The 277,915-nt window shown below is 60.1% G+C and overlaps 4 protein-coding genes across 7 annotated transcripts; 1 reads left to right on the top strand and 3 right to left on the bottom strand.

Moving 5' to 3' along the window:
* Nucleotides 1-10,583: 10,583 nt before the first annotated feature.
* Nucleotides 10,584-13,158, top strand: HES3 (hes family bHLH transcription factor 3). The gene is made up of 4 exons (XM_075906077.2): nt 10,584-10,680; nt 10,777-10,872; nt 11,775-11,856; nt 12,493-13,158. Exons 1-4 carry the CDS (start codon nt 10,627-10,629, stop codon nt 12,858-12,860), a joined length of 600 nt encoding a protein of 199 aa, XP_075762192.2. The 5' UTR covers nt 10,584-10,626; the 3' UTR covers nt 12,861-13,158.
* Nucleotides 13,159-25,863: 12,705 nt separating this feature from the next.
* Nucleotides 25,864-71,627, bottom strand: GPR153 (G protein-coupled receptor 153). 2 transcript variants are annotated; one of them, XR_012897277.2, is made up of 7 exons: nt 71,118-71,627; nt 50,289-50,788; nt 46,510-46,939; nt 32,253-32,442; nt 31,102-31,286; nt 28,835-30,115; nt 25,864-27,110 (listed from the first exon to the last, which is right to left on the bottom strand). XR_012897277.2 is itself a non-coding variant. In XM_075906344.2 (6 exons), the coding sequence occupies exons 2-6, from the start codon at nt 50,660-50,662 to the stop codon at nt 29,369-29,371; spliced, it is 1,926 nt and encodes a 641-aa protein (XP_075762459.2). In that variant the 5' UTR covers nt 50,663-50,788; nt 71,118-71,627; the 3' UTR covers nt 27,432-29,368. The 2 variants fall into 2 exon arrangements, 1 of the variants encoding a protein (XP_075762459.2); XM_075906344.2 differs by lacking the exon at nt 25,864-27,110 and having other exon boundaries at nt 27,432-30,115.
* Nucleotides 71,628-80,336: 8,709 nt separating this feature from the next.
* On the bottom strand, nt 80,337-220,422 carry ACOT7 (acyl-CoA thioesterase 7). 3 transcript variants are annotated; one of them, XM_075906808.2, is made up of 10 exons: nt 220,288-220,422; nt 188,085-188,202; nt 177,883-178,039; nt 168,137-168,228; nt 157,015-157,129; nt 152,361-152,375; nt 151,391-151,477; nt 130,899-131,015; nt 111,406-111,590; nt 80,337-81,315 (listed from the first exon to the last, which is right to left on the bottom strand). In XM_075906808.2, the coding sequence occupies exons 1-10, from the start codon at nt 220,323-220,325 to the stop codon at nt 81,211-81,213; spliced, it is 1,029 nt and encodes a 342-aa protein (XP_075762923.2). In that variant the 5' UTR covers nt 220,326-220,422; the 3' UTR covers nt 80,337-81,210. The 3 variants fall into 3 exon arrangements, with proteins under 3 accessions (XP_075762923.2, XP_075762921.2, XP_075762922.2); XM_075906806.2 differs by lacking the exon at nt 220,288-220,422 and adding an exon at nt 193,586-193,743; XM_075906807.2 differs by lacking the exons at nt 152,361-152,375; nt 220,288-220,422 and adding an exon at nt 193,586-193,742 and having other exon boundaries at nt 80,338-81,315.
* Nucleotides 220,423-246,193: 25,771 nt separating this feature from the next.
* On the bottom strand, nt 246,194-248,613 carry HES2 (hes family bHLH transcription factor 2). The gene is made up of 4 exons (XM_075906334.2): nt 248,060-248,613; nt 247,825-247,920; nt 247,301-247,394; nt 246,194-246,748 (listed from the first exon to the last, which is right to left on the bottom strand). Exons 1-4 carry the CDS (start codon nt 248,153-248,155, stop codon nt 246,468-246,470), a joined length of 567 nt encoding a protein of 188 aa, XP_075762449.2. The 5' UTR covers nt 248,156-248,613; the 3' UTR covers nt 246,194-246,467.
* Between the last annotated feature and the right edge of the window lie 29,302 nt (nt 248,614-277,915).

Genomic DNA, 277,915 nt, shown 5'->3' with positions numbered 1-277,915 from the left:
CGGCCGGAGGGGAGGTGCAAAGCCGCAACCCCCGGGCCGCGCTAGGGCAGCGCCTCCCTCCCGGCCCTTTTATACCGCGGGCCCGCACGCTCGGCGCGCCGCTAGCACTGCATTTGCATATTCAGTATGCAAATAGCGAATATGTAAATAACACGGTCCCAGGCGCCCCGCCCCCGGAGCCGCGCGCCCGGCTGCATTCAGCTCGCGCAGCCCGGGCCGGACCCTGCGCTGCGGGCTGGGCTGAGCGTCCGAGCCCTGGGGGGGCAGTGTCCGGGGGGGCGCGTGCCCCCCCCAGGCCAGTGGGTGCAACAAACTTTCTCATGAGCTAGTAGAAGCAAATCGTGGCTGCGCCCCCCCCCCACACCGTGTGGAGGGGGGGTTGGGGGGGGCTGAGGGTGCAGATTTGGGGCATCGGAGGTGGCTCCCGCTTTGGGGGGCAGGGCTGGGGCAGCAGGTGCTGACCTCAAGCAGCTCGCACTCAGCGGTGCAGTGGACAGGGGGCTAAGGCAGCTTCCTGCCTGTCCTGGCAACGAGAGCCAGCAGCAGGTTCCCAGCCAGTGGCAGTGCGGGACTAGTGCTGGGGGAGGGGCAGTGTGGGGCGCCCTCTGCACTCTCCCCCGCCGCCACCGGGGATCCAGGCCTGCTGCTGGCCACTTCTGGGGCGCAGTGCAATCTGTGGTGCCAGGACAGGCAGGAAGCTGCCTCAGCTCCCCCCCTCCCCCACCACCACTCACCTGATCCCCCTGCAGCAAGGACACTCAGTGCCTGACATTCCACCACCCAGTGCTGGATCCCGACCCATCCCTTGAAAATCACTGCTGCGTGCAACAGAAAATGCAGGGAAGAATTTATCTTCAGGTCCCCAAATTGTATGAAAACCAGTATCAAAGTGGCAGACTCTTAACTAATTGTTTATTAAGAAGAAATCTCTCTTTACAAATGGTATCCCACTATAACAGCCCAAATAATCATCTCATTTATACTCTTTCTTCATGTAACTTTGACTTGGGTAATGTCTCTCTGGAGTTAGACATTACTCAAGATTTACAGGTGAGATTAGCTGTGGGCCCACTGTTTTGCTGTAATGTCGTTGTGACAGAAGCTTTCTGCTGCAGAGGCAGTGCATTAATACTGCCAAACAGAAGAAGCTGCAAATAACACACTGGTCTTCCCCTCTTGCAGCAGGAATTTTGGATAGGTGTGTGAAGCTGTAAATGCTGCAGCAGCAGAGCTGGCCGGCCCAGACAGCAATAAATAAAAGCTTGGTGTATCCACTGGGGTTGTGTCACTTGTTTGTGATTGTCCCAATGGCTTGTAACTTGATTCTTGGTTTTGTAACCGTGTTGTGGCATAGACACTAGAGGGGGCATGTGCACTAGTCAAAAGAAGCCCACAATTGCAAGTTAGACAATGTATTTTAGTATGTATGTAGCGTGTGCAGCTGAATTCTTGCACTGATTTCAGTATCAGTTTCTACCTCTTTAGTGATTTGAGAGCCTCGTTTCTTTTTTCTGAAAGTTTTTCAGATCACTTTTACATAATTTAGACCATCCCACTTTTAAACTTTTTTCTCATATACTGAGCAACCTTCTCCTACCTCAAATCTCAGAATAATGTCTCTAACTTTTGTTAATGGGTCCCGCCTATGCTCAGCACCTTTGAAAAGCATACTCCAGGTCTCCAGCTGGGCTCCCAAAAATGCAGGCACTCCATGCTGGTGGACAGTTTTGAAAATGTTGCTCTCTTGTCCCATGTCAACAGTACCAACCTCCTCTCTCCTGATCATTAACCAGTGAGCTATGATTTTTCTCATTTAAACTCTAAACTTTTATAGGCAGGGCACTTATCATCTTGTAAAGTCATGCATGTGTGGTGCTGTATATAAAATAATAGTACTCTGCCATTTGAAACCAGCCATTCTTATTTGTAACTGAACCCCTTCAGTGGACCGCTTGGAGTTCAGTGCAGCTAGCTGTAGGTAGCTGATGAATGTGATAACCCAGAACAATATTATTTTGGGTACATTTCAGTTTTTGTACATTAAACTCACTAAAACTTCTGTAAGGGCTGCATGTTCTATCAATGAATTGGGCCAAAGTGTGTAAATTACATCTGAACAAAAGAGCGGGGTAAATATTTAAAGAGAGGAGCCAGCTGGAGCTATGCACAAAAGGCTCAGACAATGGGGATCTTTCTTGAATTCATTCTTCTCAACTCTTGCAAAACCCAGTTCAGTGTTGATTCACTTCCTTGATTCACTCACTTGACTCATTATGTGATCGAAACCTAACTAAACAGATGTTAAAGTCACTTCCAGCAGACTTCTCAGGAATAGGTTAACTTATTTCAGCATGTTTGAATTTGCTCCAATCAATTGTGATTGTCACTTACTGCTGATTGAAATATAGTTTGAGTGAGCCCTGAATTACAGTATCATGTGATGAAAGGAAAAAGACTGCTGTCAAGTCCTCGCCAAAGCTTTAATTTGTAAGACTGTGTCTAGACTGGCAAGTTTTTCTGGAAAATCAGCCGCTTTTCCGGAAAAACTTGCCAGCTGTCTACACTGGCCGCTTGAATTTCCGGAAAAGCACTGACGATCTCATGTAAGATTGTCAGTGCTTTTCCGGAAATACTATGCTGCTCCTGTTCGTGCAAAAGTCTTTTTCCGAAAGACTTTTGTGCAAAAAGGCCAGTGTAGACAGCACAGTACTGTTTTCGCAAAAAAGCCCCGATGGCGAAAATGGCGATCGGGGCTTTTTTGCGGAAAAGCGTGTCTGGATTGGCCACGGACACTTTTCCGCAAAAAGTGCTTTTGCGGAAAAGCATCCTGCCAATCTAGACGCGCTTTTCCAAAAATGCTTTTAACAGAAAACTTTTCCGTTAAAAGCATTTCCGGAAAATCATGCCAGTGTAGACGTAGCCTAATAGTGGCCAAGCCACTGGAGAAACTCTTGTCAATCCCAGCTTCTGCTGGTCTTGGGCATTCTCCAAAACAGGAAAAATCAGGGCCCACAGAACTATTTTAGCCTCCCTCCTCCCCCCCCAGCTGGGAAATCAAAGTCTTCTGAAGTTGGGAATCTTATAACCCAAGACTGTTCCCGAGAGTAGCAACACTATCATGGGGGGAGGGCAGGCCCTTTTACTCTTTCTATGTTTCAGAATAAAAATAACTAACAGGAGCTGGTGGTTTTGACTCCCCAGCTAAAGCAGACAATGACTCAGGCAATAGGCAATGTGGTCCCTTAACACAGAGCTTTTACCTGCCAGGGCAGTGCAGTTTGCAAAGATATAATTGTTCTTCAGAAACATTCATATTATCAAAAACAATGAGCAGTCCTGTGGCACCTTAGGGTATGTCTACCCTAGCTCGTTAATTCAAGCTAGGTAGGCAAATGAGGCGACTGGAGTTGCAAATGAAGCCCGGGATTTAAATATCCCGGGCTTTATTTGCATGTTCCCATCCGGTCGCCATTTTGAAATTTCACTAGCCCGAACTCACTGCTGCGTGGCTACACGCGGTAGTGAAACGTTAAGTCCTTAGTTCGAGTTAACGTTTGACTGCCGCTTGTAGCCACGGGCAGTTAGTTCGGACTAAGGGGATTTAAAAATGGCGCCCGGACAGGAAGATGCAAATAAAGCCCGGGATATTTAAATCCCGAACTTCATTTGCAATTTCGAATGCCTACAGTAGCCTCCCTAGTTTGAACTAGGGGGCTAGTGTAGACATACCCTAAGGCTGTGTCTACATTGGCATCCCTTTCCAGAAAAGGGATGCTAATGAGACACTTCGGAATTGCAAATCCGTGGGGGATTTAAATATCCCCTGTGGCATTTGCATTTACATGGCTGCCGCTTTTTTCCGGGTTGGGGTTTTTGCCGGAGAAAAGCGCCAGTGTAGACGCGATTTTCCGGAAAATAAGCCCTTCTCCGGAAGATCCCTTATTCCTACTTTCAAGTACACTAAGAAAAATAAAGAAGATCATGAGCTTTTGTGGGCAAAACCCACTTCATCAGATGAGTGGGAGTGGAAAAAGCAGAATCCAAGCTATATATGTGTTGCAGCAAAAGCAATTACCTGGCAATTGTAGGACCCGTGTTAATGAAGCTAATTAAGTGCGCTGGATGTGTCCCATCCATAATAATTAATATCATTGTTAAAGATCAAAGTGCATCTCTGCAGTTAAACATTCCTTGGCAGACCTAAGGCTTTAAGCAACGTGTGAGTCAGAATATAATATAAATTAAAAGAAAGAAGATAGTATGCAGCAGAGAAATGTGCAGCACACTTAAAGTAACCTACAATTAGGAACTCATTGGCCAAAACTGTGATGAGCAAAACCAAATGTCTATGTAAGAGTCTGTATAAGGCTGGATTCCTATTTCACAGCAGCTGCATATGAATATCATGCCACTGTCTTCCGGGGATTTGTACTGGTGTAAGCGAGAGGAGAGTCGGACCCAACGTTTCCAAGCTCCCTTTATATGCAACAGACGGTTGAAGTCCAGTGTGTGATGTATAACTGCATTTTCTAACTGCTTGCTGAGAAGCAAATTGATGGGAAACTTCCCTATACAGATCCCTGAGCAGCTTGGGAGACCATGAGCTTTTGAGTATTCTTTGGCTCTGTGTGGGGTAACATTTTGGGGGGGGGAGGGTAGAGCCCATTAATATGGTGCTGCCTCCAAATCTGGAGCGTGACCAGCAGTGAATAGCAGCTCTCAGCCCAGCTCCAGGAATCGCCTTCGCACAGCCAGAGCAGAACATTGCACATTAGCAACATTTTTCGGTCAATTTTCCACTGTTTAATACTCCTCACCACACAAGTTGTTCAAACCCAGCCAGATGTAGCGTACAGAATAGGCAAATCCAGAGAGCAGTGTGGGGATATGTTGAACCATCAGGAGCCTTTTCATGCAGTCATTCATTAAACACAGCCTGCTGTGCAAGAAATAGCCATGTAATTAAAATAATAGGTGGGAAAAACAGGCACACGATTAAAGTTGGGCCTTAGGGGGAAGGAAGATCGGTAAGTAACCATGAGAGGAGAAGAAAGGTTTGCAAGCCCTTTACTTCCTGACCTCGTCTGAATCTGGATCAGACGCTTCCCCCTTTCTGTGGCTTGAGGGATGCATCCAGATGAGGAGATTTTCTCTTGACTCCTTCATTCAGTTTTGCTGCATGCTCGCCCCCTCCTCTAAGCATTTGCAGAAATAAGCAATGCGGAGAACAGAACCACCCGGGGTGCTGTGACTCCAGGGAAGGCTGAATTCCAGACAGCTTGCTGGAGATGTCCTGGTGTATTTGAGCGAGTAATAGTTACAGATTGTAGCTGGACTATGCACAAGGAGCCTCTCTCTGTCCCCTGCTTTGTGTGGCCAAGAACACGGGTTAGGCACGGGGATTGCTTATCCATCCTCTGCCCCACAACACCCAGAAGGGGAAGGAGAAGTGTGACGCCATGGCCCTGCTGGGGTGAGATCTGTGCAGATTGGGGGAAGGGGTGTGATGGGCAGCCAGAATAAGGCAGACGCTCCCTCTCTGCAAGCTGGGGAGTTCTCAGGGTCAGATTTCTCCCCCAGACTCCTGAACAGCAGCTCCATCCTGCCCCTAACGGTGGACTCTGCCTCTAGCTCTGTCTCATGCAAAATAAAAACTACAGTAACAAAGCACCAAGACTGAGATGTTAAACTCCAAAAAGCCAAGACACAGAATCCTAGAGCTGGAAAGGACCTCAGGAGTCATCGAGTCCAGCCTCCTGCCCGAGGCAGGACCAACCCAACTCAATCATCCCAGCCAGGGCTTTGTCCAGCCGAGACTTAAACACCTCTAGGGATGGAGATTCCGCCCCCTCCCTAGGTAACCCATCCCAGTGCTTCACCACCCTCCCAGGGAAATAGTTTTTCCTAACATCCAACCTAGACCTTCCCCACTGTAACTTGAGCCCATTGCTCCTTGTTCTGCCATCCCTCACTACTGTGAACAGCCTTTCTCCGTCCTCTTTGGAACCCCCCTTCAGGGAGTTGAAGGCATGCAGAGTTCTAGTGGAACCTAAACACTGCCCCTTGGGCTGGTGCATTTCAACCGGGCTTAAATCCATGGTCACACACAGCAGCATCTTCCGGGACACAATATGCACGCAGGCAGTTCCCTGTCACAGGAAGAGCTGACCATGTTCGGTCCTTAGAGCAGGGGTGGGGAACCTCAGTCCTGGGGGCCAGATGAGGCCGCTGGCTTGCCTGGATCTGAACCCCAAGCCTCAGGCCCCCCACCCAGCATTGGGGAGCCTGCCCTGCCACTCTAGTCCTCACACAGCCCCCGGCTTGCAGGCCCCTGAGGCTCAGGGCCTCTCCCCCCAGCATTGGGGAGCCTATGCTGATGCTTCAGCACCCCTGCCACCCCACCATGGGGCTGGAACACACAGAATCTACTAGGCTGGGCTCCTCTAGGCTCTGGTGTGCCAGGGGAACGTGGGGAGAGTCTGTCTGCTCACTGGGGGCCCACTTCTCACCTATGTGCAACCCCGACTGATTTTTCTGTGGGTCAGCGGCCCCGACCCAAAAAAGGTCCCCACCCCGGCTTAAAGTATGGAAAACAAATGGTGAGGTTCCCCCAATACCCTTAGCTCCCACGCTGCTGGTATGGGCCCGGCTCTCCCGCCGGAACACCCGCAGGCTGTCCAGAGTCGGGGGCAGTCTCTCAGGCCATCTGGCCCCTAAAAGCCTTGATGGCAAAGACTCCATGGCCTTGGGCCTGGAAGCCTCCATGTGTGACATGAGTCAGCTGGTCACCATGGACTTATGGGAGAAATCCTGCCCCCTTGTGCCCCATGTGCAACGCTCCCATTGGCGTCCGAGGGAGCCGGACTTCACCCCACCACAGTGGTGTCCTTGGGCTCCAATGCTGCTTCCTCCTGAGGCCGGAGCGGGACCCTTGTTGTTATCAGCCCTGTTTCCTGCCTCCTGGCCGAGACCCAGCACCCAGGGGTGCCCAGCGGCTCTGTGAGCGTCCGGGGGGATTAGCCGGTTTGGAAGCAGCTGGGCTTGGCAGTGCCTTGTTTAATTACCCTCTGCGCTTCCCAAGTGCCCTTTGCTCCCATTGTTCTAGCGGGATCAGCATAACAAGGGTCATTTGGCTGCTCAAAGGGCCCTTTGAAAGCCTCCCGAAGCCATCAGGGCTTTATGACAAGGAAGCAAATCATTAGGTGACAAATTACCCGGGCCAAGAATGGGGGTTCCCCTCCCAATACAGGCTCCGCAGCCACCATCCCCTGGCAAGGCACTGAGCTCGCGCGGGTTTTGGAGGAGCCCCCGCGCATCCAGCTGGGATCGGGAGGATCATGGCAGCGCTGGGCCCAGCAACGCACTTACCGCGTTCACCGGAGCAGGCCGGCTCCGGCCCCGGACCGAGTGCGCACACGCCTGGGGACATGGCCCCACCCCTGAGCGTGTGCTCAGTACAGGGGCGGCCCCTGCCCGATGCTGTGGGCCCAGGCGCCCAGCCTGGGCAGGTGGGAACCCGCTGGCCCCTTTGCTGGAGCTGCTGAGGGTCCCGCCTGGGCCCGGATGTACCGTTTGCCTCGGGAGCGACCCCCGCTGTGCTCGGTGCTGTACAAAGGCGAGGGGAGCAGACGGGGCAGATACTGGGCTGGGGGAAGGGGGCGCCGGAAGGATCAGGGTTTGCAGCGGGAGGATCCCCCCCCCCCCAAGCCCAGGGCTGCCCTGGCTCTCACGGGCAAGTCCAGGGGTTCCCTGCCCTGCGCTGCCTCCGCCCTCGCTGCCAGCCTGCTCGGCGGCCCCTCTGCGCAGCCAGGCGCACAGCGACCCGGGCCGGCTGGGCGAGCCCCCCAGGAGGGCGGGGCGGGACGGAGGGGCCCGGTCTGGCTCCCCTGCGCTCCCAGCCTGGCCCCAGCGCGGCCCCCGAGCTGGCAGGGGAGTGAAAGGCCGGGGGCGGACCCGCGATTCTCCACGCTGCCAGGGGCCGTCCTGCCTGGGAAACGCCGGCCGGGCCAGACACTCCAGCAAGCGCGCCCCGCCCCGCCCGGGAAGGGGCCCGCCCGGCGGGGGCTGCAGCCGGCGGTGCAGAGCGCCCGGGGGGGGGGGGAGCTCACCTGGCCCAGCAGGGACTCACGCTCCGTAGCGCAGCCAGGGCTCCGGGCGCTTTTCACTGCACCCCGGGGCGCCGGTTCGGCTCAACAGCTCTCAGACCCTCCCCCCCCCCCCCGAACTGGCCCCGCCCCGGCCTGGGCCTGGAGCTGCCTGGGCTGCGCAGGGGCTTCGGCGGGGCCCCAGCAGGAGTGGCGGGAAGGGGGTTCACCCCCCTGGTGTCCCGCAAGCAGGCGGGAGGGGGGAGCTGGCAGGTGCAGCCTGCACTGAGCCCGCAGGGCGCTCGGCCGGGGTGTCCTCCACGTGCTGGGGGGGTGATACGGGGGGGGGTGTCTGTGCGGTGCGCGCGGTTCCAGTTCGGTTCCCGCTGTTTTTGCGCCCCTGCTGGGGGATCCGCTGCCCTGGCGCCCCCCCCGGGGCCGAGACCCTCCCGCCTAATCCGGCCTCTGGCCCAGGAGCTTGTGCAGCGAGCGCAGCCCTGCGCACCAGCCCGGCGGGGGGAGGGGGACAGGCCAGGCCTGGGGGCAGAGCCCCGGTTCGCAGCCACACGCGCTGGGTTGGAATCCGGCCTCCCGGCTCCTGGGGCGCGGGCGAGGGGGTTAATACAGAGCTCGTCCCGCCAGCTCGCTCCAGCCCCGCGGGCACCGGCTCCTGGGCGCGGCGGCGCTCGGCCCGACCCCGAACAGCCGCTGGGAGAAACTCTCCCCCCACCTTCGCCGCGCACCAGCGAGCAGGGCCAGCCCGGGCCCCCGCGGCCCTTTGATCCATTGTCCCTTCGCCGCCCCCGGGCAGCTGTGACAGGCGGGACGGGCCCGCTCCGGGCCTCCTGACCCAAGTTACGCGACGGGGCGGCTGGCTCCGCGCTGCACCCGCGCCCGTCTGCAAGCCCTGGGCGTCAGGGATGGGGCCCCGCCCGCGGGCTGCCCCGTGGCAGTAAAACCCGCCTGGTTCCGAGCGACACGTTCCCTCGGTATTTGCGCTGCTGCCCTACGCCCTGCGCCCCGGGCAGCCCAGCCCCGCCCCCGCCCTGCGCCCCGCGCCCCGGCAGCGTGCGCTGCGGGCTCTGGTTGTACCGGGCTGGGCCCGATCCTGCGCCTCTTCCGTTGAAGGCAAGGGCCCGGCCCCCCACGGGCTCCATTTTAGTACCCCTCGCCCCCCCGGGAGAAGGGCTCAGCGGGGAATGCTGGGGGGAAGTTTGGCTTTGCCGCCGTGTTACCAGCCCCCGGGTACGTGCTTCGGGCAGCGGGCTCCCTGGGGAGGTTTGGGGGGTCCCCTCCCCAGCGAGCGGGAGAACCCCACGATTCAGGCGCCCTCCCTGCGGGCGAACCGGGGCTCCAGCCCCGTCCCCCCGGGGCTGCGCGTTGCGTTCTGCCCGGGCTGGGGAAAAGCGCCGCGGCTCTGGCTCTCACGACCGGGCTGGGCTTCCCAAACATCTGGGGTTTTGTGTCCGGACCAGACCTAATTGTCTGTTCTAAACCCCTTTGAGCCGAGTGCGCGGCAGGAATTCGGACTTTGCAAGGCCATTTGGAAGCGAGGCGAATCCGGGAACGCCCCCGCCCCCCTCCCCGCGCTGGTTTCCCACGTGCAGCTGGGGAAGGGGCGCCCGGGTAGTTCTGACTCCGGACAAAAGCCCGCGGCAGAGAGCCCGAGCGGCCCCGCGGCAGGGGGGTGCGTGTGCACGGGACAGGGGACACCCGCGGCGCGCGCTGCGCACCCTTCCCGCGGCCCGCGGCGCACGCTTTAATGCAACACGTGTCCGCGCGTGTCCCCGCGCAGAGCGGAGAAATCGAGCCCCGGGCGCTGTGAAGGGCTGGAAGGAGCAGAAAATTGCTGCATTGTCCGGCCATTAGGGCCGCTAATCTACCCTGGCCGCCCCGCGCCAAGCGTGAAACGCGGCCAGAAAGGAGGGGTTGCTGGCCCTGGCTGGCATGTCTTCATCTCCGCGCGGCCCCCTGGCCTGGGGAGGGGACGGACCCTTTGTTAATTCGCATCGGCGGCCCGCTGGGCCCGGTGAGGCAGCGACTGAGAGCAGAGACCCAGCTGGCGCTTGCGGTGCGCGGCGCTGCACAGCCCGGCCCGGCCCCAGCACGCCCCTGCCGCGCGCGTGTCCCTAGCTCCGAGCCGCGCGCCCAGAGCCTGCTGAGCCCCGCGGGGGGGGGGGGGGGGTGGAGCTAATTAGTGATGCCGCCCCCCCCCCCCGCGCACACACACACGCGGAGCCCCCCCCGCCGGGGGTGTCAGGCTGGCTCGTGGCTCCGGGCTACCCGCAGCGAGACACGCAAACGACACTGAGCATCCCGGTAAAGTCCTTCTCAACCCGCCCCCCCTCCCAGCGCCTGGCCAGTCACGCAGCCCGTGGCCACGGGAGCCCCCTGCGCCAGCCGGGCCGCCCCGCCCTGGCCCCTTCGGGGAGGCGCTCCGCGCCTGAATGCCCGCATTGACATGTAAAGCGAGGGCCCCGTATAAATCCGGCTCCCGCCCGCGGCTGCGGATGCCCAGGGCCGCTCGCTCCCAGAGGGGAACATGCTCCCAGCGCCGGCGGGCCAGGAGACACCGCAGCTGGGCAGCTTCCGCAAGGTGGGCCCGCGGCCCCGCCGGGAGAGAGGCGTGTAGTTGGGGGGGGGGGGGGCGGAGGACAAACCCCGGTAACATTTTCTCTCCCCCCCCCCGCAGATTTCCAAACCCCTAATGGAGAAGAAGAGGCGAGCTCGGATTAACGTGTCTCTGGAGCAGCTGAAGGCGCTGCTAGAAAAGCACTATTCCCACCACGTGAGTCCCCCGCACCGCTACCCCGCAACTCCCGCACCGCTACCCCCGCAAAACCCCCCGCACCGCTACCCCCGCAACCCCCCCCCCGGACCCTCCGCAACGCTACCCCCGCAACCCCCCGCACCGCTACCCCCGCCCTCCGCAACGCTACCCCCGCACCGCTACCCCCGCAACCCCCCGCACCGCTACCCCCGCAACCCCCCCCCGCACCGCTACCCCCGCAACCCTCCGCAACGCTACCCCCGCAACCCCCCCCCGCACCGCTACCCCCGCAACCCCCCGCAACGCTACCCCCGCAAAACCCCCCGCACCGCTACCCCCGCAACCCTCCGCAACGCTACCCCCGCAACCCCCCGCACCGCTACCCCCCGCACCGCTACCCCCGCAACCCCCTGCACCGCTACCCCCGCAACGCTACCCCCGCAACCCCCTGCACCGCTACCCCCGCAACCCCCGCAACCCTCCGCACCGCTATCCCCGCAACCCTCCGCACCGATACCCCCGCAACCCCCCCGCACCGCTACCCCCGCAACCCTCCGCAACGCTACCCCCGCAACCCCCCGCACCGCTACCCCCGCAACGCTACCCCCGCAACCCTCCGCAACGCTACCCCCGCAACCCCCGCAACCCTCCGCAACGATACCCCCGCAACCCCCCCGCACCGATACCCCCGCATCTCCCTCTGCACACAAATCGCTACCCCCGCACCACTATCCAGACAACCGCTCCACCGCCCCCCTTGCCCCCCCCCCGCACTCTGCTTAGCCCTCAGCAGCCCTGGCCATCGCTGGGTCTACGCGCCTTTCCCGTGTCCCGGGCGGCTCCGCAATGACAGGGTGGCCCGAGGCGCGGTCCGGGCCCGCTCGCTCCGGTATTTACCGCAGGGCCGGGTCTCTCCCCAGATCCGAAAGCGCAAGCTGGAGAAGGCGGATATCTTGGAGCTGAGTGTCAAGTACATGAGAAGTCTCCAGACATCGGTGCAAGGTACCGGCCCCCCCCCCCCCCCCCGAAACCGGCGGTTGTGTCCGGGGAGAAGGGGGTGCGGATCCGGAACGAATCTCTGAGCTCCGGTGTCTCTCCGGGGAGGTCCCTTGACGAGTAGTGGTGCGCGGAGAGGGCCCTGGGGCTGCCTTTGGCTGGGGCCGGGCTACGGAGCGGACCGTGGTTCCGGATTTCGAGCCCTCGCCCCGTTGTATCGAGCCCCGTGTGGACACGATGCGGGTCCTGTGCCCCGCCACTCGCAGCGGGCAGGAACCCGGCTCTCAGACTGGGGAGGCGCGGGGCCCGTTCTCCTGGCTGGGCTGCAGGGCAGAAATCGCGCTGCCCGCCCGCCCCCTGCCCTCAGGCCGGGGCCGCAGCCTGGCACTGGGCGCGCAGGGGGCGAGGCCCGCGGGGGAACGCAGCGCCCCAGGCTCCCCGAGCAGAACTGGGCTCGCGCTGCGCAGCGGGGTCAGGACCCCCGGGGCGCCCCGCTGGTTGCGCAGAGCCGCGCGCAGAGTCCTGGGCTCCCAGCGGGCGGGCGCTGCTCGCCGGGGCTCGGCCCTGGATCCGCGGATGGGGGGCGCCGGGCCCCTCGCTGCTGCGCGCCCCTGGGCTGCTCACCTGCTCTCCCCTCCCCAGGCGCTGACTACCAGGCCGGCTTCCGGAGCTGCCTGAACGGCGTGAACCAATTCCTGCTGCGCTCCGAGGGGGGCAGCGACGCGTCCTCCTTCCACCTGCTGCAGGAGCTCGCCCGGGCTGCGCCGCTGGGGAGCGGCTCGGGCTGCAGGACCACGGACAGCAGCCCCGTCGCGGCCCACCCGGGGCCCCGGAGCTCCAGGCCCAGTCGCGGGGCGGAGCAGCCAGCGGGCGGCCCCAGGCCCTACACGCAGCGGCCCGGCGCCCGCCGCTCCCAGACTGAGCCGGGCGCTGCAGCCCAGCGGGGCGGCCCCGTGGAGCAAGGACCCTCGGTGCCCGGCGGGAGCCAGGCGCTGTGGCGGCCCTGGTAGCGCTAGGCTGGCCAGGAGAAGGTGGCTGGGTGGGGCGTGCCCGGCCCGTGGGCGTTACGCGCAGGGCGGACGCGCCTGGCTGAGGATTATCCCTGATCCACCCTGGCCTCGGCACCCTGGCCAGCCGGCGCCCGGGGCAGGCAGAGCGCGGTGCCAGCCGCACTCCGGGCAGGCAGAGTGCAGTGGTCCGAGCAAGCCGGGGAGAGGTGGCCCGGTCTGGCTGGCACCGGGCCTCGCGCTGCTGGAGCCCCCGGGGCGCTTGTACCTGTGTTTAGTCCCGGGTTTCAATAAACCGGCTCCCACATCCCGCTGTCGGTCTCGGTTCTGTTCCGGGCTAGGGCTGATGAGAGGGAACGAGTCCTGCAAAGTCCCCGGAGAAGCAGCCGCTTTGACTAGCGCAGCCCTGGGGGGAGCGGGGGCGGACCCAGGCCAGCTTCTCTCCGCCTGGGCGTAAACGGTGAGCAGGCGACGGTTGCAGAGGATACAAAATTAATCAAGCCGGTTACATTCGGAGTGGTCAGGCGCAGAGTTATCCTGGGCCACCGGACAGGAAAATGGCAGATGAAATTCAATGTTGATAACTTTGCAAAACATGATCCCAACTTACACTTCCAGCTGGTGTACGTTAACTGTTACCCCGGGATGAGAGTTTGGAGTCCTTGTGGCTTGTTTGCTGAAAACAGCTGCTCAAGGTGCAGTGCCAGTCAAAAAAAAAAAAGTAAGGCTGCTGTAAGAGTCCATTAACACAGGAGTATAGCAAACCATTGCAGAAAGCGATCTAGGGGTTATAGTGCGGCCACAAGCTAAATATGTGTCACACTGTTGACTGTTGCAAAAAAAGCCAACATGATTCTGGGATGCATTAACAGGTGGGTTGTGAGCAAGACACGAGAAGTCATTCTGCCGCTCTACTCTGCGCTGGTTAGGCCTCACTTGGAGTAGTGTGTTTAGTTCTGGGCACCATATTTCAAGAAAGTTGTAGATACATTGGAGAGGGTCCAGAGAAGAGCAACGAGAATGATGAAAGGTCTAGAGAACATGACCTATGAGGGAAGACTGAAAGAATTGGGCTTGTTTAGTTTAGAAAAGAGAAAACGGAGAAGGGACACGATAGCAGTTTTCAGGTATCTAAAAGAGTGTCACAAGGAGGAGGGAGAAAAATTGTTCTCCTTGGCCTCTGAGGACAGGACAAGAAGCAATGGGCTTAAACTGCAGCAAGGGAGGTTTAGGTTGGACATTAGGAAAAAGTTCCTGTCAGGGTGGTTAAACACTGGAATAAATTGCCGAGGGGGGTTGTGGAATCTCCATCTCAGGAGATATTTAAGAGCAGGTTGGACACACACCTGGCAGGGATGATCTAGATGGTGCTGGGTCCTGCCGTGAGGGCAGGGGACTGGACTCAATGACTCGCGAGGTCCCTTCCAGTTCTAGTGTTCTAGGATTCTGTTTCTAGCATGATGCCATTGTAAATCCACGGCACAGCCACTCCGTGAATATGACACACGGCTCTGGTCACCCATCTCAAAACTATGGATTAGAACTGGAAAAGGGACAGAGCAGCACAAGGGAATGATTAAGGGTCTCGATGCGAAAACGGAGGCTGTTCTTGGCAGAGAGATGGGTGTGGGGGGGGGGGGGAGGGGACAGGGACAGGTTTACAACAGAGGGCTCTAAACTCCTGCCTGGCCAGGAGAAAGTGGCTAGAGACGCGCCATTCAGCCCTTCGCATCACACAGGAGTCAGCGCTTACTAGGCCACTGGCTGCCCTGCCCCTCTCCCTGGCAGCCCAGGCAGTCGTGGTGCCTAGGGGAGTGTCTAGACTACACGGCACTGTCGACGGAGCCATGCAGATGAGGTTTCTAGACATAGGGAAATGAAGCGGCGATTTAAATACTCGCCGCTTCATTTACATCAAAATGGCCGTGCTGTGCCAATCAGCTGTTTGGCGGCACAGTACAGTAGGCTACGCGACCGCCCTGTTATGCCTCGTGGAATGAGATTTACCGGGGCGGTCGACAAGGTCAACCACAGAGCATCCAGACGACCGCACAGTGCCGCCAAACAGCTGATCAGCACAGCACGGCAGTCATTTTGATGTAAATGAAGTGGTGATTATTTAAATCACCGCTTCATTTCCCTATGTCTAGAAACCTCATCTGCATGGCTCCGTTGACAGAGCCATGCAGTCTAGACACACCCTAGGAGTGCTCTCTAGGCCTGTGTCTAGACTGGCCAGTTTTTCCGAAAAATCAGCCGCTTTTCCGGAAAAGCTTGCCAGCTGTCTACACTGGCTGCTTGAATTTCCGCAAAAGCACTGACTTCCTACTGTAAGAAATCAGAGCTTTTTGCAGAAATACTGTGCTGCTCCCGTTCGGGCAAAAGTCCCTTTTGCACAAAACTTTTGCGCAAAAGGGCCAGTGTAGACAGCTCAGATTTGTTTTGCGCAAAAAAGCCCCGATCCCGAAAATGGCGATCGGGGCTTTTCTGCGGAAAACCGCATCTAGATTGGCACGGACGCTTTTCCGCAAAAAGTGCTTTTGCAGAAAAGTGTCCTGCCAATCTAGATGCGCTTTTCTGAAAATGCTTTTAACAGAAAACTTTTCCATTACAAGCATTTCCGGAAAATCATGCCAGGCTAGACGTAGCCTAGGTAAGGGTGAGCCTGTGCCCATCACCGTGTTATCTGTGTGGCTCAAAGCCCACAACAGTAGCAGGGCAGGAGCTCTGGGCAGCAGCAGGCACCTCACCAAAGACAAGATGCAGAAGGGAATGTTGCATCTGGCAGGGGGGAGAAGGAGCAACCTGAACGTGCTTTGCTGAGGACTCGCCATGGGCCCAGCATGTAGGTCCTGAGGTTTAACAGACGCCATTAAGGGAGCCCCCCTCTCAAACCACCTTTGTGCAGGGCTGGTGATAAACTCCCTGAGCTGAGTAACCATGGCTGTGTCTGCAAGAAGGGAGCTGCTTTTGCAGGGTCCCCAAGCTAGCAGCAGGGTACCTCTCAGCCAGAAGAATCCACCTACTCAGCCAGCCCCCAGCTCCCACCCTCCAATCAACCACACCCCAACATTACAGGGGGGCTGCGTCCTCCCAGCTTGCAGAGAGGAAGATGGGCAGGAATTTCTAGCAGCTCCCTACACCATCTCCTGAGCATCTCATGTTGCTTGGAGCTTCCAGGGTGAGCAGCTGGCACAGGAAAAGGCTCCACTATGAGCGTGTCACCGGGGCTAGGCAAGGGGTGCAGAGAACTGATGGCAGAAGAAAAGGGGCATTGAGGCCATGCAGCCACCCCCACTACAGGAAGAGCTCAAGCGCCAGCCTCCCTTTGCATTGTGAGCTGCAGCAGTGCCCAGCGAGGGGTGCTCCGTGCGAATGGCTGGCATCGGTCAGAGCTTGCCATTGGAGCACCCGGGTTGCCTGCTGGAATGCAATTAAAAAAGCTTATCAGCCAGGTCAGCCCAGGATCACTTGGCCGCCATAACAGCTTTTCATTGCCCAGTGGAAGGGTTCTCGGTGCTTCCTCACTGACAAGTCGTGGGGGACCCTTTCCCTCAAGTGAATTTGTGTATGTAATGTAATTCCAAGCATACACAAATTCAATTCATATGCTAATGGACTCACTCTTGATTTAGGTTGGTGGGGACTCTACCAATGAGGGTGCTAACAGCTTTCAGAGTGGTATCCTTCCTGTCTTAGCAAGCTATCTATTGACTTTGATCTTTATCTGCTTAGGTTTAGCACCCATTCTCCAGATACTAAAAGAAAAAAACAGGAAGGGGGGTGGGAGACAGAGCATCATTCTCTTTCCCTCCCACCCCCTTTCCCTTCTCCTATTTATTTCGAGTTTTCAAATCCCCTACTCATAACTCTGGTCACCTGAAGAAGTGGGTTGTGCCCATGAAAGCTCATGATCCCATCTACATGTTTTGTTAGTCTATAAAGTGCTACCAGACTATTTGTTGTTTTTTTCTGATGACAGACTAACTCGGCTACTCCCTGAAGCTTCAGAGATGGAGATTCCACAACCTCCCTAGGCAATTTATTCCAGTGTTTAACCATCCTGACAGGTGGGAAGTTTTTCCTAATGTCCAACCTAAACCTCCCTTGCTGCAGTTTAAGCCCATTGCTTCTTGTCCTAGCCTCAGAAGCTAAGTAGAACAATTTTTCTCCCTCCTCTTTGAGACACCCTTTTAGATACCTGAAAACCACTATCATGTTCCCTCTCAGTCTTCTCCTTTCCTAACTAAACAAGTCCAATTCTTTCAGCCTTCCTTCGTAGGTCATGTTCTCTAGACATTTCATCATTCTTGTTGCTCTTCTCTGGACCCTCTCCAATTTCTCCACATCTTTCTTGAAATGGGGTGCCCAGAACTGGACACAATTCTCCAACTGAGGCCTAATCAGTGCAGAGTAGAGCAGAAGAATGACTTCTCGTGTCTTGCTCACAACGCACCTGTTCATGCATCCCAGAATCACGTTTGCTTTTTTTTGCAACAGCATCACACTGTTGACTCATATTTAGCTTGTGGTCCACTCTGACCCCTAGATCCCTTTGTGCCGTTCTCCTTCCTAGACAGTCGCTTCCCATTCTGTATGTGTGAAGCTGATTGTTCCTTCCTAGGTGGAGCACTTTGCATTTGTCTTTATTAAACTTCATCCTGTTTACCTCAGACCATTTCTCCAGTTTGTCCAGATCATTGTGAATTATGACCCTATCCTCCAGAGCACTTGCAACCTCTCTGAGCTTCGTATCATCTGCAAACTTAATAAGCGTACTTTCTATGCCAATATCTAAATGGTTGATGAAGATATTGAACAGAACCAGTCCCAAAACAGACCCCTGCGGAACCCCACTTGTTATGTCCTTCCATCAGGATTGTGAACCGTTAATAACTCCTCTCTGAGTACGGTTATCCAGCCAGTTATGCACCCACCTTATAGTTGCTCCATCTAAATTGTATTTGCCTAGTTTATTGATAAGAAGATCATGTAAGACTGTATCAAATGCCTTACTAAAGTCTAGGGATACCACGTCCACCACTTCTCCCTTATCCACAAGACTTGTTATCCTATCAAAAAAAGCTATCAGATTGGTTTGACATGATTTGTTCTTTATATATCCATGCTGGCTGTTCCCTATCACCTTGTTATCTTCCAGATGTTTGCAGATGGATTCCTTAATTACTTGCTCCATTATCTTTCCTGGCACAGAAATTAAACTGACTACTGTGTAGTTTCCTGGGTTGTTCTTATTTCCCTTTTTATAGATGGGCACTAGATTTGCTCTTTTCCAGTCTTCTGGAATCTCTCCTGTCTTCTGTGATTTTCCAAAGATGATAGCTAGAGGCTCAGATACCTCCTCTATCAGCTCCTGGAGTATTCATCATCTGGTGGGTCCCAGCCCAGAGTGGCAAGGCAGTGGATGAATAGGACTTCAGCACATAAAGGTTCCGGTGCCTCTGGTCTGTTGGGATTATTTTTCCAATGTGCATTACTTGAAATTTATCTACAGTAAATTTCATTTGCCATTTTGTTGCCCAGTTTGGTGAGATCTTTTTGAAGCTCTTCACAGTCTGTTTTGGGCTTAGCTATCTTGAGGCGTTGGGTAGCATCTGCAAATTTTGCCACCTCACTGTTTACCCCTTTCTCCAGATCATTTATAAATAGGTTGAATAGGATGGTCCCAGGACAGACCTGGGACCGGGGCAGAGGCGTTTGTCTCCGAAAAGCTGAACATGGTGAGGTGGGCGCCTGGCACGGGGATGCTCAGGTCTGCATGGTGCTGAGAAGCCTGGTGGGTGAGGTACCAGTGACAACGCTGAGTCTGGAAGGTTTGTCCTTCAGACCTTGCCGTGTTCGGGTGGGGCCAAGCCCAGTCGGAGCCGTGTTTGCTCTGGTAGAGTTCCAGGGATTTCCTGCCCTGCTGGTGCTGGGGGAGTCCAATACCTCTGGGTACCAAGCTGAAAGGTCACAGCTTCCACACTGAGGGGGACCAGCCACACTGAGGGGACACACTTGGGGACCGGCATCTTTACGAGCTCCTCTCTGAGGAATGTAGGCAGAGCTCCTCTGCTTGTGCCCCTTGTGGCATCTCCCTCGCTGGGAGAAAGCGGAGCAGTGGCCGGAGAGCGCTGGATCTGCCCTGAGACTGGGGCGTGCCCTGGCCTGGCTCTGAAGCCGGGCAAAAGCCGCCCTCCATCATTCACAGCCTCAACGTAATCCCCCAGGCTTTCTGCCGGGATTGAAGGGCCACTTGCGAGGAACACGAGACTCGGCATGGCCATCGCTAACTGGGAGGGCATCCTGGCAAGCTGCAAGCTCCTCCCGAGGGCGCCCACGCTCCCTGGCAGGCGTCTCCCGGTGCTTGTGGGGTCTGCTCCCCAAACACCAGGCTTATTTTGCCTCAACAATGGGTGTTGGTCGCAGGTCCGGGTGTGCACCGGCCTGCCTGGGATGCTCATTTTTTATGCCATCTCCTGTCTCGGGCCAGGCCAGGAGTCATTTCAGAAGCAATTTCTGTCTCCTTCCAGACAGACGTTTTTCTCGCTTGCAGCCAAAGTCACTGCCCCAGGCCACCGCTGGCCGAGAGGAAGCGGCGATTGTAGTCCCTCCAAGTCACGTTTTTCCCACCAAGAGGAACTGGAGCCTGGAGCAGGCTTGTGTTTGAACAAGTGGTCACCAAAGGTCACGTTGCTCGCTGGGCCAGCTGTCAGCGAACTCGGCTTCCGGCCAGTTGCCAGCCATGAGCAGGGAGCCGAGCTGGACTGGGCGCCAGCCGGGGCAGAGGAGTCATTTAAAAGCCCTTGTCCTGCTCAGATCTCAGCATGTGCAGGAGTTTATTCGGGGGCATTTAGAAAGGGTTAATGATTAACCTTCCGGGCTATAAACTGGGCTGCCCAGCCAGTCTGCCACTGAATCACGCCGAGCGCGTCCCAAAGAGAGGAAGGCAATTGAGCCGACCCATAAAGGAGAGAGACGTGCAATCCCTAGCGTGACAATAGCCCCTGCCATTGTCTGGGCCCCCCTTTGATCCTGCCAACGGGGCCGGGGGAGGGATTTATTGCCACAGCCACGCTGTACATGCTGGCGGAGAATCTCCTGGGAAGCACGAGGCTGGGTTGTTCGTGCCTCATTGGCACGGCCCGCGCGGCTCCAGCCCGGGGCGCCAGTGGTGGATTGCAGGCGGACGGACGTGCCTTGCCAGCCACGGGAGAGGGACGCTGCCCCCGGTTTTGCTCACTGACCAATAGCCGTCGCCTTTGCCAGGGCCACTCGGTCCAGGTCTGCTTTTAACTCACCAGCGCGTGGGAGCAACGCTGGGGAAAGCGCTCCTAGGCGAGGCACTAACGGCACCGGACAGGCCGGGGCTCCTGGGGTCCCCTTGCTGCTGCTTGGAATGGCCTGGCCTTCTTCACGGCTGTCCCTTCTTTCCTGCTCCTGCCGGCTCCGGAGGCCCCCCTTCCTGTGTGAGTGGCGGGGAGGCCTGGCGGGGCAGATCCTTCTCGGGGAGCTGCTTTGCCGAGCGCTGCCCCTTTCTGCCAAGGGGCCCTTGTGCCCGCACGAGGGAACGGGAGCTGCTTGTGTGCTGCACCAGCCGCCTTCCTGCCCACTCCAAGCGCCATCCCGCCCCGAGGCCACGGAGAGACACACAGGCCTGTTGGCACCCCAGGACCGCCCCCTCGTTGGGCTCCGTGGGGCCCAGCAAAGGCCAGGCGTGCGCTGCCAATTCTGCCCCCTAGATGGCAGCAGCGGCACAGGCACTAATAGGGATGCTGCCTTGCACGGCGAGTGTGTGCAGACCCCCATGCACTAGACACCCTGCTTGCTGGCACTTCCTGCAGAGTAATCGACAGCCCCAGTGCCTGGGATGAGCTGAACTCCAGGGCTGGGGCAGGCGGATGCTGCTGGCTTGGCATCTTTTCTGGGGGCGTTGGGTTCCGATGCCTCCGCCCAGGCCAAACCTGCCCACGTACAGCCAGCCCTGAGCCATGCCAGGCGCCATGCCTGCCACCATGCACCGCAGTGACATTTGGAGAGGGGCAGAGGTGACAAGAAGCGGGGGCGCCCCAGTGTGCAGCTCCAGCAAGAGCTGGCTGAGCTGCCGCAAAAGCCGGCAGGGGGCTATCGAAAGTGCTGGCAGAGATCCGGGTTGCAATAGGACAGCGCCTGTAAGAAATTTAAGTTCCTTCACCCCTGGAGAGCGTACACCATGGCCGAGTGTCTGGAGAGCCTTGCCAACAGACACAAAATGCGGCTGGTTCTGGGGTGTGTGGCATCACTAAGCTCTGTAGCAGAAATGGGCCCAGGGCAGAGTTTGGATGATTTGGGATGGGATTTTCCAAACACACTTAATCATTCAGGAGCACAAGCCCCAGGGAACCGAGGGGGATGTCTGCTATTCTCTTGCCCATGTTCAGGTTTGCAGAGGGCCCCTGGAGTTTGAACTGCTTACCCCTGGGCCCGGTGGCGAGAGGCAGGAGAGCTGTGGCCTGCACCTGAAGAAACAGAAGCGAAGTGGCAGGGCAATGCAAAGGCAAACCAGCAAGGTGAACAGCGTGTAAACAACAGCGAAGGAACTTTTATTCAGTCCTTTCCAGAGAGGACCCCGCAAGCTGTCAGAAAAGAGCAAATTACAAACGAATCAGAAACACTGTGAAGAAAAGCTTTTCACGTTCTATTTAAGACAAATCCACTTCGACCAATAGAAAGGAGTGTGGCAAAGCATCAATATCACTGGCAGAGTGGAGGTCTTACAAAGGCAGCATACACACAGGACAGGTTAAAGAAGTAGTTTGCGTTCCAACAAAAGGACCTTATTGGAATAAATTGGAATTTACAAAACATCCATCGTTATTGTGCAATTGAAAGACATTGGTTAGTTCTCTCAAAGAACGGAGCCACCTTTGTATTCTTTTTTTTCCTCCAAAATTCAGTAAAAATCAGGGTGGGCTCTCTGTGATATGGTGGCACAAACACATTCTTTTCAGAATATTGCGCTTTGACACTACAAATAGTTAAAAAGATACAGTACTACAAATTGTTAACAACTCTTAAAGCCTTGTTCTCCCCTGGGTAGAGGTGAAACACAAAGAGGTCACCAACAGAATTATTAATAAATAACCAGCATCAATATTTGTAATCCTTAAAGGCACAACATCACTTTCTGGTGGTGGAATTTTATCAATAGGAATAAAACATCCGCCCAGATGCTCTGTTTAACCCCTTGCTTCTAAGTTTGTGATTCATGTTTTATTGCAATTGAAAAATGGTTCATTTAAACCAGGGTTGGGGAACCCTTTTTGGGTGTGGGCCACTGAGCCCAGAAAAATCAGTTGGGGACTGCACACAAATGAGAAACAACCCCCCCCCCCCAGGGTGGGCTCCCCAATTCTGGGGGAGCCCCGAGCCTCAGGGGCCAGATCTAGGCAAGCTGGGGGCTGCATCCGGCCCCAGACCTTAGGTTCCCCACCCTTGATTTAAACATTGCACATTCCAAATTCTAAGCGTGCCTCACACCCCGCCCCTAGCACAGAGATGCTCTTCGCTCACTTACCAGGAGAAATCTCACTCCCCTGGTGGTCAGAGCTCAAGACTAGTTTTGCTGACGACAAACGATTACGGATCCAACCGGAGCACTGAGACAGGCTGTTTCTTTAATGCTTCAGTCATGAGTTTGAATCGATGGTAGGGTCTGGGTTGTTTGTTGGCTGGTTTTTTTTTTTTTTTTTTAAAGAGTCAGGGTTAGACCTGTCACACCTCAAAGCCAAAAGAATTCAGCTGGTGGCTCCAATTTCAGAGGAGTTGAACTTTGGTGTCCAAAAGCTTTTTATTTCCAGTCCAGTGCAGTTGGCAGCCGTCTGTGAGGGCCATTGAAAGCAGTCTCTGTCGGGGAAGTGCGGGGTTTTGAGTGTGGTCCGCACATGGAGGCCTCTGCCCATCAATGACAGAACATATTGGCTACTCTCTCTGTCGTCTTTCACTGTCACAGGCAGCAGATTTTCCTGGCAATCTGTTATGGACTATTTCTCACAGCAAAGGAGAGCTGGCCCACACCCAGACATTTAGCTCCATGCTCTCCCTGGAATTCCTTTCCCCACCCTTGCTGATTACCAAGGTAGCAGGGGCTACCTGGGGGCAGCTGAGTACTCCTACAGGGCAGTGAATCAGGACAGCTGACAAGGAGAAACCACTTTGCACTCACACATGCTGTCCATCAAGGGATCATCACTCTGTGAGAAAGGCAAACATTACTAACCTGCCTTTGAGGAAACTGAGGCACGGAGTAGTGGTGTGACCTTGGGCAAGTCACTTAGCCAGTGAGTGACAGAGCCCACAGGAGCCTGGTGTGTCAAGACCCAACAGGCCTCCCCGTACGGAAAAGGAACGCTATCGAAGGGATGTTTTCTGCCTCCCTGCCCAGGGCAATCAGTCATGATGGGAAAGGAAATGGCAGAGGACACAGGCCATATGCAGGCCCTGGTGGGTTCTCCTGAACATGCTCAGACACCCTTCCTCACTTGTGAGCTGGCAAAAAAGCTCACTGCATAGAAAATAAACAGCAGGGCCCAGAGTCCTGTCAAAAGTGCTAGCAGTTCATTTTCTGCCGCGTCGGATGTCGACTCGCTGTTCTCAGACTGCCCCTGTGGGCGACGGGGAACCTCGGCAGAACACCGCTGGTCTAACGCAAAGAAATGCAAGAGTACATGGACGCAACACATGCATGGTGCCGTATTTTACAGTATATATCGGGCTGCATTCACACAAGCCTAACATCACAGACCTGAGAGGAAAGAGCCGTGTGTACGCAGCACCCATGCAATACCGCATGCAGATGCAGTCTGGGGCAGCCTCCTTCCAGGTGACAACGACAAACTGAAGGGATCAAGAGAGGAAGTCCAGTGCAGGATGTGTCCAGAGGGCTGCTGACCTAACGGAGACCACTGGAAGAGCAAGAGGCCAGGAAGAGGGTGGCAGGGAACGGCCATAATGCAAGTACTTGACAGACAGAAGCTCTGCAGCAGAACCACCAAGTCAAGAGAAGGCAGGGATGGCAGGAGTTTACCACAGGGAAAGCTGAAGGTGGAAGTCAGGACAAGTGTCCTAGGGCTTGTCTACACTGGCATGTAAACTTTGTCTTGGTGACAAAAAACTTCCAGCCCTGCCAGACTTTTGTCTTTTCCTCTCCCTTTACTGTCTACAAACAGCCAGTGTGGTCTCTGCTGTTTGTTTTGTCCAGAGTACTAGTTTCCACCAGGATCCCACAATGCCTGCACTGATGCCTCTGCTCAGTATTCTGTGATCTCTGCTGCCCTGCAGGCCTGCGCCCTTCCCCTTTCTAAGCTCTGGGAAGTGTCTGACAGCTGCGTGAGATTCTCCGTTTGGGGAACAAACGAAGAGCAAATCATTGGAATGCTCCTGTTCTGCCCGGCTAGGAACCCAGCAGCAGACAGACTGCTGCTGCAGGGGGAAGGCTGGAGAGATGGTGGTACTGCTTTGACATTCCTCAGCCCGGAGAGCTCTCAGGGAATCCCAAGAAGCACAGGGATCAGCTCTGCCAACCCACAGCTCTGCCCTGTGGGAAGCTCACCCACAATGCTTTGCTCTATCTGACCACAGGGTGCTAGCAATGTGGCCATGAAATATCAAAAATGGGAGGCAGAAAAACTGGTTTGAACATTTTTCACTTTTGGTGACTTTTGTGTCTCGACAGCACTTTGGTTGCCAAACCTGCCCTGTGTAGACACAGCCCCCTTCATGTGGATTTGGACTCTGGAAGAGTCTCCCCAGGGAAAGAGGGTTAGCACTTCACTAGGAACGGCCCCTTGACAGGTGTGTGAACGCTGAACAATCTGCTCCACTTTGCAGACACCTGTGCTGCTGGGAAGACCTTTCCCAGAGCTGAGCTCGGTGTGGCTTGCAACTGTCTCGCTCACCAACAGAAACGGGTCCAGCAGGAGATATCGCCTCCCCCGCCTCGTCTGTCTGGGACCAACGCGGCTATGCGGTGCTGCCGAGAGCAGGTTCTAGAGTCCGACGGGAGCTTTGGCAACAGCGATTCTTCCCCTGCTACAGACGGTTATTAACCCCCGGCGGCACCGTTTCCTTCCAAGCCCTCCAGAAACAGCTGCACTTGGGCTCAGCCAGACCCAATGAGCAGTGGTCTCTACACGGCTTCTGCTCGGGAGCCCAGACATGCCCGACCGAGGCGCATCGCCAGCACCTGGCTCCCCGGCAGAAAGGCCCCATTGACAGACACCTCGCCTTGTGTCCCTGCCCCCATCCACTGGCGGGCTCCAGGGAACCCCACGTCCAAGCCGCTTTGCACGGCAGTGGGATGTGGCTGGCACGGACCTCGAGGTATTAGAAGGTGAAAAATGGCAGGGAAATCCCCATGGCTTTTACCTTTCCCAGCCCCCTAAACAGCCTCGGGACTGATTCCGACAGGCACTTCCCATGCGCCGCAGTCAGAGAGCGGAACCTACCTGCTCACGGCACTCACCGGGCTCCAGGGCTGCTACTCCCAGGCAGGGCAGGGGCGGAACCTCAGGTGGGTCTGAGGGACGTAATCGTTCTGCCACTGCACCCCATCCCTCCACCCCATCCCTCATCTGCCATTGCACCTCCATCCCTCAGCCCCCTAGTCTGCCACTGTGCCCCATATCTCAGCTCCCCCAGTCTGCCACTGTGCCCCATCCCTCCGCCCCCATCTGCCACTGCACCCCCATCCCTCAGCCCCCTAGTCTGCCACTGCACCCCGTCTCTGCTCCCATCTGCCACTGCACCCCACCCCTCCACCCCATCCCTCATCTGCCATTGCACCTCCATCCCTCAGCCCCCTAGTCTGCCACTGCACCCCATCCCTCCACCCCCTTCTGCCACTGTCAGCCCCATCCCTCAGCCCCCTAGTCTACCACTGCACCCCATCCCTCCACCCCATCTGCCACTGCACCCCATCTTTCCGCCCCGTTCACCACTGCACCCCATCCCTCAGCCCCGTCTGCCACTGCACCCCCATCCCTCCGCTCCCCAGTCCACCACTGCACCCCATACCTCTGCCCCATCTGCCACTGCACCCCATCCCTCAGCCCCCCAGTCTGCCAGTGTGCCCCATATCTCAGCTCCCCCAGTCTGCCACTGTGCCCCATATCTCAGCTCCCCCAGTCTGCCACTGTGCCCCATCCCTCCGCCCCATCTGCCACTGCACCCCATCCCTCTGCCCCCAGTCTGCCAGTGTGCCCCATATCTCAGCCCCCCGAGTCTGCCACTGTGCCCCATATCTCAGCCCCCTGAGTCTGCCTCTGTGCCCCGTCCCTCAGCCCCCCAGCCTGCCTCTGTGCCCCGTCCCTCAGCTCCCCACTCTGCCACTGTGTCCCGGCTCTCAGGTGATGCCCGTGCCAGGGAAGGGCACTCGTATGGCAGGGGCATGTGGCTCTGAGGGCAGGAGCAGACTAGACTCTGCCACGGCAACTCTCCGCACTTCCCAGCGCCTGGGGCTGGGGAAATCAGCAGCGATTATCAGCAGCCTGCCGGTCACCGAGGAGTTTTCCCCGATGATCCTAACTTGGATGCCAGTGCCGACGCACAGGGCGGGGGGCGGGTTCCGGGGGCGAGCGGGGGCAGTGCATTGCTTGTGGGCAGTGGCGCCGAGAGTCCAAGCAGGGGCCGTGGGCCAGGAGGCGGGTCCTCGCTGGCAGTGCATACGTGGCTGGGCAGGGAACGGAAACGGCTCTGCCAGAACCCCCCCCCCCCCACTGGCTGCTGGGGGGGAACCAAAGGCTCAGGGGAGGTGGGTTGGGGGCCAGTTTTGTTTTCGCACGTCCCACGTTGCTTGCAGTGGAAGGGTCTGGAAACGAGCGTCACGGCGCGAACCTGCCACTTCACCCGTAGCTTGTGCCTGGAGCCACGGCGAGGCCACCAAGTCGCTGGAGGTCCCAGCATCTGCCCATAAGCAGCAGGCCTCCCTTCCCCAGTCTCACGCCGCTCCAGAGCAACGAGGCTGAGAGCCGCACGAATGCAAGGAGCCACGTGACCAGTGGCCAGGTCCCACATGCAGGAACAAGCAGCCTCCGGCCTTGGCGGTGAGTCATGGAGCTGCATGGAGCGAGTCACAGATCTGTGTCTGGTAACTGGCCATTACAGGCCCCAGACAAATGGTTCTACCCCCTCTGTGCCTCTGGTCAGGGTGGGCTCCGTCCCTGGCCCGCTGAAGCCGGGGTGGTAGCTTAGCAGGTGCCAATCGTCTCCTTCCCCCTAGAGAAACAACATTTTATTCACAGTAATCAAATAGAATAATCACACTCTGAGCCCATCCCCTTGCCTTGGGCCTAACTATTCGCTATCAGGTGCCTGCCCCTGTGCAAGACACCGTGCAAACGCACCCACTGCACATCCAAAACGTAGCTCCTCAGCATTTCGGGTGGCTGGGGGGCAGCCCTGCGCTCCGGGATGGTCATCCTGTTTCCCAAGTGCTAAGGGAGCGAGGGGAAAGTATTTGCATTCCGTGCATGAAGGGAGCTCACCAGCCAGGTGCGAGAGGCATGCACGGAATGCAGGCACTTTCCCCTCGCTCCCTTAGCGCCTGCGGAACGGGAGGAAAAGCCAGCCGCGTCCCGGAGCACAGGGCTGCCCCCCAGCCGCCCGAAACGGCGCCCTTGCTAGTGACCCGTACAAGTGTCGAGGAGTTACTTTTTGGATCTGTGCATGTGCACACAGTGTCTTGCACAAACATGGTGCCCTTGGTCACTAGCAGCAGGGAAAGTCACTTGCGATGTCAGACAGGTGCTGTCCTGTTGCAACCCAGGTCCCTGCTGGCCCTTTCATAAGCCCCTGCCGACTTTTGCTGGAGCTGCACCCCCGGGTGCCCCCACTTCTTCACCTCTGGTCACTAGCAGGGTGTGACTTCTCCCCACTAGTGAGTGTCCTCGTGAAACCAAGGAGCACACGGAAAGTCTCCCTTCTCCTGCCCCCAGCTCCTTCATCTCTTCTCCAGGCAGAACACAGAGACCCTGACTCCTCCGAAGCGGCTGCTTTGTGCAGAACAGCAGGTTAACAGCGAGGCTGGGACGCAGCCATTGACATGGAAATGTCGCCTCTTCCCCCCTTCCCTCCTCCCTTTGTGGTGCACACACAGGGGCAAGAAAGGACGAGGAGAGACGTCGGTTTGTGGGCGATTACCGCAGCCTTTCGCTGGTGCCAAAAGCTTATCCGGGCCTGCGTTCTGCCCAGGGCATCAGCGCGCCTCGCCAAACACCCGCCCCCTTCTGCGACCCCCGGAAAGACCTGGCCTGCAAATGGGCCGGCGGCAGAGGCCGGGCCGGTCACACTGTCTGGCTGCGTCTTGCTGTTAAGCCCAGCAGCAGCGGAGAGAAACAGCCTGGTCCGGGTGAAATGTCAACCGGGTCTGTGTGACGGGCTCAGGACACAGCGGGTTCTGTGTGAGCTGCCTGGCTCCACACGCCAGCACGAACAGCAGCCACGTGTGGCCGGGACGTGTTCTGACCTGCCCTATGCCGGGCCCACGTGCCCATCGGACTCTGCCAGACGCGCCACACGGCAGTGAGAGCCGCGTGTGGCCGGGACGTGTTCTGACCTGCCCTATGCCGGGCCCACGTGTCCGTCGGACTCTGCCAGACGCGCCACACGGCAGTGAGAGCCGCGTGTGGCCGGGACGTGTTCTGACCTGCCCTATGCCGGGCCCACGTGTCCGTCGGACTCTGCCAGACGCGCCACACGGCAGTGAGAGCCGTGTGTGGCCGGGACGTGTTCTGACCTGCCCTATGCCGGGCCCACGTGTCCGTCGGACTCTGCCAGACGCGCCACACGGCAGTGAGAGCCGCATGTGCCAGCGCGCACGCACGGGCCAGGCCTTCCTGCTAGCTAGGCCTTGTCCCAGCGCGCGAGGGGGAGGGGGCTGGGAGAAGCGACACACACGCACACACCGTCCCCCCACCGCAAGGCGCTCTCGTGGCCACTACCTTGGGGAGAAGGCGGCTGCGCCCGGCAGAGAATGAGAAACCCCGTTCTTCCTCTCTCCAGGATGTGTGAGCTCGACGGTCAGCACCAGCCTGGCCGGAGGGTGCCACGTGCTAGCGAGCACGGGAGAAACGATGCCCGTGGTACAGCCACGAGGAAACGCCAGGAGACCGTGGTGCTCGGCACCCGCCAGCGCTTTAAGGACGGCGCCATCCTGCCGCCTGGGACAAAGCGGCTGCAACACCTGCTCTGATCCCCGCCTCGTGGGCTCCCCTGCCGTCCGCACGTGGCCAGGCTCTGGGAGGCCCATGCTGCGGGTTTGTCCACCTGAGTAGGAATTTCAAAGGTTTTTGCACCGCCCTCGGCTCAGACGTTCCTCCAGCCAGTCTCTCTGCCGCCCTCCGTCGGGCACGAGAAGGGCCTCAGGTTTCTTGGTGCCAGGCCCAGCTCCCGCTCCTCGCCCGAGGCCGCGCCGTGGACCAGCGCGAGGAAAGCCGCGGAAAACCCGCCTGCGCGGCAGGTGGTGTCGGGGAGGCCTAGGAGGCCGAGCCAAAGGAGTCGGAGTGGAAGGTGATGTACCCAGACGAGGCAGACGGGGAGCTCAGAAAGCTCGTGGTGCTCCCCACTTTCTGGAGGTTTTCCTGCCCCGCCCAGGTGGTGCTCAACCCCGTCCGAAATCCCCCGGCCTCGGAGCAGCTGCTGCTTGCGGGGCGGCTGCCCAGGGCCTGGCCCTCCCCGAGTTTGAAAGGGACTGGTCCCCGGTTTCCTTCAGGGAAGAGGCCTCTGGGGTCCTCGTGGGCGTGCGGGGGCCTGGGCACGGTGAGGGTGTCCCCCCTGCCCGGCGCCGGGAACCTGCGCAGCCCCTGGGGCTCCCGCTCAAAGCGGGTCAGCGGGAAGCTGGGGCACCCGCCCGCCGGGGGCAGGAAGACCTGGGGGAGGAGGGAGAAGGAGGCGGCGCGCGGGGGGCCCCGGCGGGGGCTGGGCAGGGGGCTCTCGTCGATGAAGTTCACCCCCTCCTCCTTGCTGAAGCACTTGTACAGGCCCTCGCGGGGGGGAGGCTGCGGGGAGAGGACGCTCTCGGCGGACTTCCGGCGCTTGCGGGACGGGAGCCGCTCCTCGTGGCAGGAGCTCAGGCTGCTCCGCCTGTGGGGGGGCCGCGGCAGCAGGAGGCGGGCCAGGCCCGCCGCCTCCTCGCCCAGCCCCCAGTGCTGGAGGTAGGCGGAGATCTGGCCCGTCGTCCAAATGTCCGTCTCGTCGTGAGAGTAACGCCTCAGAGGCGGGACCTGGAGACGAGGGGAGAGAGCAACGGCAGAGATCAGCCCCCGGCCTAAGGCTCCGTCGCCAGGGCCGCAGCACGGCAGCCACCACGCTGAGGGGCGCCAGCCGTCGTAGAGCAGGCCTGGGCGAGCTCCAGCCGGCGCCTCTGCTACTGCCTCGAGCTCTCCGTGGGGCGGACAGGGCGAAGCTGCTGCCAGCGCTGGGCTAAGGCTGAGAAGACCCCTGGGTGAGCCGGGGGGCTGGAGCGGAGCCCCTAGGGAAGTGCTCAGGGACTATGTGACCGGGGCATGTTGCTTCTCCCCTCGGAGCGTGTCCCCCTCTGCCCGGCGGCTGCTCCCAGGGCTGGGCGGTGTCTGTACAGCGCCTGGCACGAAGGCGGCCGGCCCCAGTGCACACGCGTAAGAACTGACTGCTGGGTGTGGAACCATGGCTCCAACTTCCAGTCCTCCCCCCGCCAGTGCTCACCATGCCTGGGGGCCAGCGGGTGGGTCAGACGGGCCGGCCGCGTGGAACTCTGTTCCCGCCGAGACTAGGACGCTGCGCAGCCAGAGCTGGGGGGCAGCAAGGCGGCTGGCGGTGGCGCTGGGGACGGGGCGTTGAGAAAAGGCAGCAAAGGCAGCTGGGCACGTGAAAAGGGGGCGCGCCCCAGCAGCCCTGCCGGATTTTCCGCCAGTCAGAATGCCGCCCGCTTTGATCACGTTCCTTCGCTCCCATGCACCCCTCCCCGCCACACCCTCTCCTGCGCCTGCTGTGCTGCCTCCACTCGCCCACTTCCCACTGACACCAGGGCGCGGCCAGACGGCCCCACAACGGCTGGGCCAGGGCCAGGGCAGACAAGGGCAAGCGGCCCTGGAGGGGCGGAATGTGCCTGGACCCCCAGGCAGCCGGCCGGGACATTCCAGGGGGGCAAAGCTGCCGGTAGAGACCCCCCAAGCTGGGCCACCACTAAGCAAAGCTCCCGGCTGCCCCCTGCCCGCTCCGGAGCCGTTACCTGCAGGTACTGCATTTTGTCCTCCTGCGCCGGGCGCCCGGGGTACACCTGGGGGATCCCGCGCTCTAGCGCCGAGAGGTTGCACCTGGCAACCTGCTCCAGGGCCAGGATCTCCCCTCCATAGCTGTAGTCGTAGGGCTGCTCGAACAGCAGGTCGGGGTGGATGGTACCGTCCAGGCTGCTCTCTGCAGGGGAGGATCCGAGCCAGTTGGGACCAGAAAGGAGCGCGCGCCGCTTAGACCCGCCGGGGGGGCTCGGTAGCCGATTCCCCAGCAGTGCCCAGGGCGCTACGCCCCCAGCCGGTCTGCATCCCAGGAGCCAGCGGGGCCGGCTCGCTCGGGAGAATGAAAATGCCTCCCCAGCCCCTGGCGGCGCCGCTCCTGTGGGCACGCGGGAGAACGCGGGGTCCCGCCGTCGCAGAGCAGCCCCGGGGGAAGGGAGCCGCGGGAGGGGCTGCGGACAGGGCTGCCGAGGGCAGCCACACTCCCCGAGAGCCCAGCGCACTGCGGAGGCCAGCAGCAAGGGAGCCGTGTCAGGCAGGTGAGAGCCCCCTCTGGCCTCAGGGAGGGCGTCGGGCCCCCAGCCGCACCCACCCGGGGACCACGTGGGGCAGTGACAGTGAAGAGCCCAGGGCTGCCTGGCGGCTCCAGGCAAGGGACCAGCTTGCCTACCATGCGGCTTGAAATGGTCTGAGTGGGTGGTCCCCGCAGCTACAGCCCCGCCCCCTCTGCTAAGGCCCCGCCCCACCACGGGGAGGGGAGGAGGCAGGGCAGCATGTGGAGCATGCCCCCCCATCAAGGGGAGGGGAAGAGATGGGAGGGGGCGCGCCCCAGCCCCCAGAGCACTGGGGAGGGAGGGGGCCACGCGGCTCCCGCCTCCCCCGCCCCAGAGGGAGGCCCAGGCGTCCTGGGGCAGAGTGTGGGGGGGAGCAGGCTGGTGGCGCCCCTGGGCCTGAGCTGCGCCTCCCTTGGGCTAAGCGCTTGCAGAGCAGCGTTTGCAGCCACCGCCCCGCAGTGCCCGTCGCCCAGCCCTGCCATGCCTGTGCAGCCCGCGGGACCAGTGCCCCGGGGAGGGCCACAGCCACTGGCCCCGGGGAGGGCACGCTGGCCCGGGGAGGCGGCGCATGTCCGCACGGAGCCGCTGGCGCTCACCTTCCTCGGCGGCGTCGTTGGCCATGATGGCCACGCACTTCTCCCAGACGGCGCGCAGGTCGGCGCGGTAGCGGTCGCAGGCCCAGAGGAAGAGGGGCAGGAGCAGGGACTGGATGACCGAGCACCAGAGGACACACAAAACCATCCAGCTGTGGGACGTGTCCGACTTCAGGCTGGCAAAGCTCACCACCTGGGAGAGGGGGAGCCGGGCGAGTTACTCGGCCTGGCCCTGCCGCGGGGTCCGCGTGCCAGCTGCTGGCGGCCGGCCCGGGCCCAGGCTAGCGGGCGCTCGGCGCAGGTCGGATCCCGGCCGGCCCGGCTGTGGAGAGCTGGCCAGGGCTTGCGACCTGCTCTGCCTCGCCACACGCCCGGCTCCTGGGCCCAGAGGAACAGCTCTGGGCAGGCTCCAAATGGCCCCACATCTAACCAGCCTCCGTGGGGTGGCGAGTCCTCAGCCTTCAAGCCAAGCACCTCCCCCTGGGAGCCGTGGGACCCGGGGCCCTGCCCGCACTGCTGTGCCCGGGGGGCGGGAGGTGGAGCGGCTGTACCAGGGCCTGCGTCGGGGGAGAGAACCCAGGGGTCGGAGGGAAAGGGCCGCTCCGGCACCACTTGCTCACCCCATGCTGGGGGGCGGGTATCTCCCGGGCCGCGTGCACCAGTGAGTCAGTGCTGGCACATGGGGAGGGCAGCCCCCCAGGGCTCCCACCTGCTGCGTGTCCAGAGCAAAGGGGCCCGGCCTGGCCGACAGGCAGCGCTGGCACCACGGCCCACGCCCCGGGGCCCCCCCACCCTGCAGAGCCAGTGCCGGCTGCAGCTGTTCGTGGCACCCTCCCTCCCCCAGCTCAGAGGCACCAGAGCCCTTGTCTTTGCAGCCGGGCGAACCAGCCGAGCGGCACACGCACCCGGCCAAGGCCAGAGCCACGTCATGGTCCAGCAGCGGTTCTCCAGCTCTCTGCCTCCGCCCCGCTGGGCACCAGACACCCCACCCCGGCCCGGCCCTCCCTGCGCCTTGCTCGGCGGGGCAAGGTCAGAGCTGCCGGGGGCAGGGAGGGGCTGGCCTGGCCGAGGGGCCCTGCTCACTGGCAGCCTGGGAAAGCCTCCAGGCACTGGCCACCGGCTCCCCAGGCCAAGCTGCTGCAGGGCCTGGCTCAGCCTCGCCAAGGCAGGCCCCTTAGTGCCGAGCCACCTCCCTGCCCTGAGCACACAGAGAAAGCCTCCCCCGGCAACCCCCCCGCCCCCGTGACAGCACCGCTGGTCTCCGGGTCAGGCCTAGGAGCTCCAGAGGAGGCAGGAGCAAGCCCAGGGAGCGGCGGGCCCGGAGGCAGGCTATGAAACCCAGGGCGGAGGGGGGTCCCAGTCCCCCGCCAGCGAGCAGGGGAGGCTCAGCCCGTGCACGGCCCGCTCAGCGTCCCGGCGTGGTGCACGCAGGTGAAGGGCGCATCCCGCCCCGGCGACCTCGGGCAAGCGGCAGCACCCGTCTCGCCGTGAGCCGCTCCGGCCCTGCTGAGAAGGCTCCAAACCAGCATCGGCGCTTTCTCCGGCAGCCTGCTCCCTGGCCTTTACAGTTCAGCTGAGTCACAGCCGGGCGTGGGAGGTTTCCCTGTGCCCGGCCTCCCACGGACCAGAGCTCTCTCCAGCCTTCCCAAGCTCCCCACGCTTGGGCTCACACCGCCCCAGCCCTGCGATGTGGGATTCCCCTCCCTGCATGGCCAGACCGCGGCAGCGGGTGTCCAGGGACAAAGAACCCCCCTTGAGTGGAGAGAGCGCATCCAAAGGACCCCTTCTCCACCTCTGAGCGCTGGATTTCATGGGTGCTCAGGAGCGGCCCCTCTAATGGTTTCCATCCATGTGCGGAATACATTTTGTTACATGCACCGAGGCACGTGCAGACATGCACCAAAAAAACAGGTTGCCGGCTGGGGCACCCTGTTAATCAGTTGGGTGGCATTTGTGTAGTCTCTCCTGGGTGCCTGCCCAAGTGCAGGGCTTACAGCAAGTGTGGGCAATAATTTTGGGGGGCCATGGCAAGATTTTGGAAAGAGGTCAAAGACAGCGCTTTTCTAGGAGGGGGTGCAGGGTTGGGTGCAGAAGGGAGCTTGGGGTATGGGGCTGGGGTGCAGGAGAGGGAGTTTGGGTGGAGGGGGTTGTGACCTGGGGCAGGGGTTGGGGTGCAGGGTCTGGAAGGGTGCTGTGACCCGGGGAGAGGAGGTACCGAGGGTTTGGGTGGTGACCTGGGGCAGACTATTGGGGTGCAGAGCTTGGGAGAGAGTAGGGGGGCAGGAGAGGAATCTGGCCCGGGGAGGAAGGGGTGCAGGGTGTAGGAGGGAGCTGGGGACAGGGGACTGCAGAGGGTTTAGGTGGTGACCTGGGGCAGGGAGTTGGGGTGTGGGAGGAAGTGGGGTGCCAGCTGCAGGCTGTGGCTGGGAGGCGCTTACCTAGGCGGCTCCTGGCCAGCAGGACTCTCAGGCTCCCTGCCCGCCGCAGCCCCCAGCCACTCAAAGCAGCTAGTTGCTCCCTGTGCCACATGCAGGGCGTGGGGGGGGGGGGAGCTTTGTGTGCTGCCCCCGCCCTGGCACAACCTCTCGGCTCCCATTGGCCACTGGCTGGATGGGAAGGCTTGGTGGGCCGGATGTGGCCCTCCCCCTAACTCCAGCTGGAGGCGATGGAGCTGAGCACGCGGGCAGGCCCCGAGCCGGCGGAGGCTGTGCGCTGTACGGCTCCGGCATGCCCCGGGGCAGCGGCTGTGTCTCCAGACAGGAATCTCTGCACCAACTTTGCCGTGGCAGTCTGCAGGCAGCAGCCGCCCCCTCCGCTCCAGCAGCACTCCAGCCATGGCCCATCCGCGACGTGCCACGCGGGCCCCCGGGGCGCCTGCTGCCCAGTGAGGGTTACACAAGCCTCGCACCAGGGACTCCCCACCAGCCACACCCGTGAAAACAGCCTTTGCAGGACTCCAGCCCCAGCCACTCGCTGGGCAACAGGGACGTCAAATCCCGCTTAATCGCCCGTTTCACCAGTTAACCACTAAGCAGGCTGCAGCTGCTGGCCCGCCACGCGTGGGGCTCCTGGTTGCTGCTGTCCGCCCCCCATCCTGGGGATCAGGAGCCAGCAGCCGCATGGGGGGCCAGCTCCTGCTCCCAGCCCCCTGTGCATGGGGCGGCTGGAGCAGCCCTCCTGGATACTGCTTAACCAGCACCCAGCAAGGGGGATGTTTACCGGGTAACAGGTTACCCATTCAGATCCCTGCTATGCAACAGGGAGGCTGACAGCAAAAATGCGCCCCGTTAACTCACCTGCCAATTGCAGCCAGAACTAATGGCAGCCCCCTGCCGCCACCCAGCAGGCAGCTCTCGCAGGAACCCTGGCCGGGGGAGGCCTGGCGGGAGCAGAGCCAGCTCAACCCACACGCCGGCTCAGGCGCAGGGGTCCTGCAGGGCGTGGGAGCTGTCGGCCCATGTAAAGGCCTCGGTGGAGCTATTCCCCAGGCACGAACGGGACACAAAATTGAGAGGTGCCAGCTCTGACCGCAGGTGTGCGGGTGGCTCCCTCCTCCCCACCCGTGGGCGCCCGCCTGCCTCCGTCAGAGCAGGAGCAGGACGGGCGGCACTCGCCTCACTTCAGCCACGCCCAGCCAGGCCAGGCGGACGCACGTGCAGGCCCCTGGCAGCTCCCTGCTCTGCAGAGTGTGGCGAGGCGGCTGCGGGCTCAGGGCCCCGGCTGCTCCTACGTCCAGCAGCCTGCTGGCTCCTTGGGACGGCAGAGTCCGGTTCCAAGCACACGCCCAACAGACGCACGGGCCAGTTCGTACCTGAGCCCCAAGCCCTGCTGAGCAACCACCCCCCTGCAGAGAGGCTTTGTCCAGAGTTACTTACTGCCCGGCCTCCCCCAAGGCATTTCTGGAGCTGTTAGGAGCCGAATAACCAGCAGGCCAGAGGTGGGAACACAGGCTGCAAAGAGCCCCCCCCCCCCGCAGGCCTCGTGAGACACCCCCACTCCCGCAGCGAGGCAGGAGCTGCGATGTAACTATAGGGTGTGACAGCGGGCGAGACCGAGTCGGGGGATGCTCCTGTTCGCTGGATTATAACTTGCCAGTGTGGCTGTTGCTCTAGCTCAGGGGTGGGCAAGAAGATGCAGGCGGTTCACCAGGGTTCGCCTCTCCTGGGCCCTGCCACTTTATTTACCTGCTTCTCCACAGGGGCCGGTGACCGCAGCTCCCATTGGCTGTGGATCACTATTCCTGGCCAATGGGAGCGGCGGGAAGCAGCGCGGAACAGGACACTACTTGCCGCAGCTCCCATTGGCTGTGGATTGCTATTCCTGGCCAATGAGAGCTGGGGGAAGCAGCGCGGAACAGGACACTACTTGCCATAGCTCCCATTGGCTGTGGATCGCTATTCCTGGCCAATGGGAGCAGCGGGAAGCAGCGCGGACCAGGACACCACTTGCCACAGCTCCCATTGGCTGTGGATTGCTATTCCTGGCCAATGAGAGCTGGGGGAAGCAGCATGGAACAGGACACTACTTCCCGCAGCTCCCATTGGCTGTGGATCGCTATTCCTGGCCAATGGGAGCTGCAGGAAGCAGCGCGGAACAGTACAGCACTTTCCGCAGCTCCCATTGGCTGTGGATCGCTATTCCTGGCCAATGGGAGCTGCAGGAAGCAGCGCGGAACAGTACAGCACTTTCCGCAGCTCTCGGAGCCGGGAACGGCGATCTGCAGCCAATGGGAGCTGCAAGCGCTGGTACCTGCAGAGGTGCAGGTAAATACAGCGGGGCCCGGTTATTGCTCACCACTGAGCCAGCCTGGGAAGGGGCTGGGCGAAGGCCAAAGAGCCAGGCCAGCGCATGCTCTCCCCAGATCAGCCACCGTCGCACGAAGCAGCCCGCTACTGACGTTGCAGAGTTCAGAAAAGAAAAAATACGCCCAGACTCTGCAGCCGATTCGTGTGCATCGAGCGCAGCGGTGGGGCCTCCCCCGCCCATCAAAGCGGCATTCGCAGAACAGCGCAAGTCACGGTCAAGGGGACTGACTCTGATCGTGATAGAGGGAGGGCTGGAGGGCACGGAGGTGCCGCAGCAGCGCCGCTTGCTCGCCCTCCCGCCAGGAGCCCCGTGCCTGGGCGGCAAGGCCGAGAGGAGATCCCCGCTGGAGGAGGGGAGGCCGGCAGTGGCCTTCTTAGCGCCACAGCTTAGTGGCACCCGCGCCACGGGGGTCCCTGCTGTCAATTTGCGCCAGGTGCGATGAGCCCTAGGGCAGACCCAACACAGTCCACGCTCACTCCCACGCGCCTCAGCAGGGGGGCAGGGCTCTCTAGGACAGGGACTGCCACTCCCCACACGCCTGTGCAGCCCCCAGCACAACCGCTCTCCGGAGCCTTCCTCGGGGCTGGAACCACGGCAGCCCAGAGCCCCCATTCCTCTCTGCCGTTTGGGCCACCCAAGAACTTCTTTTCACCTCCTTTTCTTCTGCCTCCAGCTTCTCTTCTCTGGGCCTGCCGACCCGCACAATCCGCCGCCGCTCCTGCAATGGCCCCGCAAATCCAATCGGCTTTCGCAAGCGCACGTACTACGCGTGCCGGGCAAACCTTATGGATTTAAGAGCAAACCTGACTGGAGGAAGTTAAATCTTATTGAATGAGGGTAATCGGTTTGGGCATATTGTACATGTCCAGCTGTGGATGGGTGTATTGTATTATACGTCAGCTGTGGCTGGGCTGACTGTATTACACATCCAGCTGTGGCTGGGCTGACTGTATTACACATCCAGCTGTGGATGGGCCACCGTGGCACTGACTGTCCCTTTTCTAGCTGGGAGGGAGATGCTAACACACTTCCTCCATTGTCAGCCCTTGGAAGAGAGGCGTGTACTCGTCCCACCTGTATGAGCCAGAGAAGAAAGGTTCTTGGCTAACGAGCCTGGTTTTAAGCTGGCTCGGAGCCTTTCCCCTGACTTAGCCTGTAGCCAAGGCCCCAATCTGTAGCGTGGGTGTGGGAGGATGGGTTAGTTCTGAGGCCACAAAGGGTGGGGAGCTGTGGGCGAGCCTGGACACCCCAGCCAGCCTGGTGCTCTTGAACTGGACACACAAACCGAGCTACACAAAACAACCGCTCTCAGTCAGGCATCGGCACATTCAATGTGAGAAGCCTTCACACGCCGTTCGGTGGATGAGAGCAGACACTACCGTGCTTATGACAGGGAAGCTGCCCTGCAAGAATCAGGGCAATTAAATCATCAGCTTGAGTATGCTAATTAACGAGCATGCCCGCTGGCTGACACACGTCCTGATAAATAGAGAGCCGCACTCTAGGAGGCTGAAATATTGGGGTGTGTTTCTCCCTAAAGTGATTATTTCAGCGGCTTGACCCTTCTGTGCTCTGTGTAGAATGAGCCAGCTGTAGGGCAAAGGGTTGGGAGCCCTGTGAATGCCCCATGAGCTAGTAGCAGTGGGAACGAACAGCATGTCTCCGCTTTCAAGTGACAGAACAGTTAGCTGTTCCCTTCAAAACCAGAACGTTCACCCAGGGGATCTGACACAGCAATGCACCCTGGACAACAAAAAAGTCTCGGCGGTGTCGCCATGTTAGTCTGTTACTGTAAAAGCAATATACCTCAGGGTACATCTACATTGCGGGCTTAAGTCAAGTTAAGCTACGCAACTTCAGCTCTGTTAATTGCGTAGCTGAAGTCAAAGTGCCTTAACTTGACTTTTGGCGCTGTCTATGCAGCAGGAAGTCAAAGGGAGAACACTCAGCCATTGCTTTCCCTTACTCCTCCCAAAAAGAGGATCACAGTAGTTGGAATAAGAAGCCTGTTATTTTTAAATTATTTTGAAATAACTGGCTTGCTGCGCAGACACACGCTGAAGCGTGCAGGGTAAACACAGCCTTAGAGACTATGGGTACGTCTACACTAGCCCCCTAGATCGATCTAGGGAAGCTAACGAGGGCGACCGGAATTGCAAATCAAACCTGGGATTTAAATATCCCGTGCTTGATTTGCATGTTCCCAGCCATTCGCCATTTTAGAAATTGACTAGCCTGAAGTAACTGCCCGTGTCTACATGCGGCAGTGAAACAGGATTCCGATTTCAAACCCCTAATTTGAATTAGCCGGTATTCCTCCTGCCAGTCTTCAATAAACGAGGGCCAGGTTACTGCACCCTTATCCGAAGGGGGGCACTCGGCTGTTGCTGGCCAGCAGAGATGCCCCACACTCGGCAGAACGTCCCTTCCACGGCTGGATTTTTCTGGGGACGACTGGCAGGTGGTCTGGACAGCTTTCAGATCTCCAGAGAGCCTTAACGCTGGCGGACCAGTCTCCCTTTCACCAGGCCTGGACGAGAGGCGAGGAGCGGTGATATCTCACGGCACGCTGATCCCCGGCTGAGCTACCTGACTGCGCTGACCTCCCGATGGGACGGGTTTTGCTGACAATATTTACCGCACGTTCCTTAATAGGAGGAATTTGGGGACCTGCCTTTGGCACATGCCAGCGTCCGACAGGAGCACTGAATACAGCCCCCCCAAGCAGTGCCGGGATGAAGAGCCCCCCCTCACTGAATGGCTGAACAGCTCCATGCCCAGCGGCTGCCTGTCACTTACCTGGCTGGGTTAACCTGCCAGAACACACAGAGAGCAGCCCCCTTTCCAGGGGTTCTCCTGATCTCCCGGCGTGCTGCCTGTCGCCAGCGTTGCCAGAGCAGGATCCTTTGCGGGGGAGACTCCCCGGCCACGGGTGTCACGTTACCGAATTGGAGGGAAGCAGCCAGATCGCTGCTGCACCCCTAGGTGGGGGTGTTGGCCCCAGAAATTGGTATGGGGGGAGCCATGTGGGGTATTGAATGGGAGCTTATTGTTTGCTGATCCTGTGTACGCTATTTATGTGAGTGTATAATGTCTGTGTGTAGGTAGGAATCTGTAATCTGTGTGGAAGCTGAATATTTCTCTGAATGTGGTTAAGCATGGCTATGGACAGGCTGAGTAGCCAGGCCCTGTGGGACAATGGCACTTGATGGGCCAAGGACACACCCAAAGAATGGGGTTTGTCACCTGAGAGCAGCCAGCAGGGAACACAGAGATTGGCCTCTGACCAGGTAACCTGCTGCATCCCAGAAGAGGCCAGGAAGGAGTATAAAGAGGCCATGTGGTCGATGCCATTTTGTTCTCAGCTCAGCACTTCATCCCAGAGGCAGCAGTGCAGGGATTGAAGAGCCCGGAAGACCTGTGGATCCATCCTGATGCTAGGATGCGCAACAAGAACTTTTAAACCAGCAGCTGTAACATCTCTGCTAGAGCCTGCATCGAGGACTGGGAGATTCGGTGCATGTAATGTACTATCCTTTAACAACCTTACTCTCAGGCTTTTCTTTCTTGTGATAATAAACCTTTAGATATAGATTCTAAAGGATTGGCCCAGCGTGATTTGTGGGTAAGGTCCAGAGGGTAAATTGACCAGGGATCTGTGGCTGGTTTCTTGGAACCGGACAGGACTTGTTCGGGGTAGGCGGGATTGGGTGTTAGGACCCCCCACCTGTGTATAGGCCCGGGGCCATCTGGGGCACAGATATTGCTGGGGTGTCGGAGGGGTTTTGCTCATGAGGCTTCAGGCAGGCAGCTGAAGCGCTCGGTGGGACTGGTTTGTGGCCGGTTTGGAGAGGTCACCAGTCTGGGGGCTGTAAGGAGCCCCGGATTTGAGCAATTCACCCTGAGCGGACGCCCTCAGCTGTGCCCAGACACGGCCCGGTCCGTCACAACGGGGTGCCTAACGGCGCCTGGGGAAGTCCCCCGCTTGTTCCCAAAGCCACAAGCAGAACGGGACTGTGGGAGGAGCTTTTAGGCACTCGCGACGCTTGCCACGCCCAGGGCAAGGGAGCGTTCGGGTGCGGGCAGGGAGCTCTATTTGGAACCCAGGGGAGAGTGGGCGGGCGGCAGCCTGCCCACTTCTAAAAGCGCCTCCCCCAGCCTTGCGGGAGGGACGATTAGGCCTGGGGGTCAACTAATTCCAGGGGACAAATAATGAAAAACACAGTCGGGAGTGTGGGTCACAGGGTCAGAACAAGGGAGCCGGATGGGGACACCGAGCAGAGAACCCCGGACAGCGCCCACTGCTCCTCAAAGCTGTCGATGGAGCCCGTGGACGCCGCCCAGAGGAACTCTGCCCGGAGACGTGAAGCCAGAGAGGAAGGGAGGTGGGCCCCACGGTCGCAGAGCACCCCCTCCCCCAGCATCCTCCTCCTGCTGGTGTATATTGCGGCTTTTGCTGGTGCCCAGAGGAGGCTGACGAGGGGTCTCGCGACTTTGTGGGGCCACGGATGGGGTGTGCGTAAATGAAAAGGGGAGGCTCATGGCGCGTGCTCATGGCTGCATGCAGGAGCTGCCAACTAATGTCCCCAATGGGCCGCGGAGATGGGTGGGATACGCGCTGGCCCATCGGGGTTCCCCACCCTCCACAGGTCTTAGAGAGTCCCACCACTTGGTGTCTGGGCGGACACGAGGGCGGGGAAATGCAGAGTGTGGAGCACGAGCGCGGAACTCTTGGCGCGGTTTGGAAGGAGACGGGCTGCAAATCCTGCAGCCAGCTGGGGGTCCAAGGCTGGGGAGGCCGGGGGGGGGGTGCGGAACAGGGGCCCAATAACAATAGACAGAAGGTTTGCAGGAAGGGAGGGGCGGGGCGTCCCCTCTCGCAGGGACCGCTGCAGGTAATTGAGAGCAGGCTGCCACTCCTGGCAGAGAGCCCCATGCGCTGAGCGAGCGCTCGGGGATCCACCCAGCCCCCCTGGAGAGGCAGACATTCGGCACGGCGCTTGGCCCAGAACGCCCAGGTTTGGTGATCCCGCCGCCAGCCTCGCTCACCAGGACGAAGCCCAGCGGGGCGCTCCCCACCTGCCCCATCACCCCACTGGAGCGGCTCTCACGGGGCAGCAGCACGCCTGGGGCGGCAGGGGCAGCAGTGCCAGAGCCGGGCGCATCACTCGCAGGCCAGGAGCAGGCGGAGCCGCGTTTCGAGGGCACCTTGTGCCAAGCACAGACCAGCCAGCTAGCTCAGAGCACAGGAACACGCTGCAGGCAGCCCGCCGGGGCAAGGCGCTGGAGGAGACGGGGAGGAGCCAAGCGCAAAGCTCCCAGGGCGGGCGGAAGGAAACGCCAAGGAGAGCAGCCCTCCCCGCTCCATGGGCCCCGGCAACACACCGAGAGTCCTGGCAGGGGCTGGCAGCACAGGGCAGTGCGACCGGACGCGCCTGGCACCCCAGTGCACGGGAACCCCCCCCTACGGGGCCTGGGAGGCAACAGGCGCTGGCTCTCGGTCTAGTTCCTGCAGAGTACAGCTGGCAGGCTCGCAGACAGGCCCCTCCCCCCACGCCGTGGCACCGTGAGCGCTGGGCTGGGGCAGGCGGCAGGAGCGCGCTCAGCTCGGCCTGGGCTCATTGCATTACCTCCCGGGCAGCGCGAGCACAAGCGCCCCGCCCCAGGCCCTGCACCCGGAGCCAGGCAGGCCCTGGAGAAAGGCTGGTACCGGGTTCTCGAGCATCCCGTAACCCAGGGCTAAGCGCAGCCAGCGGGCACGGCTCCGCACCAGTCCTGTCCCCAGCGTGTTCGCTCACGGGGATCGCACCTCCATGCCATTTCCCGCTGCACACAAGCCCCGAAGGCTTGGGCAAACGCAGCGCTTACGTCAGCACAGCCGCGCGGGCCGGGGGCGGAAAGCCAGGCCCTGCCTGCTGCCCCGATGCCGACCAGGCGCCAGCAGAGGTTGCAGATGCCAACGCTGTTTGGGAGGTGACGGTCCTACAACAGCAAACCTGCTGGCGTGGGCTGCGTCCGCACTACAGGCTGCCTGAGGCCCCAGGGCGCTGCCCGTGAATTCGACCTCAGGGCTTAGCCACTTGTGCCAGGCTCTGAGCCCCCCCCACCCCGCAAATCCACACGGTGTCCCCCTTCCCAGCAGCGAAAGCACCTCCTCGGGAGCCTGCAGGGCTGGCCGGGACCCTGGATGCTGCTGCACCCCCGGCACAGCAGCTTCCGAGGGGAGTGGTGTTGGCATCGGGCTCCAGGCCTCTGGCACCACAGAGCCGAACGGCGCCAGCAGGCACCGGGAGCAGAGCCTCCTCCCGAGCGGCACCGAGAGGAGCTTTGCTGCCCTTGCCTCCTTTCCCCGGGGTTTCTGCTCAGCCTTCCTGCAGCGCGCCTGCTCCCGGAGACTGACGCTGCTACAGCCACCGCGCCAAGGCACAAGGAGTCCTCCTTCCGCGCCCAGCCCATCGGCCCGGCCCAGCCCTCCAGCAGAGCAGAGCGCCCTGCGCGCGCGGCGCCGAGATCGGCAGCATGGGGTAAATCCCGCTCGGATGCCGCTTTTTCCAGAGCAGAATTTTCAGTGGGAATCCTGCCCACCCGGAGCTATTTCAACCCCCCGCGATCTGCTCCACCCGGCACGCGCTCCCGGAGCCCCGCGTCTTCCCTGGCACCTTCCAGAGAAGGCCGCTCACCCGGCGCGCTCGCCCTCTCCCCACCCCACACCGAGCAGCCGGGTTAAAACCCCACGTCCCCTGCCTGCGCTCTCCTCCCCGGGGGACCAGCTGGGCTTCCCGGCTCGCCTTTCGGACCCGCCCCCGACAGCAAAGCCAAGCAGCAGCTCTTCAGGAAGGAGACCCAGCCCGGCTCAGCCCCAGGAGGCTCTGCGGCTGCGAGGTCCTGGCTCTCGGCTCAGGGACCAGCATGCCGCTTCGCGCGGGCGTTCACTGCGGGGGGGCTCAGCGAGAGGCCAGCCCGCCTCGGCACACGGCCGGCCCATTGCAAGGTGCAGGGAGTGCAAAGGTGGGGGAACATCGGGCACAGAAGGTGGCTGCTGTGCCCGACCAGTCCCTGAGACATGAAGGGGCAGACGCGGGAGCGAAGGGGGACGGCCCTGCCGGTGGTGGGTGGAAAAAGAGGGGAAAGAAAACCCACCATAAAAAGGCACCAAGCCCCAGTGGAATCAGGTCAGATTTAAAGCGGAAACAATAAACTTGCCGGATTCAAATTAAGCATCTAATGAAGCAGGAAATATAATTTCAGGCTGCTGAATGAGTGTCCAGCGATGCAGAAAAGCCCTGCCGGGCCTGGCTGCCCGCAAACACAGCCTGCCCACGACGCTGCCAGGGCTTCCCGGCCCCCGCCTCCGCGCTGGGCGCTGCTGCCCCTCGCTCATGGTGCCAGCACTCCCGCAGGGCAGTTCCAGAGACCAGTGCCACTGAGCCGAACACGCCCCTCGCCTCTCTGGAGCGGGAGCCCAGGGACGGTGAGTGCGAGAGGAACAGGCAGAAGGACGTCTCCCGGGCGCTCGGCCCAGCCAGCATTGCTGCCCCTTCCCCTGCCCACTGAGCCGGGGGCAAAGCTGGCAACGGAGCAATCCCCCCTGGCTAGCACCTCTGCCAACACGCTCCTTACCCCGCACTCGCCCCACCTCAGCTTGCCTGGCAGGTGAAAGGCTGAAGGACACCGAGTCAGTCGGTGGCAGAGCCGGGCTAAGGGATTCAGGTACTATGGTGGCAGGGGCTATGGAAGTCGGGAGAGGGGGGCTCAACTGTGCCTGGGCATGGGACCTGCTGGCACCCAGTCTCCATCACAAGCCAAATGGGGGAAGGGCTGGGGCAGGACCAATCTGAGCAGTCCCGGTGCTTCTGCCCCTTTCTGGGGCCTGGCTTCCCCTGCCCTACAGCTGGTGGAATTCCCGTGCACCTGTCCCTATTGCTGTACCCACACGCCCACTCCCCAGAGTATCAAGGGAATCCCTCCCTCACCTCGCAAAGCTGAGCAGCGTTACCGCCTCCACGCTGCCGATGGGAATGCAGCACCAGGAGACAGGCCCAAGGTTGCTCAGGGAGGCAGTGGCAGAGTCGGGAACTGAACTACATTCTCCCAGGGCCCAGCCCCTGCCTTAGCCACAAGCCCATCCCTCCTTGCTTGACAAGGTGTCCCCCGGCCCCTCTCACCAAGCGAACAGGGCAGTGACACAGGCGCTTGGCTCCGCGGAACGGGTTTGCAATGCCCAGGCCGCGGGGGCTGACCCCCCATCGTCCCCCTGCCTCTTCATTACGGTTTCTCTTCCATTCCCGGCTCCTTGACCCTGGCTCCCCACACGCAGCCTGTCCCCGCCCCTCGCTCCATCACGCAGGGAGGGAAAGGCCCTTCCAAGGTATCGCCACTCTGCATTAGCTCTCCATTCCCCACGTCCTCCCGTTCCACTCCCCCTCACGGTGCGCCCGGTCCTGCAGGGTCTGTGCCACTCCAGGCCCCATGCTCCCTCCGGCCCTCGGCCCTGCAGAGCCGCCCTGTGCCCACCAGCAGCAGAAACCGGAATCACAGAGCTCCTGAAAAGCGCCAGAGTCCAAGGCCCGAATCCCACGGCCTCGCCCTCCCTCCGCGGCTGCGGGAAGCGGCCCCCTCTCGCAGGCTGAGAGCAATGCTGTGCTCACACAGGGCAGGTGGGAAACCGAGGCCAGGAAAGAGCTGCAGGCTCCCAGCTCCCCAGGAGTGGCGCTGGAGCCGGCACAGAGCAGGGACACAGCGCGGTGCCAGGGAGCGTGGCTGTGTGTCCTCGCAGCACGGGCAGAACACGTGGGTCCTGACCCTGGAATTCCTGTGTGGAGAAACTGAGGCAGGCCAGTCAGCGGGCCTCCCCTCGAGCATCCCCAGAGCCCTCCCTTGGGAGTGGGGGATTTGTCCTCTTGCCCCAGACCCCACGGCTCTCAGGGGAGCTGCTAGAGGTCACGGCCCTGTAGGCCTGGGGGTGGAGCAGTGGTTTCTGTTACAGCCCGAGGCGGCGATGAGCGGATCTCCCCTTCCGAGCCCTCCTCAGCTCGTCCCCAGCCAGGGCCTGGTGCTCTGCCCCCTGGACAGAGCCTCCGTTGATTTCCTCCCTGCCTACTGCCCCACCCCTGATCGTCGGTTCTTTGTGAATGAAACCGTCCTCCGCCGCAGGAACAGAGTCCCAAGGGCTCCGGCAACAGGGCACCAACGCCACGGCATGATTCCACGGCGCCGCCACACCAGCCCAAGCTGCCACCCTCCCCTTCCGGGAGTGGAAGGGCAACTTCCCAGAGCCCGGTGCCACGTGCCCCGGGAACCAGCAAGCGCCGCTGCATTTTGGGAGCAGCCCCGCCCTGGGCGAACGCTGCCTGGAAGGCGACCCCCGGACGCCAGCAACCTCCAGTCTGGGCTGCAGCAGCCGGGGCAGCTCCCCCCGTCTCCGATCCAACCCCCGGGCCCAGCCGCCTCTCACCAGGATGGGGAAGCCCATCAGGAAATCGTAAATGAACACGACGCCGGTGACCAGGTAGGTGATCTGCAGCGAGGTCTTGACGGGCTCGGAGCCATCGATGGACGAGCGCCGCTTGCCCTGCGCATCCTCCACCACGATGGCGGGCACGGTGAACTGGTGCTTGTGGGCGCGGCGGCCTGCCTGCAGCGAGAAGGTCTGGAAGAGGGCGATGCTCGTGCAGACCACGCCCATGGCCATGCTGCCGCTGGTGAGGAGCAGGAAGCAGACGCCGAAGCCCAGGCCGATCTCGGTGACGATGAAGCGGCAGTCCTGGGCGTAGAAGCGCTCGGTGGTGTCGTGCCAGCCGACCGCCGGCAGGGTGGAGAGGATGAAGGACACCATCCAAATGCCCATCACCGTGTGCACTGCCTGCTTCTTGGTATTGCTCAGCCTGCGGGGGAGAGAAAGACGGGCACTGCTTGGGGACAGAGGAGACCCGCAGGCCAGCGCTGCCTGGGAAACACACACAGGTGCTGACCAATGTCCCTTCAATTGTGTCCACCTGTTGCAGAATAAATGTGTTATGTGCACCCAGGCATGTGCAGATGTGCACCACCAGTAGAAACACCTGCTCCTGGCTGTGGCTCTGCTAAACAGCTGGGCGGCTTTCGATTCCACCTGGGCAGCTGCCCAAGTGCTCAGCTTCCAGGGAACACAGGGACGGACTGCTCCCAAAGCCACGCCACCACCGGGGGGGATACAGAGGAGTGACCGGTGGGAAGCTGCCCCTGCCCCTGCCCCTGGCTGAGGGAGGCTCAGGCCACGGGGGAGGAATAGGGCCTGAAGTTGTGCTTGTGATGAGCACGAGGCGGAACGGAGCCGGGCACGCCACGCGGACACGCTGGCATCTGGTCTACACTCGGGGCCCTTCCCAAGTGCCACACGTGGCTGTTGGGTTTCTCCTGGCCTGTAGCGTGGCCTCGCCACTGCCAGCCAGGCCCTGGGGCGTGACCGTCCCCTCAACGCAGCAGCACGCGAAGGGCGAGCGCTCTCCAAGCCGGCTGTGAACGCAGGGCCCAGCACGCCACTTCCCACCAGCTCTGCGCCTCGCGGGCCCAGGCCCCTCAGCGACACCTTGCAGCAGCAGGACCGGCGCCGCCCCGCCCCTCGCTCTCAGGCGGGTGGGCGCCTCAGGGGCGGCGGTGCCGTTTGGATGTCAGCCACATGGGGGTCTCCGTGCCGCTGGGCCCAGGCCTTGGCCCGCGGCCCCGCAGGACCCTGCCAGCCTAGGTCAGCTTCACGCTGCTACTCAGGAGGATTTCTGCCACTGGAAAAGTGCAATTGCTCCGGGAAGGGCGCCCTCGCCCGGTCCCTCTCCAGCGCCACCTCCAGCCACCTGCTCTTGGGAAAGCAGCTCACAGCACCAGGAATTGGGCTGGCACGGGGAGGAGCTGAGTGGGGACGCTGCTGGGCCTGGCTCCCCCGACTGCTGCCCAGACCGGGGGATCTCTGCCCTGCGCTGGCAGGGGGCAGGCCTGGCTCACACGTCAGCTCTGCTCAAACCAATGGGGCTGCAGCGATCCAGGCAACGGCTTGGACTAGCTGCCCGGTGTAATCCCACCTGGCCCCTGGGCATACGAGCCAGCCCAGCCGAGAGGCGACTCCGAGTCGTGGGCGCTCGCGGGAGCCAGACCGGAGCCAGGGACAAGGCCTCCCAGCAGCTGGAGGATGCCCCAAGATTCTTCCTTCGTCCGTTCGCCCTGGGCAGTTCTGGCCAATTGTACGAACGCCCCAGGCAGCGTTTTTCCTGCTTCCCACCGATAACTCCTCCTCCGTCGGCTCTGTGCTGGCGGCGGATACCGTCGGGTGGCAGGGGGAAAGGACCTCAGCCTCAGGGGGTCGTGGTGTGAGGCTGTGACTTTGAAAACAGCCCGGAGCCCTGAGACAGCTCAGAGATGGTTGTTAGTCTCTCGGTGCCATGGGACTCCTGGCTGTTTTCAAAGGCCCAGACCCACCCGGTGGCCCCTCGGGGATGGTCCCACAGGCGAGGCGCCGCACGGAGCCGGATGGATGCAAATCCAGCAAGCGCATGGAGAAACGGCCCTGCAGTGTTAGCGTCTCTGTGCCACGGGGCCGCTCGTTTTCCTTCGTCTCGGCAGCAGGCTCACGAGAGCCACCACCTGATTCCACCCAGACGGCCAGCCCTGACGGACGGACCCCACTTGGGGAAGCAGGGGTAAAACCCAGGCAGGGTCTCACCTCGCTGAGCGCGGCTGGGAAGGGCGGCGGTTCCGGGCGCAGGCTGGCATGCCCGGCAAGCTCCACACGGAGCCGCTTTGCACCGAGATGCGCTAAGCCGGACGCCTCCCTTACAAGCCCCAAGAGCAGAATGTTTTGGGGGGGTTGCTTTACGCTCGTTTGAAGGTGCCTGCCAGGTACTTTTTAGTCTAGTTAGAAGTCACTCCTCCAGCAGCGTCTGAATAAAACAAGGGGAAGGCGGGTGAGCTGATGTTGGGGAAAGGGAGATACAAGGAAACTGCAGAGAACAGTCCCATAGGAACGTATAAGACGTGAGAGCGAGGGAGGCACTGTGCTGTTTTCTCTGCAAGCGGCTCACCAGCCAGCAGCCAATGGCACATCTGGAGGATTGTGTCCAGTTCTGGGCCCCCCACTGCAGACAGGATGTGGACGCATTGGAGAGGGTCCAGCGGAGGGCGACCAAAATGCTGAGGGGGCTGGAGCACATGGCCTACTGAGGGATTTGGGTTTGTTTAGTCTGCAGAAGAGAAGAGTGAGGGGGGATTTGAGAGCAGCCTTCAACTCCCTGAAGGGAGGTTCCAGAGAGGCTGGCGAGAGGCTGTTCCCAGTGGGGCAGGTGGCAGAACGAGGAGCAATGGGCTCAAGTTACAGTGGGGGAGGTCCAGGTTGGAGATTAGGAAAAATGATTTCCCTAGGACAGTGGTGAAGCGCTGGGCTGGGTTCCCTAGGGAGGTGAGGGACTCTCTCGGGGTGCTTAAGTCCTGGCTTGACCAAGCCCTGGCTGGGCTGATTGAGTTGGGTTGGTCCTGCCTTGGGCAGGGGTTGGACTCGATGACTCCTGAGGTCTCTGCCAGCCCTGGGATTCTGGGATTCTCTGATGGGAAGCGAAGGGGTCTGGGTGATTGTGCAGCGGTTTTCACACACTGTGAATTGCACGGTGCCTCTAGCAAGGCAGTTTTCACAGTTCCCCTAGCGCCCCAGGAAGCGCGCACAGTGTGACCAGCCTCCAGGGCAGATCGGAGAGGGAATGAATTTAAACTGCAGAGGAAGCGACAAAAGAGGATTAGACCCAAACGTGTCAGAGACGGCAGAAGTTTGTGATTTTGCTGCAGTTCAGAAGCTCAAAGAATAAAACTCTGGAGGAGAATTCTTTGACCAACTGCCTTAATATTCTTCTCCAAAATATCAGGTCTATGTGCAGAACTCAGGTGGACATTTGCTACTGGAAAGGGGGAGCTGAAAAGCTTGATTCTCCTAGTGCCAGGTCTGCAGAGAGGGAAATACCCGACTCCGGGCCCGTCTCGGCAGGGAAGGGCAGAAGGCAGGAGCTGTCAGACACACGGGAGTAGCCCCGCTACAGCCGAGATTGGACGGAGCCCGTGCTGTCTGCGCTGCGCAGGGCGGGGCGCCAGGCACAGTGAGAGCTTCTGCAGACGGCAGGTTCCCCATCTAGACTTGCTCCCTGCCGGCCTGCCCTGCAAGTCGCTGCTCGGGGGGCAGCCATGCTTTCGAAATGAGCCGGCGGCAGAGAGACCACTTACCTGTAATTGACTGGCCAGCGGACCATCCACATCCGGTGGTAGGACAGGGAGGTGACGGAGAAGCAGGTGACCAAGGTTAAGGTGTAGAAGGTGGAGACGAAGACCTTGCAGAGCCCTTCGCTCCACTCATAGTCCGAGCGCTGCCGCCGGAGCTGGATCACGGCGTACATGGTGACGGGGATGGCGATGGTCAGGATGTGAGTCCCCGCCAGCGTGCAGATCAGGAATTCCAGGGGCTTCCATTTCTTCTGCTTGGCGCTTACGCTCAGAATCCCCCAGGCGTTGGCTAGAACCGAGACCCCTGAGCAGACCAGCCAGGCGACCGCATTGTTGTGCAGGCTCTGATCATCATTCATGGTGGAGGGCGGGGGCATCGGTGGAGGAGGCAAGCGGGGTGACGTGCCGGGGAGGAGGAGGGAGGTAGAGACATCCTACAGCGGCGCGCAAGCCATCCAGGGCACCTTGGCAGGGGCGCGCCCGACACCCGACGACTCCGGAACCTGCGGGGAGACAGAAGGGGGTTAGGAGCCTCTCTCCTGGGGTCTGCTCTGGGCACCACTCGTTGCTACTGCTCTGGGCACCATGGACTTCAGCTCAGGCCTGCCATCCGCAGTGCGCAGAGCACCAGGACGGAGGGAGGCCCCGGGCAGGGCAGGGCAGGGCACTGCGGCTCCCCATGTGGCTAACGCTGAGGGTTTCGACCCAGCACCCTCCCCCAGAACGAACGGCCCTTGCCTGGCCAGTGACAAGAAGCTGAGGGCGGGGGAAAGCCCAGGCAGAAATACCAGAGGGCAGGCTACTACGGAAAGCCCTGGCTCCAGGCTGCTGAGGGAGCCGCTTCGGCCAGTCGGCTTCCCCCACACGCCCCCCGGGAAGCACACAGGCTCCACGCGCCGACTCAGAACTGCCTCCCGGGCGAGCGACCGGGGGGGCCTGGCAGCGCCGGGCTCGCCACCTGCGTTTTGTCCACGCGAAGGCCGACGCGTCGGGATTCTCGGTGCCACGGCCCGTTTGTCTTTCCCCTTCGCGGGCGTGCGGAGGCAGCAGCTGCCCAGCCGCTCCCGGTCCCCGGGCAGGGAGCTCTCGTGCGGACGTGCGCCCGCAGTGCCGTGTCCCACGAGGGGAGGGAGTAGCCGTCACGCTCTCCGCTGCTGCACAGCGCCAGGCAATTCCTCACGGACGGGGGAGCAAAGGGCTTTCCTCAGACCCACCTCTGCTGGGTAGAGACCGGGCTGCACAGAGCTGTGTGGCTTGCAAGCGTCTCTCCCCCCGACTGGCCCAGAGATATGACCTCAGCCCTGGGCTCCTCACCCCTGCACGGGGGCCGGAACGGCGCTCACACTGTCACGGCTCGCAGGGCGACTGTGTAAAAGCCCCGCTGGTTCCCCCGATCCTGCACCCCCGTAGCAGCCAGACCAGACTCCGCCAGCCCATAGACTAGGGGGGTTTCTTGCTTCCCCAGGATACAGCCCAGACGTGATGTGGTTACAGGAGTCAGGGCCAGGCAGCCTCAGACCCCTTGAGGGTCCAGCGCCTCCCCCCAGACCCTCAGCCCAGGCTGTTTCCTTCATGGTTCCCAGCCAGCAACTGCCCCTTCCCCCGACACCTGGTGTTCATCTCGGCCTCCCTCCCTCTGTCTCCCCGGGAAGGGCCTTGTTCTCTGCTCAGGCCGGGCCGAGGAGTCTGGGCCATGCACATGTGGGGGAGTCAGCGGGAATCGCACAGCGCAGGGGGACCCCGGGTTACAGAGCAGACGCCCCCCCCCCACTATATCACAGCAGGTTACTCGCCGCCTGGTGCAGGTGTTGCCACGGGGGACACGGGCCCCGTGTGACAGGTGTGCATGGGGGCTCTGCCCCACGGCGGGGACACTGCCACCCAAGGGTGCTGCCCTCCTGCTCCCTGCGAGGCCCCCGATCACGCCAAGACTCCAGCAGCTGCCAGATGCTGGCCCGGGGCACCGGGCGGATCAGCTGAGCGTTGCCCAGTTCGGTTCATGCCCGCCGGTGCCAGCTGCTGTCAGCGAGGCCACTGGGCTCCGTGGCCTGTGGGCTTATGGCCTTGCTCCCTGACCCTCTCACAAGGCCGTATCACCAATAACGCCCCAGTGGGGGCTGCCCATGAGCTCTCCCCACCTCGGAACCACCCCACAGCCCCACCCTCCCCCAGGGGCACAGGGCCAGCAGCACAGGACCCCCCCAGAGCATGGAGTCTTGGCATGAACCCCCCACTGAGATGCCTGGGGGCAGCTCCCGGAGCTGCTGTTTCTGTCACAGCCACCCGCGCCAAGACCCTCCTTTTAGAAAGAAAAGACCAGTCGATAGTCTGAGCTCATCCCGGGACTCCAGGAGCTGGGGCCTTAGGAGCAGAGCTCTACAGCGCACCTGGATTAATCCCGCCTGGCCTGCACTGCCCCCCCGCGCTGAGGAGTCTGCTGAGAAGCTGTGCTACAGGGGCCTGGCCGGGGGGACTTGCTTCTCCCCAGCTTTGCCAGCCCCCTTCCAGCTGAGCCTCACCCGTCTTTACAGGGCTGGGTGGGGGGTTAACGAGGGCGTCTGGGCGGGGAGGTTGTGCCTGGCTCTCTTCTGCCATTCCTAGCTGGCGTGGCTGCACGGGGCAGAGCGTTTGATGCGCACCCTGGGAGATCTAAATATACGAACACACGCTAAAAATAGACACCCGCTCGGAGCTGCTTGGGGGCTCTGTGGCTCAGAGACAGAAAGTCGGTGGGGGGTGGGGGGAGGGTTAAAAGAAATTATTTTACAACTACCTGGTGAAATCCAGCCACGTCTGGTAAAAATACACGCAGGCAACTGAAAACATGCGGCTATTTCTGCCGAGGAGTCACTGTCTCCCTCTTTTTTGACTGCCATGGCAACCCACCCATCGCCAAGAGTATAAATATCTAGTCCGCCGAATGCCTCTTCCCACAGCACAGGCCCAGCCCGCGCCGGGCGGACCCTCCCACACGCAGCGTCCCAGACAGAGCCCTCGGGGCCACGCGAAGGGCACGGCCGGCCCCTCACACCGAGGGCAGGTCCCGGCCCTTGCGAAGGAGACGGCAAGGCGCTGGAATTAGACTCTCAGCCCGAGCTAGGAATCCATTCTGAAAACTACCCCCTGGCGCTTCGCTTCCCCATTCCCGGTGCCCGGACCCTGAGTGGGGACCGCCAGGAGGCCTTCGGCAGCCTGCCTGGGCAGCACACAACCGGGCAAGCAGACGGACTCCCTGGCGCCGTGGCAAATCTCTGCAAGGAGGCGGTGAGAGGGCGTCTGTTCTGGCTTTGCCAAAGCACAGAAACCTTGTCACCTGCAGGATTTAACCCGGGCTGGGCTGGGCTGGGCAGAGACGGGAACGATTCAAGCCAGGCAGAAGGAGGGTCTAGCTGAGGCCTCACGCGTCATTCCCACCGGGGCCTGGGGTTACTGTGGCACTTTCATCTGTGCACGACCGTTGCACCGACACTGCGCAGTGCGTGATTCTTCCCTGCTGCCCGGCGTGCAGAACAAGGGCTTGTGGGGCTCAGCAGCACGAGGCTACATCCAAGACTTGTCCAGGGAGACGGGCTGCGAGTAAGATGCTGAGTGGAGCTCAGAAGAGCGACGTTCAACTTCTGCCACCGGGCGCACGACGGGGAGGAGGGGAGAAGAGCAGATGGCCCAGGGTCCGGTGATGCAAAGGAGCCCAGAGCTCCTGGCTGCCACTGCTGCTATTGTACCAGCAGTGACCAGAGCCCCCGGCCTTTTAAAGCGCCGCCGGAGCATCACACTGCGCGCTCCAGGCAGCTCCGAGGGCTGGGAGGGGTGACCCATGCTCCAGGCAGCTCTGAGGGCTGGGAGGGGTGCACCATGCTCCAGGCAGCACTGAGGGCTGGGAGGGGTGCACCATGCTCCAGGCAGCTCCGAGGGCTGGGAGGGGTGCACCATGCTCCAGGCAGCTCTGAGGGCTGGGAGGGGTGCACCATGCTCCAGGCAGCACTGAGGGCTGGGAGGGGTGCACCATGCTCCAGGCAGCACTGAGGGCTGGGAGGGGTGCACCATGCTCCAGGCAGCTCCGAGGGCTGGGAGGGGTGCCCCATGCTCCAGGCAGCTCCGAGGGCTGGGAGGGGTGCCCCATGCTCCAGGCAGCACTGAGGGCTGGGAGGGGTGCCCCATGCTCCAGGCAGCACTGAGGGCTGGGAGGGGTGCACCATGCTCCAGGCAGCACTGAGGGCTATCTGCTCCACCCCTCTTCTGCCCCACACTCTGCCCCTTGTGGGAGCACAGAGCCGTCCTCCCCTCTCGCACATCTTGCCTAGGGCCCTGCAGAGGCTGTTGGCGCCCCTGCCTGCTTGCCACTGACTCCACATGACCAGCACGAAGGCGGGAAGGGAGCAAGTCACAGAGCTGAAGAACAGGGGCCAGGCTGCTCTATCGTCCAGCCCTTTCATGTGTTAGGTATTCAACTGGAAGCTCTTGGGGCCGGCAACTGTCTCACTGTGCACAGCTGGGGCAGCATTGAGCCTCGATCCGGGGCCCCGAGCACCCCCGGAACACCGCTCTCGGTCATTCCCCCATCTGAGCCTTGATCCGGGGCCCCGAGCACCCCCGGAACACCGCTCTCGGTCATTCCCCCGTTTGAGCCTCGATCCGGGGCCCCGAGCATCCCCGGAACACCGCTCTCAGTCATTCCCCCGTCTGAGCCTCGATCCGGGGCCCCGAGCACCCCCGGAACACCGCTCTCGGTCATTCCCCCGTTTGAGCCTCGATCCGGGGCCCCGAGCACCCCCGGAACACCGCTCTCAGTCATTCCCCCGTCTGAGCCTCGATCCGGGGCCCCGAGCACCCCCGGAACACCGCTCTCAGTCATTCCTCCGTCTGAGCCTCGATCCGGGGCCCCGAGCACCCCCGGAACACCGCTCTCAGTCATTCCCCCATTTACCAAGCGAGCACAGAGAATAAACGCGGTAAGCTAGCTACCCTTGCGTGTTTGTTTCCCCAGGGGATCATGCCCCCAAAGGTGCTGTGGAGAGGTGACATATTCAGCCGCACAGGAAGTGGGAAGTTGAAGTTTGCAACTTTTTGCTTTCTGTAGGTTAAGCAAAAGACCTTTTTCCAAACTTACGTTGCATTGGGAAGCGAATTTAGACTAGGGTCCCTTCAATGCTTTTCCCCTCTAAACCACCTCAAAGTGCAGCCCGGAGGGATCATCCCTGGCATTTCAGAAAAGAAAACCACCAATCAGGCTGTGCTACCGATGCCCGGTATTTACCGCCATGTCCAGGGTTTGCTTTTCAAGCTGGACAGACTAGGTGTGACGTAGTGGGGGTACTTGCTGGGCTGTGGTGACCTCTGCTGTCTGGAGCAAGACCCAGCAGGGAAAACCTCACTAGGCAGAGGTAAGGCCAAACTGGTTGAACCAGTGGCCAGACACCCCCCATGGAGAGGAACAAAGGAAGGTGAATGCGGCCCTGGCTGGGGGCAGGGCTGGAAGTGGGTTAGTTGGTTGGTGGCTGTCTGGGAGGTTGGATGAGACAGCCTAGGGAGAGGAGCTGGAGTTTTAGGGGCCCAGTCTCCCCCATCTCAAGGGGGCCTGAGGCATCCTAGCCCAGTTCCTGTAACCAGATTACATCTGTGCTGCGCTGTGCTGGAGGAGCAATAAACCACCCTCAATTCCACTGGCTGGTACAGTCTGTTTGTGCCATTTCGGGGTGCAGGAGACGGGGAACCCCCAACGTGCCGTCACACTAGGTCAAGGCTACTTAACTTTGGATGCCCCAGGGGCCACAATCATACTCAAGTGTGGTTGCATAGACATGCAAACATATATGCAAATATATGCAAATAGCTTCTTTCACGCAATGCCCCAGCGCTCCCGGCACCTCCCTCCTGGGGGCTAGAAACGCCGACACCCTGTACCTGTCTGTTGCAGCCAGCCCGTCCGCTTGCCTCTTTCAATGCTCACCTCGCTATTGTGCAGCGTGCTCCCAGTGGGCACGACCCTGTGGGCTGCGTGTGGAGCCCCGCGTAGACCCAAACTGCACCACGGGCAGCAAACAGGCCGCAGGGTGTGTGGCCCACAGGCCGCGTGTTGAGTAGCCCTGGACTAGGTCATCTAGCAACCCTAGTATCCGAGCCCCGGGCCCTTCAGAAGGAAGTGCTCCAGATGATACAACTGTTTCTGGCACCCCCGTCCTTTTCTTCCTTCCTGCTGGTACCTGACTGCCGGGGTGAGCACAACCGGCAAAGGATCGTGCAGTCCAGCTGCCGGGGACTCAGGACACAGACCCACCAGTCTCCTCCGGCCCCAGCATCTGTAGCTTTGGGCATGTTCTCTTCCAGGCACGGCCTGAGGGGGCGATAAAAGGCCCTGCCTTTGCCCCGGGCTGGCCAAGCAGGTTCTGGGGGCTCAGGTGTCGTCCCAGGCCTCGCAGGAGGCTCCCGGTGACTGTCCCTGGCCAGCCTACTGCTCTGGATTTGACAGCGACAGCGGGAGCTGCCCTTTGGGGGAATGGGATGCTGCCCAGGGTACCAGGTCGCCCTACCGGCCCTGAGTGTGAGACAGCCTGCTTTGTGCCTGTTCCCCAGAACCACCGGCACCGGGCAACGCTGACCCTGCCCTCAGGCCGCCGCAGGCCTGTCTCTCGGCCCAGCCTGGCCCGAGTGCACTGGCTGTGCCATGGCCCCCTTCCCAAGGCAGCCACCCGGCCCAGCTCTGCACCCGAGATATGGCTGCCGTGAAAGCGAGGGCGAGCGCCGTCCCTTAGTATGAGCGCGACCGGGAGGAAGAATTTGGAAAGAAATGGGTCCGTGTGTAACAACCCCCAGGCGCCCGTGCTAGGGCTGGACCTCACTCGCCAGACATATCCTTGCATCCCGGCTTTCAGCCTGTCCTGCACCGGCCCCGGTGGCTAGGACTGCTCAAGGGGCCCGCCTGCCAGTCCAAATGGGGTAGGCATCTGCAAACACAGCACGGTGGGAACCCACCACTTTGTGCCTGCCAGTCACCCCCGGGTTTGGAGATCTCCAGTCCAGCAACCGGCTCACTGGCAGCTCGTCCTCACCAGGACCATCGGCACCCCGCGATTCCAAACACTCGTGGCCTTCTCCTAACGCAGGGCGACTCCTGCTGGGTTTGCTCCCTGGGGCGACAGACTCATAGACTCAGACTTTAAGGTCAGAAGGGACCATTATGATCATCTAGTCTGACCCCCTGCACAGTGCAGGCCACAGAATCTCACCCACCCCTCCTAGAATAACCCTCTCACCTAGATCTCCGATATTGAAGTCCTTGAAACGATGGTTCAAAGACCCCAAGTTGCAGAGAATCCTCCCGCTAGTGACCTATGTCCCATGCTACAGAGGAAGGGGAAAAACCTCCAGGGTCTCTGCCAATCTACCCTGGAGGAAAATTCCTTCCTGACCCCAAATATGGCGATCAGCTAAACCCTGAGCATGTGGGCAAGACTCACCAGCCAGACACCCAGAAAGTTCTCTATAGTAACTCCTATCATCCCTCCATTGGCCTATTCCCACTGATAATGAATGGTCAGTTAGTTACCAAGATCATGTTATCTCATCAAACCATCCCCTTCATAAACCCATCTAGTTTAATCTTGAAACCAGATAGATCTTTTGCCCCCACTACTTCCCTTGGAAGGCCGTTCCAGAACCTCACTCCTCTAATGGTTAGAAACCTTCCTCTAATCTCAAGTCTAAACTTCTTACTAGCTAGCTTATATCCATTTGTTCTTGTGTCCACATTGGTACTGAGCTTAAATAATTCCTCTCCCTCCCTGGTATTTATCCCTCTAATATATTTAGAGAGAGCAATCATGTCTCCCCTCAGCCTTCTTTTGGTTAAAAGAAACAAGCCAAGCTCCTTGAGTCTCCTTTCAGAAGACAGAGCCAGAAGGCACAGCCAGATCCCATGGGCTGACCTCTTGCCTCCCCAGCACCCACTGCGCCCCCAGATGGGAAGGCAACCCAGGCACCGCAGTGCCCAGGTCACTCGGCTGGTCTGTGCAAGGACACGATTTAGCCCAGAGGGGTGGGAGCAGGAGCAGGAAATGGGCCCCAGGGACAGCCGAGGTGCTGGCGGTTCTGAGGGAGGGAGGGGCAGGGAGAAGCCTGGGACAGAGGCTAGGACCGGAGCAGCCACGGGCTTGGCCCTTCTGAGTGGATTCACTATCCCAGAAGAGACGGAGTTTTGATTTAGCACTGAGACTGGCGAGGGAAACCGAGGCAGCCGCTGCAGCAACAAGGCAAGGCCTCCGCACGCTACAGAGGTAGTGTAGCCGGGCCCGCCGCTGGCCAGCGACCTTCACGTGCCACACACAAGGGCCACGCGTCCGGGGTGACTGCGCCTCACGAGGGCTGCATCCGGAGCGCCACCATGTCCAGGGCACGGAGCCCTGCACTCTAGGGCAGCGGGGACCAGAGTGAAATGGGACATGATGCTGCCGCTCCAGAGAGGCGCCTCCTTGCCACGTGCTCATGCAGCGCCGCGGAGGGGCCCGTTCCGTGACCACACGGCGGTGGCACAAACCGTGTCAGCCCACCCGTGCGGCGCCATTACGGCCTTTGAGAGCAGAGAGCTTGGAGCGGGGCCATTCGTCATGACAGCGAACCCGGGCAGCTTCCCAGCCCAGGAACTCGGGCAACCGAACACCGTGTGAGCACATCGAACGGTAGCGGTTACACGACTATTCGACAGTCCCCGGGGGCGGGGCGGGCAGCCAGTGCGCTCCGGCCCTACTCCCGGGGCGCCCCCTAGCAACCAGGGGCTGCGTCTCAGAGGCAGCTGTGTGCGGTGCCAGGCGGGAGCTGGGCCGCGAGGGAGCCAGTTTAAAAATCAGCTTCACACGCAAACCGGCTGGCTGGTGCCCTGCTGCCTCTGATACAGACACAGCAGCCTCTGTCTGCGGCACGCCCGGACCCCCTCCTGATGGAGGCAGCAGCGCGCAGGGTGGGCAAGGGGCACTACAGAGCCGGTCCTGCAGGGGGTGCTGGCTTGAAAGCCGGCTCCCCCCAGCACCAGCTCCTGCCTGTCCCCCCCGCACCTCTGTGGGAGGCAGCAAGGGGGGGCAGGAGGGTCCGTAGAGCCGTGCGTATCAGCTCCCACCTGCCCCCCTCCCCCTCCGCGCTGCTGTCTCTCTATCAGAGCAGGCGGATCCGGTGCTCACGGGGAACCTGCTTAAAGCCAGCTCCTCACAGGCACCGGCTCCCACCTCCCCCCCACCTTGCTGTCTCTGATACAGAGGAAGCAAGGGGGGTGTGAGTGGTCAACAGGATTAACCAATAAGCCCAGGCTTATCGGAGAACAGCGCAGTCATCTACACCTTGCCATCCCCAGCAAGCACTGAGGCAGGATGCGAAACAACCTGGACAAACTGGAGAATCGGTCTGAATTCAGCAAGAGGAAATTCAGTCAAGACAAGGAAAAACCATTTGCCCCCCTGCAAAATGGGAAGTGACTGGTGAGGTCGGAGTTCAGCCAAAAAGCGTCTGGGATTATCAAATGAACGAGAGTCAACAACGTGGTGCATCTGCCGGCGCGTGTTGCGTGTCAGATACGGGAGGGGACGTCTCGCTGGCCTCGGCCCCACCGGAGCAGCGTGTGCGCGAGGAAGGAGAGCAACCGGAGGGAGAAAAGTTTAGAAAGCCCGACCTGTGCAGACAGGGTGAAGAAGCCGGGCACGGTGAGTCCTGAGGAAAGACCGAGGGAGCATCTAGAAGAGTCTCGGCTCGGGTGAGGGCGCTTCTCCGGAGGGCCATGGGCGCCAGAGGGAGAACAGGAAGTGACGGGCTTCACCGCCACCGCAGGAGATCCTGCTCCTAGGAAACACTCCCTAGCGCTCGGAGCTGCTAAGCTCTGCAACGGGCGGCCCGGGCGGCGGTGGAACCCCCCTCGCTGGAGAGCTCCAGCACCCGTCAGACATTTCAGTTACTTTCATGGCTGCACAACCAGCTCTCTGTGGGTGATGCTCCCCCCCCCGCAGCAAACTGGCCAAAGTGCTGACAGGCTGAGCGCTTGTTCCTGCTCCCAGGCAGTGTCTGGGGTCACAGGGGGTTCCCGCCTCCAGAGGGAACTGCCCCCCACTGCCCGGGCCTAACGCCTGTTTCCCGGCTGCCTCGGAGCCCCTGGGGCGGTTGGCCGGGGCGAGCTGGACGTTAGGCCAGGCACAGCGCCTCTGTGCAGCACCCGTGTTACTGCTCCGCAGGACGGAAGCCACGAGGGCCCCTTTGATTGCCGCAGGATGAATGAAAGCGAGAGTCCGCCGCTCTGCCGAGCGCCAGGGAGCTACCCTTGGCTTTCCACCCGGAAAAACCTGCGTTTTCTTCCTGAAAAGAGAACGACGGAAAAAAAAGCAACCGCACAGATCGCTGCGCTGTGCACAGGGCCCCGCCAGCACCCGCACCCCAGCTGTTGTACAGCAGCCAGCAGGACGCTAGGCCCTGCAGGAAACGGCACAAAAGCGAGGGGAAAGGCTACACCCCAGCCACAGAATCCGGGAAATTCAGCCTTCAGCGTGCGCCCTGCTCCCCTGTGGCCGAAGCCCTCGCCGCGTGCCGGTGACAGAGCTCTCGCTGTGCCTGGCCCACGAGGCCGACGGAAGGCAGAATCTCCGCCCCGATCCGGAGGTGCCGGCTCTCTGCGGCACGGGGCGTTCGACGGGTTAACGTTCCTTCGGGGCATTTTGAGAGGCAGAAGGGGAAGAGGACAGAAGACAGAACAGAGTATTAAGCCTCAGAGCAGTGTCCGCCAACAGCAGCTCTTCCAGGCTGGCTACAGACCCCCCCAAACGTTTGGTCAGATCCTCGGTCTCCTCAGTGTTCAGGTGCCACCATCGTCTCAGCAAGGACACAATGCCTTCCCAGCTCAGCCCGCCAGAGAGCTGCGCCGGACCAGCGCCGGCGAGACGTCCGAGCCCGGTAATGTTCCTGGGAATCCCCACCAGGGCCGAAGGGGCGGTCTTCCTCCCTTGCCTCCTGCCCCTCCCAGCAAGAACGCAGCGCGAGGACGCCTCCCCTTCTTCCGTTCCGTAATTGCCAGTTAGCTGGAACAAAGGCGGCGGAGCCCCACGGCGCGGTTCTGGGAATGAGTGACACTTGAGGGTATGAAAGATTCATTATTCACTAACGATGTATAATAATCCCCTAGACATTAGCTGAGTGACACGTATTTAACCACACGGAACGGCTCACCCACGTACACGGGGTCAGGCCGGGCGGGGTGCAATTTCCATCAGCTCCCGTCTACAAACACGACCAAGCAAAGGGGCCCCTGCATAGCCCTCCGTCGGGGTCTGCCTGCCGCTCCCTCAGGCAATCTCATGTTTCCACCTGCCTCTCAAGCCAAACTTTCTCCACCTACAAGCACCCGACTTACAGGTCCCTGCGTTCTCGAATTACCCCAAAACAAGGCACTGCCCCTCCTAGATGATCTTACTAAGGGTTATTGGCACCACTGGCCAACACCATGGCTTCTGTTAGCAACACCCCCAACCCCCTTACACGGGGGGAACCAAGCAGACAATGAGAAAGGAAAGGTAAAACCAAGAGGGATTTCAGAAACTCAAAGGGGAACGTTGTCCACGTCCTATCTGCAGGGCCCAGCCACACAAGCAGAGGACAATCAAAAGCGCACAAGGGGGTTTTGCCAGTTTTCCCACACTGGGCTGATTGTGGGACAGAGGAGGATACACAGGGGTCTTCGTGGCACCGCGAAGCCTGCCGTGGTTGGCCCACGAAGCCTGGGAATTCTCCGCCCTCCCAGGCCAGCAGAACGGGGTCGAGGCTGGCCTGGCACATCTCAGTAGTAGGCTGGTTGAAAAGCTGTTACCAGGGCGCTACTCCGGGTCTGGCCACAACAGATTTCCCCCTCGATCCAGGAGGTGAAACCAAGAGCAGCTTCAGCAGCACTTTCTTCAGCCAGCCCTGTCTCCCCCACCCGGACCCGGAAGGGGACTGGATGGGACTGAGCTGACGACGGGGCGACCCGCTCAGGGCAGGCGGTGGGAGCAGGCCTGCTCCTCGTTAGGATTGGGGGGGGGGGAGGACGCAACCCAGGGCAGCGCAGGTGAAAGATGCCAGTGTTGCTGCTAAAGTCCTTTTGGTGCTCAATGAACACTCCAGTCCCGCCGATTGCAGGAAGGCTCACGCCACGCGTATCCGAGAAGCACATTCCTATTCTCCCTGCTCTCTGGCAGGCAACTCCGCTTCTCAGGGATTCATAATTCCCCTTTCCAGGGGATGCCAGCTCCAGAGCCCACTGGCCTGCGCACAGAGCGTCTGAATGCCCGAAGATGGCCACGAGGTTCTGAAGCTCTTGGCCAAGCCAAGTGCTAGTTACTCCCAGAGCCGCACCGGCAGAGCTTGTCACGCGCCGGCGTCTTGTCCGTGCCGGCGCGGCTCTTCGGTGCTGTCGGCAGCTGGGGTAGGAACGTGCCGGCAGGACGGGCGGGAAGCGCGAGACGTTTGCTCTCTGGAAACTCGCCGCGCCGGGAAACACTTTTCGGAAAGAAAAACGGTGGGAAAGCAAGAGTGACGGTTCCCGCTCCTGCGGCCGCTCCGCGAGAAACCAGGAAAGGACTCGCCGTGGCCTCCTAGCCCAGTGACAGGCTCCAAAACACGGCGGCCGCTGAACGGGGGTGGGGCAGGGCGTGGGGCAGGGCGTGGGCCTGCGTGCCACTCTCTGCAGCCCTGGCTCTGTTAGTAGCATTTAGTTACAGTTCTGTCGCCCCTGGCCCACCCGAACCTGGCGCCTACCGCAAGGGAGCGAAGCAAAGGGGCAGGGACAGGAGAGCTCCAAGCCTGGGCTCCTGGCGAGGCGCCAGGTGGTCAGACAAACAGGAGAGGGGCGTCTCCAGGGGAGCCACTCGGCCATTCACCAGTGGAGGAGCAGAGAAAAGCCGGGAGCCAAGGCACCCGCAATTAGCGTTGTGTTGCTGAAGCTGACAGCCGGGCCAGGCGCCTTTCGTCTCCATCACACCCCCTCTCTGCAACCCGTTGTGACGGCGCGTTGGGGGTTCCCCGTCTCCTGCACCCCGAAATGGCACAAACAGACTGCACCAGCCAGTGGAATTGAGGGTGGTTTATTGCTCCTCCAGCACAGCGCAGCACAGATGTAATCTGGTTACAGGAACTGGGCTAGGATGCCTCAGGCCCCCTTGAGATGGGGGAGACTGGGCCCCTAAACTCCAGCCCCTTCCCCTAGGCTCTCCTCCATGCTCTTCCACAGTCTAACTAAATTCCCCTCCAGCCCTGCCCCCGCAGTCAGGGCAGCATTCCACCTTCCTTTGTTCCGCTCCATGGGGGGTGTCTGGCCACTGGTTCAACCAGTTTGGCCTTATCTCTGCCTAGCCAGGTTTTCCCTGCTGGGTCTTGCTCCAGACAGCAGGGGTCACCACAGCCCAGCAATTACCCCCACTACGTCACAGTTCTCCCCCCTCCGAGAGCGAACTGAGCAGGGTCACTCCGCTCGTGACCTAGGGAAGTTCGGGTCCTCTGCGTGGGAACCCGCCCCGGGGACATGGGTGCTCCCCTTGACTCAGGCCGGCCGTGGCAAGGCCCCACATGAGCTGGCTTCCCTCTGTCCACTCGCCGCCCCGCTCCAGGGCGACTGGCACAGGCCTGTCCTCGGGGGTCACACCCACCCTTCCGCTGGCCTTGATCTCTGGCCAGGGTCTCTCGGGCCGGGGCCATGAGCCCAGTGAACCTTCTCTGGACAGCCAGGGCGGCTTCCACCCCCGAAGCTCCATCCAGGGAGGTCTTCCCCTCCCATAACTCTCTCAGCAAGCCCAGAGGGTCTATCTGGGGTAGAGACCCCCAAGCCGCTTTCCTCCTGTCTTGGGCCTTCCCGCCCCTCTGGCAGGAGTCACAGGACCGGCAGTACCGCTGCACGGCTGTAAAGATTCCTGGCCAATAGAAGTGCTGGAGCAGCTTCAGCCGGGTGCTCCGGATCCCCCGGTGGCCCCCAACGGGGACATCGTGGGCCAAATACAGCAGCTTGAGGCGATACTTTCGGGGGACGACCAGCTGCCGCTGGACACCCCATGCCCTCGCCTTCCTGGGGGGGAGCCACTCACGGAACAGGAGCCCACGCTCCCGCAGGAATCTCTCCTGGCCACCTCTCCCCCGGGGCTGAGCTGCATGGAGGCCAGCCTGGTCCCTCAGCCTCTGCAAGGAGGGGTCTGCCTGCACCTCAGCCTGGAATTCAGCTGCTGAGGCAGGGATCGGGATCTGTCCCCCACCTCTGCCTAGGTCCGGAGTCCCAGCCTGGCTGGACCCCGTGTCCACTGGGATGGGACCCTGAGGACGCTGCCAGGAGTCCTTCCCTGGACCCACGTTGTCGGCCCCCCGCTGGCTCTGGCTCCGGGTAGGGACTAGAGCCCGCTGGGATCCATGGGGCCACTCCTCTAGGTCATTCCCCATCAGCACCTCGGTGGGCAAGTGCGGGTGCACCCCCACTTCCTTGAGGCCCTCCTTGGCCCCCCATTTCAGATGCACCCTGGCTACAGGCACCTTAAACGGGGACCCGTCTATGCCCTTCAGGGTCAGCTGCGCGTGGGGTAGTATCCGCTCCTGGGCCACTATGTCGGATCGGGCCAGAGTCACCTCCGCCCCCGTGTCCCAGAAGCCCGTCACCTTCCTACCATCCACCTCCAGGGGTATGAGGCACTCGCTCCGCAGGGGCCGTCCTGCCCCCACCCGGTACACGGAGAAATCCGCCTCCTGAGAATCAGACCTCCCAGGGGAGGTGCACTGAGCATCCTTCCCCTCTCTCTGAGCTGAGGTTTGCCTGCCAGCCCCTGCCTCTGGGGCAGCCTGCCCTTCCTCCCGCCCCAGCCAGTTAACCCTGGAAAGTCCCCGGTCCCGGGACCTGGTGCACTGAGCCCTCTTGTGGCCTTTTTGCCCACAGCGCTGGCAAGTTAGGCTTTGGGCTGTCTCTGTCCAGGCCCTGGCTGGTTCTCTGGGGCGCAGACGACCTGTTCCTTGGTCTCGCCCCGTAGTTGACTCCCTCCGTCGCTCAGCCGAGATCCGGTCTCTGCGCGGTTCCCTTTCTCTCCGGGACTCCCGTTCACACCCGGACCGGCTCTCCGTGAACTCATCCGCCAGCCTCCCGGCCTCCTGGGGGTTCTCTGGTCTCCGGTCCTTGAGCCACAGCCTCAGTTTGGGTGGGCACGCTTCATAGAACTGCTCCATCATGACCAGCTTGAGCAGCTCCTCTGCGGTCTGGGCTCCGACTCCAGACACCCACTTGCGGCAGTATTGCGCCAGGCGGGAGGCCAGGTCCACATAGGTCTCCCGTGGCCCTTTCTGTACCCCCCGGAACTTCTTCCTGTACATCTCGGGGGTCAGCCCGAACTTGTGCAGCAGGGCCTCCTTGACTCGGTTGTAATCCCCGGGCTGTAGGTCCTCCAGCTGACTGAGCACTCCGGCCGCCTCCTGGCTCAGTGCGGGGATGAGCTCCTGCAGCCAGTCAGCTGGGGGAACCCGTTGCAGCCCACAGGCCCTCTCAAAGGAGCTGAGGAACCCGTCTATGTCACCCATGTCCTTCAATTGGGCCACCATGAGCCTCTCCAAGCGTCTGGCAGTCCTGGGACCCTGGGGCCCATCCGCACTTGGCGCAGCCGGTGCCCCGCCGGTTCTCCGCTCTGCCATGGCCAGCTCATGCTGCCGCTGCCTCTCTCGATCTTGGCGATCCCTCTCTCGGTCCTCTACTTCCAATTCCTTGATCCGCAGCTGGATCTCCAGCCGCCGCAGCTCTGCTTGGCTGGCCCCTGCCCTAGATGGGCTGCAGCTTGCAGGCCTCCTGGGGGAAGCTGTCTCATCTCTCCTGTGGGTTCCAGCGCTCCTCCCCCTCTCTGAGCCTGACACACTCTCAGGGGGGGTCTGGCTGCTTCCCCTGGGGACAAGATCCTGGCCCTGTGGCTGGTCGTTCTCTTCTAGCTGAGCAATCAGCTGGGCCTTGGTTGCTTTCTGCACAGGCAAGCCCCTCTCTCTGCACAGCCCCACCAGCTCTGCCTTCAAGAGTCGGGCGTAGGCCATCTGCCCGCTGGGCCCCTCGGTGCAGACTCACCAGTCTACTGCTGCAGCGCCCCACGATTCCCAGGAACCGCTTCGCTCTGTCTCCAGCACGCCTGGCTCCAGGGCTCTTGCTTCTACTGCGCCTTGTCGCTCGCCGCTGGAAGCTTCATCCACGGGGTGCCGTGGATCCCACTTCTGACACCAGTGTGACGGCGCGTTGGGGGTTCCCCGTCTCCTGCACCCCGAAATGGCACAAACAGACTGCACCAGCCAGTGGAATTGAGGGTGGTTTATTGCTCCTCCAGCACAGCGCAGCACAGATGTAATCTGGTTACAGGAACTGGGCTAGGATGCCTCAGGCCCCCTTGAGATGGGGGAGACTGGGCCCCTAAACTCCAGCCCCTTCCCCTAGGCTCTCCTCCATGCTCTTCCACAGTCTAACTAAATTCCCCTCCAGCCCTGCCCCCGCAGTCAGGGCAGCATTCCACCTTCCTTTGTTCCGCTCCATGGGGGGTGTCTGGCCACTGGTTCAACCAGTTTGGCCTTATCTCTGCCTAGCCAGGTTTTCCCTGCTGGGTCTTGCTCCAGACAGCAGGGGTCACCACAGCCCAGCAATTACCCCCACTACGTCACACCCGTGTCTGACGGCAGCCTCCCCGGCGCGGCTGCTGTGCCCCAGGACTGGCCGGTGGGTGAGCTACTGCACGGATAAGGGGCTAGGAAGTCCCAGCCAGGCTCGGCTGGCCACGTTTAGCTGCTCCGAGCAAGAGATGCAGAACCCGGCAGAACCCCCCAGTGCCCGCCGGCCCGGCCAGCAGGAGAAAGCCCGGAGCAGTCCTACGGGAGCGGGCGAAAGGCAGCACAGGCGTCTGGCAACGATCTGACGAGGGCAGCAGGACAAAGCCATCGATCCAGGCCAAAGCGGCTGAGAACAGGCAAGAACAAGCCGGTTCTCTCGTAAATGTCGCCTTCATTTCCAATCCCCTCAGGACACGAAAGCGCCGGCACTCGGCATGGCCCATGTAAACAAGACTCGGGCTTTGCTCGCTGGCTGCTGTAGTTAAGGGCACGTGACAGAGCCGGCGCTACTCCGCTGCGCGGCCAATGCATTACCTGAGCTCTCTTCCTATTGATCGGCTGCAGCTGCTGTTTTTACAGATCGCATTAAATATTAAACTCAAACGATGCCAATATTACCCTCTCTGGAAACCCACCCGGAAGAGGCTAATGAAACCCAGCAGCCTCGCTCATTACGCAGGCCGTGCCAGAGCTGCAGAACTCAGGAAGCCACCAAGAGAAGCGACAGGCACAAAAACTCAGGGCCCAGTGACCGGAACGTATGTTGCAACAAGGCAATGGTCCGGCTGGCCTGAATTTGGGCCCCTCAGCCTGAAGGCCCCGCGTGGGAGTGGACCCCACCTTAAGGCTGACATTCACGTAGCCCTCGGGCAAACCACCGTCCAGTTTCCCAGCAAGGAGCCCTGCCGCGAGGGGCGTTAGCAAGGGGAGGAAACAGGGCAGGAGCCCACAGGGTCTCCCTGAACAGTAGGAAAACCTCCTATTACAGCACATCAGCATTCCCAGCCCGTCTCCTGGCCTAGAGGCGGTTGCCTCTCCCTGCACCCCGTCTGAAAGAGACTGCCAGGAAGTACCTACTTGTGACTTGGGGGGGGGGTGTGGGGGCTTCTGCTTCTGACCCCTGTGGGGCTGGAGCAACCAGCTGGCTGCGGGCGGGGCTGCTCCCAGGTACCGGTTAACTGGTACCCTGGAAGGATGACACTTACCGGGTAACCAGTCACTAGGGTACCCATTCACATCCCTGCTCTACAACAGAGCAGCTTATTCCCATCTTTATACCCCAGGGGCAGGGAACTTTTTTTGGATCAGGGGCTGCTGACCCACAGAAAAATCAGTCGGAAGGGTAGGGTCACACACAAGTGGAGGAGGGAGCTGGATTCAGGCAACCTGGAGGCTGCATCCGGCCCCTGAGCCTGAGGTTCCCCACCCCCGGGATGCAGGCTCTGAACTGCCGCTTAGCCAAAGGGGTCACACGTGGGCCTAGAGAAGACCCCAAAGCTGCACTGGATTCTTCCCAGCATGTCAGCGACGTCCAGCCCAGGCACAAGAGCAGCTACGCTGAGCAGCGGGAGACAGCTGTTAAGGGAGCGCGAACTACGCTCCTGAGGGGTAGCCTGCTCGCTCTGTGGCCCCCGGGCAGCACTGGAGATGCGCAGTGCGCGGGAGCGCCCCAGGAGGCGAGCTGGCCTTTTGTCTGCGCGTTTGCTGGTGGAGGGGCAGGCCGGGAGAGGAGCAGGAAGAAATCTCCTAACACAACCGGCTTTTACAAAAGCAGACGCCCCTTCTGCCAAGCGCGCGGGGTGGAGCGGGGCCGTCTGCCCTGCCCGGGGCTGCTCGCCCAACCGCCAACGGGTCCACGTGTTTGAATGCAGCGCCCGCTGCAGCAGCAGCTCTGGAACGGTTCAGAGACATCAGAGCCGCTCGCCCAGGGGCCCACGTCACTGCCGAGCCAAACCCGGCCGCGTTCACGCTCCAAAGGCTGGGATGGGGGGTCCAGCCCCACGTCTGCCCTGCAAGGGAACGGACCGAGGGCGAAGTCGAGGCGGGGGGAGCCGAGTGATTTTACAGCACAGGCCACGGCGAGCTTCTCCCAAAGCCCATTTCCACGTGATCACCGCAGGCCTCAGCACCCCCCTTTGCAGGGAAACCCCACACTCAGCAGCACCACCTCAGCGCTCTCGGACCCGGCCTGCGGCCACCCGCACCGCAAGAGGAAATCATAGAATCATAGGACTGGAAGGGACCTCGAGAGGTCATCGAGTCCAGCCCCCCGCCCTCAAGGCAGGACCAAGCTCCGTCTACACCATCCCTGACAGATGTCTATCTAACCTGTTCTTAAATATCTCCAGAGAGGGAGATTCCACCACCTCCCTTGGCAATTTATTCCAATATTTGACCACCCTGACAGTTAGGAATTTTTTGTCTGCGCGTTTGCTGGTGGAGGGGCAGGCCCGCCTAGGGAAGCGGCGCGTCCTGGCGGGTGGGGAGCACGCGAGCTCTCCGGAAGACTTTCCGAACAGGCGCGTAGGCCGGGTGGTCTGCCCTGCGCAGTGCCAGGAACACGCTGACTCCTGCCAGACACCGGCCAAGCCCTCCGGCAGCTCCTGGGACACTAGCAGGACAGTTCCTGGAGTGACAGCTGGAAACGACCCATTACACCCCCCAGGCCGCTCTGCAAATACCGGGCCCTGGGGGCGAGCCCCATTGCCGAACCGGCGGCCCAAGTATGAGCCACACGCTGGCCCGCAGCCCGAGAGCAGCCAGTGCCGTTCGTGTCCGAAACGCCCTTCGGCCTCACGCACCGCTTGGGAGTTCCTCGGCCTCCTCGCGGCTCGCACGCGCCACTTGGCTTTATCCCGCCAGTGCATCCTTAGCCCTGGGGAGCACCCACTGCTCAGCCCTGCCCCCACCCATCTCCCGCCTCGCTCCCGACTGCGCCACGGAGCCGCATTTCCCAGCAGCCCGGTGCCCAGGCCGGATCATTCCTCCAGAGCAGTCCCTGGCCACATCACCGCACACTCCGGCCTCCCTGCCGGCCTGCCCTCGCCCCCAGGGCGCGCCCAGCACGTCGGCCTGCGTTCCTCTGCCGCCCCGCGGGCAGCTCCCGCCCCGGCTGCGTTTCATCCCCCGGCCCCATCTGGTCTCTCTCTGCCCTCCACGCTAGTCCCCCAGCGACCTCACTGGCACAGCCGATTAAAACCTTCTCCACCCCCGTCTGGATCCTTCATGGCAATGGGAGGCCAGACCACCCCGAGCAGCGATTTCTAGCGCCAGAGCGCGCTGCCCCCGTTCCAGACCGTGCCAGTTAGCGCCGGGCTGCGCTGGTGTCAGTCCACGGGGAGCCGGTTGTGAGGAGCCGACCAATGGCAAGATGAGAACACGAAGGGAACGGCTAAAAACCGCACCATTTGCCCCCCCCCCCCCCCCAATAACACCCCTTTCCCTTTGAAAGCCAGCTGCTGTTACTTGGCTCCCCTGTCCAGCCCTGGAGGGCGGAGGAACCAGAGGAAGTGAGGACAGGGAAGGGTTAAGGCACAGAGGAGGGGTTGGTTCTGTTTTGTTGTGGAAGAATCGCCCCCGGGAAATGACAGAAGCCCCACGCCTGAGTCTCTACAGACCAGCGCCCGCACCGCTGGGCGGGGAGAGCCGACCCCAGGACGGTCGAAAAAGGCCCTTTCGGCATCTAACTTCTCCCGTTCCAGCCCCTCTCTCGGGTACGGACAATTGAAAATACAGCCCTGGGGAGTGGAAACCAGGCGCTGGGGACCTCTCCTTGGGCTGCCCAAGGCTCCTCGTGGCCAGGCCGGGCGCACCCGGGACTGCCCGGAAGACGTGCCCGGCTGGCTCTGTGTGAGCCGGGGCAGACGGGTCCTCCCGGGGTGAACGCGGGCGGCTGCTGGCGCCTTCGCAGCCCAGCCTTTCGGGGGAAGCGCCGCTAGAACCCCCGCCCCATCCACCCCTCGGCAAAAGCGGAGCCGCCCCGCCAGCAGCCCGGCTGCGGGGACCTGCCCGCCCTCCCCCGCGGGGCGCTGCGCTCCTGCCCGCGGACAAAGGCTGGAGCGACCCGGCCCCTGGCGCGGGGGCGAAGCCGGGGTCCCCGCCGGCCGCAGCGCGAGGAAGGTCCGAGCCGGTTCCAAGCCCGTCTCGGTCCAAAGGGCGGGGCGGGGCGGGGCGGGGAGCGATTCCCCAGCCACGTCTGCGGGGGCTCTGGGTGCGCAGCCCGGGCCGCTGGGCTCTTACCTGGCGGGCTGGCGGAGCCGCAGCCGGCTGTCCCGGTGGCCGGGCTCCCGGCTCGGGGGCGGGGCGGGCAGGGCGCATGCCTAGGCGAGAGCCCGGCGCCGAGCCCCCTCCCGCGGCGGGCGGGCGGGGCGGGATTCCCCGGCCAGGAGGGCGCAGCGCTGCGCACGGTGCCGGGTGCCCAGGCGCACGGCCAGGCTGGCTCTGCGGGTCCGCCCGGGGAGGCAGGGACGGCTCTGCCCGGCCGCTGCTGCTGCCCCCCATAAGCGGGAGGGGGGCAGGCTGAGGAGCCCCCTCCCCTCCATGTGGCTGCAGGGGCGCAGGAGGGGCAGGCATCGCCCCCTGCTCTGGCTGGGCCAGGCCACAGCGTCTGTTTCTCCAGGGGCCTCATCCCCCCTCCCCGCCAATCACAATCCCTAGGTGAGCCGGGGGGGGGCACTCCTGAGCCCCCACCTCCCGCTCTGCTGCCCTGGGCAGGGCAAGGGGGCAAAGCCAGAGCCCCGCCCCCGGGCTGAGTCCTGCAGCGGGTCTCAGGCAGCCCTGGCCCCGCTTGAGAGCAGCTGTTCCCGCCCCCCTGGGCCCCTGGCAGGAGCCAAGGCAGATGCTCCCCTTGCCTGAGCTGTGACAGGCAGATGCACTGCTCTGTTCCCCCGAGGCCTGGCCCGCAGCCTCCGCTCATCCCCAGCCAGCGAGGCCCCGCACCCAGGCAGCCTAGTGCAGAGGGGACTTGGGCCCCGGTCTCCCAGACAAACACGGCAGCCTGGGCCCCTCGGCAGGGGGCCGCGGCCTGCAGCACCCAACGCGGCTTTCCCGCAGGCCCGTGAGCGGTTAGCCGGCGGGCGCACGCACCCCTTACCCGGCACTGCTCTCTGGTTGCGGTTAGGGAGCAGCCCCACCCTTTCCCATGGAAGCAATTCACTGGCCAGCCCTAATGTTTAACCAGTTAACCGGGTAAGTGGGATTTCGGGTCTCGCTTTCCCATCTGCGGTTTTGATGACTGTCCCCAGGTGACACGAGGCCAGGTGTGACGTAGTGGGGGGAGGGGCTGTCTGCTCTGTAACCCAGGGGCCCCCTGTGCTGTGTTGGGAGATTCTCACTGACCCAAATGTGGATTAACCCAGACAGCTCGGCTCAGCCTCCCAGGGACGGAGACAAAGGGAGGAAGGCAGCGACCAGCACCTGGCTGGGGGGCAGGGCCTGGGAGGAAGGGTCAGTTGCTGTCTGGGAGCATGGAGAGAAGAGGCTAAGCTGAGGCCTAGGGGCAATGGACCCCTAACCCTGGGGTCTGAGGCATCCTGGCCCTGGGCCCTGTAGCCACATCCCGTCTGTGCTGGGCTGGATCCTGGAGGAGCAATAAACCCCCCTGTTCTACGGCTGGCGGGGTCTGTTCTTGCTGCTCCGGGGCTGCAGGATTTGGGGGACCCGACGCGCCGTCACACCAGGGAAGAGGCTAGGTGGCGGGAAGCTGGCTAACGCCTCGCACGGGACACAGCAGCACAAGCCCCCTGTGCCCGGCTCTGAGCCAGCAGCCACGCACCAAAGGGCCATCTCCCGTCAACAAAGTCTGGGCCCTCCCCCCCCAGCAGCCTGACCGCACCCACCTGCTGGTGACCCCCATTCTGTGGAGGCAGGCGGGCTCCAGGCAGGAGCAGCCAGATCTGCTTGTTGACGTCCCAGCCAGCCACGGGCAATGGGTTGGAGTCTGGCAGTGGCTCTGGGGAGGGTGAGCAGAACTGGACTCCCCTGAACGCCGGGACGGGGCACGGCGGGGAACTGGCGCTGGGTCACTGGCTCCATGTGCGGCTTATGCGCCCCAAGCAGGTGTGAACATTGTTCCCCAGTGTGACGTAGTGGGGGTACCTTGCTGGTTGCTGTGCTGGGCAGTGGGTTGTGAGTGACCTCCACTGGCTGCAGCACGGCCCAGCAGGGCAGGGGATGAGTCATTACGCAAGGGGGCTTCGAACCTGTCTGATGAGTTCTTCCCCAGGGAGCGGAAAAATGGGAAGAAGGGGGTGGAGCCCTGGCTGGGGGCAGGGCTGGAAGTGAGGGAGTTGAGTTGCTGTCTGGGAGCATGGAGGAGACAGCCTAGGGAAAGGGGCTGGAATTTAGGGGCCCAGTCTCCCCCATCTCAAGAGGGGCTGAGGCATCCTAGGCCTGCCCTGGAACCAGATGACATCTGTGCTGTGCTGTATCCTGGAGAAGCAATAAACTCTCCCTGTTCTACTGGCTGGTGGAGTCTGTTTGTGCCATTACGGGGTGCAGGAGACGGGAAACCCCAACGCGCCGTCACACCCAGCCCCTCCCTGCCAAGTCCAGCGTGCCCCATGTCTCCACTCCACACCTCGAAAACCTGCATTGCCAGCTGCAGCCTTTTTGCTGCTTCTGCTGCTGGGGAGGGCAGGGACTGCCCTGAGGTGGACTTCTGCCTCTCCCCTTCCGGGTTCCTGTTGCATCGTGCACGGTGGGGTCTGAGCCCCTCTTGTCCACCCCGCCGAGCAGAGCTGCTTTGCAAGGGGGCTCGGATCAGATGTTGCCTGCTCCCCTCTGCTGTTTTCCTGTTGCAAGCCAAAAGCGTGCAGCCGGTTCAGCAGGCCAAGCTGGAGCTCGGCCACAGCCCCACTGGGCCTGTCTGAGCATAAGCAACGCGGCCCCTGGGCGCTGACACAAAGCCTCTGGGGGAACCGCGTTTGTCTGTAGCTGCAAAAACGAGGACGCAGGCGGCCTGGAGCCTAACCGCTTGGTGCTAGGCCCTGCTGTGCCCTGGCTGGCAGCACTCGACAGAAACCCGCCCCCCCAGGCACTGGCTCCCATTGCGCAGCTGAGCTCAGACTTGTTCTCCTCCTGCCCCCAGCACCGCTAAGCCCTTCCCTTCGCTTCCCTCCTGTGCGACAGCAGCGGCAGCCTCCAGTGCCGGATTACCTGGATGCTCAGAAGCTCACGGCGTCTGCCAGTCGGGGAGTTAACCAAGCAACGTGTCACTTACGTCCAGGGAAACAGTCACATCAAGTCACAGCTGCAGCGTTCATACCCACCAGGGCTCCAGCTCCACGGGAATGCCGCCTCCCCCCGCCGGAAGCTGTTCCCAGGGCCCAAGGTCATGTGCCTACAGCAGGTCGCTACTAAGGGCCCTTTGTTATGGACTGGAGGGAAGGTGGGACGGGGAGACTCTGACAAGGTGATTTTCTGACACAGCCTGCTGGCAGGAATGGGGGCCCGGAAGCGGGGAAAAGCAAGTGGCGAGTTCATCCCGATCCCACGCTCTGCGTCTGCCCCAGCCGAGGCAGGTTCCGTGAACAGAGGGGACGCCGAGAGCCAGCTTGGTACCTGCCTGCCGCTCTGGGCGTGGGGGCGCTAGTAAATTAGTAGCTCCCACCACTGCACGGGGGGCCGAACTGCTCTCTTTGCGGAGCGGGCCTGAACCCACAGGGGTGCGTGTCTCCTCCCGCAGGGGCGCTCCCTGCCTGCTCTGCCCACGGGGCTGGCACCCCTTGGGAGCAGGTTCTAGTTCGGGGCAGGCTGCGGCGGAGCCAGGCCTGACCTGTGGCTGTTGAGAGGCAGGCGACTTGGCTATTGCTGCCCCGCCCCCGTGCACCACTTGCATAAACCTGGGTGCAGCGCGCGCCAGGCGCCAGGCCACACGGCCGTGCCCCTCGGAACCAGGACGTTCCTGCTACGAGCCCGGCTCCAGGCCTCGCTCCTTTTAAGGCCCTTTCTTCTGGGCTTTCCTATTGTCTGCACAAGATCCCCAGACAAAGCAAAGCAGCAGAGAAACCGGGCAGCCTTCCCTCAGGCCTTTCCTCGGGCCAGCCGCCAGCCGGAGACCGAGCGCGGGGCTCTGCCCTTTTCTACAGGGCCCCCCCGCCCGTTACAGACTGCGGCCCTTTTACCTCGCCCCTGTGCATTCGGCAGGAGAAAGAGACCTTGAGTGTGAGTCGAAATCCACAATAGTGTCACTTTGGTGCAGCTTTTGCCCTTGCGTTCTGCTCTGCAGCGTGAACACTGTGGGCACTGCTAGAGGTAAGAGGGCAGCGAGCCGCTGTGCCATGGGGAAAGGGCTCCCCCTTACTCTCTTCAGCTGCTGGCGTCTCGGTGCCCGGGCTTGCAGAAGCTGCATTGGCAGGGAAATAGACACGAACAGGTGAAGCTGGTTTACTGAGCACAGACCTGTTCTGGCAGAAGAAGGCACATGCTTGGGGAGGGGGGGTCCACCAAAAGCCCTCCCCGTCTTCGGTTGGTTTCTGCCCTTCATCCAGAGCCCCGCACTGCAGCAGCGTCCCTGCGGGAGCTGGCCTCTGTGCAGAGGAGGTGGCTCGGAGCACGTTGGATCGCTGCCACCCCCGCACAAGGTCAAACTCTCCGCTGCGTGCCCAGGGCCCTGCTGCTGCAGGCAGATGGCCGGCAGGCGGGACACAGCTTGATCTCCGCGCTTTCAACTTCTGCGGCAGCCAGGTGGCATTACGGTTAGATTAGCGGGTCAGGACTGCTCCGGTTCCGTACGCGCCTGCTCCTGGCCGCCTGCACGGGGCTCGCTCAGTGACTCTCCTGTAATTGCAGCCTGACCCTTCCGCTAGCTGGTTGTCGAGGTGTCCCCGGCCTGGGCCATGCGGTCTGGGGCCATGGGGCCAGGCTGCGGCACGGGATTCCGAGTGACTAACCGTCCGAATGCCGCTGAACACTTCCCCTGACAGCCTGTGGGTCGGCACAGCCCTCGGACCCTACACTTGTCCCTCTGTAGGGCCGGTTGTGAGGGACCGGGCCGAGTCTGGGCACAGCTGAGGGCGTCCACTCAGGGCGAATTGCTCAAATTCGGGGCTCCCAGACTGGAGGCCTTCCCAAACAGGCCACAAACCAGTCCCACAGAGTGCGTCAGCTGCCTGCCTGAAGCCTCCCGAGCAAAACCCCTCCGACACCCCAGCAATATCCGTGCCCCAGATGGCCCCGGGCCTCATACACAGATGGGGGGGTCCTAGCACCCAATCCCACCTACCCCGAACAAGTTCTGTCCGGTTCCAAGAAACCAGCCACAGATCCCTGGTCAATTTACCCTCTGGACCTTACCCACAAATCACGCTGGGCCAATCCTTTAGCATCTAACAACTAAAGGTTTATTACTACAACAAAGAAAAGCCTGAGAGTAAGGTTGTTAAAGGATAGTACATTACATGCATCGAATCTCCCAGTTCTCGATGCAGGCTCTAGCAGAGATGTTACAGCTGCTGGCTTAAAAGTCCTTGTTGCGCATCCTAGGATCAGGATGGGTCCACAGGTCTTTCCAGCTCTTCGATCCCTGAACTGCTGCCTCTGGGATGAAGTGCTGAGCTGAGACCAAGATGGAGTCCCCCACGTGGCATCTTTATCCCTCCTTCCTGGTCTCTTCTTGGCTGCAGCAGGTCACCTGGCCAGCGGCCTATCCCTGTGCTCCCTGTTGGTAGCCTTTAGGTGTCGGTCACCATTCCCGAGGTGTGTCCCATTGGGTGCTATTGTCCCTAGGGCCTTGCTAATTAGCATGTCCATAGGCCGGGCTCTGCCCACTGCTCAACCACATTCAGAGGGACGTCCAGTCTCCATACAGGTTACAGATCCCTAACTCCGCACACAGACATTATACAGATCTATGAAGAGCCGACACAGAATCAGAAGAAAGTAGCTTTTGTTTGACCCCTCACATGGCCCCTTTGTACCACTTTTGAGGCGAACACCCCTCATGGGTGCAGCAGTGACCCGGCTGCTCCCCTCACAATCCAATAACGTGACACCGGTCCCAGCTGGGCTGCGGGGGAGGCGAGACGGCTTCTGTTCGTGAAAGCGAAGCCTGGGTCGCCCGCCGCCTGGAGCGGCCGAATCGGCCCTGGGCAGGGGGGGCCTTGCTGAGACGCAGGGAGGTGCCGGCTGCCCACGCTAGCTGCGGGCTCGTGAGCCGTGAGAGGGAAGGGGCAGTGGTGCCGGGGGGCTGACGGTCAGAGCCAGCAGGAGCAGCGCGCTGGGTGCAGGACGGAGCTGGAAGGGGCTCTCACACCCCAGGTGAGAGACCCAAATCCGCCGGCAGCGACGTGCCCAGCACTGAGTGTGGAACCAGATCGGGGCTGGGGGCTCCGCCTCCTCGCGAGTGAGCGCTCTGAGCAGGGGAGCTGCCCTTGGCGCAGGCTGTAGCCAGCTTCTGTCTGGAGCAGGTAGCAGCACCCCCTGGCTCTGCGGCTGCTCCGGTGGTTCTGTCCCCTCTCCCCAGGCCGGCGCGGCTTTCCCCAGCGCCTCCCCGCACTCTGGCTCTGTCCATGGAAGGCCCCCGGCTCCTGGGGTATTGAGTCAGCAGCATCCCGAGGCCGCTGTCTAGGCCTCAATTGTCCCACAAGGAGTTTGTCCTCCAGAGGCGCCACTGGCCCTGCCTAGGTCGGGGTGCTCTGGACCGGAGCCACTGAGTCAAGGCGCACGAGCACATGGGGAACCCATTTCAGGGCTGCCGCTTGGGCAAGGTGCCTGACTGGGGCTGGCTGCCCCTAAGTGAAGGGGGCGAGAGCAGCAGGGACGCAGCCAGGCCCCCAGGTCTGCTCCTTCCAGCCTCGCGCCCCCGCATTCACGCAGCCTCTGCCCCACTCACCTCGGGGCTTGGGACTAGCTTCCGAACCCAGAGCTCCCAGCTGCGCAGGGAAGGCTGGGCAGTGCTTGGGACGTTCCTCGGCCGTGATGGGAACAAATGCAAATCAAACCGGACCGCGGCGCGTTAGCTGCAGAGTTCAGGAGGCACCGAAACCTGCATCGGAACAGCGCCGTGTGCAAACGGCAGCAAGGAGCAATCGCATGGCGGGAACAGCCGTGGGAAGCGGCGCTAACCACTGACCCTTACAGTCACAACTAAGTATTTCCTCCTCATTCCTGCGCCAGATAGCAGCTGCCATTCTACAGCATCCCCCCGTAACTATGCACGTCGCAGCTTGATCCCCGGGATTAACCGTCAAGTGTCGACATCCCCCGGGGCCCAAGCCTGCTCGCTGTGTTGATTTTGCTAATCCTCCTGTGAAGGGGCAATCGCTGTGCGCACCCCCCCGCAGCTTGGCGTCTAGGTTTGTCTGGGGTGGTGCTCAGATAAACCCTGGCTGAAGAAAGAGGCGGCTGCATTGATTTGGAAGGACCCCTGTGTCTTACCCCAGTGGAGTGGCAGGGGCCAAGCCTGGGCCAGTCCACTGGCATGGCCCCCCCTTTGCGCCGGACGGAGCGACTGCCCCTCAAGGCAAAGCAAAGCGCGGCGTGGAGCCTCCCCTTTGGATGCAGAAAACTCATTCTCAGGAACGCACGCGTGCTGCCCATCGCAGGCCCCTTGCGAAAGCCAGCGGGTGCATCTGGGGAAGGGCCAAACACAGTCCCAGGAAACCCTGAAACAGACTGGAAACCCAGCTGCCTCTGCGAAGCCATTTCTGAGGTGAAAGAAAAGTACGTGCAATCTCTCTCCACCCCCTCGTTTGCAACGTACCTGGTTCTCGTCACCCCCCAGCTCTGGCCGAATGCCAGTGGGCGCAAACAGCCCTGCTCCCACAGGTCTGAAGACCTCTGGCGACCCTGCCTCCTTGTTCACGTTTACCATTGAATTTGAATGGAGTTCTGGTGGATAGAGAGAGATCCGCTGTGTCAAACTGCTAGGGGAAAGCGCATCTGTCTGGGGCAGCAGGACATCCAGGGGTGCAGCCATTGCCATCGGAAGAAGTGGGTTGTGCCCACGGACGCGCACGATCCCATCCACACGTGCCGTTAGCCTGTGAGGTGCGGCAGGACCATTCGTTAAGCGTTTCCAGTCACAGACTCACTCGCCCCCCCCCCCCTCGGAAGCTTCTAATTCATTGCCAAGGAAGCCAAAAAGTTTGCAGGAAGAGTCTGTCTGGCGAGAGCTGGGCCACGTGAAACGAATGCGCCGTCGTGTGGAAGTGCCAACGTGCTACTGGTGCGAGCACTACCACGAGTGACACTGCTGCATTTCAGGTGGCCTGGGTGATCGTGTCACTTCAGCGCTTTCGTGGAATACGACGTCAGGGCAGCAGTGCCCGGGGCCTTCGGGCCGGCAGTGCCACTTACTGCACTACAGGCGTCGGCCCAGAGTGCGCCAGGCTTTCCTGTGCGACCCTCGCGAAGGATTGACATGGGCCATAAACATTTGCTCGGAGCCGGACTCTCGCCCAGTTGCTGTGCTAGTCGTTACCTCCTGCCGCGATTCTGCTGGGACACGCCTGTACGGTAACAGCGGGACAGTCCCCATCCTTCAGCCACAGGACAAAACCAACTGCCCAGCAGTTTCTAGGAACATAGCGTGGATAAACACGGGGCTACTTTCCTTCAGGGGCGTTGCTCATGCCCATTCCAGTCGTGGGTACGCTCTCTGGAAAGCTCTTTCCCCGAGTGTCAGGCAGGCCGTGGGTCCCCCTTGAGTAGCGCTGGCGTGGTATATAGACCCCCCCTCCCCCTGTTTCTTCTTGCCAGCTCTGACCGAGCGGAGGCAGGAGGGTCTGGACTGGACAGGAGCAACGTGTCTCGGAGAAGAGTTACCAAAGGGAAGGAAGCGTGTTGTCTTGGAGCGATGGCTCGTGGAAGGAGCCATCAGGGCCGGAGCTGGGACCTAGGCCCGGCCCTAGCATGGCCCGATGCAGGACGCAAGGCAGGGAGCGAGAGGCTGGGACAGGAGCACAGCGGCGATCCCCTCGGCCGTTGCGCAGTAGCAATGCAGCGTTGCAGTGATTGACGCGACGGGGAAGAGGAACACCGCTAGGGGCGCCGTGCAGAGCCAGAGCCAGAGCCAGAGCCAGAGCCAGAGCCAGAGCCAGAGCAGCGCTCCACTGCCTGCCACTGGCGGGGAGAAGGAACCGAGGGCTGGCTGAGCTCTTTCCTGTGGGGCTCCACAGCCCACCCGAGGCCCTGCCCCATCCGGGGGCCCCCTTGTAAGGACCCTGGGCTCAGTACAGGCCGCACCAGCGAGTCCTGCCACCTGCTGGCCACCCGTTAATGCCGCTCTTCCCTGGTGCACTGAGATCAGAGTTACAACGGCGGTGAAGCGTCCAATGGGAGTGAGAACCCCCTAGGGCCCCCCTCAACGCCCCGAGATACTCCTGCCACGCAGTAGCCCTGCTAAGGGGCATTTCCCATTCACCCCATAAACACGTTCACCCACCCCAACCCTCCCGGACACCCACCTGGATGATTAGTGTGGCCACACACAGTTTGTGAAGAGGAAAACAAAGACACCTGCTATCTTCTTCAGCTGAAGCCGAACTTTATTTACGTCACGGTGCACAGTAAATAACTTAGAGGTGCACATAAATATTACATGGACTTGAGTGGAACGAACTGAGTCCCGTACAACACGGAGCAGCATCGGTACTGGGGTATTCTAAACAAGCTTTGGTGCACGTATTTGAGGACAGACAGTAGATTAACTGCATCACGGAGTCAAGGCCCTGTGTATTCTTTGCAATGCTGCGGTGCCACCACCTCTGGCAGACGAGTTACTTTCTCCAATTGTGCACCGGAACGGACAATTCGCTGTGTCCGGTACCCGGACATCAGATCCAATGGGCCCTTTACAAGCGGATCATGCAGCTGTCTTTCAGAAAGTGGCCTTTGAGAAGGGGCAGGTTTTGGGGAGCAGGCGAGGGCCTGTGGCCGCCAGGGAGGCCCAGCACTCTGCCTGGAATGCTGGAATCTCTCAGACTGGAGACTTCTATTAAACTGCTCAGTCGTTTACCAAATCCGCAGTCAGATTTAAGCTGGCCTCCCTGCCTTTCAGATTTCACAGTCACTTGTGAAGAGCAGCTCAGACGCCGCAATATTTCCGCCTGCCTGCGAACACAAGAGGAGGACGTTCCGGCTCGCAACCCTGCAGGACCAGCTGAAAGGTTCACTTTGAAAGCCCAGAAAGCGCATCTTCTGGAACGCGGCTCGGCAGCCAGCTTGAACTCTAACTCCCTCTGGGCAGGCGCAGGGCAGGGAATACACAGGGCCTGTGAACAGCTCATACAACACTAGTGAGGTTTATTTGTCCAAGTAAATATTCCTACATGGAGATGCCTATTTCTAGGTGGCTCTCCCATACATAAATATTGAGGTCTAAGATGGAGGGTCATTGTTGATCGAGGGGAGGCGGCTGGAGCTGCCTTTTCGCTTTCATTTGAAGGTATCTCCCTTTGCCGTCTTCAAAACGCCTCTTCTCATCTTCGGTTTCTACCTGTGGACCAGAAAAACCAAAGACTTGAGTACCAGAAAGCTCCCCGTGAATGGGGTGGGTGGGTGGGTAGAGAGAGCGCACTGCAGGTCAGCATGGCCACAGGTAGTAACAGAGGGTATGTCTACACTAGCACCCTAGTTCGAACTAGGGTGGTTAATGTAGGCAACCGGAGTTGCAAATGAAGCCCGGGATTTGAATTTCCCGGGCTTCATTTGCATCTTGCCGGGCGCTGCCATTTTTAAATGTCCGCTAGTGTGGACTCTGTGCCGTGCGGCTACACGCGGAACGGACTAGGTAGTTCGGACTAGGCTTCCTATTCCGAACTACCGTTACTCCTCGTGAATAGGAATAGGAATAGGAAGCCTAGTCCGAACTACCTAGTCCGTGCTGCGTGTAGCCGCGCGGCACAGAGTCCACACTAGCGGACATTTAAAAATGGCGGTGCCTGGCAAGATGCAAATGAAGCCCGGGAAATTCAAATCCTGGGCTTCATTTGCAACTCCGGTTGCCTACATGACCACCCTAGTTCAAACTAGGGTGGTAGTGTAGACACACCCAGAGTCTCTGCCTAGCAGACGTGCTCAGTTCTCTACAGGGCACAGAGGGGACTCTGCCAGCGGACCCACAGGCAATGTGTTTTCTTAGAGACACTTCCCAAGGGGGGGTGGTTGCTTCAAAGAACCGCGGGAGCCAGGGCACCTGGAGGACAGCCCCAGCCTCTGGTGCACGCAGCAAAGACACGTCTGCGGGAGGGAACGTTCTGTTCTGCACTGAGATCGGTGCCCTCAAGCATCTCCCCAAACAAAAGCGCTGGCAGCCCCTTCAGGGAAAAGGCAGCGAGAGCAGGTCTGCCAGGCGTTCCGGGGAACCCTCTCAGTTATGCCCCGGAAGGTCTGCTAAGTGGGTTAGCCAGGAAAGTAAATCAATTCCTCAGGCACGTACAGCAGCTTTTCATTTCTTAGCCAAGCACACGCTGCCAAGTCCCTGCTGGGATCACATCTGCGTGGCCGTGTGTTTGAGAAATTCCTGAGTCGGTTTACTTGAGCTACAACTGTGCGCGCTTTCACATCCCCTCTGCACAGCACTTGGCGGCAGGTACCCCTGCGAATCGCGTTTGGGTGAACACATTCATTACTCACGGAGAAATACTTCAGCACAGTTCTGCGGGTGGGTTACAACCAGAGGCTGGCAGCAAGAGAACGTTGAAGTCCTGTTATTTCTCACGTCCAGAGCAGCAGGGGGAACGCTGCACTTTCCTGCCCAGCCTGGCTAATAGCCATTAAGGACCTAACCTCCATGAATTTATCTAGTTCTCTTTTAAACCGTTATAGTCCTGGCCTTCACAACCTCCTCCGGCAAGGAGTTCCACAGGTTGACAATGCGCTGTGTGAAGAAGAACTTCCTTTTATTTGTTTTAAACCTGCTGCCCATTAATTTCATTTGGTGGCCCCTAGTTCTGATATTGTGGGAACAAGTAAATAACTTTTCCTTATTCACTTTCTCCACACCACTCAGGATTTTATAGACCTCGATCATCTCCCCCCTTAGTCTCCTCTTTTCCAAGCTTAAAAGTCCCAGTCTCTTTAATCTCTCCTCATACGGGACCCGTTCCAAACCCCTCAGCATTTTAGTTGCCCTTCTCTGAACCTTTTCTAATGCCAGGGTCTCTTTTTTGAGAGGTGGGGTCCACATCTGTGCGCAGTATTCCAGATGTGGGCGTCCCATGGATTTATAAAGCAGCAATAAGATGTTCCGTGTCTTATTCTCTATCCCTTGTTTAATGATTCCTAACATCCTCTTTGCTTTTTTGACGGCCGCTGCGCACTGCGTGGACGTCTCCAGAGAACTGTCCATGATGACGCCAAGATCTCTGTCCTGACCCTTGGGAAGCCCCACTAGTTCCCTCTCTCCACTCTGAAAATGGACCATTTAGTCCTAAGCTGCAGTCCAGGGACGCTCGCCCCCACCCTCCCCTGCAGACACACGTAGCCAGCCTGCGTTTCGCCGTATCCCCGCAGCAGTGAGCAGGGCAGTGAAGCCTCAGGGGAGCTGCTGAGCTTACCCAAGTGACAAGGCCAGACGGGCTCTGGACCAGCCTGCTGCTGGAAACATCCTCCAGAGGGTTTAGGGGACGGGCCTTTTCCGTTTGCCAGATTCATTCCTAAGCCGGGCAACAGCTCCAGCAGCAAGGAGGCAGCAGGCACTAGGCAGGTGGGAACACATGCAGATGGGTGCACGGCTTAGACATCCGGAGACCCATGTAAGGTACATGATGGGTACGCACCCGCGCCCCGCCGGCACGGCCAGGGCACGCACCGGGCACGCACCCGCACCCCGCCGGCACGGCCAGGGTACACACCGGGCACGCACCCGCACCCCGCCGGCACGGCCAGGGCACACACCGGGCACGCACCCGCGCCCCGCCGGCACGGCCAGGGTACACACCAGGCACGCACCCGCACCCCGCCGGCACGGCCAGGGTACGCACCGGGCACGCACCCGCACCCCGCCGGCACGGCCAGGGTACGCACCGGGCACGCACCCGCACCCCGCCGGCACGGCCAGGGTACGCACCGGGCACGCACCCGCGCCCCGCCGGCACGGCCAGGGTACGCACCGGGCACGCACCCGCGCCCCGCCGGCACGGCCAGGGTACGCACCGGGCACGCACCCGCACCCCGCCGGCACGGCCAGGGTACGCACCGGGCACGCACCCGCACCCCGCCGGCACGGCCAGGGTACGCACCAGGCACGCACCCGCACCCCGCCGGCACGGCCAGGGTACACACCGGGCACGCACCCGCACCCCGCCGGCACGGCCAGGGTACACACCGGGCACGCACCCGCACCCCGCCGGCACGGCCAGGGTACGCACCAGGCACGCACCCGCGCCCCGCCGGCACGGCCAGGGTACACACCGGGCACGCACCCACACCCCGCCGGCACAGCCAGGGCACACACCGGGTACGCACCCACACCCCGCCGGCACAGCCAGGGCACACACCGGGTACGCACCCGCGCCCCACCAGCACGGCCAGGGTACGCACCGGGCACGCACCCGCGCCCCGCCGGCACGGCCAGGGCACACACCGGGCACGCACCCGCGCCCCACCAGCACGGCCAGGGTACGCACCGGGCACGCACCCGCGCCCCGCCGGCACGGCCAGGGTACGCACCGGGCACGCACCCGCGCCCCGCCAGCATGGCCAGGGCACACACCAGATACGCACCCGCGCCCCGCCAGCACGGCCAGGGCACACACCAGGCACGCACCCGCGCCCCGCCGGCACGGCCAGGGTACACACCAGGCACGCACCCGCGCCCCGCAGGCACGGCCAGGGCACGCACCGGGCACGCACCCGCATCCCGCCGGCACGGCCAGGGCACACACCAGGCACGCACCCGCACCCTGCCGGCATGGCCAGGGCACGCCCCGGGCACGCACCCGCATCCCGCCGGCATGGCCAGGGCATGCACCGGGAACGCACCCGCATCCCGCCGGCACGGCCAGGGCACACACCGGATATGCACCTGCACCCCGCCGGCACGGCCAGGGCACACACTGGGCACACACCGGGCACGCACCCGCATCCCGCCGGCATGGCCAGGGCACACACCGGGCACGCACCCGCATCCCACCGGCATGGCCAGGGCACACACTGGGCATGCACTGCACCCCACCAGCACAGCCAGGGCACGCACTGGATACGCACCCGCACCCCGCCGGCACGGCCAGGGCACACACCGGGCACGCACCCGCACCCCACCGGCACGGCCAGGGCACACACCGGGCACGCACCCGCACCCCGCCGGCACGGCCAGGGCACACACCGGGCACGCACCCGCACCCCACCGGCACGGCCAGGGCACACACCGGGCACGCACCCGCACCCCGCCGGCACGGCCAGGGCACACACCGGGCACGCACCCGCACCCCGCCGGCACGGCCAGGGCACACACCGGGCACGCACCTGCACCTCGCCGGCACGGCCAGGGCACACACCGGGCACACACCGGGCACGCACCCGCACCCCGCCGGCACAGCCAGGGCACATGCCGCACCCCACCAGCATGGCCAGGGCACACACTCACATCCCGCCATCACGGCCAGCGCATACACTGGGCACGCACCGCGCCCGCCGGCGCAGCCACACACTACTTGCCTAAGCTGTCCCTCACCATCTACCCTGCGACAAACCCGTACTGGGGGCTTCCCACATCCATGCTTGATGATCTTGATGAGATCTTGCATGATCTCAAAATAAAAAAGGAGTCCTATAAAAAATGGAAACTAGGACAACTAACAAAGGATGAATATAGGCAAGCAACACGGGAATGCAGGGGCAAGATTAGAAAGGCAAAGGCACAAAATGAGATCAAACTAGCTACAGGCATAAAGGGAAACAAGAAGACCTTTTATAAATACATTAGAAGCAAGAGGAAGACCAAGGACGGGGTAGGCCCACTGCTTAGTGAGGAGGGAGAAGCAGTAACAGGGAACTTGGAAATGGCGGAGATGCTCAATGACTTCTTTGTTTCGGTCTTCACCGAGAAGTCTGGAGGTGTGCCTAACGTAGTGAATACAAGCAGAGAGAGGGTAAGTTTAGAAGATAGGATACACAAAGAACAAGTTAAAAATCACTTAGGAAAGTTAGATGTCAGCAAGTCACCAGGTCCTGATGAAATGCATCCCAGGATACTCAAGGAGCTGATAGAGGAGCTATCTGAGCCTTTAGCTATGATCTTTGAAAAATCATGGCAGACAGGGGAGATTCCAGAAGACTGGAAAAGGGCAAATATTGTGCCCATCTATAAAAAGGGGAATAAGAACAACCCAGGAAACTACAGACCGGTCAGTTTAACGTCTGTCCCAGGGAAGATAATGGAGCAGGTAATTAAGGAAATCATATGCAAACACTTGGAAGGTAATAAAGTGATAGGGAATAGCCAGCATGGGTTTGTGAAGAACAAGTCATGCCAAACTAATCTGATAGCTTTCTTTGATAGGATAACGAGCCTTGTGGATAAGGGAGAAGCGGTGGATGTCATATACCTAGACTTTAGTAAGGCATTTGGTACGGTCTCGCATGATATTCTTATTGATAAACTAGGCAAATATAACTTAGATAGGGCCACGATAAGGTGGGTGCATAATTGGCTGGATAACCGTAGTCAGAGAGTTGTTGTTAACGGTTCTAAATCCTGCTGGAAAGGGATAACAAGTGGAGTTCCGCAAGGGTCTGTTTTGGGACCCGTACTGTTCAATATCTTCATCAATGATGTAGATATTGGGATAGAGAGTACGCTTATTAAGTTTGCAGATGAAACCAAACTGGGTGGGGTTGCGACTTCTTCGGAGGATAGGGACATAATTCAAAATGACCTTAGCAAGTTAGAGAAATGGTCAGAGGTAAACAGGATGAGGTTTAATAAAGAGAAATGCAAAGTGCTCCACTTAGGAAGGAACAATCAGTTCCATACATACAAGATGGGAAGCGACTGTCTAGGAAGGAGCATGGCGGAAAGGGATCTAGGGGTCATTGTGGACCACAACTTGAATATGAGTCAGCAGTGTGATGCTGTTGCAAAAAAAGCAAATATGATTCTAGGTTGTATCAACAGGTGTGTTGTAAGCAAAACTCGTGAAGTCATTCTGCCGTTCTACTCTGCACTAGTTAGGCCTCAGCTGGAGTACTGTGTCCAGTTCTGGGCGCCACATTTCAAGAAAGATGTGGAGAAATTGGAAAGGGTACAGAGAAGAGCGACAAGAATGATTAAAGGTCTAGAGAACATGACCTATGAAGCCAGGCTTCATGAACTGGGCTTGTTTAGTTTGGAAAAAAGAAGATTAAGGGGGGACATGATAGCGGTTTTCAAATATCTAAAAGGGTGTCACAAGAAGGAAGGCGAAAATTTGTTCCTCTTGGTTTCTGAGGACAGGACAAGGAGTAATGGGCTTAAAGTGCAGCAGGGGAGGTTTAGATTGGACATTAGGAAAAAATTCCTAACTGTCAGGGTGGTCAAATATTGGAATAAATTGCCAAGGGAGGTGGTGGAATCTCCCTCTCTGGAGATATTTAAGAACAGGTTAGATAGACATCTGTCAGGGATGGTGTAGACGGAGCTTGATCCTGCCTTAAGGGCGGGGGGCTGGACTCGATGACCTCTCGAGGTCCTTTCCAGTCCTATGATTCTATGATTCTAGATACCCTGGAGGGGATGGACCGAAGACAATGACCAAGCCATTTGTCTCGTGCCATCCATCTCCAGCCTTCCACAAACAGAGGCCAGGGACACCATTTCTACCCCCTGGCTAATACCACTCCATGGACCCAACCTCCATGAATTTATCTCACTTCTCTTTAAACTCTTTTATAGTTCTAACCTTCACAGCTTCCTGCAGCAAGGAGTTCCACAGGTTGACTCTTTGCTTTGTGAAGAAGAACTTTCTGTCATTAGTTTGAAGCCTGCTACCCATTCATTTCATTTGGTGTCCTCTAGTCCTTCTATTATGGGAACTACTGAAGAACTTTTCTCTATGCACCCTATCCACACCACTCATGCTTTTATAGACCTCTATCATATCCCCCCTCAGTCTCCTCTTTTCTAAGCTGAAAAGTCCCAGTCTCTTTAGCCTCTCTTCATATGGGACCTGTTCCAAACCCCTGATCATTTTAGTTGCCCTCCCCTCTTCCACCCTCTCTCTTCCCCTCTCCCACCTCCTTTTCCCAGTCTCCCCGAGTTCTGTTCAATAAAGAGAGTTTTTATTTTTGACCACACGTGTCCTTTATTTTGAACATCAGGAAGGGGGGCTAGGGAAGGGTAAGTGGAAGGAGGTGAGGGAGGAATGGGGTACGAGCCCCCAATGGGGAGGACTGGGCTGGCTCTGTGGGCTCCTCAGGGTGGAAGCTCTCCTGCAGCCCCCCAATTGACCTCCCCCCCCCGGATGGCAGCCTGTGGAAAGCGCAGCCGGGTTGATGGCTGAGTGCTGTGATGTGCCGAGTGTGGGCACTCCGGGCACTCCAAGCCAGGACTGCTTTGCAAGCGGGGAACCCTGAGAACTGTCTGTCCGGGGTGGGGGTCGGGTCCCTTTAAGCACAGCCCTCGACTAGCCTGAGGCAGCAGCTCCACGCTCTAAGTCCTCCTCTGATGCCCTGCCGGCACTGCTTCCGGCCATCCTTAACCCCGGTTCAGGGTCCACTCAGTGTGGACATGCTAGTTCGAATTAGCAAAACGCTAATTCGAACTAGTTTTTAAGTCTGGATGCGCTAATTTGAATTAGCTTAACTATTCGAACTAAGTTAGTTCGAATTAGCGCTGTAGTGTAGACATACCCTCAAGGACCTGGCGAATACCCCCCAGGCCTGTGGCTCAGGTCCAGACACGCGCATCCGTGGCGAGGGGCCGGCGGCCCTGGGACAGGGGGTCTGGGCGGAGCGGCAGAGCTGACGTGCTCCCGACTGAGGAGCAGAAAGACCCGTCCCCCTTCCCCTCGCACACTAGAGCCTGGGGGGGGGATAGTAGATTGTGGGCACCCCGTGGCTCTGGGATGGGGCCCAAAACGAGGGGTTCAGCGTGCGGGCGGGGACCATTGGGAAGCAGGCTGGGGGGGGCTGGGCGGGAGGAGGCATAAGGATCTTGCACAAAAAGGGGGGTTTGCACAAAATGGAAACATCCACACGGCTTGTTTTTGCGCAAAAAATGGATCGGAAGAGATTATGCAAATGAAGAGCGAGAAAGTGCTAATCTGTGCTTCATTTGCATTGACTTCCGGCAAAGCGCGTAGTGCAGCCACGGCCTGTGGGACAAGGGCGGAGGGGCGAGGAAAGGGAAACCCTGCGCAACCTCAGCTGGGCAGGTGGGGGATGGGCCCGAGCCCCTTTTCGCCGTGGGGATCAGGACGTACCGGGAGCAGAACCCCTCGCCCCCGAATCACTGGGACCGTCTCCTCCGGCGCGAGCGAGGCTCGTGAGATGGGCCGAGGCGGACGGGAAGGTGGCGAGTAGGGGGGTACAGCGTAATTGTGGGGGGTGGCCCCTGGAGATGAGGCTGAGCTCACAGTGGTCTGAGGTCCTGGATGCCCTTGCCAGGAAAAAACGGGAAAGGTGGCCGGGGAACGGAGAGCCTGGGTCCATTGTGCAGCCTGGTAGGGCGACATGGAGTCGTCAAAACCGGCGTTTGCCAGCCTGCTTGCCCTGGACGAGCCCGGCTGCAGGGGCGACGGAGGCTGCCGGGAGGGGCACTTCCAGGCCCGTATGTGGAGGGGGCGAGGGGTGCAAACGCACTCCCCCCATGGTGACCCAGGGCCCCTGTAATGGCCAAGCTGGGTCGGGGACTGCCCGAGGCAGGGGGAAGAAATCAGCATTTTGGGGGGAGGGAAGGGACCCCCAAACCCACCAGCGTCTCCCAGCTGCAGGGTTCGCCAGTTCATCAGCGAGCCTGGAGTCGTCCCACGGGGGTTCGGGGGCGCTGGCTCCAGGGAAAGGAGGCTCAGGCGGGAGGCGTTGGCGCTGGCTCCAGGGCAAGCAGCCTGTTCCTGCACCAGGCGGGGACGTGCCCTGAGGCATAGAAGCGGCCTCGTAGAGCGGCCCAGGGAAGAGCAAAGCCCCCGGCAGCCAGTCTCTGGGGCATCCCCCCCCGGCCCTGCGGTGGGGAGGGAGCCAGCGAGCGCCGCGGGTCCCGGGCTCCGGCTGTCCCAGGAAGGCCGAGCCCAGCTCCGAGCGCCGGCGGCTGGCTCATGCGGGCTCGCCGGGGGAGCAGGCCTCACGTTCCCACGGCCAGTGTCCGGGGCAGGCGCGTTCCCCCCGCCCGTCCTCGTGTGCTTGCTCCGTGGGAGCCCCCAGTGAGCCCCTGGGGCCGGGATTAGTGCGAGGAGCGTTTCCCTTCGCCCCGCAGGGCTGGTTAAAGGCTCTCTAGGGGGCGGGGGCGCCCTGCGCAGCCCTGCAAAGACCTGGGCTTGCCACTCTCTGGGCCGCGGTGGCTTCCCTGGGGCAGGCGGCTGAACGGCTCCCTGGGCCCACTGGCAGGCAGCAAGCTGCAGAGCTGCTGGGCCCTCGCTCGGCTTCGCCTGTCACCTTCAATCTCCTACGCAGTCCCTCAGCGAGCTACAGTGCGCGCGTGCGAGCGTGCGAGATCACCATGGCCTGCAGGGTGAGTGTGAATAGAATCATTTCACCACTCCCCGTTTCCACTGCCACTCGCCACTAACCTCTCCTGGCAGGCTCTTCTGAACTCCGCTATGTTTACAAACGTGGGCTCACATTCACAAAAAAGCCCCCCCCCCGCCCCGAAATTCCTGTGCACGGGCCTGACTTCTTATGGGGCTTGAATGACTCGTGGGAAGGCTGCTGAGGGGTCGGCTCCCCTGGGGCTTAAACTCGTGGAGGGGCCAGGACGTGACGACCAAGCACCTTCAGTGTCACTCGCGTGTCCTTCGGCGCACGACGCTCAAACACCCGTCAGCTCCGCGTACGCGCCCGGCCCCCCCCAACCGGCCACGAACCCACTTGCCGGGCAGGGCACTGAGCTCAGCCGGCATGGCGGGCAGATCACTACACGCCCCGCCGCACCGCTTCCCCCGGCGGGGGGCGGCCAATGCTGCACGGTGGCCCCGAGGCGTCTGCCACCTCTCCCCCCTCACTGGGCAGGCTGGGCCGAGGCCTCCCAGCCGGACGAGTCTGTGGAACATGCTGGACGGGCCTCGTGTCGCTCTCCCAGCACGGCGCAAGGGCCGATGGCGCCGACGCAGCACGCGAGGGCCACGGCAGCGACTCAACACTCCACTATCCCCTCGCCTACTCGCCCCTCCCCACCGAGCTGCTGGGGCTGCCGGAGCGCACAGGCACCCACCCCCAGCCGCAGGGCTGGAGCCCGAGGCAACGCCCAACGAGCGGCAGTGGCGGGGACTCGCCGAGGAGAAAGCCCGGAGCATTTCTCCCCAGCAATGGCACTGAACAAAGGTTGGAGCTGCCAGCGCAGATGCCAAGCCGTGACTCATCAGTTCAAGGGGGAACCGGAGGCGGGGGAGGACACGGACGTGAACTCCCTCTTGCAGGGAAGAACGCTGCGCCGGTTTCACTGAGCTCCAGGGACCCAGAGATCACCTCGACCGCCCCCCTGGCTGTCACCGGCCACCCCAGGGCAGCCCCATGCCCGAATGCGGAGCCCAGGGACACGTTAAACTGACACATTGTCAAGTTCGCAGGAGACACGCCGTTGTGTGCGCCAGGCAGCACCGGAAGAGATGGAGCGAAGCCTCTGGAACAGCGAGAGACGCCTGAGGATCCCAGCCCGCGATCCACGCCTCCTGCCGCAGAGGAGACCCCCAAGGGTCCTGCCCGTCTGACCTGGGGGGAGATTCCTTCCTGACCCCGCGTCCGGCGCCCAGCCGGACATGGTCACGCAAGCAAGACGCACCAGCTGGGCAGACACAAAGGAGTCTCTGGCCGCCCCCAAGGCAGCCTGCCCAGCTGGGACGATTTCCAGTGTTTGAGAAAATGGGTGCGTGTGGGGGGGGAGAATCAAACACCCAGATTCCAAATGTGCGCGGGGGGGAGGGGGAGGGAGAGAAGGGCGATCCTCCCCGACCCCTGCAGTTGACACACTGGAGCTGTGGAGCAGGAGCCGCCAAGCCAGATGGGACCCCCACACACCCGCCGCCCAAGCCCACAGCTGGCAGAACCTCTTGCAGAGGCGCCGTCGGCCTTTGATGCAGACTCCGGGAGGCAGCGAGCCCTCCAGCCCAGTAACTCGCCCAGTGTTCGCTGGCCTCCCTGCACCTCGTATCGAAGCTGAACTGCACCTTTGTCTGCAAGCTCCCGCCAGCCCATCTCCACTCCACGCCAGCCCCTGCCCCCACAACCAGGCACCTCGCGACCTTCCCTTCAGCAGCTCCCTGGGAGCCTTCCCTTGGGAGGGTCCTTTCCCAGGCCCGGGAACAGCTGGGGGTTCTCCAAACGCTCCAGGTCTCCACATCCTTCCTGGCGGGCGGGCCCAGAATCGGACATAGCCCCAGCAGCGGCCACCTGTGCAGAGCGCTCCTGTCCCGCAATGGCACCCAGGCCCTTGTCGGAATCACGGGGGGCCGAGTCTGCCTTCCCCTGGACCTGGCATTGGTGTTCTTGGCTCCCCGCGGGGCGTGCCTGGCATCTGGCGGGATTCAAGCGCCGTTTCTTGGACGGTGGCCGTGGCAGCTAGCAATTCCCATCACTGAGCATACGCTGGCCTCGTTGCGCACCGCCCCACCCAGCTGTGCCTCTTCTGCAGCCTTCTCCTGCACAGGGCTGGTCAACAGCGCGCTGGCAGAAATGCAGATGCTGCTGGAGCCAAGGCTGATCCCTGTCGGACCCCACCAGAAACAGGCCTGCTTCTCGTAGCTCCCTGCTAGCTGGGGCTCTGGAGGAGCCGAGTTTCCTCCCATCGGACGCGCTAATCCCACACCAGTCACCTTCTCTAATCCACGTGTCACGGGGCAGGTGGCCAAATGCCTTGGCGAACCCAAGCAAGCCCAGCAGTGCCTGCACCGGGCAGAGCAGCGGGACGGAAGAACGCACGGCGGGAACAGACGAGAGCTCCTTCTGTGTGGCTAAAGGAACGCCGGCCACACGGCTCCCTCCAGCGGGGCTCTGGGATTCTACAAAGACCCTGTCACCTCTCAGACGATTTACTCACAGGGCCCGGAGGGCTGAGCGCGCTCTAACTAGGAACACGATGGGGGCTCTGGTGCGCCCCAATTCCCTCCACTAGCACGTGGCAGAAGCGAAAGGCAACGCAGCACATGGTGCCCTGCCTGGGAGAAGCCATTAAAAATGCAGCATCCTGCGCGGCAGGGGAACAATACAGATTAATTATTAAATTCCTGCCCAGAAGAGAGATCTGTGCATCTGTCAGCTCCAGGAGCTGCATCCCCCATGGCTGCTCTGGGCCTGCCAGGGAGGGGAGCTACTCTGCAGCTGACAGCCACGGGCGGAGGCCAATGCGGAAGGTCAGAGCCACCAAGCGGACGACCAGACCATGACTCAGCACTAAGTGACTTGCCCTTCCCTGGCTGTTAACAGTCCCAGCCACCTATGTTGCTGGTGTTCCAGCGTCTGCCTGCACGGCTACTGGCCGACCGCCAACGCTCACTCATGCTCCGTGGCGCACCCGGGGTGCTGCCTGCCTCCTTCCCTTGGAGTTACAAGCCAAGCGATGGCTGGAATTGGCTGGGCTGGGCTCTCCGGGCTGCAGAGCAAGTCCCATAGCAGGTCGAAGCTCTGGAGAGACTCAGAGCTTTGGTGCAAGCCCCAGAATCAGCTCATGTGGAATGGCCGTTCTGGCCCTAGCCAAGGCCAGCGAGGGGGTTGCTCATCTCTCTAGTTAAACAGGGGGCTGCCACAGACATACCTCCTCCACAGACTGCGGCTAGCAGAGTCACAAACTCCGACTGCCTTGCCCGGTGACACGCCGCCTGCCACAGTCAGCCCTCTCCACACCAGCCCTGTCTGCCCCCTCTGCAGGGCTTGGGGGTCCCTTTCCACACACAGGAGAATGGGGATGTTTTATCCAGGCAATTACAGAGAGCGAGCGAGAGAGCGAGCATGCTCATTTCGGGTGTGTCTAGACTACAGGGTTTTGTTGACAAGCGTGGACTTTTGTCCACAAAACTATCCCTGCGTCTACACTGCCGCCGAGTTCTGTTGACATAACATCGACAGAACTCGCCAGTTTTGTCGACGGCTGTAAACCTCATTCTCCGAGGAATAACGCCTTTTGTCCACGGAGCTCTGTCCACAGAAGGCGTTATTGCATCTACACCGTCCTTTGCGTCTACACTCTCATGCCGACAAAGCGGCTTGCTTTGTTGACAGAACCGGATGTCGTCTAGACGCTCTTTGTCGACAGAAGCTTTGTCAACAGTATCTGTTTAGACGTACCCTTCCAGAGCAGCTCAGCGCTGGGGAGCCACAAAACCTGGCTCCCCTCTGGACTGCACATCCTCCCGGGATGGGGCTGGCTCAGTCAGTAACAAGCCCGGCTGGAACGCCCTGGTAGGTGCATGTCCCAGCGCTGTGTGTGTCGGGCGGGGAGGACGCACAGCCAGGGTCAGACAGGCCTGGTCGTACCGCTGCACCCGTGGGAGCTCCGGGCCGGACCGTTCCCAGGCAGGTTAGACCAAGCTCTTCCAAGGCAGCAGACCACTTCATACCACGGACCCCACAGAGGGAAACAGCGGCCCTGAGTCACCTGTTCAGCCTTGATGCCCTCCAGGGTCATCCCTCGGGGGGCAGGACCTGGGGCAAACCTCCCCCCCAGACACAGGGCAACTCTTGCTGATCCTGCTCCGCCCCTGGCTGAAGCCCCCTCGCCTGAGCGACACAGGACCCGGTGCGGGGCGGCAGCAGGGGCTGGCCCCCTCGTGTACTGACCGCGGTGGCGGGAGCTGGAGCGACCCACAAGCTGGCTCTGCCCCACCGCCCTCTGCTTCGCCGCACGGTGGGGAGCGGGGCCCCTTGGGCCGGGCGCTCTGCTCCCCGCTGCCTCGTGCGGCCGGCGGAGCCGAGCAGGCTGCTGGGTTGCTCCGATGAGTGGGGGAAGGGGAGGCGACCCCCCTCCTGCTGCCCGCCCCAGGTAATACCACAGGCTCTGCCCCGGCCCAGATGGACTGGCTACCGCACCCTTTAACGCATGGGCTCCCAAACTGGGGGGCGGGCGTGAAGAAATTCTGGGGGAGGGCGCAAGGCGGCTCAACCCTCCCCCTCCCCCTCCTAGGCTTTGCTGCTATTTTTGTTTTTCGGCCCCAGTCAGTTCCTTTTCCTTTGCTTAACAAGTTTTGCTGCTATTGTGGGGGGAGGGGCGTGATGCCGAAAGGTTTGGGAACCACTGCTTTAAAGGGCAGCCGGTCGTGACAGGCTCCCGGTGGCTGGGTCTGCCACCTCCCCAGGTCGTCTGTTCTGCTGGCTGATTGACCCTCCCTTAAAACCCCTCTCTCACTTGCAGCCTCTCCACGTGAGGGACGGGGAAGGAACCAAGCGGCGCCGTGACCCGGTGCCAGAGGGGAGATCAAAATGGACCCAGGCTCAGCCCTGGCCAGGCCACTCAACTAAGCTGCCAGCTCAGACTGCTAGACAAGCAGGGCTGGAGGCGCGTTCCCTCCCACGCAGGGCCCTGGCGAGCGCCGCTCAGCACTCCCCGCTCTGGCCCAAGGCTGGACAGCCGCATGCTTGCTGAGAGCAGCCGAGTCTGGTCCTGAATCCTCATCTCCCTTCTGGCGTCCATGGGAGGATTCATCCACGTTGCTGCTCTTTTCCAACGGGAAACCTGCAAACGAAGCGCTTTGCCGTTTGCCTTTCCTGCCACCTGAGCGCCTGCGCGGCTCCCCGGGCGGCTGGAAGCAGCAGTGACGTTCCCAGTGAGCAGCCTCACTAGCCTGTCTTAGAACGAGCAGCCATCGAGGCTGAGCCAGGCTGTGCGTGGCGGGCAGACCGATTTCCTGCACGCCTGACGCTCACAGGCCTCTGTAATTAGTGAAGTCACGCAGAGAAACCCTGCCTGAGTTTAGCACGGGAAACAGAAGGCGTCTCTGGCTGAGGGGGAGAGCAATTACCACTGGTGCCCGATGATTTAGAGAGTTAACTGAGCAGGGCGTGCGAGGTTCTGCCCTAGTGCTCCAGCGACTTGCACCCTGGGCAAACTTGTTGTGCCGGGCGAGGGGCAGGCAGATCTGAGCCTCCCGGCTGTAAATCCGTGTAGTCACGAGGCTCGTGAAAGGCACAGCTACGAGGAGTGTTCGGGGGACATAAGCAGGTCGAGGAGGGTTAGCCGCTGTTCCCAGCAGGCGGCTCTTTGTGAAAAACTCTGGGCAGAAATGCACAAGGCCTTGTGAGACGCACGCGGCGAGATGCCCCCTCGGTGCCCCTCAGCAGCACTGGCCAGCAGACCATAGAATCATAGAATAATAGGACTGGAAAGGACCTCGAGAGGTCGAATCCAGCCCCCCGCCCTCAGATGCCACCTTGCTTCCCGTGAAGGCCACTGGCTTCGCACCAGCTACAGGGCCGCACCTCCTATAGGAGCAAGGCCCGATGAGGCAACACCTCCCGGAAGATGCTGGAACTCACCACTACCGAGCTCACTGCCCCGCCCCGCCCCGCTCCCGTCTCCTTCGAAAGGCTGAATCCAGTGGCTGCTACTGGCGCCTTTCAGAGGAAGAGGCTGAATTTGCCATAAGCCCAGTTCCTAACACACAGATCGTAGGCTGGGAAGTCTCGCGTGCCTGATCAGCAGCTCCTTCCCCCAGCAGACCCCTGCGAGCAGCCAATGGCAAGACCAAGCTGCCGAAACCAACTCCCCCAGCAACGGAGCTGCTATTTCTAGTTCACAACACAGGCTGCTGTGCTGAACTTTAAAACCCAGCAGACCTTCTCCCGCTCGGCCTGGGTGTTGCTGAAGCGGCTCCGTACCGAGCTCTGCACCGGCCCACCGAACGTGCGGGCAGTTCTAGTTGTCGGCAAAGCTTGTCTGCAGCCTGCACGGCTCAGTCACACCCACGGAGCCTGCAGGGCGAGACCTCACCGGCTGGGAGCATTTCTTGAAAGGCTCTTTGTGCTCCAAGGTGGTGCCGCGAGGAGTCGCATCCACAATCCAGCAGGGAACCAGGCCAGCTAGGCGTCTCCCCTGGGCAAGCACAGCCACAAAGACCATTTCTACTTACGTCTCCATTGGAGAACCCCTCTCGGTTCCGCCTAGAAGGAAGTGGTGGGTACAGAACCTCCACGGCCTCGCAGGAAGCTCACCCTCGCGCCTTTGCTGCAGGCTTACTTTTAGGGGACCCCTGGGGCCGACGCTTCCACTGCCAAGAGCTCTCGGTGCAACCCGATGGCATTGGGAGGGGATCCCGCTGCCTGTGCGCTGGGCAGGGGAAGGGCCGACCAGTAGACCTCTGCAGTCTGAGTGCAGGGGAGAGTCCTTGCAGCCGAGGTCAGAGCTGGAGGAGATCTCTCCGGGCCAGGCAGCTGAGCGTTTGGAAAGCAGCGCTTGTTACCAGGCATGACCCATGCAAAGAGAACTCGAAGGGGGAGATCAGTTACACCAGGGATCCCAACCTCTTCTATGCCGGGGACGGCAAGCCAGTCACAAACCTTTCACCAGTAACATTTTCTGTGCATATTTGCATATTCATTGTGTAAATAATGAATATGCAAATGTTACTGGTCTGCCAAAAGCCCCGGCCCCCATAGCTTCCCAGTGCCAGCCCTACCTCCCAGTGCTCCCCACCCCTCCACTACCCCCAGCGCCAGGCACTGACCCCAGTCTCCTGCAGCCACCCGACCCCTGCCAGCCCCCATCCCAAATGCCTCAGTGCCAGCCCCTGACCCTTAGAGTCCCCCTCACCAGACTCCCCCCGTGCCAGCCTCCAGAGCCCCACTGCACCCAACCCCCGCAGAACCTCCTCCAGTGCTAGCCCCCTGTCCCCAGAGCCCCCCAGTGCCAGCCCCCTGCCTCAGAGCCCTCCATCCCATAGAGTCCCCCAGCACTAGCCCTGTCCCCCTCACTTAGCCCTGCGCTGCCTCCCAGCCGCCAGCTGAGCGCTGCTGCCCGGGTCGTGGCTGCTCTAAGGCTGCTGTGCTGGGCTCTGCATGGCCCTCCCACCGCACAGCAAAGCGCTCTTCTGTGGCCAGGAAGAGACCCCGCCCCTGCCCAGCGCTGGTTGGCTGAGAGGCGGGGCAGGACACGCCTCTCCCAACAGCCGTGGCGGGAACTGTGTACTCCAGTCCCCAGAGCTGCGGCAGCAAGCAGGCACGGACCGGCGGCTGGGAACCGCTGAGCTAGACGACCTCAAAAAGAGCCTGGAGATCACCAGTGGGTGTTGCTCCAGGGAGCAGGAAAACGCGCAAGGTAGCACAGAGCAAGGTGCTCCGAAGCCGCAGCACACTGCGCTCTGGGAACACCGCATTCCCGCAGCCAGCCAGCAGCCTGGAAGAGAACTCGCGATGAATTCTGGCCAAAGACGGCAACCGGGACAACGCAAAGGTCTCACGCAAACAGATGAGCGCAACTCTCTGGAGCAAACCAGACAGGCCAATTCTCCCCTCTCACGCACCACTTTTCACCCGTGAACCCCGCTGAGGTCAGTGGTGAAATCATTCTTTGAGCCACACCTGTCCTCTTCCCTCTCTAAAACCCAACCAGTCACATGAGCAAATTGTACCTGCAAGAGCAAATTCACGATTGCAGATCTCCCTACCAGGTGCCAGATGAGAGTGTCTGGAATGACATGAAGTCTAGATTCAGACACAGTGGAACGAATTCCTCCCGCTCCCTTTTCGTTCCCATGGACAGGGTCCCTAACCAAAGGGCGTACAGCTGGCCAGGCTACACACACCCGTTGCTCCATGGAAATGGAATGTTTCGAGTAGTTTTTCTTGAGCAGACCTCCTAGCTCGGCAGTGGCAGACTTTGCAGAGGCCCAGCCCCAGGAATCGGTACAGGCGACTCCCGTGACAGCAGCGACGCTGTCCGTGCCCTCGGAGGTGCTCTGCAAGGTGCCTGCCCTCATCACATCCCGTGTAAATCCACGTGTGACAAGGGTCACTCCAAACTCAAGCAGGTGTAAGACACGACTGGCCCCTCAGATCCTTTCACTTCACTTAGAGCAAAGCCCGTTGGCCATGGCCCGCCAGCAGCGTTTCAAACCTTGACTACAGGAGTTATGTCTCCACCGTGGTATTCCGCCAACTGCTAGACATGAGGATGCACGAGAAGCTGAGCGCCCCCATTGACCTCCTCCGAGGTGCGCTAGTGCAGAACTGAGCCACGTTCTCACTCGGGAACCTGCTTTCATTTGCTGCTGGAGGACTGTCCAGTAAGTAAATGGGACCGAGCACTAGAGAGACAGCCCTTACAGGAACGGAAATCCCTGCCAGCACCAGACACTTTCTGTCCTAAAGCATCTGCAGTCGCAGACCAGGTAACACAAGACTTAACGACACCGGTTTGTGATGGCCTGGGTCACAGAATTCCCCTTGGGGCTGTCCTCCGGCGCGCTGATCAAGACACCGACGCTACCTCCTGCCCCCTGGGGCTCTCCCCCATCCTGTCCTGCTGGGCCAGAAGCTCCTGTCAGAGCTGGGGTTCCCACCCCCTTGCAGAGCAGCACAGACACGGAACCAGCTCAGCTCCGGGAGGGCTCAGCTGTACGGGCTCATCACCCAGGAATCCACCCTCAAAAGGGACCAAGACCCCAAATAAATCCCTCCTACCCTGGATAAAAGTTTAACACAGAGAAAGCTCGTCAGGTCAGCCCCTTGATCAGTGAACGAGAGAGCTGCACAGTGGTTGCTCCCCCCAGGTAATTATTTACACTGGGCTTGATACATGTTTTTATTAAATATAAAAAGTAGGATTTAAGTGGCTGCAATGAAAACAGGCAGATCAAAGTAAGTTACTAAGTTAAAATAAACAAACTGCCAGCGCATCTCCTAATCCACTAAGAAACTTGACAGATGCAAATTCTTCCCCTAAACAGCTGCTCTTATCTCAGCTAAAAAGCTTCAAGTCGGAGTTCTCTTTACTCCAGCCTGAATCTACAGCTTTTTTCAGTTGTTTGTTGCCAGGTTTCTTCATGTGTATCCCTCTTGGGGTGGGAGAGGCAGTTTCAGAGGCCAGCTGAAGACAAAGACCTGATAGCTTTCCGTTCTTTAAAGAGACTTCTCCCCAGACAGCGATCCTTTGTTTAACAATCCTCATCCTCATGGAAAAGTACCAGGTCACGATGGTTTCCAGTGCCAGGGGGCATGGGTCACAATCTTTCCAGGACCAGTTTGGGACAAACAAGATCACGCACTGGTCATTGGTCTGAGTACTGAGTCGGTAAGTTCCCAAAGTAGGGGTAATGGGCCTCATTAGCACATTTAGAATTAAAATCTAATTGACCGCCCTTCCTGGGACTGAAAAGATGAATCCTAGAGGAGACCCGTTTGCGGTTTGACAGGGCCTTGTCTGGGAACGCAGATCTCGGTTTAACAGCTCACCAAGAGTTCATTCATCCTCAAAGAGACTGTGACGAGCTCCAAGCACCCTTCGGGCAAGCAGCCGTCACTTTGAAAACACTGCGCAGAGACCCCAAGCTCTCCGCTAACGCTCCCCCTCTGCTCTGCCGAGAATTTCAGATCCCTCCACTCTCCACCGAGGCGTTAAAGTGGGATAGTTTGTGATGGATGCGATAGGTGTGTGCGCGTGCGTGTGTGTGCACGTGTGCATGTGTGTGCGTGCGTGTACGCACGCATGTACACACAGTACACACACACAGGACAGACAGTGCATACACAAGGTAGGTGAATCAAGTCACTCAGGGCTTGACTGCAGCAGCCCGGCTGTGCCTCCGACGCGCTCAGTGAAGACACTAGCTATGTGGAGGGAAAAGCCTCCCGGCAGCACGGCTGCTCCAGTGCCCCAAGAGGCAGTGGCCATGTCGGCAGAGCGCGGTCTCCACTAGGCCTGTGGTCACCGTTACGCGGCCACGAGTCTCTAGCGTCGGCTAAGCCTGAGTACGGACATTCAGGCAACTGGGCTGATGGGGGAAGTTTCCCCATGGAGAGGGAACCTCCATCCCTAGAGGTGTTCGAGTCCCGGCTTGACCAAGCCCTGGCTGGGATGACGGAGTCGGGGTTGGTCCTGCTTTGGGCAGGGGGCTGGACCCGATGTCTCCTGAGGTCTCTGCCAGCCCTGGGATTCTATGAACCCACTGTATTTGGGGTTATCTGGTACATTCCAGACCCTGGTACTCCACTTCCAAACCAGAGCAAGGACCGCTCAGCAGTATCAGAGGGAGAGAACCTTGAGGGTATGTCTAGTTCGAACTAGGGTGGCTAATGTAGTCGTTCCAACTTGCAAATGAAGCCCGGGATTAAAATATCCTGGGCTTTATTTGCATGTTCCCGGGCACCGCCATTTTTAAATCCCCCTTAGTTCGAACTCCCTGCCTGCGGCTACACGCGGCATGGGCTAGGCAGTTGCATGGGCTAGGCACTGGGGGCCTGTGTGTGTGTGGGGGGGAGGGCAGCAGCACTGGGGGCCTGTGTGTGTGGGGGGGGGCAGCAGCACTGGGGGCCTGTGTGTGTGGGGGGGGCAGCAGCACTGGGGGCTTGTGTGTGTGTGTGGGGGGGAGGGCAGCAGCACTGGGGGCCTGTGTGTGTGTGTGGGGGGGAGGGCAGCAGCACTGGGGGCCTGTGTGTGTGGGGGGGGAAGGGCAGCAGCACTGGGGGCCTGTGTGTGTGTGGGGGGGGGGGCAGCAGCACTGGGGGCCTGTGTGTGGGGGGGAGGGCAGCAGCACTGGGGGCTTGTGTGTGTGTGTGGGGGGGAGGGCAGCAGCACTGGGGGCCTGTGTGTGTGTGTGGGGGGGGAGGGCAGCAGCACTGGGGGCCTGTGTGTGTGTGGGGGGGGGGGAGGGCAGCAGCACTGGGGGCCTGTGTGTGTGTGGGGGGGGGGGGAGGGCAGCAGCACTGGGGGCCTGTGTGTGTGGGGGGGGCAGCAGCACTGGGGGCCTTTGTGTGTGGGGGGGGCAGCAGCACTGGGGGCTTGTGTGTGTGTGTGGGGGGGAGGGCAGCAGCACTGGGGGCCTGTGTGTGTGGGGGGGGGGCAGCAGCACTGGGGGCCTGTGTGTGTGGGGGAGGGCAGCAGCACTGGGGGCCTGTGTGTGTGTGGGGGGGGGGAGGCCAGCAGCACTGGGGGCTTGTGTGTGTGGGGGGGGGAGGGCAGCAGCACTGGGGGCCTGTGTGTGGGGGGGGTGGAGGGCAGCAGCACTGGGGGCCTGCGTGTGGGGGGGGTGGAGGGCAGCAGCACTGGGGGCCTGTGTGTGGGGGGTGTAGTGGGGTGGAATGGCCACCCACTGAGCCGGAGGCGGAGGAACCCCTCTGGCGGCCATTTTGGGCCCGGCCTAGCCCCGCCCCCTCACCTGACCGGAAGTCAGGGGGTGGGACTAGGACTATAAGAAGGTTGCCTGGGAGCTCAGTCAGGGCCCAGCCTCCGAGGGAGCCGGAGGCCTGGCTGGAGCTCCTGCCTGGGGAGGCTAAGACCCGGGCTGGGCCGCCCTCAGCCACCTTCCCAGAGGCCGGCCAGGGCCTCCCTGCCCGGGCTACTAAGGCCTGGTCGGGCCCGCCAGCTGAACCACTCGCGGACCCAGAGGACGGGACCGAGCCGCTGGACCAGCTGGACCCCCGGTGGATACGAGAACGCCGGGCCGGACCGGCCCCGCGGAACACCCCAGAGCTCCGACCTCTTGACCCCTGGATTGGGCCGCCGGCCCCTGCGGAGACGACGCTGGCTTCAACTCCCCGACCACTGGACCCCTGGATTGGACCACCGGCCCCTGCGGAGACGATGCGGGCTTCAACTCCCCGACCGGCTGCTGGGGCTACAGGTACTGGGGAAGAGGGAAGGGGGAGACAAGAGGCGGTCCAGGGGGTAGCGTGGGCTGAGAACCGCCCTAGGCCAGCACGTTGCGGGCTGGAGCCCCTGCTGAGCCCGTAGCAGCTGAACGGCTGCATCCAGGGCCCCTGGGCCGGGGCGCAGTGGAGTGGGCGGGCCTGCGCCCCTGCCACCCACCAACCGGGTGGCAGTCTCTCCCCCCCCCTTGTCACAGCTGCAGCTGCCCTGCGTGCCCCGCCCTTGAACTAGGAACTCCTACAGACCTGTGGGTTTGTTTGCGGCCCGCCTTGCGTTGGGGGCCTGGCCGCCAGCTGCTGCCCTGCCCTGCTCGAGGGCCTGGGCGTCCGTATGAGGGGTTTGGCACTCGGCCACGATCCGGATCAGACCTTTAAAGGGCCAGGACTCGGACTACTTTAAGGCCCAGTAGGGCCATAGGACGGGCTAGCCATCCACTGTACCAGGGCGGAGGATCCGCCTCCTAAAGGCCTGCCGGCCTACAACGAACCATCCCCCGGAAGGGGACAGCTTAGAGGCTATGGTTGTCACTGCCGGAGGGCAGTGACCAAAAGGGCGACGAGAGCAACACGCTACAGATGGTGGAGAATGTGGGCACTGCGACCCCGACCCTGACGTAAGGGACGGAACGTGTGCCTCAGTTTGTCAAAAAAAAAAAAAAAAAAAAAAAAAATTTTTCCTTTTGTTTTCCCCCACTGTGTGGACTGTTTACACAGCGGACAGGGAGTTTCCCCCGTTTCCCCAAAACAGGATGGAACTGGACCGAGTGGTGAGAGCAGTGACGGAGCGCCAGCAGTTGGCCGCCCAACACTGGCAGATGGCTCAGCAGTTGGTACAGCAGCTGGGCCTTCAGCTCCAGCATCTCCAAGCACTCCAGCAGCCGGACCTTCAGCAGCTATTCAGGTGCGGGCCCCAACCTGCCGGGCCAGGGCCGGGACCAGCCCAAGAACCCGCCTACTCAGCCGGGGGGACGTCACCCCCAGGGGAAGGACTGGAAACCCTGCTGGAAACCTATATGGGGCAGAGGGACAGACGTGGACCCAGGGATTCTATGGGGCTGAGGTCGGGGGCCCCGACACCCGCCAACCCCTACATTCTGCCGGTCGACCAGGGGGAGTTGCTGATCCAGGCACCGAAGGACTCCGAAGGAGTGGCCGTCTTTCTGGACTCCGGCTGTATGCAGACCCTCGTGCGGCGGGATCTCCTTCCGGAAGACCTGAAGCCAGAAGGGGAGCTGTACCTGCGGTGTATACATGGCGATGTGAAGGCCTATCCCCGAGCAAAGCTCCGACTCACAATCCGAGGGCGGTCCGCCGAGATGGTTGTAGGGCTCGCCCCGACGCTCCCCTACCCTATCATCCTGGGAAGAGACTGGCCCGGATTCGCAGACCTAGTGCGTGAGGTAACCCCCAGGCCTCCGGCTGACCAGGAGCAAGTGGAGACCGAGCTTCTGGGAGAGAGACCACCAGAAGATCGGTCCAAAGAGGCACCTGAGGGTGAGCAGCCTCGTGGGGAAAGGGCAGGGGAGGGGCCCGATGAACCCCAGGCCCCGGCAGACGCCAATGCCCAGACCCTTACCCTGGCCGACTTTCCGCGGGACCAGAGGGAAGACCCCACACTGAGGGCGGCCTATGAACAGGTGGCCGCGGTTGATGGTACCGTAGTAGACCCCCAGAAGGCAGCCCAGTGGCCCCACTTTGAAGTGAAAGGCGACCGCCTCTATCGGGTCATGCAAGACCCCCGGACCCAGGAGGTCAAGACCCAGATCCTCGTCCCGGACTGTCATCGCCGGGCGGTGTTGCGACTGGCCCATGACATTCCGGCGGCTGGCCACATGGGGACAGAAAAAACGCTGGCGAGAGTACTGTCCCGGTTCTTTTGGCCTGGAGTATACCAAGACGTTCGGGACTACTGCCGGTCATGTCCAAACTGCCAGTTAGCCTCCGACTCAGGAGTGCCGAAAGCCCCGTTAGTCCCCCTCCCGGTGGTGGGGACCCCTTTTGAAAGGGTGGCCATGGACCTAGTCGGCCCGCTGCCCAAAAGTAAGGCAGGGTTCCGCTATATCCTGGTTGTAATGGACTATGCCACCCGGTTTCCAGAAGCCATACCGCTGAGAAACACCTACGCCCGAACCATTGCTTCGGAGCTGGTAAAAATCTTCGCTCGGGTGGGGCTTCCCCGAGAACTCCTTACGGACCAAGGGACTAATTTCACATCACAACTGTTCCGACAGGTGTGTACAATACTAGGGATACATAAACTACAAACGTCAGTATACCATCCCCAAACCGACGGCTTAGTGGAGCGGTTCAACCGGACCTTAAAGGGGATGTTAAGGCGGTTCTCCCCAGCAGAACTGCAACAGTGGGACCTGTTACTGCCTCCACTGCTGCTTGCGGTCCGGGAGGTGCCACAAGCATCCACTCAGTTTTCCCCTTTCGAACTCCTATATGGATATCGCCCTCGGGGGATCCTGGATCTCGTGAGGGAAACGTGGGAGTCGACCCCTTCACCGTCACAAGGTCTCCTGCAATATGTTTTCCAGCTCCAGGAGCGATTGAGACAGGCCGGAGCCCTGGCTCGGGAAAATCTACAACTAACCCAGACCGCCCAAGAACGGACCTATAATCGACAAGCCCAGGAAAGAAGTTTTAAACCAGGGGACCTGGTGGTACTTCTGCTCCCCTCAGAGGAATCCAAACTCCTGGCCCGCTGGAAAGGGCCCTATGAGGTCATTCGTCAGGTCGGGCCGGTGAACTACGAGATCTATCAACCAGATCGGAAGAAGAAAACCCAAATATTTCATGTGAATTTCCTGAAGCACTGGCGAGAACGGGAGGCCCTGATGATTACCCCCTACCCAGCGGAGCCCCCTTTAGGGCCGGAAATACCTGATCTGGGGGAAGAAAAAGAACCACAGCTGGGAAATACCCTCTCTGCAACCCAGGTGAAACAAGCACGTCATCTCATAGAGACATTTCGAAAGACCTTCACAACCCAACCCGGCTGTACTGGGGTAATAACACATACCATTTGGACCCCTCCAGGCCAAGTGGTACGAGAAGGTACTCGGCCTCTCCCCCGCCGGATGCGGAAGATAGTCGAGGAGGAAGTCCAGTCAATGCTGCAACTAGGAGTGATAGAGCGCTCCCAGAGCGAGTGGCGTAGCCCAATCGTCTTGGTGCCGAAGCCCGATGGCAGTGTCCGCTTCTGCATCGATTTTAGACGAGTAAATGCAATTTCCAAATTTGACGCCTACCCCATGCCGCGAACAGATGAACTGTTAGAACGCCTGGGGAGAGCCGACTTTATAACCACCCTGGATCTTACAAAGGGTTATTGGCAGATCCCCCTGGACCCCGAATCGAGAGAAAAAACTGCCTTTTCAACTCCCTCGGGGTTGTTCCACTTTAAAAGGATGCCGTTTGGACTCCATGGGGCCCCTGCAACATTTCAGCGAATGATGGACCGCTTGCTATCACCGCACACGGCATATGCGGCCGCGTACCTAGATGATGTGGTAATTTACAGCCAAGATTGGGAGGAACACCTCGAGCGGGTAGCGGCCGTAATGCGGACATTGCGGGATGCCGGCCTGACCGCCAATCCCACGAAATGTAAAATTGGCTGGCAAGAAACCACCTACCTCGGGTACCAGCTGGGGCGCGGCCTAGTCCGGCCCCTAGTAGGGAAGGTGGAGGCGGTCCAAAACTACCCGGCACCCACCTCAAAGAAGAAAGTAAGACAGTTTTTAGGATTGGCAGGTTACTATCGCCGGTTTGTGCCACACTTTGCAACCCGAGCCGCGCCTCTCACGGCGCTCCTCAAAAAAGACAGTCCTCAAAGGATCCGGTGGTCGCCGGAATGCGAGACTGCTTTTCAGGACCTAAAAGCCGCTCTGTGCAGCGAGCCGGTCCTGTTCAGCCCCGATTTCTCCCGGCCCTTCATTGTCCAGACGGACGCGTCAGACTGCGGACTGGGGGCAGTGCTGTCCCAGGAGATTGAGGGAGAGGAACACCCAGTGCTGTATATCAGCCGAAAACTATTTCCCCGAGAGCGTCGCTACGCCGCAATTGAGAAGGAGGCCCTAGCAATAAAGTGGGCCATCGAGGCGCTGCGATATTACCTCCTTGGAGACTCTTTTATTCTTTTCACAGATCATGCCCCCCTGCAATGGCTCCATCAGATGCGGGACACCAACAGTCGCATCATGAGATGGTACCTGTCTCTCCAGCCGTATGTATTCACAGTGAAACACCGAGCGGGGAGGGACAATGCAAATGCCGATGCCCTGTCCCGTAGGGAGGAAGAGCAGAAGCCCAGTCCCGGAGATCGGGAACTGGACTTAAGGGGGGAGGAGTGTAGTGGGGTGGAATGGCCACCCACTGAGCCGGAGGCGGAGGAACCCCTCTGGCGGCCATTTTGGGCCCGGCCTAGCCCCGCCCCCTCACCTGACCGGAAGTCAGGGGGTGGGACTAGGACTATAAGAAGGTTGCCTGGGAGCTCAGTCAGGGCCCAGCCTCCGAGGGAGCCGGAGGCCTGGCTGGAGCTCCTGCCTGGGGAGGCTAAGACCCGGGCTGGGCCGCCCTCAGCCACCTTCCCAGAGGCCGGCCAGGGCCTCCCTGCCCGGGCTACTAAGGCCTGGTCGGGCCCGCCAGCTGAACCACTCGCGGACCCAGAGGACGGGACCGAGCCGCTGGACCAGCTGGACCCCCGGTGGGTACGAGAACGCCGGGCCGGACCGGCCCCGCGGAACACCCCAGAGCTCCGACCTCTTGACCCCTGGATTGGGCCGCCGGCCCCTGCGGAGACGACGCTGGCTTCAACTCCCCGACCACTGGACCCCTGGATTGGACCACCGGCCCCTGCGGAGACGATGCGGGCTTCAACTCCCCGACCGGCTGCTGGGGCTACAGGTACTGGGGAAGAGGGAAGGGGGAGACAAGAGGCGGTCCAGGGGGTAGCGTGGGCTGAGAACCGCCCTAGGCCAGCACGTTGCGGGCTGGAGCCCCTGCTGAGCCCGTAGCAGCTGAACGGCTGCATCCAGGGCCCCTGGGCCGGGGCGCAGTGGAGTGGGCGGGCCTGCGCCCCTGCCACCCACCAACCGGGTGGCAGTCTCTCCCCCCCCCTTGTCACAGCTGCAGCTGCCCTGCGTGCCCCGCCCTTGAACTAGGAACTCCTACAGACCTGTGGGTTTGTTTGCGGCCCGCCTTGCGTTGGGGGCCTGGCCGCCAGCTGCTGCCCTGCCCTGCTCGAGGGCCTGGGCGTCCGTATGAGGGGTTTGGCACTCGGCCACGATCCGGATCAGACCTTTAAAGGGCCAGGACTCGGACTACTTTAAGGCCCAGTAGGGCCATAGGACGGGCTAGCCATCCACTGTACCAGGGCGGAGGATCCGCCTCCTAAAGGCCTGCCGGCCTACAACGAACCATCCCCCGGAAGGGGACAGCTTAGAGGCTATGGTTGTCACTGCCGGAGGGCAGTGACCAAAAGGGCGACGAGAGCAACACGCTACAGGGGGGTGGAGGGCAGCAGCACTGGGGGCCTGTGTGTGGGGGGGGTGGAGGGCAGCAGCACGCAACAGCGGCACAATTCAGAACATGCGGAATTCCAACCCTAGAGAGAAGTCCCGATAATCCAAGGAGGAGGCTGATCTGGCTGAATCTGCTCCCTGAGTAGCGGTCATGTACTCTACCTCCCCAGGCAATTCAGAACGGCAGAGCTCATTCAGAAAACTGGGCAGAGACATCCAAGTGGTCAGATGCTCCACAATCTCGATTCCCGGGGACTGCACCAGCCTCTTCCCCAGGTCGGGAAAGACCAGACTCATTCAAGTGGCACTTTATAAAACACTGATGAAGGTGAGTGCCCTTCCCCCTGGTCTTGCAGGAGTTCTGCCCCCTCGGTGGTAATCCTGTCGGTAATCCTGTCGGCGAGTGCTCTGAGAGTACTTCTCCCAATTAACCCCTCCTCAAACTCGAGCAGAGATGAACTTCTCCCCCCGGCTCCTGGCCCAAAGGGAGATGCTGCCACTTTGGACCCTGGCTTTCTAGCACACCTGCCAGCCGCTCCGGGAGGGCAAGAGGCACCGGGGGACCCAGGGCCAGGCTACGTCTGACAGCAGCTCATGCAGATGCTGCGCATCTCTGGGTCTGGGGGCCTACCCCAGGCCTGACGCTCGAGGAGTGCGACCGGCTCAGCATGAATCCAGCCAAGGGGACGGTGACGTTTGGTGTCTCAGGGATCAAGCATTATTCTGTATCCAGCCCCCAGCCACAAGCCGCTGCACAGTAACAAGCTAGCAGGTGAGACAGTAGTGTCATTGCGTCTGTGTCCTTCAGACAAGGCAGGAGAATACACAGACCCTACCGAAAACAGTCCACAAGTCGATTTGTATGGGGCCCCTCGTGGTGTGAGATAACCGAGGTAAACAGAGTCCCCCACGTATCCATCAATATTCAGCCGCCTTTCGAAGAACGCAGTAGACAGCCCCAGCTATCAGGAAGTAGGTTTTCTTCCCAGCAGCACATTACAGATGGATACAAGGGGCAAACAGGTGTGGCCGATAAACGCGGCTCTGCTGGCTAAGTTAGCAGCCCACAAAATGCTTTAAATGCCGGCGTGCAGAAAGGGATCTCCAGGGCGTACAATATTCAATCACGCAATACCTCCAAGTCAGCAGCGCTGCATTGCGTGTCAGCAAAGCGCTGCAGCTCAGGAGAGCTAAAAATACACCGAACCGCCGCCGCGGAACTGGCAAGAGTGAATGGGGAAGGGGCTGCTTCAGCACCAGCCCGCCGTGGAGCGAGCTCCTGCACAGCGGGCGGCGGGGCCCTCTCTTCGTTCAGACATTCACATCCCCACCGGCCTTTGATCACTAACAAGGCAGGCGAGTGACTAAAGCCGCGTTTAAGAGAAGAGAAGCAGCGTTTGTACTGAAATCTCCCCAGTTTGAAGGTTGGCAAGGCTTGCTTTGCAACCACTTATTTATGCTTCTGTTTCGCTGCTGAATAATTGAAGGAAAGATCTTGTTAGACAACAAAACCCTAAGGACAGGACACGAAAAGCTGAAGTGTGCAAGCTATTCAGCCGTTAATGAACTAGAAATGAGACGTTCTTGAAGCAAAGACGGGAACGTTTGTTTCCACACAAGCTAGCAAGGCAGGTGCAGCTGAACGGCTGCGTGCTACGTCTTTACTAAAGACAAACCTCCCACCAGCACGTCGAGGGAAAGGAAGTTTGGGGCACTTTGAAACCCTTTGTGCTGCAGCCACTGTGACCTGCAGCAGCAGCCCTCCCAGAAACTCTCTCCCTTCCCGAGTCATCCAGAGGAGAAGGCGGGGGGGAGGGGGAATCCAACGTTTAGCACAGGTATTGTGGAGTTTGCTCCCCAGCATTAGGGTTCGGGCCACATCATCACAGTGCCGGTGCGAACACTCCTGGCCTGGTCTCTGTCCATGAGATACAGGAGCAGAGATCCAGGTAGAAGGGAGGTTTCCCTAAATTGCACATAGGAAAAAGTTTGCTTCTCTCCTGCCATGACCGAGGGGGAGCGTGTGTGCTGGAGGGCTCACAAAGCCTCAGCGAGAGCAGGGCAAGGGCCGGGCGCAGGACACCAAGTGCAACCTGCGGAGGCGTGACGAGCCATGTCCTGACCTCGCTCAGTCACTGCTCCCTGGAGAAAAGCAGAGCTGCGAGTGGCTCGCTCCTGGCCCCCCCGCCGGACGAGCCCAATTACCGCGCGCAGGGGACAATTACTCCCGTGCCCTGGAAGGAAGCGCACTCGGCCGGCTAGCTACGGCGGCTCTCAAGAGCAGAGCACCAGGCGGTAGCTGCACAGAGTTATCAAGGCGAAAGGACCCTCACAGCGGGGCAGAAATGCAGCGCGGGGACAGCAGCCAGCGAGCTAGCAAGGGACTCCCATGTGCACCCCGAGGCAGTGGGGGAAAGTCCTCGGTAACTAGCCGCTTTCTTCCCTTGCTGCCCGGGGCTCCAGAAGCTCCCACCTTGGAGGGGGAGGGGGGTGATCGCCTGAGGCTGGCTGTGAGATCCCCTTGAGAGGATCAGACCCAAGCAGAGAAGCAGCAGACCACCCAACACACTGCCGACTCAGCTTGGGGATCTCCCTAGCCTGGGTCTCAAGGCAAGGCGGCTGCCTGTTGCCTCCCCGGGCACCCAAACTATCCCAGGGCAGTTACAGCCTGAGGGGGCATTTCTCCAGCGTCCGCAGCAGGGTTCCCAGCAAGCCCCTGGGCTACACAGGCCAGGTAGCCACAGCTGAGTGAATGGCTCCAAACGGGGCCACAGGCTCTAGCCGATCTGCTGGGTTAATCGGCAAGAGGGAGAAAATGCCAGACAAGGCCTGGGGGCGTTTCGCCAGATCGGCTCGCTCAAGGACAAGCCAGCGTAGCTAAGAACAGGAAATGCCCAGGAAGCGGGAAGCCGCTGGCCAGGCCAGGCAGGCCCCACGACTCCCGTGTGAATTGGCTCCTCCAGGGAGTCTCGCCTTGGGCCGGGAATAGCTCAAATCGGCCTTTCCAGGGCCGGGGCAAGCGGCCAGCACTCGGGGCCTCTGCTGGGGACGGGGCGAGGCCTTACAGTGAATAATGGCCCCGTGCTGCTCCACAGGCCAGGGCTGCCCACGACAACACCGGCGGCGCGAATTCTTACCAGCAGCTGTGCCACAGGCAGCGGCTTCCCCTCCTTGCTCAGGGACACGTAGGTAAAGAACGCGCTGACCGCTCGGTATCGCTCTTTGGGCTCATCCACAAACGGATCCGCGTCCACAAAGACCTCGATCTCCATGGATTTATTGCTGGTGAAGGTCATGCGTCCGGAGATGGTAATGACACAACCTGCAAAGACAGACGGCTGGGTTAATCGGTGCCTCCTAGGGCGGTGGCAGGCAAGCGCCGCCCGTGATGCAGACCAGAAGAGCGCTGCGCTGCGGCCGTTCCAAGGCTGGACTGATTTTCTGTTCAGTAGCAGGAGAGGAACGAGAAGGCTTGGAATGTTTCTTGCCAGCTGTGGGGGCTGGTTTTGCTCCCCTTTCTGTGGCCGGGAGCATGCTCCCGCTCTGTGATGCCAACAGGCAGCCGAGAGGAGTACCCGATGCTCTGCCCAGGCAGGCAAACGCCCGTCTCTGTCGGGGACGTCTGCAAAAAGAGCCAGTCAATCTACCCTACCACACCCTTTAACCTCCTCTGGGGAACCTTCTTAACAGGCTCTCAATGCGCCCCGCACCCCGTGAGAGCGGAGATCTAGGAGGCTTCTGCCCCCGCTGACATGCCTCCGTCTCGGGCAGAGCAGGGCTGCGGCTCGCAGCAGCAGAGAGCACAGCTCCGCTTTCGGACAGGAAGGGAGGGGTACGATTTACAGTGGGAAGCTCTGCAGGAACAGAGGGAGGCAAGGTCTTTGGAATCTGGTCCTATCAGGGCAACATCACTACTTGGCCCAGACGAGCCGCCGGCGCGACAGGACCAGGTCAGCCCTGCTTCCCGGCACTGTTCGGGGGCAAGGACTCCGAGGCCAGACGGAATCACAGCACACCGCCCTAGAGCCCCTAGCCAGGCTGTCGCCCTGCCAGAGCGCAGAGAACAGGCTCCACTAAGCCTGGGAGATCAGGCTGCACCAAAGCCAGGGGCACGGGTGTGGCTAGCGCCGCTCACACACACCAACGGGGAACCAGAGCCCAACACACACTGGCTACACAGGGACACTTGTCCAAGTCTGCCTGTAACCTACTGACCTGAAATGTCAATATTAGTCCTAGGACCAATCACTCTACATGGCAACCACAGGCCAGCAGGCCAACGGGGCTCCATCTCATGCAGGGATACCAAAGCGACGTGGCTGGCACACGGAGGCTGAAACTGCAGCAGAGAAGACAGAGCTGAGCCCTCAGAGCTGGCGGGATGAAAGGCTGGAGCACAAGGGACCTTGCTATGTAGGATATTGGATCATCAGGCCGACGCCTGAAGACGGGAGAGGTCCCTTGTCTGTGCCGTGATACGTGGGCAAGGGGCCAGGGTGGCAGGGGGCTGCCAGGCACTGAAAGGTCCGTAGCTTGTCAGAGGGTCGCTGGGCTGGTAACAGATTTTTCTCCAGCAAGAGGTGGGCAGACAAGTGCAGGAGCGGGCAGGAAACTGGGTGATAGCAGGTTCAACATCAAAGCATCGTGAGCCAACCCTCAGCCACCCACTGGGGCAGGCAGGCACTTCTGAACCGCCTTTCAGAGACAGGAAACTGAGGCACGGGCTCACAAGGTCCCGCTCCCCAGAGTTCAGGCCTAGAGCCTAGGTATTCCTGTTTCCCAATCCCCCTGCTCAATCCATTAGATCCCAGCGCCCCGAATACAGCCCTGGGGTCTGGCGCTAGGGGAGGCAAGAGGAGATCAAGTGTTTGCATATCAGGACTATGGCTGGACAGCCCTCCACACTAGGCCCCGGCTGACTCCCTCAAGCAGTGCCCCGGCACAGTAGGGCAGCGCTCAGGGGCACAGCCCCGAGGCCAGAAGTCCTTCCCCCTCCCCCGGAGCAAGTCTTCTGGTCTGAATACACGTCCCCCCTTAGGGACGCTTCTGAAAATCACTTCAGTGAGGAGTAAAACTCAACAGGCAGAGCCCGTGGCAGACTCAGGCGATGGTCTAAAGCAGGGCTACGCAGCACGCGGCCCGCGGGGGGATCCTTTGAACGTGGCCTCCGCTGGGAACACGCCCCACAGCGGCGCGGTGTCTCCCAGGCAGCGTGAGCACTGACAGACGCACGCGGACGGACTGGCTGGAACAGGCGGGTGCAGGGTGTCAGCGTTTCTAGCTCCAGGGAGGAGGTGCCGGGAGCGCCAGGGCATTGTGGGAAAGGAGCTATTTGCATATATTTGCGTCTATGCAACCATACTTAAGGGGCAGCCCTCAGCATGTGCTGAGAGTATCATTGTGGCCCCCGGGGCTTCCAAAGTTGGGTAGCCCTGATCCAAAGGGCTCGTCTTTCCATCTACCGGCTGTCGCTTTATCACTCCTGCTTCGGCGCGATACACGCGTCTCCGAGCGCACTCCTGTCTACGTCCGCGCTCCACCACGCCGGTGGAGTCACAACGAAAGGCTCGCAGCAGTGGGTCTTTCAGAACAGCTCCAGTTCACCATGGGGCAGCGAGAGGCCCTCCTGTCAGGCTCCTGCCCCTCTGACCCTTCCACTCCCTCGTGCTGGCTTGGCCAGCAGCAAAGGCCCTTTAGTAAGTACCCGTTTGGAAGTGCGATTCCACTTGTATTTCAGCACAAACGTACCTCGTCTGCAATAGCAATGTTAAAAGTGGGGGGTTTGTAACCGTGTATCAGAGGCAGCAGCATGGGGAGAGGGGGAGGGGCAGCCAGCTCTGCGGGAGCCGGTATGTGCAGGGAGCCGGCTTAAAAGCCGGATCACCACAAACACCAACTTCCGCCTGCTCCCTGCTCTCCCCAGTGCTGCTGCCTTGGATACAGGGGCAGCAGTGGGGTGGGGGCGTGCCTTGCGTGTAACCGTGAAGGTTAGCCCAGGCTCATCGGTTTCCTGTTTAAAGGTGTACGCGGTCACATCCCCAGTCTCACTAAGCAGAAGAACCAGAGCAGTGCGTGACGAGCCATTTAAGAGGCAAAGAGCTAAGACAGATTTTCTACACGTCGGCTACAGATAAATTCGCCTAATGAGTTTTGACATTTAAAAGGAAAAACAGCCAGCTCCCCATGCTAATCATTGCCATTATCTAGCATTTCGAGCCGGCTTGAAGAGATGAATACATAGAAATGGATTCCAATAGATTTCACGTATAATGGAAGCAAGTAAGGTCAAACGCCACAATGAAGATAATCACATTTTCTCAGAGCTCGTACAGAGCAGTAGCCAACAGCTCAGACTGCAGGGATGCAGCTCCAATAGCTCTGGTGCTAATGTGACTGCAGGATAAACACGCTGCAGGTCACTTGAGTCAGGTCTCTGTCTGGACGCTGCCTGAGCATCCTGGTTTTCCTGGAGGCCATTCCACCCTGTTCCTGGCATGTTTCTGGGCACGTCTTGAGAGCCAGGCTAATGGCCCACAAGCACCAGGATCCCACCACCAGCTGATGTCTCACAGGAAGCCAAAGCCCAAGCTGAAAGTGCTCGAACCAACCCTGACGCATTCCCTAAGGAAGGAATGGCTGCACCACGGGCCACCGCAGGGCTCCCTTGTCTGAGGGTTGGAGCGGGACCGAGTGCCTTCCAGGCCCATGCGCCTCCTTCCTGCCACGCTACGTGCCCGAGGGAGAGCCAGTCACGTAGGAGTTTGTGAGGTGCCTTGAACGGGGAATGCGCCGCAGCGGTCGCTGGGTTAACGCGAGCCACCAGCATGAGGGCTCATACGCGCTGACAGGCCGGAAAGGGGATTTCACTTCCAATACATGTCACTAGCAACTGCCTCATTTAGGGATTTACACTCTCTGGAGTTCTGGTAGGAAGCTACAGAAATCCCCCAACAGGCAAATCACAGTTACGCAGGGGAGAGCTTTGCTTTGCTTTCTCCAAGTGCCAATCACACCACAACGCTTGACACCAAACAAGCCCTGACAATGGCACCCAAACCGTCGCAGCAGAGACACAATCCCACAAGCAGAGGTCTTGAAAACATGCTACTTGAATGACATGTGGGCCCATCGGGACGGTTTTTCTCTAAGTTAGGGGTATGGGAGAGCCAGAGCTGCCAACGTTTAATACAACCAACCAAGCACCAAATATTCCTTGACCACGACTGCAAACCGTTGTAGGAGATTGTGTGTGTTAATACAATACGCCAAAAGCATCCACCAGACTACACAATAGAGCCCTGTAAGCTTACCTTATTTTGATGGAATTGTGGAACTCCTCCAAAATTAAGTTACTCTAAAAGGTAACCGATTCCGAAGGCATTGAAGAATGCATGTGATCTCATTCTGGACCTCAACAAGCAAGGAAACCTAGAAAACCGCAGAATGGAGGGAACAGATCACAGGTCTTACCACCTTCCACTCCGAGGGCAAGGCACCCGGCAACTGTCCTTGTACGTGACACGGAACACGTACGTGGAACATTTACCTAGCCCTGCCAGTACCACACTACACTGTGCACACAGCTCGCCCCCGGGGAGCGAAGAGAAAGCAAACTGCCCACCCCACAGACAGCCATGGCGCCAGGTGAGCTGCGCAAAACACTCCCATTCAAAAGTATTACTAAAGCTAATGTTTGAAATTGAGTTCCCATTACACAAGCACCAGGCCTCTGCAGTCCCGGGTCGGTTACCTAAAACGACAATTCTTGGTTACCAAGGTCACAGGGCACGTCACAAGCACTGTCCTAGATTACAGGGGGTGAGCAGGCAGGGAGGAAGTACTTGCAGGTGCGCCACCCATGAGAGGTTTCAGAGACTGGCAGTGCGGCGGACGTGCTCCCAGGGCCCAAACAGAACAGAACGACACGGTCGGCAGTGCCGCCTGCACCAGCTCGCAGCTGGACAAGGAGCAGCAGCTGAAACCGGGAGCTTTGCTCCTCTTCCATGGGCAGAAAACGGCCGGCCTGTCACAGGGGAGCATCTCTTGGGCTGGTCCAGTCGGTCCCTGTGTAACATGCACATTACGTGCATGGCAGCATCTTTCATACGTCAAATGGGAAATGTTCTCTAGAGACACCCACAGAGGAAAGGTTCATAATTTGCAATCGATTCACGAGTAAAAGCAGACTCAGGTGGAAGAACTTGCTGAATCCTGCACTCGGAGCTGGAACCAGGCCAGGCTCCCGTGAAGCCCGCGTGTCTGTCGACGTAGCCGGGTAAAGCCTGGCAGTGGAGGAGCTACGCTGCCTCTCAACGTTCATGTAATTTTACACGCAGCAGTGGAAGCTGCCACCTCCAATGAATTCCCGCCCGCGAACAGTGATTAGCGCAGCCACGGCTCAGCACGAAGGGGCAGAAAACAGTCGCCTCTTCTCCCTCCCCTCTCCCAGGGAGACAGGCTCGTGCCCCCACAATGAGAACAGCAGCGCTGCTACCCAGCCACGCCAGGCAAGCGCCGTCCTAGAAAGACGGCTCTGTGGCAAAGAGGAGGATGCACGTTTCTTCCTGCTGGCTTCAAAGTAACAGTGCAGAGCACCCCGCTTCCAAAACTGCACCCCCGCCAGACGGGAGGGAGGGAGGAAACGTTGACAAGTGAAATGTTTTTGGCAATTTCTCTGGGTGGGTAGAATTCATCCCTCCCTACAGAGACCTGCACAAAACATGGGCTACTCTGGGTCCCTAGGAATACCCAAAATATGTGGCTACATAGGGCACCTGAAAATTTGGGGCACCAAATTTTCAGATGCCTCTGTGCAGCCGTGAGTTCTTGTACATATTGCTCTGCTGCTCCCTGTCTGGCACTTCCCCAGAGCGGCTCTCTCCAGTCCACTGCAGGGCTTCTCCCTCCCTGATGCCCTCCTCTTGGCCAGCAGCAGCCGGCTAGGGATGGCTCCCTGCTGCCAGGCTGGCTGCAGAGAGGATCCTCTGGCCTCTGCAGCTCCACTCTGGCTCCAGGGAAGCCCCAAGCTCTGCTAGAAGCAGAATGGGGGGGAGCAGGGAAGCCCTGAGCTCTGCTAGAAGTGGAATGGGGAAGCAGGGAAGCCCCGAGTCCCAGCCAGAAGCCGTGCACGGAGGTGGGGGGAATGCCCCAGGCCCTTGTATGTGTAAGGACATCCCACTTTGTCCCTGCCTTGGAGGACTCAATTGCAGTCCAGGCCCTCTGCACAGGGATGAATCCCTAAAATCTGCAGGTCCTGCAAACCCCTGGGAGGAGCGAAACTAACTGGAGCTAACTCTGAAACAGACGGAGGCAAATACGAAGTCTGGTTTAGTTCTCTCCCCGCCTCTCCAGTTGCTGAGGACCAGAGTGGCGAGAAGGGGGCTGGAGCGTCGGGTTTGATTTTTTTTTAAGGGGCCTATGAACCTGGTAACGTCTGGCCCTCTGTTTGCTGGACTTGGGACGGCTTTACGCAGACAGCCAGGGGGCCATTAGGGCTATGCCATAGGCCCAGCAGGATCCAATTCTAACCTCTCTCCACGAGACAGAACCTCAAAGACAAAGAGACCTTTCCTGCTTCGTTCCCCAGCTCACCTAACCCGTGTGTCCTACTGGACCCTTCCCGTCCCTCTGGCGCTTCACGGCGTTCGGCGAGCAGCACTGCTCCTGAGCCTGGACCAAGGGACACCAGCGATGATCAAGCCTTCTCTCGGGCGCCCGGCCTCTCCCAATGCACCTGCGCTGCTAGCCAGCGTTCCCCACTGGCGGTGATGGAGTCGTGCTCACAGCTGACACGCCAAACACGGGACTGGCCGCAGGCGGGGAATAAGCAGGAGGTGAAGCTGTCAACGTCCTGAAGAAGCCTCTCTCCCACAAACGGGCCCACGAAGGAAACACACGGGAAGGAAAGAAAAAGCAGGTGCCCTAGGCGGTAAAGACGACTTCTGAATGGGATTCATTAGGACTCCTCGCCAATGTCAATCGCCTGGGATTTTACTGCTCCTGCCGGAAGCGTCTCTGCCTTCGCTTCCCTTGGTTCATGATTCCTGGTTGCTCTGTGCACTTGCTCCTCTCGGCAAACCCCCTGCCTGTGCCCAGCGGCCCGCAATCCTGCGGGCGTGACCCCGAGGTGCTGGCCGGGGGCCGAAGCACTGTCGCCTCTCCGCTTGCGAAGCCTGTCGGAGACTCAAAGCCGCGTCTCAGCCAGGGGGCCCAAGAGACCAGATCAGTTACTGCGAGGAGTCGGTCACCGCCTGGATCCTGCGCAGGCCTCACAGGGAGCGCCGCAGTCCACCCCAGCGCCGCTTCTCCAGCGCTCTGCGTGGGGCGGAGGGGCACAGCCCTGGGGCGGCCGAATGCCGGACCCCAGACGCTTCCGATTCAAATAGCTTATTACAAGTCAAGCTCAAGCTCACAGCCGCCAGCACTTCTCCTCCTTCCTCGAGTCCCAGAGCCAATTCCAGCAGCCCTGCACATGTGGCACCTGCTTGCAGGCTGACGGCGCATCAGTGTCCATCTCAGATGCAGGCCCATGCAGTTCCTGGTGCCTCTCCTGCCCAGCCTGTGCTCTGACCGCGGGTTCCCTGGTTCTCAGGAGAGCGCTCTCCTCCACGGACGGATGAGGAGACTCGTACAGGACAAGGGAATCCCCTGACCCACTGCCCAGGAGAGACAGCAACGCTGCCCACACAAAGTGCTGCCAAATGCTGAGCAACCTGAAGATGATTTTTTAAATCCGATCTCTAGGCATCTACAGGAGCTGGCAAATGACGTGCAGAGAGGGGTGGGGTTTCCCGTTGTGCTGGGCCTCTTCTGGGAGAGCCCCTGGAATCTCGCGCCACCGTCTAACTGCAAGCCCCTCTTGCCCCGGACTGAGACGGAGGCCCCTCGGAGCGGAGGAACGGGGGGGCTTCCTGAAGGGAAAGATGCTCTCTGGCAGCCTGCAGGAGTCACTTCATCCGAGCCAACGGCCTCTGGAAACGTCCATCGTTGCTGCCGCCCCCCCAAAAGAAATTCGGAGTGTGAGAGAACTGATGGACACACGGATTCCAAGGCTGGGCTGGGTTCCTTCTGGCCACTCAGAGGATCCAGCAGGAGATTGCCACGTTGATCCCAGCACGGTTTCTGGCCCTATGGCGCCAGGGAAGCCAATGGAGAACAAAGCTCTGCTCGATGAGCCAGAGGATCTGAGTGAGGAACGGAGGTGGCGAGAGATTGTTTCCAGCTCTGGGAGCCAGGCTGGGGGTGCATTCCAGCTACCGATTTCAGCTGCTTCACTTCCACACTCTCTGGGCTCTGAGCTGCCGTAAAGTCCTATCGGGCAGAACTTGGCGCTTGCACAGTGCAGTGACAGACGACCTCAAGCGGCTGCAATTGGAGGGTGGTGTCTCTTCCCCTGCGCATTAGCTCAGCCAATCGCTGAAACCCCAACATGGCTCCTCTCCCCAGCCACTCCTGCCCGGGCTGAAGTGTGGATTGAAAAAGGGACCACGCCAAAGCCAAGGCCTCCCAGAGCAGCAGGGAATGAGTCAGCAGGCAAGGTCCTTCCACTGAGACCTCCAGTCCCCTTCAGTGCCAGGGTCCCTGCTGAAACAAAAGACAGGACGATGTAGCACTTTAAAGACTAACATGATGGTTTATTAGATGATGAGCTTTCGTGGGCCAGACCCACTTCCTCAGATCAAATAGTGGAAAAAATTGGCACGACCATAGATACCAAAGTGATACAATCAAAAAAATGAACACACATAAAATTGACAAATCAAATTTTAGAACAGAGTGGGGGTGAGGAGGGAAGGTGAGTGTCTGAGCGGTAATGACAGTAGGGGTGATAATTGGGGAAGCTATCTTTGTAATGGGTGAGATAATTAGCATCTTTGTTGAGACCCATACATGAAGTGTCAAATTTAAGCATGAATGACAATTCTGAAGCTTCTCTTTGAAATCCGGAGTTAAAATCGCTCTGAAGCAATAGGCATGTTTTAAGGTCATTGAGGGAATGGTCAGTCTGGCTGAAATGGCAAGCAACAGCTTTCTTTCTGCAAGAGAGTCTGATGTCTGTTTTATGTGCATTGATTCTTTGGCCAAGTGTCTGAAGTTTTTCCAATGTACATAGCAGACGGACACTTTAGGCACATGATGGCATAGATTATATTTCAGAAGGCAGATTTGACTGGTTTGTCAAACCTCCCGAAGACTTCCACAGCGCCCAACAGAGAGAGAGAGAGAGAGAGAGACCAATTCAATCCTGATGCAAGTGGGAGCAAACCTATTTACATGAACGGCATTGCAGGCTCCTTTGGCAGGTCGGAATGCGGCGAATCGCTCTTATTGGACTAGCCCTCGCTTTGCCACGGATGTGCTCCATTTGAAGAACTAGGCAGCAACAGACGAAGGCAGCGATTGCTCTAGTTCTGAAAGTCTCTCTGCATGGCACCCATCTGGTTAGTGCATGTCCCCTCGGGCACTCCAGCTAGACTGGCCGCACAGCGACAACAGCCAAAGGGATGAAACAGCAAAGAGGAAAAACTGTTAACTAGCCCTGACCCTGGCCCGACATGGCCCTTCATCAACTCACAGGATCCTAGGGCTGGAGGAGGCCTCAGGAGTCATCGAGTCCCACCCCCTGCCCACTGCAGGACCATCCCAACTCGATCATTCCAGCCAGGGCTTTGTCAAATCGGATTTAATCACCTCTAGGGATGGAGATTCCCCACCCACCGGTCCCTCGGGAACCCAGCCCAGCGCTTCCCCACGCTCCTAGGGAAATAGCTTTTCCTAATATCCAACCTTGACCTTCCCCACTGCGACTTGAGCCCATTGCTCCTTGTTCTGCCACCTGCCCCCACTGGGAACAGCCTCTCGCCAGCCTCTTTGGAACCCCCCTTCAGGCAGTTGCAGGCTGCTCTCAGATCCCCCTTCGCTCTTCTGCAGACTAAACAAACCCAAATTTCTCAGCTTCTCCTCATAGGTCATGTGCTCCAGCCCCTGAATCATTTTGGTTGCTCTCCAATGTGTCCACATCCTTTCTGTAGTAGGGGGAACCAGAACTGGACACAACACTCCAGCTTCTCATCCTGAGCCAGCCCAAAACATTTTGGCATCTGAGGCAGGGAACTCAAATGACGCCCCCATGCTCCCTCACTTGGGCCAAAACTTTGAAAGGTCTCAGTTCTGCCTCCTTCCTGTTCTACTCCCCTCACGGTATTGCTCTGCTACCTACCCCCATAATGGAGAACTAACAACTTAAAATGCCTTGTTCAATAAGTGTGAACTAGTGGCGCCCCCCCCCCTCCCCCCGTCTGGCACTGTCACCCCAGGTCCTTTTCTGCAGAACTGCTGCTTAGCCAGCCAGTCAACCCCCAGCCTGTAACAACGCTTGGGAGTCTTCCATCCCAAGTGCAGGGCTCTACACTTGTCCTTGTTGAACCTCAGATTTCTTTCCGTCCAATCCTCCAATTTGTCTAGGTCAGTGTCCTCAACCTTTTTTTTACAAAGTACCCCTTTAAAAAAAAAAATCAGTACCCCCAAGTACCTACAGTTTTCAGACACACAATTTTTTTTCTACCATTGAAACACATTTGTTTAAACAACTTAATTGTAGCTGGGCAGGCGATGAAATTTTTGGGTGTAAAAAGTACAAAAATAACGAAGCGCTGTAAAACTTAAAACAAAAATTCAGTTTTCTCCAAGTTTCATTTGTGTTCATGTACCCCCCCCCCTCGCCCCAAATTCTCTTGAGTACCCCTAAGGGTACTCGTACCACTGGTTGAGAAACACTGGTCTAGGTCTTTCTGGACCCTATCCTTGTCCTCCAGCGTATCTACCTCTCCTCCTAGCTTAGTGTCATCCGCAAACTTGCTGAGGGTGCAATCCATCCCCTCATCCAGGTCATTAATGAAGATTCTGAACAAAACCGACCCGTGGGGCACCCCACTAGAAACCGACCAACTGCCCACTCTAAGCCAGATGTGCTGCACAGAATGCTGTCCTAGGAGGACTATGAAAGTGAACAAGGGACACGAGATTGCTCTGTGCACGCAGGCATGCTCTCATTCTGAACGTGCAGCCATTTCCCCTGCGTCCAAACTGTTAATTGAGCTGGGGAAGCTTGCGTTCGGGGAGATGGCTGCTTCACTCAGGGACCAGGCGATCTGACCCACATTTTCTCCTGTAAATGGCTTAAAAGCATTTAATGAAATTTAACCTTTGGTTTTTGTTTAAACGTTCCTGTGCAATTTCCTCACAGTAGGGAAAGGGGGAGTTTTTCTTGACGTCTCAGATTTTAAGCTAGCTGAAGCCAGAAGACGAGCAAATGACCTTTAGACCAAGCTTATGTTGCGTAGCCTCATGCCTCTCTTTAAAAGCGGAGTGTGTAGTAAAAGTAATGTCTGAAAGTGCCTCGATACAGGAGCAGGTAAAACAAAGGGCTTGTTCAAGGGGGGTTGAGATTAAAGGTCACGTTTTCTAAAAAGCAGCTTTTTCTGTACCTGGCCTACCCCCGGAAGCAAGACTCTCCTGGCCTTAAACAGACGCTCTGTGTCCTGCAAGCTTAGGCCTGCGTTCCAGGTTAAACAAGAGCGTCTTCCCACGCTCATGAGAATCGTGAGGGTCATAGAATCATAGAACTGGAAGAGACCTCAGAAGGGCATCAAGTCCAGCCCCCTGCTCTAGGCAGGACCAATCCCAACTAAATCAACCCGGCCAGGGCTTTGTCAAGCCGAGACTTAAACACCTCTAGGGATGGAGACTCCACTACTTCCCTAGGTAACCCATTCCAGTGCTTCACCACCCTCCTAGGGAAATAGTTTTTCCTAATATCCAACCTGGACCTCTCCCACCACAACTTGAGCCCATTGCTCCTTGTTCTGCCATCTGTCACTACTGAGAACAGCCTCTCTCCAGCCTCTTTGGAACCTCCCTTCAGGAAGTTGAAGGCTGCTCTCAAATCCCCCCTCACGCTTCTCCTCTGCAGACTGAACAGACCCAAGTCCCTCAGCCTCTCCTCATAAGTCATATGCTCCAGCCCCCTAATCATTTTGGTTGCCCTCCCCATGGAACCCTGGGGTCAGGGAGAGGGAGAGACAGCCAGATGGCAACTCGGAGGTGTTTTATTCTTTGCTATTTAAGGACGTTACTCAGTGAAAGGAAATCCAGGAGAAATCCTCTTTTCCATTCTGATCTGACAGATCAACTTTACAAAAGTCCAAAAAACGGCACCAACAAATCACAAAGCACCAACCTACAAAGGGCGATTTGCCCGTATTTTGGAGAACGAGGTAGAACATTCTGCCATTTCCATTCCCATGGGAACTGCATGTTAACACAGGAACTGAGAAGGGCCATACTGGAGCAGTCCATAGTCCACGTAGTTCAGATGCCAGGCGCTTCAGAGGAAACGAACAGAGCAGGACAACTAGCAAGTGAGCCATCCCATTTCCAGCCCCTCCTGGCGGGTAGAGGTTATGGGGCACCCAGAGCATAGGGCTGCATCCCTGACCATCTTGGTCCCCAGCCATTGGTGGACCATCTCTTTGTGAACTTACCTAACGCTCTTTTGAACCCACATATGCTTTTGGCCTTCACAAGGTCCCCTTGCAACAAGTTCAACATGTGGATTGTGTGAAACATTCCTCGTGCTTGTTTGAAAGTTGCCACCTATTCATGTCACTGGACAACCCTTGCTTCTTGTGCTACGTGAAAGGATAAATACTTCCCTCTTTGCCTTCCCCACTCCATTCGTGGCTTACAGACCCCCACCGTAACCTCCTGTACCATTGCTTTTCTATTCTAAACTGAAGAGTCCCAGGTTTTCCCCCTCGCCTCATATGAAAGCTGAGTAATTTAAGAGCAAAACTTTTTAAGACAGGACCTCTGTATAGAAGTTTGATGGGCATTAGGGATTTAAAAAAAAAATCAGATGTTTTGTTCATTGTCAGTGAAATCTTTTCAAATGAGTTACTATTTAATTTGTATATAAATGAGAATTAATCGTAAGGTACAGAATTAATATTAGTAACCTAAGCAGACTATGGAAAAAAAGTTTGTGTAGCACCACTAAAACATTTAGAAGTACAGTAAAACTCCGATGGTCCGGCATCTGACGGTCCGGCACTCCTGATGGTCCGGCACCATCAGGAACCCGGAAGTGCTCCGGGCAGCCGGACCATTGGAGCTGCTCTGCCCCCAGCTTCCCCGATTCAGCCGCTGCTAAAACTGACCAGCGCTGAATCCGGGAAGCAGGGGGCAGAACAGCTGGAGTGCTGCCGGGTAGGTCCAGTAGCGCTGCCCCTCGGGGCTGCGGGACCAACCGAGCAGCACCCCAGCTGTCCTGGATTCAGCCGCTGCTGAAATTGACCAGCAGCTGACTACAGGAAGCCCGAGACAGAGCTGCTCTGCCCCAGCTTCCTGGAATCAGCCGCTGGTCAGTTTCAGCAGCAGCTGACTTGGGGACACCTGGGGCAGAGCAGCTGGGGTGCTGCTGGGTTGGTCCCCACAGCGCTGAGGTTTGGCGCTACCAGACCAACCCAGCAGCGCCCCAGCTGCTCTGTCCCAGGCGTCCCGATTCAGCCGCTGCTGAAACTGACCAGCAGCGGCTGAATCAGGGACTCCTGGGGCAGAGCTGGACTATCAGAAGGGAGGGCTATGAGGGGGTCTGGGGTAGCATCCCCCACCCCACTCCAGACCCCTCATAGCCCCCCCTTCTGATAGTCCGGCATATCTGATAGTCTGGCACCCCCTGGGTCCTAAAGGTGCCGGATTATCGGAAGTTTGCTGTACTCTCTCCCCAAACCAGCAGTCAGAAACCTGTACATAGCATGCGTAGTTCATGGCTACAGAGAGACTGCACGATCTACAGCTGCGTGCACGCACTCCCCACCCCCAGTTGGTATTCATGCACGTCTGGCAAGAGGATAAAGGGCTGCAGTAATTGCTATTTCTCCAGAGAACAGCACAGTCCATGTCACAAGTAGAAATTTGGCATCTTTTATATGACAGCACTTTAGGACGCGGCTACTACACTGATCTGATGCATCTAAGAAAGAGGAGATTGTTTCGAATTAATTCCCCGCACAGAAGTGGCCCACACACTCCAAGCACTAAAGTCAATAGTCAGACGCTCTCGTTCCATTACATTCAAAGGGCCTGTTTTCCTGCAGCCACTTAAGCACGGTATCGCTCAGAGGAGAAATCCAAGACCCACACGCTCTTTTGTACTGGGACATTTGCCAAATGGACTTGGATGCGCGAAAAGCGAGGCCGGGGCTGTCTGGGAAAAGAACACACGATGGGGTTTTGCCCCCACTTCTCTGCAAGCCACAAGACCCCTAGAAACAAGACTGCTAGAGTCTTGTTAGGCCACACGCCCTGGAAGATGCTGCAGTGGAGAGTGACAATCTCCCCTTTCCATTTGCATTACTGCTACCAGCCACAGAGACGTCACTGAACGTCCTACAGCAGAGCTCCATTCCCAGCAGGCTGACCCTCCATTCCCAGCGCTCTGAGCCCCCATTCCCAGCGCTCTGATCCAGTGGTCTGACCCCCCATTCCCAGCGCTCTGACCCAGTGGTCTGACCCCCCATTCCCAGCGCTCTGACCCCCCATTCCCAGCGCTCTGACCCCCCATTCCCAGCGCTCTGACCCAGCTGTCTGACCCCCCATTCCCAGCGCTCTGACCCAGTGGTCTGACCCCCCATTCCCAGCGCTCTGACCCAGCTGTCTGACCCCCCATTCCCAGCGCTCTGACCCTCCATTCCCAGCGTTCTGACCCTCCATTCCCAGCGTTCTGACCCAGTGGTCTGACCCCCCATTCCCAGCGCTCTGACCCCCCATTCCCAGCGCTCTGACCCCCCATTCCCAGCGCTCTGACCCAGCTGTCTGACCCCCCATTCCCAGCGCTCTGACCCAGTGGTCTGACCCCCCATTCCCAGCGCTCTGACCCAGCTGTCTGACCCCCCATTCCCAGCGCTCTGACCCAGCGCTCTGACCCTCCATTCCCAGCGTTCTGACCCTCCATTCCCAGCGTTCTGACCCAGTGGTCTGACCCCCCATTCCCAGCGCTCTGACCCCCCATTCCCAGCGCTCTGACCCGCCCTTCACTAGGTGAGATCTTGTGATCAGCAAGGCCCTATCTAAATTAGGGTCTCAAACTCTGGGTGGACTTGGATGGACACTCATTCATTAGACCAAATCCCCAAAGCCTTTACTCGGGCAATGGAGTTTTGGTTTCAGAAATAAGGACTTTATAATTCAGACTCTATTGATGGTCATTAGGAGTTTAATAGTTTTTAAAACAAAGATGACTTGTGTTTCTGTCTCCAAAATTACTTTTCTGCACTGAAAACAGTGTGTCCAACACAGGTCCTATTGCAAGAAGCATCCTATTACACCCTGATTTTGAAATTAATTGGTGGGGAAAGTTCCTTAATCTACCAGCCTTTATATTCAGAAAGATTTCCTTTCAAACCCCCAGCTTGTTGCACCATGTAAATTCAGTCTCAAGGCATGAGATGGAACGTTAGCCAAAGCATACTCGTCTTGGCTACAGCATGTTCCTGTCCACTCCTTTCTAACACACAGTTGGTTTATCTGCATTGGTTTTATTGCAGGATATTCTAAACTCATTTTGGTTAGCGCTCTAGGAACACCCTGTTTCTCCTGAGCAGCTGGATACAATTTGCAGTGGAGAGAATATTTTCTAACAAACAGCCACATTAAGTTTCCCATCTGCACTCTCTACATTCCAAGATGGTTTTTTTAAAATCAAGGCTACTAGAAAAAAGATTTTGAATTCATTACTTGGCTTGGAATGTGCTGTTGCTCTGCTCACTGAGGGAGCTGCATAATTATAGATTAATGCTGACATTAATCATGCCCCTCTGAGCTGGAGTTGTGAGAAGCTGGTATTTCGGAGGTTATATAATTTCCTGAAATGCTCTACCAGCTCAGACCGAAAGAGCAGCTCGCTGGGGCTTGTCCTTCTCACCAGCTGAGGTTGGTCCAGTAACAGACATGACCTCCTGCAACATGTCTCTCGACCAGCCCACAGAGAGATGAAGAGCTCGTGGCCAACACTTGTACACACGGTAAAAAAAAACAGATCCCAGCTGGGATTCCATTTCACTTACAGGCCAGCTACTTTCACAGATGAGCTAATGATGAGCTGGGAAGCTTAAACTCAATTTTGCTATACACTAAAAATCAGGGTCTTAATAAAGACACTGGATTTATTGATCACTGGCAGATTCCCCAGCATTGCTCAGCTCCTGAACTCAATTATTGCAGGGTGGGGAGGAGATAAAAGGAAGATATATATGCTTTATTGAAATGATTCTATTTTTCAAAAAGACAGTGCTATTTTTATCATGCTAATTTTAGTAAAAAAAAATGTAAATGGGAACTCTTGTTTTCTATGTTTTAACAAAAAAAGGCTGTAGTCAGTTTGGCTTCCAATAATATTCTCTTCTAGTTTTCAAATCTTAAGCTGTGCCAACACAGAGCACTATGCCAAATTTCTGTTCTCTCTCTTTTCTGTAAGGTTTATTGAGAAGCAATCTATTCCAGGTTCCTCCTATTTCTCCGGTTCACCTTGGTTCCGTCTCAAGATCCGCTCAGTAATGTCATATTTGAGGACTGAACTTGCTTTGGCAATCCTGTCTCTCTTCTCTTTGGCTTTATGAGAAGCAATCCCATTAGGACTAGAACAGAGTTTAAAGAGAAGCTAGATAATTTCATGGAGGTTAGGTCCATAAAAGGCTATTAGCCAGGGGATAGAAATGGTGTCCTTGGCCTCTGTTTGTCAGAGGCTGGAGAGGGATGGCAGGAGACAAATCGCTTGATCATTGTCTTCGGTCCACCCTCTCTGGGCACCTGGTGCTGGCCACTGTCGGCAGACAGGATACTGGGCTAGATGGACCTTTGGTCTGACCCAGTACGGCCGTTCTTATGTTCAAGGCACATCCTGTTGTCCGGGCACAACCCAGCCCTTACATTCTGTAAGTTACAAATCAGAGGAAGCGGAATACTGAACGTAGTGGTCTTTGCTCTTACCGTTTAGGAGGAGTTCTTGTTCAAAAACTCTCACACATATATAAATAGACTAGCAGACTTAGCCGGAGTTGCCTGGGTCCTTCAGGGCAGGGGGCTGGTGGCCTAGAGCGTGTAGGAGTCAGGGGATGGGGGAGGAGATGCACGAGGCTGGGGGGGTGCAAGAGTGAGGGTTGGGGTAGTATCCAGCATAGGCCTTCTCTCTCCCCAAGCCCATCCCGCCCAGGTAGCCAAAGGGCCATTTTCTCCCCCAAACCCCAGAGGCCTTTTTCTCCTCCCCCCGTCCCTCCCCCAGCATTGCAGACAAGGGCCAGGAGGGAGGGGAAGGTTTAAAGCAGGGGGACTACTTACCCGGTGTGCAGGCAAGTTGGCGGAGCTGGCCCAATAAAACATCCCCTCACCCACCTTGCCTTGCTAACACTGCGGCAAACCAATGGCCCAGATACCCTGCCCTCACCGTGCCACAAGGCATGATTCACCTACGAGGAGCAATGGGCTCAAGTCACAGGGGGGAGGTCTAGGTTGGAGAATAAGAAAAACTATTTCCCTAGGCGGGTGGGGAAGCCCTGGGCTGGGTTCCCTAGGGAGGGGGTGGAGTCTCCATCCCTAGAGGTGTTTAAGTCCCGGCTTGACCAAGCCCTGGCTGGGCTGATTGAGTTGGGTTGGTCCTGCCTTGGGCAGGGGGCTGGACTCAATGACTCCTGAGGTCTCTTCCAGCTCTAGGATTCCAGGATACTCCCTGCACCCCTACCCCAGGCTGAAACTTTCCACAAGGGACAATCAGCAAACAACATTGTTTTATGTCAGCAAATCGGATTTGGGTAAAATCACGTGTCCTGAAGTGACAACTCCAAAGTCTCTGCTACGTCTGCGGCTTGGGGCTGTGGCCACACGGAGGCCTGGACAGCCTGTGCAGTGAGTGCGGGGCAGGTACAGAATTTCACTGACCCTGGCTACGCACGGCAGAGCACGCTCAGCAGGGTCGCGTGTTCAGGTCGTTTGTAACAGAGCCGCAGTGTCAGGCTTCCGCTCGGTTTCATTTCGCACCGGCAGCGAGTACCTGCCGTGGGCAACAGGGGACTGAACCACAGGGACTAAACGCGAAGCCCTGAAGGGAGCCAGTAGCACGGTCGGTGCCCACAACTGGCCTCGGTCAGTGGGCAGTCAGTGAAGACAAGCCTCCAGCCCCACCCCTTTCCCCCCCAGGAGGCGAGATGGCGTGCCGCACACATGCCCCCTCTCCCACTCACGGGCAGGGGAGTGGACATGCGCTCGCCGCAGCCTCCCCAGCCCCAGAGGAAGGCGCACCGCACGGCCGAGCCCAGCACAGCCTCAGGGGAGGGAGGACGCAGGGCGAGCTGCGCAGCGTGGTGCCAGCCTCCCCAGCCCCAGAGGAAGGCGCACCGCACGGCCGAGCCCAGCACAGCCTCAGGGGAGGGAGGACGCAGGGCGAGCTGCGCAGCGTGGTGCCAGCCTCCCCAGCCCCAGAGGAAGGCGCACCGCACGGCCGAGCCCAGCACAGCCTCAGGGGAGGGAGGACGCAGGGCGAGCTGCGCAGCGTGGTGCCAGCCTCCCCAGCCCCAGAGGAAGGCGCACCGCACGGCCGAGCCCAGCACAGCCTCAGGGGAGGGAGGACGCAGGGCGAGCTGCGCAGCGTGGTGCCAGCCTCCCCAGCCCCAGAGGAAGGCGCACCGCACGGCCGAGCCCAGCACAGCCTCAGGGGAGGGAGGACGCAGGGCGAGCTGCGCAGCGTGGTGCCAGCCGCCCCAGCCCCGGAACACCAAGGGCAGGAGGAGGGTGCACTGCACAGTCCAGCCCCACCCACCCAGCCTCTCCTACAGCAGGAGGGCGGGCGCCAGGGGCAGCAACACTCCGCCCCAGTGCGCCTACAGCAGGTGTTCTGGAGGCGGAGCGTGGGCAGGCCTGCCCCCGCCGCCCCTGGGGGACTGGCCCATTTAGTCTCTGCGGGGCGATGCCACCTCAGAGCGAGAGGGGCTTCCCGCACGATTCCCCACACAGCAAGACGGAAACAGCATCACAAAGACGTGTGTAAGCACGAGTGCCCAAAGGGGCGGGTCCCTCTGACCAGGATACCCCCCCCCCCCCCCAAGCTCTGCCTCCAGCATCCAAATCCCGACTCGTGAAACTTGCCCCGGGGGGAGACTGGATTTCCTCCCGGTCTGGTTTTAAGAACAGGAAACGCCGCAGGAGTGAGTTAAGCTGGCGAAGTGGCCAATGGAGTTGGCTATAACCCACGCCCGTAGGAACGTGTCTGACCACGTGCATGTCTAAACGGCCATTCCTGCTGCTCGCGACAGACGACCAGCCCTGGGCATCCAGCTGCAGGCTGCCTGCTACGGCCCTGCGGCCACGGGTGTGAACAGCACCGAAGAGTCTGGTTCCGCCTTGCCAAACCAAACTGACTGGGAGGAGCCAAGCAGCTCGGGTCAGCACCTGCTTGCTCCAACTAGGTCTCTGGCCCCGGGGGGGGGGCACTTAGCGACTGGATGCAGCGGCGTGAAGGGGCAGCAACGAAACCCCAATTCAGTCCGGAGCCCTCCCCCGCTGCTCAGCCCCAGCCCTTTACCTTTTTTGATCTTCTTATGGAAGTTAATGGCGTCCACGGAAGCTGTGACGATGTTGGTCTTACAATGGCGAGCAGCCACGATCCCAGCCACCTCGTCCATGAGCTTCATGGTGACACCTGAAAGAGGAGCAGTGCGGATCAGTGACCAGACCAAACCCGGGGGGGTGGAGGGGGGGCTTTCCTGGACTCACGGGGCTTGTGAGAAGCAGCAGCAAGCTGCACTTCAGAGGGGCAAGCTGTGCCCGAAGGCCGGCTACTGCCACGCCTCCGCACTCAGAGCAGGCGCGCGCTCTAAGCCCGTCGCGCAGGCCTCTCCTTGGGAGCACAGGGGCAGCAGGCTGCTCTCGCCACCGAGAGGCTGGCCTGGGGTCTGGCTTGGGTTGAAACCAGGAAGAGGATGTGAGCAACAGAAGTGTCACTAACTCACCTTTTCCAGACAACGAGCAGCCCTGTGGCACCTTGGAAACTAACGAAAATATCTCGAGCATCACGAGCTTCCCTGGCCACCCCCACTTCGCCAGACAGGGCCAGCGGGGACACACACGGGCTGGCAGGAAGCGGCTTTGGCCCAGGAAAGCTCACGATTCGGTATCTACATTATTGCGCGTCGCTAAGGTGCTCCAGGACTGCTCGTCTTTTAAAGCTCCAGGACAACCCCCCCCCAGACTTGTACGTTCTTTCAGTGTCCCCAGAGGCCAACACGCCCTTGGCTTCGGGAATGCACCCCCAGCACCTCTGCCCAGCTCGTCGCTGCACCAAGGGGCCCCGCCCAAGGCCCCGCTAACCGGAGCGTTGACGCGCTGCAATGTGGCTGGCTGAGCAACGTGGCTGGGCCGCCGACAGGACGGCAGCGTGGTGAACCCGCGCGGTCTCCGCCCCGCCGACGTGGTGAGATCACCACCGCTTTGTTCTATCCAACTCTGAGCAGGACCCCGGGGAGGACGTTGCAGGGGAAACGCGTAAAGGGCATGGCTCCAGCCACACCAGGTGGAAAGCAGCCGCTACAGCCCCCAGCCGTGGCTCTGAAAGGAGCCGATCCTCGGATGCTCTGTCGAGGCGGGCTGCCAACGGGATAATCCTCTTCGCAGAAAATGGGGAGCATCACATTCGTCCTGAGGGGCCACTCGTGGGATTGAAAGCACCAGCTGAGACGACCCACGGGGCCCCAAGCTCCATGTCTCCCAGGCACTCAGATTAACGTTGAGAAATGCCACGGTCCCACGGCGATGGCCGCCAGGCACAGAGGAAAGGAGCAAACTCCACCCTGTGGATATCGCACATCGCCGAGGTGTTGTCCGTCACGGTCAACACCTTTGCCTTGCAGGTCAGCAGGAACGCCCGAGCTCTCTGAGCTCCCTCATACGGACATGCAACATCAGGGCCACGCGTGACCACAGGCCTTGGGTCCACAGATCATTCAGGTGCGCCCGTGTCCAAAGCATCCGTTACTAGAGGGACCTCCGATCGCGGTCTGGCGAAGGGGAGCCCTGCACTCACCACATGGGGCTGCAGCCACCAGCCAAGGGGGCGCGGGGCTGCCAGCCGTACGGTGACCAGGTGCTGAGAGGGTCTCTGGAGGGCTTGAAGACAGACGGACTCAGCCACGCTTGGACAGGCAGAGCTGAAGATGAGTGGAATGGAGGACAAGAGGCCATGTGCCCATGGAACCTCATGCAAGTGCGCACGGTAGCGTTCGGGCTTCACTGAAGCCCTGGGACAAAGCCTGCCCTAGCCTGGAATCGGGCCTCCCGCAAGGAGGTGGTCACAAGCGGAATCGAGAAGGGTCCCGAGGAACTCGACCCTCTGAGCAGGAACGAGGGTGGATTTTGGCACATTGAGGATAAGACTCAGCTGAGAAAACGTGGCCCTGACCAGCTCCTCCTACCGGAGCACCTGTTCCCAAGACGAGCCCTGGCTGAGCCAGTCGTCCAGGTCCGGAAAGATCTGCCCCAGCTCCTGCGCAGGAACGTGGCCACCAGCCATTCCCCTTGTAAGAACCGGGGGTGCCATGGTGAGGCTGAAGGGCAGCCCTGTGATCGGACGCTGGCTCACCGCCACCCAAGGGCACGACAGTGGGCTGGAATGATGGAGACATGACGGTACACGTCCTTGAGGCTGAGGGGCCTCCCAGCCCCCCAGATCCTGCCAGGGGATAACTGAGGCCAGAGAAACCACGTGCAACGTGAGCCTTCTTATGAATGCAGTCAGGGCTCTGAGACCTGGGAGGGGCGCAGACCCCCGGGGCCTTTGGAATAAGGAAGTAGCAGGAATAACCCCCCCTGCTCCTGAACTCCTGAGGCGCGCCCCCACCTGCGGGATAAGGAGCTGCTTGTGGGAAGGGTCCCTGAGGAGGGGTGGGGGCGGAGGAAGGGAGGGCAGAGATCTGGATCGAAAACCCCACTCCCACTGGGCTCAGGCTCAGCAGAGGGGTCGTAAAGGAGGTGCCTCCCCCCTCCTCCCCCTTGGTAATGGCGGCCCGGCCAGGGCTCTGTGCTCCGCCCCCCGGCCATGGGGGCTCGAAGGAGGGAGCACACGTGCTGCCAACAGCCACTCCCTCGGGGGGCAGCCTCGCTCTGGGGGGCGCGGGGGGGGGGACAAATATCCAAGTAAAACGTTACCGGTCTGCAAAAGCTTGTGCGCGGGTTTGCCAGCCCGTGGTATAGAAGAGGGCGGGAACCACTGCTCCAGACCTCGAGGCTGCGGAGGCCAGAGTCTGTCCTGTCGGCAACCAGGCCCGCCCCATCCACTCAGGTCCTGAATGGTGCGCTGCTCCTCCGCTGGCGGTTTACCTCTCGGGGGTTCAGAGGCCACCACCGATGGGCGTGGCTGGGGGTGGCATAGAGGTGTTCCTCTCCCCTCCGTGGCACACGGCTCCTACGCACGCACCCACCAGGGATATTCAGCAGCGAACGGCCCTGTGCTGGAACACGCTCCAAGGACACGGCCCAGTGCAGGTTTCCAGCCATTGATTGCTCAAACGACTGTCACTCTATTGCTGCCAGGAGTGCGGAGGCAAAGCACCCTGACGTCTATTTAGCACAGTCGTCCATCAACGGTAACCTGCACTTCACCTCCGAAGCGCCTGTTCCCACTCTCCCCAGCGAATGTGACAATGAAACCGCCCCGCTGGCCAGCTGCACGTTGGGTAATTTATTACAGCTATTTAACGGCCCCACGGATGACAGATTCATGGCCCAGTTGTGCAATGCCGCAGAGAACAGGCAGGGTGTCTTTTCAGGTAACCCACGCTGAGCCTTCAAATCGCCACAGGCCGACTGCACAACCACCGAGCGCCAGCCCGAGGACGGGCCAGTGAACACGGCGGGTCTGTGTCGAAGGCCCTTTGGGAGAGTCTGCACCCACCGTGCCTTTGCCAGAGACACGGCGACACCCAGCGACTGGCACCGCCGTGCTCTGGGTTGGATGCTGCCACGCTTGGACCCTGCGGCTGAGGCCAGAGCATAAGGAATTAGCTAATCTGGGAACACGCATGGCACGGAGGAGGAACAGCAGCATGCAGAGCCGCTTCCCCGACACTCCCGTAGCGGCGAGGGGCGTGGAGCCACGGATACCCCTGGGAGCTGGGCGGCATGTGCCCCACACCCAGACCCTGCACCACCCTCCCACCCCGGCAAAACCTTTAGGCTTTAATCCCTGGTTCCCAGGGTTGCCAGCCTGAAGAGGTTCAAGTGTATTCCAGCAGGGCCCTGGTCCCAGAGAGCTCCCGGCCAGAGGGGCGTGCTGCGTTACAGCTGTGCAGTGCACGGTGCTCTACGGCCTGAAGTGCAAATCCCCAGCCGCACCGGTTTCTGCTGGCCGGCGAGCGCCACAAAGACCGAGACCGGGAAATAGAGTCATGAGGTAAAAGAAATGGACAGAGATCACCCCCCAGGCCCAGAGCGCCTCAGGCTCTGCATCAGGGCCTGCCTGCCTTCCTGCGCACGCACTCTGCTCCACAACCGCTGAGTCCTTCCATGCGCTGGGGCTTGAAAGAAACGTCCCCAAGCGGGCGGCCACCACCGGTGCAGCCCTGCTCGCCGCGTTCCACCCGCATCGCAAAGCTCCCCCCGGCCCAGGAAAAGCCTCGCGCCATTTCCCCTAAAACAAGGGCCGCCATCGAAGCAGCTACAGAACCCAGCACTGGGGCACCCAGCTCCGGTCCTCTGTTCGCTACCATCGGGCTCCCGCAGTTAGCAAACCTCAGCCTCCCGCCTCCATTCCCCATCTGTAAAATGAGGATTCGTTCCCTCTGCCTCTCCACTTCCTCCCCGGGCTCCTGATTCTCTCAGCATCCTCTCCCCATGACCCAGCTCCTTTCTGGCTCCTGCCCCAGTCCCTTTGCTCAGCCAGGCCCAATCCCCCCGCTCGCCCGCTCACAGGGGGACATCCAGCCTGGGGCACACACGGGACAGACCAACATTCATCCCAAGCAGGTGAAATCTGCCACAAAGTGATAAGCATCTGTGACGTAGTGGGGGTACCTGGCTGGTTTCTATGCTGCTGGCTCTGGGGGAACCCCCACTGGCTGCTGTGGGTACCACGACCCAGCAAAACAGGATGAGTCACTATGCAAACCAGTGGCCAGACACCCCCCATGGAGAGGAACAAAGGAAGGTGGAATGCTGCCTTGGCTGGGGGGCAGGGCTGGAAGTGAGTGAGTTGGTTGCTGGCTGTCGGAGGGCATGGAGGAGAGCCTAGGGAGAGGAGCTGGAGTTTAGGGGCCCAGTCTCCCCCATCTCAAGGGGGCCTGAGGCATCCTAGCCCAGTTCCTGTGACCAGATTACATCTGTGCTGCGCTGTGCTGGAGGAGCAGTAAACCACCCTCAATTCCACTGGCTGGTGCAGTCTGTTTGCGCCATTTCGGGGTGCAGGAGACGGGGGACCCCAACGCGCCGTCACACTGGTGTCAGAAGTGGGATGCACTGCACCCCGTGGATGGAGCTTCCAGCGGCAAGCGACAAGGCGCAGTAGAAGCAAGAGCCCTGGAGCCAGGCATGCTGGAGACAGAGCGAAGCGGTTCCTGGGAATCGTGGGGCGCTGCAGCACTAGACTGGTGAGTCTGCACCGAGGGGCCCAGCGGGCAGATGGCCTACGCCCGACTCTTGAAGGCAGAGCTGGTGGGGCTGTGCAGAGAGAGGGGCTTGCCTGTGCGGAAAGCAGCCAAGGCCCAGCTGATTACCCAGCTGGAAGAGAATGACCAGCCACAGGGCCAGGATCTTGTCCCCAGGGGAAGCAGCCAGACCCCCCCTGAGAGTGTGTCAGGCTCAGAGAGGGGGAGGAGCGCTGGAACCCAACGGAGAGATGAGACAGCGTCTCCCGGGAGGCCTGCAAGCCGTAGCCCATCTAGGGCAGGGGCCAGCCCAGCGGAGCTGCGGCGGCTGGAGATCCAGCTGCGGATCAGGGAATTGGAAGTAGAGGACCGAGAGAGGGAGCGCCAAGATCGAGAGAGGCAGCGACAGCATGAGCTGGCCATGGCAGAGCGGAGAACCGGCGGGGCACCGGCTGCGCCAAGTGCGGATGGGCCCCAAGGTCCCAGGGCTGCCAGCCACTTGGAGAGGCTCGTGGTGGCCCAATTGAAGGACATGGGTGACATAGACGGGTTCCTCAGCTCCTTTGAGAGGGCCTGTGGGCTGCAACGGGTTCCCCCAGCTGACTGGCTGCAGGAGCTCATCCCCGCACTGAGCCAGGAGGCGGCCGGAGTGCTCAGTCAGCTGGAGGACCTACAGCCAGGGGATTACAACCGAGTCAAGGAGGCCCTGCTGCACAAGTTCGGGCTGACCCCCGAGATATACAGGAAGAAGTTCCGGGGGGTACAGAAAGGGCCACGGGAGACCTATGTGGACCTGGCCTCCCGCCTGGCGCAATACTGCCGCAAGTGGGTGTCTGGAGTTGGAGCCCAGACCGCAGAGGAGCTGCTCAAGCTGGTCATGATGGAGCAGTTCTATGAAGCGTGCCCACCCAAACTGAGGCTGTGGCTCAAGGACCGGAGACCAGAGAACCCCCAGGAGGCCGGGAGACTGGCGGATGAGTTCACGGAGAGCCGGTCCGGGTGTGAACGGGAGTCCCGGAGAGAAAGGGAACCGCGCAGAGACCGGATCTCGGCTGAGCGACGGAGGGAGTCAACTACGGGGCGAGACCAAGGAACAGGTCGTCTGCGCCCCAGAGAACCAGCCAGGGCCTGGACAGAGACAGCCCAAAGCCTAACTTGCCATCGCTGTGGGCAAAAAGGCCACAAGAGGGCTCAGTGCACCAGGTCCCAGGACCGGGGACTGTCCAGGGTTAACTGGCTGGGGCGGGAGGAAGGGCAGGCTGCCCCAGAGGCAGGGGCTGGCAGGCAAACCTCAGCTCAGAGAGAGGGGAAGGATGCTCAGTGCACCTCCCCTGGGAGGTCTGATTCTCAGGAGGCGGATTTCTCCGTGTACCGGGTGGGGGCAGGACGGCCCCTGCGGAGCGAGTGCCTCATACCCCTGGAGGTGGATGGTAGGAAGGTGACGGGCTTCTGGGACACGGGGGCGGAGGTGACTCTGGCCCGATCTGACATAGTGGCCCAGGAGCGGATACTACCCCACGCGCAGCTGACCCTGAAGGGCATAGACGGGTCCCCGTTTAAGGTGCCTGTAGCCAGGGTGCATCTGAAATGGGGGGCGAAGGAAGGCCTCAAGGAAGTGGGGGTGCACCCGCACTTGCCCACCGAGGTGCTGATGGGGAACGACCTAGAGGAGTGGCCCCATGAATCCCAGCGGGCTCTAGTCACTACCCGGAGCCAGAGCCAGCGGGGGGCTGACAACGTGGGTCCAGGGAAGGACTCCTGGCAGCGTCCTCAGGGTCCCATCCCAGTGGACACGGGGTCCAGCCAGGCTGGGACTCCGGACCTAGGCAGAGGTGGGGGACAGGTCCCGATCCCTGCCTCAGCAGCTGAATTCCAGGCTGAGGTGCAGGCAGACCCCTCCTTGCAGAGGCTGAGGGACCAGGCTGGCCTCCGTGCAGCTCAGCCCCGGGGGAGAGGTGGCCAGGAGAGATTCCTGCGGGAGCGTGGGCTCCTGTTCCGTGAGTGGCTCCCCCCCAGGAAGGCGAGGGCATGGAGGGTAGAGCGGCAGCTGGTCGTCCCCCGAAAGTATCGCCTCAAGCTGCTGTATTTGGCCCACGATGTCCCCGTTGGGGGCCACCGGGGGATCCGGAGCACCCGGCTGAAGCTGCTCCAGCACTTCTATTGGCCGGGAATCTTTACAGCCGTGCAGCGGTACTGCCGGTCCTGTGACTCCTGCCAGAGGGGCGGGAAGGCCCAAGACAGGAGGAACGCGGCTTGGGGGTCTCTACCCCAGATAGACCCTCTGGGCTTGCTGAGAGAGTTATGGGAGGGGAAGTCCTCCCTGGATGGAGCATCGGGGGTGGAAGCCGCCCTGGCTGTCCAGAGAAGGCTCGCTGGGCTCATGGCCCCGGCCCGAGAGACCCCGGCCAGAGATCAAGGCCAGCGGAAGGGTGGGTGTGACCCCCGAGGACAGGCCTGGGCCAGTCACCCTGGAGCGGGGCGGCGAGTGGACAGAGGGAAGCCAATTCATGTGGGGCCTCGCCACGGCCGGCCCGAGTCAAGGGGAGCACCCATGTCCTCAGGGCGGGTTCCCACGCAGAGGACCCGAACTTCCCTAGGTCACGAGCGGAGTGACCCTGCTCAGTTCGCTCTCGGAGGGGGGAGAACTGTGACGTAGTGGGGGTACCTGGCTGGTTTCTATGCTGCTGGCTCTGGGGGAACCCCCACTGGCTGCTGTGGGTACCACGACCCAGCAAAACAGGATGAGTCACTATGCAAACCAGTGGCCAGACACCCCCCATGGAGAGGAACAAAGGAAGGTGGAATGCTGCCTTGGCTGGGGGGCAGGGCTGGAAGTGAGTGAGTTGGTTGCTGGCTGTCGGAGGGCATGGAGGAGAGCCTAGGGAGAGGAGCTGGAGTTTAGGGGCCCAGTCTCCCCCATCTCAAGGGGGCCTGAGGCATCCTAGCCCAGTTCCTGTGACCAGATTACATCTGTGCTGCGCTGTGCTGGAGGAGCAGTAAACCACCCTCAATTCCACTGGCTGGTGCAGTCTGTTTGCGCCATTTCGGGGTGCAGGAGACGGGGGACCCCAACGCGCCGTCACAGCATCTGAAAACGGGCTGAGAGCGGAAGGTGTCAGGAAACCCTAATAGGGAGGAGTGGCACCAGGCCCTCCTGCCAACAGAAACGCCGTCTGGCTGACCAGCGCGGCAGCTCTGGCATTTCCTACAAGCCACTTCCCACCGACCAAGGCATGAGAACTAGAGCTCACGCACTGCTGGAGCCGGACCGTTCATTCTAGTTAACTGGCTGTCTGGGGAAGGGAATTCATCTTCTGTGTCCAACCACGTTGTTTTATCCAGGCAGCATTTATCATCTCCTACTGTATGTAAGATGTTATAAATAACCTACAGATTCAGTAACCCAAGGAAAGTCTGCCAAGTACAGTTTTAAATAGATCGTTTTATTCCACTGAGATTTAGCCCTGCTTGGCCTAAAGCAGCACACGGTAAGATTCCACTGACAGAATATCTAAAAATACCACAGCCGGGCAAGCATGCAAAGACAGCGACAGCTTTGCCAGATCCCTTCCCCGCTTTAAAGAGCAGGATGTTAGCTATGAAGTAATAAAATCTTCAAACAATATTTTTTCTACCAAATATGGACAGTTCCGAGAGTAACATGGATGCTTAGCACCTTTCATTTCCCCTCTCAGTATCTCTAAGTGTCTCAGCAGGGCTGCTGGAACAGACGGGGTACAGAAGGGGTGCTCAGAGCTACTGAACCTGCATCTTCAAGCTGGGGGGCTTAGGGGGTGCAGCAGCATCCCCAACACCCTACTTCAAGCACTGATGCATCTCAGAATAAGCCCTATGAGCCCATATTCCTGACATTGTCTGGGGACCTTTGACAACGTGGGGGAAGAAGTATTTTCGCCACTCCTTGTCTAGGCAATGCAAAATCCATAGGCAAACCTGTGCACAGCTTCATTAGCCCAGCCCTCAGGACCGGCTAGGCACTAGCCAGACTCAGAAGTCCAAGGTGTACTATGCGCGTGGCACTAAGTGCTACTAGGTGAACTCTAAATGTGCACACAAACGGGGATGTTGAATTGGGGTCCCTACTTTGTAACACACACCTGTCACATCCCGGATCTGGAAGGAGCCATGTCCAGCTACCCAAAGCCACACAAGCTCCACACTGATCTATGAATCGCCCCAGAACAGAAAGATCCCCCCAGGGCCGATCCTCTTCAGCCCCCACGTCCCCTTGCACTGCGGATTATGGAGCCAGAAACCCACCATTACATTCCCCCCTTTCCTACAGACACCCAGAAAGGCACTAACCTCCCTGCATCTCCAGCGCCCCTGAATTCGGCCCCAAGCCAGAGAGCCCTCCCCTTGTAGCCACATGCAGTTGCCTGTCCTAGACCCCGCACTCCCGTTAGGCCTTCTAACCTAGGTGCGGCATAAACTGCCGCATCAAGAGACCAAATCCTAAGGAAAAGGTTTGAATAAAACAAACAGCCCCTTGCTGGTCTGCATGCGGCCCCGCCCTGGCTCTTTGGCTGGACGGGTGGAGGCTGGTGTTGCCTACACTTCTGGCCATGAAACCGGGATGGATCTGACCTTCTCCCATTTTATTTGGGCACACTCTTCCCTTCCCAGGCGCCGACGGCAAACCCCTGCCCTTGCCTTATTTCTCAGGCCATGGCTGCTGCCAGACAGCAGGACACTTCTTCAGCCAGTTACAGTCATTTCAGGGGCTGGATTTCTAGTCTGAGACTCGCGAGGTAAGATTCACATTCACTTTTCTCAAGCGGGTCACTGCTTTCCTTCCCGCATTAAGAAAGCAGCTGGGCTTGGCCTCCCCGCGAATCCCAACAGATGGGGATGCAGATATTTTCGCATGTAACATGTAACTGCCTGTGGATCTTAGGGTTTGGCAGCATGGTGACTATTTTTTAAAACATTGTTCAAAATAGACTCTTGCAAAAACACTTTCCAACAGCCTCTGCTGTCGCCCGGGTCATGTCTGTCTAAGCGGGAGCTGCCGGCGTGTTCGGAATTCATGAAGAATTCCTAACCTTAAACGACCAAGGGAGCAAAGAAAATCCCCCCTTGTCGCTTTCCCTTCGCAAGCTGGGCAATTCATCCACTGGGGAGAATGTCACTTCTCTGTGTATTTTACAGCAGGGCCGCTGCATCCCAGCCCTGGCCCCACAGCCCACACTGCCCAGTGCTGCACAGGCAGCGTCTAGCTCTGGGGTCAGGCGGGAGAGCAGGGGAGCAGGAGGGAACGGGGCTCAGTGGGGAGGAAGGAGGGAGGCACATGCCAGACAGGAGGGATTTGGAGGTTTTGTGCCAGAGGCAGGTGTCACACCCCCACGTGCTTTCCGAAATGTGGCTTATGAATATGCATAAGTTGAAGACACTTTAGGCAAAATGCATCATGTGACATTTCAGCGTTAGGCTGCGCCGCCTGTGAATATTCCACGTCTGTGCACGTCACTTTTGTACGTGAGGTTAGAAATAGGGAGTGTGGGTCTGCCTGCAAACGCGCTGGGTGCCATTAGCGATACTCCGGCGCTCAAGGGGACGATCTGGAAATGGTCTGGTTTGTCCTGTAAGCCCGAACCTTGAGTGGCCCTACAAAGACACGCGAGCATGGCCCCTGGAGCTGGACTCCATCTTGAATCTGGTATTTTTCCATGGGGATGGGGAGATAAACAAAGGATCCCCCTCCCGCCAGGGGAAGTCTATTCGAGGAATGGAAAGCAATCAGGCTTTGGTTGTCAGCTGGCTTTTGAAATTGCCTCCCCACCTTAGAGGATACACGTGAAGAAAGCCGCAGAGCTCTGAACCCCAGCCAGAGGGCAACCCAACTGTCCTCAAGCATTTTACTTGAAACGGGGAGGAGCGAGGAACGGACTTTGAAACACGCTCTCCTGGCGTATTGGGCTTAATTGGAGAGTTTGTATTTCGCTTGATCTGGCTGCTTTCACTTGCACTCACTCAAAGCCTCCTTTTTGTATTGAACACACTTGTTACCAAGCCCCGTGTAAAGAACCGCGCATCTCTCGCTCATCGAGAAGAGTCTACTTGGGGCTCTGGTCCTCTTTGGGGCCATGCTGCCGGGTGCTGCCAAAGCCCCAGAGGTGAGCTGGTGCATTGTGTTGGTCGGCAGGGTGAGGGGCGGGAGAAGGGAGAGCATCGCCCCAGCTCTGTGCCTTGGCTGGGGGAGGCCAGAACTTCTGGCTCAGGACAGGGTGGGGGGGTGCCCAGAGGGCAGGTTGGCAGCTCTGCAGCCTGCTCAGGCCACTGGCTGACAGGCCCATGGGGACCCCTCACGGCAGGTTTAAGGAGACAGTGCGCTACCTAACAGCGAGCTCGGGTCTCTTGGGTGGAGGAGAGCATTTCACTTTGAGTGCAGGGCTTTGTTTTAAGTTAATCACCGCTGGAGAGTGCGCCCAAGGCAAGAGGAGCACACTCCTATCCGTGTCAAAGGGGCGGGGACGGGCCCAGACAGGAAACTAAAATACCTGCCCCCGATTCTAACCCCACGCGCCAAATGAGGTCAGACTCATCGAAGGCCCCCAAAGTGCCCTCCAGGCTTTTACTGGGCAAGTTAAGTAAGCGCCTCTGAACTGGGGGGGGGGGGCAGTTTACAAAGTGGAGTCGTCTATTTGTACATGCAGCTATTGAAAAGTTCTCATATTTGGGTAGCTGTCCTGGTATCCGAGTCACAAGAAGCCTCTTCCAGCAGGCTCGCCCCTTGCATGTAGGGCAGGGGGCTCCAGCCTTTTAACCACAAGGGCACTTTTCACTTAAGCGCAAGGTAAGATTGACCTGCAACCCCAATACCCTTGCCCGGCTTCCTTCCCCCCTTCGCTGAGGCCCCACCCTGCTCACTCCGTCCCCTTCCCCAAACCTCACTTACTCTCAGCAGGCTGGGGTGGGGGGGGGGGGGGGGTGCAGGCTCTGGTCTTAGGCCCAGGGTGCAGAGTAGGGGGGCTCACCCTTAGGCCAGGGTCGGGGACTGGGGTGCAGGAGGGGTGTCCCAGTGTAAGCTCTGGGGGCAGGGGGCCTCACGTCTGGACAGGAGGGTCAGGGCTGGGATGGGGTTCAGGCTCTGGCTGGGCTCCATTTCACAGCAGTGGGGTCGAGGCAGCCCACTCCTGAAAGCCGCTGGCTTGTACAGCAACGGCTCCGTGGCACCATGCGCTGCCCCTCACCCACAGGCACGGAGCCCGCAGCTTCTACTGGCCACGGTTCCCCACTGCTGATCAATGGAGCTGCAGGAGGGGTCTGCAGGCCAGGCCAGCGTGTGGAGACCCCCTGCTCCGCCTCTCTCGGGGGCCGCAGGGACACGCCAGCCACCGCCAGCAGCACCAGGTACCAAGGGATGACGACTCCAGCCAGCAAGCAGGAGGCCCCTGGGGGCAGCTCCACGGCAGAGGGCAGCGGATAAGGCAACTGACGTGCCAGCGCTCGGTAGCTTCCCAGCCAAACCAGCCAGGACCCCCCGCCAGAGGCTCCAAGATCCAGCGGTCGATCCCGACCGACTGGCTGGTGCCCACCACTGGAGCGGGACGCGCCGCCGCACGCTGGGACCCGTATTTACAATTAGCAACCTCGCTGCCCTTCTCTGCCGGACCCAGCAGGGCCGGGGCCTGTTCCGGCAGGCAACATGCTGCAGACCCCTACAGCTCCCCAAGCCCCACCCCATCCCCGGTCTGGGATTTCACTCAACCGCTGAACACTTCGATTGATCTGTCCCAGGTCTCTGTCCCCCCTCCCCCCGCCCCCGCCCAACAGCCCCGCGGAGCAGGAGCGCCCATCCCAAGGACAGGGACTGCGAGCAGGGAGGTCCAAAGGCGTTGGATGAACGTTTCAGCAGGCAGCTCCCCAGGAGCCTGTGTACACGGAGCCGGCTTTACACCCCTCCGTGGGTACCAGCCCCCACCCGCCGGCTGTGCTGGCTGGGTGGTTGTGCGTAATGGGGAAGGCTAACCAGAGCGCAGCCGATCAGTAACTGTGGACCCGCTTACTTTCCCAACCCTGATTGCTAGGCTGGCTAAGTGCCGCCTTCGGCTCCAGCCGCTGGTGTGTCCGGCTGCGCTCGCTGCCCACGTGGTACTGCACTGACAAGCCTGGGGCTTGTTTTACCACCAGCCGGGGAGTCGGACTAACCCAGGCTACAAAACCATGTGACTGCTCTCTGTATACGAGCCCATTCGTCACTATGCAGCGTGCCCTGATGTGTCTCCCCCGCACAGAGGTCGCCACAGGTGGCTTCAGGCTCTCACCGGGCAGCGTGAGAAGAGGAGGAGGAGGAGGGGGGGCTGCCCCGAGCAGCTATGGGGCTCTGCAGCTCCATGCCTGAGCCTGGCGCTGGGTTCCACAGCCACGCGTCCACTCCCCTTCCCGTGCCGAGCGGCCTACGTTCACCAGCCCCGGGGCTGCAGCTGCTGCTCGCAGCACCGCACATGCACAGGCTGGGGGAGAAGCAGCAAATCCCCGCCCACGGTCCGGGCCGCAGGCAGCTCCTCGCCGTGCGCAGCCAGAGCCGGCCTCCTTGCCTCAGCACGAGCACGGCTCTGGGGCAGCCAGCTAGGCCAGAGCTGCTCTGCAAGACACGGGGCTCCCTGCCGGCCTGGCAGAGACAAACGCAACCACATTAACCCCGATTTAGAAGAGGGCTTTCGAGGCAGCATCCCATTACTCTGCAGCCGGAGCCAATTCATCACCCGCCGACAGGGCCCCACGGCCCGTCCCGATCACAGCAGCCACGGCCCAGGGGCCGGCTAGACAAGGCTCAGCCCGGGCAAGGGGCGCGGTGTCCAACGGAGACTCTCCCTTCCGGGCAATGAGGGCTGCGCACAGACCCAGAGCCACACTGGGGCGTAGCATTTCCTCCCTTTCTGGGCAGTCACTGACCCCCCAGGCCAGGCAAGGGCAGCCTCAGGCCAGACCCCGGGCTACTCGGAGCCAGGAGCCTGCAAGTTATGCCCACCCCACTCACATTAACGGGGCAAAAGCTGCCCCGCTAGGACCATCCCGTTTGCCTTCCCTGCTTCCTCCTCCCCCTCCTGGGCTCAGCAGGCAGCCAGCTCCCGGGATGGAGCCATGCTGTGGCCAGGGAGGCAGGATTAGTTAACCAGCACCTGCTCAGCCCTCCAGCCTGCAAGCCGAGTGCTCGGGCACCACTGGGTGCAGACCAGCCCGAGCGCCTTAGGCTGCCCCCACCCCACCCCACCCAGCTCAGCCGGCACAGTGTGTTGGGGCAGAGGCAGGGTGCTGCCAAGCTGGGTTAGACCCTGAAGCAAACCACCACCTGCCAACAGGGGCAGTTCATATAGAGGGAGACCCTGACGCGCCAAACTCTACACGAGGGGTGTGAACGGGAAGTTACCAGTAAGCATCCCGCGTACCGGGTCATCAGTTCCCTAGTGCTTTAGAGCAGCCCCACATGCGGGCTGGGGCCCGGCCGCCCCACAGGTTCCGCAGCCGGGATCCTGCTCAGTCAGTTACCCAGCTAAACCCACATTTAACCCGCTAACTCCCTGCCCTACAGCACCACGGCCCGGCCTCCTCTCGCACTCCCTCTGCAGGAGGGGTCTCCCCCGGGCTGCAGGGGATGCTCGATAAGGGCAAGTCGTGTTGGCAGGCAGCCGTAGTGTCCCAAATAGCACGCTCACCTCTGGGCCATGCGACGGCTGAGCTGTCGGGGGGGGGGGGGGGGAAGAGACGACCTGCCATCGCTGCGCCTTCCCATCCTCCTGCTGCTCTAATGGGCTCCGTTCCACACATGCAACTGCCCTTGCGCCGAAGCAGCCCCAGGCTGGCGCCCCCAAGTGCCACCCGGCATGGCCAGCCCCCCGTTTCCAGAGCAGCCCCCAACCGACAGCCACTTGACGAGGACTGGTCACTGAATGCCAAATGTTCATCTGCCTTCTACTGGGCGCCCTTGGCCTCTCCAGCCACAGCGGGGGCCTGCCCGTTCTCATGGCCCTGGCTAGACACAGCTCCTCCATGAACGCCGAGCTCCGGGCCCAGCAGCCTCGCTGTGTGGGGCCGGGTTTGTCAGGCCTGGGACACGCCGTCGTCTGGCTGCCCCTTGCGACTCCAGAACCGCCAGGGGAGGCGCCCCGCCAAAGCAACCTTCCCGCCCAGCCCCCGAGCCGCGGCTCACTTCTCCACTGGCCCTGCAGCAAGGGGTTCCCCGGAGCGCTGATCCCGCCACGCTCCCAGCTGTCCTGACGCCCTCGCAAGCCAGCCTTCCCCGTCGCAGGCCACCAGTGCAGCACTAGGGCCCCGCCTCCCTCAGACAGGCCCCTGCGCCGGCTGTCCCGGGAGGCCCAGGCCCTGAACTCCTGCCCCGGTAAGAACGTGGCTGGGCTCGGTAGCGGTGGCTAGTGAGAGGTGCCTGCGCTCAGCAGCCGGCAGGCAAAGGACCAGCCGGGGGGGGGGGGGGGGGGGGGTTCAGTCAGCGCGGGGAGCCAGCTCACTCCTCTGAGCCCGGGGAATTCGCAGCCCGCCTGCGGCGGGGAGCCGTGTTTCCACAGGCAGCCAGGGCTGGCCACACAGCACAGAGCAAGCTCTTGAGTTCAGAGCTTCCACGGCAGAGACCAGAGCAGAACCCAAACCTCACGGGTGGAGATACCAACCCATTTACCCAGCACTGCTTCAGGGCAGGGGCTGGGTGCAGGGCGGCCCAGGACTCAAGGCAGGGGATGGGGTTGAGAGGTCTGAGGGGGCTCACGGGGCTGCCCCCAGCAGCAACGGCAGCATGGCAGGTGCCTGGCCCCAGCAGCTCCGGGGGGAGGGGGAGGGCAGGGGATGGGGGGGCTGCGCAACCTGGGCCCCGCAGTTCCTCCAGGACTTCGGGGGGGGAAGGGGGGAGCTGTGCCAGGGGGCCCAGCAGCTCCTTGGAGGGGTGGGGGATGGGGCTATGCAGGTTGGACCCAAGGATATGCCTGACAAGGCCACTGGGCAGTGTCCCCCGGCCCTGACCAGTGCTGGGGAACAAGGGTTTGGGGCGGGGGGGCCACTTACCCATCCATGGCCGGTGGCTGGCAACATGGAGCGTTCTGGCCCCAGCTGGCCACTCTCGGCCCGGCACAGCCTCCCCCACCTGGGGTCCCTCTGCCTATCGCCGGCCTGGGGACACTGCTGAGCACAGCTGCCTTGCTCTCAGCCCCGCCCGTTCTGTGTTGCGGGAAGCCACTGGATTTCGGGCACGGCCGCCCCCGGGCCTTGCGTTACGCTGGGAGAAGCAGCAGCTTCCTACCACGCGTGGGGGTCCCAGTGCTCACTGCGGGAGCAGTTCTGGACAGAACGCACTCCCAGCTGGACAGACCGACAGACACAAGCTTTCTAAACTATAGCAATACAATGAAGCGTAATCCCACCATGACTCAGTGGCAGTTCTGGTGCCTAGCGGCCATGTGATAACTTCTGAATCCAGCACAGTTAACTCCCGAATACCAGAAAAACAAACAAGGAATGGTCCTGCACTAACACACATAGATGGTATCATGAGCTTCCACGGGCACAGCCCACTGCTTCCAATGGCTGGAATTTGAGCAGTCCAAGGTCCAATAAATAGCAGAGAAAGACGGGATGGGCAGGGAAAGGAAAAGAGAAAAGACAAAGGGAAAATAGTTGGTTTCTCTGCTACATGGAGCTGATGGAGAGGGCTCTAAGTACCTGGTGTTTGGCCTTTTACATCGTCAGGATGTGGAACGCAGCGGGCAAGCCAGTTAAGGTCTTATTCCCGAATATCAGGGCACGATCTGGAGAGTTTGGTGACGGATTTTCGTAGCAGCATGGGGAGAGAAGAACGCAGCCAGTCACCACCCATTCCCTCCAGTCTGTTTGCACACTTCAGTGCCGTGGGTTGAAATGAGTCAGCCAAGCAGCGCACAGGCCCGGGCTGAGTGGGTGGATGGGAGGGGGCTGAGGACTGGACTAGCAAGGGCTGATTCACATCAGGATCCATGTTGGCTGAGTAGAAGTGAGGCTGGAAATTCGCACGTTGTCTCCTTTCATGCTGTGATTGACAAGCAAGATCATTTGCCTTTGCCCTGGGCTACCATTAACAGGGCTGCACAGGAAGGCGCTAAGAGCCAAGCGCGGCAGAGGGGTCTGACAGCGGTAGGAAGGGGAAGTGCTCACTTGACAACCATTTCCCAAACTCCTCCCGGGCGTGAGCCTGGAGCGACGCCCTCCCGCCAGAGGGGCCCACGCAGGAAGGGAAGCCGCTCGGAAATGCAAAAGCAAATTGGAACGAGCGCGTCAGGAAAGTTTCCAATGAATTTTCTTAAGGCAAGACCTTGGAAGCACAGGAGGTGGGATGTAAACGAGGTTCAGCCCGTGCACCGATCACAGCTTCACAGCAGTCTTCGCTCCACAGCTTTGGTGGGATTTTTCCAGGCCCCTGTGATTTACACGGGGTTTTAAATAGAACAGGGTGCTGTGTTTGCTGCAGCATCTGTTGCTTGGTGCCAATTAACCCTCCCAGCTGCTAATTATACCTTGATTTCTGGTGACACTCTCCAAGTTAACTCGTGCTTAGAAGAGAAGCAGGAAATGGGATACGTCTGCCTGTACAGCCCCATGGAAATTGCATCTTCACAATGTGCCATCAGCAGTCCCCTTCTGCGGGGAAGCGCTGACTCCTGCCACACGGCCGTTCCCCGCTGACGCGTTGGGGCTTGGCAGGCGAGCGATGAATGGGGCATGATTACATCTGTGCGCTGGGGAAGCGGAGCCATCAAGTCTGTTTGTCTACCAGACCATTGGATTTAAATCTCAATTCAACAGTAAGGGCGCCGCTTTCCCCTGCAACTAATCCAACAGCTGTATTCTCTTCCTTCGCTTTAAGCCAGATTTGAACTGCTCTCAGGGGATCGGCACATAACGGGCTGTTAAAACGGTTAACCGATGAAACAAAGGTGCTTAACCGGTTAACCTTTTCACCCCAGGCCTGGCCGCTGACCTCCCCATGGTCATGGGGTCCCACCGCTGGCTAGGGCTGGCTGCTGCCGGAGATAACGGGCAAGGGCCAGGTAACCAGTTACCATGCCTGGTAGTTAAGGGTACACCTCTCAATTTTGCAACTAAACTCCTTTATTTCCCTGACTTATCAAAGCCTCTTCTACCTGGGAGAAACCAGGCCCGGCTGCATGTTTCTGCTGTACAGCGCTAGGTGCTAGCCCCATCCTCGGAGCGCCGCCACACAGACTGCGCTTTAGCCATCAGCACTAAGTCTGGGGAAGCCGGGACTGTGCAGAGCTCACGTTAGCCAGAGGCACCAAACTGAGCCCCTCAGCACATACATCCACTGCCAGAGAGCAGAGCCCTTCTCAGCCATCGTACCACCATGCAGGCCGTTCTAAGGGACAGGCATGGCAGAGGGCAGCGGGGGAGACCTTGTTCCCCTACAGCTGCGTCGCTCCTATTTTAGAAGGCCTAACAATGCGTCAGACTAGCCACGTCAGAGCACCAGCTTCTGTCCTCCGGCCGGTGCTTCCGGCTGACATGAGATTCTCAGGGAGCAACTGTTGAAAAAAATACGTTGATGTCTAGTAGAAAACACACAACCCAACACAGCGACTTGAGCGTGTGCTAGGGCGGGGGGGATACAAGCCGCTGTTCTGTTCAAATGAACTGGAAACACAGGCTCTGACCCGTTTTCACGTCCCTGCCCAAAGCAGGATTTGGAAAGTTTGAGTAAACGTGAACGACGAGAAGTCCTGCGGCACCTCAGAGACTAACAGCATAGCCTTAGAGACTAGATATGGTGCCACAGGACTTCGGCGTTTCGCAGATTCAGTTTAACATGGCTACCCCTCTGATACTGGAGTCAACATGATTTGGCCAGGGTTAAAACATGACTCTGCACACAACCGTTTTGTGCTCTAAGAGCTGCGGAGCAGACACGGCCCAGGGAGTAGGAAAGTGAGAACTGCGGGGAAAGTCCACTGTGACCTGGCTAAGTGAGACACGTGGGGCCTTGTCGCGGCACACGCTAAGTGTGTTCTCGCTCTAGCCCCCACGTACGTAGCTGGGGCTCCACTCGGGATGCCTGGCCAACTTAAGAGCCTATTCAAATGCATCGGCCAAACCTCTCTGGCCCGGCAGCAGGAGTTTCCAGGTGTCCACTTATTGGTGTGACCAAATTTCCTGCTGTCCCGGAAAGTTTGTTGACAGCCAGTAGTCCTGGCTCTCCGTGCTCTGTGCTGTTCTAACAGAGCCCAGCAAGCAGTGGCAGTGGCAGTGTTGGTCAAGCTGCTAGACAATATGGACCTCTCATGGGCCGGCAAATTCTCAGGTTTGGTACCAGTCAGGTCCCCAGGCCGGAGAAGTTCAACCTCCAGTAGCAAGATACACAGTAAGTGAGGCGAAGGGCTTCTCCCTTTCTTCAGTGTGGCTATGCCCCAAATCTCTAGGACTGGCTCCACTGGTTGCATCAGGAGGAAGATACCTGGTTCCCGTAATTGGGATGAGGTAATGAACACACTTCATTTGCATAAGAGGACATCTTAGTAAGTTAGGAAGCTGGCTGAACATTCCCAGACATTTTTAACACTTTGAGGAGCAACTCCGCACGGTTTGCATGTAGATAAAGGGGCATGGCCATTGAATGGCTCTGCACAGAAAGCAGCTGCTCCGTTACTGCTTCACTGAATGTCCGGCTCATTCCCTTTCCCATCCCTTTCTAGGTAAAGAAGAAAATTGCACCACTCCATTATCTCAGACCATGATGCTGTCTATCCAGCCTCCAGTGGCCCACGCTCTCTTCTCTACTACAGGAGTTAATTCGAACTACGTCCTCGTGGGACCAGGAGTAACAGTTAATTCCAACTAAGGACTTAGTTCGAATTAACGTTTTACTGCCGCGTGTAGCCGTGCAGCAGTGGGTTCGGGCTAGTGAAATTTCGAAATGGCGACCCGACGGGAACATGCAAATAAAGCCCGGGATATTTAAATCCCAAGCTTCATTTGCAACTCCGGTCGCCTCATTTGCCTACCTAGCTCAAATTAACGAGCTAGTGTAGACGTACCCGTAGAGCCTCCAAGGCTCCGTTGACATGCTCCAGGACGAGCCTGCCAGACGGGGACTGGCCGGGCTCACACCAGCAGGCTGAGAACGGCTGTAGATGCAGCACTTCCAGGCCGGGGCTGGGCTGCAGCGCGGGCTCTGAAGCCTAGGGAGAAGGCAGCTGCAAAGCCTGTTTAGAGGCTAGCGCGAGCCCTGCCAACGCAGGACGGCTGACAGGCAGGAGCTCGCTGCCCGGGGCCACGTCACTGTCCCACAGCTGAGTGGGATTTCAGCGTGTCGGGTATGAAGGGCTCTGACACCCATTGCACTCGCGTTCTCGCTGGGCAGTCATGCGGGGCGGAGGGCTGAAGCCACCCACCACCCACCAGAAGAGTGGTCAAGCCGTGTACTCACCGCCGTGTACAAATCCATGGAGAGTGCAGTCTGAGGGGCCCACCAGATGGATCAGGCTGGACTGGCTGTAGCCGACAGTGAATGGCTCTATGGAGAGACAAGGGAGAGCTCAGCCCCACTGGCTCAGGGTTCAGACTGTTACAACCACCCACGTCATGAGCCTGGGGCAGACGGGGCTCTGCTCACACGGGGAAAAAGCCTGAACTCTTCACCAACCGGGATGTGCGCCAGTCAGCTAGTCTGCAGGGGCCATGGGACACAAAAGGGCTCCCTGTGCCCCAACCGAACCTCCTGTGCAAGCCACTAAGGGGGCTTCCCTCTACGGGCACAAAAGGAGCAGGCACCTGAAAGTCAGCGCTTTGGAAGGGTCCCAGTTTCAGGTGGCATCTGCATCCTGCACTGAGCCACCGTAACCAAAGCGCCCAAAGAGTCCGTTCCTGCCTGCCGCCTCGCACCACGCGCCTGCTGTTCCACCACGCTGCTTCAGGAAAGGGTTCCAGGCGAACATGCGAAGGCCTGACACGCGGCTTCAGGAGCCAAACCCAGTGTAAAGGGTTCACTCTTTGGTGGGAGAGAGCACGCGCGCGCACGTTTTTCATGTCACAGATCAAAGATTCTAAAAATCACGTGCTGGGAAAACAGTCCCATCAAGGAGCCGGGCTGCACACGTCACACTTTCTATTTTTGTACCCACGTGAAACGGCAGGTGCCACTGGTATCTGATCGGATCACCGGTGCATCCCAGGCCGGTGCATTTAAATCGAAGGCAAAAGATTTGGCCCAGGAACGCAGGCAGAGAGAAAACTGCTTTAAAAGCCCATGCGCAGTGAGCTGCTAGCACAAGCTTTGGCTCACACAGAGTGACTACGGCCGCCAACCTCCCTCAATAACCCCAACCACCAGCATTTAAACATTCCCCGCGCAGGCGGCAATCACAGGGCATGGTGTCAATTACCCGGAAAGGCCTTACCTTTAGTCTGTCTGTCTGAGAGGCAGGGAGAACAGAGAAAAAGGCATGAGCAGCGTTCGTCAGCAAGGCAGTCTCTTAGCAAGCCGGTAACAGACATCAGCTCCCCCACGGATGCTAGCACGGCAGGTCTGCAGCAGCCGTGCACATGCCTTGCGAAGCAGCAGGGCTGACCTCGGGGGCTCTAGCAGCAAGGGAATTCAGTGATGCCAACAGACAGACACTTTACGGGGAGCCCGAAGGAGGACGTCTACCCCCCCGAGCGGTGGCTGTGCAGCAGGCCCACGCGTCTCCAAGCCGGCCCAATGGGGAGGAAGCAGAAGGCCAGTGTTGGGGACCATTTAGTTCTACTCGGGCTGCTGGGATGGGGATGGCTAGCAGAGACAGGCAGGCAAGCCACAGGTAAGGGCTTTCCAGCACTGCCAAGGGGGCCACGTTTGAAGCAGGGGCTGGCAAAGCAAAAGCAAAAGCAAAAGCAAAAAAGCTCCTGATTTCACTGTGACCCCCCCGCCCTACACACCCGGCTCCTGGTGTCCATGGACAGTCTGGAATGGGCATCGAGAGCGGCGGCCGAGCACATTTCCGCCAGAAGCCCACCGCCCACGGCTGCTGCTCGGAACAGGAGCTGCGGAGCTCGGCCGTGCCGGCTCCCGAGCATTCGGCACTCCCACGCAGCGGCCGAGGCCCACAGCCCCGCTCACTTCCTAACAAGTCACCCGTGTCTGATCTCCAGTGCGCGGGAAACGTGTCGCGGCTGTCGGAAGCGACAGGCCGTTTCATCTGCACCTCGGCACGGGCAGTAGCAAGGGCGACGGGGTCTAAAACCCACCAGGCTCCGGAAGGAGACCAAACAACGCACGTGCCCCTTGTGGCTTGTCGCTAGGCAACTACCGGTACAGGCCAAACGCCTGAAACCTCGGACTAGTCTCAAATTTTACAGGTGGTTAAAATTCACAAGCTGTAGAGAAGCTGCAAGGCCTCTTCCCTAACGCCCCCTCAGCCAGGGACTGCCGAGTTTGCTTGGTCACACACGCTAGCAGCGCCTCACAGCATTACTGCCGAGCACACTCGCAGCCAGACACACGAGCAGCCAGAACCGGCTCTTCTCATGCCCAGATGCACACTCTTGGATTGCACATGCAAGGCCACGGGAGGGCTATAAATAGCCAAGCACAGCAGCTCAGCCACGCAGTGCTCCGAACTTCCGGCATCCAGCCTGCCTGCTCCCCGCAGACAAGCCGGGGTGGTCTCTGACTGTGCAAACCTGGAGCCTGAGGCTTCGGAGTAAGTAACCTGGTTAGTCTGCTATTCCCTTTTCCACCTGGAGACTAGCTGCCAGACAGGACCTCGCTGCCCTTGCACAACGTGGGGCAGACACACGCCTGCCCCACGCCATGGAGAGATGTGGATCTCTGATTACAGAAGGCAGGAGCCCAAAGAAAGTTCTCCTGTTGGCAGTAACGGAGGCAAGGAGCCCAGGAGACGAGTAAGCTGTTCAGCTTCCGTAACGTGGGCTATCCCACCAGGGAAGCAGCACGTGGCTGGGGGGAGGACAGGCAGCTCTGAGCAAGCACTCAGTAAGGACACCGCACGGGAGCACTTGGAACGACAGGAGAAGTCACCTGGGCAGCGAGAAGTCAGACATGGAGCCCAACGCCGGCTAGCCTGTCCCTAGCCAAGGAGCAGTTCTAGGCCAGTCTTGTTCAACAGCTTCATTAATGACCTGGATGAGGGGGTGGGTTGCACCCACAGCAAGTTTGCAGATGACACTAAGCTGGGGGAGAGGTAGATACGTTGGAAGGCAGGGCTAGGGTCCAGAGTGACCTGCACAGATTAGAGGATTGGGCCACAAGAAATCTGATGAGGTTCAACAAGGACAAGTGCAGAGTCCTGCACTTGGGACGGAAGACAGGCTGGGGACAGACTGGCTATGTAGCAGTTTGGCAGAAAAAGACCTGGGCATTACAGCAGATGAGAAGCTGGATAGGAGTCAACAGGGCGCCCTTGTAGCCAAGAAGGCTAATGGCATATTAGGGTGCATTAGGAGGAGCATTGCCAGCAGATCCAGAGAAGTGACTATTGCCCTTTATTTGGCTCTGGGGAGGCCACATCTGGAGTTCTGGGCCCCCCACTTCAAAAAGGATGTGGACACATTAGAAAGGGTCCAGCGGAGGGCGACCAAAATGCTGAGGGGGCTGGAGCACGTGGCCTATGAGGGGAGGCTGAGGGAGTTGGGCCTATTTAGTCTGCAGAAGAGAACAGTGAGGGGGGGGATTTGATAGCAGCCTTCAACTCCCTACAGGGGGGTTCCAGAGAGGATGGAGAGAGGCTGTTCCCAGTGGTGACGGATGGCAGAATGGAGCACTGGTCTCCAGTTACAGTGGGGGAAGGTCTAGGTTAGTTTTTTCTAATATCCATTTCCCTAGGCGGGTGGGAAGCGCTGGGCTGGGTTCCCTAGGGGTGTGTGTGTGGAATCTCCATCCCTAGAGGTGTTCAAGTCCCGGCTTGACCAAGCCCTGGCTGGGATGATGGAGTTGGGTTGGTCCTGCCTTGGGCAGGGGGCTGGACTCGCTGCCTCCTGAGGTCTCTGCCCGCCCTGGGGTTCCAGGGTTCTATTCCTAGGCCACAGGGGCTATAACAGGACGTGGGGCAGTGTAACAATGGTGCCCGTGGAATGCCAGAGTGCAGTTTCCCCAGGCAGGAGCCTCCTGCCACGAGCATCTGCTCTCCCAGCTACGCACCGACAGGATCTCCAACACTGTTCGCAGAGTCCAGGAGCGGTCAGCAAGCAGCATAAGGGAGGCTTCGGCAGCAAGTACGCACCGAGGGAAGCCTGACTCTCCAGCAATGGAGGAGTGCGATGTGCAAACGGGGGGGCCATTCCACCATGCTAGCACAACTCAGCATGCACCCCAGATCAGCCCTGCCTGCATGTGCGGCACTAGGCCCGAGGGCCATGGGTCAGCAGGAAGGGGGGGGGTGTCTCAGGGACGTCCTGCTGCTGGGACACTGGTAGAGATGAGGCCAGCCAGCAGGAGACAGAAATGTTGCTATGGAGGGCAAGACCGTAACACGACTGATGTCAGCTGCTCCACCTCGGGGGAAAGAGAGAGAGTTGAGAACAGCCAGAGAGCAGGAGCATTGCTTGACTTCAACCTGAGCTTCGCCCTCGCGTTGGCAGAGCGAGGGGGCACGGGGAAGCCGAGGTGACGTCACACACACTTCTGGGGCTCGGCAGGATTTTGGCAGCCTGAGTCTCCGGAGGCTGGCACTAGCCAAGGAACGATCACAGCCTGGTCTGAGCAGCCTTCCGAGGTGGGGCGCTGCTCAGAGATGTGCAGGGAGCACCCCTCAAGGGTGGGGGTGCCAGGCCTACAGCCCGCTAGCTGGAGGGCAAGGTTCTGAGAATGGGGGCTGGGTGGCAACGGCCGGTCTGCCAGACCCCACCGAGTGACAGGGCAGCCATTCGGTGGGCGCTGCACCCACGTCGGGCGGGCCAGCGGGAGAGCCTGGGCCTGCCTTGCGGACACAGGAAGAGGAATCGCCGGCTGCTCCTCCTGTAGCCCACATCAGGAGGGTGCCTGCTGGCAGGCATCCCTAGCCCACACCCTGCGGGGGACCACGGAGAAGGGGCAAGAACGGACCAGCGGTAGGCCGGGGAAGTGGTGCACAGCTTACGGACTGGCAAGCCAGGGCCACCTGCCACTTGAGCAGGACCATGCAGGGGAAAGAGACTCTATGAAGAATCAACATGCCAACATTAACCCTACCAGCCATTTCCCCTACCAGTGCTTCTCCCGGGCCTTTCTACCGGGGTGGCAGGAGGAGGAGCAGGAAATAGAAAGGTGGGTTGAGACACTGGTGTATGAAGAGGTCCCCAGTCAGCCTCACACTTAGTTCCACACCCTCAGGGCTGGATGCCTCACAATCGGAAGAAGGCAGATAGTGTTGCCTAGTGGATAGAGCACAGTTTTGCCTCTAAGGTCAGCGTTCTACCCTGGCTCTGTCACTGGCCAGCCAGATGATCTTGGGCAAGTCATTTTAATCTGTGCCTCAGTTTCTCCATCTGTAAGATAGCAGCTACAATCCTTACCTCCTTTGTCAAGGACGGAGATTAATGGATGAAAAGCACGGTATAAAGAATTAGGTACTGGTAACAGCCCCAGACACTGTTATACGGGTTCTAAGCACTAGGAGGGTAATAAAACAGGGCTGAAAATTGAGATGAAACATGGGTCGCTGTCAGCACTGGACTGCCCCCCCCCCCAGCCCAAAGTCAGCATGTTATGAGAATATAGTTTTTCCCCCCAGAGTCCTAAGTTAATAGCCCCACAGAGATGGATGCCCCAGTCCGACACTCGGGCTCTCCGTGTGATGCTGCACACAAATTTTGAGGGTTCCAGCCACCTTCTCTTTCAGGCAAACGGGAGTGGGGCCCCGAGTCTCTGGGCACCAACGTGGAGCTGGGGACGGACAAGGTGGAGAACTCTTGTTTTCATAGACTCAGAAACCTGAGAGGGCCTCAGGGCCAGCCCCCTGCCCTCCCTCGCGGTGCAGGGAAGCCCCGGCTTACCCTACTACGGTGGGAGCCTGGGGTGCGGAGAGAACTCTGCAAGCTAAGCGGGATCGCCGAAGGAATCCCCGCGGGCAGGATTACCTGCGTTGATCACAGGAAAGATGACGTCCCCGTTTCGCTGTTTAGTTGTCAGTCGGTCCAGTTTCTGCTCTTCGTAGCGTTTTTTCCCTTCCTCCTCCAGCTCCTCCCCAGCGTACTGAAGGGAAAGAACAGGCACAGGTCACACTGGGCACTGCTTGGCTAAAGGACAAGTCACGCGCCACAGGAAAGGCCAGGACGGGTGACCAGGGAGCCCCAGCTGCACAAGTCCTGCCCCCTAATATGTCACCCGATGCTGAGACCCCCTGGCTGCCCCAGCATCACGATCAAACCAAAGTCTGCCCAGTGGCAACTAGTGCAGGGCTGAAAGCGTGCGTGTGGGGAACGGGGGCTATGCACCGCCAGTCACTCCCGCTGCTACGCGGAACCTCCTGTTCGCCAGCCACGTCCTTGCTGCCTCCGAGCGCTAACAGGGGAACGTGTCAGAGGCCTTCAAGGCAGCAGCCACTTCAGTCCGCAGTAGGGATGCTAATTGCGAGTAACTGACTAACTGAACAGTCAATGTATTTTGCATCGACTATTCGATTAGGGCGCCTCCGCCTCCGCAGCGCAGCAGCAGTCCTAGGGCTGTTTCGATTCCTCAAAGGCAAAAGCACCTTGTGGAGCTCGGGATCAGCTGGGGACTCGCCCTCCGACCCCGGGCTTTGTGTGGCGCTGCCGCTTTAAAACGCCGTGGGGAGCCCAGCGTCCAGCTCCATGCAGAGTTTCAAAGCAGCAGCGCCGCATGGAGCCCAGAGTCAGCGGGGGAGTCCCCAGCTGATCCTGGGCTCCATGCAGCACTGCCACTTTGAAACACCGCGAGGAGCCTGGGGACACCCAGCTGGCCCTGGGCAGTGCTACCACTTTGAAGCGTTCCCTCTTTCTCCCTCCCCACCCAGCTGCCTCTGATAGAGGCAGCAAGAGGGGAGCAACTAGTCAGTCGACTAGTCCTTCGCATCCCTAGTCCTCAGCCCGAGGCACATTTTGTTCACCCAACCCAGTCCCCCACTAGTGCACAGACACCTCGCTGGGCCCTAGCTTGCTGGACCCCCTGGTCTCACTTGGGGACATGCCACTTTGCTCCTTTTTCCACAGAGGAAAAGGAAGCCCCGGCTGGTGGACCTGTAGCCAGACCACAAATTCATTTCTGTAGGTGATGTTATCTTGTCGACAGAGCAATGCAGTTCTCACTAGTGTAACACACCGACTTTGGCCAAATCCCTGCTCTCTGCATAGCACTGGCATTAGGGAGGAGAAAGTTTAACTGGTTAATCAGTATGCAGCACCTTTCACGGCTGAGGCTTACCAGTTCCGGTTAAACTGGTGCGGGCACACTGCACGCAGGGGGCTGCTCCAGCCCCAAGGAGCCCTCCCTGGGGGGGGGGCCTCCATCCTGGTTGCAGCAGCTCCTGTCCACGACAAGCTAGAGGACCCCCCACCCCCCCCCCCCGAAATCATCTCATTTAATCTGTTTACTGATTAAACATTCGGCTTAACCAGCTAAGCAATTAAACGGGATTTCACATCCCTAACGGCATAACTACAGCAGATCTCACCTACGGCTCTACACCTTGTATACATTCGAACCAATTTTGTTCAACCTCTCTTAGCAGCATCTAGCTGCACACAGCGAGACAAGGGTCCGTCGGGAACCATTCACTGTTACATGATGAAATTCTCAAGTCTTTTGCGGCTGACATTTCATTCCAAACTTGAAAGAATAAATCTTAACTAGAGACCTGTCCAGCACAGCTGCTTCCAACTCTTCCCAAATCCCTCGAGCTACATTCAAGCGTTTTCCTCACGGCATTTTTTTCAGAACTGGAACTTGAAAATCTGCTTCAGACTGGGCAGACGGAGCAGCACTTTCCAAAGGCATTATGTGGGGGAGGCGTCAGCACACAAGCCCTGTTTGAAATTTGTGTTGTGAGAGAGGCACAATGTGCGGATAAAGGGCTCAGACCTGTACAAGATTAAATTAAACAGCCCTTGAAGAGCTTACAGTTTACAGACAGGCTCACAGCATCCAGCACACTGGCTGGGGGTAGAAAGAGAAGACAAATATCCACAATTTCCATTACAACTAATCCCTATTGCAACAAGAAGCCACCCACCTTGTTCTGCAGGCTTTTCCCAACATGCATGGGAAAGGCAGAACGGTCTGCAATGAACACTACAGGCTGAACCACTATAGTCCAGCTCTGAGCCAGCAACATCCATGGTCTGGCATGATGTTAGTTAGCCAGGCGCCCATTTATCATTGGGTGTGGCCAAGTTTCCCGTGGTCCCACAAAGTTTATTACAGTCACCAGTCCTGGCTCTGTGTTCTGGCAGTTTGAAAAGTGTGAATTGGGAGTTCTGTGTTCCAGGTGGTCTTTCAGTGGCTGACTGGATTGGAGGCAAGGCTTTGAGATGGGCCTAGCCTCAGCCTTAGAAAAAGGCAGCCAGAGGGAACGCAGTGAGCAGCCAACAGGGGAGTTTGCCTGGGAGTGCGCCCTGGGCAGAGCCCCATAATGTTTGGTGTTTTTTCCTTGAATTTTGTTTCTCTCCTGTCCTTCAGGGGGGCAATAAAAACATCTGAGGAATCTCTCCGAAAGAAGGCAGGTATGGATAGTGATAGGTCTGCTGTTGTTGTTTGTCTTCCTCCCGGAAGATAGAAGGGATTTCATCTGTACTAAGTGCAAGCTGGTCGCCATTTTGGAAGAAAAAATTAGAGGACTTGAGGCCCAAGTGTCAACCCTATGTTGCATCAGAGAAGATGAAGACTTCCTCGACAGAAGGCAGCATTTAATCCTGCAGGCACAAGAGTCGGTGAGGGCAGTACAGAACAAGGAAGAAAACTGACAGCATGTAATCACCAGGAGAAGGAAGCCAACTCAGGCATCCCCCGTTCCTGTAGAAGTAACCAACCACTTTCAGGGTCTCTGCACAGGCACTGCGATAGAGAATGCTTTGGCAGGGATCTCTCAGGAAAGAAATCAGAAGGAGACACCATCTACTGGAAGACATGGGATGCGTAGTCCTAAGGATGGGTGTTCCACGACCGCCACCCCCAAGAGAAGACAACAGGTGGTGGTGGTCGGGGACTCCCTCCTAGGAAGGATAGAGTCATCCATCTGCCGACCAGACCTGGAATCTCGAGAAGTGTGCTGCTTACCAGGAGCTAGCATTCAGGAAGTGACCGAGAGTCTTCCAAAATGGATCAAACCTTATTTGAGGGTGCCGGAGTAGAGAGGTTCCACCTGTAGCTCAAGAGGAAGTGGGATGCGCTGGTGGAGTTTTGACTGACAGTACCTGCAGGGAAGGACACAGCTATCAACCAGAACCTCAGGGGTGGCTTTCCACTAATGACAATAATGCAAAACACCTTCTCTTTGCTGCAGCCAGGCAGCGGCAGCCTGCTAAGCTTTCCTTCCTTTTGAGCATTTAACTGTCAACTCTAAACCCTGAAGTACAATTTCTCGGGCTCTCGTTTGATAGACTCCCAGCTGCTCTTTGCACCAGGCCCTGGTGGGCGTCTGAAATCGATATTCCATGGGACAGCAGCCTGGAGATGGGCTTAAACTGACTAGTTCCTGGTACAGTGGCTGCACTGCTGATAAACACAAGAGCGATCCTTTCTGGGTGGAGCAAGGCTGCCTGGTCAGTTTGCTAAAGCCCCATTCCCCGGTGGGGGACACAATACGTCAGATCGCAAGAGATCACTGCTGCAAGCTGACTGCACATTGCTTTTCCGCACTGGAATGGGCGCAGGAACGCGGCCTCTTTCCGGTGGGCTCCTCTGCTTGGCATCTTGGGCGCCAGGAGGCAAAGCTGGAGCCACACAACGTATCCTTCAGTAGCTCCTGACACCAAGGAAAGAGACAGGCCAACTGTTTTAGTGCAAGGGCGCCAGGTGGGTTACTCCTCTCCCAGAGCAGAGCCAGCACTGCCACGGGGCCTCACTCACACTGCTGGCTACTCCTTCCACATCCACTCCCCCTGCCGCCTCCGAGGACGCGGCGACCGACACAAAGTTGTTTCCATCCCGACTCACTCCGGTTCTGCCTGCTCTCCACTGTCCCCAGGCAGCACAGCTCCAGAGCTGTGCCAACCACTGAGCCTGGCCGAGGGCAGGTGAGCCCGACGATGCGGCTCTACCCCGTCTGAAGACATCTCTGCCTTCTGCAACAGCCCAGTGCTCCAGGCTGGCTCAGCATTCGAAAGGGAGGGAACGCAGGGCTGGGCTGCACCCGCCGGGACGTAGGGCAACGCCACGGGCATTCGAGATTGGAGGTACAGCACCGCACGGAATTTGGCCTGGAATTATCTAGAGAAAAAGCCTCCGGGGAAGCCCCTCTCTGATCTCAGTCATCCCTCGCAGTTCCTGCTGGCACAGAGCTGCTCCTCGGCATCCCCTGCCCCCGCCCGTCTGCACAAGCAGAACCTCGCGCAAACACAGCCACTGGGGACTGACTGTTTTGAACCTGCCGACAGGAGAGGGGAGGGGAGGGGCAAAAGGAGCAACTGCCCCATGGCCCAGCTCCTGCTCCAGGCCCTTTAAGTCACTGCCAGAGCCTGCACAGCATACTCCAGGCAGCACGCTGAGGGCTGGGGCGGGAGGATGCATGCCACAGCCCTGGCCCCGCCCCCTCCAGGAGCGCAGAGCCGCCTCCCCCCACCCTGCCCAGGTGCCCGGCGCAGCTGGGAACTCCCCTATTCTGCACACGCGGTATCCGGTGCGTAAGGTAAAGAATGGTCCGGCCCTGGCCTGGGAGTGTCAGCTGTTTACGCTGGACTATTTAATATTCTTCAGCCAAGACGTGGGTGCTTCCGGGTTTAAAAGCCGGACGGAGTTTTGCAAGGGAGTTCTATGCCTTTATCAGAAGAGGCAAGAGCACTTCCACTTCCTCCGACGAAGAGCCGGGATAGCTGGTAATACTAGCCCCAAACACAGTTTCTAATTCCCTGGAAAGCCTGCAGGATGCTAAGCAGCGACATCCATTAGCTACGCAGCCCTGGCACCGGAGCGATGGCTGAGTGACTAGAGACAGCATCCTGGGATGACTGACGCCCTCCGCACTGGGGCTTGCCGACCCTGACCCCGTTTGCCTGGCAGACTAGTCAAACCTTCTGTGGGATGAGGGTCAGCAGCTGGCGCTCGCAGGCTGCAGCCACCTCGAAGCGCCTGCCCCAGCGCTCCACAGGGGCAAAGTCCTATTAATCTAAAACCTGTTCCTTTCCCAGCCAGCCACACAAGGGGCAAGAGCGGCCCTGCTTTCGTGTGTGCCAGTGCCAGGCGTGGGGTGCACCGCGCACAGGGGGAGGGCTCCTCAGCGCACCGAGCAGAGCAACCGGATTTCTCCTCAGCGCACTGGGAGCAGAAAAGTCTCCACATCACGCGCCTTGGCCTGCTGGCACTTACCGGAAGCCATACGAGTCTGACCACGCCCACGGTTAACCGCTAGCTCCCTCACAGCTCCAGCAACTGGGGCTCTGTTCTGGCAGCATTGCTGCTAACTCGGTCACTAAGACCGGGCCCCTGGAAGGAGGGCGCGTTTGTAAAAAACAATCCTCTCTCTGCGTATTACTCTGCCCATCAGTGCAGAAGTCTGTTACATCTCAAGTGCTGGTTATCACCCCCCAGAAAAACAGATCAGTCCAGGGAGAAGCTCTCTGCCCCTTCCCCGTAGACAGCTAGTACAGTAACAACCTCGCCAACGGCGCTGTAATTAGCTCCAGTGCAATCTCTCCTGGGTGAGAGCCAGGTTCGGGTTCCAAGCTAACCCCTGCTAAAAGGCCGAGTTGGCTTTCCCTTCACCGTTGTGATAAGCAGCTGCTTAGGAGTTATGGAACTCTCCCCGGGAAAAGCTGAATGAGGCTTTGAAAAGCTAGGCAGGCAGAACCATTTCCCTGAGGATGGGGGGAGGGGGAAGATTATAGGATACACAGGACTCTACTCGGGCTGCTGTCCTAGTGTCTCGTTTTCTTCAAGGTTCTGAGTGCAGCACAAAGCCACGTTTAATCGGCGTGCGACCTTCCTTTCAGCTAAGTCCCAGCACCTCCTGGCAGCGCTCTAGCGGAGAAAGCACGTGCCGGCCTGCAGCGGGTAGCAGGTCAGTCTGGGTAGGCACTCTCGGTGCGGGAGTGCTGGAGACCTGGGGAGGATGCCAGAGAGCGGGAACCATCGAGCAGCGTCCTCACCGAGCCGCTCGGCCAACGTCGCACGCTGGGTCTCTCTCCGCTCCCTCAGGCGGCTGCCATCCGGCAGAGCAGAGCCGTTGGCCATTCCCAGGACGGAAGGAAGCCCCTGCAAGTCTGTTATGACAGCTCAATGGGGACTTAACAGGGAGAAGTGCTCACCACGTAAACAGCGCTCAGACAGGGAAGGGCTTGCCACTGCCAAGCCAGCAGACCAACAGTGCCTATCCTGAGCCATCGCCTCCAACGCCGCCAGGATCAGGGCCAGACTCGGCATCGCAGGCAAGCGTGGGACAGGGACCCGTCGCGGTGGGGGGAGCTAGAGAATCACAAGACGAGACGCTTTGCTAATGGACGATCCCATGGCAACTCAATGGGTTTGGCATGCTGGTGGCCACTGCGCTCGCGGCCGGTGCGGTACCAGCACTCGGCTCAGGAGCCTTAACAGTTGCGCAGCGCTGTGGAATTCCTCCGGCAGCTACGGGTCCTATTATGCAGACCACCCTGGCGCCACGGCGAAAACGCTTCAGAGGGGCAGCCGAGTTAGCCTGCAATCGGAAAAACTTAAACAACCAATAGTCCTGGAGCTCCGGTTAGGTTTCCTGCACCTTAGAGCCTCTTGGTGGTGGTTGAAGTTTTGCCACAGTTGAAATGCGGGCAGCTGGACCTGCCCAATGCGAGTACATCGCGGGCAGTTTTCTGGTTCCCACCAAGCTGTCTGCGTGATCTTCATTGGGGGAAATTCTGGATGCCCTTGACAAAGGAATCCCTGCACTGGCTAGGTCACCTGCAACAGCGGCTCCCAACCTCCGGGCCACACACAGCTGGGGGGGGGGGGGCGCAGCTCTGGGACTGGGGGGGGGGGAATACACCACCCAGCGCCTTCCCTCCTGCTGGGGCTGTTGGGAGAGGCGTGTCTTGCCCCACCTCTTGGCTAGCGCCGGGCAGGGGCGGGATCCCCTACCGGACACGGAAGAGCGCTTCGCTGCACGGCGGGAGGGCTGTGCAGAGCCCAACATAGCCGGCTTAGAGCTGCCATGACCCGGGCAGCAGTGCTCAAGCTGGTGGCTGGGAGGCGGCAGCGCAGGGCTAGGTAAGGGGGACAGGGCAGGCACTGGGGGGGCTAGTGCTGGGGATCTGAGGGTGAGGGGCTCCAAGAGGCAGGAAGCTGATACTGCGGGGCCCAGGGGGCAAGGCTGGTACTGCAGACAGGGCTAATATTGGGGGTTGGGGCTGGCACTGGGGCTCTGGAAACAGGAGGCTGCCACTAGAGGACTCAGAGTGGGAGGCTGGCACGTGGGGGGGGTAGGGTGCAGGGGACTATGGGGTCAGTGGCTGGTGCTGGGGGGCTCTAGGGGTTAGGACTGGCACTGGCGGGCTCTGGGGGCCGAGGCTTTTTATACCACGGACCAGCAAACACATTTGCAAACTTTCTGTGGACTGGTAACGTTTTATTTGCATAATGAATATACAAATAAAAGGTTAGCGTCTACCAAAAGTTTGAGAAATGGACTGGCAAACCCAGGTATAAGAAAAGTTTGTGAACCACTGAGCTACACGTAAGATCAGCTTTTATCTCCATCCTTCCCAGCAAACAGCTCTACAGGTGCCAGGCTAGGGCCCCAGAGAAGCGAGCGGTCAAATCTTCTGTCCGCAGAGGACCACCTCCACCTCTCCCCAGTGGAACGTTTGCTGCCCACTGCCCTCGTATGCAAGACAGCACAGAAGGGCCTGTTAGCTCGTACTCGGTTCAGTGTTCCAACGAGGGGTGTTAAATATCGGCACATTGAATAGGCAATTAACCTTGTAAATTCTTACCAGTTCCTGGGGGTGCCCAGCCAGTGCGCTCTGGCCCCACTCAAGGAGCCCCCTGCCACGCCACACTCTGCTTCTGTATCAGAGGCAGCAGCGTGGGGAGACTGGCTGCCTGTTGCCCTGTGCTGCTGCCTCCGATACAGCTGACCCGGGGCCCCCAAGCTGCCCCTTTGAATCGCGTGGATGCGTGGTTCAAAGGGACCGCCGCCGAACAGCTGATCCAGCTAAATGAAGCATTAGCCTCTTGTTTAACATTGGTTTCCAATTGTTATTTGGGCTCCGACCATTCTTCTACTCAGACGTTTCTTGGCCCAGTTTAAGATTCCAGACCGAGTGGACTCGCTCCACGATTTCCTTTGTACACTTAAGCTTCTGCAAGAGCATATGCACATGGAGGGGTGTGTGGATGGGGTGAAAAGCTCATTCTAACTTGACAAGTAAAGATTAGTCATTTTAGAGGGTTTCAAAACCCAAGACTGAGCTGGACTAATTGCATACAAGATCATAGGAGGGTGGGGTGGCAAAGTCCTTTCTGACACGGGAAGAGGAGAAGATGTTTGGGAAATTAGAATCCTTAGAAGGCTGGAAGTAAAACACCAGATACATGAACTTATTCTGATTTGTAGGCAGAAAGGAAGAGATTGATTAGGTGTGTGAGAGAGAGAGAGAGAGAGCGCGCTTGATGAGAGAAATGCTGGGATCACAGCTCTGTGCTCAACAAATCTTTTCCTGTTAGAAGAAAATGAATCTTCTTTCCTGCCAGATGAAATAATTTTCCACCCGTGTATTGGCAGGGGAATTCTCAAGGACTCGAGTTCCTGGAAGGAGACATCCGAGTAAAGGGAGAGAATACGCTGCCCCAAGTCTGATGCAAACAATTGCTGAATAAAGGACAAAGATATCCTGCTTTGACTCAATTCACTGCGCCACCAGACTCTTCCTCTAGCCCATCCGGAGACAAACCTTGGAGATGCAGCTTTGCACCTCTCTTGGCAATGCAAATCCTCCGCACTCAGCCGTGGAGCCGCACCACTGACTATCCCGGCAGGGCTAATGCAGGAGCGTGCGGGTGTTTAGAGTCCCCTGCGAGCCTGTTCAAGGGCTTGATGTCAAGGCACCTGGCCCTGCCAACACACGGAAGACCATTTGAAAGTAAAGTTACGCACCCAGGTGTCAGTGACTCCCCTCAGGTGTGCATGCTCCTTGAGGGACTGGACGGAGGAAGGTCTCGCGCTACCAGAGCGCCAAGTGTCAGACCACCCCACAATGGGAGTTCACTGCACATGCAAACACAAGTGGTTTACTGCAGGATGTATTCAAAGATTCCTCCCTGTATTGGCCCACAGATCTCACCGTTGAGGTACTCTGCAATGCACTAGATGGCTACACTTGGTTCCCAGCTTTTCCTTGGTCTCCCCTACCAATTTTCTTCTTACTATTCTTAACCTCCAAGAACCCACCTCAATTCCTTCCCAAGAGTCTCAGCCATCTCCCACTGGCCCAGGCAGAGACTGGCTCCAGCCCCAGGTCACAATACTGAGCAAACCTGGTCAGCGCTTTGGCACAGAAGAGCTGGGAAGCCTCCAGACAACCTGCAGCCCTAGAGAACCCAGGTATTTCAAACCGGATGCTTTGGCCACTCGGTCATCTCTGCATGCGGGATCTTTATAAAATCATGAGTGGTGTGGAGGGGGCAGATTAATAAATAACTTTTCTTTGCTCCCATAATAGAAGAACTAGAGGACACCAAACGAAATTAATGGGGAGCAGGTTTAAAACTAATAAAAGAAAGTTCTTCACACAGCGTGTAGTCAACCTGTGGAACTCCTTGCCAGAGGAGGCTGTGAAGGCTAGGACTATAATAGAGTTTAAAGAGAAGCTAGATAATTTCATGGAGGTTAGGTCCATAAAAGGCTATTAGCCAGGGGATAAAATGGTGTCCCTGGCCTCTGTTTGTCAGAGGCTGGAGAAGGATGGCAGGAGACAAATCGCTTGATCATTGTCTTCGGTCCACCCTCTCTGGGGCACCTGGTGCTGGCCACTGTGGGCAGACAGGATACTGGGCTAGATGGACCTTTGGTCTGACCCAGTACGGATGTTCTTGCTGACACTACAAGGGGCCAACCACGAGACACAGAGGACTGCATACATGCTGGAACTTGGCTTGTAGGAGAAAGAATTACAGGACACGTGGACGCGCGGCTGGGGGGGTGAAAAGCTAATTCTAACTTGACTCTTATCAGCCACTGATTAGTCGTAACCAGGTAGAGAGAGTTACTGGGATGCATGTGGTTGTACAACACATTGCCCTGAACATACATTAATTTAGAAAAAGAGAGTTTATGGTGAGTCTCAGCCTTTATTTTTACATCATTATCCCTAAGGACGTGTCACTAGCCCCCCCTTTCAGCCCTGCGCTTGAATCTCTCGAGGTCAGACACTTCTCCCATTGTCATGGTGTTGCTCTTCAAAGTACAGCTGTTTTAGCCAGTAAGTTTAGTACCGGTTTTATGGGGTGCACACAGGTCCCAAGCCAGTTCCACGGCTACGTGTTTGGGGCCCTGCACCTCAGGAAATGGAGCTTTGCTTGTGGCCTCTAAGCAGCAACAAACCCTTCTGGACACAGCCAGAGAGAAAGCTGAGTCCTGAGCAGTGGCTTCCTCTCCTTCCAGCCACACCTGGCAGCCCTCCCAGGTAAAGGGGCAGGAAGAGACTTCACTGGCTTAATGTATGCCCGGCTCTCTTGCATTAGCTGGTTAAATCCCAGGCCCACATGGCAATGGAGCTAAGAGTTTCATTTTCTGTGGGGCAGTATTGCCGGAGATCACTGCCACCTGCTTCAGTGCAGTCAAAGATGTGGCGAGGACAGTTACATCCAGCAGAGCATCTTTTCCTTAATGGGAGGTTGGGGCGCGAAACTGCCCACCCCCGAGACAGGACATCCTAATGGTAACGCTAGTGTTACTCACATGCTGCACCCAGAGCCGACTGGCCAGGAGGCAGCCACATTGACTTTCCGTGTTTAAAAAAGCCTAAGACAGCAGCATGAGACCCACCCTGCTCCAAACCCTTCAAACGGACGCACACAGTTCTGAGCGGGAGGACTCTGAGCTCACAGCTACGTCGTTACCTGAATGGGAGGAACTTCAAGGACTTTGTCCACGTTCTTTAGAGAAAGCGGCACATACCACAGCGTCGCCCTGTTCGTCACTCTCTTGGAACCTTCAAAAGAGCAAAGAGAACATGAATACAATGGAGACACTGGAAACACGGGTTAGTAAAACCTATAGCACTTCAGGAGCAAACATTCTACGCAGCGCAAGCTACCCGGCTGAGGATCCGTACCAATAGCAAGAAGCCCAGCAGCAGCTAACTTCAGGAGGGCCCTGAAGAGATTGGAGGACGACACTGGAGCTGTATAAACCATTTACTAAGCCTCCCAAGGCCTTGCTCCGGGTGACTTTCCTGCCCTCTCCCCCCAGCTCATTCCATAGGGACACAGCGCTAGCACCATTGTGGTTGGGGGTCCCCATGGTCCGGGCTGGAGGAGACGTCTCCGGATGCCACTTGCCACATCAGAGAAAGAGCCCAACAACCAGGATGGCTTTGCCTGTGCTGTGGGGCGTGGAACATTGGCTACTGCAGACACCTCTGGTGCCTGGCCTGGCTGAGCTGCCTGCTAGCAAGCGGCTATCAAGGGACACTTGCAGCCTAAGAGGAGGAGGATCAGCAATTCCAACAGCAGCAGCACCTGCTGTGTCCTGGCCCCAGTCACTCTACTACGCCGCAGCAGGTCAGAGGGAGAAATCCCAGGGCCAGGACTGTCCGCAATGCATGCGCCAACTGCTGCACCCTGCAAGAGACGGGCAGCAGGGCTGCTCCGGCAGTGCTCAGACCCTCCCAGCAGCCCTGCAGCCAGCCAGAGCGCGCTTTGTGCTTACAGGTACCAGTCCTGCCCACAGGCGGCGCGGGGACGGCCACGGCCCAGCCCACAGGCGGCGCGGGTTTAAAATGCCAGTGATCACAGGAGCTGTGTTTTCTCCAAAGTGCTGCTGGGCTCATTAGCATCTGCTGAAGGTTCAGAACGCGCCTCTGCACAGTTTCTAAAGACTCCCGGCTTCATGAATCCTCCCTCTGGGGAAGCCTCTAGACACAGCACATCCAGGTACCCGAGCAGCGGGTGGAACGACGCACGCAGCAGATGGGAGCGCAGACCACACTAGCTCTGTTTCTGAAGCAACATGAATCAGTCCTGTCTTCAGTGCCAAATTCTCCCGACATTGATTTTAAAGGCTCCCGATACCTTGCGGAACAGCCTTAGACAGCAGCGAACACGGGATCGCTTCTGACAGGGTGCTGTATGCATAAACATTCCCAGAAGTCAAGCTGTCTGAGACGCCGAGGACCTCGAGCGCCAAGGCAGTCCAGCCAGAGCTGTTACATCGATGGACAGTAAGTCCCCTGCTCGGGGCATTCAGTCACATGCCCGGGCCTGTTGTCAACGCAGCCCTAGCAAGCAGGCCGGGGTGGTGGCGGAGCGTGGGCTGATGGATCCGCAAGGGCCCATCCCCTCTAGCTCTGCTGAGGCTGGCTGGGCCGCTCCTCCCAGTACTTCCAGCAGCAAGCTGGTGGCGTGCCAGGCGCACGGCAGAGGAAAGCACCCACTGAGCCCTGTGGCTCCCCGTGCTGCGTGGGACCCTACAGCATCTTTTCCTTGTGGCACAAGCTCTGAATTGTAGCTGCAGATTCCCAGGTGGGGAGCTCAGCCCGGCCAAGCTCCAGGGTCAGTGGTTTCTATCCACCTCGCCCCGCTGGAAACGGGCAGGGGCAAAGGCCAGTTTTCCAGCAGCCACGTGGGAAGCGCACCCGCGGCTAGCCCCGGAGCCACGGGACAGCAACGTGAAGTCGAGGCCGGGGGCGGCAGAGGGGCTCCGGCGGCAGCCACGCAGGAACAGGCAATAGGGCTTGGCAGTGAGGCATGTCGGGAGGGTGCTCCACGCACGCAGGCTGCCAGGCGCTCGCGCCCCGTTCTCCGCCCCCAACCAGCCGCTGCTCCCCGGGGCTCTTAAGATCTGCGCCAAGCAAGGCTGTCCCTGCGGGGCCGGCTGGAGACTAGCCCAAGTCAGCACTAGGTGACTGCCGCTCCAGTCCCATGCTAGACACCTCCCGAAAACACGTGGCCGCCTCAACAAGCGCCCCCAGTACAGAAGGGGGCCCCAGATTTCACAGGCTCACAGGACCAGCTTAGCCCCAACATTAGCGTGGCCCCCCCGGGCCGTTCTGGGCAATAGGAGCCGGTCTCCCAGAGCCCCATTTCACCCTGAGCAGAGCGGCCATGAAGAAACTCCCCCAGAGCAACACCCGAGCAAGAAGCCAGCGAGCGTGACTAGCGCTGCCGTTCGCCAGGCCAGGTCCTGCCCGGGCAGACAAGCGGCCTGTCGCTCAGGGAAAGGTTGTGGCTCACTACGGTCCCGCATCCTCTCTGGGCGGCAGGCAGCCATGGGAAGCGGGAGCGGAGCTTTTGGGAATAAGTCACTGTGCACCCGACGATGGCCATCCTGCCAACGGGGTTACCATGGCAACCACGCAAGCAGCCCCTTTCCAGGCCTCAGCGAACAATGTGCAAAGCAAGTTCGTGACCATCGTTTCCCGTGCTTCAATAAAGCTCGTCAGAAGAGCGGTAATTCCCACGGAGCGTTAATGCTCAAGAGCTGCTCTTCTCCGGTGCAACCCTCGCCAGCCGCCCTCGCAGACGGCACCAGTCGCTATTCAGAGCTCGCGGGCTCAGGCACACGCCTCGATCCTTGGCCAGCGACGGGAAAACCCCGGCATTGCAGGGTGGCAGGGCAGGCGGAGAAGGGAGCTAGGGGAGGAGGCTGTTACTCGGCGGATGTCTACTAGCTGACAATTTGTAGAAGCGGAGACGGTTAGAGCATTTTCTGGAAAGGAACGGGCAGGACTGGCCATCGCCAAGAGCAGCCAGGCTGGCTTCCACGCCTCACGGAAATTAAATGCTCCCAAGTTCCTCTTGAAGCTGGAGGTAAATGCAGGTTGGACCTCCCTGGTCTGGCATCTTCGGGACCTGACTAGTTCCAGATGAGGGATTTTGCCAGACCAAGGGAAGTCATTTCTGGACCCACCCACCCCTCCTCCCCACCGTCCGCAGCCCACCAGTCTCCCAGCCACCTCCCCCCCTGCTGTCCTGTCGGCCCCACAGGGCTCCTGGCTACTGGCCTTCCACAGAGACACTCTGGTCCTGCCACATCCATGCTGAACGCAGCTGTTGCCAGACCAGAGCATTTCACCCTGCACGAGTAAAGGTCAGCTGTCCCTATGGCAGAGTGGTAACCCGGACAGCACCCACCCTCCAAAGCCTCTCCCCACCCACCCCCTCCCCAGTGTGGTTTGCTTTAGCACGATCACCCGCAGATGTGCTCAACAGAGCATGCTACAGCAGCTCCCCTCCTTAACCAGGATCTTCTATATGCCAGCTGCCAAGCCTCCGGTGCCCTGGCACACTGCCACACCTGCCCTGCTGCCCGCTGGTCGGACAGCGACACTGCTGCTTTCCCGCTCAGGTGCGGCCCACATGGCTCTCATGATGTTGACCAAGCGGTGCAGTGGGGCCTGGCATGGCCAGGCCGGTTTTACAGCTGCCACCGATCGGCGGGCTCACTGCTCCTAGAGCAGCAGCTGCCGCCAGAGTCCCATATGAACAAAGCTGCCAGAAACAAGGGCCAACTGTGTAACAAATCTGGCTAGATCTATCAACTCTGTCCTTGGCTGCAAATCTCTGGGACATGGAGCAGGAAGAGACTGTTTCTGGATCAACATAAGTCTCCTCTTTCAGGTGTGTGGCCTCTATTTCCACATTGGAATGCGCTTCCATCTCTAGAGCACTTTTTTACACAAGTGCTTGTACCTAGTTTACAGATGGCAGGATATGAAACATTTAGGGCCTGCTAAGTTTAGGTCCTACGTGTAGGCTACATTAATAAAAAGTTTATGAAGAAAGTCTGATGTTTGGAAGTGAACAGCCTCTTCCAGCGTCTGCCCCTCCGATCCGGGAGCATCGTGACAGGACTGGGACACCAGGAGGTGAACGAGAGGGTGACACCTCTCAGGTTGTGTAGCAGACACTGCAGCAGTGGTGATACACAGGGCAGGCTTCTCACTGCTTTTCCTCCAGCCCAGCCCGCAATCCATTGAGCAGCGGGGCAAGATACACCTCTTGGCAGAGGAGATGCTGAGAGGCATCTGAATGATTTGTCCTACGAAGGCAGAACAAGGCAAGAGAAACTGCGTATTTGGGCGCTGGCACAAGGTAGGGACAAGCCAGGAGATGCTCGGATATTCGGCACCACACACATACAGTCCATAGGTTCACATGTTACACTAGAGGGAGACCAACCATTATTTTTCTCTTGATCCCTTTCTTTGGAGGGACTGGTAGGTTTGCACAAATGTGGGAGGCTTTGACATTAACGAAAGGGATCAGCTAATGAGGTCTGCTCACGAGGGGGTAATTGGCACGCCTGCTGCCTTCCTTGGACGTGGTAGCCGTTTCTCCAGAATCGAACCTGGATTCACCATCACCCATGGTCACCGTGGTAGGCACAGGGAGGATCATCAAAAGCCTCCCAAGCCCCCGCAGCTCAGCCTCAGCATTAGTGCTGCAGGAGATACAAGGAATCCTACAAAGAGACTTATTTGCATCTAGTTGCTACCTGTCAGTGCTGCAGGCAGAGTAAAGGAAATTTCTGCTTTGCTCAATGGTTAGATGCCAATCCCTAAACAGAACGTCACACCCACCTCCCTGCCCACCGCGCTGCAATCTCACACTCCCCTTCGTTCCCCGCAACAACTCAAATCACTAGACTCAGGAGCAACGTGCTGCCAAAAATAATTGCTTAAAAACGTAACTGGTTTGACAATCTTTGGATGCAGTTTAGTCCTCGTCTCAAAACCAAACGGAGTCACATCTGTGACGAGCGGCTTAGGCTGAGCTGCAAGCCGCACGCGCTTCCTCGGGCATAACGGGGGGTTCGCATTTGTGCTTGTTTATTGATGATGAAGCTTGAGGGCAAAACGTTTTCTTTCAAGTCCCGTTTTGCAGACAAGCAAGGCTGACACGTTAAGGCAGCCAAGTCACTGGTCCCCATTTCAAGTTACACTTCACAGACTTGGGTTTTTTACCCTTGCAGTCCTGAAAAGATGCTCTAGAATAAGCACCCACCTGCTAGAGAAGCGCGGGGGTTGCAGCCACAGAGCGACTGAGGCTACATCACGGTGCTGGGAGGAGAGGGAGGCTCCAGCAGACAGGGATGGGGGTGGATTAGTCAGACACCAAACTGTCACAACGAACAAGGACTTGTGCAGGCGACAGGAAGCGAAGGGAATGGGCAGAGACTGCCAGCTGGGGTGACGACGTCTGGCCTGGGGTGTCCCCCTCGCCTTAGCCCTAACTTGGGACAACAGGGCAGTCGCCTCCCTTCGGCCTCCCTGCCAGCACGTGCCCACATCTGCACAGCCTCGCTTCAGGCGTCCCCTGGCATCTGCAAATGGAGCTGCTGTCCACTGAACTGTTGCGCGCCCACCAGCATCCCGGCGAGCAGGCCTGGAGGCAGCAGTGTGCCAAGAGCACTGTGGAGAAGAGCTGGTGGGCGGGTGAGGAGCTGGGAAGTCTAGTTGGAGCCGTCAGCGCGTCCCCTCAGGCCATGCAGCAGCCCAAGGGACATGCCAGAGTCGGCCGCTTCCCAGGGACGTGTGCGCCATGTAAGCAAACTGTGCCAGGAGATTCAGCGCGGCTGGGCTCTTCCCTGCTGAGCCAGGCCCTTTAGGGCACGTCTCGCCGAAGGGCTCAGCTTTCCGCGGGGATTCCCAGGCACTGTGCCTCAGTCTGAAGGCGGAGAGTTTGCCTAGGCAGTGTTAGGACAGACGCGCGCCTACGCACTCCCAGCCAGCGGCTGCATGGGCCAAGGCAGGGAGGCCACGGCAATTAGTCGCTGCTGATTTTAATCATTTTCCCCAGAAGCAGAGCCTTAAGGGGCCTTCGGTAGTTGGCAGGACCCAGGAGAGTCTGACGTTGGTGTTTGAAAAATACTGGGGGTTCTTCTGTCTGGGAAAGGCCTGTCGGACTGGACCTGAGCACAAACGGGCCGGGCTGAGCAGAAAGCTTGAAGCCACGGACATAAATCGCTCCTCGGGTCTGCAGCCCCCACCAAGGCATTCGGACAAAGCGCGCTGTGCTGGTGTGAAAGCAACCCCAGTTGGAGAGCAGCAAAACTGTGCGTGTGTGCAGCCACCACTGCCTCCTGCAGCTGCCATGTGGGAAGATGAAAATGGGTTACCATGGTTACTACTGTCTGGGAAGAGAATATTCAGCTGAGACCAGAGCCAAGGGTTCAGCCTGCGAAGCTACAGGCCCAGCCTGATTAACTGGCGTCTGATGCCGCAGCAGGGATGGGAACAACCCGGCCTGCAAACTTCAGCCACCACGGAGCAACTGATCCAGTTCCACAACCTGAAACGCATGCATGTCCAAGAGTCCGGGGGCAGGGAGCGCAACCCAACGAGGGACAGGGTCCCTGCTCCAACCAGTGCAGCTCAAACTTTCTGATGCAGAGAGCAGATCCGACGCCAGGACAACTTAGAGGTGGTAAGAAATCGGTGTCATTAACACACAGCACAGATTGCATCTGTCTCTTCCTGCCCGTCCTCCCTCCGTTGCTATTAACCTGTAACACTCAGTACTGGCCATGCATGCCGTCACTCAAGAGTTTAATTAGACACAGAAGTTGAATGCTAAGAGCACACTGCAATCTGTGCGCCTTGGGAGAAAGCATCCGAGTATATTTTAAGGAAAATCAGAGCACCACATCTAACTGCGGCCTTCTTTTGGGACTAGGCATTTAACCCTTCGCTGCGCTGAGAAAACAACTGCAGCTAGAGCCAGGCAGAGGACAACGTCAACAGCCCAGACAGCAGCGTTGGTGTTCGCACACTTGGCTTACCCTGAACGTGTACTTTTCTAACAGCCCCATAAGCCCCAGTGCCACTAGCAATCCCATGTCAGTACTTCAAGCAAACCTGTCAGGACTAAAGAGACTCGTCGGTACAGAAATCTCAGCCCCAGTCCAGCTCAGGCACAGGGATGTTGCATTTAGATGAATTAATCGAATAGTCGATGGGATTTCCATCGACGGTGCAATTAGTCGATAAGGGCACCTCCACCTTTGAACTGCAGCCAGGCTCTTGTACAGTTCAAAAGCAGGATCGCAGCAGAACCGGCGTGAGCATAGACGGCTTCAGTCCCTGCTTGTGCTGTTTCCCGCTGCGCCTCTACCTCCCCGGCCCCCCCCAGAGACGGTGCTGGGGCAACCAGCTTAAGCCGGCTCCTGCTTCCCCCCTTGCTGCCTCTGTCAGGGTATGTCTCCACTGCATTCCTCTTAGGCTTAGGAAGCTTAGGCTTATCGGATAGTCGATGAGTCGCTTAGAACCCTAGTCAGGCAAGCTTGGGAAGAGGAACCAGGAAAGATCCCTTCACCAATTAGAAGGAAATACTTACTCCCAGGAAGCAAGACGCAGATTTTCACAACCTGAGAGAGAACCACACCTGCCCCAAGCGAGGGGGAGAAGCCAACGGAGACACTACAGTAACTTTTACTTTTACAGCAAACTTTCTTTGGAGTTCGGGGTTTTGCAAAGCCCTGCTCGTCTCCCACCCTGTTCTAGCGTCGAGTCCCAAGCCAACTGCAGCAGCCACGTCATTCTTGCCACAAGCTCAGCGTGATCCGCGCGAGTCAGGCAGCGCCCCTCTGTACAGCTAGGGGCACCGGATCATCCTCCACACGGTCATGCAACTGCATTAGCCATTACTTTGCTGTCCACACACGGAAGGACATACAGCCCGCAAGGCCAGACGTGCATTGAATGTCTCTCTTCAGACACAGCACTAAGCCTTACTGGCCATGCAGGAGAATGCGGATGTTCCTGCAGAACTGCCACCCTGCCTTCTAGAGGGCAAGGCAGGTGAAACTTTTATTGGACTTTCATTAGTCAAAGAGGCTGTTGAGCCACACAGAGCTCGTCTTCTGGTTGGGGCCAGGTCTAGCCTTGGTGTCCGCTATCCTGGGACCGACAGGGTTACCACAAGCAGGCACACAGCCCTGTCTTCCAGGCTGCTCGCTATTCACCCACTAGCTGCACGGACTCCAGACAAGGGTGATCCCACCGCACCCTGCTAGGTCATGCTACAGCCTCGTTCTCCCGTCACACTGAGCGTCTGCAGGAGCCTTGCCCAGGAGAAGGGGAGCCAGGAGACCTGGAAGCGTCCGCCGCTGAGCGTGCCAGCCAAGAACAGAAAGCTCACTCTGCCGGGAGCTCCTCGCCACTCGGGCTGGTCACACAGAACGTGCCTTTGTGGCACAAGTCCAGGCGGGCAGAGGCACTGGCAGACGCGCTCACTGGACAGCGCTAAGCTTTGAGTCAGCTGCCAGACCTGGGTACGGTCCCAGCTGTCGCTTGGCACCATGCTGTAACCACGTCGGGGACTGCCACGTACTAACCCCGTCTCCTGACGCTCCTCGCACAGGCAGACCCTTGGAGAACGCCTTACACGCCTTTCCACGCCTCGTAAGGAGATCCCGGAGCGAGCCAGGGAGAGGAGGAGGGGAAGCAACCAGTGGGAAAATGGAGCTTGCCACAGCCCCCCGTTAAAACTGCTTCACAGCCCACGTAAAGGGAGAGATTCCACACCGGCCGTAAATGAAGGAGCCACCTTTTCCCTCGGGGCAGCATGGGCCGGTGGCAGCGGGCTGTGCAGGGAGGAGGAACTGGTTATGTGTGAGCGCTCCCCTCCTGCCAACAGACTGAAGCCCCCAGAAGCCCTAGCTGGCGAGTTCCGGGAGCTGCTCAGAAGGCCCCGTGGCGCTGGCGTGGCGGTTACGTGGATCCCAGCAAGTCTGCACAGGTGCAGTCCAGACACGCCAAGCAAGTCGGACCTGTCCTTCCCCGCAGCTGAACCGACCCAAGCACCCGCAGACCATCTCTGTCGCCACCACTGCCATGTCCAGGCAAAGCAGCCACTGCACGACAGCCCTCGTCTCAACGGGGGCTCGCCTTCCCCACCGAGCGCCACACGCAGGCTGCCGGACTCTGGAGAGGCGCCGGGCTGGGCACTACCCCGACCACCTTACCTGCTTGTCTGGAGCTGTTACCCAGGCGCCCCCTTGTTCCAAGAGCCCGCCCCCAGGGGGAGATGCTTGGGACAGGCGGGTAGCATCTCGCCGGTGCCCAGAGGTAGCGATGGAGAATCCGTACTGCCTGCAGGGGACCGGGAAGTTACTCCCAACGTCGACCCACTGCCGGAGAGATGGGAAACCCGCAACGCCATCCAGCCGCTGCCCAGTGGACAGACAGGAGCAGCTGGGGAGCGCCCATCATCTCCACCGGCTTTGCAAACGGGAAACCGAGGAGAGATCGTTACACACCGTAGGGATGGAAATGCCTGTGTAAAACGGTAACTGCTGAAACCGTCATTAATCCATTAACCAGCCCACCATGGTGCGGTGCCGGCAGGGGGCCACGCGAGCATCCCACGCCTGGGGCACAGCATGATGGGCCCAGCAGGGCTGGAGCACCCCCACCCATGGCGCTGGGGGCCCAGGGAAGGGGCTTGCTCCAGCTGGATCAGGCACTGGTTAACCGGTCACTGGTAAGGGTGATGCTTGCCAGTTACCCAATTACATCCTTAATGCAAAGCTGGAAATCAGGCTCCGCGAGGCGCATTAAGCAACAGCAACACGCCTGCCCAAACTGCGCTGCTTCAGGGGCTCATTCCCGGGGAGAGCACGAGGCAGGCGAAGCAGCAGTTACCTGTGAGGATGTTCTCAGCCAGCACGCTGACCTGGACTTCCACGGAGTGCCTGGAGGTGAACGTGATCTCTGCGCTGACGTGCGCCACCTCCCCGATGCACATGGGTGAGAGGAAGTCTGTCCGCTCCACCCGGGCCAGTGCCGCCACACAGTGCTCCTGCAGACAGCAGAGGAACCGCGGTTAGAGTCCCCAGCGCGACCCATGCCGTCAGAAGGGACGGGCGAACGCGCAGCGCGGGCGAGGAAGAGTGCGGAACCCCTCGGCGAGCGCTACCCTCCCGGGAAGGCAGAAGCAGCTTCTCACACGACCTCCCCAACGCCGCGCCACGTTGAGCTGGGAGCGCTTCACCCGCTGCGCCGTCCGCAGCGCTGCTACAGGCTCCACACGGCAACCATGCAGCCAGGGTCAGCCTGTTCAACGCGGGACGTGGGCCCGGCAAACATCCCTGGGCCAGCACCTCAGGGACACCATGGGGGCTCCATGGTTGAAGCACCTCTGGGGAAAAACTGGCACAGCAGGACCACACATGTGGGTAGACCAGAGTCCCTACAGCCGGGAACCTCGGGCCTGGTGCAGAGCCTGGCACGGGGGCCAGTGGCCCGGAACAGAGCCCAGCTGGGGGCCTGTAACAGGGAGGTGGGAAGCCGGGCTAGGGGACCAGGAGTGGAGCTCAGAGACCAGCATTGACTCCCCTGGTCCCGAGGGTGCCGGGCTTGTGGTGGACTTTGGAGTGGGAGTAAGACCCTTTGTTTAACTGAGCCCAACCGCCCACCATGCGCGAACTCCATCCGAATTCCAGACTCGTTTAATCACATCTCCCCCATGCTCTTGGCCCGGGCATATTCCAGCTCTTTAGAACAGACAAAAACAGTCAGTCCTGGTTACACCTTGACATGAGATCTCCGGTAGGGATGGTAGACAGCGTGTAACTGAACAGTCGTGTAACTGCATCAAATCTTTGCAGTTACACGATTGTCAACAGTCCCCGGTGTGGGGCTGGCAGCCAGCCAGTGCGTTCCCAGCCCTGCTCTATCAGAGGCAGCAGTGTGGGGTGGCAGGCAGGAGCCAGTCTGCCAGAGGAGCAGATTTAAAAGCCAGCTCTCCACGCAGACCGGCTCCTACCTGTCACTCTGTGCTGCTGCCTCTGATACAGCGGCAGCAGCCCGTCTGGCGGGGTCCAAGCTCCCCATGGACAGGAGCTCTGCTGACATTCCACAGAGCAGCCTCCCCTGCTCTCCCCGGGGTTCTCCCTCTAATGGACAGGTAGCAGCACCGGGAAGGGGCCGGGGAGTTGGGGGAGCTGGCTTCTAAGCCGGCATCCCTTGACCACTGGCTTTGGCTACCCTTCCCCCTGCCTCAGAGGCAGGCAGCTCCACGGAGCCAGCATGTGCTGAGAGCTGGCTCCCCACATGTACCAGCTCCCACACCCTCTGTGCTGCTGCCTCTCTATCAGAGGCAGTAGCGCAGCTGGGAAGAGAGGGCAGGCTGCTCCACAGGATCGGACGCCCCCAACACCAGCTCACAGCAAAGGGGGGGTGCACGTAAGTCGACAATTAACCGATAAGCCCAGGTTTATTGGTTCATCATGTAGTCCACACACTGACACCCCTAATCTCAATCCGGGCAGTGTCCAATTTAGGTTAACCCTTTCACGCATGTACCACCACAGAACTGATCACTGTCGGGGGCTCTGCCAAACGGGTTTGGTTTAGTTGGAGGGGCTGGTCTTCAGGACGGGGATAATTCAGGCTCAGAACTGACTCTGAGCCAATTTACCATTGGACTGAAACTGGCGGTTGTGGAGGTAAGGGATCAAATGCAATGGGTGCATTCTGGGCACACGCTCAGGTTTCCTCTTGCTCCTTCTCAGAGAAGAAGCCAATGGGGGGGGGGGGGACAGGTGCCCCCTGTTCAAGTGTTGCCTACATGCTACGTCTGCCAGAGGGGGGCCCGTTAAACGCACTATCCCCGGATTATTTGCAGTGCTGTTAGGAGGGGTTCTGATCACAGAACACTGCAGCCAAACGAGACATACAAGTGGAGGTGCTTAGAGGCAAAAAGGCACAGGTGTACCCCATGGAGCCAGCCCGGAGAACAGACAGAGCCGCTTTGCTTTCCCGCTCAGGCTGTTTACGCTGCCACAATGTTGACAATTAGCCATTTGTCCAACTTCATGCGCTTCCGGGAGGGCGCGTGGTGAGGAACGGAATCCATTGCTCTGGTTTGGGTCCAGGCGCCCGCTGTTCACACGCACAGAGGGGCTGCAGCGCCACCTACTGCCAACTCCCTGAAGAGGATTTTGTAGGGTTGAGAAGATTGTTATTTGTCCCAATTCTGAGCAACACCCACTCAGCGACAGCGGGTGCTCAAGCAGAGAGAGAGAGAGAGAGAGAGTCATTTCTCAGAGGTGCTGCAGCTGGAGCTGTAGACGTCTGCAAGTCAGAGCCTAGGTCTGTAGATGGGCTAATCCACCCTACGGTTAAGGCACCCAAACTCAGTGGTGTTTTGAAAGGCTGGATCTTAAGAGTTGTGAAACTAAACTCTCGGCTCAATCATCTAGGAGGGATTAGCTAGCTCCTATTGGCAAGCTCAGCGGCCGCCCTGCCCTGCGGTAAGCAGGCCTACGCTCCTACACAGCTGCTTTGTCTGCACTTGAATTATCGGTGTAGTCTGCACACAGCAGCCTGGCTCCAAACGCAGGCTCCCAGCCCTCATGAGACACTCGCTCTGCCAGCAGGTGCCCAGTGCTCCCCTGCTAGTGCTGCACAACTAGGCTTGGCAGAATTTGCGGGGGGAAAGGAGGGAGGACTTAATTTTTTTCCACTATAACAGTTTTTACAGTTGCAAGAAATGAAGGGAAGGCAGAACATGCAACATGGCTGCCCATGGGGGACTCCCAACACCCACAGGGGCTGCCCAGGGGGCTCCTGACAGAGGCTGCACTTAGTCACCAATGGCCTTTCGCCTATTGCAATGGTGGAGGGAGGAGGGGGGGCTGAAATTGACATTGACCAACATCTCCCAGGTTACATCCAACCCAGCCAAGCCCCGTCCGACCCAGCTCAGCCAGCGCTCAGTGTCACTCCAGCTCCTTCGAGCCTCCAAGGCGCTACGGCAGCCTGCTCTGCGCCTGCATGACCTGCTCAGGGTTTTAGGGCAAAGGCGCCAGCCCAGCGCTGTATCAGTGTCACTTACACATTCTATTGAAAGCCTCAATGAAACGAAAAATCTTAAAACTGAACCAAGACTAAAGCAACAACAAATCAACCCACTGAGTTAGCTTTGCCACTGGAATGCAGTTAAGCCAAATTAATGCCCAAAGTAATCAGCCTTTATATACATCTAGGAAGGAGCCTTCTGTGGTGGCTGAGTATTTGGTTAGAGCCCAGCTAAGGAATGTCACCGACATGGCTTGAATAGTTAAATAGAGGTTGAACCTCAAATCCAGGACACTCTGGTCCAGCGACATCGCTGTTCCTGGGCCAGAGTGCCGGCAGCTGGGAGCTGGGCAGTAAGGGGCAGCCAGGTGGGGCTGGCAGCACTGAGCCAGTGGCTGGGTGCCTGGCTGGCGGGGGCAGCTTAATGGATGCAGCAGCATCCCAGCCAGGGGCCACAGTGGCAGGGGGCCAGCATCCCGGCCAGGGCCAGTGGCAGCAGCAGGGCTGGGAGCCTAATTTGTCTGAGCAGCCGGAAGCAGGCCACCCAGCTGGGGCTGGCTGTGGTAGTGGGGCTACTGTCGTGGCCAGGGCGGGGGATGGGCAGCTAGGGACAGGTGTAGAGCCAGGTAAGGGGCCACCACTGACCTCCCCTGGTCCGGCAAACTCCCTCGATCAGGACTGGTCAGGTCCCGAGGGTGCCAGGCCACGGGGGTCCCACCTGTGTCTAACACAAACCCACAAAACCCAGGAGTTATGAAGTTTTCCTCTTAGACTTCACTTGGAGGGTGCTGGGATGGCAGTCAAGGAGCCAGATGGCGATGTCCACTGGAGGGCATCCTTCCAGTGCTGGGAGAGATGGGCCCAGGCTGGCAGAGCTTGATCAAGGTCCTCACTTCCACTCGCACAGAGATCAGCTTCTAGAATCTCAGCCAAGGGCTTCTTGGCCTTACCCCAATTCACAGTTTGCAAAGTTTCCCTCTGACTGGCAGCTCCTCCCCCACGGCCTTCAGACAAACCAGGTGGCAGCCAGACCCGGAGTCTACAAGCTGCCCCAATCAGGGGTGAATTAGACCATCCTCAGCAAGCACCAGTTTAGAAAAGAGACACTTAAATCAGCAATGTAAACACATTCCAGGTTTCACCCAAACCCCCTGTGTCTGACGCCTCCCCCTCCCTTCAGAGAACAAGAAAAACCCCAACACGTGAGGCAACTTCTGAGGAAAATGACAGTCTTAAAATGACCCCACATCAGTAACCCGCGGAAGTTCACTACACAAATAGCTCCCTGGAAACCCCTAGCAACACAGCCAGTCACTCGACAGCCAAGCAGCAGCAAAGTTCAAACTGATCAGTTTCATCATCATCTCTCGTTTCTTCCTCCGTCACCCTGCACAGACCTGGGCTGTGGGGAACAGCCGGCCTGAAACCTTCACCTCACGCCAGGAAAAAGGAAGTTACGCGCCTTGTGCCGTAGCGACTGTTCTTCGAGGTGTCCCCCCGTGGATGCTCCACTGTAGGTGACGGGTCTTCCCCGGTGCCGCAGATGGGAGATTTTTTCATAGCAGTTAGCAGTCGGGCTGTGCGTGCGCAGTGAGCCTCTCGCACTGGTGGCAGTTGACAGTTAAGCACGGCCTGACCCCTTCCCCTCAGTTCCTTGTCTACCACAGAGCACCTGGACTCCGAGTAGCGGGGAGGAAGGGAGGGTCATGGAGCACCCACAGGGACACACATCTCAAAGAGCAATCCTTACTGCACAAGGTAACTGCCTTTTCTTCTTCGGGGGATGCCCCCGTGGGTGCTCCACTCTAGGGGACTACAAAGCAGTACTCGCCATGGCTGGTGGGACTCGGAGTCACTGCTGTGTAACAGCAGATAGACCCGCCTTAGCCACGGACGTGTCAGCCGCCAATTGAGGCATGATGGCGTAACGTTTCAAGAACGTGGTCCGATGACCACGTGGCTGCCCGGTCAATGTGTTTAAGGGCACCCCCTTAAGGAATGCCGTGGATGTTCTGTAGTGCCCTCGGGGCCGTCTTTAGTGGTTTGTTACCAAGGGAGCGGCACCGGAGGATGCAGCTCGTTATCAGTTTCTAAATGCACGGTGTGGAGAGTGGGTTGCCCCGGAGTAGTTTGCAATGGAGCCAGAGGCGTGGGGACTTGCGAAACGCCTGCGTCCCGTCGATGTAGAAAGCCAGGGCCCGTCTAACATGGAGGGCGGGACGCATGGCGTGAGTAGCGATGTATGTGGCTTTGGAAAGAACGCAGGTAAAACTATCAGTTCCTTAATGCGGAAGCGTGTGTTGACTGAGACCACATCCAGCCTTTATCCCTAAAGTCACTTTGTCCTTAGCAAAGACCGTGTGTGGAGGGCCCACTATTAGGGCTCCTAACTTGCCCACCCTCCTTGCTGACGCGATCGCCACCAGAAACAGCACCTTCGTTGTGAGGAGCAGGAGAGGGCATGTGGCCATGGGCTCAAAGGGGGGCCTCATAGGGATCTGCAGGACCAAATACAGATCCCAAGAGGGCGGAGATGCTCTACGAGGTGGGAAGGCCCTTAAGGAATCTCTTCATCACGGGATGCACAAACACCGATGACTCCTATGTGGTCGTGAAAGGCCGTAATGGCTGACAAGTGAACTTTTATAGAAGACACTGACAGGCCTTCAGTCTTTAAAGAGGATAAGTAGTCGAGTATCATATGGATTGATGTCTTGTCTGGGCTGAGTTCTCTTTGGCAGCACCATGATGCGAAGCGTTTCCATTTTTCCTGGTAAGTTACTCCAGTGGCGTGTCCTGCTATGCATGAGGACGTTTCTGACTTGTTCCGAGTAGGTTACTTCTGCACCTCGAAACCAGACAGGAGCCAGGCATGGAGATGGAGGGTGTGTGGATCTGGGTGCAGTAGTCTGCCCATATTCTGGAAGAAGAGATTGCAGCAGTGAAGGAGCAGGTGTGGTAGTTCCATGGACATGTGTTGCAGATAAGGGTACCAGGTCTGTCTGGACCATGATGGGGCTACTAGGATGACCAGGCTGCTTCCAGATGGATTAGCGGTATTGGCAGGAAGGCATAGTAAATCGGTTCGTCCCATGCGATTAGGAATGCGTCTCCCTTGGACCCCTTCCCTGTGTGGGAGCAAAAGCAAGGGCATATTGCATTGCAAATAGGTCCGTTGTTGGATAGCCCCACCTGTGAAAAAATGGAGTCTAGCACCTGTGGGTGGAGTTCCCACCTGTGATCGATGGGTGGAGTTGCAGCTCAGAACGTCTGCCAGTGTTGTTCACCCCTGGTAAGTATGTTCCCTTTAATGTGACCCCACGTTGGATGCACCAGTTCCAGAGGCGGCCCGCCTCCGCACAGAGATCGGGAGTGTGCTCCTCCCTGTCTGTTTATACAAAACATGGAGGTCGTGTTCTCCGTAAGGACACGGACAGGTCTGTTGGTGATGGATGATGTGAAGTGCTTGCATGCATTCTTGACAGCCCTGAGCTCGGCAGGTTGATATGGAGTAGTGCCTCGTGTGGTAACCATTTGCCTTGCACTGTTTGTTGCTGCAGGTGTACTCCCCACCCATTAGTGAGGTGTGATTTGGACTGATGGTTCTGGTTGAAAGAAGGGCACCCCCTCGAGAAGATTGGTGGGAGATGTCCACCATTGGAGAGGTTCCAGGACCTGTCTGGGGATAAGGACAGTCTTTTGTAGAGAATGTATCCATGGTGTATAGACCAACATCAGACAATGCTGCAGAGCTCGGAAATGTAGACGTGCATATTAGACCACGTATGTGGTGGCCGCCATGTGGCCCATGAGCTGAAGGCAGGTATGTACTGTCATGTTGGGGTTGGAGCATCCCTTTATTAGACAGTCGTCCAGATATGGAAAGATGACGCAGCCCTGACACCGAAGGTATGCTGCGACCACCCCTAGGACCTTTGAGAAGACCCGCGGTGCTGAGGAAAGGCCGAAAGGTAGGACTTTGCATTGGAAATGTGCGTTTCTTACCGCAAACCTCAGGATGTATCGCAATGTGAAAATATGCATCTTGTAGGTCAAGGGCAGCGAACCAGTCCCCTCTGTCCAGCGCTGGTCTGATTGCAGACAGTGTGACCATCTTGAATCTCTACTTTCGCAGGAACTTGTTTAGTTTGTGGAGGTCTAGGATTGGTCTCCAGCCTCCTGTAGGCTTCTGGGTCAGGAAATAGGTGGAGAACAACCCCTTTTGAAAAACTCCTAGATGAAAAAGCTGATCAGTTTCTCGTTTGAGGGGTATCTCACGAGATGGGACGGGGTAGGGGAAAGGATATGAGGGAGGGAGTTGAATGGAATCCAATATCCCGTAGGGATAATTTCTATGGCCCACTGGTCAGATGTTATGGAGGCCCAGTGATGAAGGAATGGATGTAATCTGTCGTCAGATAGATGGTTCTGGTCTTGTTGCACTGGCTGGTTGGGGAGTGGGGGGGGCGGGGGGTCGGGCATGCCCTCAACCAATGTTTCAAATGTGCTGCTTCGGGGCCTGGCCACCAGAAGAACATGGTTGCTGTTTGCAGTTCCTCTGGGTGCACTGCCTGGCACTCATATGGTCTGTACTGAGTACAGTTGTAGTATGAGTCCTTGTTTTTAATGTAGGGGGTGTAGCTCTTGCGCTTGTACGGTGGTGTGTGCATTCCCAGGGTATGCAAGGTGGTACGCGTGTTTTTGCTGTTGTGCAGAATCTCATCCGTGTTGCTGGCAAAAAGCTTGTGCTTGTCAAAGGGGAGATCTTCTACCTTCGACTGCAGTTCTTTTGGCACCTCCGCGGCCTGAAGCCATGATGTTGTTTTCATCATGACCGCTGTAGCTGTTGTTCTCGCTGCTGTGTCCACAATGTCAATTGCAGACAGCAGTGCTGTATGGGCAATTCTGTGGCCCTCCCGTATGACTGCCCTGAGTATGGGCTTCTTGGTATCAGGCAGATGCTCCATCAAGTGTGCTAGTTTGGAGTAGTTGTCAAAGTCGGGATTTGCCAGATGTGCTGAGCAATTGGCTAACCTAAGCTGCAGGGTGACAGACGAGTAGACCTTCTTCCCAAATTGGTCTAGCCTCTTTCGCTCCTTGTCACCATTACTTGATCTAAGGTGAGGGGCCTTTGCCTGTTGGCTTGCTGCATCGACGCCCAGTGAGTTTGGCCGAGGATGGGAGAAAAGAAAATCTAGATCTTTAGGTGGGACGAAATATTTCTTGTCCGCATTTTTGCAGGTCGGCTGAGCTGATGCAGGTGTTTGCCAGATGTCTTCTGACACCTCCATAATTGCTATGGGCAACGCGATTCTGGCCTATGGTGCTGGGCAGATAATCTTCAGGAGATGGTGCTGCGTCTCCTTCACCTCCTGAAGTTTCATTTCTTGTGATGTAGCAACCCTCTTAAAAAGGTTCTGGAATTGTTTCAGGTCCGCTATCGTGTGTTCATCATCCAGGACTATCGCATCCTCTGGTGGGGAAGTGGGATTGTCTTGGGACTGTGCCAGCCGACTGTCATCTTGACCATCAGCTAATTGGCCTTCCTCCAACGCATGGGGAGGTGGGGCAGAAAAAAGTACAACAAACTGGCAGTTGAAGCGAATCCAATTCTGACTAGAAATCAGGTGCAAATGGGTAGCAGGGAGCGGCCAGCCACTGGAACCATCTGCCAAGGGGTCGTAACTGAGCCTCCATCACTGACCTTTTTAAGTCAAGAGAGCTCTGCGCTAGGAATGATACTGGGGAAGGTCTATGGCCTCTGTTATGCAGGAGGCCAAATTAAATGATCACAATGGCCCCTTCTGGCCTAGAATCTACAAACATCCTCCTCCTCCTCCTCCTCCAAGGGATTTAATGCGGTTTAACCAATTTATTCAAATTCACATCGTTAGGTTAATTCAGATTAACTTTCCTGGCTGGTTCAACTTCGACAAGCCCCTCTTCAACTTCTGAACACGGACTTGCAACCCACGTGTTCTCTTCACAGTGGTGGCGCGGAATCGGGGGTGGGTAGAACACACGGGCTCTAACAAGTTACAGAAAACATCTCTGTTGGCAGCATTTTAAAATGCCACCCAACACCGCTCCAAGAACGAAGATACATTACATCGCCATGGCCAGGGGGCGACCAATGGTTCTTTCTCCAAGAGCCACCTCTGAATAGTCCAAGTGTGAAAGGCAACAAAGATTGAAGACTAAAAGAGCCCGTTAAAGGCCTCAGCAAACAGGCTGTTTTTGAATTTCAAACAAGGTCAGAAACTGTAACCCCTGGAAGGTGCCAGTCCAGGCCGGCTTTGGGCATATCAGGTCTCTGGATAAGTAGAGACAGAACTTCAGTTTCCAACCTGGGGACAGAGAAGAGGCTGAGTGAGAGAGAAGTGCAGTGTCTGTCTCCAGGAAATCTCAAAGCTTGGGAGATCCCTCACCCAGAGTGTACTTTAAGTCACTCACAAATCTTCTCAACTCTAAGAACCACAGAAAATCATTCTTAAGTGAAATGGAAAGAGGAAGAAAAATGCTAGTTTCACCGTTCCCTTCTTGCACGCTAACAGAAAAAGCCGATGTCAAACTTCCACGTGTTTTCCACTAGATGGCACTTCTACAGAAAAGGACACCAACGAGACACCAGACCAGACACCTGCCTCTGAACACAGAGTTTAAGGGTCAGGTTCCTTGCTCACATTTACCACCTTAGCCAGGTCTCTGCAGCAGGCCCAATCATGCCGGAAACGGGAGCTAAGATTGCATGATTAAGTGAAGAGAGTCCGGAAATGCAGAGGTGAAGGGTCCAGCAGCGACACAGCCCCTCGCAAACATCCTGTACCACAAGCACCAAGAAAAACCACAGGAACGGAGAGCAGCGTTCTCTGACGTCAATGGCTGCCGCGGTTCTCTCCCACCCTCGCAGTCCCTTCCCCGCCCAGACTCACGTGGGTCCGTCCCAAGTGGTTACTACATGACATGGGGCTGGGTGCTCTGCCAGGATCCTGTGCTAAGAGCAGCAGCTGGAATGGCCACGCTCCAGCCCCCCGCCTACGTACCCCTGACTGGGAGTTGCAGTGTCGGGTGCTGATGATGGCGCCTGCCTCTTCAATCATTTTCAGGATGATCCCCCCATGGACGTTGCCTGCGAGGTTTGCATCATCCTGGCGCATGATCCTGCAATGGAAGAAGATGCAAAAAATCTTACTTCAGTTCTCCTCCCACCTCCCCCGCCTGGAACCAGCCAGCCTGGGGAACACCCAGCTCCGCCCTTCGCGGCTAGTGCAACACCAGCCACGGTGCCTTCCCGGTGGGCGGAAGCGGTGCCACTAGCCTGCCCACAAGTGGCCGATTTAACCGGAGACAAGACGATGGAGCGAAGTCATAGGCAGCAGATGGGGCGGCCAACATAGCTGCCCGTTAATTCACCTCCTGCTTCTTTCACAACTAACGCAGCGCTGGTGAAAGGGGCCGAGACGTCAGCCCCCTTCACACCAGTCCCGTTTGTCAGAGGCTCTGCAAGGGCTTTACAAGCTGTAACGACGCCTCGAAAACTGGCATGTTTGTCCAGTACAGGTTAGGGATGTTAACAATCGGTTAATTGAATAGCCGAGTCACCTCGGGAATTATCATCAGTCGCCTATTCTAGAGTCCCGGGGGCGGGGCTGGCAGCAGTCCCTGTCTGCGGGGGGGGGGGGGGGGAGCGGCCTGAGCACCCAGACCCAGCGGAAACCAGAACTGAGCTGGGCTGCCTGCCCACCCGGCTCCTAATACACTTTAAATGGAGACCCATAGCAGGGGTAGGCCCAGACCCGGCGTGAGCCAGAACGGAGCTCGGCTGCTGGCCAGCCTGCTGCTAAATGTACTGGCTGCAGAGGGGAGTGGGGAGGAGGTAAATGCGTGTAGTCTGTAGCATTAGCCTGTAAGCTTCGGCTTAGCGGTTATTGACTATACTGTGACATCCCTAGTACAGTCCCCATTTCACAGAGGGGTCAATAAGGCTCAGGCCCGGGGGGGGCTAGCACAGAACTTCCCAGAGCCCCCAGCTGGCCTAACTCCCATTGCCCAATTGTCCATGCTCCCTCCCAGGAGTCAGTTTGCTCCTGCCACACGGCCCCAGACAGACTGTTCAGAGAAAGCACGATCCCTCCCAAGAAGCACAGCTCCCAGGACAAGTCGCCCCCAGATCGGGTGACAGCTGTCAACAGGCTTCCCCAAAAGACCGTCTGTCTCTCCCAGGAGAGGGGCCCAAAGCAGACCGTGACCGGCAGGAACAGCCAGCGCGGCAGCCAAGGGTTAACGGTGAGCAGGGGAGACCAGAAGCCTCGCTGGTACCATGTCCCACCAGGACTCGGCCTCCCCCTCCACAGCACGGCCCTGCTAGGCCTGCACAGCCTAAACTCAACACTCCGTCCCCTGCAGAAGTGGGCTGTGCCAGCCACAGGTTTGGCTGGTCTAGAAAGTGCTACCAGCCCATTGGCTGATTTTTAAGTTGATCCTGTACAGACTAACTCGGCTACCCCTGAAGTTTCCAAGGTCACATGGTTTAGCTGGGGGGCGAGGGGGTGTCACAGCCGGAGGGAAATTCTGAGAACGTGGCTCCAGAGTGACGGTCGGTTCCAGAACGACGTTGAGCGTCTGCAGCACAAGCACCCCCGAAGGAGCAGACTTCGCCAGGTGCCGAGACGGACCACGCTGGGGGACTATTCATGTCTTGAAAGCCACCCCACCCGCCACTGAACAGCAAGAAAGGCCCCCTCCCCGTCGGCCTCCCAGAGAGGGAAGTCCAGAGCTGTCGACACAGCAGCCCCTGCACTCTTGCGCTCCAGAGAAGGGCAGCGCTGCCGGGTCCACTGCTACAGGTAAAGCACCGCAGAGTCAAACCCACGGAAACCAGCTCTCCCCCTTCCTGGCCACCGCCATGGTTACCAGGCCCCGAAGCCGCGCTGGCACGTCTGACACTCGCTCGCCGCAGACGGGACGAACCAGCAACGCGACCTCGCTCGAGGCAGGACGTGAGTGCTGGTCTCTCACCCGCGTCAGAGCCAAGGCAAACGGCCCAGCCCCTTCCACAGCAGCCCCGCGGGGCGCAGGGCCCAGGGCAGGACTGACGAATGCGCCACTTCAGGGACCAGCCCACCACTTCCAAACTGCATGGCCCACGAGGCACCCCCCAAGCGCGGGGCCCGAGCAGCCGCCTCCATTGGCCACACCCGAGACCCAGCTCTGGGTGACGCTTCCTGCCCCCACTCCCTCCAAGCCCCAGCTGACCACCCTGGCAAGGTCTCAGGCACTGAGCCTCTCACTAACCGGGGCCAGCAGACCTGGGGGTGGAGGGCACTAGCACCCGTCCGTGCAAGCCGGAGAAGGGGGCCCAGCGGGGCTGGAGAAACCACCACAGCACCCAGGAGTGAGCCAGGGGACAGGACCTGCAGGGGCGGGGGAGGCCCTGGGAGAGTCCTCCACCACCTGGAACCAGCAGCCTCTCCCCCCACGACGGCTCAGGACTAGGGATGTGATGGCGAAGTGGTGAGCATTGCCCGGGTGATGCTTATCTGGGACCGGACGGGCAGGAGGCTGCTCCACCCAGCCAGGCTCACCATGCCGCAGGCTGGGGGCACTCCAGCCCCACCTGACTGAGGCAGCCCCAATGCCTCCCCATGGGATCCCGGTTCAGGGTCTAACTGGCTAAATGGGATTTCACATCCCTTACTCCGGACTGCGTCGCGACTGACCCGTCACCTCACTGGGCACGTGACCCAACCCAAGAGTTCTTGATCTTGAACGGCGACATAGCGGGCGGCCTCTTGGGTACGACACCAAACGGTTTCCAAGAAGAGTTCAGTCAAAAGAAAACTAATCGCGGTCTAATTGAGGATTACTGCAGTGATGGGTTTAGGAGGTAGGGGATTATCCCAGGGCACGCCTGGGCGAGGCCTCCGGTGCCGAAGTCAATTCAAGAAGCAGTTACTTCTCTGCAAGTTGGGTTACATATGCTGGACAGACAGAACCCTGGAGGGATGGACCACTGGCCCAATCTGATCTATGGCAGCCACTTCCTGCAGCACATCCTCATCCCAGAACAAACCCAGCAGCACAGCACGCGCTACGAGAACAGCAGCTGGGCTGGGGCACGGACAAGTCCAAGAGTTTAAAGGAAGCGCAAGAGGCTTGCAAGTCTTGGATCCCAGGGCAGGCCGAGAGCAGGGCAGCAGGGTGCACAGCCGAGTCTGCTCGTTACTGGCCATTGCAAAAATTCAGGTCAAACCAAATTCAAATCTTTGGGGAATGTTGTGCGTGTCAGAAAATCTGGGTCAGCTCAGCTGCTGGCTTTGCTGGACATCTCCTCTTTTGGGTCTTGGAACGGACTTGCTTCCCAGAGGAGGAGGGGTGGGGTCTCAGCGGGCGGGGCACTCACCTGGGACGTGAAGACCCAGGTCCAAAGCACCAGCCCCTCATTAGCCCAACGACTAGTCCAGTTTTTAGGTTAAAAGACAGGAAACAAAGGGTAGGAATAAATGGTAAATGTTCAGATTGGAGAGGGGTAACTAGTGGTGTCCCCCAAGGGTCAGTCCTGGGACCAATCCTTTTCAACTTATTCATAAATGATCTGGAGAAAGGGGTAAGCAGTGAGGTAGTAAAGTTTGCGGATGATACCAAACTGTTTAGGATAGTCAAGACAGAAGCAGACTGTGAGGGACTCCAAGAAGATCTCAACAAACTGAGTGATTGGGCAACAAAATGGCAAATGAAATGTAATGTGGATAAGTGTAAAGTAATGCACATCAGGAAAAATAACCCCAACTACACGTACAGTATGATGGGGGCTAATTTGGCTACGACAAATCAGGAAAGAGATCTTGGAGTTATCGTGGACAGTTCTCTGAAAACTTCCACACAGTGTGCAGCGGCGGTCAAAAAGGCAAATAGGATGCTAGGAATTATTAGGAAAGGGATAGAAAATAAGACCCAGAACATCTTACTGCCCCTGTATAAAACTATGGTACGCCCACATCTTGAATACTGTGTGCAGATGTGGTCTCCTCGCCTCAAAAAAGGTATTTTGGCCTTGGAAAGGGTTCAGAAAAGGGCAACTAAAATGATTAGCGGTTTGGAACAGGTCCCATATGAGGAGAGGTTAAAGCGACTGGGACTTTTCAGTTTAGAAAAGAGGAGACTGAGGGGGGATATGATAGAGGTCTATAAAATCATGAGTGGTGTGGAGAGGGCTGATAAAGAAAAGTTATTTATTAGTTCCCTAAATAGAAGAACTAGAGGTCACCAAACGAAATTAATGGGGAGCAGGTTTAAAACTAATAAAAGAAAGTTCTTCTTCACACAGCGTGTTGTCAATCTGTGGAACTCCTTGCCAGAGGAGGCTGTGAAGGCTAGGACTATAATAGAGTTTAAAGAGAAGCTGGATAAATTCATGGAGGTTAGGTCCATAAAAGGCTATTAGCCAGGGGGTAGGAATGGTGTCCTTGGCCTCTGTTTGTCAGAGGCTGGAGAGGGATGGCAGGAGACAAATCGCTTGATCATTGTCTTCGGTCCACCCTCTCTGGGGCACCTGGTGCTGGCCACTGTGGGCAGACAGGACACTGGGCTAGATGGACCTTTGGTCTGATCCAGTCCGGCCGTTCTTATGTTTTATATGCGCACCTCCCCCACCCCGGGAGCAGCTGGGGCCAGGGCTGCGGGGGCTTTGGGGCCGTGGTGCTATTTTTAGTACTGCAGTCCCGGCCCCAGGCTCCAGCCCCCGCAAACTGCCCCGGAGGAGAGAGGCAGGGCAGGTGGGCAGAGGGAGGGGATGGGGAGTGTAGCTGCAGATGAGCAGAGTGGGGCTAGGGGAGGAGTGGGCACGGGGGAAGAGAAGGGCTGTTGCAGGGGTCAAGGAGGATGGGGCGGGGGGTCCCCGAAGGGCTGAGGGGAGCGAGAAGGGCCCGAGGCAGGACAGCAGAGGAGGGTGGGGGGCAGCAGGGGCGAGGGGAAGGGAGGGGAGGAGACATGGCAGCAGAGGGAAAAGGGAGAGGTTTATAAGCTCTTATTAACAACTTGTGGCGCGCACCCGAACAAGCACCCACGGACTCAATACTGGGCACAAAACTAAGCTAGCCCCACTGATGGGCGGGTAATCCTAGCGGAACACTGCCCTGCCCCCGGGCTCACGGCTGGGATAAGGCACCACCGCCTCCTGCCCTCGGGCTGTAGTGGGCATGGCAGCCAACCCCTTGCGAATCAACCCCCATCACACCCTTCAGCCAAACCATTGGGGAAAGTGTCAAATCCACAAATGTTTCCGGGTCACAAAACCTGCTGTATTGGGGGCGCAGGCCAGCTCTGGTGAGACATGGAGCCCCCCCGCCCCACACACACCCGCTACTGCCACACGGGCTAGAGAGGCTGCTGCAGACAGACAGCTTCCTCCTCCATGCAGCCAGCCCGGCCCCAGCTGCGTGCACTACTTTCTACCCTCCTTCCCTGGGAGACGCCCGCTGTGGCCTGACATGAGCTGCCTGTTACGCGGCAGAATTCGGACACACGAGAAGCGCCGCACACCTACCGGACAAGCTCGCAGGCCATGCTGGCGGACGCCCCGGAGCCGGCGAATGTGCGTGCTGCAGCCGGAGCAGGCACAGGGCTGCACTCATTCACGGTTTGCATCACACGGCTGCTGCTGCTCCAACTCAGCCACACGCCAACTTACGAGTTGAGCAGCTGCCTGTGCTGTCCCATCCAACACAGGAAGATGGGCCCTCAGCCAATCCGCATGACTCACTTAAAACTAGCTGTCCTAGGAATCATCCTGCCCCACAGTTACACAAGGAGTCGCTGCCCAAAGCTGGGCGCTCCCCAGAGCTCTCGGCTGCACTGACTCCCCGCAGCCGGGCCCAGCACCGACCCCCGCTGACCCCTGCACGCCCAGGAAACGCAAACGGGGCCACCGCACCTGGCCCCAGTCCAAGCCCTCTGCCCTGGCCCGTGGGACCCCTCATCTCTTCGAGGGTTGGAAGGGTTCCACAAGTTCAGGCCCTGGCTGCGTGGGGAGCTACCTGTGCCTGGAAGCAGCAAATGCCCAGCCTCCACGACACGCTCACCCCTCCTCACCCTGCCCAGCCTGGTGCAGAGCTCCTGCCACTCCCATCAAGGCAGATGCTCGGTGCTCACGGCGTCGGACCCTTGCAAGACAGAGGAGCGAGGAGGAAAGAACAGGGTTCCTTACACTCGCTCGCTGTCCCCTCGCTGAGGGTCAGTCCCTCGGCCACCAGTGAACGTCCCTACACTCGCCCTCTGGATCCCTGTGACCGCTTGGGAGGGACGTCCGGAGGGGCATGGAAGTACGAGACGGGCTTTTCGCAGAGGCTCATTTCCCTTGGCACCCGACCGACTGACCAGTCAACGTTTGTTAGCGCTAAGGTCGTGCCTAGCTGGCAAAGGCAGCGGAGCTAGAGCCAGCGAAGGCCGACAGGAAGCCCTTAACACTTCCTCCTGCCTGTCAATTCTAGCTGGAGGACAGCACGCCACGCCACACTACGCCTTCGCGGGCAAGCCGAACCCCAGCCCCACTGCTCCCGGGCGTGAGTCACACCCGAGGCTACGTCTGCACTAGGAGCCCCGAGGGGCACAGCAGCTCTGCTGCTTATGCCCTCCACCCATGCCCAGGGTTTTCCTGCTGCTGGAAGGCAGCCAGCCCTGGGGAGGCTGCAGCAAGGCTGGGAGGAGACTTCCACAGCAGGGGTCAGGCGCACCTTGCCATGCGTACGTGCGCGCTACGAGCATTCAACCGCAAGCCTGCGCCGACACTGGCCCGCTGCTAAAAGCCGGCACGTGCACGGTCCACGGCATGCACGCTGGCAACACTCTCCCTGGCAGGAAAACGCTCCTGCCAACAAAGCGGCAGCCACACCTGCACTTGCGTGGCAGAGCTCCGGCCTTCACAGGCTGAGGGCGGGCTCACGTACCCGTGAACGACAAGAGGCCAAACGCAAGCCACGAGGCCTGAGCCTGTGTTCCGTGGGAGTATGTCTACACTACCACCCTAGTTCGAGCTAGGGTGACAGACCGGTCAGTTTAACGTCTGTCCCAGGGAAGATAATGGAGCAGGTAATTAAGGAAATCATATGCAAACACTTGGAAGGTAATAAAGTGATAGGGAATAGCCAGCATGGGTTTGTGAAGAACAAGTCATGCCAAACTAATCTGATAGCTTTCTTTGATAGGATAACGAGCCTTGTGGATGAGGGAGAAGCGGTGGATGTCATATACCTAGACTTTAGTAAGGCATTTGATACGGTCTCGCATGATATTCTTATTGATAAACTAGGCAAATATAACTTAGATAGGGCCACGATAAGGTGGGTGCATAATTGGCTGGATAACCGTAGTCAGAGAGTTGTTGTTAATGGTGCTAAATCCTGCTGGAAAGGGATAACAAGTGGAGTTTCTCAAGGGTCTGTTTTGGGACCCGTACTGTTCAATATCTTCATCAATGATGTAGATATTGGGATAGAGAGTACGCTTATTAAGTTTGCAGATGATACCAAACTGGGTGGGGTTGCAACTTCTTTGGAGGATAGGGACATAATTCAAAATGACCTTAGCAAGTTAGAGAAATGGTCAGAGGTAAACAGGATGAGGTTTAATAAAGAGAAATGCAAAGTGCTCCACTTAGGAAGGAACAATCAGTTCCATACATACAAGATGGGAAGCGACTGTCTAGGAAGGAGCATGGCGGAAAGGGATCTAGGGGTCATAGTGGACCACAAGTTGAATATGAGTCAACAGTGTGATGCTGTTGCAAAAAAAGCAAATATGATTCTAGGTTGTATCAACAGGTGTGTTGTAAGCAAAACTCGTGAAGTCATTCTGCCGCTCTACTCTGCACTAGTTAGGCCTCAGCTGGAGTACTGTGTCCAGTTCTGGGTGCCACATTTCAAGAAAGATGTGGAGAAATTGGAAAGGGTACAGAGAAAAGCAACAAGAATGATTAAAGGTTTAGAGAACATGACCTATGAAGCCAGGCTTCATGAACTGGGCTTGTTTAGTTTGGAAAAAAGAAGATTAAGGGGGGACATGATAGCAGTTTTCAAATATCTAAAAGGGGGTCACAAGGAGGAAGGAGAAAATTTGTTCCTCTTGGTTTCTGAGGACAGGACAAGGAGTAATGGGCTTAAAGTGCAGCAGGGGAGGTTTAGATTGGACATTAGGAAAAAATTCCTAACTGTCAGGGTGGTCAAATATTGGAATAAATTGCCAAGGGAGGTGGTGGAATCTCCCTCTCTGGAGATATTTAAGAACAGGTTAGATAGACATCTGTCAGGGATGGTGTAGACGGAGCGTGGTCCTGCCTTGAGGGCGGGGGGCTGGACTCGATGACCTCTCGAGGTCCCTTCCAGTCCTATGATTCTATGATCCTATGCAGTCATACGAACTTGCAAATGAAGCCCGGGATTTGAATTTCCCGGGCTTCATTTGCATGTTGCCAGGCGCCGCCATTTTTAAATGTCCTCTAGTGCGGACTCCGTGCCCGCGGCTACACGCAGCACGAACTAGCTAGTTCGGAATAGGCTTCCTGGCGGCGCCTGGCAACATGCAAATGAAATTCAAATTGCGGGCTTCATTTGCAAGTTCATATGACTACATTAACCACCCTAGTTCAAACTAGGGTGGTAGTGTAGACATACCCTGGGGGGCTGTCCAGCTGACCTAAGCCCCAGCAGAGATGCCCCAGCGGACAAGGGGTTTTTCCAGCATCTCAGCGCATGCACCTGCCCTCCAGTCCTTCTCCACATGGAAAGAGCCAGATCCCAGGGAACGCTGCGTCATGGGCAGCTGGATCCCCTTAGGGAGTCTGGCCCAGGCCCTGCGCCACATCCCGGCTTTAACCAAAGAGCTCAAGACCTTCCTAGCGCCGCCCGAGACTCGCCAGTCTGCTGGGGCCGGCTAAGTTGAGAAAGTCACCGGATCGCACTGGGCTTTGCCTGTGTCGAACTGTCCCTTGCCTGTGTCGAACTGTGCCTCACACGGCCCACAGCCAGCTCTTCTGCTGTGAGGCTTGTGCAGACTGGCTGCCCTGGACACAGGCAGACTCAGGCTGGAGGTCAGAAGGACGGAGCAGAGCAGTACATCTGTTTGGAATGTATTCAAGAGACTCCATTTCACTCCCAAGTCTAGCCACACCCCTCAGGAAATTACCCCCTAATCTCACTGGTTAGCACCCCCTCTCCGCCCCGCATCCTTAGAGCAGGCCAGGACGGTGACCCCTACTGCTAAACGCAACGGGGAAAACAAAGCCTCCACAATCCCACTGTGACGTAGTGGGGGTACTTGCTGGGCTGTGGTGACCCCTGCTGTCTAGAGCAAGACCCAGCAGGGAAAACCTCGCTAGGCAGAGGTAATCCCAAACTTGTTGAACCAGTGGCCAGACACCCCCCATGGAGAGGAACAAAGGAAGGTGGAATGCTGCCCTGACTGGGAGGCAGGGCTGCAAGGGAATTTAGTTAGTTACTGGGGGAGAGCATGGAGGAGAGCCTAGGAGAAGGGGCTGGAGTTTAGGGGCCCAGTCTCCCCCATCTCAAGGGGGCCTGAGGCATCCTAGCCCAGCTCTGTGACCAGACTACATCTGTGCTGTGCTGTATCCTGGAGAGGCAATAAACTTCCTCTATTCCACCGGCTGGTGAAGTCTGTTTGTGCCATTTCGGGGTGCAGGAGACGGGGAACCCCCAACGGGCCGTCACACTGGTGTCAGAAGTGGGATGCACTGCACCCCGTGGATGGAGCGGCAAGCGACAAGGCGCAGTAGAAGCAAGAGCCCTGGAGCCAGGCGTGCTGGAGACAGAGCGAAGCGGTTCCTGGGAATCGTGGGGCGCTGCAGCACTAGACTGGTGAGTCTGCACCGAGGGGCCCAGCGGGCAGATGGCCTACGCCCGACTCTTGAAGGCAGAGCTGGTGGAGCTGTGCAGAGAGAGGGGCTTGCCTGTGCAGAAAGCAACCAAGGCCCAGCTGATTGCCCAGCTCGAAGAGAATGACCAGCCACAGGGCCAGGATCTTGTCCCCAGGGGAAGCAGCCAGACCCCCCCTGAGAGTGTGCCAGGCTCAGAGAGGGGGAGGAGCGCTGGAACCCAACGGAGAGATGAGACAGCGTCTCCCGGGAGGCCTGCAAGCCGTAGCCCATCTAGGGCAGGGGCCAGCCCAGCGGAGCTGCGGCGGCTGGAGATCCAGCTGCGGATCAGGGAATTGGAAGTAGAGGACCGAGAGAAGGACCGCCAGGACCAAGAGAGGGAGCGCCAAGATCGAGAGAAGGAGTGCCAAGATCGAGAGAGGCAGCGACAGCATGAGCTGGCCATGGCAGAGCAGAGAACCGGCGGGGCACCGGCTGCGCCAAGAGTGGATGGGCCCCAGGGTCCCAGGACTGCCAGACGCTTGGAGAGGCTCGTGGTGGCCCAACTGAAGGACATGGGTGACAGACGGGTTCCTCAGTGCCTTTGAGAGGGCCTGTGGACTGCAACGGGTCCCCCCAGCTGACTGGCTGCAGGAGCTCATCCCCGCACTGAACCAGGAGGCGGCCGGAGTGCTCAGTCAGGTGGAGGACCTACAGCCAGGGGATTACAACCGAGGCAAGGAGGCCCTGCTGCACAAGTTCGGGCTGACCCCCGAGATGTACAGGAAGAAGTTCCGGGGGGTACAGAAAGGGCCACGGGAAACCTATGTGGACCTGGCCTCCCGCCTGGCGCAATACGGCCGCAAGTGGGTGTCTGGAGTCGGAGCCCAGACCGCAGAGGAGCTGCTCAAGCTGGTCATGATGGAGCAGTTCTATGAAGCGTGCCCACCCAAACTGAGGCTGTGGCTCAAGGACCGGAGACCAGAGAACCCCCAGGAGGCCGGGAGACTGGCGGATGAGTTCACGGAGAGCCGGTCCGGGTGTGAACGGGAGTCCCGGAGAGAGAGGGAACCGCACAGAGACCGGATCTCGGCTGAGCGACGGAGGGAGTCAACTACGGGGCGAGACCAAGGAACAGGTCGTCTGCGCCCCAGAGAACCAGCCAGGGCCTGGACAGAGATAGCCCAAAGTCTAACTAGCCATCGCTGTGGGCAAAAAGGCCACAAGAGGGCTCAGTGCACCAGGTCCCAGGACCGGGGACTTTCCAGGGTTAACTGGCTGGGGCGGGAGGAAGGGCAGGCTGCCCCAGAGGCAGGGGCTGGCAGGCAAACCTCAGCTCAGAGAGAGGGGAAGGATGCTCAGTGCACCTCCCCTGGGAGGTCTGATTCTCAGGAGGCGGATTTCTCCGTGTACCGGGTGGGGGCAGGACGGCCCCTGCGGAGCGAGTGCCTCCTACCCCTGGAGGTGGATGGTAGGAAGGTGACGGGCTTCTGGGACACGGGGGCGGAGGTGACTCTGGCCCGATCCGACATAGTGGCCCCGGAGCGGATACTACCCCACGCGCAGCTGACCCTGAAGGGCATAGACGGGTCCCCGTTTAAGGTGCCTGTAGCCAGGGTGCATCTGAAATGGGGGGCCAAAGAGGGCCTCAAGGAAGTGGGGGTGCACCCGCACTTGCCCACCGAGGTGCTGATGGGGAATGACCTAGAGGAGTGGCCCCATGAATCCCAGCGGGCTCTAGTCACTACCCGGAGCCAGAGCCAGCGGGGGGCTGACAACGTGGGTCCAGGGAAGGACTCCTGGCAGCGTCCTCAGGGTCCCATCCCAGTGGACACGGGGTCCAGCCAGGCTGGGACTCCGGACCTAGGCAGAGGTGGGGGACAGGTCCCGATCCCTGCCTCAGCAGCTGAATTCCAGGCTGAGGTGCAGGCAGACCCCTCCTTGCAGAGGCTGAGGGACCAGGCTGGCCTCCATGCAGCTCAGCCCCGGGGGAGAGGTGGCCAGGAGAGATTCCTGCGGGAGCGTGGGCTCCTGTTCCGTGAGTGGCTCCCCCCCAGGAAGGCGAGGGCATGGGGGGTCCAGCGGCAGCTGGTCGTCCCCCGAAAGTATCGACTCAAGCTGCTGTATTTGGCCCACGATGTCCCCGTTGGGGGCCACCGGGGGATCCGGAGCACCCGGCTGAAGCTGCTCCAGCACTTCTATTGGCCGGGAATCTTTACAGCCGTGCAGCGGTACTGCCGGTCCTGTGACTCCTGCCAGAGGGGCGGGAAGGCCCAAGACAGGAGGAAAGCGGCTTGGGGGTCTCTACCCCAGATAGACCCTCTGGGCTTGCTGAGAGAGTTATGGGAGGGGAAGACCTCCCTGGATGGAGCTTCGGGGGTGGAAGCCGCCCTGGTTGTCCAGAGAAGGCTCACTGGGCTCATGGCCCCGGCCCGAGAGACCCTGGCCAGAGATCAAGGCCAGCGGAAGGGTGGGTGTGACCCCCGAGGACAGGCCTGCGCCAGTCGCCCTGGAGCGGGGCGGCGAGTGGACAGAGGGAAGCCAGCTCATGTGGGGCCTTGCCACGGCCGGCCTGAGTCAAGGGGAGCACCCATGTCCCCGGGGCGGGTTCCCACGCAGAGGACCCGAACTTCCCTAGGTCACGAGCGGAGTGACCCTGCTCAGTTCGCTCTCGGAGGGGGGAGAACTGTGACGTAGTGGGGGTACTTGCTGGGCTGTGGTGACCCCTGCTGTCTGGAGCAAGACCCAGCAGGGAAAACCTCGCTAGGCAGAGGTAAGGCCAAACTTGTTGAACCAGTGGCCAGACACCCCCCATGGAGAGGAACAAAGGAAGGTGGAATGCTGCCCTGGCTGGGGGGGCAGGGCTGGAAGGGAGTGTAGTTAGACTGTGGGAGAGCATGGAGGAGAGCCTAGGAGAAGGGGCTGGAGTTTAGGGGCCCAGTCTCCCCCATCTCAAGGGGGCCTGAGGCATCCTAGCCCAGCTCTGTGACCAGACTACATCTGTGCTGTGCTGTATCCTGGAGAGGCAATAAACTTCCTCTATTCCACCGGCTGGTGAAGTCTGTTTGTGCCATTTCGGGGTGCAGGAGACGGGGAACCCCCAACGCGCCGTCACACCCACCTCCTCGGGGAGAGGCCAGCTGCTCGGCTGGTAAAACACCATGCTCAGCCGGCTGCACGAACTCCGAGGGCAGCTGCCTGCACCTCTCGCTCTCCAGCCCAGCAGTTTCAATCCCGCTCCTCAGCCACTTCATAGCCACCAAGAAAGCTGTACACCCTGTACAAGCCGCCAGCCAGTCTCCGCTTGCCACCGTCCAACTTCAGCTGCCATTTGATAGCCACACACAAATGTACAGTCCCATTTCACATGCACCCAGTCACAAGACCAGACCTCACTGGCCTGGATGTCGCTGGCTATGTTAAAGCCAGAGACGGACGCCTCCGCATCCTCTCCTCCACGCCTCCGCCAGGCATCCACGAAGGGAGCTCTCATCCCACCTGAGCTAGCAGGAGCCACGTCAAACAGTACCTGGCCCCCCATCTCCCACTCACCGTCTGGGCTCCACGATACCATGCAGAAGTCGCACTCCTCTCTGAAGGGTACATACAGAGAGCCACACCCGCAGCATTCTCGCAGGAGACCAGTGACTATTTCAGTCCAAGAAACACACGCACAGAAGTCCTGCAGAATTCTGTGGCTCAGCCGAGCCTCTACCTGCCTACGAGTTACCACAAGACTGCGTGCAGAGCACTCCAAGCTCACCGGGCCGGCCTCGTATTCAGAGGTGAATATATCTGGCTCTCATCCACGATCTTGAGAATACAAAGTGCCCGGGCTGGAGGGATTCTTCAGAAGCTAGACGACAGAACTCAAATCAGCAACTACAAATATTGGACATTTATGGGGAGGGAGGGAAGAGAGAGATTTTGCCATTTATCTCCCTGGCAGCGAGGGGCAGAGTAGGCATCCAGCCAAATGCTTTAAAGTTAGAATTATCTGCAAGGATTTTCTGTAGGCTACACAGAGCACTTGTCCCTCTCTATACTACTGCATGCTAGAAGATAAGCTCCCATCATTGTGGAATCAAGGGGGGAAATGATGCTTCAAATCAGAAGACCCTTCCAGAATTTAACAACCATAGACAGAGTCCTGCACAGATACAAACTTGTATCCACAGATACGAGCGGCAGATATCCACATCCACAGATGCAGATACCTGCAGATATAAAGATGCTATCTGTGGATTTGCAGGGCTCTACACACAGATCTGGACGCTGCCAGCATTTAGCTACATGGGGACTAAATTGGCTATAACCACTCAAGAGAGATCTTGGAGTCAGTGTGGAGAGTTCTCTGAAAATATCTACTCAGTGTGCAGTGGCGGGCAAAAAAGCAAATTGAACGTTAGGAATCATTAAAAAAGGGAGAGAGAATAAGACTGAGAATATCTTATTGCCTCTGCATAAAACTATGGGACACCCACATGTTGAATACTGCACAGAGATGTGGTTGCATCATCTCAAAAAGATCTATTGGCATTGGAAAACGGGTCGGAAAAGGGCAGCCAAGATGTTCAGGGGTTGGGAACAGGTGCCATCTGAAGAGATTAAAATGACTGGGACTTTTCAGCTTAGAAAAGAGGAGACTGAGGGGGACAGGACAGGAGTCTATAAAATCATGACTGGTGTGAAAAAAAATGAATAAGGAAAAGTGATTTACTTGTTCCCATAACATAGGAACTAGGTCCTAGCACAGTGTGATGCTGTTGCAAAGAAAGCAAACATGATTCTGGGACGTATTAACAGGAGTGTTGTGAGCAAGACACGAGAAGTCATTCTTCCTCTCTACTCTGCGCTGGTTAGGCCTCAGTTGGGGTATTCTGTCCAGTTCTGGGCATCACATTTCAAGAAAGATGTGGAGAAATGGGAGAGGGTCCAGAAAAGAGCAACGAGAATGATGAAAGGTCTAGAGAACATGACCTCTGAAGGAAGGCTGAAAGAATTGGGTTTGTTTAGTTTAGAAAAGAGAAGACTGAGGGGGAACATGAGAGCTGTTTTCTGGTATCTAAAAGGGTGTCATAAGGAGGAGGGAGAAAACTTGTTCATCTTGGCCTCTGAGGATGGAACAAGAAGCAATGGGCTTAAACTGCAGCAAGGGAGGTTTAGGTTGGACATTAGGAAAAAGTTCCTGTCAGGGTGGTTAAACACTGGAATAAATTGCCCAGGGAGGTTGTGGAATCTCCATCTCTGGAGCTATTTAAGAGTAGGTTAGATAAATGTCTATCAGGGATGGTCTAGTCAGTATTTAGTCCTGCCATGGGGCAGGGGACTGGACTTGATGACCTCTCGAGGTCCCTTCCGGTCCTAGAATTCTATGATTCTAGGTCACCAAATGAAACTAATAGGTAGCAGGTTTAAAACAATCAAAAGGAAGTTTTTCTTCACGCAGCACATAGTCGGCCTGTGGAACTCCTTGCCAGAGGAGACTGGGAAGACCAGGACATTAACAGGGTTCAAGAAAGAGCTAGATAAATTCACGGAGGTTGGGCCCATCAATGACTATTTGCCAGGATGGTCAGGGATGGTGTGTGTCAGAGGCTGGCAATGGGCGACAGGGGAGGGATCACTTGATTCCCTGTTCACTCCCTCTGGGGCATCTGGCATTGACCTCTGCCGGCAGAGAGGACACGGGGCTGGATGGACCTTTGGTCTGACCCAATAGGACCGCTCTTGAGTTTGGCGTGTCTGGTCTATGAACAAGCCATCTGCAATATTTGCTCCAATATAGTTTTATGACTGGAACAAGAATTCTCAGTTACAGTCCAATAAATCTCACACACACCCTTGTTGTCAGAAGCATCAGATCCGAGGCTGGATCATTACAGTGTTTCATAAAATGCACAAGTCAAACCACAGTCTCATTTACACGGATGAGCCAACAAAGCGAACATCAGTTGTTGGACTTTGAGATACTGCTTCTACCTTCCACTCTGCTTTCGGCTGGCGGATCTCTCAAGTAGGCCAGAAAACACTGTGTGCGTCTGCACGAATCCGTTTTCCAGCATCAAGAGGAGCGGGTCCCCTCTCAGTTACCTGCCCCTAAAGTCACCTCCATGTCCTCGGCGGCACAGAGCTTAACACAGACGATAGCCGGGCCACAGGGCTCCACGTTTGAGCCCTTGGCACCAGCGACCCTGCCGGTCCGAAGAGGACGTGGCCATGTACAGAGGGTCACGCAGGCTGCAGTGCACTGCACATGCCAGCCCCCTCCAGAGCAGAGCCGTGCCACTCAGCCAGCCTGGCCTGTCAGCGCTGGGCAGTGTTGGGCACAGCCACGGGTGGGCCGTGCCCAGGGGACCAGACAGAACGTGAAACATCGGGATGGGACGCATTAGGCGCCTATATAAGAAAAAGCCCCAAATGTCAGGGCTGTCCCCAGAACGTCAGGCAGCTGCAGCCCACCCCATGGGAGCAGAGAGCAGTCCCAAGTGCTGCCACCACAACCCAGAGTCTTGCTCAGCCCGACATCCAGAGCCGAGCTACGCGCCAGCAGCTCTGCCTTGCCATGTTCTGAGCCTCCCCATGCAGGCGCCCCATGCGGCGGGGAAGCCCTGCATCTGGGGGCACCAGGGCTAGGAACGGGGCATGGCCCCGGGGAAGTGAGTAGCACAGCGTCAGTGCCCATCCACCCCGACGCCGGGGTCTGCCCACGTTCCCGCTCCTAGCTATCCCACTGGGGACTGCATCGTCTACCTCTGCGGCAACTTCTGGCCAACAGGAGGAAGCGTGATCAAGTAAAAGTCAATCTAGAATCAAACGACTGGCCAAGCGAGAGCAGCAGCAGGTGATTTGCTCAGATCTAGAGCACGGAGGACGCTTATTGGACCCTCCTGGAGATCCAGTTCTCCAGCTCAAGAAGGAGCTCAGTCATCGCCCCAGCAAGGGGGCCTTCCGCCGCACGCAGGTCAAGTCAGACTCTGCCTTGTGGCTAGGAGCCCTTGCAACAGCAACACGGGTTCTGAGAAACCGACAGACTGCGCTCCAAACGAGGGATGTGAAAGCGTAACTGTTTGCACCAGGGCTACCCAACTTCGGAAGCCCCGGGGGCCACAATGAAACTCAGAGCACATGCCGAGGGCCACAACTTAAGTGTGGTTACATAGACATGCCAATATATATGCAAATACAGTAAACTTCCAATAATCCGGCACCTTTAGGACCCAGGGGGTGCTGGATTATCAGATGCGCCGGACTATCAGAAGGGGGGGCTGTCATGGCTCCTTCCCCACTATCCCCATGATAAATGCAGAAGTGGGGGCCAGCAAATGTACCCCAAAGCCTTATCTACCAGGCTTTGGTATAAAACTTCCCCCAAAATCTTAAAAACCTAGATTTTGGGAATAAAACTTCCGCTGCCACCACCCAAATATTAATAATGAGATTAGGGGAAGATCATTTGGGAAATCTCACCCCTATTATAAAAATCAGGGCACACAAGTAACAAATGCCAGGTTAATTTCAGGGTGCCCTCCAGAATTTGATCTTTTCCCCCCAACTAAACTTTCACTCTGGCCAGCCACTCCAGACTGTTCCAGAGGGACACGTTCCCCGAAATAGGGCAGGGAGAGCCCAAAAATCTGACTCCAGCCTCTCCTCTGAGGCTCCAGGCAGACATGTAGAGGCCTCACTCACAGACACACAACTATCTCCCTCAGGTAAACACTCAGAGAAACTTTTACCTTGCTCCAGGACAGACTAGTCACAGACAACTTCCCAGAGGTACCCTCATCCCATTCACAAACCTCATACATGTCCTGGGGCTGGATTAAGGTACCAGCCTGATTACACATATTAGCCATGCTATAATCACACCCCTTCCCCATATGGTTGTACACCGAACTCCTGGGAAGATACAGTCTCTGTGGTTCTTCCATTCGTCTGGTCTCTGCCTTTATTTCTGCTAGTCTTGCCTGGTATTCTCGTTCATTCTGCTCATCCTCAGCTTCTATTGCGGCTAGCTTAGCCCGATGTGCGCGCTTCACTTCTGTTTCTGCTTCGATTGCTGCTAGCTTAGCCAGATGTGCGCACTTCACTTCTGTTTCTGCTTCGATTGCTGCTAGCTTAGCCGGATGTGCACGCTTCACTTCTGTTTCTGCTTCGATTGCTGCTCGCTTAGCCTGGTGTGCGCGCTTCACTTCTGTTTCTGCTTCGATTGCTGCTCGCTTAGCCCGATGTGCGCGCTTCACTTCTGTTTCTGCTTCGATTGCTGCTCGCTTAGCCCGATGTGCGTGCTTCACTTCTGTTTCTGCTTCGATTGCTGCTCGCTTGGCCTGGTGTTCTTGTTCCTTGAGCTCCTCCTCAGCTTGGTGTTTTTGTTCTTCATGCTCAGTTTGTGCTCGCCTCTCCTCTATCCGTAGGAGAAGCTCAACCTCTCTCGGAGTTAGAGGTCTGCCAGCTGCCTCGTGGGCAGCTTCCCATAGAGAAGGCAGAGGTGAGGGAGGAGCAGCACAGCTGTACATTGCTCCTGCCCTCTCCGAATCTGTCCTAGAGCTGGACATCCTGCTGTTAGGTCACAGGAAACTGGGCCTAGGACGGGTATCCGAAGGCAAACCAAAAAGAAGCTAACAAAGGTTTCTGGGTAATCCCTGAGCAGAACTGGAGACACGGTTCAAGCAAGGGCACTCTACACACTTGCTTAGGTTGCAAAGGTACGCTAAGTACAAAATTGCGTTCTTGTACCTGCGGTGAGTGAACAGCTTGTTCTGAGAACTGATAAACTGACTCCCTGTTTCTGCCCTCTGCTGTTCTTAACTCCCTGTCTCCTTGTTGCCTGGTACTTGTCTTCTGGGATTGATAAGAAAGTTGCTAACGCATTATGAATGGCTTAAGGCCACAATGCATGGCTGGCCAGATATGCATGAATACTAGAACTTTCTAACTAAGAAAAGGAGGGTGGGTTGCTTAGGTGACTAGTCTATGACGCGACGGAACTATCTTTATAAGCCTACCTGTTATTGAAATTGGGGCTGGTTCTTTTTGGAGACGGGCCGCTCTCTATTGTTGTGCGCACTCTTCAATAAAGAGCTTATGATTGGACCTTGCTGGTGTTGCCTGTCTCTTTGCGGTCAGACAACGAACCGAAGCCATCTGGGTTGAGTCCCCAACACGGCCTTAACTGCCCTAGCTATTCAGTTGTCACGAAAGCTATATAAAAAAAACTGGTTGGGATGGTCTGTGTCTGGCTTAAGCTTAACCTTCTGTCTGCCCCTCTGAGCAGCCCAGAAAACAAAAGGAAAAAAAAAAAAACAAGAGAAAAACTGCAAAGCTTGCAACTCAAAAGAAAAACCTGTGTCCTTTTAAAAATCCTGGGTTCTCAAAATAATCCCACCATGCCATGGCTCCTTCCCTACTCTGGCACGATAAATGCAGAAGTGGGGGCCAGCAGGTGACCCCAAAGCCTTATCTACCAGGCCTTGGTATAAAACTTGCCTCAAAATCTCAAAACCCTAGATTTTGGGAATAAAACTTCCGCTGCCACCACCCAAATATTAATAACGAGATTAGGGGAAGATCATTTGGGAAATCTCACCCCTATTATAAAAATCAGGCACACAAGTAACCAATGCCAGGTTAATAAAAAGAAAAGAAAACTTATTACTACAACAATATTCCTGTTGCAAGCATAAGGAGCAGATGGAAAGGTAACAAAATATACTCATGGAGGAATTACACCATGGCTAGAACTTAGTTACAAAGAAAAGCCAAACATCTCTTAAGCAGTGCCAGATATTAGACCCCCTACCCAACCCGTAAAACAACAAAACTACCTAAACTTTACCCTACTTACAGTAAGTGAAGAATAGTTTCTTGGGGGGGGGGAGGGGGGAAGAGAGAGAGAGAGAGAGACACAGACAGACAGACACGCTTGTCCCTCTCTGTAGCTGCAGAGGACTCACCCAGAGGATTCACCCAGAGACATAACAACAACAACCACCCCCAAATTCCTTTGTCCCAGTTTGAAAGTCTCACCTACATTCCTACTGGTCACTCCACCTGGCTAGGTGTAGTTAACCCCTTAATCCTCAGGCTGCTGGCTAACCCTCAATCGTGACAGTGGCTATGAGGTGCCTGGGATGGGGTGGGGGGGATGCCACCCCAGCCCCTCATAGCTCCCCCCCTTCCAATAGTCTGGCTCTGCCCCAGGCATCCCTGATCCAGCCACTGCTGGTCAGTTTCAGCAGCAGCTGAATAATGGCGCCTGTGGCAGAGCAGCTGGGGTGCTGCTGGGTTGGTCCCGTAGCGCTGCCCCTCGGCGCTGCGGGACTAACCCGGCAGCATTCCGGATGCTCTGCTCTAGGAGTCCCCAAGAGCAGCTGGGGTGCTGCCGGGTTGGTCCCGCAGCCCCGAGGGGCAGCGCTACGGGACCAAGCCGGCAACACCCCAGCTGCTCTGCCCCCGGCTTCCCCAACTCAGCTGCTGGCCAGTTTCAGCAGCGGCTGAATCAGGGAAGCCGGGCGCAGAGCAGCTCCAATTGTCCGGCTGCCCCAGCACTTCCGGGTTCCTGATGGTGCCGGACCACCAGGAGTGCCAGAGCATTGGATGCTGAACTAATGGAGTTTTACTGTAGCTACTTTCACACCGACAGGCATGAAGACAAAGATTAAGGCAAGACTGCACAACACGCAGGCCCCATTTAAGTCAGTTCTGCTGATATTAATACAGTGCAATATTGACCCGATTTCCACCTGTATGACAGACCTTTCAATGAGCAACGACAATGCAGGAATTTAACTGCCAAAATGCATCTCAACAGAAGACCGTTCTATTGTCTGCTTTTTGGTTTTGGCTCCCACCCGTGGGCCGCGTGTTGAGCCCCACGTAAACCCAAACCGCACCGCGGGCCGCAAACAATCGCTGCATGTTGAGTAGCCCTGGGTTACACGGTTAACGGACGAGCGAGGGCTCATTGGTTAACATGCAGTTACATCCAGCCCCCCACAGCACAGCGGGAGCAGGCGAGAGCCAGTGCTTGCGGGGAGCCACTGCCACACACACAGCCCGCTTGTAGCCATGGTAAAATGCACGTTCACTTTAATACACATTTTACCACCACCGTGCATTCCTGCACTTCCCCCCAGCCTCCCGGCTGCCCTTGTCTACAGGAGATGAAGGTCTGGCCCTGACCACATAACAAGTGCTACTGACAGCTCGACCAGGCACACGAGCTAACCCAAAGCACACGAAGCAGAGGGAAAGCCAGTCTCCTGCTCCCAAGCCTGACCAACGTCAGCAGCTCTCCTAGCAGGCCCTCTACTCGACCATCCTCATGTCCACCCTCAGCTACTGCTGTAACTCAGACGTGCCATAGAGCTCTCACTCCAGTGTAAAAACCGTCAAAGGATCTCTCATTCCAGAGCCTACCAGAAGTGCTCTCCAAAACTAGCGAACAAAAGTGAAGTCACAGAGGGGCAGTCATGTTAGTCTGTAACTTTAAAAACAAGTACAGGCAATCCCCGGGTTACGTACAAGATAGGGACTGTAGGTTTGTTCTTAAGTTGAATCTGTATGTAAGTCGGAACTGGCGTCCAGATTCAGCCGCTGCTGAAACTGACCGCCAGTTCTGACTTACATACAGATTCAACTTAAGAACCCCAAGCGTCCCCAAGTCAGCTGCTGCTGAAACTGATCAGCAGCTGATTCCAGGAAGCCTGGGGCAGAGCAGCTGGGGTGCTGCTGGGTTGCTCCAGTAGCACCGCTCCTCAGCGCTACTGGACCAACCCAGCAGCACCCCAGCTGCTCTGCCCCAGGCGTCCTGATTCAGCCACTGCTGAAACTGACCAGCAGCGGCTGAATCAGGACGCATGGGGCAGAGCAGCTGGGGTGCTGCCGGGTTGGTCCAGTAGTGCCCAGAGTGGCGCTGCAGGACCAATCGGCAGCGCCCCAGCTGCTCTGCCCCAGGGTCCAAAACAAAAGCCTGGTCTGCTGGGGGGGGGCCACACTAGCTGTGCCCCCCCCAGCAGACCAGGGACACGGGGAGCAGAGCCGCAGTGGCAGCGGGGTGCCGCGCCTCTGAGGCTTTGCTCTGGCAAAGTCTCAGAGGCGCGGGACCCCGCCGCGGCTGCGGCTTCAGTCCCGGTGCCTGTGGTCTGCTGGGGACCGTCCCCAGCAGACCACAGGCACCGGGACTGAAGCCGCAGCCGCGGCGGGGTCCCGCGCCTCTGAGACTTTGCTCTGGCAAAGCCTCAGAAGCGCGGGAACCCGCCCGGTGCCCCTGGTCTGCTGGAGACGGTCTCCAGCAGACCAGGGGCACCAGAGCAGCTTACGAACGGGGCTCTCTCGCCCCAGAGCTCGCAGGTAGCAATCCGCCACCTCGACCTCCGGGGCGAGAAAGCCCCATTCGTAAGTGCGGATCCGACGTAAGTCAGGGACTGCCTGTAGTCCCTTAACACTCCAGTCATCTGAAGAAGTGGGTTGTGCCCACAAAAGCTCATGATCCCATCGACATGTTTTGTTAGTCTTTAAGGTGCTACTAGACCATTTGTTGTTTTTTAAGTTTTTCTAGTTACAGACTAACTCGGCTCCCCCTCTGAATTAGTCCTATGGCATCTTAGAGGCTAATCACATTACACAGAATCATGAGCTTTCGTGGGTAAACCCCACTTCATCAGCTGTATTGGAGTGAAGTCAGACAGAGTCATTATTGCCTGAGAGGGGACTCGATAGCTGTTTGCAAATACCTAAAAGGGTGTCAAAAGGAGGAGGGAGAAAAATTCTTCTCCCTGGCCTCTGAGGATAGAACAAGAAGCAATGAGCTGAAACTGCAGCCAGGGAGGTTTAGGTTGGACATTAGGAAAAACATCCTGTCAGGGTGGTTAAACACTGGAATCAATTGCCCAGGGAGGTTGTGGAATCCCCATCTGTGGAGATATTTAAGAGCAGGTTAGACAGACGCCTGTCAGGGATGGTCTAGACCCGTGGTCACCAACCCGTTGATTGCGATCGACTGGCTGACTGCGGATGCATGACCAGTCGATTGCGAGGTGTTCCCAGCCCTCCCTACTTCTCCCCCACCCCCAAGAAGGAGCCCGCGCTGGCGCTACAACCCTACAACCCCCTGTGAAAATGGCTTCCTGAAGAGTTGGGGGGGGGGCACAGTCCCATGGCTGCGCACCAGATCCAGCATCTCAGGAAGTACACACACAGCTCCCCCCCTCCCCAAAACAGCAGACACGCTTCCTGAGATGCCGGCTCTGGTGCGCAGCCACAGGACTTCCTTCCCCATGCTGCCTTCCTCTTTCCCTTCCTGCAGCAGGGAGGGGCAGAGAAGAACTCCCACAGCTGTGCGCCAGAGCCGACATCTCAGGAAGCAGGCCTGCTGTTTGGGGAGGGGAGGAGCAGTGTGCATGCTTCCTGAGATGCTGGATCTGGCATGCAGCTGCGGGACCCTCAGATACCAGCCAAGCTGTCCCTGTCCCCTCCCCCTCCTCCTGCCCAGACCCCCCACCAGCACCCTGCCCAGACCCCCACAAGTACCCTGCTCTGGGCCCCCTCCAGCAACCTGCCCCGTGGCCAGACACTCACCAGCACTCTGCTCCTGCCTCCTGGACAGACACCTACCCCCAGCTTGCTCCTGTACCCTACTTTCCACCCAGATTCTGCCTCCCCCCCCATCCCTATCCCACTCATTGGCAGCCACGTCCTGCACACTGGATCCCTCATTTTTGGCCCCACCTCAGATTGTAGAGGGGCCCACAAAATCCACTAACTCTGGAACCCCAGAAGAGTTAATCTGGCCCGAGACCTTGAACCTCTGTCCTACCTACCCTCCCCCTCCATAGGGCTGGAGTGCCAGGGAGGGAAGTGTCTCAGTCAGGGCCAGATCAATGAAGCTTGGTGGGTTTTTGGAGGGTTTGTTTCTTTGCATCTCACTTGTGTGGTCCCCAACTGGTTGTTCTGTGGGTCAGGGACCCCGACCCAAAACAGGTTCCCCACCCCACCCATAACTACAGACAATGCTGAAACGTTAGGGTAGGACATCGTATTTTATTTAAAAATGAAGCCTGGCCAACAAGCCCCCAATTGGGGCCAAACCCCCATCTCACCGCAGCATCTAACACTCCTGCACCCTCCCCCGCCCCAACCCTGAGACCATCATGCACCCGAACCCACTGCCCTGAGCCCCTCACATCCCCAAACTCCTGCAGCCTCCACATCTCCAAGTCTTCTGCCACAACACGCCTGCACCATCCACACACCGCGAACCTGTGTCCTGAGCCCATCATACTCACAACCTCCCCACCCTGAGCGCCTCACACACCCCAACCCAAACTCCTGCACCCGATATCCACAAACCTGCGGCTTGCTCAGCACCCCAACCCTCCCCAGCCTGGAGTCCTCCCCGAGCCAGCAGCCCCTTCCCCACCTCCTCCTGCACCTCCTCCTTCCCTCCCACAGCTTGCTCCTTTCACCCCTTCCCACATTCCCAAATCCCTCATTCCCACCCCAGAGCCCGCACCTCCTGTCAACCCAGGGAGAGTGAGGAAGGGCAGGGGACCGCAAACGATGGAGAGGAGGGGAATGGAGAGGGCAGGGCCTCAAGGAGGGCTGGGGACTTTGCTTGCCCTGCCATTTAAAAAGTGATCTTGAGTGTAAAACGGTTGGAGACCACTGGTCTAGATAGTGCTGGGTCCTGCCGGGAGGGCAGGGACTGGACTCAATGACCTCGCGAGGTCCCTTCCAGTCCTAGTGTTCTAGGATTCTGTGTCACTCGCATTTACCCAGGGATACCGATTAGTTAGTTTCATGTTTAACAACTCACCAGTGTTGGTGAGGCAAATACTGCAGGGGGCCATTAGCCAATGGTTTTATTATAACTGATTTCCCAAATTAAATTCTAGTTTTCTTTTATAAATGCAAATCCCATCTGTGATTCTAACTGAGCCTGACCCTTGAACAGGACAATGCCTGCGTGGAAAGCAGCAATGCCACTAAGATCTGCAACAGCGACTAACGCGGTGCGGAGCGGGACCGTCCCAAGAATCGCCAGGAACGGCGATACCAAGACAAGAGGCATTTAAACCTAAGCTCATCAAGAATGTTTACTTTGCTTTTACCTTGGTCACCCTCAGACTAGGGACGTGAACGACCAGTCGACACACTAGTCTCCTTCCCCTCCCCCCCACTGCCTCTATAAGAAAGAGCCAAGGGAGGAGGAGGGGATGCTTCAAAGTGACAGCAAGGGGCCAGCAGGGGACTGCTTGAGCCCCCCATCTCGTGCTCCCCACAGTGCTTTTGCCTTTGAAGAGCTAGGACAGCCCTGCGAGTGCTGCTCCACTTCAAAGGCAGAGGAGCCTGTCGACTAATCGACTAGTCAATGCAAATGGAACTGACTATTCGATTTGCCAATTAATCTAAATTAACATCCCTACTTCGGGGTGTGTCTAGACTACAGGGGTTTTTCCAAAAAAAAGTGGCTTTTTTCAAAAAAATTTCCCCTGCATCTAGACTGCTGCTGAGTTCTTTCCAAAGTAAATGGAAAGAACGCGGCAGTATTTTCAACCGCGGGAAACCTCGTTTTACGAGGAAGAACGCCTTTTTTCAAAGTGCTCTTTCGAAAAAAAGTGCTATGTCATGCAAATGGTGCTTTTTCAAAAGAGTGCGTCCAGACTGCCTGGGTGCTCTCTCAAGAAAGTGCCTTGCTTTTCGAAAGTTCTGGTTGTAGGGTAGACGCTCTTTTTCGAAAGAGGCTTCCAGTCTAGACGTAGCCTCAGACTCATGCAGAGACAGTTCAGGAACACAGCCTAGCACCAAGAAGTACAGCTGAGACACTGCTTCTGCAGCTGCAAACCAAGGCCGGGCTGTAGCTACAGAAATAAGCCAGGCTCCAAACTGGGTCAACGTAAACATATCCCAAATGGGATAGAGTTGTACACACACACACACACACACACACACCCCGCGAGAAGACCCTTGCACACAACGCTTTCCCCCGCCGCACCACACTCACACAACTTCATCGCCTTGTTCCAGCAGTGAAGGAAGTAGCTGCACCTCTGCCGTGCCACCCCAACCTCCTGCCAGCCTAGACCAGGAGCTAGTAAGGCCTGGACACAGCTTGCAATCTCTCTTCATACATTACAGAGAAAGGGGCCTACGGAGAACTTTGTTCAATGAGGGACTGAACCCCTGTGGAAAAATGGCAGGTGTGAAACACGATCAGGTATTTATCATCACCTACAACTCAAACCCTTGCTACAAGCATTTGGAACAGGATCACAAACATGGAATTCTTTAGCTAGCCCACAGCAGCACAAGGAGATGAAACCCAGTGAGTCAGCATACTTTAGAAGCGTGGATTACAGCAAGCTGCACCAGTGACTTTCTGAACTGAGCCCTGATCCTAAGTGCATTCAGCCCAAGGCACCGAGGAACAAGTAAATGACTATCCCCCAAAGGACGCTGAACCCTCTCGCAGCCTGCTTCTAAACTCTAATTACTCCCATGGGCACATGACTGGAGATGCCATGAGACAAGAAGCCAGAGCAATCCACATATGCCCAGCGTGCCAATGCCAGGCAGCAGACAGGTCTATTGATCGGCGGCAGGGGGAGGGTCATTGACAACGCTCGCTGCGCACGCACTGGAGGCTGTGACCTCGGGATCCCTGCACCCAGAACAGCACTCCAGCAACTGACACGCTGCATCACGAGTATTCAGCACTCGCCAGCACGGACCACGCCCTGCACCCCACAGGCCCCCGCGTGGCTCCTACAAGGTAGGCCTGCAGAAGGGTCCTTGCTGGCAGGTCCCGGCACCGCTCTTCCCACACTCTCCCCCCTGCCCCGTGGTAAGCGAGGGGCGGATAGCAGAACTGCCTTTGGGGCCGTCACACAGCACCTCACCTGCCGTGTGGAAGCAGCCACAGTCGGGGTTCTAGCCTTAGGTTGAAATTAGTGATGCGAAGATTAAACCAGTTAACCCGTTAAACACGGTGTTTAACAGGTTAGCCAGTTACATGACATGTTCCAGGCCCTGCCAATAACCCACCAACGCCCTGCCATAGCCCCGTGGGCTGCACCCCCACCCCACACACACACACACACACACACACACACCAGGCCCCCAGTGCCCGGGGCTGTCCCCCCACCACACACACAGGCCCCCCCACACAGGCCAGGCCCCCAGTGCCCAGGGCTGCCCCCCCCCACACACAGCCCCCCACACACACACACGCAAGCCCCCAGTGCTGCCCCCCCACACACACACGCAGGCCCCCAGTGCTGCCCCCCCACACACACACCCCGTGCTGCCCCCCCACGCACACCCCCCGTGCTGGCCCCCCACGCACACCCCCCGTGCTGGCCCCCCACACACACACACGCACGTCCCCCAGTGCTGCCCCCCTACACACACACGCACGCAAGCCCCCAGTGCTGCCCCCCCACACACACACGCAGGCCCCCAGTGCTGCTGCCCCCCCACACACAGGCCCCCAGTGCTGCTGCCCCCCCCACACACACACACACAGGCCCCCAGTGCTGCTGCCCCCCCACACACACACACGCGCCCCCAGTGCTGCTGCCCCCCCACACACACACACGCCCCCAGTGCTGCTGCCCCCCCACACACACACAGGCCCCCAGTGCTGCTGCCCCCCCCCCCACACACACACAGGCCCCCAGTGCTGCTGCCCCCCACACACACACACACACACACAGGCCCCCAGTGCTGCTGCCCCCCCCACACACACACACAGGCCCCCAGTGCTGCTGCCCTCCCCCCCCCACACACACAGGCCCCCAGTGCTGCTGCCCTCCCCCCCACACACACACAGGCCCCCAGTGCTGCTGCCCCCCCCCACACACACAGGCCCCCAGTGCTGCTGCCCCCCCCCCACACACACAGGCCCCCAGTGCTGCTGCCCTCCCCCCCCACACACACACAGGCCTCCAGTGCTGCTGCCCTCCCCCCCCACACACACACAGGCCCCCAGTGCTGCTGCCCTCCCCCCACACACACACACACAAGCCCCCAGTGCTGCTGCCCTCCCCCCCCCACACACACAGGCCCCCAGTGCTGCTGCCCTCCCCCCCCCCCACACACAGGCCCCCAGTGCTGCTGCCCTCCCCCCCCCCACACACACAGGCCCCCAGTGCTGCTGCCCTCCCCCCCACACACACACAGGCCCCCAGTGCTGCTGCCCCCCCCACACACACAGGCCCCCAGTGCTGCTGCCCCCCCCACACACACAGGCCCCCAGTGCTGCTGCCCTCCCCCCCACACACACACACAAGCCCCCAGTGCTGCTGCCCCCCCCACACACACAGGCCCCCAGTGCTGCTGCCCCCCCCCCACACACAGGCCCCCAGTGCTGCTGCCCTCCCCCCACACACACACAGGCCCCCAGTGCTGCTGCCCTCCCCCCCACACACACACAGGCCCCCAGTGCTGCTGCCCTCCCCCCCACACACACACACACACAAGCCCCCAGTGCTGCTGCCCCCCCCACACACAGGCCCCCAGTGCTGCTGCCCCCCCCACACACACAGGCCCCCAGTGCTGCTGCCCTCCCCCCCACACACACACACAGGCCCCCAGTGCTGCTGCCCTCCCCCCCACACACACACAGGCCCCCAGTGCTGCTGCCCTCCCCCCACACACAGGCCCCCAGTGCTGCTGCCCTCCCCCCCACACACACACAGGCCCCCCGTGCTGCTGCCCTCCCCCCCCCACACACAGGCCCCCCGTGCTGCTGCCCTCCCCCCCCACACACACAGGCCCCCAGTGCTGCTGCCCGCCCCCCCCACACACACAGGCCCCCAGTGCTGCTGCCCGCCCCCCCACACACACACAGGCCCCCAGTGCTGCTGCCCCCCCCACACACAGGCCCCCAGTGCTGCTGCCCTCCCCCCTCCCACACACAGGCCCCCAGTGCTGCTGCCCTCCCCCCCCACACACAGGCCCCCAGTGCTGCTGCCCTCCCCCCCACACACAGGCCCCCAGTGCTGCTGCCCTCCCCCCCACACACACACACAGGCCCCCCGTGCTGCTGCCCTCCCCCCCCCACACACAGGCCCCCAGTGCTGCTGCCCGCCCCCCCCCACACACACAGGCCCCCAGTGCTGCTGCCCCCCCCCCACACACACACAGGCCCCCAGTGCTGCTGCCCTCCCCCCTCCCACACACAGGCCCCCAGTGCTGCTGCCCTCCCCCCCACACACAGGCCCCCAGTGCTGCTGCCCTCCCCCCACACACACAGGCCCCCAGTGCTGCTGCCCGCCCCCCCCACACACAGGCCCCCAGTGCTGCTGCCCTCCCCCCCCACACACAGGCCCCCAGTGCTGCTGCCCGCCCCCCCCCACACACAGGCCCCCAGTGCTGCTGCCCTCCCCCCCCACACACAGGCCCCCAGTGCTGCTGCCCTCCCCCCCCACACACACAGGCCCCCAGTGCTGCTGCCCTCCCCCCCCACACACACAGGCCCCCAGTGCTGCTGCCCGCCCCCCCCCACACACAGGCCCCCAGTGCTGCTGCCCGCCCCCCCCCACACACACAGGCCCCCAGTGCTGCTGCCCGCCCCCCCCACACACACAGGCCCCCAGTGCTGCTGCCCGCCCCCCCCACACACACAGGCCCCCAGTGCTGCTGCCCTCCCCCCCCACACACACAGGCCCCCAGTGCTGCTGCCCTCCCCCCCCCCACACACACACACACAGGCCCCCAGTGCTGCTGCCCTCCCCCCCCCCACACACAGGCCCCCCGTGCTGCTGCCCTCCCCCCCACACACACACAGGCCCCCCGTGCTGCTGCCCTCCCCCCCCACACACACACAGGCCCCCAGTGCTGCTGCCCGCCCCCCCCACACACACAGGCCCCCAGTGCTGCTGCCCCCCCCCCACACACACACAGGCCCCCAGTGCTGCTGCCCTCCCCCCTCCCACACACAGGCCCCCAGTGCTGCTGCCCTCCCCCCCCCACACACACACACAGGCCCCCCGTGCTGCTGCCCTCCCCCCCCACACACACAGGCCCCCCGTGCTGCTGCCCGCCCCCCCCACACACACAGGCCCCCAGTGCTGCTGCCCGCCCCCCCACACACACACAGGCCCCCAGTGCTGCTGCCCCCCCCCACACACAGGCCCCCAGTGCTGCTGCCCTCCCCCCTCCCACACACAGGCCCCCAGTGCTGCTGCCCTCCCCCCCCACACACAGGCCCCCAGTGCTGCTGCCCTCCCCCCCACACACAGGCCCCCAGTGCTGCTGCCCTCCCCCCCACACACACACACAGGCCCCCCGTGCTGCTGCCCTCCCCCCCCCACACACAGGCCCCCAGTGCTGCTGCCCGCCCCCCCCCACACACACAGGCCCCCAGTGCTGCTGCCCCCCCCCCACACACACACAGGCCCCCAGTGCTGCTGCCCTCCCCCCTCCCACACACAGGCCCCCAGTGCTGCTGCCCTCCCCCCCCACACACAGGCCCCCAGTGCTGCTGCCCTCCCCCCACACACACAGGCCCCCAGTGCTGCTGCCCGCCCCCCCCACACACAGGCCCCCAGTGCTGCTGCCCTCCCCCCCCACACACAGGCCCCCAGTGCTGCTGCCCGCCCCCCCCACACACAGGCCCCCAGTGCTGCTGCCCTCCCCCCCCACACACAGGCCCCCAGTGCTGCTGCCCTCCCCCCCCACACACAGGCCCCCAGTGCTGCTGCCCTCCCCCCCACACACAGGCCCCCAGTGCTGCTGCCCTCCCCCCCCACACACACAGGCCCCCAGTGCTGCTGCCCGCCCCCCCCCACACACAGGCCCCCAGTGCTGCTGCCCGCCCCCCCCCACACACACAGGCCCCCAGTGCTGCTGCCCGCCCCCCCCACACACACAGGCCCCCAGTGCTGCTGCCCGCCCCCCCCACACACACAGGCCCCCAGTGCTGCTGCCCTCCCCCCCCACACACACAGGCCCCCAGTGCTGCTGCCCTCCCCCCCCCCACACACACACACACAGGCCCCCAGTGCTGCTGCCCTCCCCCCCCCCCACACACAGGCCCCCCGTGCTGCTGCCCTCCCCCCACACACACACAGGCCCCCCGTGCTGCTGCCCTCCCCCCCCACACACACACAGGCCCCCAGTGCTGCTGCCCGCCCCCCCCACACACACAGGCCCCCAGTGCTGCTGCCCCCCCCCCACACACACACAGGCCCCCAGTGCTGCTGCCCTCCCCCCTCCCACACACAGGCCCCCAGTGCTGCTGCCCTCCCCCCCCCACACACACACACAGGCCCCCCGTGCTGCTGCCCTCCCCCCCCCACACACACAGGCCCCCCGTGCTGCTGCCCGCCCCCCCCACACACACAGGCCCCCAGTGCTGCTGCCCGCCCCCCCACACACACACAGGCCCCCAGTGCTGCTGCCCCCCCCACACACAGGCCCCCAGTGCTGCTGCCCTCCCCCCTCCCACACACAGGCCCCCAGTGCTGCTGCCCTCCCCCCCCACACACAGGCCCCCAGTGCTGCTGCCCTCCCCCCCCACACACAGGCCCCCAGTGCTGCTGCCCTCCCCCCCACACACACACACAGGCCCCCCGTGCTGCTGCCCTCCCCCCCCCACACACAGGCCCCCAGTGCTGCTGCCCGCCCCCCCCCACACACACAGGCCCCCAGTGCTGCTGCCCCCCCCCCCCCCACACACAGGCCCCCCGTGCTGCTGCCCTCCCCCCCACACACACACAGGCCCCCCGTGCTGCTGCCCTCCCCCCCCACACACACACAGGCCCCCAGTGCTGCTGCCCGCCCCCCCCACACACACAGGCCCCCAGTGCTGCTGCCCCCCCCCCACACACACACAGGCCCCCAGTGCTGCTGCCCTCCCCCCTCCCACACACAGGCCCCCAGTGCTGCTGCCCTCCCCCCCCCACACACACACACAGGCCCCCCGTGCTGCTGCCCTCCCCCCCCCACACACACAGGCCCCCCGTGCTGCTGCCCTCCCCCCCCCACACACACAGGCCCCCAGTGCTGCTGCCCTCCCCCCCCCACACACACAGGCCCCCCGTGCTGCTGCCCTCCCCCCCCCACACACACAGGCCCCCCGTGCTGCTGCCCTCCCCCCACACACACACAGGCCCCCAGTGCTGCTGCCCTCCCCCCCCCCCACACACACAGGCCCCCAGTGCTGCTGCCCTCCCCCCCCCACACACACAGGCCCCCAGTGCTGCTGCCCTCCCCCCCCACACACACAGGCCCCCAGTGCTGCTGCCCTCCCCCCACACACACACAGGCCCCCAGTGCTGCCCCCCCCCCCCCTTTGGGGCCTCCTGCCCGAAGCAGGTGCCGTAGCCGCAAGGGCGGGGGGGAGGAGCCACGTCACAGCCCCGCCCCGCCCCCCCTACCTGCTGATCTGGATGGCGTCCGGGCCCCCCGCGGACATGGCGACACCTGGGCCCGAGCGAGGTGCGGCCGCAGCCCAACGGGGATGAATGGGGACGGGGCGGGGCCTGCGCGGGACACGCCCCTCGGCTGCGGGCCCGCCCCTGCCCTGCCCGGGTTGGCTCGGAGCGTGAGGTCATCGCGCTGCGTCATCGCCTCCCCCTTGTGACGTCAGACCGCCACTGGCTGCGGGGCGTGGCCCGCCAGCAGTGTCCCCTTGTAAGCCCCGCGCTTGGGGGGCCGCTTAGGGAGAGCCCGGGGCCACCCTGCTGCCTGACAGCAGCAGTGCCTGTTGTGGTGCACATCTGCACGTGCCTCGGTGCACATGATACGATTTATTCCTCCCGTGGATGGGCAGCTGGAGAGGGAACACTGCTTGGCAGGGGCTGCGGCTCGCCCGCCTTCCCCGCCCAGGGGCTGTGCTTCTCCCCAGGCAACGTGCTCCCCAGCACTGAAATGCCACTAATCTGCCTCCACGGGCCCCTGTTGCTGCTTGGGGGGGCAGGAGTGGAGAGCTTGAGGGATCGAGGGGCTGCCAGGGCCAGAGGGCAGGGAGGGCTCAGACCAGCAGGTACGTGCCAGTGCCAGTCACTGGTGGGGGGAGGGCGGGCAGGCTAGTTCAGCTCCTTCTGCTTTCTGAACACAGAGAGAACTGCTGCAGCAGAAGGCAGAAACACAGAACTCAGGATAAATCACAAGAGCTGGCAGCACCCAAGTTCCATGTTCCATGTACTGTTCACTGGCTTACCCAGCTAGTGCCACAGGGTTATTCACAGCCCCCCCAGGGGCTACTTGCACAAGGGGCAGATACATGTGAGGGGGAAATCTCACTCCCCTGGGGTACAGAGCCCCCAGAAGGGTCCGAGGCCGGAGGTCAAATCAGTGAGGCAGGAGAGAAACCTAGAAGGAAAAACTTTATGATGCATGCAGGCAGGCTGTCACTTCCAAGAGTGAAAGCAGCAGCCCTGAGTTACAGGTTTAGATATCCTAGATACAAAATGCTTAGACAGTTCAGTTGTGGATTGTTCTTCTTTAACATATCAAAGTCAAAGCAGAAGTACTCTGAGACTTTCTGTTCACACCAGGGCTACGTCTACACTGGCCCCTTTTCCAGAAGGGGCATGTTAATTTCAGCGATTGCAATAGGGAAATCCGCGGGGGATTTAAATATCCCCCGCGGCATTTAAATAAAAATGTCCGCCGCTTTTTTCCGGCTTTTAGAAAAGCCGGAAAAGAGCGTCTACACTGGCCCCGATCCTCCGGAAAAAGCGCCCTTTTCCGGAGGATCTTATTCCTACTTCAATAAGCACTCATGGTCCAGTTCTAGACGTGGCGGGACGAGCAAGGGAGGGCTGCTCTGGAACTCACACGCACTGTTTGTATCACAGGAGGGTGCAAAACTCACTCCCTGCCAGACGGAGGTAACCCGGCATCACCCCTGCTGCAGACAGCCGTAGGCTGGTAGGAAGGAGACAGATTAACTCCTTGCTATATATAAAGTTATATAGCATTGCCTCCATAGAAAACCATGGGACGCCCACATCTGGAATACTGTGTACAGGTGTGGTCGCCTCGTCTCACAAAAGATATTTGGGCCTTGGAAAAGGTTCAGAGAAGGGCAACGAAAATGATGAGGGGTTTGGAACAAGTCTCACATGAAGAGAGACTGAAAAGAATGGGACTTTTCAGCTTAGAAAAGAGATCAGGGCTGTGTCTATACTGCAGCCTTCTTCCACAAAAGCTTATGCAAATGAAGTGCGGAGTAGAATATTGCTGCACTTCATTGCATAATTAATTAGCAGCTGGTATTGGCCACTGCTGGCAGATAGGATATTGGGCTGGATGGACTGTTGACCTGACCCAGTCTGGCCATTCCTATGTTCTTAACTACGACCGGAGACCCCCTCCCATCACTGTAGCCAGGGTCTACACTGAAGCACCACCACATTTTAAGTGTAGACAGAGCCTAACGGTCACTGGAAGGGAAGAGGAGGAGCTGAACTCAGAAGGACTTGTTGCTGTGACTTCCAAGCGGCAGTGTCCTTCGGCAGCCCTACCTCGCCTTCCCTTCCCTCCCCTCACTCCCTCCCCCCCCCCCCCGAGGCCTAACTGTGGAACAAAGACCCCAGCTGGGGGGATGCAGCGAATTCTTCAGGCAGGCGTGTGAAGACGGTGTGGGATTCTTCCTGTGGGGGGGAGTAACGCCCACCTGTGAGTCGGTATTTTGGATGTAAAACGTGTCAGCCATAAATGTGAGGGGACGAGCAGAGCCGTGCCACGCCTGGGGGACTGGGACTGCTGGAGGCGTGACCACAGCCAGACCACGTGCAGCTAGAGCCGCCTGAAACCCATTTCAGGGGGAATGTTCCTGCAGACAAGCTGTCCCAAGCAAGCCGTTTCCTTTGCATCAGTGTCTCCCTGTCCTCGACGTTTCCCACCCAGCAGACAGTCCAAGTTTCAACCAGCTCCATTAGTAACACAGATTTGTCGTTCTCGGTGTGGAGTCGAGTTCTGGCCACGCTTCTCCTCCCACGGGAAAGGGGCGTAGTCACCAGGTATCTCTCACAGTGCAGGGAGCGGGCACTTGCTACTGTGGGTGCTACGGTCCAACAGAGACACCTAGAGTCTGATCTCACACCTGTGTGAGATGTCATGGCTGCGGTCTAAACTGCCCCCCCCCCCCCCCCCCCGGCTCCAGAACAATCATTCTGATGAAGCTCAGCATCCCAGAACAAGAAATACAAATAAACTCAACCTGGCTCTTAAATTCTGCCCCTCCACATTTCTCAGCCTTCCCAGGAAAGTCACCCTCCCGCTCGGGGCTGCTCTCCTTGGGATTAATTTCAGGTCACAGATCAAACACCAACAAGCTCTTCTGTCTTTTCCTGGCCCCCAGCAACACGACCCATGCGCCTAGAACCAGGAGTGGGACGCTCCCGGCCGTAGTTTGCTGGCAAAGACACCACGTAGGGATCCCAATGGATCTTGTCTCTGCCTGACCACCTGTCCTTTCATAACTGACACCAGCTCTCGGCAAGCAGCGGGACCAGCTGAGAGGCTCCATTGACTTGAAGGGCGTTATTCCAGTTTCACACTCGTGCGAGAGCGGGTCTGCCCCTGAGCACACTTGCTGCTGAATGGTCATTGAAAGGGATTGGAATTTGCTTTCAGACGCAGAGATAACAAGTCCCCCCAGTACGTCCCATCCCTGCCCAAGGCCTAAATGTTTGCCCGAGACTCAGATGCCAAACCACAACCGAGGCGGCTCTCCAGGGATTGTGCACCAGGGAGCAAGTGGGGTAGGGAAGAACTGCGGAAAAGTGTGTGTTTGTATTTCCCGGATGAGAACTGGCCCCACTGGAAAGCAGCGTGGGGACAGCTTCTCAGCCGGACTGAATGCACTGGGACTCCTTGCAGACAGCCGCGAGAGCCCAAACCAGAGTCATTTTCCCAGAGCTGCTCCTTACGTGGCGATACCAACAGCCTCTGCACGGGTTAAGAGCCCAATTCGGCACGCCTGGCTGACCGGCGGAGTGCTCACGCTCACAAGTAGTCATGTGACCTGTTCCACTCGCACCAGTGAAACTAAGCACTGCTCACGGTGACTAACAGTTGCAGAATGCGTCATCCCAGCGACGGGCCGGGCCTTACTTTTCGGAGAAGTCGTTGAGTGGGTATTTCCTTCGAACGGCTTGTTCTGTACGTGGCTGGGGACTTTCCCTTTCTGCTCCTCTCGCCGGCATTGGACTCTTGTCACTGGCCTATGAGAGGACGAGCACCATTCCTTCCCTCGCCTCGACGTTTCTGGGCCTTAGCTCCCGCTGTGTGGTGCCAGCGTGGCCCCAGCGTCACTCCAGTGGCGCACCCAGCAGTGAACCAGGCCCTTCAGGCAGCCTGGCCTTAGGGCAAGGCGCCTTCAGGGCCCTGCGCTGCCTGATGCCCACCCGCCGCTCACTGCCCTGGCTAGGAGCCTCCCAGCCACGCTGAGCAGCCAACCACAGCGTGGCCGGTCCTGCCTTCCCAGGGAGTATTTCTCCAGTCTAACAGGTCTGATCCTTGGATGTGTGGGCAGAAGGCTTCATGGTGACTGTAAGCAGCTAGTTGGTAGGTCGAGCTCTGTGCAGATACAAAACGTGTATCCGCACCCACATCTGTATCTGCAGTAACGAGCCACGGGATCCGCCCTGACAGCCACGGCGCGGGGACCTGCCTGTCACAGGGCTCCAGTTTCAGCCCTTGCCCTCCCACTCACTTGCACCGCCCGGCGCAAGGTTCGCTTTCCTGTGCTACGCTGCCTCCCCTGCCGCAGCGCCTCGGCACGCTGCCTCCACTTCCCTGCCATGGCGCCTTCTGGATTTCCTGCTGCCTCGGCCGTTACTTAAAGCCACAGTGGCTCTTGCATTGTCTGCAATGCCCATTGTTTCTAGGGATGCCGGCTGGTCTGCTTTGTTTGCGTCTTATTTAAGGATACCGGGGGAAAGAGCCATTTGAGAGAAGCAGAATCTCCACCGTCCTAGGGCCTCTGCCTGCCTGCCGAGGGCTCTGCTCGGCACCTTCCATGCAGCGAGCTAAGTCCACGGGGTCTGGCCCGTCTCACCTTTGGGTAAAAGCTGGGCTGGGAGGAGGCTGCATGGGGTGGAGTTTGTGCGTTTTATTTATGTGCTTGGGGGGCACCAGGGAGTCTTCCCCTCATTTCCTGTTTCCGCTGCAGGCCTGGAGTCACCCTGGCGTCTCAGCAGGTCCCTGCGAGGGGAGCAGCAAAGGGTTAACGTGCTTAGAAGCGAGCGCTGCTCCCAGACTGGGTATTGCCTCACTCATTCACAAACTGGAGTTGCCGGAAGCAGAGGGAGGGACTCGCCCCTGGGATTTGTGGTGACACGGGGAACTGGGAACTGTCGACAGTCCAGCTGGCAGCCTTTGTGAACTGAGTCTGGTCTCTGCACACTTCCTCCTGGGCAGCTGTCCAGCGCAGTGAACCGCCCGCCCCCGGCCGCTCCATGCCTTGGCAAGAGACACTGACTAAAATGCAGTGGGAAGAAACGAAGCGGCTGCCGCTCCAGAGCTCTGGCGTGGCTCCTGGGAGCCGCCCGCAGGAATTCTGCCTCAAACCCAGCACGCCTCGGAGGGCCTGCAGCCTCACCCCTCCGGGCTCTCCTCTAGGGCACCCTTGGCAGCATCTTGTCCCTGTGAGGCAGATACTGAGCTAGACCCAGAGGATAAGCACAGCCGAAGAGCAGCGGGAAAAGCCAGTGGGAACAGGCCATGGCAGAGAGGAGAGACCTGGAATTTCCGGCTTGGGAATGGCAGGAGGGAGACGATTCTGCACGGGGGAGGCAGGAGGGAAATTTCCCAAGTCTGTGTCTGTGGGGAATCTTCAGGGACCTCCTCAGAGACTAACTGGTGCTAGCGACTGGAGACTGGTGCCGGTTATTCAGGGCCGTCCTGAGGATGGATGGGGCCCTGGGCAGTGCCAATAAACCGGTGCCCCTGCGCCCCATGTCAGCCCGGAGCGGGGGGTGATACTGTGATTGTATCGCTCTCAGCAATGCACTAACATTTTTAAAGCAAATTTTAAACTCGGGTCCTGTCAACTAACCCAGAACATTCGGGAACTGGCAGGATACCCCCGGGGCTTAACGACCACTGGACTGGCTCTGTCCCCGACTTGGCGTTCTGCTAATCGCTCTGGCAGGCTTTGTCACTAGGACGTTAACTCGCTCCTCTCCGGAGGAAGCTGAGCCACGGAACAGGGATGGGAGGAGGAGGGTGGGTGGACATTAAGACTCGAGTGCCCCAAATTTTCAGGTGCCCCACGCAGCTGCAGATGGGTCAGGAAGTCCAGTGTGAGAATTCTGGTTGATGGCAGTTTGGTATCAACGTGGGAAAGGGGGAATGAACCGTGAGCGGGCCTGGGGAATAAAACCTGTCTGTGAATTAGCCTTTCCTCCCGAAAATGGGCAAAGTGCAGCCGACAGCGCAAGTGGGTCTGCTTAGGAGTGTTGGATGGAAGCCGAAATCTGCTAGCGTTCCACTGGGCGCTGGTGTGAACCTCAGCGCCCTCGTGCCAGGAGCAGAGCAAGCGGGTATTTCGGAAGCCCCTCCTTTGGGAGATGGCTCTCAACGGTGCACATTTCCGGGATCACAGTGAAAAGGTGCTGGGTTTTCTTGACTTGATAGAACATGCATCATCTCACTAATCCATCTCACCCAAGTGGTCAGGGCACCTGTATCTTCCCCCGAACGAATCATAGTGCGGTAAGATAAAACACACCCGTGCCGCAGTCATCTGGAGAAAGATGTGGCGTTTCTCTACCGCGTGCCAAGGAATCGAATACGCGGCCAACACACCGCAAGATACACTGCACTTCAGTGCGCCTTGACGTGGGAGTCTCTGAGTGCACTCCCTGTTGGGCGATAGCAAGCAGCTTAAGAATTAGAGCCGTTACATGGCAAAGCCCCTAGAGTTAGAAAAGAGAGGCCCAGAACTGGGCAAGTGGAGGTTCCAGCGAAGCTATCGGAGATGAGTGCCGCACGGGATGTGTACCTTGCTGGTTGCTGTGCTGGGCGGTGGGCTGTGGGTGACCTCCGCTGGCGGCTGGTTGTAGCACGGCCCAGCAGGACAGGGATGAGTCATTATGCAAGAGGCTCCCAACCTGTCCGACCAGTTACCTCCCAGGGAGACACACAAAGGAAGGAGGGGGAGGCCAGCCCCTGGCTGGGGGGCAGGGCTGGAAGGGACTTGGTAGTTTCTGTCTGGTATCATGGAGGAAGCAGCCTAAGCAACAGGCTGGGATTTAGGGGCCCAGTCTCCCCCATCTCAAGGGGGGCTGAGGCATCCTAGGCCTGCCCTGGAACCAGATGACACCTATGCTGTTCTGGAGAAGCAATAAACTTCCTCTATTCTACTGGCTGGTGGAGTCTGTTCGTGCCACTATGGGGGTGCAGGAGTCGGGGGAACCCCGATGTGCCGCCCCAGTTCCGTTGGGGAGCTATGTAATGCACAGCACGCTCCTCAGCCACAAAACCCTGGGACGTGTGATGTGCACTGCGTGGGCAAGTGAACGTGTCGAACTTCCCTCTGGGTTTCACAAGGTGGCTTCCAGAATATCTAAGGCTAAAAGCGAGCAAGTCTCTGCGCAGTGGCCCATCTCATTGCGTGAGACTAAGGGGCCTCTTCTAAGGATGCAGCCTCACATGCCACGTTGTATCCCATCACGCCTCCTCCTTCCAAGCTGGCAGGGATCTCACAAGCCGGGCTAATCTGCTGTAAGACATTCCTGATGACATGGAGCCTGGAAAGTACATCTACTGTCCCACTGCAGGCCACAGAACTGAGCCACCCGGCCACACGTTCCCCTGCTCCTTAGAGATGAGTCTCGCATTGAAGGGGCGTGGCGGGTTCTGCAGCTGCTAAACCCTGGAGGCTCTACATCTCCCGTAGAGTCAGTCCTGTCTCAAATCGAAATAGCCAAGAGCTTTGGCGGAGGATTCTCTACAAATTGCCAGCTCTCTTCTGGCTGACTCACTGCAGGAGAAATCTGCCCTTTGGTTCCACCCACCTCACCCGACGTGGCCAGCTCATGCCCTGACTGACAGCGCCTCGAGGTTTACCGGGTAGCACGCACCCAAGGCCACGGGGACTGCCCGAGCACAAACGTTTTCCTTCTGCGCGGAAGGAAGTGGCACCATCCAGCCCTTTTAAGCAATTAACAGGCGTCACAGACTAGTACCAGGCCAGACCGCCCTTGGAGGGGGCACACTCACAAGCAAACCCAGACTGAGTGAGCAGCCACGTCTGAACGTTTGGGCCAAAGGGAGCGCACAGCGCTCACCAGAACAGAACTCCACCCGGAAGTCGGGATCCCACCGCTGGGCCCTGCTCTGTTCGCATTCAGTCCCTGGGGGGCGATGTGTGAGCACCCAGCAGAAAGGCCCTTTCTGGACTCGCTTTCCTCAGGAAAAGTCTCCCCACGGTGGTGTTCCCTCTTTCAGCTTCCCGGGGCTGCTGGGGCGGTGCTGGGGCAGACCGGCATTTCTACCGGCAAGCTCGGGGAGTAAAGGGCCACGGCTGAGCTATACGTGGGCTCCCTCCCTTGCTACTCCCGGGCAACAGAATCAGTGGCAGCAAACAAGTGAGAGAAAGGAACAAGAGTCATTTAACGGCCAGGAAACAAAACAGGCTCAAGGATGACGACGCAGAGGGAAAAGCCAGCCATGTGATCGATTCGGGAGGGAGCGATGCTGGCGGATCACTGCACTGTCAATTCACACTGCTTCTCAGACACCCCACCACCATACACAGACCCCCCCCCCCACCACCATATACAGCCCCCCCCCTTCACCTTTTCCAGAGCCCCAGGAACACACCGGGCTCCATCGGGGGGACGGCCCTAGATTTGAACTGTTCTCGCACTGTTGCGTGTTTACCCCACACTCTGGGCACAGGTGTCTGGTGAGAGCTTGTGCTGCATCTCTCTGTGCTGTCACATGCCTGCCCCATTCGTGTGGGGACCTGATGAGCATCCGCTCTGGGCTTGTGTTTTAAAAGTTTGCTTCTGAGAGGCAGCAGCAGGCGCGCCCACCTCTTGTGGAGGGTGGCGGCTGAGCGGATAGCCATGCTCCACCCGCAGTGGCCCTTTGGTGTGGGAATTCTCCCACAAACCTCCCCCAGCAGGTGCCCCTCTGATCTTTGCTTAAACAGAACGTGGACAGGCGGCTTGGCCACGTGACACTCCAGTTTGGGAGGCACCATCTGTGATGTGGGGGGGCTGTCTACCTTGTAACCCCGTGTCTCCACCTGGCTGTGCTGCTATGTGCGATTCCCCATGACTCACCCCACGTGTGGATTGGTCCAGACACCTAAGTCCCAGCCTGGGCAGATAACAACCCTGTTCCCAGGGAGAGACAGAAGAAGAGAGGCAGGGCCGGCCCCAGGCTGGGGGTAGGGCCGGGCGGTGAGTCAGTCCCAGCTGGGCTGGGGGGGGTGAGGATGTTTTACCCTCCCCCCAAGAGGAACAAGGCTCTGCCCTGGCTCCCGTGTGAGCATCGCTCCTACGCTGAGCTGTGTCTGAGAAGCAAGAACCCTTCTCCTCTGCTGGCCGGCGGAGTCACCTCTGGCTGCGGAGGGGTGCAGGGTTGGGGGCCTCACACCATCCCACCGGAGGAGGGCAGGTTCCCCGCCGCGTGGGCCAGGTGTGACGGCGCATTGGGATTTTCCCGTCTCCTGCACCCCTGTAATGGCACAGACAGACTCCACCAGCCAGTAGAACAGAGCCAGTTTATTGCTCCTCCAGGACACAGCACAGCACAGATGTCATCTGGTTCCAGGGCAGGCCTAGGATGCCTCAGGCCCCCTTGAGATGGGGGAGACTGGGCCCCTAAATCCCAGCCCCTTCCCTAGGCTGTCTCCTCCATGATCCCAGACAGAAACTCAACTCCCTCAGGGTACGTCTACACTACAGCGCTAGTTCGAACTAACTTAGTTCGAATTAGTTAATTCGAACTAAGCTAGTTCGAACTAACGCATCTAGAACTAAAAACTAGTTCGAACTAGCGTTTTGCTAGTTCGAACTAGTAAGTCCACATTGAGTGGACTCTGAACAGGGCTTAAGGATGGCCGGAAGCAGTGCCGGCAGGGCATAAAAGGAGGACTTAGAGCGTGGAGATACTGTCTCAGGCTAGCCGAGGGCTGCGCTTAAAGGGTCCCGACCCCCACCCCGGACACACAGTTCTAAGGGGTGCCCCGCTTGCAAAGAAGTTCTGGCTTGGAGTGCCCTGAGTGCCCACACTGGGCACATCACACCACTCGGCCATCAGCCCGGCTGCACTTGCCGCAGGCTGCCATCTGGGGAGAGGGAGTAATTGGGGGGCTGCAGGAGAGCTTCCACCCCCAGAAGCCCGCAGAGCCAGCCCAGTCCTCCCCATCGGGGGCTCGTGCCCCATTCCTCCCTCACCTTCTTCCACTTGCCCTTCCCTAGCCCCCCTTCTTATTGATGTACAAAATAAAACGTTTCTTCCAACATTGACTCTGTCTTTATTGAAAAAAACTGGGGGAGACTGGGAAAAGGAGGTGGGAGAGGGGAAGAGAAAGGCTGGGAGAGGGGAGGGCAACTAACATGATCAGGGGTTGGGAACAGGTCCCAGATGAAGAGAGGCTACAGAGACTGGGACTGTTCAGCTTAGAAAAGAGGAGACGGAGGGGGGACAGGATAGAGGTCTCTAAAAGCAGGGGTTGGGTGGAGAGGGTGCATTCAGAAAAGTTCTTCCTGAGTTCCCATAAAGAAGGACTAGAGGACACCAAAGGAAAGGAATGGGTAGCAGGCTTCAAACTAGTAAGAGAAAGTTGTTCTTCTTCCCAAAGCAAATAGTTAACCTGTGGAACTCCTTGCTGCAGGAGGCTGTGAAGGCTAGAACTAGAACAGAGTTTAAAGGGAAGTGAGATCAAGTGATGGAGGTTGGGTCCATGGAGTCCTATTAGCCAGAGGGTAGGAGTGGTGTCCCTGCCCAAAGTTTGTGGAAGGCTGGAGAGGGATGGCACGAGACAAATGGCTTGGTCATTGTCTTCGGTCCATCCCCTCCAGGGTCCCTAGGGTTGGCCGCTGTCGGCAGACAGGCTACTGGGCTAGATGGACCTTTGGTCTGACCCAGTACGGCCATTGTAAGCTCAGGGCTCAGTGTCGGGGGTCTCAGTGGACCCCCTTGATTTTCATGCACACCTGCTCCTGGGTGGCCAGGCTGGCAGCTCTCCTGCCCTAGCCGGCCACTTTCCTGTGCCTAGTGCGGAGATCGTGGACGAGGTCCACGATGTCCGCACTAGCCCAGGAAGGTGCCCGCCTCTTGCGGTCCAGGGCAAGCTCCCGGGAGCCGCCAGCCTGGTCCCGGCAAGAGGGGGTGGGCTGGGAGGCATCGGGTGGGTGGCTCTGTGCCGTGCCAGGTGCAGGGTCTGCTAGCTGGGTGCTGGCAGGCTTGCACCTGGCACGGGCACCGTAGCCAGCCCGTGCCCCTTTAAGGGGTCCGGGGCCGGGAGGGGGGCATAGAGTTTCCCTGGTGTTGGCCAGAGTGGCCACCAGGGAAACCTGGGGAGGGCTAGCCTCCCACTAGTTCGAACTAAAGGGCTACACAGCCCTTAGTTCGAACTAGCTAGTTCGAACTAGGCGTTAGTCCTCGTAAAATGAGGTTTTCCTAGTTCGAACTAAGCGCTCCGCTAGTTCGATTCAAATTCGAACTAGCGGAGCGCTAGTGTAGCGCATAGGAAAGTTAGTTCGAACTAACGTCCGTTAGTTCGAACTAACTTTCTAGTGTAGACATACCCTCACTTCCAGCCCTGCCCCCAGCCAGGGGCGGCATCCACCTTCCTTTGTCCCTCTCCCTGGGGGGGTAACCGGTCGAACAGGCACCTCCCTGTCCCATCAGCTACTCCGCTGGACCGTGGTCCAGACAGTAACCAGTGGGGGTCACCCACAGCCCAAGCCCAGCAAACAGCAAGGTACCCCCACTACGGCACACCCGGGGACAAAAGGATCCTGAGGGCGCCTCCATCCCTTCACCCGCCCTCCGCGCCACACGCCCCTTCGCCGGGGACAGAGGCCGGGAAGGATTCCCTGACCCGTCCCGCACCGGAGGGGCCCAGAGACTGCTCAGCCGGCAGCGTGTCCCCCCCCCGCTCAGAGCCTGCGCCGAGCCCTGGGGACGGGGGGATGCGCTTTCCCCAGCCCGCTACCCTCAGCCGCGTCTGCTGTTAATAACCCTTTGGATGCCATAGGCAGGCCCAGCGAGCTCCTTGGGGTGAGATCTGGGGTGTGAATCGCCCTGGGACTGTGGCTGCTCCCTTGGGACTGGGAGAGCCTGTTGGGGGGGGATGGGTTATAACCTCTCCCCTGTGTGAGGGGGGGCTGGGGGGGCACAGGGAACACTGAGGTGTGTGAGGGGAGGTGGGGGATGGGTTATAACCTCTCCCCTGTGTGAGGGAGGGCTGGGGGGGCACAGGGAGCACTGGGGTGTCTGAGGGGAGGTGGGGGATGGGTTATGACCTCTCTCCTGTGTGAGGTGGGGCTGGGGGGGCACAGGGAACACTGGGGTGTGTGAGGGGAGGTGGGGGATGGGTTAGAACCTCTCCCCTGTGTGAGGGGGGGCTGGGGGGGCACAGGGAGCACTGGGGTGTGTGAGGGGGGTGGGGGATGGGTTATGACCTCTCCCCTGTGTGAGGGGGGCTGGGGGCACAGGGAGCACTGGGGTGTGTGAGGGGAGGTGGGGGATGGGTTATGACCTCTCCCCTGTGTGAGGGGGGGCTGGGGGGGGCACAGGGAGCACTGGGGTGTCTGAGGGGAGGTGGGGGATGGGTTAGAACCTCTCCCCTGTGTAAGGTGGGGTTGGGGGGGGCACAGGGAGCACTGGGGTGTCTGAGGGCAGGTGGGGGATGGGTTATAACCTTTCCCCTGTGTAAGGTGGGGCTGGGGGGCACAGGGAGCACTGGGGTGTCTGAGGGCAGGTGGGGGATGGGTTATAACCTCTCCCCTGTGTAAGGTGGGGCTGGAGGGCACAGGGAGCACTGGGGTGTCTGAGGGCAGGTGGGGGATGGGTTATAACCTCTCCCCTGTGTAAGGTGGGGCTGGGGGGGCACAGGGAGCGCTGGGGTGTGTGAGGGGAGGTGGGGGATGGGTTATAACCTCTCCCCTGTGTAAGGTGGGGCTGGGGGGCACAGGGAGCACTGGGGTGTGTGAGGGGAGGTGGGGGATGGGTTATAACCTCTCCCCTGTGTAAGGTGGGGCTGGGGGGCACAGGGAGCACTGGGGTGTGTGAGGGGAGGTGGGGGATGGGGTATAACCTCTCCCCTGTGTGAGGGGAAGCTGGGGGGGCACAGAGAACACTGGGGTGTCTGAGGGGAGGTGGGGGATGGGCTATAACTGCTCCCCTGTGTGAGGGGAAGCTGGGGGGGGGAAGAGAACACTGGGGTGTCCGAGGGGAGGTGGGGGATGGGCTATAACTGCTCCCCTGTGTGAGGGGGGGCTGGGGGGGTACAGGGAGCACTGGGGTGTGTGAGGGGATTTGCTTGTGTAACTTCTTGCTGTCCAGAGGGGCAAACAGCAGCGCTCGGTGGGGCTGGTTTGGTGCTGTACAGGGGGGACCCCAGTCCTGGGCTGTGCCCTGGTTCTAGGCAATTGGCCCTGACGTGCCCCAGGCCACTGGTACATTACAATCGGCATTACACGGCCACTCTAGCTACAGGCAAGCTAGGTACCTGCCCAGTCGGCCCAATTGTCTTGGGCGGCCTGTGGGTGCATGACCTGTCGGACAGACCATGCCTGAGTCTTCAGGGTGGTCCCTGACATTTCTGGCTGCCCACTTGACAGCAGCTCCCCCCCACTCCGGCTCGCCTGGAAACGGTTGTTAAGGGAAACACAAACGTCAGGCTGGCTCTCGTTTTCCCACGTCTCGCCCCGTGTCGGACGAGCGGAGCGAGGTGGAATTACTCCGTTTGAGTGCCCCGAGGGCGAGCTGACAGGCGCTTCCTGCACCAGCTCCTTGCACGTCGAGCTGCTGGAGGGCCCTGGGTTGGGAGAGCTGTTTGCCTTGAGTTTCAGGTGCATGAATGGGTGACGCAAGACACGCCAGACCGAAACTGCGAGCCCCGCTCCACCTGCAGGCCCAGGGGACGCTGCCAGGCAGTGGGGCGGGGCCAGGGATGGATTGGTTTCAAAGCGCCGCGCTGCTCACTGGCAGAGCTTTCCTGGCAGGAGCGCTCCGGGTCAGCCCCTCTGAACTCCAGTTTACTCCTTTGCCCCACAGCAGGAGCTGGGATCCCACAGATTTTCCTCCCCACACGCCCGGGCACATGGCCAAGGCTCTGGCTCAGCAACGGGTCACGCCTGGTGTGGAATAAGCAGCCAGAAGTGCCAGCGCGTCTCTGAACTGTGACGCTGGAGCGGCCTGGCAGGCTCGGGGCGGGAGGACTCCACAGAGCAGGTTTTGTCTGGAGATGCTGCCCTGCCCCTTCTGGCCCAGCGGAGAAGGAAGCGCCCCACAGTGCAGACCATGACCATGGTTTGGCTTGATTTGGTCCCAGCCCCCAGCAGGGGTGGGGGAGAGGAGTGGGAAGCTATTTTCCCTGGCACGCCTGTTCTCCTGTGCCTAGATCACTGGGCTCATGTGGGGGATGGGTCCCTGCACCCCAGCTGAACCCCTGTCCAAGGAAAGGGCCGCCAGGAGGAGAGAAAATCTGAGACGCTCCCTAGATCCTCTCCCCCATCCCAGCCAAGGTCATCCTCCCGCCGAACAAGCCGGGGCCTCTATCCCTCCCAGGCAGGGCAGCACAGGAATCCCTGGGGAGCCAGGCCGTCAGCATGGGGCTCCCCCGCCAGCTGCCTGCCCCATAGTGCTAAGGACTCCCTGCTCCCTGCCCTGCAGGAAGCCTCCCTTAAAGGGTCCTCCGGGGGCAGCCGCATCAGGATTTCAGCTGCTCTCTGGGAAGAGGGGCACGTCCGTCCTCTAGGCCCCTGCCAGCCCATCTCCACTCAGACCCCTGGACAGGCCCCAGGAGTCCGGCCCCACAGACAGGCCGGGCTGCGGCGGCCCCTCCCCTGCCCCGGAGGCTGGCCCCACAGACAGGCCGGGCTGCGACAGCCCCTCCCCTGCCCCTGAGGCTGGCCCCACAGACAGGCCGGGCTGCGGCGGCCCCTCCCCTGCCCCAGAGTCTGGCCCCACAGACAGGCCGGGCTGCGACAGCCCCTCCCCTGCCCCTGAGGCTGGCCCCACAGACAGGCCGGGCTGCGGCGGCTCCCCTGCCCCGGAGGCTGGCCCCACAGACAGGCCGGGCTGCGGCGGCTCCCCTGCCCCGGAGGCTGGCCCCACAGACAGGCCGGGCTGCGGCGGCCCCTCCCCTGCCCCTGAGGCTGGCCCCACAGACAGGCCGGGCTGCGACAGCCCCTCCCCTGCCCCAGAGGCTGGCCCCACAGACAGGCCGGGCTGCGACAGCCCCTCCCCTGCCCCTGAGGCTGGCCCCACAGACAGGCCGGGATGCGACAGCCCCTCCCCTGCCCCTGAGGCTGGCCCCACAGACAGGCCGGGCTGCGGCGGCCCCTCCCCTGCCCCAGAGTCTGGCCCCACAGACAGGCCGGGCTGCGACAGCCCCTCCCCTGCCCCTGAGGCTGGCCCCACAGACAGGCCGGGCTGCGGCGGCTCCCCTGCCCCGGAGGCTGGCCCCACAGACAGGCCGGGCTGCGGCGGCTCCCCTGCCCCGGAGGCTGGCCCCACAGACAGGCCGGGCTGCGGCGGCCCCTCCCCTGCCCCTGAGGCTGGCCCCACAGACAGGCCGGGCTGCGACAGCCCCTCCCCTGCCCCTGAGGCTGGCCCCACAGACAGGCCGGGCTGCGACAGCCCCTCCCCTGCCCCAGAGGCTGGCCCCACAGACAGGCCGGGCTGCGACAGCCCCTCCCCTGCCCCTGAGGCTGGCCCCACAGACAGGCCGGGCTGCGACAGCCCCTCCCCTGCCCCAGAGGCTGGCCCCACAGACAGGCTGGGCTGCGGCGGCTCCCCTGCCCCGGAGGCTGGCCCCACGGACAGGCCGGGCTGCGACAGCCCCTCCCCTGCCCCTGAGGCTGGCCCCACAGACAGGCCGGGCTGCGGCGGCTCCCCTGCCCCGGAGGCTGGCCCCACAGACAGGCCGGGCTGCGGCGGCTCCCCTGCCCCTGAGGCTGGCCCCACGGACAGGCCGGGCTGCGACAGCCCCTCCCCTGCCCCAGAGGCTGGCCCCACAGACAGGCTGGGCTGCGGCGGCTCCCCTGCCCCTGAGGCTGGCCCCACGGACAGGCCAGGCTGCGACAGCCCCTCCCCTGCCCCAGAGGCTGGCCCCACGGACAGGCTGTGCTTCCGCAGCTGCCCCCCTACCCCAGGAGTGGTTCCGCGAGCAGTGGGGCTGGTCACCTCCCGGCTCTTTGCAGACTGACTGGGAGGTAACTGCAGGGTCTGGAGCCAGCCCCCGTGGCACGTGGAGCCCAGGCCTGTGGCTGGAGCGGCCCAGGGGGCAGAGACACTGTGAGCTACAACCCCCGTGCAGACCGGCAGCCACGTGTGCGGTGGGAGCGTTGCCGACATGGGCAGCCATGGGGCAGCGCCAGGGCAGACTCCGGTGCTGCTGCCTGCAGGCGCCGCGCACACCCAGCCGCGTGGGAGTGTCTGGGGCGGGCCTCTCGCCCCGTTCCCAGGCTTCGGGAGCTCCAGTGCCAATCCCCGGGGCGCAGCCTGGGGCCTGGAAAGGCCGAGCGAAACTGCTCACTCACCGGGAGCCGTGGGGGGCGGAGCCGCCGCTCTGGGCTGCAAGTCGGGGCAGCTCCCGGGAGCCCTGCAGCACTGAACATGCTGCCTCCGCCAGGGAGATCGCACAGCCAGCCAGCGGCAGAGCTGCACCCAGCAACGGACAGACGGACACCCGCTGGCTGGACAGGCCGACCACGGCTCATGCTCCCGGGCACCGCGAGAGCTGGACAGACCCACGCGCGCCCAGGGACAGAGCCCAGCCGGCTCAGAGCTGTAGGACGCGAGGGGGCTGGAGTCTGGGCCTATGTGACGCAGCGGGGGGCTGTCTGCTCGGTACCCTGTGCCCCTGCGCTGCGCTGTGCGATTCCCACTGGCTCACCCACCTGCGCATTGGCCCAGACACCTGGTCCCAGCCTGAGCAGATACCAAGGCCCTTCCCGGGGGAGACAAAGGGAGGGAGGCGGAGCAGCCACCTGGCTGGGGGCAGGGCCTAGGGGCTGGGCAGTTTTTGGCTGGGAAAACATGAAGAGAAGGGACTAGGCTGAGTCCTGAGGGGTCAGGGGCCTGTGGACCCACCCAAGGGGTCTGAGGCTGCCGGGCCCTGACTCCTGTAACCGCGTCCCGTCTGTGCTGGGCCGTGTCCTGGAGGAGCAACAAACCCCCCTGTTCTACGGGCTGGCGGGGTCTCATCTTGCTGCAGACAGGATGCAGGACCGGGGGGTACCCGCCACTCCCCACAGGAGGTTTCCCTCTGCCCCGGGACCAGTGACTACCCATCTGCAAGCCCCCTGCCCCAGGGGCTGAACGGCTGCTGCCGGGTCCGGGGAGGCCCCCGCGTGCCCGCGCGCACTGTATGGGGGGTAGACGGGGACGGAAAGAGGAGTGTTTGTCGGAGGGAGACAGGGTCAGATTCTGCCCCAGGAGAATGCAGCGTAACCTGCAGAGGCGGAGGGGTACCGAGAGAGCCGGGAGCAGCGCGTCCCCCCCACGCCTACAGACGGTCGGGTGCCGTCTCCCTCCCCTTGCCTGCAGGTGCCAACACGCCGCTGGCAGCCAGCGCGCCAGAGCCGCAGTTTCACTCAGACGTGCCTCTGCTCCCGCTGACCTGGCTGACCTCCCAGCTCACCTGTGCAGCGAGGCAAGTAGCTCAGGAGTCTTCAGACTAGGGGCTTTGGGGGGCCCCGCCCACCCCTCTGCCTGCAGTCTCCCTGTGTAAGCCCGCCTCCCGGGCTTCTGCCAGGGAAATGGGGTCAGGGTGTGGGGGCTTCCTCTGCCCAGCACTGCTGCCAGGAAGCAGGGACCTGCCCCTCTGCCTGCCTGGGTGAGGGGTCAGGGCGAGGGGTCAGGACCGCCCCTCCGGAGAGAGCCCACAGGGACACAGACACCGCCAGCGAGGAGCTGGGAGCGCGAGAAGGCTGCGGGTTGCGGGAGGCTGGCCCCAGGAGTGGCCCTGCATGGGGCCGGGTTTGCCTCGGATGCAGTAAAGGCAGGCGCCAGATGCAGGCTGTTTCGGAAGGACGCCGACAGCCCAGCCTCGGGAGACCCCCGGCTGTCAGCTCCCAGGGGAAACAGTTCCCCGTTCCACGGGAGGGGCTGAGCATCCCGCTGGGAGACCAGCCGCATCCCGCAGCCCCGGCAGAGCCACCCTGCCTGCCTTTGCCAGCCCCGGGCCGGGGCCAGGTGTGACGACGTGTTGGGGTTCCCACGCCTCCTGCACCCCCGAAATGGCACGAACAGACTCCACCAGCCCGTAGAACAGGGGGAGTTTATTGCTCCTCCAGGATACAGCACAGCACAGATGTCATCAGGTTACAGGACAGGCCTGGGATGCCTCAGCTCCCCTTGATATGGGGGGGTCTCGGCTTCTAAACCCCCAGCCTGTTGCTGAGGCTGCTTCCTCCATCCTCCCAGACAGAAACTAACTAACTCTCCTCCAGCCCTGCCCCCCAGCCAGGGCAGCATCCACCTCCCTTTGTTTCTCCCCATGGGGGGTAGCTGGTCAGACCGGTTGAGAGACCCTCTTTGCATAATGTCTCATCCCCTGCCCTGCTGGGCCGTGGTACAGACAGCAGAGGTCACCCACAGCCCCAGCCAGATACCCCCACTACATCACACTGGGCTGCTCCCGGGTTGGCGGAACAGGTGGGCTCGCGCCAAACGCGGGAGGAACTCCGGCCACGGGCCCCGCCAGCGAGCTCACAGCCGGGACAGATGCCCAGCAGCCCCCGGCACAGGCCTGGTGCTCGCCTCTCGGCCAGGGGCCTGGCAGCAGCAGAGAAGGTGGCTCGGCCCTTGCTGGGCCGCTCTGGTGCGGGAAGGGACTTGGCCTGTGGCCCCAGGTCTGGACACTCCTCCACTGCCTGCCAGGCCCCCGCTAAGGGCTTCGCTCCCTGCCGGGCACCCTGCGCCCTCTTGGCTCACGAGCACGGCTCAGGTGCAGTGAGCAGAGCGGCAGCACCGCCCGGCCGAGGGAAGATGGGCTCAGGCTTGCCCCCGGTGCTCCCTGGCCCAGCTCTGCCAGCACCAGGGCCTGGCTCCTGCGGCCCTGAGCACCTCCCTGCAGCGTCAGCGGGCACCGCACACTCCCAGCCCCCCAAAAGCCGGGCGCAGGCTGCAGATCCTGAGCGGGGTACTAGGGCCTGCGCTATTGCCGGCGCTGGTGGCAGCGCTGGGGAATTCGCTCCCAGGCAGGCCAGCCTAAGGGCCACTCCGTGAGCAGGCAGGGACCCAGAGGCCAGTCTGGTTAGCCAGGCAGATGTTCTCTCCTCAGGGCATCTCTTCCCCTCCCTGCCCTTCCTGGCGTCTGAGGTTGAGCAAGGGCTTTGCAACAGCTCCAGCCTTCCAGGAACGCGTGGAAGCGAGGAGACCCGCCCGGCGGGACGTCAGGCTGCAGATGCTGCAATTCCTCCAAGAGCTGCTCCGCTTTTCCCAGGGGCTAGTGAATGGGAGTGAGAGGGTGGGGTTTGCAGCGCCCAGGCCCGGCTCTGGGGGAGGCAGGGAGCTGGCAGGTGAAAGGCTGCTCAGAGGGAGGGACGGTTCCAGCCTTGTCCCCCTAGGGAGCAGGCCAGCCCTGCCCTGGCACCAAGGCCGTGCAGGCAGCTGTCCAGTGACTGGCCTGCCCAAGAGAGCCCAGCCCCTCGTCCCACCGCGGGGTGAGGGTCTGGCAGAGCCTGGCTCAGACCACGGGCAGGGAGCGCGAGCTGAGCCCCACTCGGCCACGAGCCTGCGGCCACGCTGCCAGGACCTGGCTGGCCACAAGCTGCTCTGCGGCGGGCCCGGGGGCGTTTGGTGGCAGAGGAGGTAGCCGGGGGGGGGTGCAAGGCCCAGGTTCGTGCCGGGAGTGGCAGGCTGAGTCCGGGATCCTGCACACCTGGAAACCCAGACACGCCGGCCGGGATTGCTGGCACCGTTGGGAGTGTTTGTGAAACAGGAGAGGGCCCCTTTGCCGGCCCGCAGCCGCCCGGCCTCGCCCTGCTGCACGGGCACACAGGCGGAGACCTGGCTGCCCCCAGGCCGGCTCCCCGGCGTTCACAGGCGGAGACCTGGCTGCCCCCAGGCCGGCTCCCCGGCGTTCACAGGCGGAGACCTGGCTGCCCCCAGGCCGGCTCCCCGGCATTCACAGGCGGAGACCTGGCTGCCCCCAGGCCGGCTCCCCGGCGTTCACAGGCGGAGACCTGGCTGCCCCCAGGCCGGCTCCCCGGCGTTCACAGGCGGAGACCTGGCTGCCCCCAGGCCGGCTCCCCGGCGTTCACAGGCGGAGACCTGGCTGCCCCCAGGCCGGCTCCCCGGCGTTCACAGGCGGAGACCTGGCTGCCCCCAGGCCGGCTCCCCGGCGTTCACAGGCGGAGACCTGGCTGCCCCCAGGCCGGCTCCCCGGCGTTCACAGGCGGAGACCTGGCTGCCCCCAGGCCGGCTCCCCGGCGTTCACAGGCGGAGACCTGGCTGCCCCCAGGCCGGCTCCCCGGCGTTCACAGGCGGAGACCTGGCTGCCCCCAGGCCGGCTCCCCGGCGTTCACAGGCGGTAGGAGAATGGTCAGACTCTAGGGAGTGCTTGTGAGCGGCGCCTGGCCAACCCCCCACGTTCCAGCCACACCCCTTGGAGCAAGGGCCCAGTCGAGCCGTCGCTGGGAGCTCAGCCAGGAGAGAGCCGGTGCCGAGTGCGAAATGCTGGGCTCCACCCGAGGGTTTCACCCGGCCCGAGCGGAAAGGCCCAGGTGGACGAGAGTGGAAAACTGACGAGGAAAAGAGTTCATTGGTCACTCCCCCCCCCCCAAGAGAATGCCTCCCGTCGGCTGAGCCGGCAGCTGAAAGCAGGAGGGGGAAGGGCCCATCACAAGAAGGAGCAGTGTCTGGCGCTGCCTGGGCCCGGGCTGTGGGGCGGGGGAGCCAAGGGGTTACTGGGCATAAGCCAGAGATCCCCATGCTCAGCCTGGGCTCGCCCTGAAGGCCACGTGGCACTTGCTGATGAGAGAAGCTGCTCCGTAGCTTGGAAACACACGACTGCGAGGACGCGTTGACCTGCTTTCACCTGGTAACAAACTCGCTCGTGGCCCTTCCCTAGATAAGAAACCCTGGTCACTCATTGCTGTCTCTACACAGGAGCATAAGCACCAACCGACGGGTCAGACCAAGGTCCCTCCAGCCCAGTGTCTGTCGGCTGACAGCGGCCAATGCAGGTGCCCCAGAGGGAGCGAACCGAACAGGAATCGTCAAGTGATCCCTCCCCTGTCGCCCACTCCCAGCCTCTGACAGACAGAGGTAGGGACACCCTCCCTGTCCAGCCTGGCTGACAGCCATCGATGGACCCAACCTCCATGAAGCTATTTTCTGTGAGCCCTGTTAAAGTTCTAGTCTTCACCACATCCTCTGGCAAGGAGTTCCACAGGTTGACTATGCTCTGAGGGAAAAAAACCCTTCCTTTTGTTTGTTTTAAACCTGCTGCCTAGCCTAGTCATTTCCTCTGGTGAGCAAGTTCTCTGTGTTGTGGGAACAGGTAAATAAGTTTTCCTTATCTACTTTCTCAACACCTGTCATGACTTTATAACCCTCTAGCTGATCCCCGCCCTTAGTTTCCTCTTTTTCAAGCTGAAAAGTCCCCGTCTTTCACATCTCTCTTCATCCCGTAGCCCTGCCAAACACCTCGCCATTTCTGCTGCCTTTTCTGAACTTTTTCCAGTGCCAGGAGCTCCTTTGTGGGAGGAGCTGATCACACCTGCATGCAGTATTCCAGACACGAGCTGGTCTCGAAAAGCCTTGTCTTTGGTGCGAGATCTGGGGTGCAGTGGGCTGGGAGTGACCAGGCTGTTTGCTGTGAGACTTGGGGTAAGGAACCTGCTATCAAAGGGGAGATGATGTGGGTGGCAAGGCAGGAGCACCCGCGGGTGCTGCGACACCGTGCTTGGCTGGTGTGGAGGCTGAGGAGTTTACACTTGATAACTGGTTGGTGACGTGCAAGTACAGAACTCACCTCTGTGTTGGGGGCTGTGCCCTGTTCTTAACAGGCTGTCGGGAGGATGGTAGTGGTGCTCCGGAGGCACCGCAGGATGGCTTGGGGGCTCTACAAGCTTTCCCTGCTGAACAGCAACAGCAATACGCATCTGGGAAAGACCATTCAAAGCTTCACCAAGTGCTACCTCACCTTAGAACCATCCGGGTCTGGCAGACAGGCCCTGTCCTCTGACAAGGGGCCGTGGGTTTTGCTTCAAAGCCTTTTACCAACATTCTCCCGCATAGCACCCCTGGGAGGTGGGCCAGTCTCCTGTGCCTGAGGCTGTTAAGTGACTAGCCAAACACCAGAGAGGAACTCGGTGTCAGAGCTGGGGTTAGATCTCCCCTGCTGCCATCTGCGCTGGACCTTTCTCCCCATCACCGCTCCCATGTTATTTACTGACCGGGAGCAAATGCCGTGCAAAAGGCTCGGCATCGCCTGTGTGCCAGACCGGGGCAGGTCGGCCGGCAGGCAGACGGTTTGGAGCAATTGCAGGGCGGGGCCGACGGCAGGATACCGCTGCGTTTCCAGTCGGTGTGTGAGTCCCGAGGGTCTAGCGAGCAAAGGCAGAGATGCCCATGTGGGGATTCGCCTCTGGGCCTTGGAGACTTTCTCGGGCTCCGCCAAGGGGCCGTGTCTGGGGGGAGAGCTCTGAGGATGGGTAATTTCGTCCCAGCCAGGTTCAGTCTGACAGAGGGTGGCTGCTCTCACCTTCCCCACGATGCCCGGCTGGCCTGGCAGCCAAGCAGAGTGACCCGTCCCTGGAAAAGCTCAGCCAGACGCGACCACCCTCAAGCCGGCTGCTCCTTGGCTACCCCTGCAGCGAGCCGAGGCCCGGCGGGCCCAGCGAGGGGCGGGGGTCACGGCCTCAGGGCCCGACGCTCCAGGCACCAGAGAAAAGGAGTCAGACCCCAGGTGCATGGTCAGAGGTGGCCACGGAGCCCAGGAGCCACGGCGGGAAGAGAGTCCGGTTTTCCCGTGGCACCGTCCCGCCTGACTGAGCCCACTTCCAGCCCTCCCCAGCTCGCTACACTAGCCCCAGTCCGGGGTTGTCCCTTCCAAGGCCTGGCAGGCCAGTGCCAGCTGCTGACCCTCCGCGCTGTCCCCGGCCCGGAGACTCCTTTCCAGCCCCACTTGGCCTGGGGAGCCTTCGCTGGTAGCTGGGTGAGCCGCACGAGCTAAGGGAGACACTGAGCCCCGGGCTGGTTGTGCAGCATGGAGGGGGCAGGTGGAGGGACAGGGGGCAAGTGGAGGGGGCAGGTGGAGGGAGAGGACGGGCTCAGTTCTAGGGCTAGCGGAGGGGAAACGCGAGCAGCACGACATGCAGCTGTCCCGCCGCCTGCCCACAGGCCTGGGCTGAGTGACGGGGGCTGGGCGGGGCAGGCAATTGCCACTCACTGCCCCGGGACACATGCACAGAGCCTGGGGGTGCTGCTGCTGCTCGGCCCCAGGGGCGGCATGACCGCTGCGCCGTCCACCTGCCTTTGGGGGTGGGGGTGGGCTGTGTACAGGTGAGCAGAGAGCCCCGGGCATCGGCAGCAGGACTCGGGCCTGGGTGTGCAGGGGGGCCCGTCTCAGTTCCACGCTGCTGCAGGAGAATGCTGGCCCAGGAGCAGCTCTCAGCTGCTGCACGGTTGGGGAGTCATTCCCCCCGCGTGGGAGAGGAGGAGGGGCCGGGACTTTCACTGGACAGAGAGGAAATGGCCCCATGGGTTGTGGGGTTTGCAGCTCAGGTCCCTTGCACCATGTGCAGAGCCAGGCAATGTTCCTTCTATTTTTTTTCATTTCTGTGCAGAATAAAGGTTGTTACATGCACCAAGGCATGTGAGGATGTGCACCACCAGTAATAACATAAGCTGCCAGCTGTGGGAGCTCTGCTAATCAGCTTGGTGGCATTGGAATCTCTCCTGGGTGACCTGCCCAAGCACTCACCTTACGGCGGGGTGGGGAACCTAAGGCCCGGGGGCCAGATGTGGTCTCTGGCTCGCCTGGATCCGGCCCCCGGGGCTCAGGGCTCCTCCCTCCAGCACTGGGGATCCCACTCGGCACTCCAGCCCCCACTACCCCCACCCAACTGATTTTTGTGTGGGTCCATGGCCCTCCCCCCGGCCTACAGGGCCAGCCGGCCCCAGGAGTGAGGACTGTGCGGTGCCCTCGTGTAGGAACTCAAAGCATTTGGATCAGCTCCACGAACCGAAAAACTTCTCAGGCCTGGGCAGGGTTTGGTTGGGTCTCCAGAGACTTGAGGGCCTGGTGTGACTTTCAGGTTCCCTCCGCCCCTGCCCGGGGCCCTGCCTGCTGCGGCAGGTTGTTAGTCTGGATCGTGCCAATCTGCCTCCTCTCCCACTGAGCTCTGCAAGCGTCGGCCACCTCCAGGCCTGCCTGGCTGGAAGGGCTTGCACGCTGGGGCCTGTCCCCCGCGGGAAGGGAGGCCTCCCTCCTAGCAAGTGTAGCAGGTTCACACCGCTGTCCCGCCCTCCCCCAATCGGCAAGGCCCCTCGGGAGGCAAATTCAAGGCCTGCAAAGGGCTCTGGTTTGCCAGCCTGCAAGAGGCGGGGCAGGACCAGACATGACCCCAGGAGCTGAACAGCCGGGGGCCGCCCAAGCCTTGCGTCAGGCAGGGAGCCTCGGCTGCAGCGTGCTGCGCAATTCACTGAAGCGGGGCGGAGGCCGTGCTGCCCGCCGACGGCGCCGCCTCCTTCCGAGAGCGCTTTGGAGCCCGGAGTGCAGGGCCGGGGCTTTGCAGCGGCTCAGCGCACTCCTCCAGGGGAGCACGCCCGTCCTGGGCTCATTGCTCATTTCGTGGTCGCCTGATGAAAACGAATGAGCATTTGCCAAAGCTCCCTGCCTCCCGCGAGCCGTCCCCCGGCACCCTAGGCGCTCTCAGCTTTAGAGCGCGGGTGTCCGTGGGCCAGCCACCTCTGGCGCCTTCCCACGCTCCTGGCACCCAGAAGGGCTCAAACTCACATTTGTGAACCCACAGGCTACAGGGAACCGAAGCCAGCACGGAGCCCGGGTGAGCGGGTGGGGGGCATGTCCCACCTGACGTCGCCAGGCCAGTAGGGATGATAAAAGAAAAAACCCTGGGATTTCAGATCCAGGGGGAAATGGGTCTGCAGGTAACCTTGGAGCTGAGCTGATGGTCCATGCACTGACTGTTCCCAGGTGCGGGGGAAGGAGGGGAGGCAGGCCTGCCTCTAACGCACTTACAGGCGAGTATTATCAGCCACAGTTTACAGCTGGGGAAACTGAGTCAGATTGATGCCAACCTTTTCTGACTTGCATGCCTCAAATGAAGCACCTCAAGGGGGGGCTGGTTGTCAGCTGGGGGGAGCCCCCCTCCCATCCCAGGGCCAAGTTGGGACCAACAGGTTTCAGGGTTTTGAGGATCATCCCACACGGAGCCAGGGGCAAAACAAGACGAGACCCCGAGCACCTGACTTCCCCCGTACAAGCCCTGGGGCACAGCTAGCCCTGGCTCAGAAGGGGATTCCCAGCAGGCTCGCTCCCCGGCAGCACCCCAGTTCCGTATTCCCCTCCTCAGCGGGGAACGTCCAGGGGCCGGTTCTGGCCCCATGTGCAGGGGGAGGAGCTCAGGGCCCCGGCCAGCAGCCCAGACTCCGCACCCTGCTCTGAAGATGGAAAGTGCTGAGTCTGACGCTCGTACCCCATGCCCAGGTGCCTGCTCGAATGGCTACTGTGGTCGCGAACTAGCCACGCTCAACCGGCCATGAGGCTCCACCCCTGGCAGGCACCAGGCCAGACTAGTATCCTGAGGGGGTACCGCACAGCATCCTGGGGGGGAGTGGCAGTGGAGGAGGGCAGCTCTGTCATGCCCCACCCGGAAAGTCATGGGTCACATGCCTAAGCCTCGGGTGCTCGGCTGAGTGCCAGGGACTGGCCCCCCTCACAGCAGGGGACTTGCCAGCAGCTACACACTCCCCATGCCCCCTCCAGCCTGCTCCCCTTCTGCTGCAGGGCAGTCTCCATGCGGTGCACCCCTGGACACCCAACCCCCCACAGGGGCCCAGGGCAGGGGAGGAGCTAGCCTGGGGCTGCCCCTGCCCGGGGTCAGAGCTCCCCAGGGTGCCGCAGGGCTAGCTCACGCCCACGCCCCACACTCACCAGGCTTCTGGACAGAGCATTTTATTTGTAGAAAGTAAAAAGAGTCTCCTGCCTGTTAAACCCGTGCGACTCGCAGCCAGGGCCAGGCAGCTGCTGGCCACACAGGCAGGGGGCCGAGAGGACAGCCCTTTGAGTTGGCTCCACTTCCCCGTTGCCGGCCCACGCAGGGTCTGTCCACGACATGTCCACGGGGAGGAACAGGGCGATCCAGGTACAAATAAATAGCCGGGCGCTCCTATGTACACGCTATGTACAGTGAGGGGTGCAGAGTCCACTGCCCTACCAGGGCCTCCAGATGCCCAGGTTTGCAGCTTGAGGGGGAGAGGGGGAGGCCTCCCGCCACCCCGTGGCCGGGCTGGCTGGCACTGCCCTCCGCCAGGCTGGGCACGAGTCCATGGGGCTGCGGCAGGGCTGGCGGCTGCAGGGCTCAGTGCTAGCCCTTTGCAGGTGCTCCAGCAGGCGGCTGCAGGCGTCTTGGCCCAGGAGGTGGGACGTGGCCAGCAGGCTGGGGAGGCGGGACAGGCAGGCGCGGTATCCTTCCCGGTAGCTCTCGGCGGGGTCTGCAGGGGAGAGAGTGAGTCAGCGCTAGGGTGTGGAGCCAGGGCTGCCTGGGCAGGAACCGCCCAGTCCCAGTGGCTCGGAGGGGAGCTCGTGGGGAGGCCCCCAGGGTGCAAGAGGAGCACAAGGAGGCTGGGCCAGGCCCACCAATGGGGGTGGCAAAGGGGACAATTGCCCAGAGGACCAGCCAACGTGATGAGCCCCTCCTCTCTGCCACCAGAGCAGCCACAGGCCCAGTGGCTAGGAGCCCCGGCCCCATGGAATTCCCCGGCCGGCTGCTGGGCTCCTAGGCGCTGGCAGGGTGGCGCGGCGCGGGCAGTGGCAAAGGCGGGGGAGGGGGGGCGTGTGGAAGCCCTGGCCATGCCGGAGGAGCAGGCCCAGCAGCCCAGCCAGCAGCTCCCAGGGGCACCAGCCCCCACAAGCTCAGGTGGACCATGGGGGGAGACACTGACTGTTCTGCCCTGGGGCGGGCGGGGGGAGGGGCTCCCCGGCAGAGCGATTTGAGGAGGGGCGGCCGGTCCGAGCAGTGTCTGAGCCGAGAGGGCTGCACTCACCTGGGGCTGAGGGGCAGGGGCCGGGGGTCTCCTTGAGGAACTGCACGGTCATCTCCAGAATATCCGCCTTCTCCAGCTTGGAGCAACGCGAGCTCTGCGGGGGGAGGGGCAGGTTAGCCTGGGGAGAGCAGACGCTGCGCCACTGGGCCCGGGGAGCGCAGGAGAGAGAGCGCAAGGCCGGCCCGGGGGCGCAGGACAGAGCGCGCTGCGCGGGGGCGGCCCGGGGGCGCAGGAGAGAGAGCGCAAGGGCGGCCCGGGGGCGCAGGACAGAGCGCGCTGCGCGGGGGGGGCGGCCCGGGGGCGCAGGACAGAGCGCGCTGCGCAGGGGGCGGCCCGGGGGCGCAGGACAGAGCGCGCTGCGCGGGGGCGGCCCGGGGGCGCAGGACAGAGTGCCCTGCGCGGGGGGCGGCCCGGGGGCGCAGGACAGAGCGCGCTGCGCGGGGGGGGCGGCCCGGGGCGCAGGACAGAGCGTGCTGCGCGGGGGGGCGTCCCGGGGGCGCTGCGCGGGTTCGGCCGGTACTCACGTCTTTGCCGATGAGCTGCAGGATGAGGGTTTTCAGCTGGCTCAGGCTCTCGTTGATGCGGGCTCGTCTGCGCTTCTCCATCAGCGGCTTGAGGGTCTGCGGGCACAAGCGCACGGGTCAGTCCCGCGGCAGCGGGGGCACAAGGCAGCCGCGCGGGTCAGGCCCCGGGGCTGCGGGTCCCGGGAAGTGGGGGGCGGACTCGAGGGGCCCCAGTGCTTGAGCGCGAATCGCTCACCTTCCGCAGCTCGGCGGCCTCCCCGCTGCTCCTGTGCGCGCCCAGCCTGGAGCTGTGGAGACGCGCCGCTACGGGCACTGCGCTGCGCGGAGCCATGGGGCCAAGGCAGGCGGGCTGGGAGCTCTGTCCGGGCAGAGCGGCTGGAGGTGGAATCGCGCTCCCAGCCGGGGCCGGAGCTTTTTATGGAGCCGCCTCCGCTGGGGCCCGCCTCTCGCCTTTGTGCCGCGGCTGAAGAGGGACGCCCGGGGCAGGGCGGGCTCCTCAAAGCGGCCCCGCCAATGAACAGCCCCATCTGCTGCGCCCTGGGCCGGGGCGCTGGGATCGGGCCCTGGCTGCCGCGGTGCGCCCCTGGCTCCCCAGCCGGCCCTGCTGGGTCTGCCTGGCGGGGGCGCACGGGGCGCCCGGAACCCGCAGCCACGGCTCGGCTCCCCGGCCCGCTGCAGCGCCAGCGGTACAGAGTCCCGGGCACGGCCGGGAAAGCCTCGGCCCTCCACACGCAGAAACACAGAGACTGACAGAAATACGCACCCACACAGACACCCGCACAGATACACCCCGCCACAAACTGACACCCCTACACACAGACACAGAGATACACCCCCCGCCACAAACTGACACCCCTACACACAGACACAGAGATACACCCCCCGCCACAAACTGACACCCCTACACACAGACACAGAGATACACCCCTAGCCACAAACTGACACCCCTACACACAGACACAGAGATACACCCCCACACAAACTGACACCCCTACACACAGACACAGAGATACACCCCCACACAAACTGACACCCCTACACACAGACACAGAGATACACCCCCACACAAACTGAAACCCCGACACACAGACACAGAGATACACCCCCCGCCACAAACTGACACCCCTACACACAGACACAGAGATACACCCCCACACAAACTGACACCCCTACACACAGACACAGAGATACGCCCCCTAGCCACAAACTGACACCCCTACACACAGACACAGAGATACACCCCCACACAAACTGAAACCCCGACACACAGACACAGAGATACACCCCCGCCACAAACTGACACCCCTACACACAGACACAGAGATACACCCCCACACAAACTGACACCCCTACACACAGACACAGAGCTACACCCCCCGCCACAAACTGACACCCCTACACACAGACACAGAGATACACCCCCCGCCACAAACTGACACCCCTACACACAGACACAGAGATACACCCCCACACAAACTGACACCCCTACACACAGACACAGAGGTACACCCCCCAGCCACAAACTGACACCCCTACACACAGACACAGAGATACACCCCCCGCCACAAACTGACACCCCTACACACAGACACAGAGATACACCCCCACACAAACTGACACCCCTACACACAGACACAGAGATACACCCCCACACAAACTGACACCCCTACACACAGACACAGAGATACATCCCCACACAAACTGACACCCCTACACACAGACACAGAGATACACACCCCAGCCACAAACTGACACCCCTACACACAGACACAGAGATACATCCCCACACAAACTGACACCCCTACACACAGACACAGAGATACACACCCCAGCCACAAACTGACACCCCTACACACAGACACAGAGATACACCCCCACACAAACTGACACCCCTACACACAGACACAGAGATACATCCCCACACAAACTGACACCCCTACACACAGACACAGAGATACACACCCCAGCCACAAACTGACACCCCTACACACAGACACAGAGATACACCCCCCGCCACAAACTGACACCCCTACACACAGACACACACAGGCACGCGCAGACTGACAGAAACACACTCCCTCACACAAACACACACCCGACACAGACACATACAAACTGACACGCCCACCCACAGAGTCACACACACAAGAGCGTAAGACACAGACCCAGACAGACAGACACGCGGACTGACGGACACACCCACCCGCCGCTCCGAAGCGAGGCTGGCAGCGTCCCAGGCCGACACAAGCCGCTATCCCGGGGCCCCTGCGCGCTCCCCGCAGTCGGACCTCGGGGTAACTCGGCGGCGGCGCAGCGCTGGTCTGGGGAGCCCCCGCCCCGCTCGGGCTGGCAGGTCGGTGCCGGGCCGTGCTGTCCCGGGGCCCCGCGGGCCGGAGCTGCCACCTGTGGGCGGGCGCTCCCCGCCTGGGCTCTCGGGACGCGGCCTCTCCCGGCTCCCGGGGCTGCGGGGAGGGGGCGGGGCGCACAGAGGCGCTGGGGCGCCCCGCGGAGAGTTTGCGCCGATCCCGGCCCGGCTGCCGCTGCCCGCGCTGCTGTCCAGGGTGCTGAGCTCAGCGCCCGGCTCCGGACGGGGCCGCCTCGGGGAGGGGCTGTGGAGGGCTCTGCCAAGGGCCTTGCGGGGCGCCGCCGGTAGCGGGCTGCGGGGGAAGCCGCTTCCCAAGCCGCCCTTGTGCGTCGCTCCAGGCGCAACCGGCTGCTGGCCCGCCCGGAGAGGCCTCGGAGCCCCCGCCCGCCCCGCATCCCACAGCCCAGGGCCCGGTGTGTTCCTGCTACGCCCGCAGCGCGCCCCGCTGGCGACCAGCGGGTTTCCCTGCGCCCCTTCCTGCCCGGGACTCCCCGCCGTCCGGCACCGATTCCTGCCAGTTCTCCCGCTCCCGCTAGCCTGGGCCCCGGCCATTGCCCGGAGTCTGTGTCCCGACCCGGGGCCCACTAGGGCTGGGGGGGCTAGTCCGCTATGCTCTTTGGACAGTGACAGGCTAGCGGACTGGTCTCTCAAGTGGGGGAGGGGCACTGCAGGGAGCCCAGGGTCAGCTGGGGCGTCCCCCCCCCCCGCATGTCAGAGCGGCAGCGCCCTTGTGGAGCCGGGAGCCGGCCGGACTTCCTGCTGGCCCTGGGCGCCACTGGGGCTCTTGGACCTTTCAAAGGCTCTTATGGAAAGCCCAGGGAAATCCCATCTCACCAGCCCCGGTTCCTCCCCCGCCTGTGCAGGGGAACCGCAGCCCTTGGCTGGCAAGGGAGCCCGCTGGGCCGCAGCTCCGCGCCCGCAGGAGGGGTCCGCGGTGCCCGGCCTCTCTTGGCTGGGTGTGTGTGAGTAGCCCTGTGACGTAGTGGGGGTACTTGCTGGGATGTGGTGACCCCTGCTGTCTGGAGCAAGACCCAGCAGGGAAAACCTCGCTAGGCAGAGATAAGGACAAACTTGTTGAACCAGTGGCCAGACACCCCCCATGGAGAGGAACAAAGGAAGGTGAATGCGGCCCTGGCTGGGGGGCAGGGCTGGAAGTGGGTTGGTTAGTTGGTTGGTGGCTGTCTGGGAGGATGGACGAGACAGCCTAGGGAGAGGAGCTGGAGTTTTAGGGGCCCAGTCTCCCCCATCTCAAGGGGGCCTGAGGCATCCTAGCCCAGTTCCTGTAACCAGATTACATCTGTGCTGCGCTGTGCTGGAGGAGCAATAAACCACCCTCAATTCCACTGGCTGGTACAGTCTGTTTGTGCCATTTCGGGGTGCAGGAGACGGGGAACCCCCAACGTGCCGTCACACTGGTGTCAGAAGTGGGATGCACTGCACCCCGTGGATGAAGCTCCCAGCGGCAAGCGACAAGGCGCAGTAGAAGCAAGAGCCCTGGAGCCAGGCATGCTGGAGACAGAGCGAAGCGGTTCCTGGGAATCGTGGGGCGCTGCAGCACTAGACTGGTGAGTCTGCACCAAGGGGACCAGCGGGCAGATGGCCTACGCCCGACTCTTGAAGGCAGAGCTGGTGGGGCTGTGCAGAGAGAGGGGCTTGCCTGTGCGGAAAGCAACCAAGGCCCAGCTGATTACCCAGCTGGAAGAGAATGACCAGCCACGGGGCCAGGATCTTGTCCCCAGGGGAAGCAGCCAGACCCCACCTGAGAGTGTGTCAGGCTCAGAGAGGGGGAGGAGCGCTGGAACCCACCGGAGAGATGAGACAGCGTCTCCCGGGAGGCCTGCAAGCCGTAGCCCATCTAGGGCAGGGGCCAGACCAGCGGAGCTGCGGCGGCTGGAGATCCAGCTGCGGATGAAGGAATTGGAAGTACAGGACCGAGAGAAGGAGCGCCAGGACCGAGAGAGGGAGCGCCAAGATCGAGAGAGGCAGCGACAGCATGAGCTGGCCATGGCAGAGCGGAGAACCTGCGGGGCCCCGGCTGCGCCAAGAGTGGATGGGCCCCAGAGTCCCGGGGATGCCAGGTGCTTGGAGAGGCTCACGGTGGCCCAATTGAAGGACGTGGGCGACATAGACGGGTTCCTCAGCTCCTTTGAGAGGGCCTGTGGGCTGCAACAGGTCCCCCCAGCTGACTGGCTGCAGGAGCTCATCCCCGCACTGAACCAGGAGGCGGCCGGAGTGCTCAGTCAGCTGGAGGACCTACAGCCAGGGGATTACAACCGAGTCAAGGAGGCCCTGCTGCACAAGTTCGGGCTGACCCCCGAGATGTACAGGAAGAAGTTCCGGGGGATACAGAAAGGGCCACGGGAGACCTATGTGGATCTGGCCTCCCGCCTGGCGCAATACTGCCGCAAGTGGGTCTCGGGAGTCGGAGCCCAGACCGCAGAGGAGCTGCTCAAGCTGGTCATGATGGAGCAGTTCTATGAAGCGTGCCTACCCAAACTCAGGCTGTGGCTCAAGGACCGGAGACCAGAGAACCCCCAGGAGGCCGGGAGACTGGCGGATGAGTTCATGGAGAGCCGGTCCGGGGGTGAACGGGAGTCCCGGAGAGAAAGAGAATCGCGCAGAGACCGGTTCTCGGCGGAGCAACGGAGAGAGACACCTCCGAGGCGAGCCCCAGGGACCAGGACCAGTCATCGATACCCCAGAAAACCAGCCAGGGCCCGGGCAGAGCCGACCCGAATGGGCCCACAGAACCTAACTTGCCATCGCTGTGGGCAACGAGGCCACAAGAGGGCTCAATGCACCAGGCGCAAGAACAGGTCCCATGACCTGGGACGTTCCAGGGTTAACTGGCTGGGGCAGGAGGAAGGGCCGGCTGCCCCAGTGGCAGGGGCTGGCCGGCAAACCTCCGCTCGGGGAGGGGGGAAGGATGCTCAGTGCACCTCCCCTGGGAGGTCTGACCCTCGGGAGACAGATTTATCCGTGCACCGGGTGGGGGCGGGGCGGCCCCTACGGAGGGACTGCCTCGTACCCCTGGAGGTGGATGGCAGGAAGGTGACGGGTTTCTGGGACACGGGGGCGGAGGTGACGCTGGCCCGGCCCGACATAGTGGCCCCAGACCGTATGCTACCCGACACTCAGCTGACACTGAGGGGCATAGGCGGCACCCCCTTTAAGGTACCCGTAGCCAGGGTGCATCTGAAATGGGAGGCCAAGGAGGGCCCCAAGGAAGTGGGGGTGCACCCGCACTTGCCCACCGACGTGCTAATGGGGAGTGACCTAGAGGAGTGGCCAGACGGACCCCACAGGACGCTGGTCACCACCCGTAGCCAGAGCCAGCGAGGGGCTTGCGGCCCGGAACTCGAGGAGGTTCCCCAACAGGGGGCCCAGGGCCCCGTCCCAGCAGACCTAGAGTTGGACCTAGGCAGTGGGGGGAACCACGGCCCTGTCCCAACCCCAGCCGCTGAATTCCAGGCGGAGGTGCGAGCGGATCCCTCCTTGCAGGCCCTGAGGGACCGGGCTGACCTGGGTGCCGCTCAACCCCTAGGAGGAGATTGCCAGGAGAAGTTCCGGTGGGAGAGGGGATTTCTGTACCGGGAATGGCTTTCCCCCGGGACGGTAGGCAAGTGGGGGCTCCAGCGGCAGCTGGTGGTTCCCCAAAGGTATCGCCGCAAGCTGCTACACCTGGCCCATGACATCCCGTTCTCGGGACACCAGGGGATCCGGCGCACGCGGCTGAGGCTGCTCCAAAACTTTTATTGGCCGGGGATGTTTGCAGCTGTCCAGCGGTACTGCCGGTCCTGCGACTCCTGCCAACGAGTGGGAAGGCCCAAGACAGGAAGAAAGCTGCATTGAGACCCCTGCCCATCATAGAGGAGCCTTTCCAGAAGGTGGCGATGGATATTGTGGGGCCCTTCAGCAGAGCGACCCGGACAGGGAAGAAATACATCCTGGTGGTGGTGGACTTTGCCACCCGCTACCCCGAGGCCGTGGCCCTGCCCTCCATCGAGGCAGACACGGTGGCAGACGCACTGCTGACCATTTTCAGCAGGGTGGGGTTTCCCCAGGAGGTTCTCACGGACCAGGGATCCAACTTCATGTCGGCCCTGCTCCGGTGCTTGTGGGAGAAGAGTGGGGTGCAACACACCTGGGCCTCGGCGTATCACCCCCAGACCAACGGGTTGGTGGAGAGGTTCAATGGGACTCTGAAGCAGATGCTACGGACCTTTATGCACAAACACCCGCAGGACTGGGACAAGTACCTACCCCACCTGCTGTTTGCATACAGGGAAGTGCCCCAGGAGTCCACGGGGTTCTCGCCGTTCGAGCTGTTATATGGGAGGCGAGTGAGGGGCCCCCTGGACTTATTGAAAGACGAGTGGGAGGGGAAGGTCTCCCCGGAGGGTGAGCCGGTCGTGGAATACGTCCTGACATTCCGGGAAAGACTTGCCGAGCTCATGGGCCTGGCCAGAGAGAACCTGAGCAGGGCCCAGAGGAAGCAGAAGGTCTGGTACGACCGCAATGCACGGGCCCGCGCCTACGCTACCGGGGACCAGGTGATGGTCCTGATCCCCGTGCGGAAGAACAAGCTGCAAGCCGCCTGGGACGGCCCCTTCAAGGTGGTTAAGCAGCTGAACGAGGTGAACTACGTGGTGGAGCTGACGGGCCGGACGCGCGGCCAGCGGGTGTATCATGTTAACATGATGAAGCCGTACTGGGACAGGGAGAACTTGGTGCTGGCCGTGTGTAAGCCCTGGGAGGAGCAGGGGGAGGATCCCCTGGTGGGCCTGTTCCCTGGGACCGGAGAGGACTCTTCGCTGGAGTCAATTTCCCTCTCGGACCAGCTCACCCCGGCCCAGCAGGCCGAGATCCGGGAGGTGCTGCGCTCCCACCAGCAGCTGTTCTCCAACAAGCCGGGTCTCACCAACCTGGCTGTCCACCGGGTGCAGACGGGCACTCACCCCCCGGTGCGCTGCTCCCCATTCAGGGTCACAGGGAAAACAGCCCAGGACCTGGAGAGAGAGGTCCAGGACATGTTGGCCCTGGGGGTGATCCAGCCGTCCTCCAGCCCCTGGGCCTCTCCCGTGGTGCTGGTTCCCAAGAAGGACGGGTCGATCCGGTTCTGCGTGGACTACCGGAAGCTCAACGCCATCACGGTGTCCGACGCCTACCCGATGCCAAGGCCCGATGAGCTCCTGGACAAGCTGGGGGGAGCTCGCTATCTCACCACCCTGGACCTAACCAAGGGCTACTGGCAGGTGCCGCTAGACCAGGAGGCCAGACTGAAATCGGCTTTCATCACGCCACTGGGGCTCTATGAGTTCCTGGTCCTACCCTTTGGCCTCAAAGGGGCGCCGGCCACCTTCCAGCGCCTGGTGGACCAGCTGCTGAGGGGAATGGAGAACTGTGCCCTAGCGTACATCGATGACATCTGCGTCTTCAGCCAGTCCTGGGAGGACCACGTGGCCCAGGTCAGCCAGGTACTGGATCGGCTGAGGGAGGCTGGACTGACTGTAAAGGCTGGGAAGTGCAAGGTTGGAATGGCCGAAGTGTCCTACCTGGGCCATAAGGTGGGGAGCGGCTGCTTGAAGCCAGAGCCGGCCAAAGTGGAGGCCATCCGGGACTGGCCTGTGCCCCAGACCAAGAAGCAGGTCCAGGCTTTCATTGGGATGGCGGGGTACTACCGGAGGTTTGTGCCCAACTTCAGCTCCATCGCTGCCCCGATCACAGAGCTGTGCAGGAAAGGGAGGCCCGACAGGGTGGTCTGGACGGAGCAGTGCCAGAGGGCTCTCTGTGCACTGAAGGGAGCCCTGGCCAAGGCCCCAGTGTTGGTAAACCCAGACTTCGACAAGCCCTTTATCGTGTTTACGGACGCCTCGGACACTGGGCTGGGGGCGGTGCTGATGCAGGCGGACGAGAAAGGGGAACGTCACCCCATCGTGTACCTGAGCAGGAAGCTGCTGCCCCGGGAGCGGAGCTACGCGACCGTAGAGAGGGAATGCCTGGCCATGGTGTGGGCCCTGCAAAAGCTGCAGCCGTACCTGTTTGGCCGGCGTTTCACGGTGTTCACCGACCACTGCCCCTGACCTGGCTACACCAGATGAAAGGGACGAACGCCAAGCTGCTGCGGTGGAGCCTGCTCCTGCAGGACTACGACATGGAAGTGATCCACGTCAAGGGGAGCGCCAACATCATCGCCGACGCGCTGTCCCGTAGCGAGGGGCCCGAACTTCCCCAGGTCACGAGCGGAGTGACCCTGCTCAGTTCGCTCTCGGAGGGGGGAGAACTGTGACGTAGTGGGGGTACTTGCTGGGATGTGGTGACCCCTGCTGTCTGGAGCAAGACCCAGCAGGGAAAACCTCGCTAGGCAGAGATAAGGACAAACTTGTTGAACCAGTGGCCAGACACCCCCCATGGAGAGGAACAAAGAAAGGTGGAATGCTGCCTTGGCTGGGGGGCAGGGCTGGAAGTTAGTGAGTTGGTTGCTGGCTGTCGGAGGGCATGGAGGAGAGCCTAGGGGAAGGGGCTGGAGTTTAGGGGCCCAGTCTCCCCCATCTCAAGGGGACCTGAGGCATCCTAGCCCAGTTCCTGTAACCAGATTACATCTGTGCTGCGCTGTGCTGGAGGAGCAATAAACCACCCTCAATTCCACTGGCTGGTACAGTCTGTTTGTGCCATTTCGGGGTGCAGGAGACGGGGAACCCCCAACGTGCCATCACAAGCCCCAGGGCAGCGTCTCCCTCCAGCCCCAAGCTGCTGTTGTGATGTCCCACCCGCGTTCTGCATCAGCCTCCGGATAGGGCCGCGTCGGCCGGCCTCCCAGCGGGTCCCTGAGCCGCAGAGGGGAACTGGCCAGGCCAGGGGCTACTCGGGTCTCTGCTGCGCTGCCCGGGCCCCAGAGGGTGGGGTTGGATGGGGGGAGGCTGCGCTGCTAACGCCCTTTCCACTGCCTGCAGCCTCCGGGCCCGGTCTCACTAGCGCCCTGGGGCGCACACATCCGCCAGGGCCCAAGCCCCCTGCAACAAGCCCTTGATTCTCCCCCTTGGCGCTCTGGCCAGGGCTGGGGAGCTGAGGCAGGTGTGAGAACCCAGGCCGGGGGAGCCAGACCCTGGAGCCCCGTGGAGCCAGACCCTGGAGCCCCGTGGAGCCAGACCCTGGAGCCCTGTGGAGCCAGACCCTGGAGCCCCGTGGAGCCACACCCTGGAGCCCCGTGGAGCCAGACCCTGGAGCCCCGTGGAGCCAGACCCTGGAGCCCCGTGGAGCCAGACCCTGGAGCCCCGTGGAGCCACACCCTGGAGCCCCGTGGAGCCAGACCCTGGAGCCCCGTGGAGCCAGACCCTGGAGCCCCGTGGAGCCAGACCCTGGAGCCCCGTGGAGCCAGACCCTGGAGCCCCGTGGAGCCACACCCTGGAGCCCCGTGGAGCCAGACCCTGGAGCCCCGTGGAGCCAGACCCTGGAGCCCCGTGGAGCCAGACCCTGGAGCCCTGTGGAGCCAGACCCTGGTAACTGGTGTCCCCAGCCCCGGGAGAGCGGGCCAGGCACCCAGTGCCCTGAGCCACAGCCCAGCGGGGGTAATTGGCATGGTTGGCGGGGTGGAGGCGGCTCTGCTGCAGGCTCTGCATGTGGCAGGTGGGGGCACAGTCCCCTAGGAGACAGCCCAGTGGTTGGGCTAAGTGCCGGGCCCTACCTCCCAGCAGAGGGGCCAGGGGCTGCTTGTGTCCATCTGTGCAGAAGGCAAGGGGGTGGGGAGGGGACTGCACCACGGGGCCAGGCGGCTGGCCAAGCTCCCCTCCCCCAGGACCCAGGGCTCCCTACCCCAGGTCCTGGCCCCTCCCCCCAGGTCCCAGCCCCCTCCCAGGACCCAGCCCCTCCCCTCCTGCCAGGGCCCTCCCCTGATAACTGGGCCTCAGCAGCTCTGGGTGGCAGCTCCACTGCATGGCTAGAGTGGGCCCCGGGTGGCACCCCCCCACCCCAGTACCCGAGGAGTCATAGGCCGGGAGCTGCCCAGAGCCACGTGCCAGGACCTGCTGCCCTGTCTGCCCAGAGACAGAGCCGGACGGACGGACAGCGCTCGCCTCCCAACACCGCTCGGCCCCCAGGACAGGGCTGGTAGAGGGCTTGGGGGGGCCACACTGAGGGAGAGTCAGCCCCACGGTGCGAGGCTCCCGAGCCTGGGTCCAGGGCAGGGTGCAAACAGCCCTGTGTTGGCGGGTAAGGCCCAGCCCCAAAGCCCAGCACCTAGCACCGGATAGACAGAGACTTAGACTGCCAGAGGGCTGTGGATGGGCGGGGAGGGGGAGTGTATGGGGATGGGGAGAGAGAGAGAATGGGGATAGATCAGGCCTAGGCAAAATATGGCCCATCTGCTGAATCTGCCTCCCAAGCCACTGGATCCTGTGGGGAGCCCCAGGCAGCTCCCCTGCTTGTCCCACAGCCCCACATGCAGCTCAGAAAAGTGCCTGGGGCCTTTCTCTTTAAAAACTGTGAGGGGGAAGGTTTCAGGTGTAATTCCCACCCCCACACAATCCCATTGGCTGGCTTCTGGCCAGAAACTGGCCAATGGAAGCTGCCTGTTTGAATAAAAGGAGCCAGGCAGCACCAGTTCCCGCCCCTCCCGCTGAGTAATTCACACAAGCACATGGCCTGGCAGCCTGGGCAGGTGTGGGGCAGGCTGGCTGAGAAACTTTTTAAGCTCTTGAAGCCTTAGCTCGGCAGGCTGGCTGGTTGGGCTGTTGGCTGGTAAGTCTCCTGGCCAGAGCCGGCCTTTGGCACCCCAGTGCCACCCTTTCCCAGCCCTCTGTCCCCCCTCAACACACACAAACTCTGCCTCCCTCCTGTACTCACACCCCTTCCAGACCCCAATCCCTTACCCCGGTGGTTCTCAAAGTGTGGTCTGTGGCTGCCTCCCTTGTGGTCTGTGTGCAGATCTCACCCCCCCCCACCTGACCCCCATGCAGAGGGGAGCCCGCGCTGCCGCTGCAGGCTTGTGGTCGGCGTGCAGTCTTGAGGCTGCAATATTAGCTCCAGCAGGAAGGCAGGAAGGTGAAGAAAACAAATTCACTCCCCCCACGGGCCTTGAGGAGGCCGAGGCCATGGCAAGAGCGCACTCCCTCGGGGCTCAGCCGGGCAGGGTGGGCTCTCGTGGTGCGTGAGCAGCTGGCACCCTCCTCCCCCACTTCCCCGGCAGCAGGCTGGACTGTGCCGAGCGGCAGCGACGAGAGGGGGTGATGCTGGGACTGGCACAGGTGGGGGCTCAGGGCCTTTTGGGACTTTGCACCGAAGTTCCCTCTAAGCGGCGGCATCACAGCTAAGTTCCGAGCCCCGCACAGCGGTTCACAGCTCCCCGCGCGGGCAGAGATCTGATCGGGGGACTGGCGTCTGCAAACAGCAGCTAAACGCTGCCTGCCTGTGCTTGGCATGGGGACAGTCAGCAGAGAAGCAGGGGGAATGGCTGGGAGGAGGGTGTAATGATTGTCTGGGGGGAAGTCCCCTCCGCGGAGGAGAGAGCAGGGCAGAGGCAGACACCCTGCTATCTCTTCAACCCTCCTGGGCTGACAGGGGGTGGGAACGGGGCTGGCTGCATGGGGGTTGGGGGAGCACGGGAGTGATGATTGGGTGCTGGCAGCTGTGCAGTGAGGTGGAGTCAGGGGAAGTTTGTTTGGGGCATCTGACTCTCTGCAGTCCTCTCTCAGGCTGGTTTGGGGGGGTGGGGAGAAGCCTGGTGCATGTGTGTTTGTGCTAGGACAGGCCTGGGCAAAATGTGGCCTGCAGGGAGCCACTGGATCCAGCCTGTGGAGGCAGCGGGGTGCCCCAAGCAAGCACCCCTGCTTGTTCCGCAAGCCACTCAGAACACACAGCTGCGGGGCACTTTCTCTGAGTCCGGAGGGGAGAGGGGAAGATCAGAAGCTGTGCCCACCCCCAGCGCAATCCCACTGGCCGGTTTCTGGACAGACACTGGCCAATGGGAGCTGCCTGTTTGAATAACAGGCAGCCACAAAGCACATGGCCCAGCGGGAAGAAACCTTTTAAGCTCTGCAGGCAGGCAGGCTGATAAGTCTCTTGGCAAGAACCTGCCTCTGGCACCTCAGCCCCTCCCTTCCCCAACCCTCTGCCCCACGCTCCTGCCCCGCCACTCCACATGCACCGAAACCCCCTCCCAGATCTGGCGCCTCAATCTCCTGCCCTAGGTCACATCCCAAACCCCTTCCCCAGGTCACAACCGCCTTCTTCACCCAAACTCCCTCCCAGAGCCCAGTCTCCCTCCTGCACCCCAATCCCTTCCCCCAAGCTCCCCTCTGCTCCCAACCTCCATCCCAGATCCCGCATCTCTTCCGTTAATACCATGGAGGGGTGCGACCCTCTACCACTTTCCAAAATCTTGGAATGCCCCCCCCATCACATTATTGCCCACCCCTGTGCTAGGAGGCCATTTGCATGATTGCATTTCAAACACAGTTTGTGCATACATGTTAAAGAATCTTTTCTTTCTTGGCTTAAGCCATTGACAGTTTCCGAGGGGTAGCTCAGCTGTGTGAGTGTCGCTGAAAGACAGTGCATAGTAGGAAGGTGTCACGTGACCGAATTTGAGGGAAGCAGCCAGATCGTGGCTGCACCCATAAGTGGGGGTGCTGGCCCCAAAAATGGTATAAAAGGGGCCATGTGGGGTGTTGAATGGGAGCTCACTGTCTGCTGATCCTGTGTACGCTATTTATGTGAGTGTATAATGTCTGTGTGTGTAGGTAGGAATCTGTAATCTGTGTGGAAGCTGAATATTTCTCTGAATGTGGTTGAGAATTGGGCAGAGCCTGGCCTATGGACATGCTAATCAGCGAGGCCCTGTGGGACAATGGCACTCGATGGGCCAAGGACACACCTAAAGCATGAGGGCGGAGACCTGAGAGCTGCCAGCAGAGAGAGGCTGACGGCCAGATGACCGGCTGCAGCCAAGAAGAGACCAGGAAGGAGGTATAAAGAGGCCATGTGGGGGACTCCATTTTGTTCTCAGCTCAGCACTTCATCCCAGAGGCAGCACTGCAGGGATTGAAGAGCCCGGAAGACCTGTGAACCCATCCTGATCCTAGGATGCGCAACAAGAACTTTTAAACCAGCAGCTGTAACATCACTGCTAGAGCCTGCATCGAGGACTGGGAGATTCGGTGCATGTAACGTACTGTACTTTAATAACCTTACTCTCAGGCTTTTCTTTCTTGTAATAATAAACTTTAGATGTTAGATTCTAAAGGATTGGCCCAGCGTGATTTGTGGGTAAGGTCCAAAGGGTAAATTGACCAGGGATCTGTGGCTGGTTTCTTGGAACCGGACAGAACTTGTTCGGGGTAGGTGGGATTGGGTGCTAGGACCCCCCACCTGTGTATAGGCCCGGGGCCATCTGGGGCATGGATATTGCTGGGGTGTCGGAGGGGTTTTGCTCGGGAGGCTTCAGGCAGGCAGCTGAAGCGCTCTGTGGGACTGGTTTGTGGCCTGTTTGGAGAGGTCACCAGTCTGGGGGCTGTAAGGAGCCCCGGATTCGAGCAATTCACCCTGAGTGGACGCCCTCAGCTGTGCCCAGACATGGCCCGGTCTGTCACAGTGGCGTAGTCGGCAGGATCCACAGATCTTGGTCAATTGAGCTTTGGGATCAGGGCCCCACGCTGTCTACATTTGATTTTTAGTACTGAGAGTTTGGTTGGATAAAGAGCAGCTGAAATGAGTCAGCACCAATATGAAAGCCTAAGCAGAGAGACTCTGAAGGACTTATGCTCGCAGAGGGGCATTGGCTTCCTAAAGAAAAATACTAAGCAGCAGCTGACAGTTTTGCTGATGCAGGATGACCTGTGGGCCAAGGAGTGGCCCCCACCAGGAAGTCAAGAGGCAACAGGCATTGAAGGACGTGGAAATAGAAAAGCAGAGAGCCCTGGCTGAGATACGTCAAGAGGAGGCTGAAAGGGAGCAAAAGAGGAAGGAGGAGGACCACGCTCGTCGAATGGAGGAGCTGGAGGCCCAAATCCGGTTAGCGGATCAGCGACCAGGGAGACTGCAGCCTGAGAGCCCAGCCCCACTTGCCAACAGGGTTTGGGATAAGATATCGAGGAGTTTTTGGCCACCTTCGAGCGGATCTGCAACGTGAGCCAGATCCCAGACGAGCAGCGCATGCCTGTCCTGATGACCAAACTGACTGGCAAGGCCAGGGAGGTATCAATGACGTGGGGGAGGAGGAAGCGTTGGACTACTGGCGGTTTAAGGACTATGTACTGAAGCGGTTCAGGGTTACCCCTGAATCCCACCGGGTTAAGTTCAGGAGTTTTAGGATGTCCAATGATTGTTCCTATCTGGAATGTGCTCACAAGTTGATGGGCTTTGTTAAAAGGTGGGTGATGGGGGCAAAGGTAAATGGGCGTTATGAGAAACTGCTGGATTTGCTCACCCTGGAGCAGTTTCTGAATGTGGTGCGTGACCAGGTCAGGGCCGCCGTGTGTGATCGGGAGCCTGAGTCGGTCCTACGGGCTGCAGAGATTGCGGACGCCCATACCCAGAACAGGGTGCGGGACGGGCACAGACCCTTGGGGAGCCCTCAGCAGGTGCTGCAGGACTTATCTGCAAACTCTTTGAAACATGCAAATGTCTACAGACCCTGAAGCCGGGTGTTCATTTGTTCCGGGGCTTCTACTCTTCCTCCAGTGGAAGAAGGCTAATTCCCCACTTTCTACAGCGCCTTTAGTCAATAAGGGTATGTCTATACTACCCCCCAGTTCGAACTAGGGGGGTGTAGACATACCCTAAGGGAACCTCACAGCAAGTAGGCACGGGTGTCTTGTTTTAATATATTTTATTCCACACATATGGACCGCTTAAAATAGATCTATGGGGTGTGTGTGTGTGTGTGTGTGTTGTATTAGCATGGGTGGTGCACGTCAACACACTACTTTAATATGGGTGGTGCACATAAGAAAATTCAACCCCCGCCCACGGATAGAAAATGTTGGCGGGAACGCTGCTTTGCACCTATAGGGACTCGGTCTGGGGGAGGGGCTGAGCAGGGCACGGCCCCTGAGGACGCCATGGGCTGGACCCCGTGGAACCCCATCCCCTGCGGGGTTGGACACCCTGGGGTCACCTACCCACCTGCTCCCCCCCACCCCGCCTTGCTGCGCCACATCCAGCCTCCCTGAGCTCTGCCCCTCCATTTCCCTGAACCTACCCCCGAGCCCCCTTGACCCCAACCTTGTTCCCAGGGGCATCCTGCCCCCATCTCCCTGAACTCCCTCAGCCACTCTGCCCCCAGCTCCCTACCACTAGTCTGCTCCTGCACCCTCCCCCTGACCAAACCCCAGCCTGCTGTTGCACCCTCCCCCCGGCCAGACACCTACCCCCACTCTGCTCCTGCATCCAGCCTCCCTTGCTCCTGCTCACTCCCCCCTGCTCCCAGCCTGCTTCTGCCCCCCTCCCAGGCCTTGCACCTTCACCCCCTTCTGCACCCCACCTCCCTCCCCAACCCTGCACTCTCTCCCAAGCACTGGCAGCCCATCCTGCACACTGAACCCCTCGTGTTTGTCCCCACCCCAGAGCCTGAGGGTCCATGAACTCCACTAACTGGCACCCCAGGAAAGTGCATCTGGCCTATGGGCAGTCCCGAACCTCAGCCCTCCTGTGCCTTCCCCTCGCCCCGTGGGCTGGAGCACCAGGGTGAGGGGTCTCAGTTGGGGGCCACATCAGGGAGGGTGGGGGCTTTGCAGGAGTGCTGCTGCTTCTCACTTGCGTGGTCCTCAACTGATTTTTCTGTGGGTGAGCGGCCCCGACCCAAAACCGGTCCCCCCCCGCCATAAACAAAGGGACCATTGACCCCTTGTCTGCTGGACATGCCTTCGTCTTTGATTGAAAATGAGATGTGATGAACTAAGATGAGGAAGCGAGTGTCACGTTACTGGATCTTGAGGGGAGCAGCCAGATCACTGCTGCACCCATAGGTGGGGGTGTTGGCCCCAGGAATGGTATAGAAGGGGGCCATGTGGGGTATTGAATGGGAGATTATTGTTTGTTGATCTTATGTACGCTATTTATGTGAGTGTATAATGTCTGTGTGTGTAGGTAGGAATCTGTAATCTGTGTGGAAACTGAATATTTCTCTGAATGTGGCTGAGCATTGGGCAGAGCCCGGCCTATGGACATGCTAATCAGCGAGGCCCTGTGGGACAATGGCACTCGATGGGCCAAGGACACACCTAAAGCATGAGGGTGGAGGCCTAAGAACTGCAACAGAGAGAGGCTGATGGCCAGGTGACCGGCTGCGGCCAAGGAGAGGCCAGGAAGGGGGTATAAAGAGGCCATGTGGGGGACTCCATTTTGTTCTCAGCTCAGCACTTCATCCCGGAGGCAGCACTGCAGGGATTGAAGAGCCCGGAAGACCTGGGAACCCATCCTGATGCTAGGATGTGCAACAAGAACTTTTAAACCAGCAGCTGTAACATCTCTGCTAGAGCCTGCATCGAAGGCTGGGAGATTCGGTGCATGTAACGTAATATTCTTTAACAACCTTACTCTCAGGCTTTTCTTGCTTGTGATAATAAACCTTTAGATCTAGATTCTAAAGGATTGGCCCAGCGTGATTTGTGGGTAAGATCCAGAGGGTAGATTGACCAGGGATCTGTGGCTGGTTTCTTGGGACCGGACAGAACTTGTTCGGGGTAGGTGGGATTGGGTGCTAGGACCCCCCACCTGTGTATAGGCCCGGGGCCATCTGGGGCATGGATATTGCTGGGGTGTCGGAGGGGTTTTGCTCGGGAGGCTTTAGGCAGGTTGCTGAAGTGCTCTGTGGGACTGGTTTGTGGCCTGTTTGGAGAGGTCGCCAGTCTGGGGGCTGTGAGGAGCCCCGGATTTGAGCAATTCGCCCTGAGCGGACGCCCTCAGCTGTGCCCAGACACGGCCCGGTCCGTCACAGCGAGAGCGCTCACTCAGTCTCCTCAGGTAGCCCCATCGCCCCAGCGGCAGCCCCAGCAAAATGGCTGGGTGGGATTAAGGAATCCACAGCGAGTTTCCAGTAGCAACCGGTGGGCCCGGGAAAGGCTTCTCCTGAGCCAGGGGGTCCACGGGCCAGCACGTTTGAGAACCGCTGGCGCATGCGAAGGCCTAGTCCTGCCGCGGATCCAGCACTTGCAGGTACCTTTGCGGGCGGGGGGGGGGGGGGGCGGGAGCTCACGGGAGCGGAAAGGCCGAAACACCCGTCACACTGGAGCCATGCGGCTAGCAAGGTAAACACCTTGCAGGTGAGCTCAGCATCCCTGGCCTGCGGGTTGAGCTAACCCCGTGTCCTCCCCAGACCAGCGCCCAGAGCGGCCCCTGGCCTGCGGGGCAGTTACACGCCCGGGCGCTGGGCTCAGGGCGGCCGAGGGGGTCAGATGGGATGTGCAGTTACACGCCCGGGCGCTGGGCTCAGGGCGGACGAGGGGGTCAGATGGGATGTGCAGTTACACGCCCGGGCGCTAGGCTCAGGGTGGCCGAGGGGGTCAGATGGGATGTGCAGTTACACGCCCGGGCGCTGGGCTCAGGGCGGCCGAGGGGGTCAGATGGGATGTGCAGTTACACGCCCGGGCGCTAGGCTCAGGGCGGCCGAGGGGGTCAGATGGGATGTGCAGTTACACGCCCGGGCGCGAGGCTCAGGGCGGCCGAGGGGGTCAGATGGGATGTGCAGTTACACGCCCGGGCGCTGGGCTCAGGGCGGCCGAGGGGGTCAGATGGGATGTGCAGTTACACGCCCGGGCGCCAGGCTCAGGGCGGCCGAGGGGGTCAGATGGGATGTGCAGTTACACGCCCGGGCGCTAGGCTCAGGGCGGCCGAGGGGGTCAGATGGGATGTGCAGTTACACGCCCGGGCGCCGGGCTCAGGGCGGCAGAGGGGGTCAGATGGGATGTGCAGTTACACGCCCGGGCGCTGGGCTCAGGGCGGACGAGGGGGTCAGATGGGATGTGCAGTTACACGCCCGGGCGCCAGGCTCAGGGCGGCCGAGGGGGTCAGATGGGATGTGCAGTTACACGCCCGGGCGCTGGGCTCAGGGTGGCCGAAGGGGTCAGATGGGATGTGCAGTTACACGCCCGGGCACTAGGCTCAGGGCGGCCGAGGGGGTCAGATGGGATGTGCAGTTACACGCCCGGGCGCTAGGCTCAGGGCGGCCGAGGGGGTCAGATGGGATGTGCAGTTACACGCCCGGGCGCTAGGCTCAGGGCGGCCGAGGGGGTCAGATGGGATGTGCAGTTACACGCCCGGGCGCTGGGCTCAGGGCGGCCGAGGGGGCCAGATGGGATGTGCAGTTACACGCCCGGGCGCTAGGCTCAGGGCGGCCGAGGGGGCCAGATGGGATGTGCAGTTACACGCCCGGGCGCTAGGCTCAGGGCGGCCGAGGGGGTCAGATGGGATGTGCAGTTACACGCCCGGGCGCGAGGCTCAGGGCGGCCGAGGGGGTCAGATGGGATGTGCAGTTACACGCCCGGGCGCCAGGCTCAGGGCGGCCGAGGGGGTCAGATGGGATGTGCAGTTACACGCCCGGGCGCTAGGCTCAGGGCGGCCGAGGGGGTCAGATGGGATGTGCAGTTACACGCCCGGGCGCGAGGCTCAGGGCGGCCGAGGGGGTCAGATGGGATGTGCAGTTACACGCCCGGGCGCTAGGCTCAGGGCGGCCGAGGGGGTCAGATGGGATGTGCAGTTACACGCCCGGGCGCTAGGCTCAGGGCGGCCGAGGGGGTCAGATGGGATGTGCAGTTACATGCCCGGGCGCTGGGCTCAGGGTGGCCGAAGGGGTCAGATGGGATGTGCAGTTACACGCCCGGGCGCTAGACTCAGGGCGGCCGAGGGGGTCAGATGGGATGTGCAGTTACACGCCCGGGCGCTGGGCTCAGGGCGGCCGAGGGGGTCAGATGGGATGTGCAGTTACACGCCCGGGCGCTAGGCTCAGGGCGGCCGAGGGGGTCAGATGGGATGTGCAGTTACACGCCCGGGCGCTAGGCTCAGGGCGGCCGAGGGGGTCAGATGGGATGTGCAGTTACACGCCCGGGCGCCAGGCTCAGGGCGGCCGAGGGGGTCAGATGGGATGTGCAGTTACACGCCCGGGCGCTAGGCTCAGGACGGCCGAGGGGGTCAGATGGGATGTGCAGTTACACGCCCGGCGCTAGGCTCAGGGCGGCCGAGGGGGTCAGATGGGATGTGCAGTTACACGCCCGGGCGCTAGACTCAGGGCGGCTGAGGGGGTCAGATGGGATGTGCAGTTACACGCCCGGGCGCTAGACTCAGGGCGGCCGAGGGGGTCAGATGGGATGTGCAGTTACACGCCCGGGCGCTAGGCTCAGGGCGGCCGAGGGGGTCAGATGGGATGTGCAGTTACACGCCCGGGCGCCAGGCTCAGGGCGGCCGAGGGGGTCAGATGGGATGTGCAGTTACACGCCCGGGCGCTAGGCTCAGGGCGGCCGAGGGGGTCAGATGGGATGTGCAGTTACACGCCCGGCGCTAGGCTCAGGGCGGCCGAGGGGGTCAGATGGGATGTGCAGTTACACGCCCGGGCGCTAGGCTCAGGGTGGCTGAGGGGGTCAGATGGGATGTGCAGTTACACGCCCGGGCGCTGGGCTCAGGGCGGCCGAGGGGGTCAGATGGGATGTGCAGTTACACGCCCGGGCACTAGGCTCAGGGCGGTTGAGGGGGTCAGATGGGATGTGCAGTTACACGCCCGGGCGCCAGGCTCAGGGCGGCCGAGGGGGTCAGATGGGATGTGCAGTTACACGCCCGGGCACTAGGCTCAGGGCGGCCGAGAGGGTCAGATGGGATGTGCAGTTACACGCCCGGGCACTAGGCTCAGGGCGGCCGAGGGGGTCAGATGGGATGTGCAGTTACACGCCCGGGCGCCAGGCTCAGGGCGGCCGAGGGGGTCAGATGGGATGTGCAGTTACACGCCCGGGCGCTGGGCTCAGGGCGGCCGAGGGGGTCAGATGGGATGTGCAGTTACACGCCCGGGCGCTAGGCTCAGAGCGGCTGAGGGGGTCAGATGGGATGTGCAGTTACACGCCCGGGCGCTAGGCTCAGGGCGGCCGAGGGGGTCAGATGGGATGTGCAGTTACACGCCCGGGCGCTAGGCTCAGGGCGGCCGAGGGGGTCAGATGGGATGTGCAGTTACACGCCCGGGCGCTAGGCTCAGAGCGGCTGAGGGGGTCAGATGGGATGTGCAGTTACACGCCCGGGCGCTAGGCTCAGGGCGGCCGAGGGGGTCAGATGGGATGTGCAGTTACACGCCCGGGCGCTAGGCTCAGAGCGGCTGAGGGGGTCAGATGGGATGTGCAGTTACATGCCCGGGCGCTGGGCTCAGGGCGGCCGAGGGGGTCAGATGGGATGTGCAGTTACACGCCCGGGCGCCAGGCTCAGGGCGACCGAGGGGGTCAGATGGGATGTGCAGTTACACGCCCGGGCGCTAGGCTCAGGGCGGCCGAGGGGGTCAGATGGGATGTGCAGTTACATGCCCGGGCGCTGGGCTCAGGGTGGCCGAAGGGGTCAGATGGGATGTGCAGTTACACGCCCGGGCGCTAGACTCAGGGCGGCCGAGGGGGTCAGATGGGATGTGCAGTTACACGCCCGGGCGCTGGGCTCAGGGCGGCCGAGGGGGTCAGATGGGATGTGCAGTTACACGCCCGGGCGCTAGGCTCAGGGCGGCCGAGGGGGTCAGATGGGATGTGCAGTTACACGCCCGGGCGCTAGGCTCAGGGCGGCCGAGGGGGTCAGATGGGATGTGCAGTTACACGCCCGGGCGCCAGGCTCAGGGCGGCCGAGGGGGTCAGATGGGATGTGCAGTTACACGCCCGGGCGCTAGGCTCAGGACGGCCGAGGGGGTCAGATGGGATGTGCAGTTACACGCCCGGCGCTAGGCTCAGGGCGGCCGAGGGGGTCAGATGGGATGTGCAGTTACACGCCCGGGCGCTAGACTCAGGGCGGCTGAGGGGGTCAGATGGGATGTGCAGTTACACGCCCGGGCGCTAGACTCAGGGCGGCCGAGGGGGTCAGATGGGATGTGCAGTTACACGCCCGGGCGCTAGGCTCAGGGCGGCCGAGGGGGTCAGATGGGATGTGCAGTTACACGCCCGGGCGCTAGGCTCAGGGCGGCCGAGGGGGTCAGATGGGATGTGCAGTTACACGCCCGGGCGCCAGGCTCAGGGCGGCCGAGGGGGTCAGATGGGATGTGCAGTTACACGCCCGGGCGCTAGGCTCAGGGCGGCCGAGGGGGTCAGATGGGATGTGCAGTTACACGCCCGGCGCTAGGCTCAGGGCGGCCGAGGGGGTCAGATGGGATGTGCAGTTACACGCCCGGGCGCTAGGCTCAGGGCGGCCGAGGGGGTCAGATGGGATGTGCAGTTACACGCCCGGGCGCTAGGCTCAGGGCAGTTGAGGGGGTCAGATGGGATGTGCAGTTACACGCCCGGGCGCTAGGCTCAGGGTGGCTGAGGGGGTCAGATGGGATGTGCAGTTACACGCCCGGGCGCTGGGCTCAGGGCGGCCGAGGGGGTCAGATGGGATGTGCAGTTACACGCCCGGGCACTAGGCTCAGGGCGGTTGAGGGGGTCAGATGGGATGTGCAGTTACACGCCCGGGCGCCAGGCTCAGGGCGGCCGAGGGGGTCAGATGGGATGTGCAGTTACACGCCCGGGCACTAGGCTCAGGGCGGCCGAGAGGGTCAGATGGGATGTGCAGTTACACGCCCGGGCACTAGGCTCAGGGCGGCCGAGGGGGTCAGATGGGATGTGCAGTTACACGCCCGGGCGCCAGGCTCAGGGCGGCCGAGGGGGTCAGATGGGATGTGCAGTTACACGCCCGGGCGCTGGGCTCAGGGCGGCCGAGGGGGTCAGATGGGATGTGCAGTTACACGCCCGGGCGCTAGGCTCAGAGCGGCTGAGGGGGTCAGATGGGATGTGCAGTTACATGCCCGGGCGCTGGGCTCAGGGCGGCCGAGGGGGTCAGATGGGATGTGCAGTTACACGCCCGGGCGCCGGGCTCAGGGCGGCCGAGGGGGTCAGATGGGATGTGCAGTTACACGCCCGGGCGCCAGGCTCAGGGCGGCCGAGGGGGTCAGATGGGATGTGCAGTTACACGCCCGGGCGCCAGGCTCAGGGCGGCCGAGGGGGTCAGATGGGATGTGCAGTTACACGCCCGGGCGCTGGGCTCAGGGCGGCCGAGGGGGTCAGATGGGATGTGCAGTTACACGCCCGGGCGCTAGGCTCAGAGCGGCCGAGGGGGTCAGATGGGATGTGCAGTTACACGCCCGGGCGCTAGGCTCAGGGCGGCCGAGGGGGTCAGATGGGATGTGCAGTTACACGCCCGGGCGCCAGGCTCAGGGCGGCCGAGGGGGTCAGATGGGATGTGCAGTTACACGCCCGGGCGCCAGGCTCAGGGCGGCTGAGGGGGTCAGATGGGATGTGCAGTTACACGCCCGGGCGCTAGGCTCAGAGCGGCCGAGGGGGTCAGATGGGATGTGCAGTTACACGCCCGGGCGCCAGGCTCAGGGCGGCCGAGGGGGTCAGATGGGATGTGCAGTTACACGCCCGGGCGCTAGGCTCAGGGCGGCCGAGGGGGTCAGATGGGATGTGCAGTTACACGCCCGGGCGCTAGGCTCAGGGTGGTTGAGGGGGTCAGATGGGATGTGCAGTTACACGCCCGGGCGCTAGGCTCAGGGCGGCCGAGGGGGTCAGATGGGATGTGCAGTTACACGCCCGGGCGCCAGGCTCAGGGCGGCCGAGGGGGTCAGATGGGATGTGCAGTTACACGCCCGGGCGCTAGACTCAGGGCGGCCGAGGGGGTCAGATGGGATGTGCAGTTACACGCCCGGGCGCTGGGCTCAGGGCGGCCGAGGGGGTCAGATGGGATGTGCAGTTACACGCCCGGGCGCGGGGCTCAGGGCGGCCGAGGGGGTCAGATGGGATGTGCAGTTACACGCCCGGGCGCTGGGCTCAGGGCGGCCGAGGGGGTCAGATGGGATGTGCAGTTACACGCCCGGGCGCTAGGCTCAGGGTGGCCGAGGGGGTCAGATGGGATGTGCAGTTACACGCCCGGGCGCCAGGCTCAGGGCGGCCGAGGGGGTCAGATGGGATGTGCAGTTACACGCCCGGGCGCTAGGCTCAGGGCGACCGAGGGGGTCAGATGGGATGTGCAGTTACACGCCCGGGCACTAGGCTCAGGGCGGCCGAGGGGGTCAGATGGGATGTGCAGTTACACGCCCGGGCGCTAGGCTCAGGGCGGCCGAGGGGGTCAGATGGGATGTGCAGTTACACGCCCGGGCGCTGGGCTCAGGGCGGCCGAGGGGGTCAGATGGGATGTGCAGTTACACGCCCGGGCGCGAGGCTCAGGGCGGCCGAGGGGGTCAGATGGGATGTGCAGTTACACGCCCGGGCGCTAGGCTCAGGGCGACCGAGGGGGTCAGATGGGATGTGCAGTTACACGCCCGGGCGCTGGGCTCAGGGCGGCCGAGGGGGTCAGATGGGATGTGCAGTTACACGCCCGGGCGCTAGGCTCAGGGCGGCAGAGGGGGTCAGATGGGATGTGCAGTTACACGCCCGGGCGCTGGGCTCAGGGCGGCCGAGGGGGTCAGATGGGATGTGCAGTTACACGCCCGGGCGCTAGGCTCAGGGCGGCCGAGGGGGTCAGATGGGATGTGCAGTTACACGCCCGGGCGCTGGGCTCAGGGCGGCCGAGGGGGTCAGATGGGATGTGCAGTTACACGCCCGGGCGCTAGGCTCAGGGCGGCCGAGGGGGTCAGATGGGATGTGCAGTTACACGCCCGGGCGCTAGGCTCAGGGCGGCCGAGGGGGTCAGATGGGATGTGCAGTTACACGCCCGGGCGCCAGGCTCAGGGCGGCCGAGGGGGTCAGATGGGATGTGCAGTTACACGCCCGGGCGCCAGGCTCAGGGCGGCCGAGGGGGTCAGATGGGATGTGCAGTTACACGCCCGGGCGCCAGGCTCAGGGCGGTTGAGGGGGCCAGATGGGATGTGCAGTTACACGCCCGGGCGCTAGGCTCAGGGCGGCCGAGGGGGTCAGATGGGATGTGCAGTTACACGCCCGGGCACTAGGCTCAGAGCGGCCGAGGGGGTCAGATGGGATGTGCAGTTACACGCCCGGGCGCTAGGCTCAGGGCGGCCGAGGGGGTCAGATGGGATGTGCAGTTACACGCCCGGGCGCCAGGCTCAGGGCGGTTGAGGGGGCCAGATGGGATGTGCAGTTACACGCCCGGGCGCTAGGCTCAGGGCGGCCGAGGGGGTCAGATGGGATGTGCAGTTACACGCCCGGGCACTAGGCTCAGAGCGGCCGAGGGGGTCAGATGGGATGTGCAGTTACACGCCCGGGCGCTAGGCTCAGGGCGGCCGAGGGGGTCAGATGGGATGTGCAGTTACACGCCCGGGCACTAGGCTCAGGGCGGCCGAGGGGGTCAGATGGGATGTGCAGTTACACGCCCGGGCGCTGGGCTCAGGGCGGCCGAGGGGGTCAGATGGGATGTGCAGTTACACGCCCGGGCGCCAGGCTCAGGGCGGCCGAGGGGGTCAGATGGGATGTGCAGTTACACGCCCGGGCGCTGGGCTCAGGGCGACCGAGGGGGTCAGATGGGATGTGCAGTTACACGCCCGGGCGCTAGGCTCAGGGCGGCCGAGGGGGTCAGATGGGATGTGCAGTTACACGCCCGGGCACTAGGCTCAGGGCGGCTGAGGGGGTCAGATGGGATGTGCAGTTACACGCCCGGGCGCTAAGCTCAGGGCGGCCGAGGGGGTCAGATGGGATGTGCAGTTACACGCCCGGGCGCTAGACTCAGGGCGGCCGAGGGGGTCAGATGGGATGTGCAGTTACACGCCCGGGCGCTAGGCTCAGGGCGGCCGAGGGGGTCAGATGGGATGTGCAGTTACACGCCCGGGCGCCAGGCTCAGGGCGGCCGAGGGGGTCAGATGGGATGTGCAGTTACACGCCCGGGCGCTAGGCTCAGGGCGGCCGAGGGGGTCAGATGGGATGTGCAGTTACACGCCCGGGCGCTGGGCTCAGGGCGGCCGAGGGGGTCAGATGGGATGTGCAGTTACACGCCCGGGCGCTAGGCTCAGGGCGGCCGAGGGGGTCAGATGGGATGTGCAGTTACACGCCCGGGCGCTAGGCTCAGGGCGGCCGAGGGGGCCAGATGGGATGTGCAGTTACACGCCCGGGCGCTAGGCTCAGGGCGGCCGAGGGGGCCAGATGGGATGTGCAGTTACACGCCCGGGCGCTAGGCTCAGGGCGGCCGAGGGGGTCAGATGGGATGTGCAGTTACACGCCCGGGCGCTAGGCTCAGGGCGGCCGAGGAGGTCAGATGGGATGTGCAGTTACACGCCCGGGCGCCAGGCTCAGGGCGGCCGAGGGGGTCAGATGGGATGTGCAGTTACACGCCCGGGCGCCAGGCTCAGGGCGGCCGAGGGGGTCAGATGGGATGTGCAGTTACACGCCCGGGCGCTAGGCTCAGGGTGGCTGAGGGGGTCAGATGGGATGTGCAGTTACACGCCCGGGCGCTAGGCTCAGAGCGGCCGAGGGGGTCAGATGGGATGTGCAGTTACACGCCCGGGCGCTGGGCTCAGGGCGGCCGAGGGGGTCAGATGGGATGTGCAGTTACACGCCCGGGCGCTAGGCTCAGGGCGGCCGAGGGGGTCAGATGGGATGTGCAGTTACACGCCCGGGCGCCAGGCTCAGGGCGGCCGAGGGGGTCAGATGGGATGTGCAGTTACACGCCCGGGCGCTAGGCTCAGGGCGGCCGAGGGGGTCAGATGGGATGTGCAGTTACATGCCCGGGCGCTAGGCTCAGGGCGGCCGAGGGGGGTCAGATGGGATGTGCAGTTACACGCCCGGGCGCTAGGCTCAGGGCGGCCGAGGGGGTCAGATGGGATGTGCAGTTACACGCCCGGGCGCCAGGCTCAGGGCGGCCGAGGGGGTCAGATGGGATGTGCAGTTACACGCCCGGGCGCTGGGCTCAGGGCGGCCGAGGAGGTTTGATGGGATGTGCAGTTACACGCCCGGGCGCTAGGCTCAGGGTGGCCGAGGGGGTCAGATGGGATGTGCAGTTACACGCCCGGGCGCTGGGCTCAGGGCGGCCGAGGGGGTCAGATGGGATGTGCAGTTACACGCCCGGGCGCTAGGCTCAGGGCGGCCGAGGGGGTCAGATGGGATGTGCAGTTACACGCCCGGGCGCTGGGCTCAGGGCGGCCGAGGGGGTCAGATGGGATGTGCAGTTACACGCCCGGGCGCTAGGCTCAGGGCGGCCGAGGGGGTCAGATGGGATGTGCAGTTACACGCCCGGGCGCTAGGCTCAGGGCGGCCGAGGGGGTCAGATGGGATGTGCAGTTACACGCCCGGGCGCCAGGCTCAGGGCGGCCGAGGGGGTCAGATGGGATGTGCAGTTACACGCCCGGGCGCCAGGCTCAGGGCGGCCGAGGGGGTCAGATGGGATGTGCAGTTACACGCCCGGGCGCTAGGCTCAGGGCGGTTGAGGGGGCCAGATGGGATGTGCAGTTACACGCCCGGGCGCCAGGCTCAGGGCGGTTGAGGGGGCCAGATGGGATGTGCAGTTACACGCCCGGGCGCTAGGCTCAGGGCGGCCGAGGGGGTCAGATGGGATGTGCAGTTACACGCCCGGGCGCCAGGCTCAGGGCGGTTGAGGGGGCCAGATGGGATGTGCAGTTACACGCCCGGGCGCTAGGCTCAGGGCGGCCGAGGGGGTCAGATGGGATGTGCAGTTACACGCCCGGGCACTAGGCTCAGAGCGGCCGAGGGGGTCAGATGGGATGTGCAGTTACACGCCCGGGCGCTAGGCTCAGGGCGGCCGAGGGGGTCAGATGGGATGTGCAGTTACACGCCCGGGCGCCAGGCTCAGGGCGGTTGAGGGGGCCAGATGGGATGTGCAGTTACACGCCCGGGCGCTAGGCTCAGGGCGGCCGAGGGGGTCAGATGGGATGTGCAGTTACACGCCCGGGCACTAGGCTCAGAGCGGCCGAGGGGGTCAGATGGGATGTGCAGTTACACGCCCGGGCGCTAGGCTCAGGGCGGCCGAGGGGGTCAGATGGGATGTGCAGTTACACGCCCGGGCACTAGGCTCAGGGCGGCCGAGGGGGTCAGATGGGATGTGCAGTTACACGCCCGGGCGCTGGGCTCAGGGCGGCCGAGGGGGTCAGATGGGATGTGCAGTTACACGCCCGGGCGCCAGGCTCAGGGCGGCCGAGGGGGTCAGATGGGATGTGCAGTTACACGCCCGGGCGCTGGGCTCAGGGCGACCGAGGGGGTCAGATGGGATGTGCAGTTACACGCCCGGGCGCTAGGCTCAGGGCGGCCGAGGGGGTCAGATGGGATGTGCAGTTACACGCCCGGGCACTAGGCTCAGGGCGGCTGAGGGGGTCAGATGGGATGTGCAGTTACACGCCCGGGCGCTAAGCTCAGGGCGGCCGAGGGGGTCAGATGGGATGTGCAGTTACACGCCCGGGCGCTAGACTCAGGGCGGCCGAGGGGGTCAGATGGGATGTGCAGTTACACGCCCGGGCGCTAGGCTCAGGGCGGCCGAGGGGGTCAGATGGGATGTGCAGTTACACGCCCGGGCGCTAGGCTCAGAGCGGCTGAGGGGGTCAGATGGGATGTGCAGTTACACGCCCGGGCGCTGGGCTCAGGGCGGCCGAGGGGGTCAGATGGGATGTGCAGTTACACGCCCGGGCGCCAGGCTCAGGGCGGCCGAGGGGGTCAGATGGGATGTGCAGTTACACGCCCGGGCGCTAGGCTCAGGGCGGCCGAGGGGGTCAGATGGGATGTGCAGTTACACGCCCGGGCGCTGGGCTCAGGGCGGCCGAGGGGGTCAGATGGGATGTGCAGTTACACGCCCGGGCGCTAGGCTCAGGGCGGCCGAGGGGGTCAGATGGGATGTGCAGTTACACGCCCGGGCGCTAGGCTCAGGGCGGCCGAGGGGGCCAGATGGGATGTGCAGTTACACGCCCGGGCGCTAGGCTCAGGGCGGCCGAGGGGGCCAGATGGGATGTGCAGTTACACGCCCGGGCGCTAGGCTCAGGGCGGCCGAGGGGGTCAGATGGGATGTGCAGTTACACGCCCGGGCGCTGGGCTCAGGGCGGCCGAGGGGGTCAGATGGGATGTGCAGTTACACGCCCGGGCGCTAGGCTCAGGGCGGCCGAGGAGGTCAGATGGGATGTGCAGTTACACGCCCGGGCGCTAGGCTCAGGGCGGCCGAGGGGGTCAGATGGGATGTGCAGTTACACGCCCGGGCGCTAGGCTCAGGGCGGCCGAGGAGGTCAGATGGGATGTGCAGTTACACGCCCGGGCGCCAGGCTCAGGGCGGCCGAGGGGGTCAGATGGGATGTGCAGTTACACGCCCGGGCGCTGGGCTCAGGGCGGCCGAGGGGGTCAGATGGGATGTGCAGTTACACGCCCGGGCGCTAGGCTCAGGGCGGCCGAGGGGGTCAGATGGGATGTGCAGTTACACGCCCGGGCGCCAGGCTCAGGGCGGCCGAGGGGGTCAGATGGGATGTGCAGTTACACGCCCGGGCGCTAGGCTCAGGGCGGCCGAGGGGGTCAGATGGGATGTGCAGTTACATGCCCGGGCGCTAGGCTCAGGGCGGCCGAGGGGGGTCAGATGGGATGTGCAGTTACACGCCCGGGCGCTGGGCTCAGGGCGGCCGAGGGGGTCAGATGGGATGTGCAGTTACACGCCCGGGCGCCAGGCTCAGGGCGGCCGAGGGGGTCAGATGGGATGTTCAGCCCTGAGCGAGGCCCTGCTGGCCCCTGGCAGGAAGGAAAAGGCCGCAAGACACTGCCTGCCACAGATTCCTTTACCTCAGGGCTGCAGCCTGGCTTGTGTGCTGGGAGGGGGTAGGGGTGGGGGTGGAGCCCAGGTCTGGCCGCGGCCACCCGCTTTCCAACCAGCCCCCCCCTGCCCTGGCACTGCTGGTGCTGGGGACCCGCTGCCGGGCACACCCGTATGCCAGTTGGGGGGGCGGGGGGCTGACCCCATTTTGCCAGAGCTGCAGCACGCTGCTGCCTGGCACTCCAGCGGGGGATGGGGAACTGCCTCTGCCCCGCTGGGGCTCTGGCCGGGGGTGGGGTCTGGGGCTTACTGCCCCCCCATTGCCCACCCACTCAGCTGGGGCCTTCTGGCCCCGGGTTCACGCCCTGCCTGCGGGAGCCGATCCATGCTGGAGGGCGAGGTGCAGCGATGGCAGAGGCCACGTGACACCAGCAGGGGTCTGGGCTCTCGCCCGCCGTGCTGAGCTGGGCGCTGGGCGGGGAGACAAGCCCGCTGCCCCTGGCTGTGCCTGGCGCAAGGAGCTCGCCGGGGGCCTCCGTGCCCGGATTCACTCCTGTGCCGGCGCTTTCAGGGGCGCTCTCCGGCGCGGGGCGGGAGGGCAGGTGAGCGTGAGAGCAAAGGGCCTTTCCACCCGGCACCACCAGCCCAGGCGACGCCCCGGGTCCAAGCGCCAGGTCTCTGCCAGCCCAGGGGAAGTGCCGAGGCCACACGGGGGCAGGAGGGACGTGCTGGTGCCGGGAGGGGCTCTCGCTCTGGGGGTGGGGGCAGGAGGGACGGCCGGCCGGACGGACAGCTGGCCAGTGGCGCCCAGGTGTGCGGGGCAGAGCATGGGGCAGGAGGCTGGTTCTGCCTGGATCAGGACGGTGCTCGCTGCCCTGGCTCCACTCAGCACCTGCACTGGAGCCCCCTGAG

The sequence above is a fragment of the Pelodiscus sinensis genome, chromosome 24, assembly GCF_052426305.1.
Source record: "Pelodiscus sinensis isolate ZL-2025 chromosome 24, ASM5242630v1, whole genome shotgun sequence".
Classification (NCBI taxonomy): domain Eukaryota; kingdom Metazoa; phylum Chordata; order Testudines; family Trionychidae; genus Pelodiscus; species Pelodiscus sinensis.
Note: the sequence above shows the minus strand (reverse complement) of the source record. Positions and strands in the feature narration are given on the sequence as shown.

Coding starts and splice junctions, on each gene's coding strand:
- HES3 (XM_075906077.2), top strand. CDS start 10,627: ATGCTCCCAGCGCCGGCGGGCCAGGAGACACCGCAGCTGGGCAGCTTC. Junction 10,681..10,776: donor AGCTGGGCAGCTTCCGCAAG/GTGGGCCCGCGG, acceptor CCCCCCCCGCAG/ATTTCCAAACCCCTAATGGA. Junction 10,873..11,774: donor AAAAGCACTATTCCCACCAC/GTGAGTCCCCCG, acceptor GTCTCTCCCCAG/ATCCGAAAGCGCAAGCTGGA.
- GPR153 (XM_075906344.2), bottom strand. CDS start 50,662: ATGCCCCCGCCCTCCACCATGAATGATGATCAGAGCCTGCACAACAAT. Junction 46,940..50,288: donor CGCTGGCCAGTCAATTACAG/GTAAGTGGTCTC, acceptor TCTCCCCCGCAG/GCTGAGCAATACCAAGAAGC. Junction 30,116..31,101: donor ACAAAATGCAGTACCTGCAG/GTAACGGCTCCG, acceptor CCTCGTCTCCAG/GTCCCGCCTCTGAGGCGTTA.
- ACOT7 (XM_075906806.2), bottom strand. CDS start 193,686: ATGCAAACCGTGAATGAGTGCAGCCCTGTGCCTGCTCCGGCTGCAGCA. Junction 188,203..193,585: donor ATGGCCTGCGAGCTTGTCCG/GTAGGTGTGCGG, acceptor CTTCCATTGCAG/GATCATGCGCCAGGATGATG. Junction 81,316..111,405: donor TGCCTGTGGCACAGCTGCTG/GTAAGAATTCGC, acceptor TCTGGTCCACAG/GTAGAAACCGAAGATGAGAA.
- HES2 (XM_075906334.2), bottom strand. CDS start 248,155: ATGGCTCCGCGCAGCGCAGTGCCCGTAGCGGCGCGTCTCCACAGCTCC. Junction 247,921..248,059: donor AGGCCGCCGAGCTGCGGAAG/GTGAGCGATTCG, acceptor TTGTGCCCGCAG/ACCCTCAAGCCGCTGATGGA. Junction 246,749..247,300: donor CCCCTGCCCCTCAGCCCCAG/GTGAGTGCAGCC, acceptor TCTCCCCTGCAG/ACCCCGCCGAGAGCTACCGG.